The sequence below is a fragment of the Protomyctophum parallelum genome (genome assembly GCF_964188405.1).
Source record: "Protomyctophum parallelum genome assembly, chromosome: 21".
Lineage (NCBI taxonomy): Eukaryota > Metazoa > Chordata > Actinopteri > Myctophiformes > Myctophidae > Protomyctophum > Protomyctophum parallelum.
Window position 1 is genome coordinate 26,958,471 of NC_139713.1, and position 288,358 is coordinate 27,246,828.

The following is a 288,358-nucleotide window of genomic DNA, read 5'->3' on the forward strand; positions in this document are numbered from 1 at the left end:
TCCCAGTTTTTCATGCGTTTATGAGGTGACAGTTCTCTTTGTATTTTGGGTTTCTTCCTAGAGGATGAAACCTTGATAGTCAAATGTGCCAATGAAAAAACAGTGATATGGTGACATAACAATATCATCCCCTCCCCTAACCCCTCCCCCTTTATCATACAACAACAGCTGTGGGTGCAGCTTTAGTTCAGGTGGATCACCGCCCATCACCACCCACCAGGAAAACCAGGCATACTTAATGAACTGGTGGGCGTGTCCACATGAAAAAATACATTTTAACAAATACTGTACACTTGAAACAGTATGAAAAAAATCTTCCTCCTTATATTATAATAACCAGAGTGGTGCCTGTTGGAGCCTCTACAGCGGTGCCCTGGCCTACTTGGAACGATGCAAGTTGGAGTAGACTGGACTGGATGCTAGGGCGGTATGGGATTTGTGTTACTGCGGTAATCGTCCTCCCCCTTACCGTTGGTATGGCGGTAATTACCGCCAGCTCCAGGGGCAGGGGCCCTGTCCAGATGTCAGAACAGGCCAGCTCCATATATGGACCATGGGCAGAAGCCCTGTCCAGAGCCCAGGCAGGGGTCTTTTTGGGGCGGTTCTGGACAGCTGTTAGTCCGACCGACATGACACCGAGCACGTGCACCCCTGTGGTGGTGTGGAACACGTGAATCGAATTTGAAGTCGGTGGGGCGAACAGTTCCCTGATGGTCATGTTTTAGGGTGGAAAAAAATCACGGCACTCCATCTTTAAACAACTCTTGGATAAAGAGATATTTCTGACATGAAACACATTTTTCTTTACATAGGCTATGTTGGACTGGTTTTGAACATTTCTGTTCTGAGCTATATTATACTTTGTTGTGCAACCGTACATGTTGCTTGCAAGAAATACGTGATTTCCAGATGGAAAAACATGTTGAAAATCAATTATTTTGGGGGAGCAACACACTTTATTATAGATGAAGAATAACTTCATGCCATTTGACTTGTTCAGAGTTGGCAGAGAGCCCAGGTTATTCAGGATGTATAACATCCATGCATTAAGAGTTACAGTCTGTATAATAGTAGATCAGTCTATGCTTTTAGATGTTAATTGTTAATGATGTTAATTCTGTATCAGACACTTGTTTTTATCACCTTCGTAACATTGCCAAACTAAGACAGTTGTTTCACACCCAGAGTTAGAAACTATTATCCACGCACTTGTGTCATCACATCTTGATTATCATTATAATTCTCTTTTTACCTGTCTGTCTAAAACCATCGCCTGCAAATGGCCAGGCACCTCCTTATCTGTCTGACCTGCTCCAACCGCATGTGCCCAGAAGATCACTCCAGGCTTTGCTGGTTTTGTTCCTCAGACAAAATTGATAACTAAAGGTGATCGAGCCTTTGCAGGTTTTGCCCCTAGGCTAAGTATGGAATCCCCTTCCAGCTAAGAACTGTGGATTCTGTTAAAAACTCACCTTTCTAGACAGGCTTTTCCGTAGCCGGCTTGGTAAAATGTTGATTGCTTTATTTTTGAGTGGTGTGTCCGTGTCCGCCTATCTATGTGACGTTAACCCATGCGCCTATGTGACTGTGAGCACCAGTAGCTATGACTATTAGTACCAGTAGGGGCGCTGTTGTGCCAGAAACAGAGAGAGAGAGTGCTGCACTGTTGGGGGGGGATTGCACCACTCAGTTCACACGGGTGTGATTTTTTTGTCTTACTTTATTAGTGACTTGTGACTGTGATTGTCTGTGAAAGGTGCTCTATAAATAAACTTTACTTACTTATAATAACAGAGAGTGAGACGCTCGGCTGGACTGGGCTCAGTGGGCTGGGCTGGCGATTTGATAGATCTATGCTGGCGATATAATATCCCTGACTGACTCGCATGTGTAATTTAAGTTAAATGGTACAGACCAAGGCAGAGTCTTGCATTACACAGATTTAACCACATGAACCCTGGCGTCCCTATTTGGGTCAAAACATTTTTTTATTTTTAATCTCAGTCTTGTTAATCTGCTATTGTTGCTATTTGACATACAACAAAGTCCTTAGTGGACAAAGTCACCTAGAGCTGGGGTTAACAATAATCTATATCCAAGAAATCTATATCCATTTTTACAGCGTGGTTCTGCAAGAGGCTAGCCGTCTAAGTGTCTGGTCTGTCCGGAGCTAATATGGGAAACTGCTGGGCTAATGATCAGCACCAAAGTTTGTATTCACGCTGCCAGTATGTCACAGAAGTACCTAGACTAACATTGTTTTACAGTTTTTCCAATGTTGAATTACATTTTATAATGGAAGTCAATGGGGCTCTCATTGTGCTGAACCTTTCCCAAATTTTGGATGACTTATTATGCCACAGGCTGGTCACATGAAGTTCATGATCCACATTGGGCCCACACCATTTATTGGATCCCAATATCCACATGATTTCCTAGCTTAAGAACAAAGCCTAATGAGACAAACTCTTGGATGGATTACCTTTATTTTATGAATATTTCTTGTTGTTCTTTAATTTAGCAAGTACTTGGAGTGGACGTTACAATGTAGTGCTTTGTGCTACAGTAGGATCGATTCTCGCCCCTCGATCTCGGCAACCCAGACTCACAACCCACTGTGCCAATAGAGCTGAGCTGCTGTGGTCGTGTCTTGTTCATCCCGCTAGACTGCACTTGGCCACACTACACTACCTCCTCGGTTCGTTGGGGCGTGTCCTCGCGTTCACACTTCACGCTCCATGCACTCATGGCATATGAGAATGGCAACTGGGGTTATATAAAAGACTGATACATAAATACTTACATGATGTACACAAACATAACAAATTAAACTGATATTAATATAAACGGGAAACAACATACAACATGCATGAGAACAGCACAGAACACAAGTACCAGATGAGAAAGTTTAAAAAAAGAGCTGAGTTAGTTTATCTAACTGTTTTCTTTTGTTCCATCACTTTGAATCGAAGTTCTTTCTTGTTTTGTGGGGGGGGGGGGGGGGGGGGGGTTCTAATCTGCACAAAGCTTTGAGGCTATAATTTTCAAGGACTTCTTCTGAGCACCCAGACATCCTTATTCCTTTGTTATTTGCTGTTTAAAATCAGTATTGCAAACTCATACCCCATACACGGTACATTTTGCTGCAAGGCTAATTATAGCAATTCTATGCTATTTAGTCTCTGAACTCAACCAACAGCGCAGAAAAGAATAATCCTTCAAATCAGTACAGTAAACCTGGGATTCAGGCCTCCGGGCTAATAATGAGTCAGTTTCAGAGACAGTTGGGGTTTGGTCTCATTCACAGTTTAATGTCTGATCTCATCAAACCACACCGTGACATGACGCAACCTTGAGGTCTGCAGCACACTGATGTGTTCTGTTCAGCGGTTGGACTCCTGGCCCCGCAGAGGTCTGTGGGGCTTTCTCTGATCCAGAACCCTATGCCTGCAAAGTATCATTCTGTAACCTCAACTAATCGCAGCACAGGCATCGCTGTGAGGGTTTCTGGATGGGCTCCATATCAGAGCCTACAAAAAGACTGCAGCAGCGTTCACTCTGCCCACAAGCAGCACCTGTGGTAGAGATATGGAAACCATGACTCATGTGTGGTTGTTTGTTTCTATAGATACCAGTGTTTATTCTTTTAAGCAGCTACTTACAGCCACTTAGACTGAAGTTAATATTGAATCGGTGAACGTTTCTGACCCCAGCAGCCACTGTGGTCTATTACACAACGCTGCATTACTGAGCCGGATTGATTGATTGAAATATTTATTAACAGTTTGCAGAATTACAGTACATTTCAAGCACAACTCAATACAAAGACTTTTGTGGACGACTTGAGTGGACGACCCAATAAAGCATTGCACTTGTTTACAAGAGGGTCCACCTTGTTCAATTCATCAAAACATTTAGAGACGTACAAATACTGTAGATAGGTAAAAAGGGAAAAGAAACATATACAGTGAGGGGGAAAAGGGTTGGGGGGGGGTCCCTTGTTTGTGCCGAATCTGGGTTGTACATGCAGGTTTGTTGCACTCCCTCTGGTGTTGTGGGTGTGGACTTCGTTAACATTAAGGAAGTATTTGGACAGGTACATGGGTATCTTGGTGGTGTATCGAATCTTATGGACCAGACCCATTGCAAGATGCTGTACTCTGTCGTTGACCCTAAGCCATTCCAGCCTGTCAAAGTGGGCAGGGGTGAGGTGGGTTTGGGGGTGAGGCCAAGTAGGACCCTGACCAGTTTGTTTTGGGAGGTCTGGAGCCTTGTTTTAAGGGCCTTTGAGGTGCTGTGGTACCAAGAGGTGCATGCATAGTCTAAGAAACCTTGTACGAGGGCTCCTGTTAGGGTCTTCAAGGTGTTTTTGTTGACCATTGACGAGATCCTGTAAAGGAATCTTGTTCTTTGATTGACTTTTTTGATTACGTTGGTGGCCATTTTATCACCGGAAAGATTAGCCTCCAGGATGGAACCTAGGTAGGAAATTTCATCTTTACGTGTGATAATATTGTCACCCACTCTAACCAAGAAGCCATTTCTGAGCTTACTATTTGATCCAAAGAGAATGGATTCAGTTTTTCCCAGGTGTAAAGATAGTTTGTTACAACATAGGAACATAGGATAGGATAGGATAACACTTTCGAATGGGGGGATTCAGGATGCCACTGCAGCACAGAATATAAGAAGAGTACAAAAAAGTTAAAAGTGCATAGTAGACAATAAATGTAGTACTCATGAGTTGGCAATACATATAGTAAACCAATAAAACCATACCATAATACTGTACTAAACCATAATGCAGACACAAAAACCTGGCTACACACACACGCACACAAAATACAAACTGCACCCCAAGGAGTACTTTGCTGACTCCCAGACACATACATAAAGTGTAGTGGCAAGTAAACTTACCCTGGTTTGTTTTTCTGTTTGTTAAGCAGGCCACGATGGGGTGGGGGGGTGGGGGGGGGGGGGGGGGGGGGGGGGGTGATATATTTCAGAAGCCTGCCTTCTTGTTCAATGGGTGGACTCCAATGAAGGATCACTTGGTACATTGTCTGAATGTCCAAATGGAAAAAGGCCCTGCACAGCCATTAACCACTTAAGACTTATACTTTGCCTATGACGGTGTCGTGTGAAAGGGGTGAACGTTTCTGGACCATTCACTCCTATAATCCCATGCAGGGGCGTCAGGTTGAAAGTTGTTAACGCGGGTGGGAAAACAAACACTATTTAGACCCTTCATTATTATGACAAATGGGGCGAGCACTAGTAGCATGGTGCCAGACATGCTGACGACCTCCTCCTCAGGGCGTCTGAAGCTCTGCACGCTGGTAAACACGCGCTTGTTAAGGCTCTGGGTTCCAGTCATTTCCTGACTGTTGCCCGGGGATGAAGGGGAAGCAATGGATGCACGTGAGAGAGAGAGAGGTGTTACATCTGACTACTGGAAGCATGAAGTCAAAGAATCTCTGTGTGTTTCAGAGTCAGAAGGTGTGCGTGTGTGCGTGCGTGCGTTGCTAATAAAACCAGACTGCAGCGCCAGAGAGGTGGCTTTACGGCGTACCCGTTAACATGTCTCCAGAAGTTTCAGTCTCCTGAAGGGATCTAAAGCCGAGGCATGAACACATTTTAAGCGTCCTGTGCACAATAAAACGTTGTTTCTGTGGCTAAAAGAATGTTTCTAGAGATTACACTGGAAGCCACACACATGCAGTGCATTTAGTTTAGAAGCCCGAGGGAGCTACTGGGAGGATTTAGTGACTCCCACTCGCAGGTTTCTAGCAGGTCACTCCTTCTCTGCATGGGGCCGTCTGAGGAACGCTTAAAAGCATCTGAGGATCTACTGCTCCTCCCTCAGAGTCTCCTCATTCACACACACACATACAGTAGGCATGCATACAAATGCAGACACAAAAGACGGTCAGTAGTAGTAGCTAGCTGGCTGCTATTTAGGCTCACTGTGAAAGCCTGGAGACAAACACACACTATACATTAGATACAAGAAACTACAAGTGGTCCGGATACTCTTAGAAGCCCTGCTGATCTGCTGGGATCAGTTGGGAGATCAAAATGGGATTGTGGACGTTGCTAATCGTGGCCTCGCAGCTGATCTTAAATCTGTGGGTACATGTGGACGCCCAGGCTTCAGGTGAGTGTGACTTAACGAGAGTTACTAGAGTTAACCTATGTATTGCTGAACGTTAATAGCATGTTTAGCATTAGTAAGTAAGTAATTAGCAATAATAAGCACATTAAATGACAAAGCCTCGTAAATGTTGGGATGGCCAAACTTAAGCCAGAAATTACTTATGGGATGTGAGAACTGACAGTTTAAAAGGCCCCTTTAACTTTAGCCCACGTTAAGTTTGATTAAAGCATTTTATCTGGCATATAAAATGGGATTTTATCCTCCACTTCCGTTATCTGTCCAATAAAGACTTCATTGTTGTACCTTTGGGCATTCTAAAGGCGCCTCTGAGCTGCTGAATAATGGACCTAACAGACAGCTGTAATGGAATAAACCGCATCCCAACCCAAAATACACACAGAGGGAGACATTGTGATACTCAAAGCAAAAATAATGTTTTGATAGACATGATATCCTGAAGTGGTCATGAAATTTAGAAGACATGGCTACTGAAGAATGTTAGTGTGTGTGTGTGTGTGTGTGTGTGTGTGTGTGTGTGTGTGTGTGTGCGCGCGCGCGCGCGTGTGTGTGAGACTGTGTGTGTGTGCGTGTGCGCGTGTGCAAAATTGAGAGAGGGGGGGGATTGCAAAACAATGGGAAAGGGAGACAATTTCAGTAACTACATCACAGCACTCCTCAAACCAAAACCAGATCTACCACTCCCAACCAGGTGACATGAGCTCAGGGGGTTAAGCAGTCTGGCATGGATTTAAGCACACTCCAAACTATCTGCACACATGGGAGTAATCACTCTAATCAATGTCTCCAGCACTGAACTTGAGGGAAACGTACACATGTATAAACACGCATGATGTATGCATGGCACACATGTTAAATTGCTCTCTCTCTCGTGCATGCACACATGTGCCTTGAAAATACAATGCACATTATTGTCTGCATATGTGCTGAATTTCCTTTTCTGTCATCAAAAGAATCACATTAAGTTATAATCATATTTCCTGAAGTCTCAGGCTTCATGTCTTAAGTCTACTGTCTACATACTTGCAATGGTGGGCAGTAACAAATACATGTATCTATCTAGTATATTTTATCTTGTATTTTTGGATAAACACAAATGTACTTTTGACCCCATTTCTAGGAAGGGGAAAGTACATTCAATTAAACACTTAAGCCACTTCAAATGTAGTAGAAATATAAGATCTAAAAGCTCACTGCGATGTGACACACTGTGAGCTTTGTAGATCTGCTATGAAAATGTCTAAATTGAATGCAGCAATGCATTGATATTATTGAAAATATGCTTTGTACTTATTTGTTTAAGCAAGTACTACAATATTTGAAATGAGACCCAAGGGGTCCCAGGGGTAGGAAAACTTGACCCTCACAATGGCCTCTGTCCAAAAGACAGATGATGATGACGGGTGTGTGTGTGTGTGTGTGTGTGTGTGTGTGTGTGTGTGTGTGTGTGTGTGTGTGTGTGTGTGTGTGTGTGTGTGTGTGTGTGTGTGTGTGTGTGTGTGTGTGCGACTGTGCGTGCAGGTTGTTAAAAAATACTGATGGCAACCTTTAAACTCAAGCAGGACACAATTTATAGGCCAAGTCACGTTGAGTCAGGCAGAGATAATTGTTTGTATGCGTCACATCAACTAAGATGGGTAGTGTTGAACACTAGACTGGCATCACCAGACCAATGCAGAGTGAATGAAACATGAGCTTGCACATTTGTTCTGTTCCCAGGCTACTTGAAAAGCCTTTCACTAACCAGGACAGTCATGCTATTAAGGAAAGGTGAGGTTGAGCAAAGAAGATACAGCAAAAGAATGTCTCGTTTTGTGGTACAGTTGCATTTAACTTACAGTACATTGCCCTTTTAAACGAGTCATGTTGCTTCCTAATGTGCTGCATGTCACTGGCTGGAATGAAGAGGGGCAGATGGTAAAGAAAGAAAGAAAGAAAGAGAAAGAAAGAGGCTCATGTGGGGATCAAGCTTTTGCAGTCTTGGCTGAGAAAAGGCAATTTCTGGGAGCATTTGGGAACAATTTGGTGCCTCACGACAGCAGACCTTCGGACTGCTGCGAGGACACTTGTGTATTCACGTTGTGTTCAGATGGAGTAGAAATTCACTGCACATCCTCCTATGGCCAGCCCAGTTCCTGACTCACTTTATTAAAAGAAAATAATTCTAACCAAGTCAAGAAGGTCTCTCTTGCAGGTAATCCCTGACAATACAGTAAATTAATCTCTGTAAGTGACAACATTTCATCATAATGGCATTTCTAATAAAAGTGTAATTTTGAACAATGCATTTACTGAGAGAAACTCTGCTAAGCTTGAAGCTTTGAAAAACCTAAAATGACACAATACAACAGTGGTGCACAAAGTTCGCAACCCCAGTACTTGAGTCAAAGTTTAGATACTCCTGGTCGTGTTAAAGTAGCCTACTGGAGAACTTTTAGAAATACTTAAGTATTCAAAAGCACAAATTACAAAGTACATTCACTTTTTAATATAAAAAAGTTGCTTGTATTGAAAGTTTGACATTTCCCCCCAAAAATCTAATATTTTCCGGAAATCTTCAGAAAATATCAATAATCGTGAAAAAAGCTGAGCTACAAGCTCACAGCTTGTCACATCGCGACGCATTGAGAGCTTTTTTAGATTGTCTATTTTTGAGGGGCGCTAGCCCCTCCTATATACAGGTTTAATGTTTGTTTTTAGTTCAATGTTTGTTTTAAAAATGCTGTTGACAATGAATGGATCTCCAACTTCCATACTGACTCAGTGAACTACAGCCGGGCACCGGCTAGTAATATGAAATATGAATTGTAATTTGTAAGTAATAAAAGTAATATGAATTCGTAATGTACTTTTTACCTTCCTAGAAATGTAGTCAAGAGTGTAATATTTAATTTGTCTTTGAAATGTACTGTAGTGTAGTGAAAGTCATTCTTACTTAAGTACAGTATACTCAAGTAAATGCACTACTCTCCACCACTGCACTATAATAATCACAATTCTGTCTCGCCAAGGACAAGCTAATGTCTTTGAGGCAGACAAACAGAGTTTGGCTCAGACTCAGAAAGTAAGCTTGTGTTGACTGATTATAACTGTATTTCATGGAGCAACAAGCGTTCCCACTCAATTACCATCATCTGTCTACTCAGCCTGTGTTTACTCTCAATTCCGTGTGAATATACATTGGGGCTGTCGGTCAGAAACCTCACCTTTTTTTTAATAAATGAATGCCCAATTTTTCACTTCATCGTATGACAGTGTGTCATGCAAATATATATAAAGTAGCCTAAATCTAAATTAAGCTCACAATGAACATTTTAAAATATTTGGAAAGTGAAGATAGAGATGCCAGATTCAATGTATTTTTCTCTATATTTCCTGAAAATTAACCGTTTTGGACATACGAAGTGCAGCGTCAACATCCCATTACTTAACATTGCTGCCGCAGAAACCTCATATCTCCATATTTCAACGCTTTATGTTTTTTGGGGTGAATTAATGCCCTACTTCATCATTGTCACACAAAAGTAGTAAAAATAGCAGATCTCCAAGCTCACAACGTCACGTCATGATGTGACACGTGAACTTGTAGATCTGCTATTTTTAGGGGGGGAGGGGGCGTGTAGATTTTATTAACCAATGAAAAGTATTTTGCTTGTGACTAAAATAGTAACAACATTCATTCATTCCATTTCCTGAGAAGTAACAGTTTTTGGACATATAAGGTTTCCAACCGACATCACCATTCATCATCCATTTGTTATCCATTATGTGCTTCAAAGATATATATTATTTTTATACATTTGTTTGATAGGTTCTTGGTTTGCCTGTGATCCTATAGTTTACTGAGGCACCACACTGTCTCTCTCTGCATTTGATTGTTGTTGTTTACCATCACTCTGGATAAGAGCTGTGTGCTAAATTGTAATCCCCCTGCTGTCTCTGCAGTGTATGATCTGCTCACATCACCCGACTGCCTGCCAGACCTCCTACAAGGGGGCCTGATTGAGCAGGGTGTGAACGAGGCGTTCATCCTGGCCACCTTTAAGCTGCAGCCCAAGACAGGCACCACGGTGTTCGGTCTGTACAACCCCCGGGACAACAGCAAGTACTTTGAGTTCACCGTGCTGGGGAAGCTCAACAGAGGTAGGAGGAGGACAAGGGGAGAGAAGCATGTAATCTGGTTAGCGATGGCGCTGCTCGCAGTAAATATCCGCTACGCTTCTACCAAGGAGGAATTTGAGGATATATTAAACTGTAGTTCAGTGCATGGGTCTCAAATGTTTGAATTTCAAGGAGCCCCTCTGAGAGTGCACAAATGGAACCAAATGTACCAGGGACCATTTGGTTCCATTTGTGCATTCTCAGATGTAAAGACCCGTAAGGGTCCATTTGGAACCCCCCTCAAGGAACCCTGAGGGTCCCTGGACCCCACTTTGAGAATCACTTTTTCAGCGACCAGTTCAGAGTGCTTCCACTGAAAATGAATTGGTTCAGAACACTAAAAGTTGGTTCGGAACTGGAACCAAAAAATCTCTGCCAGCTCCGTGAAAGCGCCACGGTAAGAATCTAGAACAGAACCAGTTCTTGAACCAAAGTTATTTTGGTGGAAAAGCATAGATCTCTGTTATTTCCTTCTCAGCAACACCGCTGCAGACCAATATTTCCTCCACTCACCTCACCTGTGCATTATTAAATCCTCCTTCTCATTTAAATGCACTTCCCCTCCCCCCATCCCGTCTTCATCTTGTCACCTTTCCCTGAACTGTCACCCTCTCTGTATCACCTCCACAGCTTTCTCACCACTCCCCCTCATCTTTGCTACATTCCATGTTAATGCAATTTAAAGGAACTGGCATGAGAAAGCACATGTTTACAAGCAAGTGTCAAATAAAAAATATAGAATTAAAAGGGAATAAAGAATCACGAAAACAGAGCTGCATGTGTCACATTGCAATTTGGGGGAGGGGGTGGACCATAAAAATGTTAATTTGCTAATAGGAGTATTTATAAATGTAGGTGAGGGTAGCTTGACGACCATGCAGTCTTATGCAAAGGTTTAAATGTAAGTTAGATAGCATGTTATTTATACAGATGCCAGGTTAATTTGTTGACCTGGCATCCTAGTTTTTGACATACTGTTAGACTGATGCTAGGTTCCTGGTTGTGATCCAATAGCTTCCTGAGGGACTAGGCTATTTCTATGCATTTGATATATGATATATTATCTTGTGATTATCTTGCTTATCGTAGAGTCGCTCTGGATAAATGCCTATAAATTGTAATAGTAATTGCAGCTTGGTATTTGTCTCCCCATTTGTCTCTTTATATTAATCACTTCTTCCCATCCCTTCCCTCCGCCCCTGTCTTTCCACATAAGCGGTGTTGCGTTACTTGAGAACTGACAAGAGGATGAGCTCGGTGACATTCAACAACCTGGTGCTGGCAGACGGCCAGCGCCACCGGCTGCTGTTCCACCTGAAAGGCCTGCAGCAGCAGCCGGGATCCGTGGAGCTGCACCTGGACTGCAGGCTGGTGGAGGCTGTCCGGGACCTGCCTGCCGTCTTTCAGGGTCTGCCGGCAGGCTACGGGATGGTGGAGCTCAAAGCCATGCAGAAGAAGGAGCAGGTGACACATATATGTCCGGATACATCTCATACTGTCCGGTTTTCGTTGAGATTTGCCGGGATCCGAATTCCCAAGAAATAGTTGAAGAACCTAAATCCCAATCATTTAATGAGTTTACCAATGAGTTAATTGGTCACTTGCAAAGCAGCCCTGATAAAAGGGGTGGACCGATCTTGGAATCGGAGGATTCCTGGTTTAATGTCTGGTTCCTCCTGGCTACGTGTCGAAGTGTCCTCGAGAAGACACTGAACCCCTACCTGCTCCCGATGAGCAGGTGCAGGTGCCTTGCATGGTGCCTATAACCTTAACCCCCAGCGCTATATAAGTTTGCCATTTAAAGTTGTCTAGTTTGTGCCACATCATTACTGTATTTTGGGCTATCATCTCTTTCATAGTGCTGTGACTCAACCTCAGCATGTTTTTTTCTTATTCAAACAGGAAAGTTTAGAAGAGCTCAAACTGGTGGTTGGAGACTCATTTGAAAACATTGCAAGTTTGCAAGACTGTCACCAACAAAGAGACTCTGTGCAAACTTTGGGTAAGATTCTCTCTCTGTAAATGACTATCTGTATGTCCTAATTAACTGTCACTGTGGCATAAGGTCGGCTCAGGAAACAGCCTCAGTTAAATACAATGTCATAATAATTTCTCTAAGGTTATGTTCATGTTCATACTGCCAGCCCAAATCAGATTGGTAGTAAATCTGAACGGACATGCATGCACGCGCGCACACACACACACACACACACACACACACACACACACACACACACACACACACACACACACACACACACACACACACACACACACACACACACACACACACACACACACACACACACACACACATTCTAAACACATTCCAGCAGGGTGATTTGAAATGTGATTGAAATGTGATTTCAAAAGATGTGTCTCAGTCTTAATTGGACATTCAACACTGAAGACTGGTTTATATTTTGATGTACGACTGTGTTACTCATCAAAAATATAGACAGGATATGCGTTGGGCTACGCAGGATACGCGTTGTGAGATTGTATATTTGTTATTATGCCTATGTCGTTATCACACCAACCATTGCAGATAAGTCAAAAGCCAAAGAGGAAAGAAATTGCATGTACACACTAACATGCTCCAATATATTTTAATGACAATGTATCGACCCTAGGCTCGTCGTTAGGTCAAACGGATGAAGAGCTTATAGGCTCGAAATGTTGTCATTCAAATGTATTGGAGCATGTTGGTGTTTGTGTTCTGATCGTAACAGCAGCACCCTGACAAGTGATGTACATATTCTATCACCTTTCTCTAGGAGTCAACACGAAGCAGCTGTCTAACCAAATGCTGGAGTTAACCAAAGTGATAAATGAGTTGAAAGATGTCCTCATTCAACAGGTAACCGCTACTAATGGCCTTAGTGTGGGCACTTAACACTTGACTCTTAACCCTTTGAAGTCCCTGACACCCTGTCTGCATCCCCTCCAGGTTAAAGAGACTTCCTTTCTCAGAAACACCATTTCAGAGTGCCAAGCCTGTGGTAAGATATTAACTCTATTAATACTTGTTAGCCAGTGGTTAAGGCTGCACTATGTAACTTCAATGTCCTATCTGTGATTTCAATCTTCATCTTCATCTTCATACAATATCTTGATAATAATATATAAGTTATATACTTTATTTCTCAAAGGAAGTGCAAGTAGACCAACTATAAACACTTTTGTGATATTGTGTTTTAATCTACTTGGTCAAAATAAAAATGTATTCACACATTCATGATCTAATACAGTAACAATGACAGTCTGTTGTACTAGGCCTGTGGTCTGGGAACGTTTTGTGCCCAAGGCTCACCAATGGGCAAGTCAAAGTCCCAAGGTACACCTTCATGCTGTAGGTGTAGGTGTACCTTGAGATGAGACAATTGTTGAACATAAATTATACATACATGATACATTTTCACATGACATGCCCAGATGCCAGGTTGAAAGTGGTTAAAATATGTATTTTTGGGGTATAGAATTTGTCTCTGTGTTGAATGAGTTTGCACAATCGTAAATGAAAAGATAATTCACATTAAGTAGTGAATTTGAGTCGTGCAAGGTTCAAATGGATTGTTTTCCGTGTTTGCTTTGAAGGACTTGGTGGCACGGTGGTGGAGAAACCAAAGTGTGCCCCGGGTGTCTGTTTCCGTGAAGATATGTGCATCGAGACAGAGGATGGTGTGGAGTGTGGACCCTGTCCTGATGGCTACACAGGAGATGGCTTCAGCTGTGATGATGTGGATGAGGTATATCTGCGCATGTGTGCATACAGTATGCATGTGGGTATGCATGTGTGTGCGTGTGTGAATGCTTTTGTGGATTTGTGTATCAATACAACTTCAACCCTATCAACCCTATTTTATACAGTACTTAAGCTATTTTAAAATAAATAATTACAAGCTCTCAATGTGTCGCCATGCAACACATTGTGAGCTTGTAGCTGTATGAAAATGGTTACACGCCAGCAAATATGAATTCATGAGTGCAGTAGAGATGTTTTTAACTTTTGTTGTCCTCTCTGCAGTGTCAGTTTAACCCCTGCTTCCCTGGCGTGACGTGTGTGAACATGGCCCCAGGCTACCGCTGTGAAGCCTGCCCACTGGGCTACTCTGGTTTAGAAATTGAGGGGGTGGGAGTTTTGTTTGCTCAGACCAACAAACAGGTGAGTCTATACACTCTTAAGGGCCGTCAGGAATGATAACTATGAAGATAACTACTGTAAAATGATTATGCTGAGAACGTCCACACTTATGAACAATAACGTTCTGTAAACATGTTGAATTGTGATGTCATGTTGACCTTGAAGCTCTGTAAATTTGGTCGCATTTTGATAGGCTGTCAGTGTGTTTCTGACGTTCATCAAATCACTGATCCCCAAAACAAATGTATAGTTAATTTATAGTTATTGTTATATTGATCATGCTTGGGGTGGATGGCTCTTTATAATGTAGTTCCAAAGTGGGGGTGGTAACAAATAATACAGATGAAAACTATAATAAGTATGTTGTGCTGCCGTTCTGTCTTAATTTAGGCATGTGATGACATTGATGAATGCAAAGGACCCAACAATGGAGGCTGTACAGCTAACTCTCTTTGCCTCAACTCAATGGTGAGACAAATAAATCGCCCGACAGCTGTGGTGGATCAAAATGGCTCAATACTTACTATAACTATATATTATTTATATGCGTATCTATAACTCTCTATAATGGTGTGCATTTTCTCTCATCCCTGTAGGGTTCATACCAATGTGGTACATGTAAGACGGGCTTCACGGGAGACCAGGTGAAGGGTTGTAAGCCACAGATCAGCTGTGGCAACAGTTTGACCAACCCCTGTGACGTCAACGCACTGTGTACCATGGAGAGAGATGGATCCATATCATGTGAGGTAGGCACACAGGCGCACACACACACACACACACGCACACACACACACGCACACGCACACACACACACGCACACACACACACGCACACACACACACACACACACACACACACACACACACACACACACACACACACCCCTGAGTTTCTTGTATGTTTTGTTGACAGTGTGGGATCGGCTGGGCTGGTAACGGCTACATGTGCGGGAAGGACACTGACATCGATGGGTACCCTGATGACAGACTCAAATGCAAAGATGCCAGCTGTAAAAAGGTACCCTTCTTAAATCTTAAGTGTTCATTTAACTCTGTGAGTGTACAAAACACTCTCAGTAGTACAGGTGCATTTGGTTCCAATTGTACACTCGCAGATTACATATTACAAATGTATAAATTGTTACTGTGCCAGATGAATAATAATCGAACTCTTGTACTTTCAAGGGAGCAGAGTGAGTCTGTTTAGCTGTATTGATGAACTAATGTCGACACATTTCTGTTGACAGGATAACTGTATGTATGTCCCCAACTCTGGCCAAGAGGATGCGGACAAGGACGGCATGGGAGACACCTGTGACAATGACGCAGATGGTGACGGCATTCCAAATGAGCAGGTTGGTTAACAAGTGTACGCCGTACACATGGCATGACATGGATCGATTATTTTATTACATTTTATTACATGAATCGGTTAGTTGGATTAACCCCCATTCTGCTCACCTTGTGGGTCACAGGACAACTGTTGGCTGAGGCCCAACGTAGACCAGAGGAACAGTGACAAGGACGGCCACGGTGACGCCTGTGACAACTGCCGCACGGTGGTGAACCCTGACCAGAGGGACACCGACAGTGACGGCAAAGGGGACGCGTGCGACGATGACATGGATGGTGACGGTACGGAGACACGAGACAGGGACCTGAAAATAGCCGATGTACAAGCTCACACCTTGTCGCATCACGGCACGTTGTGAGCATATGGATCGGCTATCTTCCACGCACCACCGTGCGTGGAAGATAGCACAGCACCCTGAACCGCGCGTTCAGGGTATTAAGCGTGATTCTGCCCTTTCCAATTCTGTTCTAACATTATACTGCACAGATTATCACTGACCTTTGAAGTAAAGTGGGTTTCATTCAAGCTTTTGAGGCTTGCGTAAAAAAAAAGTTACACCATTACAATTATGGTTTTGATATTTGACCAAATTGCCTTAGAGAACTGAATTACAAACAGCAGTCACATGATAGACCAAAACAGATGTTTGTTTTTTTACAGCAGTTTCCCTATAATCAGGTATTTTATTGGTGGTGTTCTGTACAGACAGCTGCTGCTCGACCTTTATACAACTACAGTTCTGCTCTATCAATCTGCTGCTGTCTCCATGTGATTCATGAGGAATAACAGCTCAACTGACATCCACATAAGTGCAACATTGCCCCCTAGTGATGAAAACCATGACCTGTCAGTTTAACGATGTTGAAATAATAATATATCAGTTTAGTATTTGGGTGCATGAACCATGCATTAATTAGAATAGAAAATAAATTAGCTTACAGTAATTGTAATAGTCAAGGAAATTACTGAATTAACAATGTATACTATATTGACAACAAAAACAATTGAGATTTTGAGACTTATTCTCATTAAGAATTGTCTGCAAAATAAGTTGTGAATTCTGATGGATCTCAGTAATCTAAATTAATAAAATATTGTACAATATCTCAATGCTACTTTAATTGTTGTTATATTGTAGGCAGGCCACACACACACACACACACACAGGCACGCATGCATGCACGCGTGTGCACGCACACATCTTTTATCAGCATCTTTTAAAGCAAATTTGCTTAGAGCTTAGTATATGCATACATAAAACATGTACAGTACACAGAAACAATACCAATTTTATTTTGCTGACTGCTCACCAGGTCTGAAGAACTTTCTGGACAACTGTCAGCGTGTGAAGAACAGGGACCAGTTGGACCGGGATGGAGATGGAGTGGGTGATGCCTGCGACAGCTGCCCTGATATCCCCAACCCAAACCAGGTCAGAGCCTCAGAACAAATGACACCAAACGGGCATTAGGTGGCAGGATGAAAGTGGTTACACAGGCATCATGTTATTTAATAAGGCCAGTCAATACCAATGCAACTTCTTGCAACTGTTTGCACCCATTATGCCCAAATGGCATTTCAAAGGAGCTGCAAGGAGTTGGACTGGCTTAAACGGTTTTGTTGCAAGGCGTAGCATTGGTGTGGCCTGGCCTTTAGACTATAGACAGATGCTATAGCCTATAGGCTCATAGTTTACCTGGTATTGTTTAGTTACAATGTACTGTAGGCCTACAGATAATGTTTTGATAGTATATTTTTTGTTTAGACTGATGCTTATTGCTTATTGTAAGTCACTCTGGAAAAGAGAATCTGCTAAATACCTAAATTGTAAATTGTACTGTGTACCAGATCACATCCACACTTCATTACAGTAGATACAGTAAAAACTCATACGGTCATATGATGGAGACACTGAGCTGCTATTATGGTACTGGGATTCCAGTGAGAGAAGAGTTTAGTGAGTACTGGCTCCATCTGTAGCTCCTAGCGAAGACATCTGTAGTACATTTTGATACGCTTGGAAATATGTCAGAAATAGAACATTTTGCAGAGGAGGACACAGGTGGGGCTGCTTTGTTCAATGTCTGCTCTCTTTTCAGTCTGACATTGACAACGACCTGGTGGGAGATTCCTGTGACACCAACCAAGACAGGTAACATGCTGACCTCCGACCTCTACCTGTACAGTTTGACCTTATAGTGCCTGTGTTGTTGCTCAAACGTAAACATCATGGACACCATGATAACAATTTCCGAGCTCTCCGCCGGGGCCGTGACCGACCCCGGCGGGGCCCGTCCGCGGACCTCACTGGGCGGTGTGATGTACATGCAGTATCTTTACAGCATGGCTCCTTTACAGCATGGTTCAGCCACCTAGGGCAGGGGTGCCCAAAAGGTAGATCGAGATCTACATGGCATGGTCCTAAAAATATATTTAATAAAAAAAAAAAAAAAAAAAAAAACGTTTTTGCATCTGCTACTTGAATTAAGGTGACTTGATTGATTGACATCTAAAAGGGCCTGTCAGCTCAAACCCACAATGCAATACCTTGTTTTTAAGAGTGTTGTACACAAACGTCAGTAGCACTACAAAGTTATATTTCCCATTCCAAGTGTGCTTTCTCATGTCTTATTTACTGTATGTAACTATTCTACAACCCCCTCAGGTACATTTTTAAACAAATTTCAGCAAATTAGATCATAATTTTTTTGGTGGGTAGATCTCGTTGAGCTGGCACCCCTGGCCTAGGGTGTGTGTGTGTGTGTGTGTGTCAACAGTACACGTTGCAGCGTGACACGTTGTGAGCTTGTAGGTTGGCTATTCTTGGCATTTTTTCTAAGTTTAACTGTTAACTGTCAGCTCTTGTGATATTGTCATTGACTGACATGACCTGACATTGACATGTCATTCCTCTGCAGTGATGGTGACGGGCATCAGGACACCAAGGACAATTGTCCCCTGGTGATCAATAGCTCGCAACTAGACTCCGACAAGGATGGCATGGGTGATGAGTGTGATGATGACGATGACAACGACGGTATTCCTGACTTCCTACCACCGGGACCAGACAACTGCAGACTGGTACCTAACCCTGACCAGATTGATGACAACAGTGAGTAACGTAAAAGAGAGGGGGAATATGCAGGGATATTCAACTAGATTAGGCAGGGGGCCACAACAACTGAATTGTAAAAAAAACATAAAAGTTTAAATATGGAGATATACAAGGTTTCTGCCCGGCAGCAACAATATGTTATTTGTTTGTTTGTTTGTATTGTAGTTAAGACAATTTGGATACAGGCCTTTTACTTACAACAGTATTTCTACATTTTACTTAATACGTACAACAGTACTTCTGTAGCGCCAGCTGGGAGGTGAACCCGGAACCTCGTATCAGTAAGCTGCGCACGTTACCATTCGGCTAAAGAGCCATGGCCCGATAGGCAAGTAGTAACGCAGCCACCTATAGCCTACATAGTTTTTGTTCTAACGGTGCTGTGTCCCTGCAGATGACGGGGTTGGAGATATCTGCGAGTCAGATTTTGACCAGGACAAGGTGATCGACAGGATTGACAACTGTCCTGAGAACGCTGAGGTCACGTTGACAGACTTCAGAGCCTATCAGACGGTGGTGCTGGACCCTGAGGGCGACGCCCAGATTGACCCCAACTGGGTGGTTCTCAACCAGGTCAGATCCACAAGACTCACTTGATTCAATTCACTCAAATGGTGACATACCATTGACATGTAAACACACACGGTATTCACGTTATATTCGCTTCCCTTCATACCGGTGTTTTGAAAAATGTTTTATTTATTCCTAAAATAAATCAATATAATAATGTAATGTTTGATGCATTATCTCCTTTTTTTATAAATGAAACCTAGAACCTGAAGATAACTTGTGTTTAACAGTGAAAACATCTGTTTCCTCTCATAGGGAATGGAGATCGTTCAGACTATGAACAGTGACCCAGGACTTGCAGTTGGTAAGACCATCATCAACTTCAAGTTGAACTTAAATGTGTGGGTGTAAAAGAGTGTGTGAAATCAAATGATGTGTTGCGCTGTACATTTTGTTTATACAGCTTTTGAACATAAAGGATGCTGAAGAGATGTTTGTATTGCTATAGGTTACACTGCTTTCAGTGGTGTGGACTTTGAAGGAACCTTCCACGTGAACACGGTGACTGATGACGACTACGCTGGCTTCATCTTCGGCTACCAGGACTCCTCCTCCTTCTACGTGGTGATGTGGAAGCAGACAGAGCAGACCTACTGGCAGGCCACGCCCTTCAGAGCTGTGGCTGAGCCTGGCATCCAGCTCAAGGTGAGAGAGTCCTGATCTCATTTCCAGATTTGTTTAAGTTTAAGTCTGCTTGACAACATGTCACGTTATTAAACATTTATGCCCTGGATATTTTTGCCGTATGTATGGCAAATAGCTAAAGTTGCAGATCTACAAGCTCACAATGTGAGGTGACCTGACACAGATCTTTGGACAATCTTTGGCTATTTTTAAAAATCAAAGCACTAACTACAGTATGTAACTTTCCTCTTCTACCCCGGATTTGAATCTGCATAATTTGTGTCATATCCTGTGTCTATAGGTGAGACAAGACCTTTGACACAATCTAAATTCTGTGGAAGAGCAGGGACACAAAATATAACCACCCCAATTGTATAAGTTATATTGTAGTAACCTACTCTACCAATACAGATTGGACAACATTTAAATGTATTCTTGAAATTGTGCATGGTGACACCAGGTTGAAAGTGGTTAATACACACCTCCTACCAGTATCTCTTTTTTTCTCACTCCCCCTCACGTTGTGCAGGCTGTAAAGTCCAGGTCAGGTCCAGGTGAACACCTGAGGAACTCTCTGTGGCACACGGGAGACACCACCGACCAGGTGCGTCTTCTGTGGAAGGACCCCAGAAATGTGGGCTGGAAGGACAAGGTGTCCTACCGCTGGTACCTGCAGCACCGTCCACAGGTTGGATACATCAGGTGAGAGAGGATTAACATGTTAAACTTGCCACAACTCGTCTTGATTCTTAATAACCTACAGTAGTTGTAGTCTCATTTAGCCTCACAAGCTCACAACGCGACGGCTTGTGAGCTTGTAGTTTAGCTATTTTTGGGGAGCGCTATCCTATCTATGTTTTTAAAGTTTGTTTAGAGCACTAAAGTCTAGACCAGCCAAGTATATGGACTTTGAGGATATTACAATGTATATTTAGAGCACTTATTTATATAAATCGTTTGCCAGCCAAGTCTATGGACTGTAATGTTTGTTTAGGGCACTAAATGACAACGTAAGATGTCATATGGGCGATATCTTTTTACGAATGTTAGCCTGAGAATAGGGAAAATAAAATGTTGATGTGTTGTTTTGTTCAGGGCCCGGTTCTACGAGGGAACTGAGTTGGTAGCAGACTCAGGTGTGACCATCGACACCACCATGAGAGGAGGACGACTAGGCGTTTTCTGTTTCTCCCAGGAAAATATCATCTGGTCTAATTTAAAATACCGCTGCAACGGTAAGCTACGACATGTCTTTATGAAATGAGAGGGTGACACTTGGTTAACCCATTTTGGACTGAGGCTGATTCTAAAAACGCCTTCTATTTTCTGAAATACTTAAAATATTTATATAGCAGAATCATTTTTTGTTGTTGTGATTTTTGAATACTGTACATACTGTACAGAACCCCAAGAGGGGTTCCCGTCCAGAAGGGTTAGAACACCAAAAGGGGTTCCTGCCCAGAAGTTTGCATGACTTAAAGTTCCCAGTCACCACGACTGATTTCGTCATTTGGATTCCATGAAGTCCAACATGTCTCTCTTGGCTAATTAACTCTTGGCTTTCTTTAAAGTAAGATACTTAGTTGCGTGCCATTATCACTGTGACTGAAAATAGCCAGTCTTCTTACAACGTAGTAGCGTTGCATTGCCTTACCAGCTTTTGGATCGTCTCTTTTTGGCGTGCGATGTGTTCATAACTTTAGTGTTGCTGCTGGTAAAGGTCAGGCTCATTTTAATCAAGTTATATACTGCTAACTTGTAACAAATGTGTAATTTATTATTTGATTTATAATTTATATTAATAATCTAAATCTCAAGATGTGCAAAATAGCTGGTAACTAAAGCCGTCAAATAAATATGGTGGAATAAAATATACTACATTTGTCAGGCAAATGTAGTAATTTTGCCTATGAAATGTAGTAGGAGTAAAAGTATAAAGTATAAACAAATGGAGTAAAGTACCTCAAGATTATTCTTGTGTAGTACTACTTGAGCAAATGTTACTTTCCACTGCTGCTCCTGACCCCTGACCTCTGTGCTCCATAGATACCATCCCTGAGGACTTCCAGGAGTTCAGCACCCAACATGGAGTCGACTCCCTCTAATCTGAGAGAGTGTGTGTATGTGTGTGAGTGTGTGTGTGTGTGTGTGTGTGTGTGTGTGTGTGTGTGTGTGTGTGTGTGTGTGTGTGTGTGTGTGTGTGTGTGTGTGTGTGTGTGTGTGTGTGTGTGTGTGTGTGTGTGTAGCTTTGTTTTATAACCAACCTTTTCTCCATTGGAGATGTGATATAAATACAACTGTTTAGAAATAAGGTAACTTATATTAAATATTGCATAATAAAATGCATATATTTTTTAACATGGTTGACCTTGGAAATCACAAAATGTCTGTCTTACGGTTTTCATTATTCTTTGATCAAATTGTGCATAACTATCTACAGGTTCTGGTGAAAATAAAGGAGACACACCATTGTAAAGAGTCCGCTATGGGTGGAGTAGGCTACTGTAAGGTCTTAATACACTCAAAACCAACACATTTTCACACCCAGGTCGTACTGCTGCACCAAGTTTTATTTTAACTAGAACCTGTTTATTTAATGTCAGCAATTAAGCTTATTTTCTTCTATGAGTGATGGATAAAATGTATGTTGTTTACACGTCATGTCAAGTTGGACAGTTCTCCATAATTATCCTGTTTGTCAGGTCAGAGAGGTCCCTATCATCCTTTTTACCCTGGCCCTATCTGTTTGTGACTACAGTATGTTTTCATCCCATCCCTGTCATGTCACCTTGTCCCATCCTGTTGTTCGTATTTCGGGGCCTATCACTCTTAGTATATCTTTCTGTCGCCATACTGCTTACTGTCCTTTCCCCAGTTAAACATGATATTAAGGACAAAGTTTTAATTCTGTCTGCATGCAGCTGCTCCTTTATCAGCCATTCAAGATAGCGTGACCTTGTTCCTGAACGGAGACAGCAAAAGCCGTTAGTCAATAGGCAAAAGGTTTCAGATCCACAGGTTGTCAGGACAACGTATTCAGCAATGAGACGTCATCTTGTGACGGCTACATCACTACGCCATCATCATCACCACTGTGCTGAACCAACGAGAGCTCGCCAACCATCGCCAAGTCGGACCTTGTCATCTGACATTGCGCACATGAACTATTTCCAACCAATGAACGAACAACAACAATGTTGGAGAAGACTATTCGGAACCCCTCGGATAATTGGATTATTTCTGTAAATTAATGTAATTGTACTTCCGAATTGCAACACATTTCTTGTAAAATTGATCTATCTTCACTAAACCTTTAAAACCTTATATTAGGCCTCCTGTTCTTTGCTTCTAGCTGTCTTCCAGTTTCTATTTTAAGGGTTTTACTACTATGGTTCCAAAAGGATCTTTTACTAAAGTGCATTTCTCACATTTAAAGGTAAAATAGGCCTATATTACTTCTATTTGGTTTCCTCCTAAAGCTCTCTCAAAAGGTTTTATCATTGCAGTGTCTTAAAGTGACAGTACTGGGTTAACATTCTCCTCATAATGGGTTAAACACATCAATGCATGGCTTGTGTTGAGTACACAAGGTTTTGTGTAATTACTTAGAAGCGTCGCCACAGGCGCGGATGCTTCAGAAGCGTCTTGGCAAACAGGCTGTGTTGAAAGCGTTTCTTGGCTAACGCTAACACTGTAGGCTAGTAGTTGACTCGAGCCTTTTGCTGAAAAGATGAGAATATTGAAACTTTTATGCATGTCTAAAAACTGTTAGGAAGAAACAAGTTTTGTTGGCAACGTGTTTCTAGCACCACGTGCCTTTTCCCTCCAAACATAAGCTGCTCTATCATGAGCTTTATGTTCATTAACTTATGTTCAGTAATGTTGAGACTTAATATTGATCATATTCAGCTATCTTGCTATCATGTCATAGTCAGAAGGTGGTTAACGCCCCACTATTGGTATGATGAGACCAAAATGGTTTTAACTTTTAATGTCTTATTTTAAATGATGTCACATGAGATTCACAGAAATTGAGAAAATTGCAAATCTACAAGCTCATAACGTGACAAAAACTGTATCTTTTCTGATATTTTGTTGAGTTTTACGTTGGGTCCCTGCTCACTACTGTATTTTCGTATGGAAATTCCTATACGCGGAAGTGGAGATTCTCTCTAAAATAGGACCCGCGGCATGTGACGCCATTATTTTCCTTGAGTTATTCTGAATTCGGTAACTTTAAGTAGCTATACATCCAGCTGCGAATATCTCCTGTGGCGCGGAAGCCGTTAAGTATTTTTAATCTTTGTTTGACCGATTTGGTCGCTTTATTTCTTCTTGTTTGTTTACCGTTTATTGTACCGCCTCCCGGTGTGCGGTTGGCTTGTGCGGCTACGTCCCTGCCTCTGATCTGCTGTGTCATAGCTATAGCGCCACTAGCTAGCCAGATAGGCGGTACAATGAGGTGTCAATAAACAAGGAAGGAAAAGAAGAATCCAAGCTTCCAAATCGGGCAAACATATATTAAAAATACTTAACGGCTTCCGCGCCACAGGAGATATTCGCAGCGGCATGTATGTGTACTTATACTTTACATATTCAGAAAGCCTCACACTGAATTATATCGTCATAGAGCGCGGGGAGCAGCGAAACATGTTGTTTATGTTTTAAAATGGGTGCGTATCAGGTGGCATGGTACTGCTGGAACAGGACCCCATGGTCTGTGTCGTCAAAATGTCAGAAACTTCAGTACCATTAAGGGTTCTGCTTGGAGGGCTAGGAACAGAGCTACAGGAGCATATACTTACCCTTTTTGTTCCATCCCTAAGCCAATAATGCTGCTGCTCTGATAACACTGCTGCTGCTGCTCTAATCACTAATCAGCACAATTGATGATATTTCTAATGTGATTAATCCGTTCTCAAATCTTCTATTAAAGGCTAGGTGTGCTGTCATGCTCGTTTCAGCACGGCTGGATAGCCTATTTCAACCAATTGCTTGGTCAGAAGAACTATAGTAATACCAGTAAGACGCCTAAGGGCGAGAAGCGAGCATGCATCTGTCTCGTTGACGGCAGACTGCTGTGTGAGCGCTGGCACTTTGGCATGGGGGGGTCAGATCAACATGGAATGAATTATGTACTGGCCATATAAGGAGCATGTCTTGAGTGTACAGGGTTTGATGAGGTCAGATCAACATATGGCTGACACAGGTCAGCTCCATATAGGGAGATCTAAGGGTGGTACCTGTTGAGAACTCTAGTTTTCGTGGCTGCACTAATAATTTTGGGGCAGGCCCGTCTAGAGTTTGAATGGATTAGGTATCAGTCAAAAGGGAGACATTGAAGAGGAAGGATGGATGGGTAAAGATCAACATTATGGATATATATATCCATATATGGAGATCTAAGGGTTTGAAGTCAGATGTAGAGTTGCTGGCCAATATTGATGACATCAGGGATCTCCATATATGGGCTTAATTGCAACAGGGATTCCATCCCTGATGATGTCACGACCTGGGCTTATTTGGGGGCATTCCCATGTATGATACTATGATTGGAGATAATGAGTGACTGACGGGAAATGAACGATTTTGCGACCTGTGGTAAATATTTTATTCCACTTTTGTCTTTTTTGGGCGACTCCTCTCATCCTCTGTGTACTCACATCTAAAAAAAAAAGGACCTCCACACGAACGCTTAGGGGTCTGGAGATGAACTCATGCACTGCAATCATACGAATTGGAATTGATATTCACTTAATAACTTATTAAAGATGAGGCTTACATTAATTGTTTCAAATCAATCTCTATAGGCCTACGTTTTGTGTTTTAATGGCTGAAAGTGTAACCAGAATTTCCCAACGCTATAGTCAAGCAAGCCTGATAGCAGGGGTAGCAAATTCACCAAAACACAGGAAATTACATCACAACACAACAGAGAGCAGGCTGGGCTTTCCTCCGAGGTGGATAGTCTACCTAAAACTAAGTTACCTAACCTCAGTAAAACTATACCTAAACTCCCAGGCTCTGCAAAAAAGACTCCCGTGACGCGACGCGAGCCCTAAGCGCGAGCCGATGTTAGCGTCGCTGTGGCAATAGCCATTAACCATGTCTGTTTGCTGTGTTCCCGGCTGCAAATCCGCTAAACGTCGCGAATCTGGTAGAACTCTGTCATTTCATCGTTTTCCGGTGGAAAGCAAACTTAGGACACAATGGATCGTGAAAATCCGGAGGGACATCGGGCCGAATTTCAAGGTAAAATTGGTTTTGCTTAGCGTTAGCCCTGTTATTAGAGATCACATCACAACAGTACCACCTGTCGGCCCTTTGCAAACTAACATTACTGTAACTTGTTTTGCTGTTATCATGTTCCCAAAGGAAAATGAAGTACTTTGAAGTTGATGTAACGTGATGTGGTGTAGTCTATGCTCAAACAATGGAACACACATTTATTATGTCTAATGCTCACGGATTACATCAAACACGAAAGTGTGTTGCAATCACTTCAGCCCTGAGTGTTATGATGGGACATGCCTGCTTCCAGGCAGGAAGAAATGCCTGCTTCCAGGCAGTGTGCCCCAGCTCTTTCCATGGACCAAAGCCACCAAAGTCCAGAGTAGAAGATTGAGATTGTAGTAAGTGAATATTAACATCTTGGAAGTGGAACACATGAGTAAATATGCGTGTGTGTGTGTGTGTGTGTGTGTGTGTGTGTGTGTGTGTGTGTGTGTGTGTGTGTGTGTGTGTGTGTGTGTGTGTGTGTGTGTGTGTGTATAATCAATAATCATTGATTTGTTTTAAGTACTGTGAGCATTAATGAGAGGTTGTTTATATACACAGTAAGGATCTTGCTGGTGGAGAGATACAAGACAAGCAGAATGTGAATCCCACTCCACCAGCTGTTTCCATGGACCAAATCAAAGACTCCTGGTAGGGCCGAACAAGCTTAGTGCTAAGTTCTCCCTATCCCTTTTTGGACAATGCTGCAATAGCAGCATGTAAAGCATTGGCGATCAACAAAATGTATTTCACTTTTTATTGTGTGCAATATCAAAAAATTAAATGAACTGAACTGTGTATTATTGATCATTTTGTTTTAAGTACCGTGAGCATTAATGAGTGTTTGTTTACATACACACTTACACAGTGAGAAGCCTGCTGGGGGAGAGGCACAGGATGAGAGATAGGATGAGGATGTGGAAGCCAAGATGGCAATCATCTCCTCCCCTTCGTCCCGGGTGAACCGGGGTGGATAAATCCGCCTCCTCGACCTGCGGGTCGACCATGCCTCAGAGGACGACCCAGAGTCCTCGAGAGGGTACCCGAGCTCAGAGCACACCTGCGTGTAGCCGCTCTCTGATGAGAAGCCTACGGCTCCCTCGGGGCTGGGGGCAGGCCACCCTTGTTGCCGGTAACCGGCCAACCGGTGGGTGGGAGGATTGTCTCGGCGGGGAGGGAGAGGCCTCCCTCCGTTGGCGTGGGTCCTTGGGCCTCGTGAAGCGGAAATCCGTCTCCGGGAGGTGTGGTGCTCTGACGTCCTGTCTCCCGAAGGATATGTCCGCGGGTGGGTAGGGGGGGGGGGAACGCCCCTGAGGCGCTGCTCGTCCCTCCTCCTGACGTCCTGTGACCCTGGTGCCTCGTTGGGGGGGGGGCCCCTCCCCCTCAGGGTTGTGCCCCTCCCGGCGCCACCGGCAGTAGGGAGAAGCCAGTCGTCCCAGGAAAGCCTCCCTAGGTCTGGTCTGTGGCAGCGGTTTATCTGCGCGCTTCGCACGGCGACGTCTGAGTCCCCAGTAGAGCTGCCTGCAGTGTGGGCAAGGTGGGTCTCTCCCCGAGGACTCCTGTGAGTGCGCAGACCCAGGCAGTGGACGCATATCTCGTGTGTCCCAGCCTGACATCCTGTTCGAGCAACCCGGGGTCCCACAGGTTCGCTGTGGGGTCGGGTTGGTCTGGCTCAGACACGGTGGTCGTCTAGCGGCCATGTCTGATTGAACTGGAGAAGAGAAGACAGCAAGTGTAACAGTTGGGACGAGTTTTCAAGACCACCCGTAACGTAACACAGTTCGGCTTTAGACGAAAACGACAACCCGTTAAACATCCCGAGCTAATCCGTGTTGGGGAAGGCTCAGCCACATGCTGCTTCGTTGGGAATCAAGGCGTTAGTTCCTGTATTTCCACACCGACCTTAGGGGGGGCCTAAGATCCTGCCGTGTTTTTTGTTGTTGCTTGTACCAGAATAGTGCCCCAATGGTTCCAGAAAACCCTCTAGTTCTGTTGAGGGTGCTGGTTCCAAAAGGAAGGGTGTATACACCGGTTTAGGGGCTCTGGATCACTGTGATTATACCATGGTTCCATTATGCCACTTGTTAGAAAAATAGAACTCGACTTGTTCAGGTTTACGAGCTCGTTGGCAGTAGGTCTGGATTATAAGCCAGAGAAAAACCTTTTGTCAGTTTGTAGCCATTTCCTGGCGTGTTCTTTAGCTTAGTCGTGCTGGAGAAGTTCCTTCACGACCCCCTCTGTGCCTTGCGGGGATGTGGACTGTTTGTGTATATCTGTCGCTTACCAGACAGGTTTACCCTGTCTGTGATAGTACATTGTCTCGGCTAGCAGCCGAAGGGGGGAAGCTAATATGCTCGCGCCAAGGCTGGCTCTGAAGCCAGACTAGCGATAGTAAAAAGCTTTTCCCACACTTTCGTCGCTCTGTAAGAGTGACAAAGTCGGGGAAATCTGGAGGAAATTTTACAAACAAAGGAACCTTGCTGTGTTGTTCTCTCGTGTTAGCCGGGTTAACCCGGGGAGAACCTTGGTAACCTCTGAAGTTTTAGCCTTAGCGTGAACTTAGTTGAGGGGTTAAGGGTTCGTCTAGTCCCGCCCCCCTTTCAGAACGACGAGTGACCCAGGAAATTATTTCATTTTCTCCATAGGCTTTTCAAAAAGTATTTATTTAAAGACTGTTACGCCGCGGACAAAGCCAACTCGGATCGTGACAAATCATGACAATAATTACAATGTTTTGGGCCGATCAAATAATTAGTAAGAAGAAAAACAAAACAAATAGTGTTGTATCCTGCCTTTATTTTCTTCTTTCAAATTATTTGATCGGCACAAAATATTGTGTTTGTTGTCATGATTTGTCACGATCCGAGTTGGCTTTGTCCGCAGCGTAACCGTCTCTATATAAATACTTTTTGAAAAGCCTATGGAGAAAATGAATGGAGAATAATTTCCTGGGCCACTGATGTAAGACCCAGAAACACCCAACGATTCCAGGTTTACAACACTGATGATGTGTCCAAGTTTGTGCATTAGTACATGTTTAATTTACTGACTTTGTAGTATTGGTATATTTTGATGTCAATACTTTTGTACATTTCCTCGAGTAAATTAGTAGTTTTTACATTGCAGTAAAAATGTGAGTACTTTTGACACCACTGCTTTTCACCAGAGATGCTCAAACTGCATATATAGAGTTCATGTTGTCTGATTTGTCTCCTATAGCCTCAAGGCAGATGTTCAGCCGGAACCCCATCCTGACCACGACTACTCTCAGTTGCCTCTGCCACTACAAGAGCAGCTGGACGCAGCACAGCGCCTCACCCAGGAAAACAAATTGCTTAAGGCGTTGGTCTTCAAAGATTCCAGAACGATGCTAAGCTTTTGAGCTTCTACACTGGATTTCAGGTGAGCAATACAAAAACTAGAGGACAGTCTGGATATTGGTCATTGGATGTAGTCATACGGACTGGGGTGGAACGTGTAGGTAGGGCGTGTAGAGTAGGATGAAGGCTCTACGTCCTCCCAGTGGGAGCTCCTCACTGGCGCCATTGGCATAACGAGTAACGACCAAATTGTCTAATCTAACTTTAAGGAGAAAAGCTGTTTAGGGTACGGCTTCCTCTCTTATCTTCATAATCTATAACTAGGTTCTCTCCCTGCTTTCCCCCGAGAACTGCTGTAGCTCCACCCTGAATGTGTAATCTCTCCATGAGCTCATGCATAAACCTCTATTTTATGATTAGAAGTGTCCCTGACTTTGTTTGCCTCAACAATTACTACTTCATCCAGAATTCCTCGACATTGTCTGTGTTTAAAGGGAAGTAGTGAATTGTTTCTTTAAGGAACCCTGTGATAGGGGAGGGTGGATTGTAGCCTGTTCAAAAATATTGCCAAGGACTATTCATCGACTGAGGGAAACATTATTTCCTGGATCATATTTCAAGTATTTTTCAAGTATATATTTCAGGTACAGTACGGTTGATTAAACATAGACTATTATTACATATGGTTAATGAAATCTAATAACCAAATCAGAGAGAATTGGTGGAAAGTTATACTGTATATACTTTAGCAGCACCTTGTTTATTGTCATGCCTATGTGCTTATGTGTTATGTATAATATACATTTAACTCCCCTTGCTATGTATGAAACAATCTTGAGATAGTTTAGTTGGTATATTGTAAAAATGTCTAAAATGTAGACAGTTTACAATATTCCAAATTATAATGGGCTGTGGAGAATGTCTGAAGAGTGCAAACTGACTGTGAGAAGTGGACTGGTTAAGTAATGATTAACCCATTTTGGGCGGGAACCCCTTTTGGTGTATAATTTAGCTATTGAAAAATAGCATATCTACAAGCTCATAGCGCGCCACCGAGTGGCGCTGTGGCGGTTCTGGACAACTGTGTATAAGACACTAAAGACTACATGTCTATGTAATTTGATATCTCTATCTCTATTATGCAGACCAAAGCAGCCATCCATGAATAAAAAGCCTGCATTGACATAAGACATGGAACGTATCACACAGCCTTCAAATAAGGAACTTCAAGTTAGCTCCAGTCTCTTCAGAGCCATGTGCCTTTGTACTGGAGACATGCACGAGTATGGAAAATGGATTCAACGTAAGTGATGATCTATTTGTGTTTATTCCACTGTTTAACTACAGTGTGTTCAATTCACAAATCTGTCTCCTAAAATATACTGTAGGAGTGGTATTTACCAGTTAATCACTTTTTTATACTCTTTTATTTATTTATTTTATATACTTTTATACACTATCTTTGAAAATTCTGAATTTGAAAATTTTGAATTTGTAATGACAGGCTATTCACAAAATCTGCAATAATATTGAGCGGCATTTTATTTTTGAGGGGCACTAGCCCCTCCTATGCCCAGCTTTCCGGGTTTGTGTAAACACGAACATTGAAGACAAAAGTGAAGATGGAAAAGTGAGGATGCAAATTGTGATTGGCCACCGTGATTGGGTGGGAGATGTATATATGTGGCTGGTAGAGGGATGTCAGACATTGGGCAATACTCGAGAGATACAGTTTAGCTACGCCCGTGGCTGTTGTATGATAATAAGAGGATTGGCTGATGCCTAGCTCAGGTTTGTGTAAACACAAACATTGAAGACAAAAGTGAAGATGGAAAATTGAGGATGCAAATTGGGATTGGCCGGAATGTGATAGTGTATATCTGATTATCTGTATGTATTTTTTTTTAAAGAACTAATAAGAAAGAATAGGAACTAAACAATGCTTGTGTTATTTGAATAATAATATAGTGGCAATAAACCTTCATACATTAACAGTGGCTACGTTTACATGGACAGTTAAATCCCCTTTTCATTTAGAATAAAAGTTAAATCCTATTAAAAGTTCTCATGTAAACACCTACAAAAACTTAAATCGGAATGAAAATGGTCAATCTGATTTAAACTTAGATCTGATGTAACTGACCGGTTTATTCCATTTTTAAATCCTATTGAAACAATTGTGGACTCATGTAAACACTCATTCGGATTGAAGTTCATTCTGGTCTTTCTGTGCATGCTTGTTTCCATGTAATTGGTATGGCTATATTATGCTCTTGTTTTGCGATTAATTATATTAAGAAATTATATTAGAAACCTCTCATAGGCTACAGGATACATCAAATATAAAGTAATACGGCATAAAAGTGTTTTTCTATTATTATTATTTTGTTTTACTGTAGTGTAGTAAAAGTAAAACAATTGGAAAGTAAAGTAGAAATACCTCAAAATTGTGCTTTAGTACTAAAGTAAATGTACTTTCCACCACTGGACGTAAACATATCCGCCGCCCCCTATCCAATCAGAAGCCTTCCCAGCCCCAAACCTGATGTGGAATGAAATAATGGGATTTAAAAGTATTGTCCATGTAAACACTCATTTGGAATGACCTTTCCCATGTAAACACGCAGCAAAAAACATTACTTCTGAATTAATTCATTCTGAAGTTTTCATTCTGAATGAAAAAGCCCTCATGTAACCGCAGCCATTGACACAGATTTTGATTTATGGTATCGCATCATTCTTCTCCAGGACAGTCTGTGATGCTCCAGTTGGTGGACTGTGTTTTTCGGGGAGTTGCTCAGGTCATGTTCGTCAACAACCCACTCAGTGGATTCCTTATCACAGTTGGTCTGTTTCTGCAGAACCCCTGGTGGGGTCTGAACGGCCTGCTGGGGACCCTCGTCTCCACCATGTCTGCTGTAGTGCTGCTAGGACATGATAGGTAACATGTACCAAGTGCTGAGACGCAGAGCAAGTAGACGGAGTTGGTGCTATCTTACAATGAGCATAAGATTGAAAACAAGCAATGGCATTTTCTAACCTACGGTATTGAATATTTCTGTCGTATCAACTCAGGGCGGCCATATTGGCTGGTTTATATGGCTACAATGGAACCCTGGTTGGAATGCTGATGGCCGTTTTCTCTGCCAAGGGAGATTGGTACTGGTGGCTTTTACTGCCAAATATGTTCATGTCCATGTTATGGTAAGTGAGCTCTTCAGGTGTTCATCAGCTACAGTATAGGTTATTTTACATTGAAGTCCAGTCGACAGATCATGGTCAAGGTCTCGCTGAGAAATTTGTCTGCTATTTTGGAAATTATTCCGAAATAAAATGCGAAAATGACTGATTTAGAAGGCATTTTGTAGAATCTGCCTCAGGTCTTAATGGGTTAAGGCTGAGAGTAAACGATAACGTGTAGATTCACACCTACATCTTTGTTCTCAATACAGCTTGATCCCCATGACAAAGACAAACAAACACACGTCGGCTCTTAATTTCATTGCACAAAGGTTTGCACAATGGTTTGTTTTTCCACCCAATCACTAATCCATATCCTGCTTCCTGTTTTTGTGCTTTGCAGTCCAGTGGTATCCCGTGCCTTGTCCTCAATCACCAGCAAATGGGACGTCCCGGTGTTCACACTGCCCTTTAACATTCTGCTATGTCTTCATCTAGCAGCCACAGGACACAACCATCCCTACTTTCCTGGGGTATAGCTGTTACAGTCAGAAACGCATACATGCGTGCACATGTGCACACAAACACACAGCTTGCATGCATATATGCATTCATGGTACTGTATGACATTGTGTGAAAACACCAAATGAGATACTTCCGCTATGTTATGTCAAATATATATATATTCTTTCTTTTTTAAATAATTATTTCCCCAAAAATATTAGTAGTAAGACCACTCATAAATTCCTTCAGATACACAGACAAAACTTACAGTACACAGATATGAACACAAATCAATAATTGCACATGCACACATGCACGCAACTCGTACTGTATCTGATCTTTCAGCCATTCATCACAAAGTCGCCCCCTTGGCATCACAACGGCACCATGGAAGGACTTGATGTCTCTCAGGTATGTGACATAAATGCCATCAGCCCAGATAACATCTCTCACTTCAGATTACAAGAGGTAGGGGCAGCTTCGCATAGCTCACATAGCGGAGGGGGCCCTCTCAGCAACATTGCACCAGTGATTCAACTGAAAGATGAGAACAATACATGAGAAAGGGCAAAAACCTCTACCAAAAAGGTTAGATAAAGAGGGGCAAAAAGAGAAGACCAAGTACATGAGCCTGGAGAGGGCTTAACATAAGGATAACATTATGGATTGCAGCTTTAAACACTGGGGAATCTATGGAATTGAATTAAGAGAAACCGTGATCTTACTGATGCCTTGTTTGCAGCTGTTCCTGGCGGTGCCAGTAGGGGTCAGTCAGGTGTATGGATGTGACAACCCCTGGTCTGCAGGTGTGTTTCTGCTGGCTCTGCTGATCGCCTCACCAACCATCTTTCTTCATGCCATGCTGGGCTCTGCCGTTGGAGTATTATCTGGTAACAATCCTGTGGCAGCTTCATTTATACAAATACATAATGTTAATTAAATATGCCTGTAAAAGCTGCGGTTCAGATGTTAACATCCAGGGTAAGATGCACTATCATGGCTTAATATTTAACACTATACTTAACACGCTTAACACTCGTACTTTGTTGAATGACAGTATTGTGCTATTTGCTATTAGCTTTGTGTTTAGGTGTGTTTGAGCACGGAATGTGTTTGTAGCATGACATGTGATGATTTGATTGGCTTATTTAATAATAAAAAAACTTTTTGTATAGCACCTTTCATGACATGAAATGCAGCTCAAAGTGCTTTACAGAGCAATGGAGAAAAAAGGTAAAGCAAAGCATAACACATTAAAATAATAGCAGTAATGCAATACAGTGAGGAACTTCATGGGGTCTGTAATTGATCGAAAATAAGTCATTATTTGGGTGAACTACAGATTTGGGCATTCTGAATGCATTAGGTGTTTTGTCCTGTTTGACAGCTATTTCATATAGAACCTTGTGCTCGTATGCTTTGTGCAGGTCTGGCTTTAGCAGCTTCACACGGGGACATTTACTCAGGGCTGTGGGGATATAACAGCGCTTTGTCCTGTGCTGCCATCGGAGGGATGTTTTATGCTTTGACATGGCAGGCACACTTACTGGCTCTAACCTGTGGTAAGACTGAAGAAGAATAAATATATTGAAAAAAACATTTGACCATTGTTCAACATTATCTTCATATATGAACCTCTAATGCTCACTATAGGACAGAGTACTTCACTGGCCCCCTTTCCACCAGGATTTTCTGTGTTTCCACTGAAAATGGATTGGTCAGAATCGCAGAAGGCGATTTAACCCATTTTGGGCGGGAACCCATTTTGGTGCTTTAAACATTGTTATAATTTAGCTATTGAAAAATAGCAGATCTACAAGCTCATAGCGCTCACCGAGCTTGTAGGTCTGCTATTTTTGAAAAATCGTGAAAATATTTATTTCAGAAAACTTATTTTTATTTTTATGGATGGTTCAAAAATGTGCCTTTGACATTTCAAAGTTGTCATTTCAAACAAGATTTCATTCAAACGTGTTACTTTCGTTTCGGTTTATTTATGCAAGAATGGCAAGAAAGGCTTCTAATGTATTTTCTTGCGCTAACTTTCCAGGAAAAGAGAGGCTGTAGTTTCAGTTAGCTTGGTCTCCCTGCAGATGTCATTTGTGGGTATGAATTGTTCACAGCCGACATCTGAGATGCAGAGACTATTGTGCCATCTTATAATGAGCATTGGTTGAAAAATGGTTGAACTGTTCCTTTAGTAATTCTTATTTTATTAACAAAACAAATATGATTCTTTACAGCGTTTTTCTGTGCTTATATGACTGCAGCTATTTCAAATCTCATGTCCACTGTAAGTAAGGACTTTTCTTCCTAAATCAACGATTCCCAACCTTTTCGGGACCAGGGCCAACTTGAAAATCTTGAAAGTGTTTGCGGTGGGCCACTTGCATTTTCTAGCATGTTTATTTTAATGATCAAAGGTTTTAAAGAAAAAATACTTTTGCCTCATATAATCATTAAAACATGTTTTTCCAAGTAACTGGGGGCCCACTTGCAATATCCTCACGGCCCAACAGTGGGCCCCGGCCCACAGGTTGGGAATCGCTGTCCTAAATCAATTCAGATCAGCCTCATGTGACCGCTCACATATCCCCCGCAACGCTTCAGCACGTTCCTCTTGTTTCAGGTGGCGTTGCCAGCATGCACCTGGCCTTTCTGCCTGTCAACTCTCATCTTCCTCCTCCTCTCTCCTGAAACACCGGCCATCTGCAGACTGCCTCTGTCGGTGGTCTCCTACCCCGAGAAGAACCTGCAGTACTTCAGAGAACTGAGAGACTCTGAGAGGTCTAAAGGTCCTCAGCAGATCTACAGAAGTGGTTCTCAAAGTGGGGTCCTTGAAGGGACTCCAGAGGTCCCCAGCGAAATGTGTTAATGTAGCATCAAAAAACTAGAAATGCACTCTGTCGAGCTGCCAACTTGCGCAACATACCTCTGACTCTTGTCAACTTAATGTCCCTCCCCCCCTTCTGCCACCAGACACCCCTGGTCTATTCTAGACCACCCAACATGCGAGGATGTCTTGTACGTACATTCTCTTTCCCATTGTAAATTGCAAGCTTCTTTGGCAAATAGAAACGGACAGCATCAGCAACAGCATCCATGGACCTTTTAAGTTATGTCAAATCAAATTTATTTGGCATAAACGGACTCCAATCAAGTTATTGAAACATCTGAGTTATGTCCTATAAGTTTGAAACTAAAATTGGTTAATTGGTGTCGCTCGGCCAATCAAACACCATGTGCACGTAGCAGTTGAGTAGGGCAGTTGTGCCCGTTTGCAATATATCCCAGCAATTTAATTTATACTATTAATATCTATTGCTTTGAGTTCTCCTTTATACAGTATTATAGTGCATTTCCATGTCCCAGAATAATTGTTGTAAATGTTGACAGCAGAGGGCAGCACTGCTAAGGGAAATTAAAAGTGCTGCCTTTGGTACAGTAAGTTTGCTTGTAGCCTTAAATGTAACCATATGCACTACATAAATATTTAAGGGGTCCATACAAGGCCCCCTATTTTGGCACGTCCACACCAAGTCTCACATGTCACAATTTTCGCTGAATGTTCGCAAGGTTGCCAGTTCGAACCCGGGCTCCCCCAGAGTTAGTGTCCTTGAGCAAGACACTGAACCCCAAATTGCTCCTGATGTGCTGGTTGGTGCCTTGCATGGATTCCGCCACCATCAGTGTATGAATGTGTGTGAATGGGTGAATGTAATGCACAATCTATGTAAAGCGCCTTGGATAAAGGCGCTATATAAATGCTTATGCACCATCTAGAGATCCCCACACAGGATTTCCATCAAAGGAAAAGAGGGAACAGGTTTTAGTATAACATGTAACATTGTTATTTAAAAACATGTCAAAGACACAAGGCTCACAAAGTCGTGTGTATCCCAAATATAAAATGAGCAAGGAATGACAATGACACTTAGGGTAACTAGATCTATAAGGGACAGCTGGTTGTCCAGTCTAGGTCAGACACTGGACAATGGTATGTTAAACGCAATTGCTAGGGAAGAAATCACACTCGTGTGAAATGAGGGGCGCTCTTATCGTACATCATCATGATGTAACATGTCTATTTGCTCAGACACTTTGTAAGAAAAAAAATAAGCCAATTTGCTCAGACTGACATACATTTTTCATTCATTGTCGATGGGAATTTAATCTGTAGGATGAAAATAGACACTAAGCTGATTTGCTCAACCACATGACGTAAATTCTCCATGCATTGTCAATGGGAATTTAATGTTTGTGTAGGACGAAAATCTACACTAATAGCTGAATATAAGAGAGGCTAGCGCCCCTCAAAAACTGCACATGGCGTTACTGTATGTGTGTGTGCGTTTTATCATGGAACACTTGGCCCAGCCACTGGGACACAGTGACATTCACACTCAGTCATGTGTGGGGGCTGCAGGATGATTATGTAACAGAAGGCCAGAAGAGGAGGTTGATGATTAAGTGTGGATAAACGTTTATTTTGTTTGGTGAATGGCTTTTTATGTTCCTCATAGAGAACCGTTTTTTGTGAAGGAACCAGAAATGGTTCCTCAACAAAGAATGTTTTCATTGTTCTTGAGGCACCTTCAACCACTCAACCCTGGCATCATCATTTTGAGCATGTCTACTCTTAATAAGCGAACATTTGTCGAAAACAGATCTGCAGGCTTACATGTGAAGAGATTTGTTTTAGAGGAAAAAGGAGCAGGCCAAGTGTAGAACTCTGGTAGACACCGTCAAAGTATAAGTTTAAAGGGATTGTGACATTAAAAAAAAGGTTTTGGAATTGTTCTTGTTTTTTTTAGGTTTTCTAATCTCAATTGCACCCAAAAAACATTAACTTTTTAACATTCAGTAGATTTTCTGTGATCTGGGGTTTTCTGGCTCAAACAGGTGCTCTGATTTGCCGGCAGTAAGTGACATCACTTACTGCAAATCCCATATATGTCAATGGGATTTGCCAGCAGATGTCACTGTTTCACTGTGTTGCCTGTTTTCATTGTAGCTCAAAAGGCCCAAAAAACCCCAAAGAAAACTTCTGACCACAGAAAATCCACTGAATGTTCAAAATTCAGGTTTTTTGGGTGTAATTGAGGTCATAAAACCTAAAAGAAAAATAAATGAAAATGAATGTCATAAAACCTTTAAGTGGTGTTCTTTAAAGTGCCTTGGTCTGAATCCAAAAATGGTTCTATATGGCATCACTCTGGTTCCGGTTCCAGGCAGTTGGCACCTTTATTTTTCTTTAGTTTATGCCAAGAGTATACCTGAATAAACCTAATAGGTCACACTCACACCTGTGGGTTACGCTGACTGTTTTTACTGCAGCAGCAACCACCCACCATAGGTGTCAATAATAGACTGCAGTATAACTATTCCAGACGTTTCTAGAAAGAGGAACAAGTTCTGTGAGTCAGTACAGAGTTGTAGTGCGAGTTGTAGTGTTACTGTTACATCATGTTACTGTGTGTATAAATAAAAATCACACCCGTGAACTGTGAAGTGAGGGGCACTCTTATCAGAAATAGGATCCAGCAGGAAAGCACGGACATCTAAACAATTCTATGGGTGCTGAACACACATACGTACAGATGAGAAGATAGGAAGTCAAGTCTGCACACAGGTATTGAGCTCCAACTTTTTGACCCCTTCGGGTCTTCGTCAGGATGCATGCCATCATTCCTGACGAAGACCCGAAGGGCAAAAAACTGAAACGCTTTGCCGACACTACAAGTTGAAGCAGCGTGCAAGCGTCATTTCCATCTACCAGCTGAAAAACGGGAAGAGGTGCTTTCTTGTCGCCTCTTGACGCGACAGTGTGCCTGTACCCACACACAAAGCTGGGCATAGGAGGGGCTAGCGCCCCTCAAAAAGCCTTATTGACAATACTGATGATAGTGCTGTCAAACAAGTCTCTCTCAGCTAAGTGGTCCTACCGTCCTTGGCCTGCTGCAGTAGATAAAAGGTGAACTTTTCCCCCTTCCCACAGCCTGGTTGGTTAACAGGACAGTGTGACCTTTAGGGCCTGGAGAGGTGTTGGCAATGGGATGATGTCAGTGTCACTTCCACTGTGAGTCTGTGACTCACCTGACACCTCACCAGTGTTGCCATATTTCGTGGCAGATATTTGAAAATAGCTTGCTTGTGAGCTTGTAACTAAATTAATTAATTTGTATCTATTGTTTGCTAGAATTGTTTTTTTAAAGGAACCATTTTGAATATTTTTTTAAACATTTTAACAACACAAATCCAGTACTGGGGTCCCTAGCTGCTACAAACTATTTTCAGATGAGGGGGGCCCATGGGCAAATAAATAATTATTAATTAGGGGGTCCTAGATTTGAAAATGTTTGAGAACCATTGGTTTAAATACAACATTAGGGAACAAGCTCAAATAAGCAACTGCACTTTAGAAACAAGCTCTGAAAAACGCAACGCAACCCACAACTCAATATTTCCAAGCAACTTTACAGAAAAACAAACCCAAAGTCGCTTATGATAAGCAGACCTGGCAACACCTCACATATCCTACTGCCCCACCCCCACACCTAAACATAAACACATGGAGCTGTGAATGTGAACATGAAGGACATGTGTGGATAGCTCCATGGTCACACATTTCTGCAGTGGTGCACTACTGACTTAACTACCGGTAAATGTAGCAATACCCCAATTTAGAAAAGCTGCTTTTAAAATGTTATGTTAGTAAACATACATGCTGTAGTATTTGTGATTGTGTCAAGATATGCTTATAGTACCAACAATAGCAGATCTACAAGCTCACAACATGTCACGATCTGTTGTGATCTGGTAGAGGTGCTATTTTTGAATAGCTAAAATAAAAGTATAAATGTTTTGTATTTATAATCTAAACCTGCAAAGTAACTAAAGCTGTCACATAATTGTAGCTGAGTAAAAAATACAATATTTACTCAAGTAAAGTATAAATTAAGTTTAGTTAGTTACTCTCCACCGCTGATGAAGAGGCATGAATCCAGAAAAAAGACAGAGAAAAGGGACAAGCACATCACACTAAAACCTGCAGTTATTTACTTTACTTGGGCACACAAATGGTGTGTCACTGTCATTGTTAACTGAGAAATCCGTTGTATGAATGAGGCTTTAGTGTGGTTGTTCCAGTGGGCAGGAAGAATGAACACTGTGAAAGAGCTAATTCTATCTTGGCACAGTCTGTGAGCAGTAGGCCTGGAAGACCTCCTATCTGCCGTGTGACGCTTCTGGCTCTGCACATTCAAACCAAATTTGTCTCCCGTTTCCTGTAAGGAAGAATGGAGAATCCACTAGAAACTCCTTCTGCCATTGGTGGAGTGCAGCATCAGGAGGAGGAAGCATGACCTTGTATGTATGTATGCTCTCTCTGACACCATTTTCTATTTCCATAGCAACGCTGCACATATTGCCAAGAAAACGGTGTTTCATGACTTTGTAGGGCAGTAGAACCTATAAATACATTCACAAATGAAATAGAAATGTCTGTCACTGTGGGAGAATTAGTTATAGGAGCAACTTGAGGGATATCAAAGAGAGAAAATCCAGTACATCTCCATCAGGTTGAAGGCTGTGGCATGATGTTTTCACCCGTGTGTGTGTGTGTGTGTGTGTGTGTGTGTGTGTGTGTGTGTGTGTGTGTGTGTGTGTGTGTTTCATGGCTGACCTCAAACATACTGGAACAAATCAGCACCAAACTTGGTGGCCAAGGAAGACACTCTCCCAATGTTTTCCAATCTAACAACAACAACTATATTATTAATGAAGAAGTCACCTCCTAGCCATCGCACTTATGGGATTGTGTTTAAGAGGCTATGTAGTGCAATTATACACACAAATGACCGACACAGCAGATAGATAAAAACACACACACATGCTAGACTGTAACAATGATGCACGCACACTTCTACACACAGAGACATAACGACACAGACAGAGTCTGTCTCAGAGACAGACATTAATAGGGTCCTTAATTAAGTCCTACTGTATATACTTTGTCATAGGAAGGATAGCGAAAATAGCAGATCCACAAGCTCATATATGTTCCACTATTTCTTTTTAAATGTTGCATGACATGCATGCCCATGTAAAAGTGAACATTAGCAGACAGTATGACTTGTCAATATTTGATTTATTTCGAATAGTCAGTAAAACATAAATAGCATACCCTTTGAAAATCATCATAGACTATTCAGTTATTCATAGCATCTATTATGTCTACATGGATGGACGCGGCATCACGGACATTTTCCAGGATCCATAACGTGTCGTGACCAAATCAGCTGAGCCCAGCCGTCGGAACTCCGGAAGCAAGCCTCGAGATGGAGAAGGAGGCTGCTACATCCGCGTGATCATAACACGCCGACCAATGGGCTTCAGCGAGGCAACAGAAAACATGGCATTCCCTGTCATGCGTCAGGGACTGGGCGGGTTCGGGGAAAGCTCGGTCACGCTGTGTGGGTGGAGAGTGTAGTAAGAAGCTGCCGCAGCAGACAGTATTTATCAGACCGCAGAGAGGCACCGGACTGAGGAGAACATTTCAGCACCTTCCATCACTGGATAGCAACATAGTATAATAAGCCGGCATTTCAGCACCAGTGTTAGTGGACAGCGACAGTATAATAAACAGGCATTTCAGCACCAATGTCAGTACAGACAGTGACAGATTAAACAAAGAGGCATTTCAGCACCACTGTTACTGGACAGCGACATAGTTTAATAAGCAACCATGGTTCTTATCTGGACGCAATTTGGAATGAAGCACAAAAATGTCAACGTCAAGTGCAAAGTACGTTCTATGCACAGGGATGACAGCTCGAGCTCTTCGTCTGGGGTAAGTTTAATTTATTCAGTCTGTATCACAGATTAACAAGTAGGCTTAGAAAGTACTGCATCAATCTGTTAACCAGAGCTTAATACAAACATTCGGAATTAGTACTAGTCTGCTGTTGTTTAATTCTATTGTTTACGCTGATTGCCATAGTCTACTTTTGCACCCATGTACATGTGTGTAAATCCATGAAATGCATGAGTGTGTGTGCATGTTCCGTAAAATCGGAGCTGTGTGTGAAAGCTGAGGACACCGACTGTTGCTGTGGGTTCATTCAAATGCAGGCTGTTAATGTGCCAACTGCAGCCAATCGCTGCAGAGATCTCTGTTGTTAGGGAGGTCTTTACCTTCACTAGCCTGCACAGAGAGAGAGAGAGAGAGAATATATGAATATTGAATATATAGATCACTGGTTCTCATTTCTCAACATGAGGTCCAGGGACCCCCATGGGGTCCTTGAGGAGGTTCCAGTGGGCCTCTAGACAAATCATAGTTGGGAACCAAACTACTCTGAGACTGCATTAACTCTGAGAATGTATAAAATGGAAATAAATGGACCCTTATGGGTTCCATTTGTACACTCTCAAATCATGCAGTGGAGTTTACAGTGTGGAATGAGGGTCCATGGCATAATGAATATAAAAGTGGGGGTCTTTGAAATAAGAAAAGAGATAACACAGATGATGAACGCATATGAGATCATGTTGCTCAGTGTCATTGGCTCCTATACTGGCTTTGTGAGACTCTATGAGCAAAACACTGAACGAGCAGATTGGTGCCTTACATGGTTGCTTCTGTCTTCATTCAGTGTGTGTGAATGGGTGAATGTAATACACATTGTAAAGCACTTTGGATATGGTGCTATACACAATGCAGATTTTCGCATACAGGCTTTTCAAAGGTTCTGGTAGGCCCTATTATACAATATGATGGCCTCTAACTTCCCTGGACTATCAATCCACACAGTTAAATTCACACTTGACATAGTAGTGTTACTTTTCATCAATCTCATTCACTCATAGATTCATACTCGTTTCATACAAGTCGTTTTAACAGTAGATTATGCTCACAAGTATTTGAAAGAGAGAAGAAAAAAACTAATACAGCAGTCCATTCTCTTTGTGAAAGGTGGCAGGTGATACCAGAGCATCTGCTTTGCTAACCAACGTGTGATGTCTTGGTTTCCTCAGGAGAGCAGTAAGTCTGATCAAGACGTGCCTTGTCTACCGATCAAATCCACGGGGAAGGATTTCTACAAGGTCCTGGGCGTCTCCTCTGACTCCAATGAAGATGAGATCAAGAAGGCTTACAGGAAGATGGCTCTGAAGTTTCACCCAGACAAGAACAGCGAGGCTGACGCAGAGGACAGGTTCAAAGAGATCGCAGAAGCCTATGAGATCTTGACCGACCCCAAGAAGAGGAATATATATGACCAGTTTGGAGAGGAAGGTGAGCGGGAGGCCATTTATGCAATTCATGCTTTTGTGGTAGATTATTCATTTAACCAGAAGTGGGGAATAGATACAGTATGTTCACTGACTCAAGCAGTAATCCATTCTCTTGTATTTCTGGCAATATGTGCAATGTAGACATTAATGAGTCCCACAGCTGATAAATTATTTAAGACTGCAGTGGAAGTGCTTTCCTCACAACTTCATTTTACACTTGTACAATGGCGGAAAGTAGAAAATAATGAAAAAGAAATGATCTACAGTCTCACAAAGTGTTGTGATATAAAGCCATTGTGAGCATGCAGATCTATAACATTTTTGTTACCACCACACTCTTGACTCCTCTGGTGCGATATCCTCTTAGATCGACAACATTTATAACATCATTTTGTATTGTTTCTTACATTTTAGAGACATGTAAGAAACAATAAAAAGTGCAACCCATTGCTGTTATAAAAGAGCATGGCGATCTGCATCGGAATGAAATACCACGCCAATAAGGTTGCTCTGTATAAATGCCACCCTTGTGTTCTTTCTGTCTCACAGGACTTAAAAATGGCGGCGGGATGTCAATGGCCGGCCATGCAAACACAAACCGCAGCTATTTCCATGGTGACGCCCACGCTACCTTCTCCACCTTCTTTCACGGTTCTGATCATTTTGATATCTTTTTTGGGCCCGAGTTTGATGTTGAGGACAAACTTTTCAACCCCTTCAACCGCTTCATGTTCAGAAACGTGGGCGGGGTTCACGCCCGCGACCTTCATAAGGGCCGACGGCACTTGCAGGCTGTGGTGGTGCACGACCTTCTGGTGACACTGGAGGAGGTGTTGCACGGCTGCACGAGGCACATGAAGATCACACGCAGACGGCTCAATGCCGATGGCAGCAGCCTGAGATCCGAAGACAAGGTGCTCAACGTGGTCGTGAAGAAGGGCTGGAAGGCTGGGACCAGGATCACCTTCCCCAGAGAGGGAGATGAGACCCCCAACAATGGCCCTGCCGATGTCACATTCATCCTCAAGGACAAGAAGCACCCTCAGTACAAGAGAGATGGTTCCAACATCATCTACACAGCCAAGATCACCCTCAAAGAGGTGGGTTTGTGTTCATTTAGAACATTATATAAAATCACTGGTCTATTATAATCTAAGCAAAATGGGAGACATTTTATGCAATAGAGCCACTTAAACACACTCATTTTATGTAATTGTATGCTACACAATTACATAAAATGACGAATAGTCTAAAGAAATATGGGAGACATTATGCAATAGATCAAGCCACTCATTCTATGTACTTTTAAGCTGTAAAAAATGACTGGTCTATTAATACTCAAAGCAACATAGACATTATGCAATAGATGCAGCCACTTAAACCCACTCAGTGAAGGTTCAAATATGCTATTATCACAGTCATCGTTTATATAACACTACAATCCTTCATCATTCATGCTCTTTTGTATACCACTTATTTTTGAGTGGTGCAACCACTCCAAGGAACAGCAATGTCCGTGTTCCCGTGTTCACCTATGTGTTCATTAATGAGCATCATTTAATGAGTACCAGAGAGAGAGAGAGAGAGAGAGAGAGGGGGGGGGGAGGGGGGGGGGGGGGAGCGGAGTTGCACCACTCGGTTCACACAGGTGTGATTCTTTTAAGCGTGCAGACTGCAGCCTTCTGCAGTGATAATATCCCTGTCATATTTACTGAGGATCATGGCTTTAATTCTTCACTGAAGACATACAGCTGTTATTCTCTGAGACTCTTCCCCACTGCTTACGGGGCTGACAAACCCCTGCTAACACAGCAGCAGCAGCTTGCTCTAGTGTTGTACCTCATCAGCTCCTGCAGAGCAAGAGAGAGCGGAAACCTAAATTTAGCCTCAAAGCTGACTGCCCCCGCAAATATCTCTCTTCCTTTTCTCTCTCTCCTACGACACCACATTTCTAGAAGGCTTTCATATACAGGGAGCCTTCTTTCTTTGTTTATTGCTTTCTATTCTGCACTTACGCCCACATTCGGCTAGTATATAGAACAAGGACTAAACATAATATGCAACACTGGTTAATTGCATAACAGAGGAAATTATACACTTGGAGAAGCAGCTGCTCCACATTTTTCTCTGTTATGTAACATGCCACTTTAGAAAGCCATCAACTAAATTCAATTCAGTTCATTGAGTTCAATCATCTTATAGTACCAAAGCATCTCAAGATTAACAGTTACATACATGTATAGAACAGAGACCCCCCCCCCCCCCCCACAAGAAACCGTGAGCAGAACCAGGCATTACTTGATTGATGTTCTCAGTGTATAATTCATTGATTCAGTCATTACAGGGACCCCTGAGAATACATTACAAAACCTCAGTCTTGAGAACTGACATGTATCTCTCTTCTTTTCTTCAGGCTCTTTGTGGATGCACAGTTAACGTCCCCACACTGGGAAACCGGATGATGCCGCTACCATGTAGCGATGTCATCAAACCTGGTGCTATCCGGCGACTGCGGGGTGAGGGTTTGCCCCTTCCCAAGAGCCCCTCTAAGCGTGGCGACTTGATGGTGGAGTTCCAGGTGATCTTCCCCGACAGGATCCCACCCCAGTCTCGTGAGATCATCAAGCACAGTCTGGCCAAGTGCTAATTGCTTATGACCAGATCTCCACAGCTTCACCATGCATTCTGACGTATACTTAGTTGCCTTCACTGCCTCAATCAGCCAGAAAGAGAGGAAGGAAGGATGGAATTAATTAAGCGAGATGGGAGATTGGGGTTGATCGTCGAGAGAGAGGAATTGGGGGAGGTATGGAGAATGAGGGAGAGCTTATTCAGAGAGAGAGGGGGGAGGGAGGGGGAGAGAGAAAGAGGGCGAGGGATGTGGATAGAGGGAGAGCTTAATCATAGACTAGAGAGAGAATGCTAGAGAAAGGCAGAGAGAGGGAGGGAGGGAGAGAGAGCCTATACATCCACGCAATATCCCGGCAACTGCTGGGTACCTAAGTATACATCAGGCATGAGTGTACTGTACGATGTTGCACAGCCTTGCAAAAGGTGCTAAAAAAATCACAATCTCGTATTGTGTTTGTACAAGGGCAAGCCAAGCCTCACTGGAGACAGCAGATGACATAGAGACTTGAGCAAGAGATGATTTGCTACTGTTGTATGCACTTTAGGCATGATGCTCAATACCACACACAGTGGTGTGTTCAGAACTGACAAATGGTATCTGAAGGCTTTCTTTTGAATAAAAGATGTACTGTTTTTTTTTGCAAACCCATGTTATATCAAATTGCAATTCAAGTTTATATATAGACTTAATGCAAATGTTATAATAATGTGCCAAAATAATGACTCAAAGTTATATGGTGTTCATATGACTGATCTTTTACATTGATTTATTACAATAGAAAAAATGTACTTGTGTACTAAGATGTACTTGCGTACAGAAAATAGAAACATTGTCTCTAAGAGAGACTCATCTGTCAAATATTCTATTGAATCATTTGAAATGTTTGTATATATTCTGCAATAAACCATATATTATGAATTGATATGGATATAGCAGTAGCATGAACAACAGAAAGAATATACTGTATATGAACTTGCTTTATGTTTCCAAACATTTAATATGTTATAATTCAGTTTTAGGATATTGTATAGTTGGAGAGGTATCACAAAAAGCTTCAATAAAGTTTGCTTTTTTAAGATTACTTGTTGTCGTTTCCTACCTTGTATTTATATGGAAATTGAGGTAAGAGAGTGCCGACTTGTAACCATGGTAACAAGTCCCCAAGCTAGCTGTCCTGGGCCTTGGCTGCAGTCACCACGGGCGCCACCTCCAAGAAAACGTTCTAAAAGGGGCAACTAAGAGGAAAAAAATCCTATGCTTAAAATAACAAGAGAAAGTTAAACAAACAAAACAAATATGATCAACGAACTCAGATTTAAAGATATTCTGCTGGCCAACATTTCAGACATGCAGGGTAGACTGAGCAGCACAAAACAATCCACACACAAGACTAATGCATTACTGCCATCTCATGGTTAACACTGGGGATGCAGTGTCCTGATAGGCCAGTCAAGTCTTCTCGAGTCTTCATTTTAGTTGACTACTAACAGACAGAATTATATCGGTATAACTCAATACAGAATAGATACAGTAAATAATTAGGCCTAAATAAATAATCAGAATACAGTCATGGTCAGTACTTTTACTTAAAAAGAAAAGAAAAAGAAGGTGGGAAAAGAAAATCTAATCGTTTACAGTTACACTTTGTAACACAGTTGACAGTTCCAGGATTAACAATTCGCAGAGGGTGAGTGTCTGAATGAGCTATCAAGCCATCATGAGAAACACCTGCGCACCTGCCGTCTGCTCTGCATACTGGAGCGCACTGATCCATAGTATTGGTTGAACTGTTCAGCGGTTGAACTTCGCTGCGAAGATGATGGAAAACATTCACTTTTGTACGAAAAGCAAGTCGTTATGCCTAAATAATGTCGCAAACGGGCCAAACAACACTTTCAAACCTGAGTGAAAGTTACCCAGTGACTAATTTGACATTGCTTGTCCTTTTGCTCATACCTTGCGTGGTTCTCCTGCTTCTGTTGAACTGTGTTTTCCTGGGTTACAAGTTATTGATAATATCCAAGAAGAACACAAAGAAACGTGAGGACGAGGAAATGTTTTTGCAATCGACTCTGTCCACGCGTCACCGATTCATGAGGATAGGTGACGTCCCTTGTTTCGCAAATCAGGACGGACTCGACGGATCGAGGACTTATGTGTCAGAACCAGCTCCGCAACAACCGGTGACCTCGTCAAGAACCTCCACAACAGATCAGCGATTGGGCCTGCGGTTCCTTCGGCCAGATGGGGCCACAGGAACCGGCTCAGGGTCCCTGAGAGCGCCGAGCACCATTCTGGCAACACCAACAGATCGCACTTCTGTGGCTGTGTTGCCCAAGTCACATCATATAATGTGAGTCATTCTCAAAGTGTTCTATGTACTAGACTAGTGTGTGTATAGTAGAATCATGGGGTCCCAGAGATAAAACCATATTTGATCAAATAGGGGTTTGTGGCCTAATGCAGTAGTTCTCAACCTGGGAGTGACAATTTAAGGACTTTCAATACCTAAAATAAATAAATTTAAAAAGGACCATTACTGCATCAAAAGTAGCTAGGCTAATCAACAAACTATAGGCCTACTATAAAATCTGGTCAAACATTGGCAGATTGTCAAATAAGTAAGAGGCAACGTTAGAGGGTATGTGCATGACATCATCATCAAACCTAGCCCCTCTCGGAACCCCCTGGGGTCTCCAAAATGTCAGAAACTTCAGTACCATTGGGTTCTGACTTGTAGGGCTACATCAAACCAGGAAGTTGCAGGAATGATTCATGTTCATGATAACTACTTTTTATATATGTGATGTATGACATGCTTTTGTTTTTGCTTAAATGTAAGTCGCTCTGGATCAAGAGCATCTGCTAAATGCCTAAATTGTAAATGCCTACTGAGTGGCAAAAAACTACTTTCTGGCCTCGACAGCCCATACATCCACACAGAAAAGTCCTATTTGATTGCATTAAACAATGTTAAACTCACTTAGCATGTTGCTTTGCCACTCAATTTGCCATTCACCATACCCTCTATAGTGAAAATAGCTTTTAGATCAGCTATTTTCACAATAATTACACGTGGAACCGAGTCTCAACTCCTACAATTCCAAGTGCTTGTCAGGTCCCAACTACCGGTATAAGTTCAAAAATGATTATTTTTGGGGTGTCACGTGGCCTAAAGAGGTTGAGAACCACTGGCCTAATGCATATTTATCAATTAAACTGGGGGTCATTGAAATGAAAACAACTTTCAGAATCATTGCTCTACTACAGTTATGCATGCATCATTCTGTTCATTAGAAAAATATTTTCTCTATATTCTCAGGTCTAAGTACTGCCAGAGGAAGATGGACTGGCTTCACACCTGTGCACCTGTATTGCAGCAATACAGTGATTCAGAGGCTGATAAGATAAACGATGTGCCACCCAACTCACCTGAGGAGGTACACATTCACTACTATCAATGGTAACTATGTATGTAACAAACCAAAGCAACACAAGACACTAAGAAATGCATGTTTGATTATACTAAATATGGAGACTCATGTGTGATTCAGGTGACACAGCAGATGGGAAGTATGTTAGACTTACTGACAGATGTGCAACAGACTTGTCTGAATTCATCCTCGGTCAACCTGGGGCTTGACAGCGACTTTGGTGCAAGTGCAGGTATAGTCTCAATACTGCCTATTGACCTACACATGCACTGTTTCTCATCTTTATGTTTGGGAACCACCAGGGTTTCAAAAGTGTGGCATAGTTCTCACACTTTCATGTCAAGGACCTCCAAATGTATATGTATTTGGCCACAGACAATCTGCACATGTTTTGTGCCAGAGACCCGGGTAGACCCCAGCCGAGAAGAGATTTGTCTAAAAAGAATGTAAAGGAAATTAAGATTTTCCAAAATACAAGATGTACAAGCTGAAGTGAGGCTTGTGTGCTATGTAACTGCTATTTTTTAATGGCCAACATGTAGAATATGGATAAAGGCCGTGTTTAAAATGTATGAACACATTTAGTTTGAACCCTCTCAAGGACCACTGGGGGCTCCCGGACCCCACTTTGAGAACCACCACTTTAAGGGGTCTAACTGAGAGTATACAAAAAAGGAACCAAATGGACCTGTTCCATTTGTACAATCTCAGTGTTCAGTTACGAAACACCCGATTTTACAGTGTGGTCCCAGAGATAAAAGAAATATAATAAAAAAAATTATCAAAGGAGGGTCTGTGGCCTAATTATGCATATTAAACTGGAGAAGGTGTGGGTTATACCAATTTTTAATTTCTATTAATACTATTTTACTCTTTTTATTTTTTCACCAACAAAGACCATGCTTTACCCAGACCATTTCCTTTTTCTTAAACTGGGGGTCCTTGAAATAAACAAGGTTGAGAATCACTGCCCAGCAGTCATGCATGCATCATTGTGGGTTACAAATACAATTTCTCTTCTCAGGTGTCTCACTCCGGATATTGTCTGCAGATAGTGACGGCCTGCTGCCCAGTGGTGTGTTGGCATCTGTGCTGGAATGGGATTATTATGACCCCTGTTATGTCCGGCAAAACAGAATACCCAAGCAAAATTACTACATACCCTCAATACACCCTAAGCAGTACTGGGTGTAACGTATGCTGCTGCAGGAATTATTTAAGCTAAAATCTGTTTTAAAGTTTTTATTTATTCAGCTTAAAGAGCTTAAAGTATATTAAACACAAATGTTATATTAAGTACATTTATATATATATTTTTACAGCACTTTCTAAAAGCGCACTGGCACATTTAGCATTTTGTTGTTTGGTTCTCTCACTTAATAATTTATTATTTCATATGTTTTAATTATATTCAAAATCAAATCTAAATGCATCACTTAAATCATTTAATTAGTCAAACGTTCATTCCATTCACTTATTCCAATTGTAAATGTCACTACTTCACATTATATGGACAATATTGGTCTTTAGTTTCATGACCATATATCACTATTTCTTTGACACAATGTAAATTGTTGCACTCATTTCTCCAATAAAGATTGCAAATGTACATGCGTAAGCCTTTGATGCAGTAGACAAATTAACGTTCTTTAGTTAATGTAATTATACACACACCTTTGTTGGTGTGTGTGTGCATGTATTAGTTGGTGCATGCTGCATAGTAAGAAAGGATCACATTTAGCCTTCACAACTGCACCTTCCTTAAACAGTATTTTACAGTGCTTTAAGAATAACAAGATAAAACAATGTGAAATTTCATGGAAGACCGTCAGGGGAAAAAACATAATGAGATATCCGAGTAAGGGAGATATTAAAGAACAAATTAAAAGCAAAAGCAGGAGTCTACACAAAAGTCTTCGTAATAGAATTACCCTGATAAAATCATCCCCAATATTCGATACAAGGAGAAAATCAGTCATTTATTTATTCAGTTGTGAATGTATCTTTGCTGCCAAGCAAGAACTGAAGAATGGTAAAAATCACCCTGCAACATCTACAAGCAACCACAAGATAGCACAAGTGTGCATTATTTCATATTTTACATGAGGTGTGATTTAACATACAGTACATTATATCTGGCCAGCAATTGATTGTCATACGTTTTATATAATAGAATATAATCTGTATTATATTCCATTGAAGATTTATTAAGGTGTTATTTAATCATTAAGGGTTGAATATGAATATGTTTAGGCTATTATAGGAATGAATAAGAATGTCTGCAGTTTCTTTCAATTCTAGACTTTCCCAGACTATTTTCTTACTAAACATTATCGGACAAATAAAAGTAAAAATGTAAGTTAGACAGACAATACAATCACTTTATTTGTTACACTTTGTTAATTGCATTGATGTAAAGGTGCAGTGGATTAATAACAACCAAAGTATACACAAACAAGCCCACTCAACAATTAAATCAAAATAACAATAAATAAAGCAGGTATTCACAATAACAAAAAAGCAAAGAGCAACGCAACGCTTGAATAGCCAACATGTAGAATATGGATAAAGGGTTTAAAATGTATTCACAGTTTGCTATAAATGTGTTAATACATCACCACCATGTCACAACCATTAAGTCTAATACTGTTGGAGAAGATAGTTTACAATCTCATGATCAAGTCAGTAGGAGTGGACGGGGACAGGATAAGCCAATTGGCTTATCCTAACTGGGAAACAAAAGTAGAACCATAATTGTCTCAGTTTATTCTGGAGAGATACAAGTGGAAAGGGACAAAAACAACATTCACGTTTTGAGGCTGGATAGGTACTCTACCCACAAGAATAGTTTGTAGCTTGGTTCCATTTAACCTAAACCTATATTAGAAGGCAATTTGGTTATGCAATAATGTATAAATAATCCAAATATGAGACCTTTTTAACATTTGTTGAGAGAGGGAGGGGGAATTAAATTAAGCCATTAACAATTGTTTAATGTAGGCCCTATACATTTCATGGAGTATAGTTATTGTAGCAACCTGTTCAAAGTGGTGAATTTTGCCTGGGATATGGAGTATAGTAAATATCTATTGGAATACAAATTGATGATCAGTTCAATTAAGTAGGGAGAACATTGGCAGCTCTCACAAAATGAATCAACTACCGGTCTACCGCAAACCCATCCCAAGATTTTGTGCAACTTTAACAAAAAGGCAATCTAAACATGTAGCACTCCGCCTAGCACCTCCCCAACCCATCCTTATCCAATAGGCATGTTAGCAACGAAGAAAGCTTGACCTGCATAGCAACTGTTGCTAAACTATTTAGACTATTTAGCTTTTTGGGATGGGATTTAGTGAAGGGCTAATTATACAAAGAATATCTTTTCTGAGTTGAGCTAATGGCAGTAAATGTAAAATATAAAATATATTACTACAATCCTACAATTGTCCTCAATTCTTTGTGCAATAATCATAGCTTCTTCTGGACAGATAATGGTTTCAAAAGGACCCGGAGCTGCTTCTTCCTATCATTCACACACCCTAAGTGAGTGTTGGCAGTCAGAGAGGAACACCCCAACGTCTCCATGTTGATGTCCTCTCTGTAGACGGGCCCATCATGCCAGAAGAGGTCGAAGCCACCCACCCTCTTCTCTTCCCCAGTGAGTCTTGCCTCCATATCTATTATGTGTAGTGTGTCTTCCAGCATATTATACTTCATCTCATAGTCCTCCTGATTGCTGCCTGCCATTGACGGAGAGGCATTCACTTCAATCAACCACGGTTTGAGGTTCTGGTCCAGTAGGATGTCATAGCCATAGAGTTCAAAGCAGTGTTTGTCATTTATAACGAGCTTCTGCACACTCTGCAGGCTGAAGATAAATATGTTATCCACGTCCTTGAGCATAGCCTCAACGGTCTCGGAGCCATGCTTGGCAGTCAAGTACCTACGAAGCTGATCTATCTGCCACTTGCAGCCCTTTTCAGGATCATAGGCGGGTGCTGTTCTTTGAACTGCTACATTGGTGAGGTGAGAATACTCATCATAAATACTGTTGAGGTCATATCGTGTAGTGCAGATGCGGGCAAAGCCGTCCCGATACAACCAGGCCTTCAAAGGATGAAATGATGTTACGAGGACATAGACTCTCAAATCAAATTTCTTGCCATTAATAAGGTAGGGATTTTCTATGTAGCGCTGTACCACGTAGTTTTGCACTTGATTCTCTTCTGCTTGTACTTCCTCCGAGTACCGGAAGGTGCCAGCATCCCTTTTCCAGTCCATGATATCTTTCAGTTTTCTGAATAGGAAAATCCCCTTGCCTTCCCTTCCCGACACCGGTTTCATGATCCATGTGCTGCCAGGGGATTTTTTGAATTCCTCTACAAAGAGGTGGTACTCATTGGGAAGATCAAAGGTGCGGGGGAAAAAGTCACATTTGGCTGCTTCCCGCCACCCAACTTCCCTTTCAAGGGTTTTACGATACCTTTTCAGGTTTTTCACCATGCTGTTCTTTCGCGTAAGCTCATAGCACTTGCGAAAGTGGCATATCCTCTGATGTTCTTCCATAAAAGATTGATCAAAATTATCCCTCAGCCAGCTAATATCACACCAGTTAAAGTCCCACTGTTGTCCTTCATCCTTGACCTCATACCAACCTGGTCTTTGCCGAAGAACATCCTGTATAGTAGGTAGCATACCACATTTATAGCGCACACACGTTTTCCCTTTACGCTCCACTAATGGTTTCTTCTTATGTTCTTCTACCTTCTTCTTTTCCTTTGTCTTAGTTTTACATGTTTGTGACATTTGAAAATCAATGAACTCAAATACAAATCTTAAGACATTAAAGTTGTTACTTGATACTGGTTAGGAACACCTGGAGCTTGAGCAATACCTCTATCTCTATATGCCTCTATTACTCTTATCTCCACATCCCCCATTAGTCTGCCCTACAAATCCATATATAGGGCGATTGTGCTCTTACATCACACACACACAACGCAAACTGTTGCCGAACAATGCTGATTTGCACAGCTGAATGTGGCATTGTATGCCCCCAGATTTGCGTTTACTTCAGATTTCTTTATCCCAACAATATAGTGAGGATTAATCTGTAATGGTAAAAGTGGTACACACAAGGATACCAGTTGTCCGGCTTGTTTAGCCCACCGATTATGAATCGCAGTATTGTCATTATCTAATGGCTTGTTGGTCTTTCAAGAAAAACTGGATTCCATCATTTCCATCACTTTGCAGAGACTTGAAATCATGTCAATTCATGAGACAAATAAATAAATAAAATATGGAGCGATTTGTTTAACAAAATAAAGACCAAGGCAACCATGTGTCCTGGGGTTGAAACATTTTATTCTGTTAGGAGATATATTATGTACATTAAAGATCGTTTAGATCAAGTGCCACTTTTTAAGGTTCAGGAAAAGAAAAGCTGAGGATGCAATATGAATACATTGACAAAACTATACTTGAACAAAAGCCCAAAGGAAATCACTCAAAGCTGGAGAGGAAATTCAACACAATCTGCTTAAGTTTTGCATCTGCATCCTCTGAGATGTTGCCATCAGTCCTGCAATAATATTAAAGGGAATATTAAGAAAACAGAATATAAAATTGATATTAACAAATAAGTTCCAACATTTTAACAGTCTAGAATTACATTTATTTTTTAACTTACCTAATAGTCGCCAGCAACTCTTGGTGTTGACTTAGAATGTGTTGGAGAAAAGCTTTTTCAAATTTGGTTATCTTGCTAGGATCCATTTTGTCCAAGTGACCCCTCACACCAGCATAAATGACTGTTACTTGCTCCTCAATAGCCATAGGACCTGAAACATTAAATAAAAATCACACACGTGTGAACTGAGTGGTGCAATTCCCCCCCCCCCCCCCCCCCCTCTCTCTCTCACTCTCTCTCATTAGAGACACTACCCCTCTCACTGTTTCTGGCGCCCCCTACTGCTATTATTAAGTCAAATACTCGTGCTCACACAGACACACACACAAACAGGTACGAGGACATTGCAAGCTGGTTGTAGGAGTGGTTGCACCACTCAAAAAAATGTTTACTTATAGTATTAAATACAAGTCATAACAGGTGGGTTTCCATCTACCTTTTTTTGTTACTTAGCATAATAAGGAAACTTGAACGTAAAAAACAAACCCTAAAGAATCTCAAAACAAACAAAAAAAGTCATCCTCGGGGCCGTGTAGACGGAGACAATTTATTACTAATGATTCAAAAATATATTACTGAAACATGTTTTTATTTTCCATGTAACCTTTTGTGATTACTCACTTAAACCCTATCCTTAGTTGACCAGATTCCCAAGGGCTCTGTACTAGGCTCCCTCCTGTCACTACACTGCAGGTATACAGTACAGTCCCCGAAAATAACAGCAAAGATTAAAGTTTCATCTCAGACTCAAGACTAAAAGTCTGTTTGAGTCAATTTTTTCCCATGCGACTCATTTGATCATCACAAGACCCGGTGTTTTGACCAATGTGCTCTTTTGTCAAGGTGTTTTCTGAAGCATCTGTAGCGATGAATCTACTGTAGATTCTACAGTATATTGTAATCACCTCTGTATGTGCAAATACTTACAGTACTGTCCCTGCTTTAGCAGCTCCGTCAGGCGAACACCACGATTCAACAACTGCTGAGTAGCAGCATCCAAATCAGAACCAAACTGGGCGAAGGCCGCCACCTCACGGTACTGGGCCAGCTCCAGTTTCATGGTACCAGCCACCTAAGATAAGATGAGTCATTACAATCCATATTGGACCACCACTTCACCACTGGTAGATAAATGAGCAAAGGCCAGCAGCGGACTAGAAGTCTGAACTAACCTGCTTCATAGCCTTCGTCTGAGCAGCAGATCCCACACGTGATACAGAAAGGCCCACGTTGATGGCTGGGCGGATACCCTTGTAGAACAGTTCAGTCTCCAAGAAGATCTAAGCATAAAAACAAACCACTTAGAATTTCTACCAGTCAGGTATTTCACTTTGGATGAAACTATACTTTCTTAGTGATTATTTTGTCAATTACTTTTTTTATTAAATCGAATGATTGAAAGCACAATTTATTTTATAGTCTTTTTATTTTGTATACTAGGCCGGTGCCAATTTGTACATTGAAACACATACCTGTCCATCTGTGATAGAGATGACATTGGTTGGAATGTAGGCAGACACATCACCAGCCTGGGTCTCAATAACAGGCAGGGCAGTTAGGGAGCCACCACCAAAGTTGTCATTCATCTTGGCTGCTCGCTCCAACAAACGTGAGTGCAAGTAGAACACATCTCCAGGGTAGGCCTCACGGCCAGGGGGGCGACGCAGCAACAGGGACATCTGACGGTAGGCAACAGCCTGAAGAAAGTGAAGAGCAACGGTCAAACTGTTTGAAACTACAGATTATGCTATTGTCAATTAGTGCTCACCCAATTTGTTCAGTGTTTCCACTCGGCCAGTGAGGAGGCCCCACCGAGAAAACGTAGCACCTCTATCCTACTCTTCCCGTTTCAACACTCCCCACTGACAGGCACTGCCCCAGCCCATAGCGCTGGACACATAGCCCTAGAGCAGCAACAAAGATCACCCTTCATGTTCAAATGCTGCCAACTAATCATAAGAAAGGAAAACTGTGCTATGGCTACAGTTTTAACACTTACGGTATTAAAGTGGTTTAACAAACCTGCTTGGACAGATCGTCATAGATGATGAGGGCATGCTTGCCGTTGTCTCTGAAGTACTCTCCCATAGAGCAGCCAGCGTAGGGGGCCAAATACTGCAGGGGGGCCGCATCAGAGGCAGTGGCAGATACCACAATGGTGTACCTCATGGCATCAGCGTCTGTAAGCCTCTTCACCAGCTGAGCTACTGTGGACCTCTTCTGGCCAATAGCAACATAGATACAATACAGCTTCTTCTTCTCATCCGTTCCGTCATTGAAGCGCTTTTGATTGATGATGGTGTCGATGGCAATAGCGGTTTTGCTGCAGTAGAAATGTATAAGGCAAATATTCAGGATATTTCATTTCTGCTAAAAAGAAACCTCTTGAACGCCACAAATTAGGTACATTTTAGCAGACACATTGTTCCGTTTAATCCCATTCAAAAGGAAAAAACAACAAAAAACGTGAGATTTGTGACATTGACTGTAGCAGTCACATTTCGTGGCTGCTATGGTCAACATAGTAGGCATCTCTGATTATCAATCTTGATTATTATCATTTAAAATGCAGTCAAATGGGATAATCAAATCTGACATGTTGGTTTTAGGAGGAGTCTTTCAAGTGTTAATGACAATAAAGCCATGTCCCTTTCCCGCTGACAGCTTTTCAGCGAAGGCAAAAGGAGTGGTGGGACTGCTGCTATGACTGAAATCCAGTGGTCCTCATTCAAGGGTATAACTTACCCAGTCTGCCTATCGCCAATGATAAGCTCACGCTGTCCACGGCCAATGGGTACCAGGCTGTCGACAGCCTTTATGCCAGTCTGCATGGGCTCTCTCACAGAGATACGGGGGATGATACCAGGTGCTTTCAGACCCACACGCCTACGGATGCTTGAGCCAAGGGGACCCTGGTAAATACCAGCATGACAAATATCAGTTAAGTTAATGCTCATGGTTGGCTAGTGGCTACAGAACAAATGTACCGGTAATAACAGAATGGAATTGTAAACTAGGATCCATGAAATAGTTGTTTTATATAATCCTCTGAAATAGATCAATGCGATTTGAGATTACAGCATCATGTCCTGACCTTTCCATCAATAGCATTTCCCAAAGCATCGACAACACGACCCAGGAGCTCGTCACCAACAGGAACATCCACAATGGCGCCGGTTCTCTTGACAATGTCCCCCTCCTTGATCAGTTTGTCATTACCAAACACGACAACACCAACATTGTCTGGCTCCAAGTTCAGAGACATACCCTGGAGAAGAGAAGGCACGATAAGAACAGGAGCAATGACCTTTATTAATTTACTGTGATTGTTGCTTGGCAGTATTGTATGTTTCACCTTGAGACCAGAGGAGAATTCCACCATCTCCTCAGCTTGCACATTTCTAAGGCCATAGACTCTGGCAATACCATCACCAATGGACAGAACACGACCAGTCTCCTCCAAGTCAGCACTGATGGAAGCTGCCATGATCTTATCTTCCAGCATGGAAGACATTTCAGCTGTACCTGTTAACATACACCCATACACTGTTTAAATAACATACATTCATGCATGCACCTGGCTGTTGCACCACATCAAATCACTGAGAGGCTTTCTATTTACCCATAAGCAGTAGTGTAATGGTGATTACACGTTTACATTACCGTTCCCCCACGGGAACAGTATTTTAATGACGTGCACAGAATAGCCAAGGAGGCATTCTTGTTACATACAGACAGAAGTACTGTACCACAATGCTGTGGTGCTTTTATACCGTTCACTGGTAAACCTGCTCGTGAATCTAGGGGGACGTGTTCTAGACTCTCTAGAGTAACCTTGCACGTAGAAGAATTACTGCTGGAATGCTGTGGAGTCACGTGTAGTGACCAAAAACCACTGCCCATAAGAAGTGTAGACTGTTATTTCGGCTATAATGGACATTCTGTTTTCTTTCAGTATTCAAATAGCATTCGACTAGTAAAGGCTATTCTTTTTACTTAAAATCAACTGGTAAGATGTTTATTCTTATACCAACCAAACCAAGACAATACTGTGCATGCATACCTATTTGAAAACAGTGTATTCACACAAGAAGACAAGATAAGATAATTTTGGTCACAGGATATTAGAGACTGATGGGTATTTAAAGTCATTTCGTACACAATATTTAAAATTTTAAATGTAATTTAGTCAGCTTTATGAGAAGGCGGTGGAAATGGATTGGGCATGTAATCTGTAGTGGACAACATCACCCCCATAAAAGAGGCCGACCCAATAACACCTGGCATAGGACAGTGAGTGGAGGGAGAGCTTAAGACCCTGCATCACATCTGGCCGTTCTAAAAAGACACTGGCCCAGAATAGACAGGAGACGAAATCCTTTGTTGCTGCCCTACATGCCAGCCGGCATAAAGGGCAGTAAGTACTATCTGAACATTTCTATTGTCAATGCAACAATGTTAGCGCTACAGCTGTGTAGCGCCATAAACCTGAAGTTGGCACCTGCGGTTTACTACTTATTGGAAATAACTGACCCGTTTTCTGTAGCCATGGTCTGGTGGTGTGCAGGTTCTTGACTCCTACACATGCTGCAGCAGCATTCTTAGAAACCTTTTGAGAATTTAAAGAGAGGTAGCATAAAGTGGCATATAAAGTATTGTTTACAATACAAAGACTTGACATCACGTGATAATATGTAGAATTAGTTGTCCAATAGTTAAAGATAATCGTGTTAATTTCTTACGAATCTAGGCAGAAGCTAAGCCCTCTGCACTTGTCTTATATGGCATTTCAAAACAATTGGGATTGGTAGCTAGCTACAAAAGCTTATTCCTGCCCCAGTCAGCAACAACGTTACAACGGGTAGCAATGAGAAACAGTTTGTATCCAAACTTGCAACAAAACAGCCAATCATTTTAATTTAAATCTTGTGTTTTAAAATTACTAGGCTTACTAATACAAGGGATCTCGGGGCCCCAGGAGGTCCTTTGTTGGGGGATCCCAAGCTAAATGATTGATAGTTAGGTCATTTGTACACTAACTTTCAAAGTTAAATTAACTCCTAGTCTGTAACCTAGTCCTAATGCAACAGGGTCCAAAGTGCGGCCCACCACACGTAGGCCAAATGCGGCCTGGGGAAGAATTTTAAGCTTCATACGTAAATTGTATTATGAACTGTTCGCCCCACTGTATGGGACCGTATTTTTACATTGACGTTTTTTATTGACCTGGGCATTTCCCAGAGCATAATTTGTCAGGATTCATTGTTGTCTCATTCTGAAGGGGTCAAAGAAAGGCTATTTTGTCTTTACCTTGCATGTCTGGTTAAATTTGGTAATGTAGTTGGCCCTTGGGTGTTTTCATATTTTCTAATATGGCCTCCTTTGAAAAAGGTTTGGACACCCCTGTCCTAATCTAATAAATCTATGGTCCAACCTATTGCATATCAAACTGGTTGGCATGGATTAGCCTGGCTAATAAACCGATTTGAGTCTGGCTTATTATTAGCCAGGCAAGTCATGGATATGATCCTTTCGACCAAAACACACGGTAGGTGGCAGTACAAAGCAGCATGCCCTAAAAATATGCCGGCCCGGTGACCGAAAAACAAGAGCCGTTATCGGTACGAGATGTTATGTAAAACCCTTGAGATCTGCCGCTGAGGCCCTGATTAATGTCAGATAAACACAATGCTACAACCTGAATAATGATGACACGCGCACACACTCATATAACGTTATATATGTAGTAAACATGACCTTCAAAGCGAAATGACATTCATAACCATCAACGGGATTATGTTCACTGGCATACTCCCCTGACTGACCCCCCACTATGTTTATCACCTGTCATTTTAAGAGAATACTTCATATAATACGTATATTTTATGCAATTTTGTAGACATCTGCAAGAAAACTAAAAAGGGTAAATTAATGTTGAAATTATTAGATGCAATATGGCCGTTTCTATCCATTCCTCCTCGCCATTGACTTCTGGAAAAGACTCGAACTTCCTTCACAACGTCGTTAAAGTTCAGCAAAAATTACAACAATGAATGACAACGAACGAATGCTTACAAATCCAGCCCGACGGGGCAGATTGCGGACCAGAGCCGCTGCGACACGAACTGACAGCATGCTGATGTCGTTGCAGGCAGCTCCTCTCCTCCACTGACTGACAAGTCTGACAACCGGCCTGGAAAGATGGAGGACAGGCTTTTATGAATGAACCGGATATGCTTTGTCAGGCACCGAAAACCAGATCTCGTCGCGTCGTTCTAAGCTTGTACGTGGGCTATATTTTAAATTCCGGGTGTTTATAGATTCATTCAGTTCTTCAAACTGTATTTCAGATGATGGCAAATATAGCCGTGGTGCTGGTGCAAGACATGAAACAACACCGATAAGATACAAAGCAGTAATACTATGGCTGTGTGCTAGGGCTCTAGTGATGATTCCCCATAATTAATAACAAGTACACACGTGTCTAGACTAGAGTGCAATCAGTGCATTCTGCAAATTAAAACGTGTGCCTGTGTGTAGAGATGATTTAAAGAAAATCTCACACCATAGTGAAGTAATATTGACAATTTATTTCAACTGGACCAAAACCAGATTGCATGTGTAGCCTATCAAGCAATCTCATCAGTATACTGTATCTTTCTACAGTATTATACAATTGTTAAATTGTTTGGCAATACTCAAGCAAAAACATTTCTCAGTGAAATGCATTACAGGATCTAAAGAGTAAGTAAGAAGTTTAAGATAAACTTCATACATCATAATTCCAAGAGACAAGATTGAATAAATTGGAAATTACTGCAACTTTGTATCTGTCAAAACTGAAAAAAATAAACCATACATATACAATCTCTGGGATCTCAGGCATGTCATAGTTTAAGGACTCAATGACTTAAAAAAAATGTTCAAAATCGTAACCGTGAAATGAAATATGGAGACAAGGTTTCTGCCCGACAGACGAAATACAGTATGCATGGCAACTGGTCGATCCAGGAATGATGGCATCACATTCAAAGCTTTGGCAATTAATATAAAACAACCACATATTCAACTGTAAAATGGCTTTGGAGAGAGAAAGTAAAAACTATCATACAAAATGTTGATGACAAAAACACATGACATTTCATAACCCACAGTCACAGTCAACAGTCATAACCCACCCCCCAGGTAACCTCGCCTCACCAGGCTTTCCACCACCTCGGAGGAAAGCCTGGTCTCTGTTTCAAAAGCATAGAGTATAGCATATCTATATAAATATATATACTCTAAGTTCAAAAGTCTGTATCATCCGGGCTTGAGCGGATGATATGGTTACGTCATGTTGTATTGTTTTGTAGTCGCCAGACAGGAACAACAGGCTCCCTTATTGAGAGGGAAAAGGAAGTTGCCGCCGCCTGTTGTTCCTGTCTGGCGACTACAAAAGAATACTACAACATGACGTAACCATATCATCCGCCCCGTCCCGGATCATTATACCGAAATGAAATGGTGCACAGGCTACCCCCCAGGTTCAATCTCAACCCCACATACTGAAAATTAAGAAATAAGCAAAAAAAAAAGGCATGCTTGTTGTTTATTAAAACAATTAAACATCAGCATAAAAACAGCAATGACATAACCAATGAAAGCATCAAAAGCACAATAAAAAGGTAAACATACAAGTTAGTCAGGAAAACAGAGGCACTCACTGTTAAAAGTTCAAACTACTATTCTATGTTTTCAAAAACAACCAAATACATTGTGTCCATTGGTTAAACCCAGATTAACAGTCCCACTGTGTAGTACCACCGAGCCAAATTAACTACTTTTAACCATTTAAAAATCAATTGGTGATTAGTGATTATTCTATCAATTACTTTTCAATTAATCAACAAGTGTGTTTTTTAAATACATCAATGAATCGATGTGGGAAAAAAGTACTAATAAATAATCACTAATAATCGGACACACAAAAGGAATCCCACACCTTCCTTGCAATCCCACATTCCCAAATGAAAGACTACAGAAACCAATGTTAACTAAACAATGAGTGTGTTCATATGAGAAGCTTACATTGAATATCACCCAGCAATAGCATATGCACTCATGTAACTTTAACCAGCAAAAAATAACAAAAAAACATTGAAAACTTTTTTTCTTTTTCTATTTTATGTAAATCTATTTTTATTCTCAATTAAATCGATTTGTGTTCTTAACTGTTGCACCTCTACAAGTCACCTTCATCATGTTCAGTTACTGGAACACAATTTTTAGTTTATCCCCATCTACTTCTTCGTGTACCTCCTACTCTGATGCATCCATTTTATGCACTCTCAGGCTCTTCTGCAATTGCACTTTTTTTAGGACGTCCCCTCTTTCTTGGGGGCCCACCATCAGAGGTGTCTTTTTTCGGCTGAGCACCCCGTTTTGAACCTGCCTTGAGGGGACGGCCTCTGGCTCGTCGCGGGGTTTCGCTTGCGCCTTCTGCGTCGTCGGCCCGGGGGTTTTTGCGTGGCCTTCCGAGCGGCTTCCATACTTTTGGTTTCTTCAGCTCGTCGGCTGACGGCAGAGGGTGTTTCCTTGGCCTACCCACGGGCTTGGGCTTCCTGTTGCGAGAGCCCTTTGGCCGGCCCCTCTTGCCAGGTGTCGTAGAACTGCCGTTAACTTCTGGCTTGGGCTTACTCTTCGGCCTACCCCTTGCCCTTTTTGGGGTATCAGAAGCTGCAGCGGCTTTCGATATTCTTTTGTTGGGGGAGCCTTTGGGTCGACCTCTCTTCTTAGGAGAACCAGCCTCTGACACCTCTGCCATTTTTTTTTACCTGTCAAATCGTAAAAGATTATAAAGGTTAGTTACAACTTGGCTTTCGATCAAGCGAGGAATATATTTTATACTGATACAATACATTTTTATATTGATACAATTATGGGCTAGAACAGTGATTCTCAACCTTTTGAAGAACCCTGTTTAGTGTTTGATATTAATGAAGCCAGGGGCCCCCATTCTTTAACTCTGATAGTGTACAAATGGAACCAAATGTTTCTATACAGGGCCATTGGTTTCATTTGTACATTCTCAGAGTGCATGCTTATTTGGGCTTCCTTCCTCATGTTGTTTAAACCAGTGGTTCTCAAACATTTTCATGTCAAGGACCCCCAACATAACATGTAATTGTCTGCGTATCCCCATCTGAAAACATTTTGTGCCAGAGACCAGATTTGTGTTGATGTGTTAGTCACTTCTTTTGGGCATGGTTCTGGCAATACTGCTGTGTGCTGCTGTGGCAGTGGAGTTCTCAAGGTGGGGTCCCCACTCCCCAGCAAAATTGTTGATAGTAAAGGAACCTATGTTGGAGTGTGTATAAATTTACCCATATTCTGTACACTGAGTTATGGGGGTCTGTGGCTTAATTCATACCAAACTAGAGGTCCTTGATATAATACAAGTTGCAAAACCACTGCTGTAGAGGTAGTGTTGCATGTAATAACTTAGCCCCATATGTGCCCTCTCCCTACGCTCATTCTGTAGCTCAATGAGCGTAGGGAGAGGGAACATATGGGGCTAGTAATAACTGGCTTGAATTAGTACTTGCTCTGTTCAGAACTGTTAATAGAAAACCTGAAGCCCACAATTAGCCAATTACATAATGTTAGGTGTAAAGTAATGTTTTACTAGTACAAAATTACAAAGCAGAAAAAACAAACCACAAGTTATAACCACAAGTCTTAGTACAAAATTACAAAGCGCAAACCATACGTTATAATCACGAGCCTTTTTTTTACCAGTGCAAAATAGGCCTAATTGTTTTTTACCTTAATAACACAGATAGAGTGTAAACGTGCAGCAACGAACGGGCATGTTGCGCTCCGGGTAATCTACAATCGGGCGGGAATGGAACTAACAAAGGGAATTAAATGCAACATAGGGTATATCTCACCTTCAAAATCCCACCGGATTCCGTCACCTTGATTTTTTTAGATTATATCGTCTTGGCCGACCGGCGACCGTGAGATGTTACAAAGGAAAGTCGATGCTATTGTTGTAAAAACAAATCAAACATGTCTGTTTCAAATGAGCAACAGTCCGCTTCGTTCCCCCGGGCATCTACTGCTGCTGTTGTGTTTCCGCCGATGCTCGCAGGGAAAACTTCTTCTATGGTGTTCTATCGCTTGGCATCCATATTCGTTGCATTACCGCCACCTACTGGATTGTGACATCTTAAAGGACGACTTCACCACTTTTCAACCTATCTTCATATAATAGGTCCTCACTAATAATCGTTGTAAATTGGCACGATTTCTTTCTACTCAGTCTGTGTCTCATAGGAGGGCTGTGGGCAGTTTAGAAACCGTCTTCCAGTGACATCATCATTAGGCAGATTATTTTTTAAACAAGTATTTTTTACAAAAATGTTTAGATTTTCATTATCGTGAGAACGATGGCTTCCATTTTTGCATTGCAGCTTTTCAGGACTAGAAAGCCTGCAGTTTTTATTAGCTTGTATTCGATTATGTCACTGGAAGACGGTTTCTGAACTGCCCCACAGCCCTCCTATGAGACACAGACCAAGTTGAAAAAAATTGCGCCATTTTTTTCAAGATTATTAGTGAGGACCTATTATATGAAGATAGGTTGAAAAGTGGTGAAGTGGTCCTTTAACGGTGGACAGTAACAAAGTTAAAGGACCATTTCACCACTTTTCAATTTATCTTCTAGTAATGTTCATGATAAAATAGTTTTAGACACAAACCCAAAAGTAGACTTAAAATAGTCAGACAAACATCTTTACTGCACACTAGCGAAACTAAAAAAGCTTTCTTTGGACGATTGAATCTGTTCTGGAGGAGGCATTCTTCTTAATTGTGTACAAAACACCACACCGCAGCAGTAGCCTACTGGAGCCATAGCCTACTGCTGTAGGCCTAAGTGACAGTGTGCATGGGGCATGCTTACTGTCTGCTTACTGAGGTATAAACAGTTAAAGCTGTCCTGTTGTTATGCAAAGTAGTAGGCACGGTACTTCGCAAAGTGGGGGGGGGGGGGGGGGGGGGGGGGCACCAGTAAACCTAGACCACTGGGTACTTTGTGTGTCTTCGAAAGTCTGGTGACGCGAAGTCGATTATGCGCATCTTCTCTTGAATCTAGGCCGGGGGATGCGTTCTAGCGTGCATGCACATGCACCGTTCCGTTCTGTCCCTGCGCGTGCACGTCAAAAAATTACTGGTACCACGGCGTGGTACTGCGTTTTACGAGCACAACACCACTGCCAATGATACAAATGAAGGCTCTGTTCCACTTCCAGTGTAGCACAGTGGTTCTCAAACCTTTCTCAAACCAGTAGTTCTCAAACTCGACCAGACTTTGGTTGGTCTCGCTTTAGCGCCACACCACGTCATCCACTCGTCCAGGTGCCCATTTGTCCAGGTGCCCAGTTGTTCAGTCAGACTATTTGGGTGCGGTACTGTACTGTACCGTACCGTACTGTACTGTGCCATACACCGTACTGTACTCTACCAGACTGTACAGACTGTGGCGGCGTTGGCTCAGGGGTAGAGTGGCTGGATGGTAACCGCAAGGTTGCCAGTTGAAACCCGAGCTCCCCCAGAGTTAGTGTCGAAGTGTCCTTGAGCAAGACACTGAACCCCAAATTGCTCCTGATGTTCTGGTTGGTGCCTTGCATGGTTTCTGGCGCCATCGGTGTATGAATGTGTGTGTGAATGTAATGCACTTTCTATGTAAAGCACCTTGGATAAAGGCGCTATATAAATGCACCATTTACCAGACTGTACTGTACTGTACTGTACTGTACTGTACTGTACTGTACTGTACTGTACTGTACTGTACTGTACTGTACTGTACTGTACTGTACTGTAGTACCATACTGTACCCGTGTACCGTATTGTACCATACTGTATGGTACTGTACCAAACTAATGCTTGGAATGGATTCAGAATCATGACAACCCCTTAGTTTCATATGACACATGCTACTTAAAGAATGATCACATTTGGACTTTTTTTTGCCTTATATAGGATGTTAATGGTATGGTCACATATTATGCTAATAACTCAAATTTCCCACAGGAGTTGAATTTCAAACTTTTAGTAGATTAGAAAGAAAGAAAGATTAGAAACGCATTGGGGAAGAAATGTCTTGGTAACGATTTAGTTCCCCGATTTTCATAGGTTTCTCTTACTTATGAGCGCACTGTGCAATGCAAACTAATAGTCGAACGCGCCCAGTATTTCATTCAAATGCAAACTGTATGGTAATTGTGACAATTGCATGGATGCTCATTGAATATCACTCACCAGCACATGCGTACCACCTGTTTTGAATTTACCACCTCTCTCACCTAGAGAGAGGTGCGGTGTGCATAAGGTCAATATCATATAGGCCTTAAGCCTTAAGGCGTGCATCGAGGAAAGCATGAAACGCACCCACAATTAATGTGATTTCTTTCATCTGTGTTTACTAGTCAAAAAGCTCAGGGAGATGTTGCCACCACCCTGAACCTAGTCTATATCAGGGGTGCCCAAAAGGTAGATTGCGATCTACCAGTAGATCACAAAGGCTGTGCAGGTAGATCACATAACATGCCCCTAAAGAATATTTAATTTAAATATAATAAAAAAAATTGGCATCTGCCACTTGAATTATGTTGACTTGATTGACTCAGCTCAAACCCATAATGCAATATGTGAATATATATCTTTGTTTTCAAGAGTGCTGCTGCGCACAAATGCCGGTAGATTACAAATGAAATACAACTCTACCTATTCCATATCTCCCCTTTCCCATTCCAAGTGCATTTGTCTTAAATGTAATGCCAGCGCCACTATTCCAAAGCCATTTTCAGCAATGGTATTATAATGTTTTCGGTGGGTAGATCTTGTTGAGCTGGTCATTTGGAAAGTAGCTCTCAGGTTAAAAAAGTGTGGGCATCCCTGGTTTATATGGTATAGATGTCAAGACCAGGTAGGGTTTAGCCCCTTACACCTGATTCTAAAGGGCTCTAGTCAAGTGCCACTGGTTCTCATACTTTTTCATGTCAAGGACCCCCAAATCTAAATTATTCAACATTTGTGAAGGTTTTTCAAAAATGGCAGTCTGTGCACAGTTTTGCACACAAGCTTGTGAGTTGCGGCACAAACTGTCGTGTATATCATTATCTGCAGTGGTGGAAAATGGTTAAGTATATTTATTTACTAGTCTAGTTGATACCGTTTTTGCTCAACACTAAATGTTTGCTTATATTTGGGGACATTGGGCCGTATTCACTAAGCTATTTACACCCATATTTTGGGTGTAAAGGAATTTTCCAAACTTCCCACATTAGTAGTATGATTCAGTAATGTTTTTTGTCTGTGAATGGGCAGCTCTTTCTGCAAGTCTGTATGTCATTAGAATGCCTTATTCTGCCTTACTACTAACGTGGGAAGTTTGGTCAATTATTTTAGTGAATTGGGCCCATTGGGTTGAAGTTGGTGAAATATCTATAAAATATCTATGAAACTATAGATTTTAAGATCAATCCAATGCTTTGTTTTTCTTCTCCCTCTCTACCCAGATATGGCAACTGCCAGCCTTGTTCTCTCAGACGAGCAGTTTCGCGGTGCAATTTGTCTTGATGTGTTCACTGAGCCAGTCACAACATTGTGTGGACACAACTTCTGCAAGGCTTGTCTTGAACAGTACTGGGACAGCAATGCCATTTACAAGTGTCCCCTGTGTAATATGAGGTTTCCCACAAGACCTGGAATTTAAGTCAATACTTTCTTGTCCGAGTTAGCTGTTGACTTTAAGAAGTGGGCTCTTGTAACTCAAAATCCAGGCCAGTCTGATGGTGTGTTTTGTGACATCTGTGCTGACACGAAGGTCGATGCCGTTAGGTCTTGCCTGGTATGTCTAACATCTTTCTGTGAAACGCACCTGGAGCCCCACCAGCGCGTTGCAGGCCTCTGCTGGTCTTGAAGACAGGATGTGCAAGAACCATCACAGGCTCTATGACTTGTACTGTTTCACAGACCAGACTTGTATCTGTGTTGTGTGCAAACAGGCCACAAAACGCACAAAATTATTCCATTTGAGGAATATTGTGAACTCAAGCTTCCAGAACTGCCTGAGGCTATGGCAAAAATCCAGGGTAGGATAAACGCACGATCTGAGAATATCAGTAAGATCAAACACTCTGCCGATGCCAGCAAAAATAATGCTGAGAAGGAGATGGCTGAGAGTATGCGTGTCTTCGATGACCTGATCCACTCCCTTGAGAACCGCAGGAGAGAGTTGGTTGCGGTGATTCGGGACAGGTGGAAATCTGCAGAGCAACAAGCGGAGGGTTTAATTAAAGAACTGAACATGGAAATGACTGAGCTTGACAAGAAACGTGGTGAGTTGGAGCGACTCTCGCATGCTGATGATCGCCATGGCCTTGTCCTGTGCCTGTCCAGTCTTTCCACTCTGCTAAACAAGGACCAGAAGAACACCGACCTTGAAGTCAATCTGTCTGACACAACCTCTGTGGTGAAAGCTCTCTCTCATCTGCCAGTGATACTGGATCAGGAAATGGAACATCTGCCTGAAATCAAACTGAAGATGATGAAGGAATTCGCAGTGGATGTGAACCTTGACCCAGACACTGCACACTGTGGCCTCATCCTGTCCCCGGATGGGAAAGCAGTGATGCTTGGAACCCGTCAGAATGTTGCTTATAACAGTAAAAGGTTTAAATATTATCATGCAGTGTTGTCGAAGGAAGGGTTCATGTCAGGAAAGTTTTACTATGAGGTTCAGGTAAAGGGAAAGACTAGTTGGACTGTTGGAGTGGAAAGATCGTCTGTGAGTTGGGCCGGATCAAATGAAGTCTGGGTCCTCATGCTGGATGCTTCTGGGCAATATCTAGCATGGACCTCAGGAATTACTGTTCCCAATCTGAATGTGAAAGGTAAACCTGAGAGAGTTGGGATCTTTGTCGACTATGACAAGAGACAGGTCTCTTTCTATGATGTGGATGTTGTTGCATCTCATATCTACACATTCTCTGACCAGCCTTTTCATAATGCAAGCCTGCATGCTTTAATCGGCACCAACTCTGACCTCAACAAGCCTCTAGTGATCACTCCTGTACATCGCCCAAATTGACTGAAATTGTATACTGACCATGTGCCTCCCTTGCACAACAGACGCAAAGCTCTCATATATCAGAGTGTTGTCTTTTTTAAATGTTGTGTTCTGTATTGATTAGATTTGAAGTGATTTCAAGCCTCTAGTGATTACTCCTGTTCATTGGCCCAAATTCACTGAAATTGTGGTTATTGACCTAATGTGCCTCCCTTACACAACCGTTGTAGCAACGCTCATCTATCAGCGTGTTGTCTTTATAATGTGTTCTGTATTAATTCGATTTTAAATTATCTGACTGTTCTGTTAACTTATTTGTGTGGGTTTAAGGAGTTTACTGCAGTGATTTAAGACTTATTTAGTTTTGTTGAAGTGTTTAAAATTGTCAAGTGTTAATTTCTTAATAAATGGATACATTTCAGAAGAAACATGGATGTGATTTTATTTAAATTAATTCTACAAATGTATGCTACTACAGTAGGGTCTCCAAGAGTCTTGCAGTGATGGTTTTATGCCATTAAATTTGGAATATAATCCAATCAAGGTTTTTCAGTATTGGTATTGTATGGTGGAAAATATAGCCTATTGCCAGAATATATGCATACATCACATATTGGTGGTGATGAGGGTGTCTAGTACACATTTAAATGTTTAGTTCAGACCACTCCTATAGACGGCTATGTATGTCCCTGTGTCTGTCCGAGCACGAAAATAGCTTTTGGTTGGTTTTCACAAAGTGTCACTGTTGCGCAGCCCTCCCCCCTTCCACACACACGCGCACATGTTAACTGATGATGTTTTGGGGTGGTACAGTAGGAGTAGAGGGACCCTCACACGGTAACTCATTTCTGAACCATTCCGGACGCGGGGTGGCTCACCGGAACCGGGCTGGCCCCCTGGCTGTGGGTCTGGAACTTCCGGGGACCCCACACAGAGTTGCACCACTCACTTCACACGGGTGTGATTTTTTACTTAAAGCTGTAGGGAATGCTTGCCATTATAGTTGTAGCAATTTTGCAAAGGTATTAATTGATTGCCTGATTCCTGTGGTGGGAGGTCTGGTTTTACTGAATAATGAAGTAGTTCCGGTCATTTGGTGGGGGGCACTGGGGAAGTGGGGAGCCATGCATAAAAAATAAATAAATCCACAAAACTAACATCAAAAATTTATTAACTATTCAGCACAACTTTCATTCGACTTCGACCCCTGCCCTGTCACATTAACTGCTGCTAGCGTAGTACTAGTGACATATGGGTATGTACATCATGATCAACGGAAGTTGGTAGAAATGCGTTAACGATACAAATGATGCTAGTTTTGTGGTAGTGGATTAATTTAGTTTTAATGTGTGGCACTCAGTCACAGTGCCCCCACCAAATGACTGGAACTACTTAATATTCACCAAAACCAGACCGGAACTCCCACCATGGGACTCAGGCAATCAATTAATACCTTTGCAACCACTGTAATGGAAAGTATCTCCTACAGCTTTTAGTAAAAAAATACAATAAATCAGAACAAACCCTTTAAGGTAGTTACTAACTTATCTGACAAACTTTGTTAGGGGAAATGTCTCTGGCCTCAGGTGTAACTTTCATTTTTATACTTGCCATATCTGATCTAATTGACATTACATATTTTAATGGGATACTGTATACGCTTGAATAATGAAGACTATTATTATAATGCAGAATATCTAGTCATTTAGATTTTCTCTTGGGAGTTTTTAATCGTTTTAATTGCATTATTTATTGTGTACTGTCAGTGTGTCAGTGTTCTCTGTGAACAAGGCTGCTGTGCTATGCCGCGTTTTGCGGCATGGGGCGCTCGCGTTTTAAAACGGCCCTTTTCAGGAGTTTTCATAATGCAAGCCTGCATGCTTTAATCGGCACCAACTCTGACCTCAACAAGCCTCTAGTGATCACTCCTGTACATCGCCCAAATTGACTGAAATTGTATACTGACCATGTGCCTCCCTTGCACAACAGACGCAAAGCTCTCATATATCAGAGTGTTGTCTTTTTTAAATGTTGTGTTCTGTATTGATTAGATTTGAAGTGATTTCAAGCCTCTAGTGATTACTCCTGTTCATTGGCCCAAATTCACTGAAATTGTGGTTATTGACCTAATGTGCCTCCCTTACACAACCGTTGTAGCAACGCTCATCTATCAGCGTGTTGTCTTTATAATGTGTTCTGTATTAATTCGATTTTAAATTATCTGACTGTTCTGTTAACTTATTTGTGTGGGTTTAAGGAGTTTACTGCAGTGATTTAAGACTTATTTAGTTTTGTTGAAGTGTTTAAAATTGTCAAGTGTTAATTTCTTAATAAATGGATACATTTCAGAAGAAACATGGATGTGATTTTATTTAAATTAATTCTACAAATGTATGCTACTACAGTAGGGTCTCCAAGAGTCTTGCAGTGATGGTTTTATGCCATTAAATTTGGAATATAATCCAATCAAGGTTTTTCAGTATTGGTATTGTATGGTGGAAAATATAGCCTATTGCCAGAATATATGCATACATCACATATTGGTGGTGATGAGGGTGTCTAGTACACATTTAAATGTTTAGTTCAGACCACTCCTATAGACGGCTATGTATGTCCCTGTGTCTGTCCGAGCACGAAAATAGCTTTTGGTTGGTTTTCACAAAGTGTCACTGTTGCGCAGCCCTCCCCCCTTCCACACACACGCGCACATGTTAACTGATGATGTTTTGGGGTGGTACAGTAGGAGTAGAGGGACCCTCACACGGTAACTCATTTCTGAACCATTCCGGACGCGGGGTGGCTCACCGGAACCGGGCTGGCCCCCTGGCTGTGGGTCTGGAACTTCCGGGGACCCCACACAGAGTTGCACCACTCACTTCACACGGGTGTGATTTTTTACTTAAAGCTGTAGGGAATGCTTGCCATTATAGTTGTAGCAATTTTGCAAAGGTATTAATTGATTGCCTGATTCCTGTGGTGGGAGGTCTGGTTTTACTGAATAATGAAGTAGTTCCGGTCATTTGGTGGGGGGCACTGGGGAAGTGGGGAGCCATGCATAAAAAATAAATAAATCCACAAAACTAACATCAAAAATTTATTAACTATTCAGCACAACTTTCATTCGACTTCGACCCCTGCCCTGTCACATTAACTGCTGCTAGCGTAGTACTAGTGACATATGGGTATGTACATCATGATCAACGGAAGTTGGTAGAAATGCGTTAACGATACAAATGATGCTAGTTTTGTGGTAGTGGATTAATTTAGTTTTAATGTGTGGCACTCAGTCACAGTGCCCCCACCAAATGACTGGAACTACTTAATATTCACCAAAACCAGACCGGAACTCCCACCATGGGACTCAGGCAATCAATTAATACCTTTGCAACCACTGTAATGGAAAGTATCTCCTACAGCTTTTAGTAAAAAAATACAATAAATCAGAACAAACCCTTTAAGGTAGTTACTAACTTATCTGACAAACTTTGTTAGGGGAAATGTCTCTGGCCTCAGGTGTAACTTTCATTTTTATACTTGCCATATCTGATCTAATTGACATTACATATTTTAATGGGATACTGTATACGCTTGAATAATGAAGACTATTATTATAATGCAGAATATCTAGTCATTTAGATTTTCTCTTGGGAGTTTTTAATCGTTTTAATTGCATTATTTATTGTGTACTGTCAGTGTGTCAGTGTTCTCTGTGAACAAGGCTGCTGTGCTATGCCGCGTTTTGCGGCATGGGGCGCTCGCGTTTTAAAACGGCCCTTTTCAGGAGTTTTCATAATGCAAGCCTGCATGCTTTAATCGGCACCAACTCTGACCTCAACAAGCCTCTAGTGATCACTCCTGTACATCGCCCAAATTGACTGAAATTGTATACTGACCATGTGCCTCCCTTGCACAACAGACGCAAAGCTCTCATATATCAGAGTGTTGTCTTTTTTAAATGTTGTGTTCTGTATTGATTAGATTTGAAGTGATTTCAAGCCTCTAGTGATTACTCCTGTTCATTGGCCCAAATTCACTGAAATTGTGGTTATTGACCTAATGTGCCTCCCTTACACAACCGTTGTAGCAACGCTCATCTATCAGCGTGTTGTCTTTATAATGTGTTCTGTATTAATTCGATTTTAAATTATCTGACTGTTCTGTTAACTTATTTGTGTGGGTTTAAGGAGTTTACTGCAGTGATTTAAGACTTATTTAGTTTTGTTGAAGTGTTTAAAATTGTCAAGTGTTAATTTCTTAATAAATGGATACATTTCAGAAGAAACATGGATGTGATTTTATTTAAATTAATTCTACAAATGTATGCTACTACAGTAGGGTCTCCAAGAGTCTTGCAGTGATGGTTTTATGCCATTAAATTTGGAATATAATCCAATCAAGGTTTTTCAGTATTGGTATTGTATGGTGGAAAATATAGCCTATTGCCAGAATATATGCATACATCACATATTGGTGGTGATGAGGGTGTCTAGTACACATTTAAATGTTTAGTTCAGACCACTCCTATAGACGGCTATGTATGTCCCTGTGTCTGTCCGAGCACGAAAATAGCTTTTGGTTGGTTTTCACAAAGTGTCACTGTTGCGCAGCCCTCCCCCCTTCCACACACACGCGCACATGTTAACTGATGATGTTTTGGGGTGGTACAGTAGGAGTAGAGGGACCCTCACACGGTAACTCATTTCTGAACCATTCCGGACGCGGGGTGGCTCACCGGAACCGGGCTGGCCCCCTGGCTGTGGGTCTGGAACTTCCGGGGACCCCACACAGAGTTGCACCACTCACTTCACACGGGTGTGATTTTTTACTTAAAGCTGTAGGGAATGCTTGCCATTATAGTTGTAGCAATTTTGCAAAGGTATTAATTGATTGCCTGATTCCTGTGGTGGGAGGTCTGGTTTTACTGAATAATGAAGTAGTTCCGGTCATTTGGTGGGGGGCACTGGGGAAGTGGGGAGCCATGCATAAAAAATAAATAAATCCACAAAACTAACATCAAAAATTTATTAACTATTCAGCACAACTTTCATTCGACTTCGACCCCTGCCCTGTCACATTAACTGCTGCTAGCGTAGTACTAGTGACATATGGGTATGTACATCATGATCAACGGAAGTTGGTAGAAATGCGTTAACGATACAAATGATGCTAGTTTTGTGGTAGTGGATTAATTTAGTTTTAATGTGTGGCCCCCAGTCACAGTGCCCCCACCAAATGACTGGAACTACTTAATATTCACCAAAACCAGACCGGAACTCCCACCATGGGACTCAGGCAATCAATTAATACCTTTGCAACCACTGTAATGGAAAGTATCTCCTACAGCTTTTAGTAAAAAAATACAATAAATCAGAACAAACCCTTTAAGGTAGTTACTAACTTATCTGACAAACTTTGTTAGGGGAAATGTCTCTGGCCTCAGGTGTAACTTTCATTTTTATACTTGCCATATCTGATCTAATTGACATTACATATTTTAATGGGATACTGTATACGCTTGAATAATGAAGACTATTATTATAATGCAGAATATCTAGTCATTTAGATTTTCTCTTGGGAGTTTTTAATCGTTTTAATTGCATTATTTATTGTGTACTGTCAGTGTGTCAGTGTTCTCTGTGAACAAGGCTGCTGTGCTATGCCGCGTTTTGCGGCATGGGGCGCTCGCGTTTTAAAACGGCCCTTTTCAGGCCCGGAAGTGTTGCATGTGACGTACTTGGAGCTGAGTGATGAAGACATTTTACAATAAACAGTTAGTCTGCGAGCTAGGTGTGAGCTCAGGCTCACTCAGAGCGGTTCACTTTTTCCCAAGTTCAAAATTAAAGACGCTTTGGTTTAGTTAAACATTTTTTAATGTTACAAATTGAGGATGTTGTCAACAAAGTGGGCCGCACGGGAAACGAGTGTATAGTAACACCCTGGTAAGTTATCGTAACTAGCAACTAGCTTAGCCGATGTTCTGATGCTAACATGTAGTGTAGCGTCAGTTGGCTAATGTGCTCTCTCTCAGCATAGTTAGTAGGTGTTAGCATGTGTTAGCTTGTGGCTACTGCGCAGCATTATTATCACTGCTGCGTCCAGTGTTGGAGCTTTGGGGTCGCGAATGTATGAACTGCGTGTGAGCCGGTATATGTTATGTCACTTGTTGACCGACGCACCGACCCTCCATTCACTACGCAGTCGGAGCTAATATTACAACATTTTATGTGGTCCAACCTAACTGACCTCGGCTCTGCTACATAAAAGAATGAATTTGATGCAGTGATTCTCAACCAACGACCCTCAGTTTGATATACATTATGCCATGCACCCCCATTTCATTTAATGTATCTCTGGGACCCCAATCTAGTCTACATTTTACAATTCAACTATCAGTCGTTTAGCTGGGTAGGGAGAAGCCCTGGTCCAGTGCTAGGTAGGGAGAGATAGGGACCCCCTCAAGGTTGCCTACTCACTGCCCTAGGGCACTGGTTCTCAAAAAAAATTGGCCGTGACCCCACCCCAAATAATCATATTTGAACTGGGGATCCCCTGGTGACACAAGGTTAGCATGTAGGAGTTCCACAGATGAATATTGTGAAAATAGCAGATCTACAAGTTCACACCTCTGTCGTCTCGCAGCTAAAAAATATGCCCACCACAATTGAAATGACACAAATATGTTGCTGGTGTATATATAAAGTTTTGATATCGCTCCTCCAATCTTATGACATGAATTAGCCCCTCTCGGCACCCTCCGTAAAGTTTTCTGACATTTGGATGACTTTACATAGGGTCCCTGACTCCCTATGCATTTATCCCACGCGATATGGTATACAGATGTACATACCCTCAGGAAAGGCTGTGCTGTGGCCTTTTGGTGCTTGTGAGATGTTTCAAAAGAAGCACATATCGGCTATAGGAGACAAACTTTGTTTGACCGTTTTGGCTGATCTGAAATTCTCTCTTCCTTCCTTCCTTGACTTCCTTATTGACATCCTATTGTACCGCCTCCAGCACCGACACTGGCTAGCTGCGACAGAGCAGATCAGAGGCAGGAACGTAGGGACGTGCAGCTAGCCAGTGTCGGTGCTGGAGGCGGTATAATGGGAAGTCAATAAGGAATGAAGGAAGAGAGAATTTCAGAGCAGCCAAAATGGTCAAACAAAGATGAAAAATACGGCGCCAAATAAAAATTCTCTGACGTTTCCGTTATATGCTTCTTTTGAAACATCGCACCACCACCAAAAGGCCGCAGCACGGCCTTTCCCGAGGGTATGTACGTCTGTATACCATATTGCGTGGGATAAATGCATAGGGACATGTAAAGTCATCCAAATGTCAGAACTTTACGGAGGGTGCCGAGAGGGGCTAGACATGAATGTACATGTACGGCTGACATTCACTTTCATGTATATTAACCAGTTGTAAGAGATAGTATTGTGTGCTTTAATTTCTATGTAATGACACAATTTGTGTGATTTTAAAACATAAATCATCACCCACAGAAATTGATGACACAAGTGGTTACCTAAGACAACCATTTAGTTTGGTACAGTACGTAGTGTAGAGTGTTTAAGGGACTTACTTATTGGGTAACTTGTATTTAATTTATTTTATAATCTGTTGTATTGGAAATTTAGTTTCCAATCCATGACTCGATTCTGTCAGCTTAAAAGGCCTACATATGTTTGACTGTGAGCTGCAAAGTTAAGGGGTGGGTATTATAAGAATAAACTGCCCTACAGTACATGGTAACCATAGAAACTTGGATAGCAATCAGAAAATTCAGAATAGCAATCTGTGACTTAGGCCCAAGCCGCACCAATGAATCACCATGCAATTCCTTGCAACCAAACAGCTGCGAGTAATTGCATGTAGTTGCATGATGATGAAACCATTATCCCCAATGGCAGTTGCAACGAGTTGCATTGGTGTGACATAACCGTTTTGTTGCAAAACTTGCAAGGAGATGCATTGGTGCGCTTTGGACCTTTAGGGCTGCATGGTTTCCGCCACCATCGGTGTATGAATGTGTGTGTGTGAATGGGTGAATTGATGCTCAATCTATGTAAAGCGCCCTGGATAAAGGCGCTAGATAAATGCACCATTTACCATTTAGGGCTGGGCTGGGCGATTTGATATCAAATCAATATCACAATGATTTCAAATGTATTATCTATCTATTTAAATTAAAAGTTGTAAAAAGTGAAAATGGCAGATTTACATGTTCACTCGTAGATCACCTATTTGTACATCGTCATTGTACAACAGAGTATAACAAGAGTTAAGTGGTTAGTCAACCTCAATTAGAAAAGAAAACTGCTTCTGGATTATTATGTTAACCTACATACATTACCTTGAGTAAGTTAGCTATTGTTCTAAATATCGGTTCCGATTGTTCTGGTTATTGTCCAGCAGCCCTTGTGCGAGAGTAAAGTCGTGTTTTTCTTTTCTCCCACCAGGTGAGTTCCTGTCCAGGGACTTTGGTCCATGTCATTTGGACCTCAGGGCTCTGGGCTGAACTAGCATGAAGATGGCTGACTCAGAGAAGACAGAGGAGTTTTTGGATGCTGAAAGCCTGCCAGAGTGCCCTGTTGATGCAGACTCAGTCACTGCCTCTGTCAAGGGAGAGCAGGAGGACTCTCTAAAAACGGAGACCACACCCACTACCAGCTCACCACCGAGGGACAAGGAAGGAGACAGCCCAGAGCCTGGACTCCTCTCCATGCCTTGCCTCATGAAGGAGCTCCACAGAGATTCCCCCGAGTCTCAACCCGCCTCCACAGGGAGCGACAGGCCTGTCTCTCGCCATGTTTATGAGAGTGACTCCTCCAATGCCTGCATGGTGTCCCCATCCTCCAGTGGCCACCTGGCTGACTCGGACACTCTCTCCTCGGGGGAAGAAAGGTCTGTTCCTCAGGTAGGAGCAGGGGAACCAACCAACATGGAAGCTGGCACTGATTCTGGGCAGGCAACAGGAGGGCAAACATCTGCGGTGGTTACAGGGGGCAGAAAATCTAGGAGATCGCGATCAGAAAGTGAAATGCCCTCTAACACAATGGCGGCAAAGAAAAACCGCTGCCAGCCCTCCATGGCACCAGTGGGAGGGCAAGAAAAGCAAACCAACGGCAAATTGTCCAAAGTAAAAGGCCATCGAAGCCAGAAGCACAAAGAACGCATGCGTCTGTTGAGACAGAAACGCGAGGCGGCAGCGCGGAAGAAGTACAACCTGCTGCAGGACAGCAGTACGAGTGACAGCGAACTCACATGCGACTCCAGCACCAGCTCCTCTGACGATGAAGATGATGAGACCTCGGGAGGGAGCAAGACAATCAACACAGACATACCAGGTAACACATTACTGGCTGTAGGACTGTAATATTGATATTTGAGTAATGTTTAACCAGTTGAGATCTATATGTCGTGTGCCGAAAATAGCTGATGGAATTAGAAACGCGTTGTGAATAGAGCCAGACTGACCCAGATTTTTGGGTCCGATCCCAATTTTCCTATATTTTGACAGATATTGTATTTCCAAAAGAAAAATCTTAAAATAAAATTGAAAAGTGTTTATTTGATTTTTTATTTGAGAACATTTAACTTGTAAGCAAACAATTCAATACAAATATATATATTGAATTGTGTTGAAATAAAAAGATCTTATTGAGAAAATGTGTCTCAATGTGAGGTGTTGAGAGCTTGTAGAATGACTATTATTTAAAATGTTAAAAGGTTAACAAATGGAACAAATCAGCTGCATAATTGCTGATACTGATGTCAAAAGTCAAATGGCGGCTCATACTTTTCAGCTATTTCTCATGCAACACTGGCATATGATAGAATTTAAAAGCTATGTTTAGGATTTTTCACCTATAATGACGTGCCCAAAATAGGGACACCAGTTAAAGGAGAATTCCATACTAAAAGGCTTTCTTAGCTTTTTTTGTAGTTGTTACGTCCCCATCAAAGAGGTCCAGGTGTTATTTTGTGCAAAATCTCCTTATTGGCTATTTCCCCTACCATAAGCCCTAAATGAATTGCATTGAATTGAATGGGATGTATGGGGTGTTGTGCTAATTCGCTTATTTCCATCGCTCAAAATTAGATTTTTTTTGTATATATCCTCTCTTCATAATGTAAATAATAACCCAAGCGGCACACTTTACTACTTATTTCGATGGAAATAAACGAATTAGCACAACACCCCATACATCCCATTCAATTCAATGCAATTCATTTAGGGCTTATGGTAGGGGAAATAGCCAATAAGGAGCTTTTGCACAAAATGACACCTGGACCTCTTTGATGGGGACGTAACAACTACAAAGAAAGGTAAGAAAGCCTTTTAGTATGGAATTCTCCTTTAAAGTTGTTTAACAAGCATCAGATTGAAACCTAATGGTTTATTAGGCAATCCTAATTATATTGTTCAAATAGCTTGTTGTGTCTGCACATTGTAATCAATACAGGTGCTGTTTTGCTTGTTTGTTTGCTTATTGTCTCACCTGTGTTTATGTTCTCATTTCATCATTTGTCTTCATTCACCATTGCCTTAGGTATTTACACATTTACATGTTGAAGAGCATTTTGTAGTAGTGAGTGTTCTGTCTAAATGTTTGCATGCTGTGGAAGTCTAGGGGCTTTATTCAACTTAAATTAAATGTCCTAAATGGGTTCATTTATAGGCTAACCTCTGTTGCTATTTCTGTGCTTCCAGGAGTGAGCCATTTTTATTCTCAGTAGGCTGTTTGCTCTGAATAGGCCTATGTAATGATATGTATGTGATTAGTCTGACTTTGTGATCGCTGCTTTTCACTGGTGTTATTCTGAGTATTGTAGTAGCTAAATTGATATCTGAGAATCGAAGCTAATAGCATTGGTTAAGAATATGTCATGGTGAATTTGATCAATAATTTTGTATTTGACAGATTATATACCTACCTACTCTCCTACCTAACGGAAAGGAGAGTTGTGTCGAAGTAGTTGTCTTTTTTCAGTACGCCAAATAACCTGTCAATCCGGCTATACTGTATTGTATGAAATTCAACTGCTGTCATGTGTAACGGTGGGTTTCAAACAATCAAAACTGATTTGTCAGATGTGACTTCTTCCTGATCCAAAGCAGAGGCTCAGTCTTGGGCTTTGTTTTTAGTTTTTTAGTATTTGGTTCAGTGGAATGGTCTCCAATGTTCTCCATAGTACCAGAAATTGCTCTTCTTTGAAGTTGGTGGTTTGAAAGTGAAACGTCTCTCTCTCAACATTGTTTGACTTGAGTTCCGTTACATGTTTTAGCATGTTGATTCTTAGAATAGCAGCCATGAAGGCGAATCATCAAAAGTAGCAGACAAAATGTGTCTTATGTCTATTACATCATCAATGTCTCCTGTGTAACTTTATATTTCCAACTACAGTAACTGTGTACTCACTGTACTGTAACTGGTTGGGTTGGTTGAACATGACCTTCTGCCTACTGTTGGGAGAGTCCCCCTATTTATATTAGATTTATACTTTGACTATAATCCCTTGTCTCTCAATATTTGGTTTTGAGTTTGGTTGCCTATTTCGTCCTATCATTGTGGCAAAATAGGAACTAAGCTAAAACCACAGATTTAGTTCTATAGACACATTTTAGGCTGTATAATACTACGTTGTTGCATTAATCAGATGTTTTGTTTATATTATGCCCCATAGTAATTAGTATGTAGTTATGTACTAGTACTAGTAGCCTGTGTCAGTTCATATTTAACCAACTTATTTGCTTTTCTAACTGATGACATTTTGCTAACACTAGATTTTTTGTCTTGAGGTTTTATACTGTACTTCATCTGCGTTACTTCTTTAGGGTTTCATCACTTAACACACGTTCCAAACATGAGCAAATGAATCGGTCATCTATCTACTGTTGTGGGCTTGTGTAGAAAAGTTATCAACCATTACTTCATCCTGCACACAGACTGCATGATGTGTAGTCCATCATTAGCATGAAAGAGACGATCTGCACGTAACCAAAAACAGTCATTTTCTTTCTAAAACAAAAGTCCACCTCCGAAGCATGAAAAGTCCTACTGTATTTTCTTATGGCTTGGCCTCAATGTCTTTAAAGCTGGCTTCAGACGTGCAACGGAGAGATCCAGAGTGGGTGCACAGATTCATGGTCTGTTGGACAGCGGATCGTGGGACAGAAACAGCATCGGCAGTGTTTTGGAGGAGGCCATGACACGTTTTGCTGTGATGCAACGGCAGACTGAGGAGCGCTTCCGCGTTTGGATGGAGAAGCTCACACGCCTCGACTCGGATGACGACGATTCATCCAAACATTCAAGCGATGCAATAGGGGGTCTGCACCGTCGCGGCCGGAGGGCTCGTCCTTCCCCTCCCAGTTCCTTTTTGCCCTCATCGGAGTCGGCAGAGACGATGGCTGCATACATGTTGACCCGAGAAAATATAAACCTCACACCCGACCCTATAAACAACAACATCCTACCTGAAGTGGTCACTCCAAATGGGAACCTGGGAGTTCCTGACCCTGGTGTCTTGAATGTTTAGATTTTCCATGTATGTATGTCACAACTTCTGGACTCCTTTTTTAGATGACTAAAACAGGTCACCTGTGCAGCCATTATTATGGCTCTCAAGTTGCATACTGTTGCTAAGAGTCAGTTACATGAGGAGTTTGAGGACAATTAAACTGAACCAATAGATGCAAATAATAAGCCGTTGAAGGGAGATGCTTCTGCATGCTGTACAGGGCCTGAAAGCCTGGACATCTGCTGGCAATGAATCACTGTGAGATCTGACATGGATAACTCAACTGGCCCTCTGGGGTGCTGTTCAGCCTAAAGACTTCCTGGAGTTAATGTAGAATCCTGTTTACCTTTGATGAAATAGACAGGCAATAGGCAATGTTAGATTTGAGCCAGGGCTTCTTTGTTGTATGGCCTATTCTAAGAATTTTCTTGTTTACTAGCCTTCTCTATTTCTCTTCTCGCCTTCACCTTCACACGCACGCACAGTTGAAATTAATGTAATTTATACAGAATGTTCATTACAGACCAGGCAGCCAATATTAAAGTGCTATAGGTATGGGGCTGCTGTTTCATAGATAGCATGTGCCTTGTCATCTTGAATTCATGCTGGGAATGATAACATAGAGCGTTCTTTTTTTTAAATTCAAGTTCTAGGCAGTTCATTAGCATCTAGGCCCTTGGTCTGCAGTGTGCACTTTGCTCATAATCTGTTTATAACCTTTTTCAACGTGGCAACCAATGCTTTGGTTGCATAGCTTTACTAAATAAAAATAAAAAAAGTTCAAGAAAATGATACCTATAATATATTATTAATGCAATAGACTAACACACAAATTTTCACATTTGTTTTAAGAATGTATTTTGTAGGTAGTGAAGATTAGATTTGCATTTAAGTTTTTTACATTATTTTTGTTAATCTTTGCTGCCAAACTGCCCTTGTGCAGTAATAACTGAAACTAGTGAGGGACAAATCACTCCCAACGTTTGTTTTGACTAGCCTATGTATAGACAATGAGCATTAAATATGGTATGTGGTCTTTTGTTGTAGGTATTGGCTGCAATATGATTAGCCTCAAATCTCTATCCATATATCATTCTGGTTAGGTTTACATGCACTGGCATTTTCTTCTGCCAGCTTGGCCTATGTTTCAACAAAATGCTGCCCCCCTTTATTTCTTTTCAGTTTGTAATCAAGTAGTTAAAACTACTGTGTAAACCACTTCTAAGCCTGGCGTGTGTTTTTCAATACACCCCACCCCCTGAAATCTACTTGTGGATCGACTCGTTTTTATAAAAAAAAATAAAGTCAATGTAGGGATTAAGTGGTTAAAAAGATCTACCGCATTAATATAGATGCATGGCAACGTTTACAGATTTCCAATCCTTCTGATGTTGAAGTGTCCTTCTGGTTCACATCCTGTGGTCTTTTCGGGTGAACTATTAATGTTCTCTTCAATCCACCTTTGCAATGCAGACATGGATGACCATGGTGTCACAGACCTATTAACTTGACTCTCCAAACACTACCTAATCGTCATGGACATTAAAGGGATCCCGGTCCTAATCTTAATTTAGTTAGCATATTAATATTGCATTTTATGTATGTATTTGTAGGCTTGTAAGAATTAGTTCTACAATTATTTCAACTGAGTGCATTCAAATATTGTCCTTCCTGTTGCATGTGATTCCTCATGTGGTTATGTAAATTTGTATTGAGAATGTTTTATGAGCAACACATTGCAAGTGTTGATATAACGGTAAGGTCCTTTTCACATCTAGTTTCTCTCGGTCTTCTGGTTTTGTTTCAAATCTCTTCATATTGCTTTCATTTTCGAACAAAAGTGACTTTGCTATTTTGTTTTTAATGGACCCAATAAGTTGTCTGAACAGGTTAGTCCACAATACAAATGTCTCTGGGACTTGGACTTAGTTAATAAAATGATTGAGGACAGTCTAGTCCTATTTACCAAAGAGATTAGACAGGTTTATATTCGTACATCTCCAGTATGTTTGGTGTCTAAGCTTTGCTAGGTTTGTTCTGGTAATGCTGGTGAATGTTTGTGGTGCTCGCCAGATAATGTGTGTCCCAAGTAACACATTTTGACTCTCCATTAGGGAATAATTATTTTTGGCAAATTTTTGCTTTTATTCGGAATCATGGAATGAGAGGTTTTGCATCCTGGTGTGGTTTTTGTGAATGGCTTATTATTTAAGGGCAATAAACAAAGACTGAAAATAATTGCTTCAGTATGTTTTAGTTCATTACAAACCATACACACGTAACCAATTATTGACCATTTCTGCCTACATTGTCCCCAAAATAGGGATGCCAGGTTTAAAGTGATTAATATTAGCTTGCACACAATTTTAAATGTACATGGCATATCATTACCGGATTAAGTACAAAAAAAAGTGTTAACGTCAACTGAAAGCATCAACATACACATCACGGCATACTTTTAATTTGTCTTAATTTATGGTTGAAGTATTTGCCAATCCTTGATGGATTGGAACACAGCAAACCTGTACCATAATATAATTTCAATAAGTGCATACATTATTTTTGCATTAAGCCTTTTCATCAGTACTTTAATCCGTGCTTGGGCTATTGTAGACTAAAATAAACAAAGTCGTATTTCTTTACAAACTCTCGTACAGTGGTTGTGGCTGGCTGCCCCAAGCCCAATCCTAATCCTCGTGGGCCTTATTTGAATAATGAACAAATGAAGTGTTTTCTTTGTTTTCTGCAGACGGTCCTCCAGTAGTGGGTCACTATGATATTTCTGACACTGATTCTAACCAGGAGAGTATGAGTATGGAGACCGTCCGGGCCACGGTGATAAAGCGTGAGCTAAAAACACACAGACACCAGGATATGGCAGCTCACCCTGGGTGCATAAGAGCTCTGAGCGCTATCTCAGGTCAGTTACAAACCCGGTGTATCCAACTGAAAATATCCACTCCTCTCATTGGAGACCAGACAGTTGTAGACTCGTGGTGTCACCAATATGCAACATACCAAGTGGGGGAAATGGTTCTGACTTTCAGTCTTTATACAAATCTCAGCAAGACATCTTTTGAAGTACTGTCTTTTGTCTATCTTCAGTTTCCATTCTTGGCTGTCTTGCTTTTAGTATTAAGACATTTTCCAGCTCTGCTTCAGCACAGGAAATTGATGAAGATGAAGTTGTGAACAAATGTATTTAGTCATTTGTTGAAAATGGTCAGAAATCCATCTTTCGATTTGTCCCTGTCTGTGTCAAAGCACATGCTGTCTTTTGTGTCAGCGTAACCTGTGGCTCTCCATGGCACCTGGTCATATTGAAAGTGTCTGATTATTTTTCCTCTGTGTGTTTCAGGTCACATGGAGGCAGAGCTGTCCCACAGGGAGAGTTCACAGCACAAGGGTCCCATTAATGTTGCCTCCTCAGATAGTGAAGTGGAAATAGTAGGAGTGCAGGAAAACACACGGTAAAAAATAGTCTTCCACCTTTTCCATGACACTGTCTTCCAACTACTGGTAAATAAGTGCTAAACCAATTTTTAAATTGCAAAACATAAATATGTTAACCTTTTTTGAAAATGTTCACCTATATTTTCATGTGCAAAATAGAGACAAGGTTGAAATAATAAGTGTTAATGAATAGAATACATTGATTGACCAAAACGAAGTACGTTTTTACTGTATTGGTAGAAGCTACTTTCTATCTAGCACCAGATGAAAATAACTGACCATATAGACCTTCAAAACCTAACCTAAGGTTTCTGAAAACCTTCAAATTTTCGAAAGATATTTAAATGTTCCCCTACAATATCTTATGACATGCCCAAAATAGGAATACCGGGTTGAAAGTGGCTTTAACCACTTGAGCCCCACCACCATAGCTATTCTGGGGGGATCTTTTGCCAAAAATAGCAGATATACAAGCTCAGAACGCATCCCGTTGCTCACATTGTGAGCTTGTAGATCGGCTACTATGGTGCGGAGGGGAAAAGGTGGTACAGTACAGTTGCCGAGTCTCAGGTCCATTTAGGCTTAGCTGAGAATAGAGGTCTTAAGTGGTTAACTAAGCTTGTCAATATGTTTTTACAGTTGTGCCCATCCTTGTGGCGGGGTCATTAAGAGCTTGTCCTCCTGGAAGGCCAACTCTGCGGAGCCACTGAACAGCAGCACGAGGCAGCCGCCACAGCTCTGGACTAGCATTTCACCTCAGCCGAACTGGGTGTCCCCTCCCGAGGTGGTTGACCTCACCCTGGACGAGGACACTGGACACAAATACCTACTCTGAGTCACTTGTACACCCCCCCCCCCCAGATCTCCAAACCTGGTCCCTTCGTAATCTTAACGGTGGAAAACCTTCCTTGAGTAGCGGCCGCTGCACCCCGTAACTGCTTGTGGCGGAGAGTCCTGTTCAAAAGTGCTGTTTTGTTTGTTGTCAACCTGCTGTTGAACAATCTTGTATATCAAAGCCATTGTCGCTGTTGGTTGGAAACCTTTGTATGTCCAAAACTAGAAAATGGGGGGAAAGAACCTTGTTACAATGGATCCAATGTAGTAATTATTTAGTCACAAGCTCTTAATACTTTTCATTTGTTCAATATTTATAAAACCCACAGACACACTTTACCACTTTTCACTTTCTTATTTTCTTTTTCTTGCTTGAGCTTGCAGATTGGCAATTCTTTGCTACATTTGTGTGACACTGTAGTATGATGAAGTAGGGCATTAATTTACAAAAAGTAGAAATGGGGAGATACAAGGTTTCTGCCTGACAGCGACACCATTCTACTGAAGTGATTCCCTGATCATTGTTTTCCAACAAATAATTTGAGAACAGAGTTGCTGAAGGCGAGGCACATCGAGTTCAGGTAGAAATGTAACAGGAAATCGACTTTAATGGATAGCAATATATTCCCCAAGTTTTTCCTAGTACCTCATGTATCCTGATGACGGCTGTGGTTGCAGTAGGCATTGTGTGTAAATGCTTGCTGTGTGTACAGTATAGCCTGATGTAACCACTTGAACCCTAGTGTCCCTATTCTGGGGGTGAACATTCGGTGAAAATAACTGATTTAGAAACTCTGTGAGCTTGTTGATACTCTTATTTTTGGGAAAGATTCATATTTGTACTATAGATTCCCTGGGGGACTCCGGTCAACTAAGTATAGGGTTTAAGTGGTTATAGAACTTGCACACGGAGTCAATGCACTTTTTATTGGTCAGTACGTTTTCAGCTGAAAGAACTCAGGAATCAAAACTGGGTTTGATTGAAAATAATCAAATCATGTGGATCCAGGGTTCCACGTGGGAATGGCGTGGCTCCAATGTGGTCCTTGGACTTCCTGTGGCCAGCGTGTGACGTGAGTAGTCTGACATATCTATGACTCCAAATATGGCCAAGGTTTCAGCCTGATCAAATCCTTATTGAACTAGTTGAAATTAAATTAAAATAAACATTATTTAAAATGTTGAAAAGTAAAAAAAACATGAAAGAAATTCTCCAGCAGTTTGTGAGATTTAGCTCTAGACAGACCCTCTTCTAGAGATGGGTAGTCTCCTGCAGAGCATGTTTTAAACATGTCGTTTACTAAACTGTCGTTTGCAAACTAAACAGACTGTTTGCCAGGGGGCTTTATATTTCGTGGTACGATGGAGTCGTGCACTGAAAACGGTGATTTACAAGCCTGTATTTGGTGTGCAACTCCTGTCATACGATGGTGTATAAATAAGCATTCAACATAGCTGCTGCTTGAGGTGGAGCTGGTAAATTGACGTCAGACCTGTCCTGCTCCACTATACAGACTTTCATGTTATATTCAGACTGGATTGTTTTATTTTCTAACAGCCATCTGGAGTCGAGACAAAATACATCGGCTCTACAATTGATGTTTTACAATAGATAGATGTTTGACTGTCCGTCACACTAGGCTAGGTCAAATTTAGTTTTATTTTCTAAAGTCTCACCACTGTTTCAAAACTTAGTTCAGCCTGCATTGATGAATTTCTTCTCTTCGCTTTGTGCTTTTGGTGCAGTCGTGGAAGTATCTGTTTTATTTGAAGTTCGCTGTATTTGTTTTTGTTGGTGTCAACCACATTAATATGATTTATTTTTTCCTTTTTGTAAGAAAGAAAACAGGAAAAACACTGGTCAAAATCTGCCTCAGGGCCAACACACTCACACACAAAGGCTATTCAGTAGTACTACGGTGTCTCTAATGTATAATGGGATACCTTTGTTTTGACACCTTGTATGTTGAAGCCACCTTTGTGCTCTAGCCACTTAAGCCCTATCTTGTACTTTCAAAACTTTACCCCACACTATAACATCTGCAAGTTCACATACAGATCTGCAATTTGTGCTATTTTGGAAAATGTTCAAAACTAATGACATGCCCAATATATGGACACCAGGTTGAAAGTAGTCTCTCAAGCCAAACAAGTCTTCAACAATGTTCAAATGCTACAGAGTAATTTTTTTCACAAAAAAAGATATAGGCCTATATACAGTATTTTAATTGCCATTTCTGCTAAGCAGCTAGATCGCTAGACTTCTGACTAATTTGGTTCCCAGTAGGATATATTTACGTGACTGCAAAGACAAAACGGAAGCGGCCGCTATGTTTTCTGCTCCTTTTCAGCTCTTAACATGTATGGACTGTTCGGCAGAAATGTTTGAAAACTGCGAGCCAGCAGTCTGTCTCCAGGGATTCGGTTGAAAGTGGCTAGGGAAAGTCTGAAAGTGCCCCATGTAATTTAATAGTGGGTGAATGTATGACCCTGCTTTACTGACTTGTGCACTTATAGTTTGTTTGCTCATCTTGTGTTGTTTGAGAGGTTCGTTTTTTCCCCCCTCCCGTATCCCTTTACTATAACTGAAGCCTGATTTATACTTATTTGCATGCCGGAGTCACTCACCAAAGGTTATCTGATCTACAAGCTCACAACATGGTGCAGCGCATACCAAGTATAAATCGGGCATAATGAAATGTATCTTCCATTGAGTATTTCAAAGCAAGATGGCCTGAATGCCTTGAAATGTGCACTATTTTCTTTCAGAATCATATAGAGCCTATTCTTTTACCTTAAAAAAGCAGACGATTTTGCTATCTAAAAATATTTTAATAATAGGTGTGAATTTAGTACATAGTTATTTAGAGTTTAAGTGATGATGAGCTTGTGCCCATTTGTGGGGCTTATAGTAGACATTATGTAATGTATGAACTGTTTTTACCCCTTATGCAGTACTGCAGTCTTATGCAGTACTGCAACCCTAGTGTGACTGCAGACAAGCTATTTAACTTCAACAATCCAATGTCACATTCTGCGATCTTACCACTGAAGCACTATTTTAATGGTATAGCATAAGAAATTATCTCAAATCTGAGTAATTATAATTTATCTGCCAGTCCAGAAAGGGAACATGCTATACACACAGGAACTGTACCAAAGTTTAGATGGAAACTTGTAACAAATATTGATATTTAAATATCCCAATTATGTTCACCATTGCGTTTTATTTTCAGCTTTGTCATTTAAACCTGAATTTGCTTAAAGGACAACTTTAGTTTTTTTCAACCAAGGTTCATGTTTTAGGTTATTAGAGAAAGTAAAAGATGAGTTATTTTTTTTTCCATTTGCTGCTTTCTTTCGTTTTAGGGATTTTAGCTGTTTTGTACAGGAGGGCGGGGGCATTCGAGCATGGTGGTAAATATGTATTTTTTTACAAAATATTATGGAGATTTATTTTTTTATTATTCACTATAGCCCTAATAAACCCCAGGAAATTACATCTGGCCACAAATAAATCACAGGATCTACTGAATGTGAAGGTAGCCTACTGGGGGGAAGCCACACTGTGTGTCATAGGCCCAATGTCAGTTTGACACATTCAGTAGATCTCGTGATGTTTTGTGGCCAGATGAAATTTCCAGGGGTTTATTAGGACTATAGTAAATAATTAAAAAATAAATCGCTATAAAATGTTGTAAAAAAATACAGTACATATTTAGCCCCATGCTCGAATGCCCCCGCCCCCCTGTCAAAAACAGCTAAAATCCCTAAAACGAAAAAAAGCAGCAAATGAAAAAAAAAAGAACACTCATCTTTTAGTTTCTCTAATAACAACCTAAAACATGAACCTTGGTTGAAAAAAAACTAAAGTTGTTCTTTAAGTATTGATATTATGATATAATATGATATAATTATGATATTGTAATATGATTTCATCTTGTACCTTCAGTTATCTGAGCCAATGTGAAATTGTCTGATATGATGGTTATTTTTAAAGTCCATTTTTACTTTGATGTTTTTTCTTTCCATTTGGCCAGTTCTATCCACAGCTATCAGTATGCAGCTATCATTATGACAATAATGATTTTTACCAAACCATTTCATATATGGATCGATCCAATTTACTGTTCCTCGTGGCTCGTGGTTATTGTCACACTTGAGCTAACATTAGATATTTTGTCATATGACAAATATTTAAAATATTTTCAAATTGTTTGAAAATGTTTACGTATAAGGACCCAACCCAAAATTGGGGAGGTTGAAACTGAAAGTTATTAAGACATTGCTCATATAAGGGATAGTGATTTTCTAGATACTAAGACATTGATACTTTATGGTTGTTTTGCCACATTTTATCCTCAACTGAAATAGTGGCCCCATTACAAGTAATTTACCAATATTTGTTATTTTCACTTTTACTGTCAGTATTTTAAGTAAACAACACAAGTGTTAATATTTTTGTTGCTTCTGCAAATCCTTGACTTCCTTGAATTAGTCTGTAGAACAAAAGGAAACAATTTTCAAATTAAATAGATTATTATTTAATTACTGATTTGTAATTCATTTTCTTGTCCCAAATATACAAGATGGGTATCTTTTGGGGTATGATGGGCGTAGCTTACATAAATACGTTAAATTAAACGTTCCAAAAGTAACTCAAGTGATCAATCTTGTAACTTACACACTGAATTTCATTATCCAGTAGAAATGGCTACACATTGAAATCAGTAAAATACATTTACCAATGAATATAATTTTCATGGGTAGAGATACAATTCACAAAATACAGCATGTGTTCTAAAAGGCAAGTATTGGTACACACAAATATCTACAGTACACTGTCTATTTTAGACCATGTTGCCCAATTTGGAGCTCAGACTATTTTAATGGTATTGCTAAGAAATGATCCAAAATCTGGATTTTCACTGGTATAGCATTAGATCATCTTGTGTCCTAAGTGGGAAATGCTTTTTGGGCCAAACAACTGTTGTACCAGAGTTGTCCCATCATACCACCCTTACTGCAAACCCCTCTCCCAGTAGCCTACTGGGGTCTTGGTAGACTAGCATCATAGACAACTACCTCCTCACCTCACCCCTAAAGGATCGGGGTCAGAGCTCATGTTTTGGCATCTGCCACTAGGGAGGGGGAGGTGGAGTACAACATTAATAATAATGAGGAGCTATGCAGTCTGATTTGGCCTTTATCCCAAACTTAATTCTATATATTTTGACGTGTGAGGAATAGCATATCTACAAAATAGCACGCTCCTACAAGCTCACAACATGTGAGCTTGTAGTATTGATAATTTGACTATTTAAAAGAAAAGTCCCGAAAGCCCTTTGACATCTTTGCACACATGAGGTCAGCTGTATGCTAATAATTGTGCTGCTTTAAACCCCAATTTAAGTGTAAATGCTTCTGGCGAAATGTCCTTCTGCCTGATAACACAATATTCAGTGTTAAATCATATTTAACTAGAAAAAGTGCCCTTCTGGGCACAGGTCTCCACCAGGTTATCCACAGATCCGTGCAGTTAGAGGTAAAAACACTTTTCGGCCAGTTATAGCGCCACCTTGAGGCTGAGTTGAAATTGTTCATGTGGCATTTCGTCCTCGGCCTAGTGGAAATGTGCGTGCACAATTTCACGGAAATCACGCGATGTGTTCATGATTTGCAGCATTTTGTTTGAAACTGAGCACTCCTGTGAACTTTGGAAGCCAATCTTAACCAATCAGGATGGAGTCTGAGAAATCTGAAAGACCCGTTTTGTTGAATGGCTCTAGAGAGACTGTGTACCAATTTGCGTGATGTTTGGACAAAATCTGTAGGTGTACTGTGAAAAAACTTGTTTTGCACAAAGCGGCCTCCTGGTGGCGCTATAACAGGCCGTTCTGGAAAGTTTGGGGCAGAGGTTCATGGTTGGCATCCAGGGAGTGTGTGTGCAAAATTTGGCGTCGACCGGGTTAACGGTGGCTGAGATTAGCTGGTCACGGACGGACGGACGGACGGAGTGCAAAACATACTCTCCCCATGCCTTCGGCTGGTGGAGACAATTATTATGCAAGTAAGTCTTCACGTGATGTTCCATCATGATTGTGTGCGTTTCAGACCCCTCACTTTGTAGTTATTGCTACAACCACCACCAGAGGGCGTTGCTGTAACAAGTACTACAGGGACATTGTTAAAAGTAAGTTAACACAATGTTTGGCAAGTAGAACACACAACCATGTTGTTTGGAATTGTTAGTAAAATAAATGAATAAGTAAGAAAGAATTAATAGAATAAACACAATAGGCCTACTACTAAAGCAGCAACCACAGTGACATGGTAAGCTACTCAGTCTTTGCATTATTGTCTTGCTTCATTTCTATACAATCTCTGACTTTATGGATGATATTGAGAATGAAAAATATTTATTGTAATGCTATTCTTGTGACTGCAAAGCAAAGATCTTTGGTTGCCTAAATGAGAGTAAAGGGCCAACATCAGTTACACACAGACATCTGTCTTTACAATACTGAGAGATAGGTTTCAGTTTGTGTGCCCCTAGGCTTATGGTGGGGGGTGACTGACATCCCCATCCCATCTGTTCCATCCAGTCTCTCCGACTCCATCCGTCGCGTTGTGAGCTTGTATACATCGGCAGGTTTCTTTATTTGATAGGCCAACTAATGTTGGACAAAGTACTCAACCCCACTAGTAAAATAAAGTATTGTAGGTCAAATGTTAAGCTACTCAGCACAGCATAGCCTACTGCAAGAGAGTTACTTTGCTCAGTCCAATTTATACTTGAGTAGTTAAGTACTGGAGTGTAGTTATACTTGCCAAAAGTAACCTTCATGCATTTAAAAATAGTACTTATTAATTCAAGAGTACAATAATTAAAATACACACACACACACAGCGCATATATATATATATATATATATATATATATATATATATACACACTGGTAATTCACATAGGGGGAGGGAGGCACCGTTACCCCCCTCCCTCCTCCCCCCATGCTGATCTCATTGTTTTTAGCAGAGGTTTCATGGTCCCGGATTCATGGTCCCGCGACGACCCGTCTCTCTGTTGGTCTGTGTGCTTTGTGAAAATAGCCGATCTAAAAGCTCACCGGTTTACTCAAGACGACGCGTCGTGAGCTTGTAGATCGGGCGCGCGACACCGTCGTACGACGAGGTTCTATAGCAGGCTTTTGTTTTGTGTCGAGTCGAGCAGCAGAGAGGGGGAGCTCAGCCGAGGCGACTCAGGCGAGCAGCAGCAGACTAGCAGAGTAGTGTGTGTCTGGGAGCTCTGGATGGACCATCTGTCTAGCAGGCTACACACAGCACAGTAGGCTCCCCCACCATAGACACAACAAAGGATCCAGGATGGTCTTGGTACATGTCGGATATTTGGTTCTTCCCGTCTTCGGTTCAGTTAGAAACAGAGGTATGAGTTCTGAAATATTTATTTTATTGTATTAATTATGTCCCTATTAACATTTCACAGACCCGGCTATCATCATTTCAACGCCGATGATCGCACACAGTAATGTAAATGTGAACATAGTATTGACACCTGCTAGCCCCAATCCAAGCATCAGTAGTATCAGCAATCAGCATGATGCTAAACTTGCTAATATGATGATCGCCCCGAATTAATCGAAGCCGAAGCGATCGTGCTGTTTTTTGTTTTTAAGATTATGTGAAGCTCCGTTTTGAGATATCGTTTAGACGTTAGATGAATACTTGGGCCTGTTATTAACACGCAGCTGTCATTGATCACATAGCTAGCACTGTTGATGCTACTTGGCTACTAGCCGTCTGTCAGCTGTGTGTGCAGTGTGCACAACAATGGCTCATCGTGCAGCGTTTTGTTTTGGTGGATTTGAATTCATTTATACGGTGTTTATATTCATATTAAACCGTTATATTGATTACTGCTATTGATCTGCTCACAATCAAATGTGGGCTCATCTTGGTCAATGGCCATGTTCTGCAATTTGGACAAGCTCAACCTTGTTTTAATTTAATTAAGATCCCCAGTTTGATATGCACTAAGCCATGCCATGGACATCCATTTCATGTTTGTTTTTGTTTTTTAAATCTCTGAGACGGTCCCTATGTCTACTAAAATATGTTACTGTTACCCTGAGGATCTACAAATCGAAGCTAATTAACCTGTAAGGGTCCTTTTGGTTTAATTTGCACACTCAGAGTTACAGACCTGTAAGTGTCTATTTGGATCCCAACTGTCAATCATTTAGCTGGGGGACCCCCTCAAGGACCACTGTGGGTCCCGACCCACAGGTTGAGAACTACACTGGCCAAGACGAAATTGACAACCATACCGGTTTCTCCTGCAAATTGGCAGTTTAATCTGTGTTCCAATTTAGTCCTTTTGCCCTCTCACTTGTGATTACATCAGTTTATTTAGTACAGTCAAAAAGGTTTTCAAAACGCTTCTATGGTTGTAACTCCCTCTGCAGATGTCATGCATGCGTGAGCTGTTTTCTTATAAATGGGTTCATTAGGCTACTTTGGTGTTTCAAAAAAGACCCCGAAATAATATGGCTATGTGACAGAGGGAACATCTGATTTACATTTTCATACTGTAGGTTAGGTTAGGTACTGTGAACGTGCTCAAACTGTGAATGCATGATCACAACTGACCCCCACTCCCTAGACACACACACGTGTGCACAACTGCACACACACACACACACATTTTGTCGATGCAAGCAGAAATACACTTCACACTGGCCAAAGTATCACCCACTATCACAGAAGGCTATCTGTGCTGATTGTAATAATAATAACAACAATAATAATGACATGCACTTAAAAAAATACATGCAAGTAGCGCCAATGATTTCATTGTGCTTTTATTTGTGTTCTTTTTTCCTGTTCCATAGTATGGAGGCTGGCTCTACATTCCGCCTTTCTCAGACCTTTGTCCCCCTCCATTGTGTAGCTAACGATCATCTGCTGCTGTGCTCCGCCGTAGCCTCTGCCTGTTCTCTGCATCTAGCTGTTATTGTGACCCCCCCTTCTTCCATACTTCCTCTTTTCCATCTGAAGACGACATTGGCATTTTAAAACTGATTCATAATCGTATCCTTCTGTGTAACTAAACTAAAGAATAACACCTTTCTGTAGAAAACAGTTTGTCTTTTTTTTAAACTGTCATGTTGCTCTTTAGTAAAAAAAATAATAACCCATTGTAGCTTTTAGATTTTGACAACAAAATGTCATTGTTGTGATTCTTCCATTCCGTGTGGATAGACTACATTCTGCTGTAAATTTCTGTAAAGTGGATACATTTTGACCCCCTGATTCGATTACAGCCGGGCTTGATCGAACTCTTTGGATAGTTGTCTCTCCATTCCCTTAAAAGGTGCATTGTACGTGCAGCTTTCATCATCAATTGGCAGCCCCATTAAAAAAATAAAATAAGGTCACATTATCTGCAAATAACTGCTATAATTAACAGCAAAATGATGTGTGTGCTTTTAACCAAGCATCCCAATTTTGGGCATGTCATTCTTAGCGAAAACTTTACAAAACAGTGAAAATACAAGCTCAGAATGTGTTCCAAGTGCACCACGCTCTGAGCTTGTAGATCTGCTATTGTCGCTATATTTGAAACATGGTTTAAGGTTAATGTTTTCCGTTGGAAATGGTCACCTCTGTCTGATGGTCCAGTGCACCTGTCGGTACAGTCCTAATCCTCCCCATGTGTGACAGTCTTTGTTCCTACTAGTAGAATGTGGCCATTCAGCTTGTGGTCACAGTAAATTGGCGAAACATAGGCCTAACGTATCTCGCCGCTTTAAAAGTCCCTTCTGAGCCACTGTCATGCCCCATGCTCACCTTATAACCCTAACCCTCCCAAACAGTGGGTCGGGACCCATTTTGAGGTCCTGGACCCATTTTAATGGGTCAGGAGTAAATATCAATTTCCCCCCCTTTTCCTATATTTTCCTTTTACAGTATTATTTCAAAATAGAAAAAAATCTGAGGAATAAAATATATGTATATAAAAAAATCATTACGTTTCAGGGAAAAAAAGTAGTAATTATAGCAGATCTGCTATTTTCACTATAGTTGGGGTCCCAGGGGGAGACATCAAATTTCTCTTTTGGTTCTCGAGCTATGAAGTTCAGGAACCCCTGCCCTATAAAATCCACCTACAGAATGCTATCCATTTTACAGGGATGTGAATATATCCTGCACTGCTGTAGAACTCCTTCTAGAAAAAAATGTCTATATTCTTTCTTCTTTTTTGTTGTTATGGTTTCCTACCTTTTGTTGTTGTATTATTTAGGCCCTAATGCATGATCATTTTTTTTCTATTTTGTTTTTTCCCATATTGAACAGCAGATCCTAATGTAATCTTTGTGTAGAGATTGTCCCTGCTGTACCGAAATGTGTGCTGTTTAGCAATTCACATCTACTCATTGGATGCTGCTTCTGTTTCTGTTAACCCTACAGAAAGCATGACTGGGCCTTGCCTTTTGTCTTTATTTGCATGAAATTATTATGGTTATAGGGTATATTATTACTTTTTATCACACATTGCAACACAACTAATATTTTCCAATAAAGACTGTAGTATCTTTCCTAACCTCAGTGTGCTCTCTGCTGATTTCCATGTGTGACCCCCCCCCCCCTCCCCTCCCAACTATATGTTCTCACCAAGGCTCATTTATACTTTGTTGTTGAATGGCCACGTCATATGCCAAAAATGACATTATTTGCTATTATTAACTGAAAAGTTAAACAAAATATATAGTGTAGACGTGACCAGCGTCATCTACACTTTTTTCCCCCAGTTGAAATGATATTGTCTGTCATGAGGAAATAGCAGATCTACAAGCTCCAGTGAGCTTGTAGATTTTCGGCGTGAGACGCCCATTGTACACAACAACGTATAAATCAGGCTTAAATGAGCCCATAACCACTTAAACCCCAGCATCCATATTCTGGGAAAACCATTGCAGAAAATAGGCTATCGATAAGATCTCAACATGTCGCGTTGTGACCTTGTCAAATGGCTATTTTCAGCAAAGATATTTAATGTAGATTAAGATTAGTATGGGGTTTTTCAGCAAAGATATTTAATGTAGATTAAGATGAGTATGGGGTTTAAGTGGGTTAAAGTAGTCTCCTGTCCATACTGTCTGTGCTGTCATTTCTTAGGTGTGTGACAGAGCCACTTCAAGGGGCCACTCCTTTCTTGGGGTCAGTTGCAGCTGAATTAGTTGCTCTTGCCAGAAAACGGAGGATTTTTTATATTTACATCATGTCATTATTAACATTTCAATCTTTTCCTCTCTGTCTCATGCCTTTTTGAATCCATATTCTGTCGGGGAACATTGACCAAAATAGCAGATCTACAAGTTTACAAGATAGTGTACATGGAAAGTACAGTACAGTTGCAATTCAGGTAAATCTTTAACTAAGAATACAGGGGTTCGCTTTAAATTGTTTCATGTATTGACCACTACAAATTATACTTTTACAGTTTAGTCAAGTTTTTCATCGTATGGCAAAAGCAGCATTGGATTTATTCTAATAATTTTATTTTTTTGGTACGAATTGGAGATTTATTTTTAAAATGTTTTGGAAAATGTTTCCCAAAATATAGGGACGTGAGGGCATCAGACAATCGCATTACTAAGGCTCTGCCTTGGTGCTATTGTCTGATCTGATGCTCATTTGCAAGTAATTCATGCTCTGCTCTGAGGCCAGTCAGTCTGAATTATACCATATTGTCATTGTCGGGCAGATAACTTGTATCTATTGTGTTTTTTTCCCTTCCCTACTCTTTCTCGTACGACAATGTCACACACAAGTTGCAAAAATAGTCGATCTACACTATTACACGATCACAATAGATCTGATATTTTTTAAAGTGAAAGTGGTGTGTCTAGTCTGTACTATAGGGTTAATAAATATATATATGTCAATATCAGGTAACTGACTAAATAACACCGGTTCACCAGATCTTTTATCCCCAGTGGTGGTTTTGGACTTGCAAGGTTTCCACCCAACAGCAACAATATATATGACACAAACTGTGTCCTCAGATTATTGACATTTGTCTTGCAAAAAGATTAATAAAAATAACACAGCTAAACAATTCAATCCACCTGTCCCTACTATTAAAACAAGTCTATACTATTCTACTATGCTACTATTCTAATACCATTCTATTACAATTCGACTATTGTCACTACTATACTATTAAAATAAGGCGTTAAATGAGTTGCTGATGCAGATTGTCACGTCGTTGATGATATTAATAGATACATTTAATGTTATAATCACGAGAATTGGTGTAGCTTGTGGCTTATGCGAACATACATGAATACATATTAGCTCAAATAATCATTGATATTCTGAATTAAGGTACATCTGAAACTCAAATCTCTGGTTACAAATCTACACAAATCACCATATTGCAAATGGTTACATCAGATTGTTTGAAGAGAAACCCCCATTCAAGGCATGTAAGGTTCCATGGATGCTGAAAAACATCACCGACAAGGTCCTTGTCTTCCACACAGGACCATGCAACCGATTGGCTACAATGTGTGTGTGTAGTACAATGATTATAGGGTGCTACAGTTAATCAAACAAATTGATTTAAATAATAGAATAGTGTGTATCGTGATACTGCTTGAAAGAAATATTGTGATATTATATTTTTCCATATCGCCCACCCCTACACGATGCCATCGTAAAATGAAATGAAATTTAAATGAAATGGGTTAATCAGACCAATTGATTTAGTCAATTATAATACAAGAAAATATATTTATTATATATTGAATGCCACGCAAACACGTTCTTGATTATTGGATTAATAAAAATAAATTAAGCAATAGAATAATCACAAGAAAATAATTGACAGTTGCAGCTCTATATTATAAGCAGGATAATCTGTGAAAGAACACCGATTCTCCATTGGACTGGCGCAGTCACGGGTGGGATAGTATTGTGGGGGGCTGCCTGTCATTCATCTGCAGCCACATAGTGGGGGAGGGGCTGTGAAGAGGCACATGCATGTGCCATGTGGACAGATCTGCACCAGTCAGGAGATTTAAGCCTGATTAGTTGTCGCCCACACAGAAAATGGCAGGTCTAAAGCACTTACGTGTTACGTGTAGATATGGCATTTTCAGTTAACTCAACACTCAAGGCAGAGGTATCATTAGTAATCATGTCATGGCTGCTGTCAGGAGCACTGCAGTGTGTGTTATGGAATATTAATATTTTAAATCGAGAACAAGTTATGGGTTACGCTCAGCCGTACTGGGTTCACTCACTGCTTTAATACTACTGTGACATTTAATCTGCCCTCAGAAGTGGGTGAATGTGCTTTGAAATTATTTCCCTCTGGACCATTCAACCCATAAATCTGCCATTTCTGCTCTAATTGTTCAGACAAACATTGTGGGTTCACTCCACAGCTCACACCAAGTGTCACTGGGTTTATGTTCCCCAGGGCTATGTCCAGTGAAAAACAATGTTGGCAGCAATAGTAATATGAATTATGATTAGAGATAGTGAAAATAGAATACTTAACTTTTTTTTTTACCCATTCAATACCTTAAAAGTAATTCAGCATCCACTTACTCTTCAACGTTATTCATTTGTAGAAGTAGACCAAGTAGGCTATATTCACATTCACAATGTCAGCACATGTCAACTATTGATATTTGGTCCACAAATTGTAATAACATTTTAAGACGTACAGTGCGTATCGCCTGCTTGTATAGTGAATGGCATATTTTTAAAGTGAGAATTTAAGGATTGCATGAACAAATCCCAGTATATTCAAGTACTCAAAACTCCCTCAAATTGTAAGCGATTTCTGTTGTTGTAATGTTACACATTGTGATGTTTTAATCATCACATTTATTATTTACATATTATGTTTCCTTGTATTAACCTCAGCATACAATATGAAGGAGTCTTTGCTTCAGTCTTGTTTGTAGCTACAGTACATGGCACATGGCATCTTCATGCATGATGACACTGTGGATTTTGGAACCAGGATGTCACCTCCACAGTGAGGACAGATCACTCGCCTGATTGGTCCCGTCTGTGTTGAGGGGCTGCTGTAGACCCCCAGGTGGTAGCTGCGGTCTGCCCCCAAAAGTGTTTGCCTTGTATGATCGACCTGTGATCTGAAAAGTACTTAAGGGCCTATTTTCTTATCCCTAAACTTCTTTGCCTTTTTTTCCCCCCACAATTTAGATTTTTTTTCAAATAGCCAGTTGAACCATTTTCTTTGAACCAAGGAAGCAGTTACTTAGCCTACTCAGACTGCATATTCGACAATCAACAATCTGGAGAGAGTATGGCAGTTGGGCACTAAAAGGGCACTCAAAGGTAAATAAAAAAGAAACAATTTTCAGTTTGCTCTTGAAATATTGGCAGGGGCCGTTGTTCAATGACATTTGGAATACGCCTGCACATCCTGGAACACTCCCTAAAAATCTTTAAACATAATTGGCTAGGTAGATCCTTAAACTATCACAGAACACATCTTCTACAAGCTCATCAAGTGGCTCAGTATGGAGGAGAGAGTAGTAGTAGTACTAGAACATGTTAAAATGTGGTTCACAAGATTGTAAACAATGTGTAGTACACAAATATGATATCAATGCAATTACTTTATTTACTAAGGTTATTACAGAAGCTACACCAAGTTGTATCAGGTTCCATATATATCCCATGTTGTCTTTGTTATTTTAGTTGTGTTGTACATTGGAAATTCTATGAATGTATTCATTATTGATTTAAATCTGTCAATAATTCTCTACTATATTTTTGTCAAAGATGTCAAGTCAAACTAGAAAAAAGTGCTCCTCTTAGCTGATGGAGTTAGCTGGTCTCCACCAGGTCCGCCAGGTTATTGTGGGCCAGCAATGTTTGGAATACATCAATCAGGATGAATGAAAAATCTGACAGATCAGTCTTGATCACTTGACTATAGATTAGCGTAATGTTTGGACAAAATTTGTAAGAGTAATATTAAAAAAGTTGTTTTGCAAAACTGCACTGTGATCTGAATATTGCTCGGCAGAGATTTGTCCTTGGTCCCTAGGGAGTGTGTGCAAGTATAGGTAAAAACGCTTATTGGTGCAAGTATAGGTAAAAACGTGAATCGGCCATGTTATAGCACAATCATGAGCCTTTGGCCTGGCGGAGACGACAAAAACTTGGATTATGTACCCACTACCCAGGCTATTCTATTGGTAGGGCTCCTTTGCATTTGACATGGTCCATGGTCTACTTGTTTTCCCGTCCCATCCCCAACAGGCTGGAGTCTTCCCCCTGTCCTAGATGGCCAGAGGACTGGATGGCCATATAGGCTTACTGGCAAGCCTGGCTATATTCAATATTTCTGACAATTTGTGACTTATTTTTTTCCTTTTTTGCCTATGACATTCCCAAAATAGGCACACCAGACTGAAAGTGGTACCACTCCTCAATATTTTCTCATTTTCAAATATAGTAGCTGATTTATCATACAACAAAGTATACACTATAAGGCTTAAGGAAAGCAGCTGCTTTTCTCAGATCCAGCTCTTCTCATTTCTTCCAGTCTTCCGTGCTCACTCCCAGGCTTAGTAATGGATATTGATTATTTGGCTTTGAACCAGCAGTATGCTGATTCAGCGAGATTACTATAGTCTCCTGTTCTTTCGAGAGAGGACAACAAGACAGACCTGTCCTCACCCAGTCTGCAGCACTGGATAAACAATATCTGCCTGGTTAATACTGTTTGATAACGTGACATTATCACCAAGCCTACACGTATACCTTAATATCATGTTTAATAGGCTACTGTAATAACTGACACAAGGCCGATTTGCAAATGCCCTCTAAATCAGTAGTTCTTTCACTTTTTCGTAATTCGACGTTATTCCAAATGTTTCACTTTCCCAGTTTCAATGGATTAATATACCGTTAGTGCACTTTGACTACATTTTTATACCTAATAGGTCATGCAACACGCATCATCCGGGCAGTCCAAGTGCTGAGGGCTAAGCAAGATAGTTCAAGGTTGAGTTTTATTGTGACACCTTGTGTAGAGGTACACAAGAGTAAAACCTTTTTTTTTTTTTGTCGTTCAGGTAATGCAGTAGGTAATAATAATGAAGAACAAAGTAGAAAGGGTGAACAAAAAGAGTCGTTATACTGATAATAAAATGGAAACCAATAAAATAAAAATAAAACATAAATAAATAATAATACAGTAGCCTATGTAGTATGTACAACGTGCACATGAGCTTGGTATATTACACGTCACCAAAATAATATTCATGTTTTCAGTAGAAATGTTAAAAATACCAGAGTAAATAGATGTGTGTTCCGTTGCCTACTAAGTACAACAAAATCTATTTGATTGACCAGCCACAGACAAAACAAGCCGATCCTTTGTGCTCTGGAGATCTTGTTGGACTCGTGCTGCGTGTAACGGAGCTCTGTCTGTGTCTCGTCCACTGACCCATGAGGAAGACCATCTTGGCATTTAGTGTTGCTCCATAGGGGTCTTTGTGATTTTGTCCATCTGCCGCTTCATCTGTCTTGTGAACCCAATTCCTGTTTGAGGTCACTCCTCTCTTTTTGTTCTGTACTCTATTGTGCAATGTACAGTGTAGGCCTACAGTAGTATGTGAATACTGGTGAAAAATATCAGATCTACAAGCTAAAACACATCACATTGAGACCTGTTTCAAGCTCGGCTATATGGAAGATCTCCCTTATAATGACGTGCCCAAAATGGGGACGCCGGGATGAAAGTGGTTAATGGTTTGTATTTCATTTGTGTGTGTGTGTGTGTGTGTGTGTGTGTGTGTGTGTGTGTTCAAGGTACATCTATTGTGTAGTTTTGTCCGCATCGTTTAGGCTTCATGAATGTAATGACTCACTTACAAATATTGCATATTATATCATTGTCTGTGTGGTCTTAATTCTCACTGCTTGTGTTTATGTCCTGTGCATGTATAGGAGCTCACTTCACCAGGCATCAACACAGCCATGCTACCTCCTGCCGACACTTTCACCTGCAGGCCGCTCCACAGCAAGCGTCCATCTCGGCCGACTTCTCCTTGGGACATGCCGCCAACCAGCAGCCTCCCGCCCCCCAGACAGCCCTGCCCCCCCACCTGCCCCCGGCGCACCACCCGTCCCTCGCGGCCCTGCCAGCCGCCTCCCAGTTCCAGGACGTACCGGCGGGGCCTCCATTCCTACCTCAGGCCTTACACCAGCAATACCTCATCCAGCAGCAACTGCTTGAGGCGCAGCAGCGCAGGATCCTCCCGCAGTCCAGGTGTGTGTGTGTGTGTGTGCGCGCGCGTGCGTGGTTTTGGGCGAAGAGATTTGGGGCTCTATTTTCATCCATGCTAAACCTCTTATCCCTAAACTACTTTGCCTTTTTTACTAAAACATTTTTGAATAGTTAAAATAGCCAATTTATAAGCTCACAACGTGTCGATTTGTAGATCAGCTAGTTGAACTATTCGAAAATTATTTTCAAAATCGTAAAAAAGGCAAAGTAGTTTAGGGATAAGGGGTTTAGCATGGACGAAAATAGAGCCCTTGGTTTAGAGAGTACTGACCCAAAATCAGTAGCCCAAGTATAGAGGACCCTGGTGGTCAAAGTTTGGTATTAAGTGGTTAATGAATTTCTTTGCTCTCCACAGGAGAACCCAGGAGCGTGTTCCTCTGAATGCTCATCGGCTACGCTCAGGCTATGAGTTCTCTCCAGGGCTCCATGTTCCACAGCCGTTGACGCAGCAGCCCCGCTACCTGGCTGAAGGCACAGACTGGTCAGTCACTGTTACAGATCAAATGGTTGCCCCTCCCTCCGCATCTCTAACTGTCTGCTAGAACATGTGTTCACTGTTGCCATTGATTTGGTGTGATGTGTATCTCCAGGGATCTCAGTGTGGACACTAACCTCCCTCACCACCAGTACCAACTACAGCAGCTTCCACAGCATTACCAACATTACCTGGCCTCTCCTAGACTGCACCACTTCCCCAGGAACACATCGTCTGCACAAGTGGTATGTTTCAAGGCAATTCAAGGCTTCACGCGCACAGGGTCATTGATAGAAAACAAGTCATTTTGAGGGTGAACTAGCCCTTTAAGGGGCTTGGTTGACATAGTAGAATAATTGTGTCATTCTCTTGTCCTTGCCAGGTTGTACATGAGATCAGAAACTACCCGTACCCACAGCTCCACCTTCTGGCACTACAAGGCATAAACCCTTCACGGCACGCCACTGCCGTCCGGGAAACCTATGAGGTAGACCAACCTAGCTGTTGTAGTTTGATCCAATTTAGATCAGTGGTTCTAAAATCTAAATAGTAAATGGTGCATTTATATGGCACCTTTTTCCAAAGCGCTTTACATAGATTGTGTATTACATTCACCCACACGTTAATATACACCAATGACGGCTGGAACCATGCAACTGCAAGGCACCAACCTGCACATCGGGAGCAATTAGGGGTTCAACTCCTCAAGGACACTTCGACACTAACTCTGGGGGAGCCCGGGATCGAACTGGGAACCTCACGGTTTATCTAACAAACATTTGATAATTGTGAAGATGTTCAAACATAGCAGTATATGTTGGCTGTGAGCCATAAGGGGGTTGAAATGATTGTGATGCTGTATTAACACATTTACCCTGGGACCACCTGGAGCCCCCTCAAAGACTCCTGAAGTTGACTCTTGAAGTTGTACATTTGGCTCCAATAATACAAAGCAATGTCTGAAGACTTGTTAGAATGTTGTACTAGTGTCTATATAGTATCACATCATATTTATGCAATGTTCTATTTCTTGAACTGACCCAGGAGCTGCTGCAACTTGAAGATCGTCTGGGAAGTGTGAGCAGAGGAGCCGTCCAGACAACCATAGAAAGATTCACCTTTCCACACAAATACAAAAAGGTAGATAAAAATGTAATTAAGAGTGTACAAATGGAACCAATTTGTACACTCTGAGTTACAGACCTGTAACAGTCCGTTTTCTTTGGTTTCTATTTTTTTTTTTTTTTTTTATAATTTTTATCCCACGATTTTGTAACCCATTTTTCACCCCTGTGTCAATTATCTAATGTGATCCTGGGCTCTACACACCCTCCGCCAACCTGGGGAGAGCAACGGACTTGAACTCATGCTTCCTTCATGCCTGAGTGTCCAAGTTGCTCCTTTACACCTGACAGGGGGGAGTTTCCCTGGTTGGACGTAGCGCGTGGAAGGAACACGTTATTCCAACCAGTTCCATTCCCCTCCATCAGGCGCCCCGGCTGGCCAGGGGGAGGCAGTTTAGAGACCAGGATTACTGCATGTTTTTGTGAGGGTACCTACCCTAGGGGACACGGGGAGAACATGCAAACTCCACACAGAAAGGCCCTTTCGCCAACACCGCCTCGGGTATGGGCACTGATGACGCGGAGGAGGAAACACGCCGCCAGCACCCACAGCGCCCCGAGCGGGAATCGAACCCAGGACCTTCTAGCTGTGCCCCGCTTTGGTTTCTATTTGTGACTATTAATCATTTAGCCCTCCCCGAACCTGCACATTGATGATGGTCCCTTTTCCACCAAAACAACTCTGGTTCCGTTCTATATTCTTGGAACCTTGGTGCTTTCACGGAACCGGCGGCCATTTGGTTCCAGTTCCAAACCAACTTGTAAGGTTCTGAACCAATTCATTTTCAGGCGGGAAAAGAAGAACTGAACCGGTTCAACTGAGAACCAGTGTTCTGTGTGGAGTTTGCATGTTCTATCCGTGTCCCCTAGGGTAGGTACCCTCACAAAAAAGATGCAGTAATCCTGGTCTCTAAACTGCCTCTGGAGGGGAAAGGAACTGGTTGGAATGTTCCTTCCACGTGCTACGTCCAACCAGGGAAACTCCCCCCTGTCAGGTGTGAAGGAGCGACTTGGACACTGAAAAATGGGTTACAAAATCGTGGTATAAAAACTATAGAGGAAAAGAGAACCAGCGTTCCAGTAATACACTGTTTGACCCTAGCTTGGCTGGGCAATGTTGAAGTCGTCTCCCTACTGGTCAAAACCTGGTACTGCAGGCAGGCTGGGCCCATGTTCAATTTATGACTGAATCGTGACGTAGGACGTACACAAGAACAGCGTGAGGGGTACTATGATGGGAGCCAACCAATCATATCAACGCTCGAGGGGTACTACCCAGAAGACTTAGTTGTTCTTCCAGGTGCTTCAAAACGCCATTGAGCAACTTCCATTGAAGTGAATAGCAGGGGACGGGGCTGTCGCTCCCCAATCCGTTCTCTAGATATATTATAGTTCTATGGTTTGACCCCCATATTCTCTTTTTGTGCATTCCGTTTGGCCCTCAGAGAAAGCCCCTGGACTTGAAGATCAGAGAATACGAGGAGGAGACGGACGTGGATGAGAAATGTACCATCTGCCTGTCCATGCTGGAGGACGGAGAGGACGTCAGGTGAGACGACATTTTCACTGGGATGGTCTCTTAAGCCTAAACCGCACCAATGTTTTGTGTGTTTCGGTGTGGTTGACCTTAAAACTGTTTTGTCACAAGGTGTTGCGACAGGTTGCATTGGTGCGGTTTGGGCTTTACTCTTCCCCTGTATCCTATTCATGATAGCATGCCTGTAGTGTAGGCCTAGTCCAGAGCCTGGCCGATACATAAGCTTGGTATGATCAATATATCATCCCAAGCTGATGTATCGGCCAATTATAAATGTAAAACATGGATATAGACCCCTCCTCGGACAGCTGATGTAATGTCAGCATTCCCAGACCCCCTCAAGACAGCTGAGACTAGAGGTGTTACGATATGCTCTCTCTCTCTCTCTCTCTCTCTCTCTCTCTCTCTCTCTCTCTCTCAGGAGACTTCCCTGCATGCATCTCTTCCACCAGGGCTGTGTGGACCAATGGCTGGTCACCAGCAGGAAGTGTCCCATATGCCGTGTTGACATCGAGACACAGCTGAACCCTGACAGCTGATGACCCGCCCGAAATCCCACATGTCAATCACCCCGCCGTGGTTCCAATGTTCCGTTCCACATGGTCTGCTGGCCCCTCCCCCTCACTGGGTGCTTTGCCAAAATGTCTCCAGATGTCACATGACATGATCGCACGATCACATGACCACTCACTCTGACTCATGCTTACTGAGCCAAGCCAGGATTGTTAACTTTATGTAATAAGAGGCTGCTGGAAATTCTCCCGATATAGAAGCACATCCCCTCAAACACATTATGCAAACATACATACGGTACACACACACACACACACACACACACACACACACACACACACACACACACACACACACACACACACACACAGTACAATGAGGACTATACATGCATACATACAAACATATGTACACTGGACTTACTCGTAGCTTGCTTGTTATAAGTGGGGTGTTGTTAGTGTAGTGTTGTACTGTTGTAGGCAGCCTGGGCAGTGTAGCATGTTCTTAAAAAGCCATGATTTCAAACTCTGAGCGTGGAGAACGCGCAACCCCACCTCCAGCCAGATGCCTTCTCTCGCCCTCTCTATTCCTTCCTCAAACGCACTGGTGACATCATGTATTTTAAGCCTGACACCGGCATGCGGCGAAAATAACTACATAACTATATCTACAAGCTCCAAACGCGGTGCATTGTGGCACGTAGCAAATTGGTTGATCCGCTATTTTTGATGTTATACACATATAGGCACAGGCTGGTTTTTTGAGAATTGTTGCCAGTAACGACATGCCCAAAATAGGGACACCACCAGGGTTAATGTGGTTGATAGGAACTAAATGGCCTGCTGCCATATGTGTCTCCAGATCATTCATGGTGGTGGTAGTAGTAGTAATAGTTATAGTAACAGTAACAGTAGCAGTGTCCAGCAAGTGATATTCAGTGGTCCCATCACTTTATAGAGGAGAGCACTAGATGAGTGTCCAGTTCAATTGCACCCAGCTTGTAGTCTTTTTGCATCACAATTGTTCACATTTGAAATTGTGGTGTCACGTGAAGAAGGTCTCCTTCACTGCTGTGAGGGCTAGGGATCGAGTTTTCGTGTTCAAAGTTAAAATACGCAGGTAAAAAGTGTTTTACCAAAATACATTTCACCATAGCGTAGCTTGACCTGATTCACTGGTGCGTGTGTGCGTGTGTGCGTGTGTGTGTGTGTGTGTGTGTGTGTGTGTGTGTGTGTGTGTGTGTGTGTGTGTGCGTGTGTGCATGCACACGCGCACGCATATACCGCCTGTGCACACTGCCCCACTGTGTAGATGTATAGAGTATACTAAAGTGTGGGTGTGTGCAACAAATCCTTAAGTATGAATTGAAGTGTGTGTCAAGGCATCATTCTATAAGTTTCTGTGGCCAGATTAATTACATGAATTTATATAATCCAAAGCCAAAAAAGGACAAAAAAAAGGAAAATGTATTATACAGTATGAACTATTTTAAGGGCCCATCCCCATCATTCACTACAGTAACAGGGTACAGTAAGGCTAAAGGAGGCTATAGATGCTGTCCTGACTGACATAAGTGCTCTGGCTGAAAAATGTAGTAAATGCATGTTTCATTGTAGACATGGGCTGTTGGCTTCTGTACCATTCCTTTAAACTAAGGAAGGTGCACGGTTGTCTGTGCATGACTTAATTAAGCCTAATTTATAAGTAGCTTTTTTACTTACCTGTCGACGACAGTGTCGCTATCGAAAAACAACATATTTACAACAACAAAAAAACGCAATGCTCCGCGACACTGACGTACGACACAGTTTAAATTAGGCTTTAACCTGAGCCTGCGACTATCTCCTCGATGCTAACGAACAAACTTAAATTCGAGCACGATGTCTGTGTGGCTGTATTGCTGACTTGTAGCGTGTGTTCATCCTGTCCTCTTGGTGGCAACGACGATGAGTCCTGTTGTGATGTTTACCTTATTGCCTAAAGAACAATTAAGCACATGTGATGATAGATATAGCAACAAATGTTTTTCTTTGGTATTGCATTTGCGTTGGTTTCAGTATGTTTATGTATAGAAACACGCAGTGTTTGAATCAGAGTGAGGAGCTTGTGTATTTACCTAGTGTTTGTTGTGTGACGGATCTCCCCCCATGGTTGCTATGCTGGTTGCTATGCTGTATTGATAGATCAACAATGTAGAATGTTGTACGACGGAGGCAGTATCTCTCTCACAGTGTATATAGACTTGATGGAGCACAATCTTTATGCCAGGAAAGCATCTTTTAGACTGATAAAAAACTGATTTTCTCGACGTTCAATAACAATATTTGCGCTTTCTTGCAATTGTTTGACCTTTTATGCCCTATTTTCCATCTTTTCAATATCACAGATTTGTGTTGAACTTGAGAGATTCCTTTAGGACCCTAACTGTCCTATGCACTGAAATGGGGGAAAACAAAAAACAAAACAAAAACGATTGGGACTAACTCCAAAGGCACGTGGGCCAAGGGATCAATTAGCAAGGATGAATTAAGACAGGCCATCTTGCTGTCTTGTGCACTGCCAGTGTTGACACTGCCTCCTGCTGTAGTGGAGTTGTTTGTGGGACGTTTTGATAGTTTACACAGGGTGTTGTCAGTTGAGATGCCTTAAGTATTTAACAATCATAATTTATTACTAACTGTAGATATTGTGGGTGCATATTTAATTTTATATAGTTTTCCTTTTTGCAATTGAATCATATTTATTTATTTAGAAATAACACAAAAATGATTTTTGGGAGAAAAAAAGAAACTGTTACCTCATTTTTGCATTGTTTTAAATGGGAATGCTTTGCATGCAGTTGTATTTTTCTGAAGACTAATGTTGAAAATTGAAAAAGCAAAAAAAAACCTGCTGTTTGATCTGCCTGAGCCGGCTGTGTGATGTTTACTGTCCTGATTTGTTCTCAGTTTTATCCCAGTGTGGCGTGCCAACAACAGCATATCTAATATCTCACATTGCAACGAGGTGCCACACACTGAAAGCTTGAAGATCTGTTATTTTGGGCACGCCACACCAGGATACAACTATGTGTAAATCACGCTTTACTGTCCTGGGCTATGATACTGAGCCTGCTATCTCTGTCTCCGTCTTTGTCTGTCTCACCAGTATGTTCGTTAATTATTTTTCTCTCGCTCTCTCTCTCGGTCTTGCTCTCTCTCTCTCTGGTGCTGTTGTGGATATTGGTTACATTCCTTTGAATGCAATCCCCTCTATGCTGTGATCTCTTAGTGAACAAACTACAGCGGAGTTCGTTGCTTCTTTTCTTTTGTATCAATTCTTCCTGTCTGGTTTTGCACTCATAGATTTAATAAGGGAACCCTCTCACTGGCATAACGCAGTATCAGTCAATATTATTATCACCATCACAGTTCTCTGCCTTTCATAATGTGCTGACTTTAAAATGACAAATCTGAAGGATGTTCCTTCTGTCTCTGTCTCTCTCTGTCAAGTTGTTTTCTGCTTTCACCATCAACATTTCTTGTGTGATAACTCGTATAAGTGCCTCACGTCTAACGTCAAAGAGATATTTCCACATTATTTAAGCCATTAATATAGCGTTGCTGTCGGACAGAAAACTCTTATCTACAGACTCCATATTTTTTACTTTTTCTTTTTCCATAGACTAATGCCCTCCTTGATCATATTACAATGAAACACAAAAGCATCAAAAGTAGCAGGTTTGGAGCTTGGTAGATCTGCTTCCATCCGACAGAGATGATAGTTAAGTTATCACATGGTCACCTTATTGTTCATATAAATGTCCAATGAAGGACTTGATTGGTGAAAGAAATCCCGAGAATTGATGAATCAAAGGTAGCATCCTCATTCTATTGTTGTGCCTTTGCTTAAGCCATATGTATACTTTGTCGGTATTGCTCACCAAAACAAAAATTTCAACTAAAAAAGTGTGATGCATCATGTCACATTTTCTTTACATATTATATTTTATAATCATGGTTACAAATTCAAATCAGACTGACTTGGGAAAATGCATTTGTCATACCATTATCAAGGTTGTTTTGCTATACTTTGATAAAAAAATTAATATTGTGGAAATATTTCTGACTACAAAGAGGCATTTTTCACCGTGTAGTACATAATTACTTTCTTTCATTTCCTTTGTTCTCTACATCTACTACGTCTATATTTCCGTGCCCCATATTCTCCTGTTTCTGTTTTCGTCTCTGAATATATTATAACAAACTTATAGTCTGTCGTACAAGGTGCCATGCACCGGAAATAGCCAATGTACAAGATCACGTGCCACATGATCAGCTTGTAGGTTGGTTATTATCGACGCAAGACACCATCTTATGATGAGGTATACATCAGGCATTAACCCATTAAGACCTGAGGCCTATTGAAAAACGGGTAGAAAAATGGATGTCCAAAACCCTTCTTTTTCTATTATTGTTTTAAAAACGATTGAAATAGTGAATATAGCCGAGCGTGCTCATAGATCTGCTATTGTCACTAGTTTTGTGTGACACTTTTATGATGAAGAAAGGCTTTAATTTATGAAAAAATATGAAATAAATGGGTTAATTAGCGTTTGATTCTAACCGTCCATTCATTCTAGACTCCATCCATTGCTTCTTCACACAATCCTCTACTGAAAGCAAAGGGCAGACAAGAGGATCTTAAAGCACAAACTTTCTAAAAATGCATGTTTTTCTCAGGTTTCAACAATATAGTCTCAATGATATATAAGTAAAGTATATGGTGAAAATATATACAAAGAATATAACAAATCAGAAGATTATTCATTTTTGCTGCTGCTTGCTTGAATCTGAAGAAAAAAAACTGAACGGAAGAAAATATCCCAAAAAGTGCCAGTGACAGGGCTGCCACCATCTTCGTATGAAAATCTGCTGTTTAGTTGTGACTGCGCAAAGGTTTTCAATATAGGATAATTTATCTCAAAATAGAATTATTTATCGTTAATATTAAAGCAATAGCTCGTTAATGATTATGCGTGTGTTGAACTGGATGAGGATATTATGGGTAAATGTTAGATTCACATTTGGTGGAATTTTGTACTTTATTTATTACTACTAATAATAATGATTTTAAAATTTGCATTGCTAAACCCAAACTGTTATGTTTGATTTTTTTTTTTCATGGCTTGTAATATTATCCTTTTGTATGTGCTCTTTTTGTAATAAATTGGATAAAAATCACACCTGTGTGAACCGAGTGGTGCAACTCCCCTCTCCCCCCCCCCTTCCTCTCTCTCTCTCTCTCTCTCTCTCTCTCTCATTAGCAGGCAGAAGGCACAGCACTACCCCTCTCTCTGTTTTTGGCGCCCCCTACTGGTATTAATAAGTGACATACTCGTGCTCATGACCACTGATACATACATAGGTGTACACGGACATTGCTGGTTGTAGGAGTGGTTGCACCACTCAAAAATTGTCTGATCTGTTCACTAAAATGAGTGACTTGAGTTAATATAAAGCAGTGGTTCTCAAAGCGGGGTCTGGGGGCCCCCAGGGGTCCTTGAGGGTTTTCCAAGGGGTTCACAGGCATATGAATTAGTTAAAATAGCATCAAAATCATACAAATGGGACCCAATGCCCCCCTGCTTGACACTCAGCATCAATGGGTTGGATTGGGGGGGTCAAATCAACTAATCAAATGATTCCCGAGCGGGGCACGGCTGCAGCTCGACACTCCTTGGCGGCGGCTCACCGCTGCAAAAGATGGGTCAAATGCGGAGAACAAATATCACTGCCGTAACGTGTGTGACAAATCGTACGACCTTGACTTAACTCTACTAAAATGCCACTAACTGTAGGTTTACATTTTGTTATGATTAGAATTTATTAGAATTTTGAAACATATGACATATCCAAAATAGGATTTAAGTAGCTAAATGCATTCATTCAGGTCTACATGCTGACATATGACAACTTATTATTTATATTTTTACAAATACACATAACATAACGTGGGAGCTTGCAGATATTTTTTGGTATTTTGCTGTATTTATAAAGAATACATTTTTAAAACAAAACATTTATTTTATTAAAATATTTTGTTTTATAGTCAACTATTTCAATTAACTGTTTCAACACTAAAAATAATTACAACATTACAGGATGTTTGTATTAAACCACCAAAGCAACCTGACTCAAAAGTATCAAGTTGTCATTTTTCACATTACAAAAGAGTTCCGTCTATTATAAAAAATACCATTATTACAAAGCAGCTGCAGGGAACAAATATCCCTGGAGATGATATTACAATAGTGGCACATTCATGTTACCTGACTAAAGTATATATTGTTAAAGTATTTCAAGGCAGGCCACATTCTCAGATTGCAATGGAATGTAGCATGGTCTAAAAAAGAATGAACATAAAAACATCTAAGCTCAATTCCTGAGGTATCAACCTATATAGCTGGTGCAATTCAGGATTTCTTTGGTCATTAAAGTATGTAGTGTCACAAAAAATAATAACGTAATCGGAGGAACCTTTAGCTCTAAACACGTGAATGTTTCTTAGTATTTCGGGAACAGGACCCGGACGATCTCCCCATCGGCTCTCTTACTATCCAACCACTTTCCACAGAGGAAGATGGTGGTGACGCCATTGGCTGTGTTGGTGACCTCCACGCGATCCAGCAACCAGCCAGGACTCACACCAGAGTCGTCGTGCTCCATTCGCACCTTCAGCAGGTCTCCCATCTCCAGCATCTCCACAATGAAACGGTCGGTCTGCTCACGTTCAAACAAGTTACGGATCTTCTGTCGCAGAGGACGACATCCCGATTCTCCGTTGGTTCCATAAATTGTGATGAAAACATTGGCATCAGTGCCTGCACCCTTTTCATCCGCGGTGATGACGATGATCTCATATTTGACGGGCACTAAGCTGCGAGCCTTACTGGCAAAGCTCTCGATGGTCTTTGTGCACTCAAAAGTCTGGAATTCATCCTTCTTTGAACAGAGAGGGATGGGGGCATTGCAGCTCATTATATACCTGGCGTTGGAAAAAAGGAAAAAAAAGAAGGTATCATTAAACATGCCAAGGTGTCATGGTAATGATATTGAGGGAAATGTGTTTGACAACAAAACAAAAACGAATTTTTTTTAATATATATTTTTTAATATTTACATGGCTCTGGGCATAGCCAACGAGCATATAGTTTTAAATAACACCTTAACATTTTAAAATATCACCTGTTAATCAGTTTACATTTTCACCTGTTGATCAATTAAAAAAAGCTCACCTGTTGCCCAATTCCCTTTCTAGAACCGTGACTTCCTCCACATGCCAAAACATCTCCCCTTTGACTTTTTTCCCATCCTTGGGGATGTGGCCCAGACAGATTCCAGCGATATCACCAACATTTTTGGAGGAAAACTCAAACTTGTCAACACTTCCCCTAAAATGAACAATAAACAAATCCTACGGATTAATGCCAAGATTACATATTGCATCTCATACCAAGCGTTTATTTGTGGTGGGTGAGGAGGGACCGTAAGGACAGAGCAGATTGATATAAGCTTGGGCGGATATGGCAGATATTCATTCATCAGCCAACACTCCCCACTCACAGGTATTACGGTAGTAAGATTTTGAAAATATATTATGACAAATAGCGAAAATAGCAGATCTACAAATTCACAACGCGTCACGAGTACGACGTGAGCTGGTAGATCGTCTATTGTCGTCCCATGACCATGTCACCCATGCAATCTTTATAGCCCTTGGCAGCTAAATGTCCAAGTATATACTATTGAAATCTGGATTGAAGACCAAGTACATTGGAAGGTCATTATAACAAGTATTGAAATGCCAGAAGAACCTAATCGGAGCATGAAGCCTTACTTCATCCCGCGACATACAAGCTCACAATGTGTGTCAAGCTTATACTGTATCGTAAATTAGGCTTAGCAGAGTTCCTCCACTCCTTGTTCATAGAAATGTCAGTGAACTAAACTCAAGAGCCTCCTACCGTGAGAACCGCTTCTTCTTTGATGAATTCTCCATCAGCAATTCTTTTGATCTCCCCTTCCTTCCTTCAAGTACAATCCAAACGTTCTCTTTGGTGTCGGCGTCATCTGTGTCTGCCGTTTGGACTATAATCTCATATTCTTTTATAGAGAAAACATTGAAAATATATGTTAACGAAATGGGTGTTAGATCAGTTCTATCGTAAAAAGAACTGCACTGTTATGATACGGTGTGCTATACTATACATGTTCATGATTACAATATTGCAGCTTTCATTGCTGTTGGGGCAGAAACCTTTTATCTCCATATTTACATGTAGTAAATGTACATGTATGTAGTGTACGGGAAGAAGGTCAGTAGACCGAAAGCTTGCACATTGATTGTACGCAGATCTGACTGTGCGGAGCTTCCCTTTATTTATTTATTTTTCCCTTTGTGACTCCAGCACCTCACTTAAGAGCTCGGTGACCAGCTCATGAACAAACACTATTTCTGAATTACTTTTGTAAAGTAATCGCTTCTGGAAAACAACAGAAGATATAACACATTATTGTCTGCCATGTTGCTTTTCAATGTGTACACTGTGTAAAGTTTATAGAGGTGTGGTATCTAAAGAGCACAATTAAGTACCTTTCTGAACGTACTAAGTATTGCGAGACTTCCCACCGTTTCCTGTCTGGCAGCCAAATCTTGCGATACCTCAGAGCCAGAAACGATACCTACTGCTGTTTAGATCCTCAGATAAAATTATATACTGTGCACTCTGTGCACATCGAAAAGCAAGAGATTAGTAAACATCCTGTGATTTGTCTTCATTTATATTCCTGAACCGATTATATGACAAAGGTCTCAATTGTTCAGAAATAATATTTGTCATGAGCTGGTCCAGCCGGCTCCATTCACTGCCATGTATTCATTGAACTTCCGGTGTGAGTTTGGCTCCCATGAAAGTGTCATGGCACAGCCCAGTCACGTGACCATTTCCTAAGAGCACAGGAAGTGTGGGGATCAGGCGTTCCATTTTAGGTATCAAAAAGAATGTTTGGTGGTGGTTTGTGAAAGAAACTCTTTTAAGGCTAATACTAAACCATAATCAGAAATTGATGAACTACAGAGTAGTGGGGCCGGAAAACGTAGACATACTGTATGAAGAATAAAAGTTTGATCGGGGAACATTTCTGAGGGTTTAGCTCTGAATCCAGTAAGAGCTTTTGGACAGAGGGGAACCTGCTGTTGGCGTCTTGACTGGGTGAGTTATATACTTTTTTCTTTAATATAACTCAGACATAGGCTACAATTTTATGATTTTGATTGTTATATGGTGTGTCTGTGGGTTTTATAAATGAAAAGTATTAATACGTAATGAATAATAACTACATTGGAATGGATCCATTTGGAACACAGGTTCTTTATACATTAGCTGCATTTTGCAACACTATAATATACTATATCATAATGGGTTGAAACTGGAGTTGCAACACCAGCTGTTGTACTGAAAGCTTGAAAATCACATTGGTGAGTGGTTAACCCAGGCTACCCATAAACAATACAACAATAGGTCTACCTATACCAATACCTATGTAGAAGAATTTTTATATGCCACAGAATCTTTCATTTTTATATATGGTAGCAGTAGCATGTATATAAAAAGCACTGCAGAACCTCGTGTGTGCGAGAAAGGAGGCCTTTGAAGTCAGCTAAGCCTACTGTAGTTCTTATCACCTAGCTCCTATTCTATCCCCTGTCATCGAAGTCGTAAGACCATTTTTATAGGGGTCGCAAATACTACTACTACAAGAATTGACTCCTGTATAACGACAGTTACCCAAATGTCTGTTCTTTGATGCACACGAGTGGACTTACTGGTCTTCTCATTGAGGTCTAAGACATCATTGTTCGCACAGGGCAGGTCCCTCATGATCTGTCCATCATCGTCGTTCTTGGCCAGCCAGCGGTCGTTGGGGAATCTAAAGTTTTTGTCCAGGATCTCGTCCTTGACATCGATGTACTCAAGGTGCCACCCTGGAGCAGGACCTGCTCATCACACCATATATGATACAAATGTTACATTCAAACACATCACTCGTACTTTCTGATTTACCTCAAGTTCAAGTTGTTTTATTTAAGAAGGGACAACGCGCATTACTAAACACAATGTACATAATGTTTGTTAAGGTGTGTGATGGGGTGGCAGTGGCTCAGGGGTAGAGTAGCCGGTAGGGCGCCTCGATGGGAAGCGCAAGGTTCTCAATTAGATCTCCCAGAGTTAGTGTCGAAGTGTCTTTGAGCAAGACTCTGAACCCCTAATTGCTCCCGATGTGCATTGCATGGTTTCCTCTTCCATCGGTGTATGAATGTGTGTGTGAATGTACATGTAATGCACTATCTATGTAAAGCGATTTGGATACAAGTGCTATATTAATTCACCATTTACTATTTGATGGTAAGAGAGGTCACTCGGGTGGCGCTGTGTTAACGTGACTGCCCACCACTGTGGAGGTTGTGGGTTCAAATCCACTGTGGTGCTTCCGGCTTTGTCGAGTCGCCCTGTGCCCCAATGCAACGTAGATCTGCTTTTTTTGCACAACAACATTGTACAATTTGTGTTTGGTATTTAAAATAAGGCTTAAGCTATTCAGACAATTTGCTGCACTGACAATGTCACAGCACATCTGACCACTGATTGGCTAACCTTTGTTGTCATGCCAGACGCGTACTTTGCAGAGGTCTCCCAGGCTGAAGATATCTGAGAAGCGGAACGTGTCCGTTTGCTTGCGTTCAAATTTGTTTGAGTTCTGGCATGCTTTAAGAGCCAGAGTTCCTGTGTCACCATTCTCTCCAAAGACGATGATCCAGACATTTGCATCAGTGCCTGCCCCTGAGGACATATGGAAGAGACCATTGTGTTATTGTCTAGTCACAGCTTTGCTCATATACATTGCTTATTATTCTACCCTATTGGTCTGAATATAAGACTACATTTCTATTCAATGAAAATATCCTAAAAAACTGGGTCGTATTATAATCCGGGACTAGACTATTTGACATTCAATGTTCTTTTTCCACAAATGAGTCTTGAAAAATGTGGGTCGTCTTATAATCAGAGTTGTCTTATATTCGGGACTGTGTGTGTGTGTGTGTGTGTGTGTGTGTGTGTGTGTGTGTGTGTGTGTGTGTGTGTGTGTGTGTGTGTGTGTGTGTGTGTGTGTGTGTGTGTGTGTGTGTGTGTGTGTGTGTGTGTGTGTGTGTGTGTGTGTGTGTGTGTGTGTGTGTGTGTGTGTCAGTGTCTAACTTAAACCACATCCAATAGTTAGACTGATGTGTTGTGGGGAGCAGGCAAAACAGCAGAGGAAGACTACTGTACATTTCTCTCACTCCAGTCCTAAAACCCCTCAGTGCATAATGTTCAGCACTGCGGTAACTCTCTCTCTCTGTGTGTGTGTGTGCGTGCGTGCCTGCCTGCCTGCTTGCTTGCCTGCCTGCTTGCTTGCTTGCTTGTGGGTGCATGCGTGCGTGCGTGATGACAGCTCAGGCTTATTATTCCTCCCAGAGTCTCAGGGGTGCTACATGACTGTCTTAATTTACAGTATCTGCCATGGGCAGAGACAGGGGTCCTTTGAAGTTAGCTCAGACAACTACTGTAGTTCATATTACCTAGCTCCTATCACCTCTTACCACCTATAGTGCCCAGTTCCTATCACCTACAGTAGTAGGCCTACCTAGCTCATATCACCTGGCTCCTATCATCACCTAACATATAGCTCCTACCCCTAGCGCCTATCTGCTAGTTCCTATACTTCCTATCCTTAGTCTATAGCTACTATCCTCACTATCACCTAGCTCAACAAAGCTGTGTTATATCTGAAGAGATTTCTAAATAGTCATTGCATTGTTCCAGTCAAACAACCTATTGTTTCTGCATGACCTCAAACCATCTGCACCAGGGAAGAGAAGCTGGAATCTGCAACATTACAATACAGAGAGCTGCACTAATTAGTGTTGTGAAATTAATTGGCATTAAGAATGGACAATCTTTATTCCACAGAGGACAGAATCATCTTTCGGCTGTGTAATTCAGTGGAATGATTGCAGTAAGTTACAACAACATGTTACTAGTTATGCCTAATTATATGAAAGCGAGTTTATGACTCTTTATAATGAATAATCATCACAGTTAGTCAGAAGCCTTGCATCTCCATATTTCATTTTTGTTTTGTTTTTTTGTTTGTTTAAAAGAAATACACACTTTCCCCCCAATTTAGTTGACAACAACACATTCTGTGTTGTTGTCACTGGGAGGAACCCTAACCGGGAGGACATAGCGTAGACCGTAGAGACTCTACGTAGTAGGACGAAGGCTCTACGCCGTAGAGCCTTCGTCCTACTACTCCCACCCAACACTCCCTGCTGATGTGTCCCCCCAGCCCGTAGGAATACATGCAATGACCAATGAGTAGACCAATATTACCCTCCCCGCCCAGCTTCCCTCCCCTGAACACGGGCAATTGTGTTCCCATATCCATAGACGCTCAACCAAACCTGCTGGTGGGCAGGTACTTTTACCACTGGTTGCACATGCATAGAAGGAAGCATGAGGTCAGTCCGCTGGTTGGCAGAGGAAGTGTAGCGCTCAGGATTACATTAGATAATTGACACTGGGTGAACAAATTGGTTGAAAAATCGTGGGATCAAAAAATATAATAACTATCTTTGGGACCCCAATTCACACAATAAAATGAGTGTTTCTATTTGGAAACCAGTGTATTAATAGCTTGAATGTGCTGGAGACTGACCTGCCACATCGCTGGTCTTGACTGAGATGGTGTAGGTGGTGACTTCTACTTGGGGTTCATCGTCTACTACAGCAGCCATCTCACAGATCATGGTCCTCTTTGGCCCTTGTGTTGAGGACAGCCAGTTCTCATACGTGAAGACAGAGACCTCCTCTGTGGCCGGGTTACGCAGCGTCAACTACAATGATTTGATGATAACCACAAGAAATGTCAGTATCATGGTCAATATCATGTCAATTATAACAAGAGCACTGATCAGACAAGTAGTTCACAGTTCAATGTGTGTCTCGCACAAAGCAGTCTGGGTAAACATTCTTTCACAAGAGGGTCAAAATAAATATTATGGCAGCATCATGTCAGTACTAGAAAAAGTAAAGCACACCATTAGCTGTGGTGAAGTGCTGACAACTGGAAAAAAACATTAACTTGAAATTGACACTGACTATGATACTGACCATTATACTGACCATGATACGGACCATGATACTGACATGATTGTTAGATTGCAACATAGTGGCAGAAAACAGAACATCTTTACATCTTTGCAAAAGAGAAAGCATTAAACCACATTACATCCTCTTTAAATAGGACATTTTCCTTTTCATGTTATGCGCAAATAAATTAAGCAGTCACTTCTGGAAATGTAAAGGAATAATTAATAAGAGGGGGGGGGGGGGGGGGGGGGGTTGGTTGGTTATCACAGTAGTCCCTGCCCTCCCAAGGCAGGATGTGGGCGCATTGTACAGTACATTAAGTCATTACTATGAAAGTCAAACTTTGTCTCAAACATATCAATATTAGGTTACAGTATAGTTTCCCACCTTCCATATTAATTTGGTCAGATTCCTATACGGGTGTGCAGCCCAGAACACTGCAGTGTCCGTTTGAATACTCTAATCAACATCGATATCCATAGCTGTGGGAAGTAGTTTTGACCAGGGGTACATGGGTGCGGAGCATCCCCTACCCCTGTCCACTCACTCGCAGCGGAACATAGAAAAGTACCCTGTAGGTGCCTTTCAGTACCATGACAGCGACGCTCTCACAAACCAAACAACGTTTTAAACTGGGCTGTTGCTCTATTGAGTCTATTCGAAGAAACATGGGTCTTTTTTTATGAAGACAGGCAATAACCCTACATTATTCGCTCTCTCTCCCTCTCTCTGGTATATGCAATGAAAATCAAAGCACATTTAAGGCGAGAAGTGCGGGATGGGAGTCTTTCAGGAATGTCTTTATGCGTCGTCGTTTTCACATTATTGCAATATATTGTCACATAAACTTAACTCAATTGGTGCACGGCGGCCCAACCAGAACATAATACATGTATTAGTATTGTAACTAATTGTATTATATATTAACAATCTGGGAAACCATTCGATAAAAAAAGAAGAAATGTCTTTTTTGTGTTAAACAGGAACTCGGTTTTTATATTGTACAATAGGCCAATTTTTCATTCCCCTACACCATTCCCATTATTATTTATACGAATATTTATTTTGCATCAACATTTGTTCATTCTCGTCCATCCGCTTAGTTCCTGCGGCTATGTCCATATGTGTTTGTCATGCTGTACACACAAGATGCTTGGGCGGTGGCAATTTCTTTTATTGTCATTTGCCAAAACAGTCATTTGCCAAAACAGACCTTTTCAATAGAAGAAAACACCAGTGCACATCAACACTCATACTCTCATACTCACACTCTTTTCATAAAGGCATAAATTAGGTTTAAGTCCTAGGTGTGGACAGACTGGACTTGGTGTCATTCCTGACGACTTAGTCGTATAGACATATTCATCAGAGAGAAAGTACTGTTTTGTTGTGGTCAAAGTGGTATGCTAGATGTGGTTCTGACATGTCGCTGTCACGTCCAGGCCTTGGACTGCCTCTTAGTGTCTGAGACATTACCGACCTCACCGAGACTGGGGCGTCGGAGATCAATCCCCATACGAGACACACCGAAGTTGAAATGGTACCCAAAGACAAAGTTTTGATATTTTGCCTGTTCCCTTTGATGATGTCAGAATACAGAAATCTGATCTGCACATAACAGTTTGGAGAGTCAGTGCTAACGATCAGTTTTGAGAAACATTTGCCTGCAGTCTGAACAAAAACCTTAATAACCTATATTGTTACTGTTGTGAATGTTGTCTGAGCATACCTGATCAAGGAACCAGTCTGGTCGGCTGCCGGATCCATCGATACGCAGTCTCATCTTCTTCAGGGGGGCAATATCATCAATCAATAGGCTGAACGTGTCTACCTGACCTCGCTCAAACCTGCCAAATACCACATAGAGACAGATCATACAGTATGTTACAGTAACAGCGGAAAATGTACTTTATTTAAAAAATCTATTGAATTGACAAAATATAACATCACAATGTGGCACAATAGCTAAGATTTATGTGTCAAGGGGGCAAATTATTGAAGGTTTTCAGTCTGCATTCAGTCACCTATCTTCATTTTTGGCCAATGGCATCTCCTCAGTGCTCCCATTGGCTCCAAACACTGACATGTAAATCTGTGTGTCCGTTCCTGCATTCTGCACGTCACCTGTCGTCACGGTCAGCTCATAGATGACCTGACAACAGAGATGACATTATAATAATAATAATCTTTATTTATAGAGCACCTTTCAGACACAAGTGTAGTTCAAAGTGCTTTACATACAAGTAATAAAATGGGGGGTAAAAACAAAAGTAATAGGTTCAAATCTGGTCAGTAGAAATTCGTTGAAATTTACCGTGTATATGAGATCAGGTTATAACAAAATCAGTTAAAAGCAAGGTCATAGAATTGGGTTTTTAGCCGCCTCTTAAAGTCGTCGACTGAGGTTGCCAGTCTGATATGTAAGGGAAGAGAGTTCCACATCCTCGGTATGTAACTGGCAAAGGCAGCTTCACCGTGTCTCTTGCCATTTGTTGGGATTTTCGATCAGCCGTTCTGTACCGAGTGACCTGAGGGGGCGAGCTGGGACATACTCATGTAGGCAGTCTGACAGATAGGAGGGCGCCAGGCCCTTCTTGACGCAAGTAAAATAACTTTAAAATCTATCCTAAATTTTACAGGGATCCAGTGTAGGGATGCTATTACTGGGGTAATGTGGTCCCTTTTCCTGGTGTTTGTTACGATTCTGGCTGCTGTGTTTTGGATTAGTTGTAGACGGTTTCTTGGTCTGACTCTTGCAATGTTTCTTAGGTGGTAGTGACATTACTAATGTGTTTTTTAAATTTTAAATCCTGGTCTAGAATCACACCCAGGTTTTTCACAATTGGTTTGACCTGTAAGGACAAGTTTCTGAATTTGTTTGTTATTGCAAGCTTTTGATCGTCTGTACCAATGATGAGGATTTCAGTTTTTTCTTGGTTTAGTTTAAGGAAGTTGTTGTTCATCCACTGCTCAATGCTGGAAAGGCAGTTTAACAGGGGGAGGAGTGGGTCGCTGCTATCTGGATCTACCGACAGGTATAACTGGGTATCATCAGCGTAACTGTGGAAATGGATACCATGGCTGCGGATGATTTCTCCAAGCGGGAGCATATAAAGGGAGAACAAGAGTGGACCAAGGATCGAGCCCTGGGGGGCACCGAACAGGGAATTCCGCTTCTCTGAGACGCGATCCCCGGCCTAGACTCACAGAATAGTTTCTGTGCTGTGTCCGCCTCTAAAGCCGGACTGGAACTTTTCTTGAATGTCGTTTTCTCTCAGAAATGCCTCAAGCTTTTTCAGAACAATTTTTTTCCATGATCTTGCCTAAGAAAGGTAGATTAGAGATTGGCCTGTAGTTGTTCATGAGAGAGGAGTCTAAGGTTGGTTCCCACTGACGGTGGGGTGTGTGTTGTTGTCGTTATGACTTATAATACTGTTTCTAATGTTCAAAAAACGAAGCAAACTTTTCATGGAGATGCTCGTTAATGTGAGGGGGGTTTAGAATCCGGTCAATAGTGGAGAATAGTATTAGAATAGTTAGAATAGAATAGTATTAGTATAGTTAGTGTTATTACTTATGATTCTAGAAAAATAAGCCTGCCTTGCACAGCGCAGAGATTTGTTGTATGTGTGGATGCAGTTTGAGACAACAACACGCACGTCTGTACAGAATTCAAACTGTAGGAATTGTTATTATTACGGACAGAAGTGATTATTTTCTTTTCCAACTGCATCGGGAGTTCAGTACTCAGGATTCAAATACAAAAATATAAATGTGCCACGTTTCGAGACTCTCAATTTACAAGAAGTCTACTCTACACAACTAGAGAATGTAGAAGAATTGTTATTTTGATCGTTTGCCTGCTGTCTCTCCTATGACACCACATCAATACAGCATGGAATTGTGGACAAAATCTTATGTAATGAGAACAAAAATATTCTACATTTTGGGTCTGAGAGGCTAAATCTCATCGGATGGTGGTGCAAGGTTCAAATGCCACAGACCAAGCTTCGCACAAAGCTTTTGTGACGCATTGTGAGCTTGTAGATCGGCTATTTTCACTAGTCTGGGTCCCGGGCGAATATAACATTTCTGTTTTGGGTCACAGGCTAAAATGTTTGGGAACCACTGTTCTATACCTGCTGGGTGATGGCGATGATGTCGGCATCCAGCACGCTGAACATCCGAGCAGTCAGGCCGTCTCCTCTGTCTTTGGCCAGCCAGCACTTGCAGGGAAAAATGTATTTGACCCCTCTGGTTGGCACGGCAACGGCCAGCTCATCGACCAGCCAGCAGCTCTCAGGAGTGGCTCCGTCATGACCGAGCTGCATGGAGAGACAAACAATCACTGTGTGTGTGTGTGTGTGTGTGTGTGTGTGTGTGTGTGTGTGTGTGTGTGTTAAAATTACGGTTCAGATTAGACATTTAGAGGTTTGAATTGCGGGCTGGGGTTAGAGTTTTGCCCATTTAGTTGTGCACTGATGTGATGTGTGATGTCACACACCACCCCAAATTGTCTATCTATTCTACAGGTACAAGATCTGCTATTTTTTTTAAATATTTTGTCCTCCCATTGCCCAAGTATAGTAATACCAATGTGTGTGTGCTTGCATGCGTGCAGCCGTGCACAAGGCGCACGAGGTGACACGCACGTGCATGGCTGCATGCGCGTTCACTGCATGTCTCTTTTTCCTCACCTCCACATTCTTGATCTCTCCTACGTCTCCGCCGTCAATCTGGAAGCTCTCCAGATTTCCGACCTCAAAGCATCCGTCTTCGTGATCCAGCCACAGCCTCTGGGTCCGGCTATCATTGGCTCCAGTGACGATCACGAACGCCCTGCTGGTGGTGCTGGCGTCCTTATCCACACCCGTGGAGATACTCATGTGGTAGGGAATGACTACACAGGAGAGCAACATATTATAGTAATAATGATGTGGTAGGGAATGACTACACAGGAGAGCAACATATTAACCCATTTTGACCTGAGATCAGATTCTAAAAATGTCTTCCACATCCTGACAGTTTTCTGAAAAAGCTATGTTTTTTTAAATAGCAGACCTACAAGCTCGCTATGAGCTTGTACATCTGCTATTTTTCAATAGCTAAAGCATAACATAATGCTAACACCAAAAGGGGTTCCCGCCCAAAATGGTTAAGTAATCGCTAGTTATCTGGTTCTAGAACCGGTTCTGTTCTAGATTCTTGGAACCTGGGTGCATTTACGGAACTGGCAGACATTTATTTTTGGTTCAATTTCCGAAGCAACTTTTAAGGTTCTGAACCAATTCATTTTCAGTGGAAACATTCTGAACTGGTTCAATACTAGGCGGGAAAAAATAACTGAACTGGTTCAACCCAGGTGGAAAAGGGGTCTCGAGAGTGTATACAAATAGAACCCGTTTGGTTCCATTTGTGCACTCTCACAGTTACAGACATGTAAGGGTTCATTTAGGGTCCACATACTGTAGTGTCGTCCCCCCCCTACACTATGTGGCTTAGGTACATGTAAGGGTCCATTTAGGGTCCACATACTGTAGTGTCCCCCCCCCCTACACTATGTGGCTTAGGTACATGTAAGGGTCCATTTAGGGTCCACCGTCCACATAGTGAGCTCCTACACTATGTGGCTTAGGTACAGTATTACAGACATGTAAGGGTCCATTTATTGTTCACATAGTGTCCCCCTACACTGTGGCTTAGGTACAGTATTACAGACATGTAAGGGTCCATTTAGGGTCCACATAGTGTCCCCCTACACTATGTGGCTTAGGTACAGTATTACAGACATGTAAGGGTCCATTTAGGGTACACATAGTGTCCCCCTACACTATGTGGCTTAGGTACAGTATTACAGACATGTAAGGGTCCATTTAGGGTCCACATAGTGTCCCCCTACACTATGTGGCTTAGGTACAGTATTACAGACATGTAAGGGTCCATTTAGGGTCCACATAGTGTCCCCCTACACTATGTGGCTTAGGTACAGAGTTACAGACATGTAAGGGTCCATTTAGGGTCCACATAGTGTCCCCCTACACTATGTGGCTTAGGTACAGTATTACAGACATGTAAGGGTCCATTTAGGGTCCACATAGTGTCCCCCTACACTATGTGGCTTAGGTACAGTATTACAGACATGTAAGGGTCCATTTAGGGTCCACATAGTGTCCCCCTACACTATGTGGCTTAGGTACAGTATTACAGACATGTAAGGGTCCATTTAGGGTCCACATAGTGTCCCCCTACACTATGTGGCTTAGGTACAGAGTTACAGACATGTAAGGGTCCACATAGTGTCCCCCTACACTATGTGGCTTAGGTACAGTATTACAGACATGTAAGGGTCCATTTATTGTCCACATAGTGTCCCCCTACACTATGTGGCTTAGGTACAGAGTTACAGACATGTAAGGGTCCATAGGGTCCACATAGTGTCCCCCTACAGTACACTATGTGGCTTAGGTACAGTATAGGTCCATTTAGGGTCCACATAGTGTCCCCCTACAGTACACTATGTGGCTTAGGTACAGTATAGGTCCATTTAGGGTCCACATAGTGTCCCCCTACAGTACACTATGTGGCTTAGGTACAGTATATAATATGCTTCATTGTAAGACGAATAGAATTAAGTGTTTACAAAGTATGTTTTAGAAAAATGTTATCAATTTAGATGTTGAAACCGGTTGAAAATCAACCACCTCAAATTATGGCGAAGGTACAAGCAGCAAACTGTTGCCTGATGTATGGCTGTTACTACTCGTGTGTTATTCTATGGCTACCAATGGGCATGTTGACAATTTAGTAGTGTTATATTGTTTACTTACTAGGTAGTTCTTCCATGACCTCCTCCACCTCCTTGTTCTTCTTGCTCTTCTTGTTCATATTACTGTCCAGACTTTTGGCTGTCAGAGCTGAGCTGCTCTTTTTGCTGTTCAGACCCTCTCTCTCCCCCTCATAATCCTGTATCAATCAGCGAGAGAAACAAGCAAACAGGTCTACGAAAACAAGCGACTAGGCCACATTACTGTAACTATACTGTACCTACATACTGTATACAATTCATTTGAAAATAGACGATCTACAAGCTCACAACTTACATTGCGATGCATTTTTGCGGGCTTGTAAATCGGCTATTATAAAAAAAACATGTTGAAAGAAGGCGGCCATTACATCTATTTCTGGGGGCCCTTGACATGAAAGGTTTTTCAGAAAACTGTCAGGATTTAGAAGACATTTGTACGCACGCACGCGCGCGCGCACGCACGCACACGTGCACGCGCATGCTACCTTGACGTAGAAGACCCTCTCGATGCGTCGGTCCTCTCTCTTCCTGGAGAGCCAGCGTTCACACAGGAACAGGAACACCTCCTCGGTGTCGGTGTCGTACACCTCCACCTGGTCCAGGTACCAATCAGGTCTCATCATGCTGTTGTCATGGCGGATTTTCACCTTGAACGCCTGTCCAAGGTCCACCGCCTCCATGGTGAACTTATCCACCTGCAACCATCAGAGAACGTTGTGGCATGTACGCACATGTCATATAATAATTCATCATAATAGTAATAATAACAATAATTATGGATATAAGAGATATTTCAATACATGCTTCTACTTCCACTACATGTCAGAGGTAAATATTATACTTTTTACTCGACTACAATTATTTGAAATCATGAGTTACTATATAGTTACTTTGTAGACTGGGGTTATTAGGAAAACATGCATTAACCACTTTTACTTAAGTAAAACCTCTCACTAGATATTAGAGTGTAAAAATGTACACTCTCAGGGTTCAACGAACAGTGCACGTTATGTTCTCTTACAGATCCCCGCTCAAACTTGTTGCCGTTGGTCTCTGACTTGCTGAGCTTGCGTTCTCCGGTGTCTCCCTGGTCTCCATATATGGTGAGGAAGACGGCAGCGTCGGTGCCGCAACCGTAAGTGTCACCCGTCATGACTGACACGTTGTACGTGTGAACTGGAGGAGGGCACAGACATGACTGACACGTTGTACGTGTGAACTGGAGGAGGGCACAGACATGACTGACAGTGACACATTGTACGTGTGAACTGGAGGAGGGCACAGACAAGGTACACGTTGTACGTGTGAACTGGAGGAGGGCACAGACAAGGTACACGTTGTACGTGTGAACTGGAGGAGGGCACAGACAAGGTACACGTTGTACGTGTGAACTGGAGGAGGGCACAGACATGACTGACACGTTGTACGTGTGAACTGGAAGAGGGCACAGACACGGTACAACTTTACACCAGTGGGTCTCACACCTTTTCTTGTCAAGGACCCCCAAAATGATACTCATTAGCCTGCGGACCGGACCCCCCATTTGAAAATATATGCCAAGGACCACCATACAGTAAGTGATTTTCAACCATTTTCATTTCAAGGGCCTGTTTGACCTCAATTAGGCGGTCCCCTATTTTAATGGCATTTCTATCTCTGGGACCCCATGCAATGTATATTGTAAAATAAAAGTTAATTTAACTCTGAGAGTGTACACATGGAACCAAATGTTGGACCCGTTAGGGTCCATTTGGTTCCATTTGTACACTCTCTGAGTTACAGATAGATACATAAGGGTCCATTTGGTTCCATTTGTACACTCTCTGAGTTACAGTACAGACCCATAAGGGTCCATTTGGTTCCATTTGTACACTCTCTGAGTTACAGTACAGACCCTTAAGGGTCCATTTGGTTCCATTTGTACACTCTCTGAGTTACAGATAGATACATAAGGGTCCATTTGGTTCCATTTGTACACTCTCTGAGTTACAGACCCATAAGGGTCCATTTGGTTCCTAACTATCATTTAGCTGGGGACCCCCTGGAACTCCCTCAAGGACCCCTATACATGCCCAATATAGAATCACTAGGATGAAAGTGGATAAAATATATATATTGTTAGGGTTGATAATTACTTGCGCAAGCAGAGCGTGCAAGTAAAGTTGTTTGTCCGGTGCGCCGATGCGTATGCCGTGGCTGCATGAATTGAGGTAATGAAGATATGTACCAATGCCAGGGTATACCTGGCTTTAATGAAGATATGTACCAATGCCAGGGTATAACTGGCTTTAATGAAGATATGTACCAATGCCAGGGTATAACTGGCTTTAATGAAGATATGTACCAATGCCAGGGTATAACTGGCTTTAATGAAGATATGTACCAATGCCAGGGTATAACTGGCTTTAATGAAGATATGTACCAATGCCAGGGTATAACTGGCTTTAATGAAGATATGTACCAATGCCAGGGTATAACTGGCTTTAATGAAGATATGTACCAATGCCAGGGTATAACTGGCTTTAATGAAGATATGTACCAATGCCAGGGTATAACTGGCTTTAATGAAGATATGTACCAATGCCAGGGTATAACTGGCTTTCGATGGTGACGTAATAAAGGTAGGTTCCAGATTACATGCATGTATACATAGAGGCATTACCTTTAATCCACCGACACTGAAACATATCTTCATTACGTCACTCTCAGAATCATGCAGCCACGGCATACGCATAAAAAACCACAGTATCAACTTACAAATTACATATACATATACAACCTACATGTATATGTAAGTTGTACTGTTTATATGAAGATATGTACCTTTATGTTTCAGTGACACATAGCTAAACCTAATAACTCAATATTGAAACCAATATTTCACAGACTTGTGTACTTGTGTGCAACGCGCAAGTATAGGCACTCGACAGAGTACAGTTCTAGTTTGCCTTTGTATTGGGAAATGGGAAAAATCCAAAGTCACACCTGGACTTGTCTCATGTCACGGCACACACACATAAAGACTTGTGTGTACTGTACACACAGACAGTGACTGTAACTGCATGTAGCATGTGTGCATGCATGCGTGTGTGCGTTCGTGCATATGGACATACGCTCCAGTGCGTCGTCAACTTCGACCTCAGTGACCTTCAGGTTGCCGTCCCGAGACAGTTTCTGAGTGATGATGTCAGAGGGTACCAGCTCTCTCACTATTTCTCCATCGTCCTCTGATTTGGCCAGCCAGTCTTCACATGGGAAGATGGTGGTTTCTGAACCCTGGAGAGAGACACTTCAAGTACCACACTGTGCATGGATGCATGCATGTGTGCAATAAAGTCATTCAACCTTTTAGTAAAGAGAACACCTCCACCTGCTGACCAAAGAAAGGATTGTTTTCTCTTTGTCAACGGGTCTCTCAAGAATCAGCTTTATTGCCACATCTCATCACAGATTTACAAAGTATAAAAGAGTGAGTGAAATGTGTTTTTGTGCATATAGTTCCTGTTCCCATGTATCATTTTTCCTTAGAAAATGAAAGAAGTATCAGAGAGGGGGTGGGGGGAAGGATATCAAGATCAGCAAAGTCAGAAAACATACACATAACTGAAACATATTCATGGTAGTCAATGTTTGTATTCTATTCATAACTTCTTTTGATGAATCAAATAATCCAACATCTGGCTTTCACTTGTGACATCATGTGGCAGCCAAGTCAATGGACTTTTAATGTTTGCTTTAAGCAATGCTACATTCTGCATAATGAGTACTTTCTACTGTTGGTACTTTAAGTACATTTTGATGCCAATACTAATGGTTCAATTAAATTTAGAATTCAGGACTTTTACTGAAGGAGTATGTCACGGGGCAACCCGTGCCCTATATATATATACAGTTATACACACATAAAACGGCTTTCTATAACATGCAAGGACTAATGTTTTAAACTGGTGTATTGAAAACTGTTCACTGATTTTTTGCTTTGTCTCTCCTGCACTGCTGGTTAGGGCATTTCCCTTGATTTAGGAAGGGGCCAAGTGCTATGCAGGAGAGGGGTATTTCTTATGCTGTCTTATTATTGTCTGAGTTTACATGCTGATTTATACTTGTTTAATTGTAACGCATTATTGAGAATGTTTAGGTTACTTGTATTCAAGGTGTTATTTATGGAAGTATTTATATTGAAAGTATTTATTGAGAAGAAATGGTCCTAATTTATTCTGTGTCCTGTGGTAGGATCCACTCCTATTTAAGGGAGGCTACAGGGACAGACAAGTTAGTTGGATGTGGGCATTGACACAAATAACATCCCTGAGGGAGAGCTACAGGGCCTTGTGTGATCAGGGTACAGCCTGAAGAGAGCTCTCATCCTGGTTGGGTTTTGTTAAGGAGTGTTGCCCAAGTATTTCTTTATCTTTTGGTAATTTCTTTATTTTGTTGCCTGTAATCTAGTTTGTTATTGAGGATTATTGCACTGAACAAGTGTCTGGATTTTGGTGGAGGAGTGTTGGGGAAAAATAAAGACCCTTAAACTGCATTACTGACTGCCTTGGCCGTTTGGGCAACTTTACAGAGTAGTTCTACATTGCAGTATTGATACTTCTACTTATTAAGTAAAACATTTGAGTACTTTTTCCACCACTGGGTACCTTTCCCTTCCTGAGCAGCCGCCTGATCTCCACTCGGTCCAGGTGCCATCCGGGGTTGATTCCTCGGTTGTCGTGTTCTACTCGAATCTTCTCAAACACGTCGCCAATATCCTCCAGCTGCACACAAAATATGCAATATGTAACACTTCTTAGTACAGGCTAGGGCACATCCCAGATCCCAGTGGGCCAAGTGATTAATACATTGACCACATAACTGCGATGTACTCTTGAACTGTGGAATTAATGTCGCTGCAGAACTGCCTAAAAACAAACTTTAGAATCCTCCAATGGCTTCCAGCGAGGTAAGGATTAAGGAACATGCATTCAAGAACATAAAAACCTATGGTATGCTTTGAAAGCCTCAACAGTAATGTAAAGTATACATCATTAAGTCAATGCGCAAAAACTGTGGCATGGTCCTACCAACCAATTAAACTGTGGCATGGTCCTACCAACCAATTAAACTAAAAAGCCTGTAGTTGACTGGATATCCTGGGTCTTATTCTAGTAACTAGTTCCTAGTATTGTCCTACACAAAATCACTTCCTGAAAATAGCTGCATCTATCTATGACACGTTGTGAACTAGATCAGCTATTTTCACAAAATGTTTGTCTGCAGAATAGGGACACAGGATTTCAAGTGGTTAATGTTGGCAGTTGCTCAAATACAGTATTTGAGACCATAAGCTAGTCTTGTTTACCTCGACAATAAACATCTCGTCAGCTGCTCTCTCAAAATAAAGCCTCCTCTCTCTCTTGTTCACACACAGAGACTTCTGCTGGCTGCAGACTGCATTCCGTCCATACAGGACAATGGAGACGTCTGCGTCCGTCCCTGCTGCAAACTCATCACTGGTGCAGATTTTAATCTCGTAAGGTACAACTAAGGAAAACACAAGACGACATTATTAAGTATTAATATATTATGCACATTAGATACTTGTTGTACTTGAAAAGTAACAGATTTGAACATACAAGGTTTCTGATCAACAGCGATGATAATGTAAGTGCTGGATTAGTTGAATATATGCCATACATACATACATACATGGTGTATAATACACTGTCTGAAGAGTGTTAGGGAACAGGTCCCTGGCAATGGCTCCATCATCTTCCCCTGTGTCCAACCACCGACCACACGGGAAACATAACCTTTGGCCAAGAGATGGAGCATCGATCTCTACCGAGTCAAGGAACCAGCCTGCTGATCCTCCACCTGAGACATTGATGCGAATTTAGATCCATTTGCGTGTGCTGTATGTGTATATTGTGTACAATAAAAAAAAACCCTAGTCTTAATTTAAACCAGCAATTCGTAACGTTTATGTTCTACATCAGTGGTTCTCAAACATCCATGTCAAGGACCCCTAAATTGATACAAATTGATATGTGTTTGAAACGATTTAGTGCCAGGGACCGCCGTCCGCCATAAAAGAACATCTGTCAAGCCCAAAAATAAATGGGGCTTAACTGTTCCTCAGTTTAATGTGGACCCCTTGTAAACCCCTATGAGTGTCCTACTCAGGATTTGAACCGAGGTCTCCTACGTGATAACATTTCTACCATTCAGCCAAGAGACAAAAAAATTATAATACAACAATATTTGTCTTTACCACTGTTGTCATGTCCAACGCATATCTTCTTGAGTTGTCCCAGATCCACAGCTTCCACAATGAATTCATCGGTCACACCCTGCTCAAACTTATTCCTGTGGGTCTTTGAAGCCTTCATGCTTATTTTGCCTGTTGATATTGAGGTATTATCTAACCTGTGGCCTGGGCCGCCCCTCATGGGCGACAAAGTTCACAGGGAGGGAGGGGGACTTGTCTAGCCCGGTAAACCATCCTGGTCACGTGAATTCAAATAATGTGAATTCACGTGCCCAGGATGGTTTACCAGTTGTCTGCATGGGGGTAATTATTGTCAAGAATTGTTGCCAATTTAAGCATTTAGCAGATCCAGAGCGATTTACAGTAAGCAAGAACAACACATCAAATACATCAAGGATCATAAGCAAGCTAAGAGCCTAACATCCGTCTAACAGTCAAATATCTGTACAATGAAACTATACACTATGTCTGCATAAAATGCTATCTAATTTACATACGTTGCCTTTGCATATACACCATAAGGTCGTTAAGGCTAGTGCAAGTGGTAAGAATGCATCGGTGTCTGTTTTTGTTACCTGTATCATCCTTTGTACCATACAGGATCATGAACACGTTGGCGTCTGTACCACCATACTTCTTATCACCTGTTTTTATCCTTACTGTGTAGGTTGTGGACATGGCTGTCACAAGAGAACATTGAGGAAATTAAACTCACCCAACAGCAATCACAAAGTGAACTCGGGATTGCTCAATTATATTTCTTTGTCAAGGACCTGAACATTAGGCTATTTCATGCGTTGCCGTGACAAGAAACAGAAATTATATTACAAATAAAAGATTAATCTGATGCAGGAGGAAGGAAGCGCTCGTTTTGTGTTACGCCAAAAACAATTCCGTCTACCACAGCTTGTCAATTCATACGGCGCGCTCACTCGCCAGCCCGAGGGTTCACTAGGGCGTGGCTTGCGAGCCTCAAGGCTGTCGACGCGGCTGCCTTAAGTAATTTTACGAAAGTAAAAACAAGCGCTCCTCTTCCCCAACCCTATAATTTACAATACCAACATGACGCTTGTTTCTCACCTTTCTGCTCCAGACCCAGTGTAGCTTCAGAATCTTCATCATCCTCATCATCACCCTTCCTCATGAAGGCCTCATCCACAGGAACCAGCTCCCTGGCTATCTGTCCATCGTCCTCATCCACAGCCAACCAGCGTTTACAAGGGAAGTAGTATCTAGAATAGCATTGTCATATCTTTTTTAACTGTAATTTCTACTTGACCCTGGTTTGGTATGTGAAATGTAATGTCGCCTAATGTGTCTAATGAATAATGATAGTGTCATAATTTGTGGTATGGGGTCGAATATAATATGATATCTAAGGTGATTGATTGATTGATTTACTTACTGGATTGAGATGCAGTATATAATCCAAAACAAAATAGTGGGTACAACATTTAACGTACGTGGTGTCATCTTTGTTGTCTACTATCTCCACTCTGTCCAGGAACCAGCCAGCGTGGGCCCCGCTATTGTCATGACGGATCCTTAACTTCTGCAGAACCCCGAGTTCTACTGCCGTTACCTCAAATACGTCCTCCTGGACCAGGCACAGAGAGTGAAGACAAGTCGGGACTTGGGAGTCATATGGGTCCATGCTTCACTATGCAGTCCAAACTAACTGCAGCTCACCTTGCCTTTCTCAAACTTGTTGAGGTTGTTGGCCCTCCGGAGATGTCTCTCTCCTGTGTCACCCTTCTCCCCGTAGATGTTGATGTAAACATTGGCATCAGTCCCCGCCAGCCACATGGTCCCAGTGAACACATGAACCTCATACAAGATCACTGCAAGGCAACCAGTCATACAATTAAAATCACCAAAATATATAATAATGTGAATAACCGTAAAACTTAGAAAACTCTCTCCTCTGCAAGTTTCATAATGGGCACTGGGCATTGGCATACGCAGGCAGGGAGTGACATCCGGCAGGAACTCGTTAGGAAGGTTTTCAGCCAAATCTGTGAACTCCGTCTATACAGTGTCTTTAATGCAGTTTTCTCTTTAGTGGGTTGGTCAGGTCAATCAATTTGCACTAAGCATTGGCACGTGCATGCAGAGATTGGCCAAGTTCATATTTCACTTTGAAACAGGTTGAGAATCACCACTAGACCCGTAAAAATCTTCTCTTATGGGGGTCCCTGGCATATCTTTTCAAATGTGGGTCCGTGGGCTAATTATTGTCAATTTGGGGGTCCTTGACATGAGAAAGTTTGGGAACCAATGCGTTAACAAATAACATGTCACAATGCTCTCCTCACCTTCCAGGTCTTCAGAGTCCTCAGGCAGCAGCTCAACCCAGAGCTCCCCGTCCTCCTCATCCTTGGCCAGCCAGCGGCCACAGGGAAACGTCAACGAAATCACCACCTGCTGCAGCTGCTCAATGGTCTCGTACTCCTCCTCCTCCTTTTTCTTCTTCTTCTTGTCCTTTTTCTTGTCTTTCTTGGTGTCCTCCTTCTTCACCTGGACCTGCACCATGCCCATGGTCAGCCACTTCAAGTCCACCGTCTCCAGAAACCAGCCATCACCGATGCCACTTCCATCGTGGCCGATGCGCATCTTGTAAATTTTACCAACATCGAGGCCCTCAAGCTAGGAAGAGCACAGACGTTACATTAGTCATCCTATTTACTTCTCCAGACCACTAGACCAGTATTTCTCAACCTTTTTAATTTCAAGGACCCCCAGTTTGATGTGCATCAGGCCACAGATGTTTCAATGTTTCAATGTTTTTTTTTTTTTTTTTTTATGCAATAGACTAGAGAATCATTCTATTTGGGCTGTGGGGGCTGCTAATGTCTGATTTAACTTGGTTGGTTTCTCCCAATAAATCATGATATGTGTCATCAGTGACACTGATGACGAAGGCTGGATAGTCGAAACGTCTGTCCATTGATGATGTAAAGAATAAAACAGTGACGCAGTCTGACTGTCTTGGTCTGTGCGACCTTTTACCTTTATTACAATGATGATTTAAGCAGGAGCAGGAACGCACCTTAATTCAGAGCGAGGTGGGCACAAGAAAAGTTACCAAATGCATTGCTTAGACATAATGAGACAGACAGACCTTGAAAATCTCAGTGGTTCCACGCTCATAATTGTTGGAGCGGCTCTTGAGGTTGATGAGCTCCGTTTTACCATGTTCTCCATAGATCTGACAGTAGACGTTGGCATTGGTTCCAGCACAATGACGGTCCCCAGTGACCACTGTCGCTTCATAGTTTATCACTGGGAAAGAATCACAGAATGACAATGGTATCACGGTTTCGGTTCACGGGGTGTTGTGTTGCATAAACGCATTGAACACTGAGTTTAGGGATGCAACAGTTCATTAAAGTAATCAAAAATGTAATAAAACATAATAGATTTCAATAAAGTAATCAATGTTATGATGGAATAAAGAAGTTCAATTGACTGTATTTGGTCAATTTTTAAACCAGTTAGACGCCTGGGGGCGAGAAGCGTGCACTGGCCATATATGGAGCATATCTTGAGTGTACAGGGTGTGATGAGGTCAGATCAAGATATGGAATGTCGGAAACAGGTCAGCTACATATATGGAGATCTAAGGGTGGCAGCGGGGGCAGTGTATTGAATATATACAGGGCTTACCCCATGTACAGGGATTTTGAGTGATACACTGACTGACTGACGTTCGGAAATGCATGATTCCATAGTTAACTGTAATCTTTGCGGCAACCACAGTGGTTATCATGAGACTGTCCCAATATGATCATATATTGGCATTCCCATATATGGGCTTTAATATTGAACACAGTCAGGGATCTCCATATATGGGTATAACAGGGATTGTATTAGGGTATCAGCTGGGAATGCCCATGTATGGAACTTTTTCACATGATGTCACAATGACTTGGGGGCTTGCCTGGTGTGATCGACGGGGATTTGAGTTAGGTGACAAAAAGGTTTCATAGTTATCTGCGACCTCCGGTCACAAAAAATAGACATTTCTATTAAAAATGTCTAAATCATTAAAGAATACAAAACATTATCGATCTTACAAGCTCACAACACAATTTGAATTTCTTTCACTTCGAGAGATATAGGCCTACTGTATAAAAAATGAGAATGAATATGAAAAACATCCTTCTTGATTTTCAGTGAATCCATAAAAGTACTGTTATTTACATAATGGTATAATTATGGTCATTTACATTGCTCAACTTCCACGACTTCGCTGGGATAAATCTCGATCTCCACCTTCCCATCAGCCTCATCCTTACAGAGCCAGCGGTGGCTGGGGAACATGTACTTTTTCCCATGGACTGGCACTGTGATCTGCACGTTGTCCAGGAACCAACCTGCACTCAGACCCTCGTTGGTATGGCCAATAAGCATACGATGGATCTATGATCACAATTGAAGTGGATGTGGTACAATTAGCCATTAGGACGTGACATGTTTGTGTAAACAATCATCAAACAAATATCATATGGCTGCTCATAAACATCATATATCCATTATCTCCACCAGGCCAAAGGTATTGCATTCAACTCTGTCTGTCTGTCTGTCTGTCTGTCTGCCTGCCTGCCTGCCTGCCTGCCTGCCTGCCTGCCTGCCTGCCTGCCTGCCCGCCTGCCCAAAGACCTCAGTTCCCAAATACTTTTGCAGTTGGTCAATGACAACTATGTAATTTTCTTGAATTAATCATCATAGCTTATTTGTCTCTCCAGGCTATGTGATGCACATCCTACAGTATACCAGTAAGTCGCCCTGATCGAGCCTGATGGCGAGAAGTGACCTAAAGGGCAAGGTCGCGTGCACGCATCCGCCTGGGTGATGGCAGACTGCTGGCCGAGAAGTGACCTCAGCTCCATATATGGAGATCTAAGGGTGGAAGCGGGGGCAGTGTCTTGTTTGTACAGGCTTTGATGAGGGCCCAGGTAGGGCCGGGCCTTAATTTTCCGGCCTGTTGAGAACTCTAGCTTTCGCCGGCTGCCGGGCACGGCTGCACTAATAACTTTGGGGCGGGCCCGTCTAGAGTTTGAATGAACAGGCCAGCCTATCAGTCAAAAGGGAGATATCGAACAGGAAGGACAGGTGGGGAGGGATCAACATGTGGAATGTCAGAACAGGTCAGCTCCCTATGGAGATCTAAGGGTTTGAGGTTTTTAGGTCAGATGTAGAGTTGTTGGCCGGCTCCATATATGCAGATCTAGGTGATGATCCAGTCTTCTCCATGTATTGCTATCCAGGGTTTGATGAGGTCAATGTCGTGATCTTGCATATATGGAGACGGCCATATATGGTGGAGTAACGTGTCATGAGGCGTGACCATATGGAGGTGTGATGCCATGAGGCGTGACCATATATGGAGGCGTGACCGACCGACTGACGGGAAATGCAGGTTTTCGTAGTAAACTGCGACCTACAGTCGCAACAAGGCTATGGACCGAAATGGGACAATCATCGGCAATCTGTCCATTCAGCGTTTGAGATCTACACTATAACTAGCCAATTGATTGTATGGGAATCCCTCTGTTGTTTTGAGGTTGTATTTTCATTATTTGTCTTACGAAGAACAATATAGGGCTTACATGCAAGGAAATGTCCACCCCTGTGTTGTTTTCAAAAATTAACCTTGGCATATGAATTTGAGTTAAGGCTATATAACATTGTAGTGATGACAACATGCCACATTTCTTTGATTGCGTTCACTGTCCAAAGATGTGTCTCCATGGTTGCACCATAATAATGCAACGACAGTGCTTTATTGTATACCTTCCCCCCACTGCCTTTTCATGCAAGCACACAACCCCAAAAATATTGTCCCAGACGGAGAGAGAGATGAAGGGAAATAGGCCATATGCCTCCTGGCAGAAATGTGCACTCTAATTCAGCCCACCTTTCTAGCGTATTTATATTCTTAGATAGATAGATAGATAGATAGATACCTTGATACCTTTATTATCCCGCCCAGTTAAGTTCACAGCAGTTAAGCTTTACAGTATGAAAAGGTACTGTTGTGTACAGCAAAAACACAGCAAAAAAAATCAAGAAGCATCAATACAAAGCACATACTTGTCCAATGTCAACAGTCTCCGCTATAAAAGTGTCAGTCTGTCCGTCCTCATAGTAGTTTCCCAGGTCATTATGGGAGACCACTAGCATCATTCTGCTGGTGTCTCCCTTCTCTCCATACAGCTTGACGAACACCCTGGAGTCAGAGCTAGCCCCGGGGACATCGCCTGTCTTAATTGCAATCCAATAGTTGATATCTGAAGAGAAATGGAATTACATAATACATTTCATGAAATGAATATGGTAATTGAAAAGAAACCACACAATTTACAACTAATGTCATGATATGGATTTAATATTGATGGGATGTCCCGATCATGTTTTTTTTATCCCGATCCGATTCCGATCACTTGAAAATGACATGATCGGCCCCGATTTCCGATCACGTGATCGGATCGGGACAACCCTAATCATAAGTGTCAGGTAGAATCCTTGTAGGCCTACTGTATGGGTCCAAAATCATTACTTTTTAGGAAAGGGAAAAAATAACCTAACAACACTCCAATGGATATGTATTTAGTTTAAAAAATAAAATAAAAACTGTCATCCCTATTTTTGGCATGTCATTATAGGCAAATATCATAAACATCTTCCAAAATAGCAGAAATAATAGATCTACAAGCATGTAGAAAATGCGACACAATTGTGATCTTGTATCGCCAATTTCCGTTACTTTGTGCGACACTGTCATGCAACGTTGTAGAGCATTCGTTTATGAAAGCAAAAAGTTTAAAACATTTTTTTGAAAAAAGAAGACAGAAGCTTTCTGCCCGACAGAGATGATGAGACATCTATCTCTCTTTCCTTCCTTTTGAGCACTCTTTACTCACTAAAGAGGCGAAGCCCTGGACCAGCTGGAACTAACTCACGGACAATCTGACCATCATCTTCATTGCGGTCCAACCACCTGAGGAGACATGATAATAGGTCCATTCACTACATGAAACTACACTGTCAAATCCTGAGCGTTCATTTAGAGCACACCCTCAAGAGTCTTGAGGGTGTACGGATGTAACCAAATCGACCCTTATTGGACCATTTGGTTACATTTGTACACTCAGATTTATAAATTAACATTGTAGAACAGCCATTTTTAATGTTTACTGGATTAAAAAAAGAACGGTATGAAAATCTGATCCTTCTCTCCTTCTCTCCTCTTTTACCCCCGACATGGTCGAGGCAGGCGGTGTGCCTGACATTTCCACCAGTTTTTCATTGCCACTCTCGCAAAAGAATTGCTTGCTGCAGGTTGATACAATGTCGGGATCTACTCTGTATGAAAAGTGTCTGGAAACAACTTATTTTGCACAATAGGCTATAATAATAAGACTGCATTAAATTGAATTGTGAGATTGTATAGTCTACCCTATCCAGTGGTTCCCATACTTTTTAGCTTGTGACCCAAAAGACAAATGAGACGCGTTTGCCTGGGACCCAAACTAGTGAAAATAGCCAATTTACAAGCTCACAAAACATCACTTTCGCGCCACGTTGTGAGCTTGTCGGCTATTTTAAGCTATACTTCTTAAACATAGGCCTATCTGCTTTGAAATTCATGGAATTTCTTAGATGTTTCTTTGATTTCTTCATTAGCCTACTGAAAAGAAACCATTGCATTTGTTTTGAATTCATGAAATGTTTTGCTTTTTTGGGGAATGTTTTTGGAAATTGTTTTTAAAATAATTATTAAAAACAAAAATGTAGGAAACCAAAAATATAGGGACCCAAAAGAAATTGTCCGTGACCCAAAAATGGGTCCAGACCCAGTGTTTGGGAAAAAGTGGACTCTATATCTTATAGAAAATGTCAGAAAGGTACAACCTTCATTCAGTCCAACTTGAATGAAAAAAAAAAGGAATGTTATTGTCTGGTGACAAGCAGATGTAACCTGGCACCATGCAGCTCAGCGTGTGCTTTAGCATGCACCACTTATAGGACAGACAGACAGGCAGACAGACAGGCAGACAGACATGGAGCTGGCTGACCAGTGTATTTACTATTTAGTCCCTATTTGTAACCAGACTCTGCTCCATCAACTCCCAAACTAGTTAAGCACCGGCCACTGGAGAACAACCAAGGGTCAACACAACACTATGGAGCTGCTATAGTGAAATCCATCCTTATCCTTTAAGTGGATTTGCTATAGTCTATTCTTGTTTTTCAGCTTTAGCCAAAAAAGCCAAGCAAATCCAAGTTTATAAACACAGTAACACACAATACAGTTAACGTTTTTTATTTATTTATGTTAGTTCGTAAAAAATAGTATACAATAGGCCTACAGTATATGAGCAGGGGGGACTTTTACCTATTTTACACCCCAGCTAAATGACGGAGAGTTGGTAATCAAATGCCCTTACACTTGAGAGTGTAAAATGAAACCAAATGAACCCGGGTTTCATTTTACGCTCTCAAGAATTAAATGATACATATAGGTTGCAGAGTTAGTTCAGTCAGATATACTCGAGGGGTTTCATGCTGTGCTCAAGGGCGCATACATATACTCAAGGGGTTAATATGCTGCATTACTATGTGGGTGTATTCACTCAATTTCACTGTGTCCAAGACCCACATGTCATTCGCTGATGTGGCAGTCAGCTGACCAATTGGGCGGGGTACTTAAGCTCACTAGACTGCATGCTTCTTCCTGCCTTCCTTCTGCTCATGGTTCCTGGTTGTTGTTGTTATGTGATGTTGCTCCCAAGACCACCGGTGGGCTCTGTTATTTATGTTCCCCATGGCTGGGTGGTTGTTATTGTATATCTATCTCCCTGCTCTTAATGTTTAATGATGGGATTTAATTGTGGTGAGCATGGAGAAAAATGTAGCAGAGCTGAACGCCAAGATAAAATATTATATGCACACTTGTATTCTCATTCTATAATAAATATTGGTTAAATCTATTCGTGACTTATCTGACTGAAATTAATAATGGTTCTTCGTTAGCTCACTGTCTTATACCTTACTTATTTACTTATGTACAAAGCTTATGGTGTCTCTCTCAACCTGCGCCACAGGTACATGAGCCAAGTCCAGCTTCTTCTCAGCCCTGAGTCCATTCTCCTGTGACATGTGAATGCTGGACCCTAGATTCTGCCCTAAATCTCTGACCACTGCAATACATCAGAATGCTATGTGCAGTACTAAACATCCAAGGCTGAGTGAGAAGATGGCAGCCAGGAGAATGAGGCTGGTCGGTGCCATTGATACTGGGAGCAAAGTACTGGACAGCTAGTCAGATGTATGTGGAGGATGGAGATGACTGGAGGGCTCATCGTGAACTATAGTTTTGACGCTGGCAAGTTTACACAACTGATGAAGTCAAGTGAAGACGGCTCAAGGTAGGAACTTTGTTTTTTGCTTCTTTGCTAGTGCAGTGCTGCTTGCTTGTGTTGTATGCTGTGTGCATTTGTGATTCAAGCTGGTGTACTATCACTGTCATTTTGGGACCCAATTACTGGTTAGCAATGAAACATGTTCTGTAACTGTTTGTGGCTCTGGAATTGAATGCTGAGGCTGCGGATCTACAGTGTGTATGTTGTGTTGCATCTGCCGTTGAAGGTATGCGAGTTGTAACAGGCTGGCTGTGTGGCTCTTGATCACTTCAATAATCCGATGAGTGAATTTGCTATTTCTTTTTGATTCAAGCTAGTGGTTTTGGGCTTTGACATAACAGCCAACAATTCCAAATGTTAATTTTCAATTGAAGACTGATAAACAGTACGTTATGTGTGTTGTGTTGTGTTATGTTGTGTTTAGCCCCGTGAGTCAGAACCCAATGGTACGGTTTCTGACATTTGGATAACTTTACCCATAGGGTCCTGTCCCAGGACCCTATGGCTACATGGTACACAGACATAAATAACTTCAGAAACGTCTTTGCTGCGGTTACCTGATGCGGGTCCGATGGTCAAAAATAAGCATATAAGAGCTATAGGAGACAAAGGAAACGGCTGCGAATTTTCATTTGGCGCAGAAGCCGTTAAGTATTTTTAATCTGTGTTTGACCGTTTTGGAAGCTCTGAAATTCTCTCTTCCTTCCTTCCTTGACTTCCTTATTGACATCCCATTGTACCGCCTCGAGCACCGACAGTGGCTAGCTAGATCAGAGGCAGGAACGTAGGGACGGCAGCTAGCCACTAGCTAGCCGGTACAATGGGATGTCAATAAGGAAGTCAAGGAAGGATGGTGGTCCCTGGGTCAAAATAAGTTGAAAACCCCTGCACTAGAGTGTACATGATATTTGTGTAAAACAGTATTGGATTGTATGGCAGATTATGATAAGTGATGATCATTCATATTCTTCTTAAAACAACAAAACTAGTATACCAGTGATTGCCATTTTGCCTTCACACGTTATATGATCATTGATACGTAGCTTGCGGAGTTAGTTCAGTCAGATATACAGTACTCGAGGGGTTTCATGCTGTGCTCAAGAGTACATACTGTAGGCTATAGTGTATACTCAAGGGGTTAATATGCTGCATTACTCAGCTGACCAATTGTGCGGTGTATTTAAGCTCAATAAACTGCATGCTTCTTCCTGCCTACCTTCTGCTTATGGTTCCTGGTTGTTGTTATGTGCATGCTGTTTGCTCCCACCACCACCCCAGCACCACCGGTGGGCTCTGTTATTTATGTCCCCCATGGGGGGTTGTTATTGTATATCTATCTCCCTGCTCTTAATGTTTAACGATGGTGTTTAATTGTGCCGAGCAGGGAGAAAAATGTAGCAAAGCCGAACGCCAAGATAAAATATTAAACAGTATGCACACTTGTATTCTCATGGGTTATCTGACTGAAATGAAATATTGCCTTTCCTGTCGCAAGGGAACTCAGTGGCTGCAGATTCTGGTTGGCCCTCTTCCCTGACCAGTACCTTGTCCAGGTACCAGCCACAGCCTCCACCGCGGCCATCATGGCCCACGCGAACCCTGTGCACCTGGCCCAGAGTCACCGACTCAATCAGGAATTCATCGTGCTACAAAAAAACATGAAGTCATATTAAGTTCAGACACGGGTTCCAATTTCAACCTGGCATCCCTATACTTCGGTAAAGTCATCAAAGGTCAACCTTTTCAGGCATTAAAACGTAATAATAAAACGTAATAATAATCACAAATGTTCAGAAATTGTAAATAAATTAAATAAATTAAATATCACAATTCTTTCTAAATGTTTTAAATATGTAAAAACAAAATCAAAAGGTTAACAAAATATTAAACATTAAAACAAAAGTTCAATAATAAATATAGTAGATTTACAAGATTTTTGCTATTCGTCATGCGACAAAACGTATACGCTGAAAGTGGTTAACATATAGAACAATTCCAAAAACAAGTATTATTCCTAATATTCATCTTTAAAGTTATCAAAAATAATTGTACTGTGAATCAGGTACTCACGTTGCCCTTTTCAAACTTGTTGGCGTTGTTTTTGCTCATGAACATTAGGCGGTCCCCTGTGTCACCCAAGTCGCCAATGACATTGAGGAAGACACAGGCATCGGTGCCACTCCCACTGATGGTGCCGGTGCAGATGGTGACACGATACTTTATCACTGAGACGGACGGAAGCAGAGGCGAACTCTTAGAACATTCTATACGGACAAGACACGGACAAGACAGCCGTCTCAATAGTGTGACTGAGGCCTTAGGTGTGAGTGAGGCCTTGGCACACAAACAACGCTGACTGCCAATGTGCATGCGTGTGTGTGTGCGTGCGTGTACGTTTGTATGCGTGATCCATTACAATAGGTGACAGTGCCTGCATTATTTTGTCTCACAAGGCAGAGGCTCGGGGACGAGGGCACCGGTGGCTGGCAGCTCTCGGTTGATCTCGTTATCGTCCTCGTTGACGTCGAGCCAGCGTCCACACTGGAAGTTGTACTTCTCCCTCGTCAGGGTCTTCATCAGAGTGGCCTGAGGAAGAGGAAGATTTTATTGTGTTGTACACATAGGTCCACAGGCCTCGTATCAGCCCTGTGGCCATCTTGCCTCCTCCTGGCACCTTTCTTTTTATAGTTTGAGTATAGGCCCACTGTACTTTGGCAGAAATATAGGGCTGAAGTGGTTAATGTACAGTATGTTTTATATTAATCAAAATCTACAAAACTAAAGTTTTCAAATATTTGTAGTGGAGTAAAAGTAAAAGTATTGAAAATCGAAATACTCCTGAAAAGTAAAAACTAAAAAATACCTCAAATGTGTACTTTAGTACAGTAATTGAGTAAATGTATTTAGTTATTTTACAAGACTGATCATCACCACTATACCCACCAACGATAATAAAGCTATGTATTTGAACAAAATATATCACTTAACACATTTTAAAGCCTAATATTGACAGATGAAACAAAGCACTGAATGGATCTCACCCTTGCTAAATGCCAGCCAGCAAATGGACTCCTCTTCTCGTGCCAGATTCTTATTTTGGTCAGTTTTCCTATGTCTGGCATTTCAATCTATTGAGAATAACAGAACGAAAATAAATATATTGTGAAACGGATTTCTGATAATATAGGAGATAGATTGCACATAGATGCACTATATGGTTTTAAGTGTGGAACATGCAGTTCGTTCTCACCATGAATTGGTCCAACTGGCCCTGTTCAAAACTGTCCGATTTGCTGTCCAGTTTGATCTCGTCAGACTTCATGCCCAGCTCCCCGTAGATCTGAAGAAACACCACGGCATCGGTTCCTGCCCCCTTCTCGTCTGTTGTCCAGATCCACAGAGACCATGGGTACTCTGGGGCAAAGGAGGAGGTACCGTGCATTCAGAAATAATCAGTGGCGTGCACAGACATTTAGAGGGGCAGGTGCAAGTATTGGCATAAAATGTACTTAATATACCAAAAGTGAAAGTAGTCATTATGTAGAAAGTCTTCTCAAATATAAAATGCATGTAAATCTTTTGAAAATAGCAGACCTACAAGCTCACAATGGGAGCACATATACATATTTGTAGTAGCGTAAAAGTACAATACTGTATTTGCCTCTGGTGGTAAAAGTACTGAAAATTATGTCAATATGTCAAAATGTACTTAAGTACAGTACTTCAGTAAATGTACTTAGTTACTTAACACCACTGCCGTAAAGCCACTGCCTACAGTAGCCTACCTGGCTACCTACACCCGAGTATAGGTAGGCATGGCAGGATTTAGAAGACCCAAGATCGATAACATAGAAGACCTCTTGCTCACTGTCTTCTTTATTTATTTAGCATAGAGCAGGGATTCTCAACCATTTTAATTGATGACTTTCATCTCTGCGATCCCAAACTACACAGTAAAATCCTCAGCGTTAACTGCAGTGTTAACTTAACTCAGTTACAGTACAGACCCAAAGGGTCCAGTTGGACTCCTTGGCCTTCCCAGACCCACCCAATGTTGAGTATCACTGCCTTTAGGCTGTATGGTCAAATTGAGTTGTGAGTAAAAGTGCGTGATTGACTTGAACTGCTTGTGCAAAGGAGAATGAGTTGATCACTCACGCTTGATTTTCCTCTGTCTGAGAGAAACCATCTCATAGAGCTCCCTCTCAATGAGTCCATCACCCTCGTCCTCGTCCAGCCACTTTCCACACGGAAACGTCTGCTCAAGGCCCGTGAACGGACAGTAGACAGTCACCTGGCGTGATGGGAACATTGGGAACAATGACACGTTCAATCTTGGTATCTTCTACGGTATAGGTTCTGCTCGGAGTCGTGATATTCAATCATTATAAAATGATCACAGCTCAGCATTTTGTTTCCAGTCCATGGTTAATTATTGATTTGGCATTTCAGAAGCAGATTGGGTGAGCTACCTGCATGATCATGAGGTTAGGTTGGTCATATGTACAGTGGCATAACCATGTGTTTGTGTACAGTCAAATCCAAATGCTCAGAGGCCTAGAGTAGACGTTGATAGCTGAATTATTCTAAAATGAGGAAACTTCTGTGTCCATTTCCCTTAGTGAGTTGAACAATTGGTATGCAGAGGCTGGCTCAATGGTGCAAAGATCTAAAGCAGCAAGCAGGACCCAGCTTGACTGTGTATGGTCAATGAGAGCGACAAAACTGCCTCATCAATTGTGTCAGCAACAACCTGATAGCACTCAGGGTGCTACAATGATAACAACCAATTGCCAGAGTAGGACTTTACAGTTACGTGGCTGTTAGCATAGTTTGGATGCATGATACAATTTAGGCATTTAGCAGACGCTCTTAATCCAGAGCGACTTACATTTAAGCAAGAACAAAAGCATGGGAATACATCACATAAAAGCATTTATCATGAAACATGCGTAAGCTAAGAAAGTAACAGTGGAATATCTATATAATGAAACTATACATACACTATACATATAAACTATACATATTTACTACTATGCTATACATTATGTACTATGGCGTGCTATGACTATATACAATACAATTATAGTGCTGTCTACATAACATGCTATAAGTCTGTGTCAAATGCTATCTAAGCCAACAGAAATGCTATCTAAGGGGTTAGGGTAAGTGCTATGGGCCATGGGGAGGAAAGGAGCTGCTGATATCATCAACCTTCTTCTCGAAGTAGTTGACAAAAACATCAGCAGTGAGGGATGAAGGTTGAGTGGGGTGAGGGGGTTTAAGGAGGGAGGTGAAAGTGGAGAAGAGCTTCCTTGGGTTAGAAGTACAGGATTGGATTTTGGTGTGGTAGAAAGAGGTTTTAGCAGTGGTTAGTGAGTGGGCAAAGGCAGAGAGGAGTGAGTGAAAGTGTGAAAGGTCATCTGGTAGCTTCGTCTTGTGCCACTTTCTTTCGGCTGCCCTTAGAGGTGTTCGTTCAGATCTGAGAGTTTCAGATAGCCAGGGAGCCGGTGGACATGAGCGAGCTGGCCTGGATGAGAGCGGGCAGTGTTGGTCGAATGCAGATGAGATAGAGGAGAGGAAGGATGAGGTTGCAGTGTCAGGTGAGAGGGAGAGGAATGACTCCAGGGAGGGTAGAGAGGAGAGAATAGAGGATGAGAGGGAGGAGGGGTTTAGGGATTTGAGATTGCGTCGGGAGGTGACGTTCGGGGGGTTAGTAGGTTTAGGCGGGAGGGTGGAGAGAGAGAGGGAGAAGGTTATGAAGTGGTGGTCAGACCTAATTAAGGGGGTAACAGAGACGATGATGATGGCATGCATCCCAGAAATTAGACTAGTTATACTGTATACTGTAGTAATATCATATTATATTGGTTAACCTATAAAGCCTAATACATACTTTATTTTTTTGTTATCAAATGTTTTTTATTTTAGACAAAAAATCACAATAGAACATGTTAACATCATGAATGAAATAAAGAAAACAAAACACATAAAAATAACACATAACAGCAAAAGAAAGGAACACAGAAACAAACAACAAACAAACAATCCCACCCACCCCTCCCCCCGGGACCAAAGATGTCACAAATTGTCAGGACTCCTACCACTGTGCAATAGGGGAAAATAAATAAATAATGACTAAATCATGTTCTTAACCATATCTGCAATATCAGACCAAATATCAATGTTTTCTTCTTTCGCTCCGTGCAATCTTGCTGTAGACAATTCCATATAGATGATATCTTGAAAGGTCAAAGCCCATTGGCGAAACGTCAACGTATGAGGTGGTTTCCAGTGCGAAGCAACCATCTTCTTTGCGGCCGTTACGCCAGCAAAGAAGACACGAATACGGGTATTATTTAATGGCAATTGGGATACATCGTTTAATAAGAATAGAGATGGGGAGGGTGTCATGTTAATTTGTAGAATAATTGAAAGATTAGCAGCAACCAAATTCCAAAATGTGAGGACACTCGGACACTCCCACACCATATGAAAGAATGTACCTATGGTGTTCGGAGTGCAGAAAGTGCAGTTGTGATTATTTAAAATCCGCATAGCACACAATCTACGGGGGGTCAAGTACGTCCGATGAACAAAATTTAGATGAATTTGTTGATGATCAGGATTCCTAGAAGACAGCACAACATTAGACCACACTGTATCCCAGCTCCAATCTGGATCTAGATTTGGTATGTCATTCCTCCATACAGTATCGACAAGCAAGGTCCCATAACTAGATTCTAATAAATAATCATACAATATGGAAACAAAACCTCTTGATCTAACATCACAGATAAGTCTATGCAAAGGGTGCATTGCAAGGGGGGTCTGCCATGGAACTCCATAAGTCCTCATGGCAGTTATAAATAAAAAAAGAAAGAGTTACCAGGCAAGTTAAAAATATCGCATAAATTCTGGAAAGAACGTAAACCATTGACATCAAATAAATCATCATAAATAAAAGTATGAATCCCCTTGGAACTCCATCTGGGAAAACGAATAGGACGATTATCTAAAAGCAAACCCTAATACATACTTTATAACTCGTGTCGCTTGACAAAAAAACTGTAGATCTTCTATTTTCGGCAAGCACCATGCTTAAAGTGATATGTTTTGGTTTAAACAAAACTCTTAAAAGGTTAAATCACTAGTAATCATTGCTATAGAGTGTTTGTTCAATAACAGGGGTCTTCCCGTCTTTCCAACTCTTTATCAGCTTAATGTTTTATAGTGTTCCAGTTCCAAATTTGCCCGCTTATTTCTTTGTGTCACCACTTGTTTTTGAATTAAACGTGTTTAATCTGTATCCTGACTGAGTTCTCTATCCTGATTGGATAAAATTGGTATCCCGACCTGAAAATTTCAAAAGCTGGAGAGACATGGACTCTACTATCTACTGAACAAACACACTATACAGCAATGAGTACTATCAAAATATAGGGCTTTTTAACACTTACTTTAACCAAAGAAAATTACTTACCCTACCTTTAATTTATAATAACATTTAATAATGACAATTCAATAATTCATGTTTACGAGTAGAAAGTAAGCATGTGAGATACACAGTACCTTTTCACAGTACCACCCGGCGCCAATGGCGGCGTTATCGTGTCCAATGGTCACCCTGCTGAGAGGACTTATGAGCTCACAGATCTCCACGTTGAAGATGTCAATGAGGTCGCGCTCAAACAATCCGCCCTCCAGGAAGATCTTGCCGCTGTTCTTCTGGCCCTTTGCGCCATGCATTACCAAGTGGATTTTGGAGTTGGTGCCTGCACCTCTCACGTTGCCTGTCATCACCTGGACATTGTAAACGATCCCTAGTATGGAAATACAAATATACGGTCTGCCGTTCATCAATGTAACGGTGAATTACTGGTTTATTGAATTATTACTTATTGCGCGCGTTTCGTTGCTGTCAGAAGGGAACCTTGTACTGTATGTTCAAAACTAGCGATGCAGTATCAGCCACTAATCGGTATCGGCCGATATTGCTGTTATCTGTCAATATTGGTATCGGCAAATAAAAATGACATTAAACGATGGCAGTAGCCGATGTTTATCTGTTGTTGATAAGCATACATTTAGCATTGGCTATGTTGGTTATCTGTAGTCTACCAAGCTGAAGATTCTGAACATGTATTTCTTATTCATATTGAATATGTATTTGTTTCTCTAGCACAGTGGTTCCCAAACTGTGGTGCGTGCACCCCTTGTGGAAAAGTCAAATGGTGGTGCTATGGTTTTATTTTAAATATATTAACACATTATGCCAATATATGGCAAGTATATGCAGAATATAGCATAATTATGCTGCATATATATGCCATATTCAGGTTCATATATATATGTGGATAAATAGGAAATATATGTCTCTATATATATATATATATATATATATATATATATATATATATATATATATCTCTATAGCTTATGCAATTTATATTTGTGGGAAATATGTGCTCTAGAACAAAAGGGGAAAATAAAAGCATCACAAACTATATAAACATAAGTCGTTATTGGTTTCTGTTTGACTGTAGGCCTACTGATTACATTTCTGCCAATAAAGTAATCAATCAATCAGTATCAGCTATCGGCTAAATTGTTATTTTAAACATCGATATCGGTATCGGCCAAGAATTTCCATATCGGTTACTTTTCAGGTAATGAAAATAAAAACCTGTGTTCCGATATAGCTATACTTTTGTCACAAGATCTTGTTGACTGGCAGAATTGTTTCAGTCTGCGTCCCTTCCCTACCAAGGTCTCCAAGACCTTAACTCCTGGGCAGAGAACCGGAAGTTAGTAATGGTTAGCAATGGCTATATGTAGAGTTAACCACAATGTTTTTTAGCATTGGGAGGTAAAGGGGAGACACTTGATTGTGAAGGGACGACAGAATTGCTGCGTAATTGTCGAGCGTAATGGCTGCGTGCGATATTGAACAGTCAAAACTATATTTGTATCAATACACCTGTATCAACAGAATAATTATGTCATAGGTATATATGGGGGCCTCAAATTTGGTCTTGAAACGGGCCTCCAGATTCCTAATGCCGCCCCCCTGACTCATACACAACACTGTAGGTCACATATAGCGACAATATTTTATTACTCCACCAAATCTGTATATATCCTTCTAGTATAGTGAGTTATTCTTACCCATGGGTGTTCCTGACCCCACCAGTACATCTCTCTGTATTTTCCCATCACCTTCATCCATCGCAAACCAGCGGTTAACTGGGAACTCATAGATCTCCTTATTCCCCATGTCATCAATTAGCACCTGGAGACAGACACAGACCAGTGATCCTCAAACGTTTTCATTTCAAGGACCCCCAGTTTCAAATGCATTCCATTGAGTCACAATCCTTATATGTCTGGGACTCCATGGCTCCCTGCCTCTTGGCACAGCAACATTCAAAGCATTATCTCAGGGTGCTACAAATGTCTATCTACGTCGTGTAAGTATAGATAGAAATCAAACTAATGTTGACTAATCATTACAAGTGGCTCTTATTTCGAAGAGGAAGTCAGTTTCGGTTGTAGCCAAGCTGTCATTACAAATGCTGGCAAGCGCTATTGTCTAATCTAATGAAGTAGTAAACAAGAACGCACATGCATTAAACACAAGCTTTTAGCCAAAGTTCATGTATTTATTTTAAAATGAAAAACATGCATCTGTGACTAAAACAATGTACACACAAGTACGTTCAACATGGAACCTCCGTGGCAGTAGTTCATGTATCCAAATATCTACCTGTTTCCGGTGCATGGTGAGCCTTTGTGACCAGTGCCATATTTAGTAAGAGAAAGAAGTGGCTAGGTCTATGAAAACAAGCCCAAATGTTTTACCACTTTAGTAATAATAATAATACATTTTATTCATAAGGCGCCTCTCAGGGCACTCAAGGTCGCCGTACAGATTAAAAGCAGTACAAGAACACAGTTAAAAGCAGGAAAAAATAAAACTAGGGCACAGCTTGCAGCAGAAGACACAGAGTTGAGTTATTGGGTTGCGGTCCATGAATACAAACATGGTCCAATTTGGGCCAGTATGGAAACTCTAACTGATCCTGGGATCTCTCTAGTCAGTCTAGTGGCCAACTGGCCATGTTGTGCTCCTCACTGCCAAATGGTAATTCCATACGCTCTAGCAATCCAGTAATAAATAGCTCTCTCAGAATCTGGCGCCAATTCAGAAAACACTTTGATTTTAATAATACGTGTGGCCATATGCCCTTGACCAACAATCATCTTTTTCCTCCCTCGCGAGAGGACTCAGCTTTTAAAACATGGCACGTCAATGGCTTGATTTTCTTTAGCGACTTATTCATAGATGGCACATTTGCATCCTTTAAAAACCTCCAAGATGACCATGAGCTACCAAATTCTCACTTTTTCAGATACCTCCAAGTTCGAAGTTTTGCTAAGGAACACTTTCCATTTCCAGCTATGCCAGATAAGAGTATAGTAGACACCATACTAGACTGGGACCCATACACCAAAGGTAGCATATCTAATATATATAAGGCTTTACAGGAGATTGGCCCTCCTCTCTTGGATAAAACAAAATCAGCCTGGGAACAGGACCTGAATTTAGAGCTGGAGGAAGAGACGTGGGAACTCTCTTTGAGGCGTATTCATACTACCTCTTTATGTCTTAGACATTGCCTAATTCAATTCAAAATAGTACATCGTTTGCATTTCTCGAGAGAAAAACTATCTAAAATGTATCCTGACATTGACTCTACTTGTATAAGATGTCATCTGGAGCCAGCCTCTATTGGACATATGTTCTGGGGATGCACTTCCTTGAACCCATTCTGGAATAGTATTTTTGATGCTTTCTCAACCATCTGTCATATGCCAATTGCGCCCAACCCGATAACTGCTATATTTGGAGTTCCCAACGACGATGAACCAATTACCTCTCCCCAAGCCAATTTCATAGCTTTTGCTTCACTCATAGCGAGGAGACTTATTATCCGCAATTGGAAATCTGATAAACCTCCAACATTTACAAGTTGGGTCAAGGATGTTCTATCCTTTATACCATTGGAGAAGCTCAGATACAACAGGTTCAAATCTCGCCAGAAATTTGTAAAGGCTTGGTCCCCTTTCCTTGAATTCACCCTTTCACTGTCTTCCGACTCACTGTCTTTTGATGATGTGTCCTAAGTGTTTTTCCTACATGTAATTTGGTTCACTGTGTAGCCCCTTAATCTAGTAAAAGGCTAATTTTATTTTATTGTATTTATTTATTTCATTTATTAAATTTATATCCTTTACTACCTGTTTATTTTATTTTATTGTTTTTTGTTGTTGTTGTTCTTGTTGTCTTGTTTTGTGATGGAACCGGGGAGGGTGGGGTATATGTGGGGTTGTTTGTCTACAAAAATTGAAAATCTTATAAATAAAGTTATGAAAAAAAAAGAAGACACAGAGTTCACACAGAGTCATAGGCCTGCTTAAACAGGTGGGTTTTGAGGTGAGTTTGAAATATGGTGATAGAGTCCATGTTTCTGAAGTGATTCTTTTTACAATTTAAGGTGCACTGCCTGCAAAAATGTGCTGTTATTTAAATTGAAGTTCACTTAGCTTACTTATATTATTCCATTAGTGCTTGTACATGGAACTGTTAATTTGGCTACCAGGCCAATTCTTATAAACACAGTTGGATGGGGGGGGGTCTGTTTGGGGGGCCAGATTGTGCGCTCTGCGATCACTAGGGTTCTAAACTGGTGTTGACTAGCTGTGTGTGTTTGGAGACTGGAAAGAAGGCAGTCCATATTTCTTGTTGCACATGGTGACCCTAGGCCGGGTCATAACATGCAGTAAGTAGTACCTTATCCAGACACCAGCCAGCTGATGAGCCTTTATTGTCGTGGCCAACGGTTATTTTCCGGAGACTCCCAAGATTTGGTGCTTCTATCGTAAACTTGTCCTCCGTTGCGCGTTCAAAGTTGTCCTTGTCACTGTCCAGTCGTCTCTCTCCTTTAATGTGCAATGAACACTATTTTCATGTTATGAGTCAAAGGCATTGCTATAAAAGTGATGCTAGCTATTTGTACAATCCAAACACTAAAAACGCTTAGTAATTTATTTTTATGTTGCTTATGTACAAATAACTCACAACTGGTCATGAGCTTGTACTGTAGATATGCTATCGGGGAGTGATGTCATCGTACAACAAATCAGTCTTTAAACACTAAATATTAATATGAAGAATGATAGCCTAGACCTGCCTTCTATCCATTCAGGCACTGACATTTATTTATCAAAGCAGGCAACATGAACAAGACGGACGAGTTTAGGCTACAAAGTCTTTCTCTGCGCAGCTTTGTAGCCGAAACGTGTCCGTCTTGGTCATGTTGGGCCCGCTTTAATAAATAAATAAAGTCCCTGAATGGACAGAACGTGAGTGCTGGGCACTGCTGGCTCACGCTGGAACATTCTTACAGGTTTATTCTCTTTTGGAACCATCTGCACCTGGCAGCTGGTTTATTCACTTTTTGAACCATCTGCACCTGGCAGCTTGCTCTTGTGATTGGAGTTTATTGTGCTGGTGTTCATTAGTTTTAAACACCACTAATTCACCTGAGTCTCCATTCTCTCCAAAGATGTTCAGGTAAACATTAGCATCTGTACCGCTGCCCTTCTGGTCGGAAGTGAAGACACTCACTATATATTTATTATCTGCAAAAAGACAAAACACAGCAATCACAAACATGGCATGAGGTTAAGACAAGGCCAGCTGGCCACCGAAGTGTAATGCAAGACTGGCATGCAAATAAGCAGTGGTGTAAAATAACCAAGTGCATTTTACTGATGTACTGTTCTTCAGTAAATCTTTGAGGTATTATTTACTTTACTTGACTATTTCCATTGTCTGATTGCAACCGAAGGTCGCCGTTAACTATGGAATTGTGCATTTCCCATCAGTCAGTCAGTCAGTCAGTCAGTCAGTGTATCACTCAAAATCCCCATACATGGGGAAGCCCCCTCACGTGACATCACGTGACATCATCGGGGATGATAGTAAATCAGGGATCATAGGCGATTTGCTGTCGCAATTAAGCCCATATATGGAGATCCCTGATGCGTCTTACTGGTAGGCTACTTTATACTTCTAATCCACTACTATCTCAAGAACTATTGTACTTTTCACTCAACTACAATTTTGTGACAGCTTTAGTTAGCTACTACTAGCTACTATTTACTTAATAATTAACAATACAAAACCTAATTAACTGATGCGTGATGATATGTCATTATACCCAGCAGGACATAAAGTACTGAAATTAAACCTAGACCTAGCTCTGGTCCATAGGTTAGAAGGAATTCTCCTTCGAAAGTATGAGACTTTCGAACCTTTGCGCACCTTCCAAAGGGTGCGCAGTCTGCAGTCTCCTTCTAAGGAGAACTCCTTCTAATGCTATGGACCAGAGCTACCCCTAGACATGATGCTACAGTAGTACGTCATGATGTTCAAGTACACACGCTGGTCATGATGTGTAAAGTATGTTGCCTTAGCCCCAAACCAACCCTTGATCCTGAGTGCCAAGCAGGGAGGCATCATGTTCCATTTTTCTAGTCTTTGGTATGACTCGACCGGGGAGTGAACCCCATGCAACCTCCCTGTCTAGGGTGGACACACTAACCGCCTCATTAGCAGACGATGCTTTCTGAAGTCATTAGAGAGACCTCTGTATTTCAGTTTAAATATTCATCACTTGTGTTTGTGTGTGTGTGTGTGTGTGTGTGTGTGTGTGTGTGTGTGTGTGTGTGTGTGTGTGTGTGTGTGTGTGTGTGTGTGTGTGTGTGTGTGTGTGTGTGTGTGTGTGTGTGTGTGTGTGTGTGTGTGTGTGTGTGTGTGTGTGTGTGTGTGTGTGTGTGTGTGTGTGTGTGTGTGTGTGTGTGTGTGTGTGTGTGTGTGTGTGTGTGTGTGTGTGCGTGCGTGCGTGCGTGCGTGCGTGCGTGCGTGCGCGCGCGCGTGCGTGCGTGTGCGTGCATGCATGGGGGGCTTTTATGACTTGGCTCATGTAGCTTTGTTCAATCTATTTGCCTCTAGCTGTTACTATGATAACCACTTCACTGTCACGTCCTGGTTTGCACCCACAATCATCGATCGTGCCAAATATTGCAGTATATAACACATTACAAAACCTGACACTGCATTTATTTACTTTTTTATTTTATGTGTGCTAAAATAATTACTTTGAGAGCTCAGATCTGTATCACTGAGCAATGTAACTAAATGATGAGGAGACACATTTTGGAAGATCAGTTTTTAATCAATGAAGCAACTGTTGAAGCTATTTCACCAATATTTGGAGGTACATCATGGCTAGGCAACTACACAGCCCAAACCTCTACTTTAGTGTAATTTTGCTTTATAATGACACTTCTCCACGTATACTGCTCCTAAATAGTTAGGAATAGGATGAGTAAATGCAGAGGACAAATTCTAAAAGGTGTGTGCTGCAGGGTGACGTACTTCTGGGGAGATCCATTGGGTTTTGGCTGCCCAGCAGATATCTGACGATCAGGCCGTCGCCCTCCTCCCTGCTCAGCCAGTTGGTGCAGCAGAAGTAGAAGCGGAGATGCGGCCGCTGCATGTCCGTCACCACCACCCTGTCCAGGAACCAGCTGGTTCCGATTCCTGTGTTGTCATGCTCGATCCTGAGGAACCAGAGGTCAGCTATTCAGAGTAGTATGAACTCAATTGATTGACTGACTGAATTAACAGTTTGCAAAATAGTATAGGATTGTTGGGTCCATTGTGTGGTCCTATGTATTCAATTCATCAAGACATTTAAAGACATACAATAACCAAATCGTCAACACTAGTAGCAATAAAAGTACATGTATGTACAATAAACAATTGGGGTGGGGGGGGGGGGGGGTCATTTCCCTAGGACCAGTTGCAAATTGCAGACAGGTGCTCTTTTATGGCTTCAGTTTTTAAGGAGGGTATAGGGACTATGGAGTCACAGTTTTTAAGGAGGGTATAGGGACTATGGAGTCACAGTTTTGAAGGAGGGTATAGGGACTATGGAGTCACAGTTTTGAAGGAGGGTATAGGGACTATGGAGTCACAGTTTTGAAGGAGGGTATAGGGACTATGGAGTCACAGTTTTGATGGAGGATATAGGGACTATGGAGTCACAGTTTTTGATGGCTGTCTGTAGGGTATTCCACATTTTGGTGGCATAGCAACAAATGTATCCCCATGTTTGTGCCAAATCTGGGTTGAACGAGATCAGTGGAGCTCCCTCTGGTGTTGTACCTATGTTTGACTATTGAAATAGATCAGTGCATGGGCTCTGATCCCTTGAGTATCTTGAAGACCACGCCCATTGTAAAGTTGCTGTAGGCTAGTCTGTACCCTGAGCCAATGAGCCATCCCACCCACGCATAATAAGCAGGGGTTATTCTCCACAATATGTTGTGGAGAATATCACTACAAACCATGAGTCCATGATTATGCAACATTGCAGCCTCTGCACTGTTTTTCATCCCACATTGTCACAGCGATCCAGGTTCTGCCATGTCTCTGCAGTAATCTGGTTGCCCGCTTTCACTTTTGTCTGTGACGTGCATACAGCCCCAGCAGTAAGACATAAACCATCAACAACAGATGGGGCTTAACTCAATAACATCACTTAATGAAATCTCCAAAGCAGCCTTGCCGGAAAACTCAATTTGTAAGCTGATGTTATTACTATTCTCTGTGGCTGCAACATACAGAAAATGATATGGACTGTTAAGCAGTTGTAGGATTTACATCCATTTTGTTTATTTTATTTAGATAAGCTAGTAGACACAGGAAATACAATCGTCTCCACTCTCCAGTCAGAATTGAAGCGAGGACATTGTGATTATGTACAGTAGTATCCACTTAGTAGCTATTCATTCATTACAATCAGTAATCATTCCAGTAACCATTCATTTGAATGTTTATTCAATGCCTATGTTGAATGTAACATTAGCCACTGCATACCCTATAGTATTCCTATTTTGGGATGAACATCTGCAAGTTAAAGGCTCATACATAGTCTGGATTTTCATGACGTCACGAGCCGTGGTAAAGAGCAAACCACCGCCCCAGCCCTTCTCTCTGTTTTTACTCACCACCGCTCAACGTTATTTCAGCTCCGGTGGTCACCTCAGCACCGGAGCGGTGGTCACCTCACCACCGAAACTCCAGACTATGAATGAGCCTTAATTCTGCTGTTTTCAGCAAAGACATTTGTCGAGCGAAAACATGCTGAGGGTACCTGTTAGAGAGCCCTGGGTGACTCCGGTCAACTAAGTATATAGAGTTTAAGTGGTTAAGAATGATGTATTTTGGCCCGGGCCGACCAAGTGGTCCAGGCACCCAGGCTGCTAATCCAGCCTGACAGCTTGATGCGGGTTCACTTCCTGACACTCCCCATCTCTCTCTCCCCATTTCCTTTCAGCTTACTGTAAACTATCAAATAAAGCAAAAAAAAAAGCCCCAAAATATCTTACAAAAATAAATAATAATTATGTATTTTAAATGTATATTACATCATTCAGTTTTACTATAATAATTGAATCACTTAGCTCACTAAGCAGTACCTGAGCTTCTTGATTGGCCCCACGTTGTGTGTTTTGATGCGGAACACATCCGTCTTATTCTTCTCAAATGCCGTTCGACTTCTGTAATTTGGGAAAGGCACAATGTAAGATCAAAAAGTGTGCGTGTGTGTGGATGGAACCATTTTGTAGTTTATTGTTTTCGAGTTCAGTTAAAAAAAAGGGTAAAAACATGGCCTCATACTAGTACACCAAGCAACACAACTGTGGATAATTAAATGAATAATGGGTGTAGTAGATTTAATGTGCATTGACAATACTGTTATTATACTTGTAGTCTACGTGAATCCTGGCACACTTAAATCTAACCCACCCCTTGTTAATTTGAAAAGATGCAGAGTGTTGCTTAGTCTGCCATGTTTTTAACCTGCTGTAGTTTTTTTTACAAAAAAAACCTACAGCAGTTTTTAACCTGAACTGGAAAACAAACTACAAAATCAGCCTAGGGCACTGTTTCTCGAAGTTGGTGCCAGGGACCACCAAATGGACCCATATGGGACCGTAAGTAACTCTGAGAGTGCACAGATGGAGCCAGTTATAGAGTTAAATTAACGATGAGATTGGGGTCCCAAAGATACAATAATAATAATCATAATAATAATAGATAAATGTATGAAATGAGGGTCTGGTGGCCTGATACGATGCATATCACACTGTGGGCCGGGGTCCTTGAAATGAAAAGGTGTAATCACTGGCCTAGGGTTTCATGTTCCTTTCAGCCGTCAGAGTGATGATCCATGGGTCTACGTGGATGACTGAACTCCTCTGCCAGCTCTGCTGAATCAGACACCCTTGCTCTCAACAATAGAGGGTACCTGCTTTTGTCTCATTGTCTGTGACCCAGATCTCCTCCTACGCTCCCCTGCTTGCAATAATGGCCAATATTTAATCTGCTGACAAGGACATGGTAGCACTAATCATGGCTCAAAGAGCATAGACAGAAGAATCACAGACAGAAGCGGCTGTACACCACACATGAACACAGCCTGTCCTGCAAAGAAAGAAGTTTGAGAAGCCATTGCAGAGAAAAAAGCAAAACCCTCACACAAACTTTGGAATTCATGCAATTTGAACTTGTGTCAATTACATTGGAATTCCAAATATTTTGTGTGTTTTTCTGTTTCTGTCTTGATTGCTCAATCAGACAGATGTGCTGAGATCCATACAGTGGCATCCATCACTTACCAGTAACATGCTGAAAAGAGTTCTCTTACATTAAACATGATACAGGTGGACCTAATATCTATCGGAGTAAGGTGAAACTCCTCTTCATTGATGTTGTTGCTATGCAATGGAACAACTTTCAAACTGGAGGCACTATTTGTGGAAAGTCATTATAGGCAAACATATTCCTAAAATATTCTAGAAATTGGTTAAAAGAAACATGTGTACACATTTATAAAGATTTCTGAATGTCTATATCTTCAAAAGATCAACTATAGCTGATCTGCAAGCTCACAATGCATCGTGTTGCGAGCTTGTAGATCAGCTATTTTCTCTGTTTGCCGTATGGAAATGTACAGTATAGGGCTCAAGTTGTTAAATAGCGCTAAATTGTAATAGATAAACATTTGTTCTATTCCAATAAGTGGATTATTCATGACATAGCATTGTACACGGAATACATGACATGTTGCTATTTTGCAGTGGTGTAAAGTAACTAAGTACTCAAGTACTATACTTCTACTCCACTACAATTATTTGAAAACTTTAGTTACTAGTTACTTTGTAGATTTTGATTATTTATCACTATAAAAAAGGGTATCTTTGAAAAACAAAGAAAAGGTCCCGCACACTGTCAGACACTAATGTTGCTCTTTATTAGGTCGACGTTTCGGTCGATTAGACCTTCATCAGGACAGACATTAATATATGCTCTACGCACCTAGCCTTCTGAGGTGTGCATCTGCCTTTTGCTAAAAAAGATTATTATTACTAAACATACATTACCCAGTACAGCCCTACCAATATACATTTTTTGCGGCTTACGCTTTTTTATTGATTTTTGAAGGGACAGACAGTAGGCTGACAGGAAACGGGAGAGAGATGGGGGGATGACATGCAGTAAAGGCCGTGTCGGGCTCGGGAGTCGAACCCGCGGCACACTGCGACTGGATTACCAGTCCGGTGCCCAGACCGTTACGCCACGGCCTGGGCCCAATATACATTTTGACCATTTGAAAATAGCCGATCTACGAGCTCACAATGCATCGCAATGCAACTTGCACATCTTCTATTTTCAAAAAGATTTGTATACGTTTGAAAACTAGTGAAATGGGACATTCTGCATATGAGTACTTTCTACTTTTTGTACTTTAAGTACATTTTGAAACCAATACCTTTGTACTCAAGTACATTTTGAATTGCAGACTTTTACTTGGAACAGAGTAGTCCTATATAGGCCTACTGCAGCATTGATACTTTTACTTGGAACAGAGTAGTCCTATATAGGCCTATTGCAGCATTGATACTGCGTGTCTGTGGTGCAGAACAACGCTGCTCCACGGTGTGAGTGACGGGGATTACAGCAGTCAGGCCTAACACCTGTGTTGGTATATCCTATCGACTGTGCAACCTTATCTACCGTACCTGTATGCCGAGATAAGAGCACAGCCTGCTGCTCCTGATAACATGACATACTGTAAGGCAGCTCTCAAGCCTTTTTGCCTTTTATCCTTTTGGTCTAGAATTTTCACAGTCATGTATGCATTCTTGTCAAATACATCAATCAATAAACAGTAATGACATCGTGGTCTTCTTTCATTTACGTTGGAAATGGAACAGAAGACCTGCCATGTCACATAGTTCATCCTTACTCCAGATATTCTGAGTGTCCGATTCTACTGTATAGAGAAGAGATTCCTGCACCTCAATTGTACTTCTGTTATATAGTTGCTTCAGAGGTATCATTATGACACATCAGGGTCAGAGTAAATTGCCTACAAGGGCAGGTATACCAATTGTGTTAAATACACTGAAGCAATAACAGTTTAGCAGTTTGTTCTCTCATTGGTTTCATAGAGGTCACAGCATGTGAGACAACACTTTATAGGTTGTCCACATAACAGGAATACTCTCTTATACAGTGCCATAAGTACGCAAGTGTAAAACAACATCACCATCTTGACTCATAAGAAAATACCTCTTTTCTGTGCTGAGGGGTTAGAGGAATAGAAAAGGTTAACAGTTAAAAGTTGACATGAATATATTTTTTTTACCAGCTATACCTGCTGTCCACCTCGCCAAACAACACATACAATATAAAATATGATTGATGTATACAGTATTGCAGTAGCAGTATTTAAAAGCTATCCCAACTCCTTTGCAGACAGTATCACAGTAGTATTAAGGCCATAGCACTGTGTTGATTAAAGCAGTGGTTCTCAAAGTGGGGTCCAGGGATCATTGAGGGGGCTCCAGGGGGACCCACCAAATGGACCCTTGTGGGTCTTTAACACCGAAAGAGTACAAATGGAACCAAATAGACAGGCCCATTTGGTTCCATTGTACACTCTTGGATTTGTGTAGATTGGGGTCTCAAATGGGGGTCCATGGCATAATTCATAGACTGGGGGACCCTGAAATGAAAAAGGTTGAGAATCCACTGGTTTAAATAATTTGTTTAACTGAGTTGAAGTGTGTGTGTGTGTGTGTGTGTGTGTGTGTGTGTGTGTGTGTGTGTGTGTGTGTGTGTGTGTGTGTGTGTGTGTGTGTGTGTGTGTGTGTGTGTGTGTGTGTGTGTGTGTGTGTGTGTGGTGGGGGGGGGGGGGGGGCTCCCTTGAACTCACTTGCTGGCCAGGTGCACTTTTGGAGTCACTCCATACTCTCCGAATAGACTAACAAACACATTGGCATCAGTGCCTGCTCCTTTAACATCACCAGTGACAGTTACCACCTCATATACTGAAAGTGGGGAGAGAGAGAGAGAGAATTATGCAAAATCAGAATCACACAGTATCAATACAGTATCAGTTAACAGAAAGACATTCCCAGACATGGCATGATAATGGAGAAAATATACACAACATATATACAGTGAGGGGCGCCCACTGTATCTATATCGGCCACATTTAGTGCTCTAAACAAACATAATTTATCCCTGGAGACCGTAGACTTGGCTGGCAAACGATTTACTAAATCAAACGATTTAGTAGACTTGGCTATAGCAAATGTCTACCAGCCAAGTCTATGGACTTTGATGTAAAGTGCTCTAAACAATACCATAGACTTGGCTCCCATATGGCGTAATCTTCAAAAGCCATGCTTTGGAGGGGCTATTGCATCCCTCGAAAAATGACTTGGGTAATGTTTCATTCCATTCCATGCAGCATGGCTGCCAGGGCAATTCAATGCAAATAATCTGCAGTGTCTGCCTGGTAACCATGGCAACTAACACGCCAGCCACACCTCGCTCATGTTCCACAGCTTCATTTGACAGACAGACAGACAGACAGACAGACAGACAGACAGGGTTGTTTCCAAAATAGCAGATCTACAAGCTCACAGCTTATATATCATCTATTTTTGAAAATGTTTGACGTAAGTGGTTAAGCATGACATTGCACAATTTCCCTACAGAGCCTCCCAAAATAAACACCCTAGTCAGGATTGCTCTACTTTAGGCTATATAGCTTAGAGCTCTGTAATGGTTCTGCACTCTGCACTCATCTTCCATTCTTTTTCCTGCTACTTTTCAATGTTTTCCAATGTGTTGCTGCTGCTACTCTTAGTTCAATGTATTGGAAATCAAGCACACTCGCAACTTCTTTCTATAGGAACACGATAGCCGCTATCTGTACGCTAGAGTCTAGCGTACAGATACTTGACACCAACTCAAATTAATTAACATAAATGGGGTGGGGGGGGGGGGGGGGGGGGGCTAATAGGAGCGATTTTGCTGTCCAACCAGCCATTGAATTTAGTATTTCAACCCGGACCAGGTAGATGCCAATAGGCCCATCATTAACCTCATCTAGGTGCCGTGCTCCTGATGGGAAAGGGCAGCAGGGAGTGCTTTACATTGCCAGTGACTGTGAGACTGAGCGATAAGGCCCTTAACGAGATAAGCTAGATATAATCTTTCTAACAGAGACATGGCTTGGCTCGGATGGAGCTGTTCTCCTAGCGCCAGCCTGTCCCGCAAACTACAGTTTCATTCACTCTGTTCGCGAAGCTAAGAAAGGAGGTGGACTGGCAATAATTCTTTCAGACACGTTAAAATTCAAGGCTCTGACCCTTGGCAGCTTTACATCCTTTGAATACCAGGCCACTATACTACATGGTCAATCCTCTATGCCAATGATTAGCATTTATCGCCCGCCTAAATGCAGTAAAGCAATATTTCTAACAGAAATATCAGAACTTTTATCTATCTGCTCCACTAACTATGACATTGTCTATAAAGCTCTCAATGGTCTCGCACCTTCCTACCTACATGACTGCCTGCCTAAATATGTCCTAAGGTCTTCCACTGCTGGCCTGCTCGCTTTGCCTAAAAAAATGGCAACTAAAAAATACGGGGAAGCAGCTTTTTGCTTCTACGGGCCGTCGGCATGGAACAAGGTCCCACTGTACCTTCGTCAGGCAGCCTCTGTAGACATTTTTAAAGCTCAGCTTGGACTGTGGCTACCACAGAGCTTTGGAGTGGGCAGAATCATTCACGAGGCAAAGTCGTCACAGCCTGTTGGCTGATCTTGCGCTCACAGCCTCTTCCCCAAGATGCATGTCCAAGACGCTGGAGGGAAGCAGTGATTTCAAGTCTGGCCGAAGCATATACTGACTGACCACTTCTCACTATTATGTATACACTTAAAGAAATCCCAGTGATATTAATCACCCATTCCCCATATCCAATAATAATAATAATACAATTTTGTTTGTATAATTGTGGAAAATGTCAATACAAATATTTGACTAATAACAATAACAGAGCAATAACAACTAGGCATGTCCCTAAGCATGCTGAGAAGGCTCTCCTCGGCTGGGACGCTACAGTATTTTGAAAAGGTGCCACTTCGGTTACCATCTTCATTGAGATTGGTGAACACTTTGCTGTTATGAGATAAGTGCCATGATCCAAACCTTTAATGGGCTGTCCCATAAATGTTCATACCTTGCAAATATTGAAATATTGAAATATTTTATTCACTCTTCTACTTGACATATCCAACTGTATTACTATTTAATGTAGCAGGACGGACTACAACGTGAGTAAAGATGTCAATACTGTATATCCCCGTACTCTACTGTATATCACCACTCAATAGTGTAACTATAGTCCAGTCAGTCCCAGCTTAGTAAGATGTTAAAGTAAAAATATTAGGACGGCCGTTGAGCCTATTCTACTCTATGGTTCCGAGACATGGACACTTTCAAAGAAACTAGAGAAACGGTTGGATGGCACTTACACCCGCCTTCTAATGAGAGCGCAAATCTGTCTTGGAAGAGCCACCCATCGACTAATCTAATATACGCCAACCTTCCCCGTGTTTCTTCACTAGTCCGATCCAGAAGAACACAATTTGCCGGCCACTGCTACAGAGCTGACAATGAGGTTATATCTTCCCTTCTTCTCTGGAGTCCTGCCTCAAAGCAGACCAGAGGTAGAAAACTGTCGTTCCCTGATGTCATCGCTAGGGACACAGGCATCAGTAAGCAGGAACTGGGGATGGCAATGAAGGACCGGGAAGTCTGGCGTGTTATTGTGAAACCCACGATCTCGACCACGGTCGAAAGATTATGATGATGATAGTCCAGACTCCAGACGTCTGATGCTACAGCAGACCTTTAGCAGTATAGTAGCTTCCCTGCTATTATCTATTGTCTATAAGAAAGGACACATTGGTAACAGTATAGTGGTTTTGTGTTACTGAGCAACAATGTAAGCTATATGTTAAATCCCTACCCTGGGGTTATGTAACTGAAAAGTGTTCAATATTGCATGTACAGGAGGTGAAACAATGGTATATGGCTTGTGTCAACACACTAGGGCAGTCCTCGCCATGTAGCCTACGACCGACTGTGGGGCAGAGGGGGGCTCCCTGACAGGATGGGGTTTCCCACCCCTTCAGTAGGACAGTAGCAAAATGGTCACCATGTGAATAAGGTCAATTTAGGAAAGAGAGGTCTAATAGACAACTTCTAATGGCTGTGGTTTCACCATTATACATGACTCAGAGAGCATTCAGATAGGCCTAGTAGTTATTATGAGCATCGGTGTTATGGCTTAACATTGGGGAACGTTTAGTCAACAAAGTACACACATGCATACTGTATACAGTGTAAGACATGGCAGACCATAGCCCAGCTAATACTGAGGAGGTGTAGGAAAGTATACTGACACCTGATATCCAGCAATTTGAGAATACTTGAACAGAAACAGACTTAGAGATCCAATTAACATGGGAGACCTACTAAAACCTGATTAAGAGAAAGAAAGACATGCCTCCAATCAGATGGATGGTGGCCCAGGAAATGTGACCAGAGACATCTATCCTCTCGCTCTAAATGTTGTTTAACCACAATCACTTAACCGATCTGTACACCCATTACGCGCTAGGCCTGGGATACTGTACACTGGACTCAATGACCTCATTAAGTTAAATGGACAAATGTCAATAGGAAAGCTGAAATACAGGTAGGACATTAAAATGGCACACAGTGCCGTCGCTACGTATACGCGCAATACGCACTGCGAGTAGGGCAACACGCCGAGGGGGGGGGGGGGGGCAACAAAATTTGCCAAAAAGTGCCAAGCCGATCGTCATAATAACAAATTTCTCGAGCGAGCTCATTTTGCGATCTATGACCTACATCGCAACCTATAGCTTTAGTTTGCGATTTATAGGTCGCGACCTATATGCGTTATAGGTCACGACCTATAACAAATACGTCGCGACCTAAAGCTATAGGTCGCGACGTAGGTCATAGGTCGCAAAATGAGGACCAATAATTCCATTAAATGCCCTTAAACATATGGGCCCTTGCCTATTTTATACTTTGACTATTCAGAAATAGTTGATCTACACACATTTTGAAGGCCCCCCCCCCCCCCCCCCCATAATTGCCATGCCCAAAATAGGGAAGTCATGAAGTGTTCTGTTCTATTCTATTAAAGGGATGTGTTTCTGGCTCTCAGCCATGTCCCTGGCCTCAGCGTTGTTCCCAGCCCATGGGCCCTGCACCCAGCACCTGTCTATACCTCCCCTCTGTCTCTGTTGGGTTTCATTCATGTGGAACATACCTGAGCTTTCACCCAAGAACAATCACAGAGGATCTCCCAGCATAGTAGGGTCCCAATCCCCATGCCCATGCTGAGCATGCTCACAGATAACAATTTTAACATTTTAGGATTGCCTCTGGTTGTGTTGTGTGACATGTATTCCTACCTTTCTTCTTGTGGTACTCGTCGTCGTAATCATCCGATGAGTCCGTCACGTAGTTCAGAAGCTGGTTCTGGTAGATCTCAGCATAGTCCACCTGCTTGCTCTTGGATTTTTTCCCCTTTTTCTTTTTGTCCTGCTCGTCGTCATCACTGTCCCCAGATCCCTTTTTTCCTTTTTTCTTCTTCTTCTTCTTCTTTTTCTTGGAATCCTCCTCTGAGTCCTCTCCTTCTTCCTCCTCTTCTTCCATTATGGTTTCTTCGTCATCATGAGACTTCTTCTTCTTCTTCTTTTTCTTCTCTCCATCTTTGGACTTACTCTTGGAGCCCATCTCCGCCTTTGGTTCCTCTGTAGATGGTTTCTTCTTATTTTTCTTTTTTTTGTCCTCCTGACCTCCGTCTGTCACTTTCTCTGTAAGCTTCTCTGATGTCTTCCTCTTAGACTTGATGTCATTGTTATTCTGCTCGTTCCCTTCCTTCTCATCCTCAATCAAACCATCTCCTCCAGTGTCATTATCAGATTTGTTTTTCTTTTTTTTCTCTTTTGTTTTATCACTGCTTTTCCCTTTCGTCTCCTTCCCTGGGGACTCCTGGCCCTCGGAGGCCTCTGCAGTCTTGTGTTTCCTCCCACTCTTCTCTGGGTCTGCGGTCTCGCTCCTCTCTTTCGCTTTTGGCTTCGCTTCTCCCAGTCCGTCATCCTCTTCGGTTTCTTCTGAACGTGTGGATTTGTTCTTCTTCGAAGACATCTTTTATTCATCCACACTTCCCTGACCTTTCGTTTCGTAAGAGCTGCCTTGAGTTTCTAACACTGTAAGACAATTCATTTGACCTGTGTGGCTGCCGTGAGGCGCTGCGGGGCCCTGCCCTGGGGTTCAGATACGACTGTGTGGGGGTGTGTGGGGTGGAGGTGGAGGAGTCTGGGCCCTGCCTGAGCAGTGCGGCCCACACAGCTCACACACTCATGAAAAATTACTGCCACCTCAGCGCTCACGTGACCCACGGGAGAAAGCCCTGTGAAAAAGGAGCCTTGCAAAGAGAACTTATCCTCTCTGCTACGGCACTCTCCATTATTCATGGTGTCAGGATCGCTTTACGGGCCGGTGGCGTCTCGCTTTTACTCGCACGCACGCACACACGCACATGCATGCACGCTGGTATGCAGTATGCACGCTCACTCTGGTATGCATGCACACGTGTATGTGTTTACGTGCATGTGGTTTAGGTGCATACAAGTGCATATACATAGCCTACTGTACACTGAACTGAACTCAACTAAACTTCAAGAAGTGTTGAACTATTTCACTTTACTAGATCACAGTGTAGGCCTAGTGAGGGATGTAAATTATCGATTGATTCAATTATTGATAGTTGATAACCTTATGTATCGATTAATCGATTAATTGATAAGCAGCGTTAGGACCAAATGGAAAATTATTGTCTAAAACCGAGTGCAGAAACATAATTGCTTTGATAACATTAATGAGCATCAACGAGCATCAGTTGAACACACACACCACCCTCTGCAGTGCTTTATGGAGTCTGTCTAATTTCTCACCAAAAGCCCTTGAATATGATGATTAAGGATTACTATCGTTATGGTAAACTCACATCACATTTCATATCAACTTTAACCTTTTTCCTGCATACTTTTTCCTTTTTGATGGAAGATGTATTAGGTTTCTCGAGATGTCACTGGGCTGACATCTTGCAATTTTACACAAGAATAAAAAACATCCACATACTTGCTCACTTGCTCAATTAAGAAATGATGTTTAATCACAAGGTTTTGGTCAAAGACGTTGCAATTATATTTAATTATTTATTGAGCAAGTAAAGACAGTGTGTGTGTGCGTGCAGTTTTTTATTCTTTCATCTGTATACTCCAACGAACCTGTCAAAAAGATTTTGACACATTTGATTGCCAATTTTATCATATTAAACTGAAACACTAGAAAATAAAGGCTACGGTACATAACATTTACATCAGACAAGAACTGCTGCAGTTCCATAACCTTGAAATACAAATCTACACCTGTGTATGAGCCAAATCATTCCATTAGCTTTATTGGTGTCACCTGATACTGCATATGATCTAGCTTATAAGGCTGTCTAGGGGAAGGGGTGCATGAGAAGGGCATATTAATGGTAACATATCTATCAGCATTTGATAGCCCAATTCATGAATGACAGCTGCCTACAAAGACAAACCTCATTTGACCTGCTGAAATGACATGACTGTAGGTGTCATGCCTACAAAGACAAACCTCATTTGACCGGCTGAAATGACATGACTGTAGTATGTGTCATGCTGCAGTCATAAGCCATATCGATATTATAGCAGAAAAAACGTGGAAATATGGTTTTAACTACCACAAAAAGCTGTGTGTTGAAGTGTCTTTGAACAACACAGCACGCTGAACCTTTAAGAAGTGCTCCCTAACGACAGGCTGGTGCCTTGCATGGTTGCCTCTGCCATCAGTGTGTGGATGTAATGTGCTTTTAGTTATAGGCTCTGTAGATGGCACCAAAAGGATTCCCATATGATTACTAGCCAAAGAACCACTAGTGGCATTAATCTTTGTTTTGTGTCCTCAACTCTTTGTCCTCCGTATGCACACACACACACACACACACACACACACACACACACACACACACACACACACACACAAAAGATTAATGATTAAGTCTTAAAATCCAAACAGGTTTATTTACACAATACTGGTATAAAGAATGACACAGAATCCAGTTAAGAAACACTGTTGAAGTTGTTCTATGCTTCCGTCCATTCCATATACAGACATTCCATTCCATGTATTGTACATACAAAGTCCCTTTCCTATTCTATCAATACAGGTGGGCAGTCTATAAAATGATTCTAAAATTCAAGAATAAAAATACAGTAGAGGCATACACTCTGAAAACATATAGGAGTGAATAATATAGGTTGCATACTCAGGCAGAGGCCACTTTATTGAGTGTTTTAGGAGAGTCGGCACATCAAGCAGGTGTTATCTCCACTCCAAAGTTCAAACCAATAAATACTGTATTTTTGGTGTGCTCGTGCTTATGAAAGTCACGTCTTTCATGCACACACTGTATAAATCTGTCTGTATACTGTAGATTAAAAAGGAGACAATAATTTAAATTAGTTAGCGATTATTTATTTGAGTGGAAGGGGCCAAATGCATTGCAGATGTGATGACTCATGTCACTCATGACAGATTTAAAAAACAAGCAAAATAATATAGTTTTTGTAGGTCTTGCTTTCCCACAAACCTATACAAATTCATAATGTAAAAGAAACAATATGACATTGCAGAAGCAGTAAAACAAATCATTTCACGAGGCATAACAACCATTTTCAGTCTTTCATTTAACATCAATAAAAAATGCATCCAATATTACATCTTCATAAATCCATATAGATTTTGTTTGTGTATATCTCCAAATGCACTGTGAGTTTTAGCAGAGGTTTAAGTGTAAACATATTTCAGTGATCATCGAAGCAGGCACACACAAAGCCAAGTATAGAAAGTCATGCACGGCATTAACATGATCATGAATGGAGTTCTATCTTACAAGAGTGGAGGACATTTTCAGTTTCGATTGGAATTGAAGAAGAGAACTGTACACTTCCTTTTATCTGAGAGTTTTGAAAAACCTGTTGATTCAAAACAATATAAGAATGAGAGTTTGACATTTACATATACTCAAGATATAGTCTAGTAGCCAGCCCATAGAGCCCCATTGTGAACCCGGTCATGTTGAGTACACCAAGGTTTTATGTTATAAATGTTTAGTATGGGTCCCCAGCATGTAGAAACTGCCGGATGCTAACTTGCATATGTTGGGCAATTTTCAAAATTGGCATAATATGTGACCATACCAATTACAACCTATAGAAGGCAAAATATTCAAAATTTCATCATGCTTTATGTTGCATGTGATGTGTCAAACTAGGGGGTTTTCATGATGCTGAATCCATTCCAGGCATTAGTTTAGCAAAAAAGAAAACACTCATTGGGCTTAAAACGGCTAAAAAGTGGGCATGGCCCAGGTTTTTTTTTGCAAAACTAATGCATTTGGACTGCACTTGGAATGGATTCAGCATCATGAAAACCCCCTAGTTTGACACATCACATGAAGCATGATACAATTTTGTATCTTTTTCCTTCTATAGGTTGTTAATTATTAATGGTATGGTCACATATTATGCCAATTATGAAAATTGCCCAACATATGCAAGTTAGCATCCGGCAGTTTCTACATGCTGGGGACCCATACTAAACATTTCTAACATAAAGCCTTGGTGTACTCAACATGTCCGGGTTCACAATGGGGCTCTATGGGCTGGCTACTAGACTAATAAGCATTCCATGTGGGTGAAGTGCATATCAGTGAGGTGTTTGATATCTCATAAGGCAGCATGGTTTAAGACAACAATGACAAGAGGCTGGGTTGCTCGACAGTGCTCTGAGACGATTTATACTTTGTTGCGCATTGTGTCTCACATCGAAAATAGCCATTGTCCCATTTGTCCGTGTGAGACGCCACCGTGCAACATATAAATCAGGGGTGATAGGATGACCTATAAGTAGTTGTAAAGTTGCTATGGTGGTGTCATTATAAAATATCTCTAAAAACACTCAGTTTTCCAAAAGAAACACTTTCCAGTGTTTTAGTTTAATGGAATAAAATAGAACACAAAAAATGGCCAGTGTTTTAAAATGTTCATCTAGAGTTAATGTGGTGAATAGGAAATATATCAAGACAACTTAAAGTTACAGATTTGATGTCAGATTTTTTTTTTCATCAATATTTTGTTTTCTCTGTCTTTTTTTTACACAAACAATTAAAGCTGCCACTATAGTGTCTGAGAGAAATATAGAAGCAATGGGAAAAGGGGGGGGGGGGGGGGGGAGGGGTGGCACCGCAAAATCCTCAGTATTAATTTGGATGGATGATACACGTCCTAGCTCCTGGGTGTGTGCTCTCATAACAACTGGACTGGAAGTCTGCATGTCTATGCCGAGACAGGACAGAGCAGGCTGTCAGGTCCTTGGGTGTGTGCAGCAGACTACTGAAGAGGTTCTACCAGCGCTTTGTTCTTTGCTGTGGCGTTGCTGGCGAACATCAACGCTGCGGAGCTGCATGATCCCGACAAGCTGGTGAGGAAGGCCAGTGCTGTCGTTGGCAGCTGGACAGTCTTCAGGCAGGCAGTGACAGAGAGGAGGACGAGGGACAAAATGGAGACTATCCTGGACAGCCCTTCCTATCCTCTCCATGAGCTGTGGTAGAGGGACAACCCCTGACATCCCCTTGTATTTATCTGCTGTGTGTGCGACTGTGTGTGTGTGTGTGCGTGCGTGCGTGCCGTGAGCGTGCGCGCGTGTGTGGTTGTGTGTGTGTGCGCGCGGTTGGTCGGTGTCAGTGGGTGTGCTTGTGAACTTGTGAGTCTATTAATGGATCTGTATTGTATTAGTGTTTAGTTTAGTGCTGTATTTATTGCTGTATTTATTGTCTATTGTGCACGTTGTACTTTTACTCTTCTTACTCTGTGCTGCTGCATGTAACACCCTGAATCCCACTGGAGCATTAATTAACTGTTAACCTGTCCTATCCTTAACTATGTCATGATAGGCGATAATTTGTGTTCATTTCCAAAATAGCAGATCTACAAGTTGCATTGCAATATGTGAGCTTGTAGATCAGCTACACCAGTGGTTCCCAAAGTGGGGCCAGGGGACCCCCAGGGGTCCTTGAGGGAGTTCCAGTGGGTCCCCAACTAAATGATAGTTTGTAACCAAATGGATCCTTATGGGTCTGTAACTCTGAGAGTGTACAACTTCCATTTGTACACTCTCAGAGTTAAATTAACATTGATTTTACAATATAAATTGGGGTCCCAGAGATAGAAATTCCATAAAATGGGGTCTGTAGCCTAATGCATGTCAAACTGGCGGTCCTTGAAATTAAACGGGTGAGAATCACTGCTAGAGCCGTAAACATCTTCTCCCAAATGTGGGTCCGCGGGCTAATTTGTTTCAATTTGGGGGTCCTTGACATGAAAAAGTTTGGGAACCACTGAGCTACACCATCCTACGACAAAGTATTGTGTTAAGTGGTACACTGAGGACTTTGCTGTGCAAATCTAGAAGAGAAAGGGTGGGACATGATGGCCCTGTTTCAGCGTAACTACTTGTGCAATGTTGAGTACAAATCAACAACTCCACTAAAAAGACGTCACAGATACGACATCACGAGGAAGACCACTTTTCCACATAAAAAAAAAAACCAAACAGTTATTGATTTGCTAAGTAAATGAATGTACACCTCAAGTAGAAATCATACTGTATGTAGTCGACATTAAAGCAGGCAACCTTCCATAATGTAAAGGAGCTACAGAGAACACAAAAGCATGTTCTTTCTTTTTCAGCTGTAAAGAAATATTGAACCATCTTATTTATCAACAAAATCCATCAGGTAACGCCGTAACTGTAACCATAAAAATGTACCAAAAATGTATAAATAAAGGTCATCCACTTTAATCCTGTATACTTGACGGGGGTCTTATGTAGCCGATCTACAAGGTCACGTCGCGAGCTTGTAGATCATGCTATTTTCGCGAAATGTTCGTCCCCAGACAAGTGACGCTAGGGTCGAAGTGGTTAAAACGGTGAACTTCCACAAGACATTGTAGCAGGGGACACCGCGGGTGTCAAGTCACCTACACTGGCCAGTGTGCACGTTGACGATTCCGCGTGTGTGCATGTGCATGAAGTTAAAGATCTCGTGGGGCATGGCGTGGAAGCCAGGACGAGGCTTGACGTTGTCGTAGTAGTGGTGAGTGATGAAGATGCCCGATGGGTTCATGGGAAAGGCCCAGAACCCATAGAGGTGCACCTCCTCGCACATCTCCAGCGCGGCGGTCACCAGCATCAGGCCACTGCTGAGGCGCTTGGCCCGGACGCCCTGCACGGCCCAGAAGCGCTGCACGTTGAGCAGGTACTGGGGGTGGAAGAAGAACGCGCCCCGCTGCGAGTCAAAGTCGTCGAGCATGTACTTGACCCGGAAGGAGACGTCCGTGTTGCGGATGTTGTAGAACGCGGGAAGGACCACGGAGGAGTTATCGTAGTTCTGGAGGACCTCGTAAAACGGCCGCCGCCATTTCTCCAGCTTCTGGAACCTGCAGGGAAGGAAGTGGAAGTACATATGAAATGGCCTATAGAGATAGAGCCACAGACAGGCAGGCAGACGGATCTCAGACTGACACATTTCACACTGCGGGATGATTATGGTACCTTTCTGTAATAATACTTGGGTTTATTGTCACCAGATCTGTTTTGGTGCCGACGTCAGCAGAGTACTTCTCACTGATGGGTGGTATATTACATCTGCGAACAAAAGACAAATATTCAATATTAAATAAATTACCTCATTAACCATGGTGTCCCTGTTTTGGGAATGACATTGGCTACTCTTTTTATTTTCGAAACGTAATGTGGCAAATATAACTTAGACTTAAAGATTCCATGCTGTGCATACCTAAAAACAAAATCTGCTGAATCAATCTCCTTTCCACATTTGCTGTTCTTGATGATGCCCCCGTTTCCAATAACAGCACATTTCTTGTATTGTGATTTAGTGTACGGCATGTCCTGGATGAAACAGATAGTCAAACGACATTCATTGCAGGATTTAGTGACATTTCACAAGCAAGAACACCATCAATCAGCAGATTTATTGAACAAGAACACCATCAATCAGCAGATTTATTGAACAAGAACACCATCAATCAGCAGATTTATTGAACTAAACAATCAAAACAAAACAAAATGAATGATGTCTGAGACTTGATTGCTGAGGTCCTCGATTGCCATCTATGGCGTGGGGAAGCTATGTAGGGAGTCCCCTGTAGCTCCCAGGCATGATGAACTCCCTCGGGGCCTAAATACGGATCGTAGAGAGTAGAAGAAATTGGGAGAGTAGCAGGGGTGGGAAGGAGGGGCGCTGGCTGAATGCAAGAGCGAAATGGAGGGGAGATGGTTAGGAGAGCATTTGTATAGTAGAATGGAAGGGAATTGATCGAGGTGTGGTCCTGCTCCTGAAATTCTGATAATTAGCTCCAATAACGGAAGGTAACATGAGAGTAGTACAACACAGTCAACACAGATGAAAGCACACAGAATCCTACTGTATGTGTCAACAAATGTCTCGTCTTGCAATGTACACCCACATCAGGGAACATCTTGAAGACCTCAGTGGTGATGGGCAGGATACCGCTGGTGTCTACCTCATAGCGCAGCTTCGTACCTGCAGGTGTGTTCCTCTTGGTGGTGAACAGGAACGAAGGAGCGTTACAACACCGAGACAGAGACATCCTTTGGCGGGCACCGAAGAAAGACATGAAGGTTAGAATAGGACCTTTACAATGACAAAACAACAGTGGAAATAATAACTAATTGTATGGCACCAATGACTAAATTACTTAAAGGTCTGGTGAAAATTTTTATGGTTTTTTTATGGTTTTCTGACCTCGATTGCACCCAAACAAACTGAACCTTGACGATTCAGTAGATTTTCTGTGGTCTGGGGTTTAAGTAGCCTCAAACAGTTCTCTGCCTGTGGATGATGATGATGATGTCATTCGAATCTAGATCTGGAACTATGCATTTAAGAAAATGCATTTCAACCAATGAAAAGTATTAACATATTGATTGTCAGGTATTAATTAATTATTCTGCTACTTGCAGTGTTTTTACCTTATTTTGTCGACCCACGGATTCTGATGATTCTGATCACCGTCCACAGGCAAATCAGACCACTTTTTGAGGCTAATTATTCAGAAAACCCTGGCCCAGACCACAGAAAATCTACGGAATGTTCAAAGTTCAGGTTTTTTAGGTGGAATATTGAGGTGAAAAATATAAAAGAATAATAATAAACAAGAAGCCTTCTAAAGAGCGAGGTCGTGTGCACGCATCCGCCTGGGTGAGTGGGTGACGGAAGACTGCTGGACGAGCGCTTTGGCATGGGGGGGTCAGATCAACATATGGAATGAATTCTGTACTGGCCATATATGGTTTGATGAGGTCAGATCAACATGTGGATGGATGTCAGAACAGGTCAGCTCCATATATGGAGATCTTTAAGGGTGGCAGCGGGAGCAGTGTGTTGAGTGTACAGGGTTTGATGAGGGCCCAGGTAGGGCCGAGACTTAATTTTCGGACCTGTCGAGAACTCGAGTTTTCGCCAGATGCACTAATAACTTTTGGACAGGCCCGTCTAGAGTTTAAAATGGACAGATATCAGTCAAAAGAGAGACATCAAAGAGGAAGGATGGATGGAGAAGGATCGACATACGGAATATCAGAACAGGTCAGCTCCATATATGGAGATCTAAGGTTTTGAGGTTTGAGGTCAGATGCAGAGTTGCTGGCCAATATTGATGACATAAGGCTTCTCTATATATGGGCTTAATATTGATGACGTCAGGGATCTCCAACCCTGATGATGTCACGTGATGTCACGAGGCATCATGTCTGGAGTGACCAACCAAACAACTGATTGAATGGAAATGCACGATTTCATAGTTAATGTGACCTGCAGTCGCAATAATAAGAAGAAGAAGAATGAGAATGAGAATGTCACCAGACCTTTAAAGGAGCACTTCACCAACTTTCAACCTTATCTTCATATAAATTGCAAAAAAGGGAAGGGACAAATTAAATTGCGTTTAATAGGCTAATGCATGTCAAGAATAAGAAATACACTCATGCGTTGTGGCAACAATGCCTTCATCAGGGTAGCCTCGGAAACAGGGTAACTGATGTCGGCGTCTTTATGAAGACAAAACCCATGCACAACTCCAGAGGAAGAGACTGCAGGTCTGGATACCATAATGGTTCTCTTTATTATTGTGGCTAACGTGTGTGTTTACGACGTGTGCTTACCTGAAGTTTTCGGTCTCGACTTTGTTCTGCTCCCATTTGCACACTTGCATGTTCCTCCATCTCTCAAACAGATCTGAGGTTTTCACCCTATATAGCAGACGCATAAGAGGATACAAAATTATTCCTGAGAATGTATGCCAGTACAGTGGGTGTAACGCGATGTCCACAATAAGCATATAACTACAATGTTCACCACTATCATCATTATAGTTGTGGTGTGGCCATCCACTTGAATTTTATATCTCTGTAGTTATAGATCTAGGATGGCCCTTTGGAGAACGATACATCATGGAGGTCTTAATTAATAGCAATTAAAAGAGGACTTTGCTGATATTTTAACATGAATCTTTATTTCTTGTGAGGACATAACACGCATCACCACCAGCCGACGTTTAGAACAGTGCAGTGCCTAAAAGGTAGATTGTGATCTACCATCAAAAAGACTTGACATCAAAAAGCCTGTCAGCTCAAACCCACAATGCAATACTGTTTTCAAGAGTGTTGCACAAAGAATGTGTGTCTTATGTAACTATTATTTTGGTCAGTAGATCTTGTTGAACTGGTCATTTTGAAAGTAGCTTTCAAGGCAAAAAAGTGTGAGCACCCCTGATTTAGAATATGCATCCTTCCCAATGAGTACTAGACTACTGACAACTTTTCATTGCTTATAGCAAATGATTAGGAAGTGCTATTATTCATAATTATGCTCCTTACAATAGGATTTAATGTATATTAAATATAAGCAAAGCTGCCATTTAAGGGAATACGGTCAGAGAGCTAAAAAACTTCCTTCTAGCGTTATTATTGCATTATTGTTCTAATCCTTACTCATCTCATACAGTTAAATAACTGCAGAAAAACCACAGAGAAGAGAAAATGGGGGAAACGACTTTCAAAACCTGAAGTTATCTTTAAATAGATTCTTCTGTACTGAAATTTCGTTTAGATTAGCGAGAGGTGTGATTTGCTCTGGAATGAATGATTGCTTTGGCCGGCTCACACGCCACACTCCATAACCCTTTATTGCATAGCGGAGGTTGTTGTTTTGTAGTCCAAATCATGGTCCAATTGTGGCATTCATGTACTTGCCGACGTTATGGATGATAATGGTTTAAGATAATTCTCAGATCTGAAAGAGTTGTATAATTTACCAGGTACCTCCTTTTTTATATTTGCAGCTCTGTTTGGCTTTGCGAGCCTATGGACTGGAGTTCCATAGACCAAACCAGCCATTTATAAAGATCTATCACAAAGATGTACTTCGTTAATACCCGTTATCCAATCTTGGAACACAGATTTGGGATTACAACATCAGCATCAATTTATCAATTGGACCAGAGTTTGGGGAAATTATTATGGCATCCCGAAACCCAAATCATCAGCAGATTCATTTCAATGTTGTCCATAAAACATGTTTAACTACCCAGAAAGCATATAGAATGAGACTTGCTATATCACCAAACTGTACACTTTGTTCTTTAAATACAACTGGTACCTTTATACAAGCTTCTGGGAACAGATTACTAATTATCTATCTAAAGTATTACAAAAACATATTCCATGTTGTCCCAAATTATTGCTCCTTAATGATGATGTTTCTTTAACTTTAAGTACAGTTCTTCTGGCAGGAAGTACAGCTGAAAATAAATGTTGGCACTGTGATGGCAAGCTTCACATTCTCTGCCCTTTAATCACTGGAAACAGCTATTAATTGATGTTGTAACAATGAGCTCTTTCTACAGCTAGATGCTTCTGTACTGAAATTTCGTTAAAATTAGCGAGAGGTGTGATTTGCTCTGGAATGAATGATTGCTTTGGCCGGCTCACACTCAGCAGCTGTTCTCAATAACAGCCATCAAGCTTTGTGCCAGGACCTTCAATGAGACTGAGAAAAATGCCATCTCTCTGGAGGGTAATCAATTTAGCTAATTGTCCGACTACTACTACAAGAGGCGTTCAATGCTGGAAAGGAGGACAGGCTCACTGAAAGGCCATTGGATGCTTGTACACTGACTGCACCTCTACCTCACTAACCAGGTGAATCGTGCCTACATGTATTATTATTTTTGCGCACACACACAAACATCTCAGGCTGGGAGGCGGAGGTTATTTTTCTGCCTCTGTCTGTCCCTATGTCTTTGCATGGATAGTCTCACAAACCGCTGGACGGATTGGCATCAAACTTTGCATGCACATTCCCAGTAGGCAAAGGATGACACTTCATGCCAAACTTTTCAAATTGGCTTCTAATCAACACAGAACCAAAAGCAATTTATCTTAGAACCCGGCCATGGGTGCCACAACTGCTACAAATGTTTGTTGCAGAAACATGATTTTATTTTCATCAAATTTGGGTCAAATGTTCTTGTGAGCCATATGTGACATTGATCATCAAAACAGGGTTTTGATATTCCATGCTGTTTGCCTGTAATAGGCTCTGAGCATGTCAATTAAATGATTCAATCAAATCAGCCATTCAGATGAAGCTATGGGAAAATTAACTTGAAACGCATATGCCACCTTTTACTTCTGGAAACCTGGACCACAGTCATGCACAGAGCCATTTGGCTTCAGACATTTTTGGGAGGGACCTATTTCTTACAACTAAATTGGGCTTTTAATATACAATATTTAAGATGTGGCATGGCTGTTAATGGCTGTATTATATCATAATACAAATATATTTAAAAGCTCTATAAATTTGAAGGGTTTAAAATTGACCCATTCACACTGACAACAGGAGGAAACCGTACAATGCACCAACCACCTCAGGGGGAGCCAGGGATCCAACCAGTAACCTTCTGTCTCCCAAGTGGCCGCTCCACATCCTCGACTGAGCCACATTATTGTCTACACCAGGCCGAAGGCATGGGGAGGGGAGAGTATGTTTTGCGCTCCGTCCGTCCGTCCGCCAAACTGTGCACACACACTCCCTGGATGCCAATGACGAACCTCTGCCCCAATTTTCCCACAACAGCCTGTTATAGCGCCACCATGAGGCAGATATTTGCAAAACACATTATTTTTTTAGGGAAATTTTGCATGGAGATTCCCACTAGGCCGAGGAAGAAATGCCAATATTCACATCAGCCTCATGGTGGCGCTATAACTGTCCCATTCGTGTTTTTACCTATAACTCCACTGATATGTGTAAATCTTGTATGCACAGTTGCACACTCCCTAGAGGCCAAGGAAAATCCTTTGACCTGCATTTTTCACATCTGCTCTTATAGCGCCACCATGAGGCCGACTTATGTAAAACATTTCTTTTTATATATTACTCTTTCAGATTTTATCCAAATCGCATGCAAATCGGTACACATGATCTCTATAGTCATGTAATCAAGACGGGTCTGTTTGATTTCTTATATTCCATTCTGTTGTTTTCAGGAGTGGCCCGTTTTGTACAAAAGGACGCAAATCATGAACACAGTGCCCGATTGCGGTGAAACTGTGCACGCATATTCCCACTAGGCTGAGGAAGAAATGCCACTTTTTCCAAAAACGCTCTTATCCCGGTCGAGACCTGTTCCCAGAGGTGCGCTTTTTCTAGTTATTATTGAAACACCAATCTACATGTTTGTCTCCTGGAATATTCAGGATTCATACATTCTGTGTCAGTGTTGGTTTTCAGATGACTAAAGTTAAGTATGATGTCTGAATCAACACTGTTCTGTATTGCTCATTTCTGAGTTTTTTTTTTTTTTTTAATTGCGTTAAATCATCTCAGATTAGAGTATAAAATGACAAACATGCCCATTGGCAGGAGAGCACTCACATGGTCAGGACTTTGACATCGATCATTTCCTGCCTGAGCTCCTTGCAAGCAGTGGAGTTGAAGTCATAGCTGCCTTCATACGTGTCCAGATATCTAGAGGGATAGACACAGTTAGTCTGCAACCACACTAGACCTCACACTGACCGGATTACTATACTGTTGATGTATTATTATGGAGTGGTGTGTCATGGGAACAGACAATAAGAGACATCTTAAATGTACCTAAGTCGAATCCTTTTGGCCTCAGTTAATGACATAACGTCACCTTCTTGAAATTATGGCCAATAAAGTTATTTTTTCAGAAAACCGAACAAAGTCATTCAAAACAATTATAAACATCTATATGATATGTCTTAATCATTTCACCCAAAAAGTGTATAACAATATATAACTATTGACAGTAACACTGTCAGTTATGTAACATAAGAGGATTTCTATTTGGACTTGGCAATAAACCTGATTTAGGCCAAATTATTTGTGGATTAATTGATTTACTCCAGAATTTTAGGCAAAAGAATCACACTAATGTGCTTATACTAAAAGGGGTGGGAACAGCATGATTATTTTCAATTAGGACTTTATTAGGCCAGTGTCATGAAGAACTGACTGGCAAAAATATAAATTTCCCAAAATAATGACATTATTTTAAGAAGGTGACGATAATGAAATCACTCTGGCATTTGGGTTTAAAAACATGAGATGACAATTGTACAAGTGAGGAAACTTATTATAGCTCACAATGTCACAAAAGACAGTGACACAGTCTAGTTTAGGCTGGAGATGTTTGTCTGTTAGTATATTTACAGTTAGTATACAGACAGTTAGGCCTATAAAACAAATATATAACAATTATGTAATCCCCAAAACAGTCTAAAGTTTACAGTTGACATCATGTGGGGGGGTTGGTGTATTAGATGGTGTAACTTACTGTTTTGGTTAGTACAGTACATCTGTGTGGTTCTATATGGTAATGAAATTGATGTGTTTGGAAGATATTTTCAAATTATACTAAAAAATAAAATATGTGATTGTCAAAGATTACATGAAAATCTTTCAATTGAATTAATGAAAACACAAACACTTTGATTTGTTAGTATAGGCATCTACTGTAGCTGGTATGACATGCACACTCACACAGACACATGCTCATGCACATGTAATCATAAAGTACAAGCAACCGTCATTCTCCCTCTTGAAATCAACCCATTTACCCTGATTTCATTTAACTTATCTTGATATAGAGCTAAAGAGTCTGAATGATTTCATTCAGCATTTGCATGCAGAGAGGATTTGGAAATCTTAAAGACATTTGTGACACAGAAAATCACCTTATAAATCATCATGACGGAATGACGACATTAACAAAAAAGCACACAAATAATCAGATGTTTGGCATGGTGGTGGTGTGACTGTTCTGAATGGCGTCTGTGGAGAAAACTTTAAAGACATGGTCAAACATTTTTCACGACAGAAATGTTTTATTCTTTTAAGCTTGAACTTCAGATTAACTTGCCCATCAGTTGCCATTTGTCTTTAAAAAAAATGCAGCATTTGAGGACAATGATGTATTTCATGTAAATAGGTGTGAGGTTTTGGGAGGTTGCAGGCGAGTGGGGGTTGGAAAGGGATTTGTGTGGAGGTGATGAGCGCTTGCACCTCTAAATGTATTTATTTTGTTTCTATGTTTTCAAAATGAGTTGGAAAATGTAAGACACTGTGTACAGGACACATTTTACTTGGAAGATCAGAAGGCTTACAGTAAGTAAGTAAGGAATTGAAGTATCTAGTTAGTATAAAGCCTTCATCTGTGCTATTTCCTTAAATTACTTTCACTGCTTTGCTTGAACCCTAGCATCCCTATTCTGGGGGGAACGTTCACAGAAAATAGCAGATCCACAGCACAAGATCACATCGTGACACGCATTACGTTGTGAGATTGTAGATAATTTATTTCATTTTAAGAGATATAGAGGGAAAAAAGAGCGAACCAAGTACAGAGCTGACAGCGTAACGGTATTCATTTACAAGTTATATGTGATTAACTCTTGAGTGACTAAATTACATATGTGCTGTAAAATGTACAAAGAGAGATTCTATGTTTGGAAATCAAAGGATTATCAAAAGGTTCCACAGAAGAATAAACCACCACGTTACTACAAAGAGTACAAGTAGATCAAAGCAGTCACTGAAGTGAAAAACTAATTGCATGATATTTGGATCTCACAATTAATCCTTAATGTTAACCCCAAATTATTATCTGTATTAATACTCTTTCATCTCAAAACTATTGTTCATATGCTATAAATTAGGCATGCAAATATACAGCATTATTTTCAATATATTGTACTACATTTTCATTAAACAGACACAAGGCAACCGATAGGCAATGAAGCTATCAAAAGCATTTACATAATTACAATATTGTGATTTTTTTTTTGCCTTACTATAAAAGGCCTTAGGCCTACCAATGCTACTCTAATTCCCATATCTATGGTCACCGTATGCATGGTGTTCTCAGAGAAAATCTCCCTTTAGCCACATTTAACCACTTTCAATATGGCATACCTATTTTGGGCATGTCGTTTTCAAAGATTTTCAAAAATCTTCCAAAATAGCGACAATAGCCCTTCCACAAGCTCGCAACGTGTCACGATGCAATTCATAGATTGGCTATTTTCCCTATTTTTTAAAAGGAATTGAAAGTATAAAAGAGGTGTGGTTAAATAGACTTGTGCATAAAGATATCGAGCCATACAGTCACTTTACTGGGAGTTGACCTTGATACTGTATGTTGAGCGAGTCAACAGGAGCTTGGAATGGAGCCAAATATCTATTTTCTATTTCAACATTGGGGGTTGTCAAAAGAATATAAAAAAATAACTCTGAAAATGCATGTATGGAATGGAATTTCTAACGCATAGAAATTATATAATGCCACTTTCAAAAAGTAATTTTCAAAACTCAACTAATATTGGTTTTCATTACAACACAGTTGTTGCCAGCTACTAATATTTTTGTAATAATGTTATAATTTTGCACACGACATTATGTGGCTTTGTAGTTAAATATGAGGAAAGAAAGAAAGAGAAAATAAACATAAGAAAACTGAAAAATGCTAAATGGGATGAAATTAAACTTGAAAGGAACAATGACATTGACTGTCTACATCCACCAGATGATCCATGTATTTCTGTGAGGTTAGACAATTGATTATAAATATTGAAGTGGCATGTGTCCTATATTAAATAATTACAACCCAGGATTTATTTTAATCAATCTGTGTGGTAGAGTATGTAAACACAGTGGTTGGAGGTGGTCTCCCTACTCTTCCATTGAGACATTTAGACCCTGATGTCGGTAGGACACCTACTGGTTGACAATGTCAATAAAGTTATTTGAAGCAGACGGCACCCCAGAATCATGGACAATAGATGTGCCGCCATCAGACATAAAATAGAGGGATTGCAGCTTTAATTTGAAGAACATTTTATATTCTGACCAAGATTCATCCAGTTTTATAAAGATTAAATATTTGTATTGGGGTTAATTACTATACTAAAGAAACCCAGTAATTCACTGAAATGAATACTATTTCTGAATGTCCGTAACCTGCTAAGATCTCATTTTCACGGCACTGAAGCTTGACCTCTCGGATACCTATAAACTAGAATGTTAGTGTTGTCTTTTAAAAGATAAAGTCATGATGCAACTTAATTTTAATCATGAATTAATAATGAATTCTCTGTCGTATATGACAGAGTAATAGGGTGAAAATAGTAGAGCATGAAATGTCAGCTTGTAGATCTGCTATTTTCATCGCTAAAAACAACAACATTGTACGACGTATGATGCCGGATTTATTCAGTACTTAGATGTTTGGTAGTGTCTTACATGGAAAACAGCCGATGTACAAGCTGACGTGTCGATTTGCGATGCGTTGTCAGCTTGTACTTTGCCTGTTTTCTACAGTATATGTGTGTCACCGGCATGGAACTACTATACGTATAAATGTGGCTTCAGTCTGGCTTAAATCATCATCAGGCTTAACGTGGAAATAAGGAGATCCAGGTGACGGAAGGAGACATATGCAGATGTGAGCAGGGGACGTATAGGGACAGCAGACAAGTGTCTACACTATGTGTATATGACATAGACACAGAGCTGTGCAGGACACATGACACACGGGTTGAGGAGGACGAGGTGCTGGATGGGGACACAGAGATACGAGGACAATACGTAGTTCAACCAGCTTCTCATGGGTTAGAGAGGGTCAGGGTTTCAGGGTTCACGGTGAGAGGGATCAGACAACATGCAAGAGCAGATTGGAAGTGCAACCACCACTGAAAATATAGATATATATATATGAGTTTATTCCTTTCAAACTAATGGAAAATACAGAGGCATTCTTGAGTTTCTGTGAATGTATAAATGCCTTCAAACCGGCCTACCTTTGAGAGCGTTTTTTTTTCTTCTTAATATCGGATATGCAGGGTGTGACTATTACGGAGATCTGTGAATCTGGCTGAAAATTCTGACGGAAACATCTGTCAACATGCAGACACGTTGAGTTAGAGATGACGTTGTCTAAGGTCACAGGTGGACGCATCAGTCAACCAGTCCACACATGCAGGCCTGGGTCAGCATCACTGTGATGAATTTTAATTCTCTCTCTCTCTCTCTTTCACACACACACACACACACACACACACACACACACACACACACACACACACACACACACACACACACACACACACACACACACCCTCACACACACTCACTCTCACTCTCACTCTCACACTAACACTCACACTCACTCTCTCACACACTCTCTCACACTCTCTCACTCTCTCTTTCTCAGAGGTGTTAGCCGTAAATCACCATAGAAAGGTACCTTTTCCTCCCGGCGGTTCTGGCCGGCTTCAGAGATCCATCATCCGAGAAATTAACAGGACCCGTCCAATTTCCTGTCTCGTCCCCTTTGAGTCGGCTAAACTGTTGCGCACTAATAAGAAAATGAGTCAGTTTATTGGGGATTTATTGTCCTTTTTCTTTCTTTTTTTTGTCTTCTCCAAACGTCAAATACATTAAACCAAACCCTCACAAAACGAATGTGTTTGTGCACACATAAAACATACATTAAGGAATGTAAAATGCATTTCCCAGCATTCTGATTCCAGACGCCTGACAGATTTACTGCAATGACCTGGATCAGCATTGCATGATATCTATTCTGAGATTACATTTCTACCTGAAATAGCCGATCAAAAGCCAGGCTTAATTACATCTATCGTACATCTAGATCTACATCTATTATGAGGCTGATGAGCCTGATGCTATTTAGATCAAAATACCATCTTTGATGCTAAGTTTAAAGCTGCAATCTGGAACTGTTTTAGTGCATGAATCTTTATTTCAATCTACATAAAGAACGTCAATACAATTAATATAACTAGCACACTGGTTATCGGTCTCCCTATATTCCATTGAGATCTACATTTCATTTTCCCATGTGGAAGACTTGGGTTCGGTCCCAGGAAAGACTGTATGATGGATTGCAGCTTTAAAAGCCATTCATTGTTCCATTAAGCTATACAACTATCACTCAGACGTGATGTATCAGATTGGACAAACAGCAGACATTAAAGCTGCTCTACACTATGTATATTTAATGAACAACATTTGTTTTTTTGTTACTATTTGAAAGTAGTCTTAAGGTTTTGAGGGCAGAACTGGCATGTAACTACAGTATAAGGTTCATCTTTTGAATGCATGGGTAAGTACTTCCTTGAATGGGGATCACTCGTACAAAGATGGTACACTCTCATCAGGGTTGAATTAACACTGAGGATTTGGTGTGTGACACTGAGTTGGAAGGATTTCTTTATACTTTCTGCTCTTCCCAGAAGACATTGGTGCTGCAGAGGATATTTTTAGCTGTAACCCTGTTCAAGTCAAGCAGGGATGAAGGAAGTTAATATGCCTTGGTGTACAAAGTGGGTCACCCACTGTGTATTATTTAATAACCACTTTCAACCTGGTTATTTTTAGCATGTCATTATTGGAAAAAAGTGTTTAAAACCTTTCCTATTATTAAGCAGAGAAAACAGCAGATCTACAAGCTTCATAACGATAACAATAATAATCAGGTGAGCTTATTATCTCCTATATTTTCTGTCTTATGACAAATTGCAGAAGCCCCAGAACAAGCTCACAATGTGTGGCATCATAATCTTGTAGATCTGCTATTTGTGCTATGAAGAAAAGAAAAAAGAAAGTTGAACATTTGAGTCATTAATGACAATCCCAAAATTATAGTGCTGTCAGGTTGAAAGTGAACTCCTTTCTGCCTTGTCATGTCACAGTCCGACGACCGCCACCACCACCAAAACTGTTGATTATTTGTTAATATCAGCGAAGGCAGGCCATGAGCAGACGCTATATGTCACTATACATATAGGAAAATCAGGGACATATGGACAGATTGATGTATGACATTGCTACAATTGACTATACAAGCATGTATCTGGTATATTTATGCTGGATTTAAGAAACTTCTAATCTGTTTATCCAACTCTGAAGATAAATGCTTGCATGATCACATTGTGTCCTATAGCTCACTGTTTCTCAACGTCTGATCCGGGCCAGGGGTCCAAATTGACCCTCATGGGTGTGTAACTCTGAGGGTGAACAAATGGAACCATTTTTCTTAAATCTTTGGGGTGCCAATATACACTGTCAAATTCTCAGCATTGGTTTTACCCTGAGTGTCCCTTTGGACACCCTGTTGGTCCCCGAAACCCAGCATTGAGAACCAGTGTCCATATAGCTGTATCTCCTACTGTCTTTTCCAGTCACAGACCGAGATGGTTTCCTCTGGGTGTGTATACAGGAAGTGATAGATCTCATGTTGATAGTGTGATTGTGAAAGAGTGTGTTGTTGACTGGGTGGGGCTGTAGGCTTATGTGATGGTTTTAGCATGCAGACAGACACCTCATAATATAAAATGACAGCATTTACATTAGATCTGGGGACTCTCACAGAGTCGCACGCACGCACGCACGCATGCGCACACACACACACACACACACACACACACACACACACACACACACACACACACACACGTATGTGCGCACATACGTGCATTTGAGTAGGCTACCTACTCTTCATCGCTGACTCGCATGATCACATCCATTTATCCCCTTTTCATCATTTCATTCTTTCTGACCACTCACTCAGAAAATAAAATAAAAGACAAAAACAAAGGGAAAACATTGCCATACACGGCTTGGGTATACAGTGTATGGCATGAATGTGATGCTTCACTTTCAGAAAATAGCCCAAAATAAATCTAATGAAAATAGTATATGCCACTGGAAAATGGATGGCTAATTGCTATTATTCATTTTAAAGCTCCTCCTCTCATCACCCAACCAAAAGCTCATCCAGGCTGCCCCCATATTTAACCCATATATTAAGGTGAACACATGTAATTCATAAACCTACTAGGCCTATATCATAATTCTTCTTCTAATATGGCTTTTAGAAGCTACTTTCTGAATCATCTATTTGCATAAGCCTAATAGGCTATACTGCAAAACAAAGGTGATTGAGAAAAGCCTGCAATTGATTAGGCTCTTATAGCCTAACGCGCAAAAATAAAGGAATGCGTTAATTGATGAGGCATGTTTTTTCTTCTTTTTTTCATCTTTAAATAGACCTATAAACAAAAACGACACTTACCTTTTGACGTAGTTTTTGCCATAGAGAATCTGTTGCAATAAGGTGACGAGTCCAAATGCGCAAATAAATATGAAGCAAAGAGACCTATTGCCGAGTATATCTTTACCCGACGTTGGGTCGGAGTATCCCATTCTTCGGCGCAACATCCACGGGTCCCTGCAGAAACCCCGAGTCAGGACTCTCTCGTCGCTGCATCCAGGATCAATCACAACGGTGTATTGGAATCATCCGAGAGGACATTTTCCATCGCGTTTTAGGCTATAGGAGCTCTGGTGCCACAACATGGAGCTATGGTCTGGGGAGCATTGCGTTTATCATCAACTGTGATCTCACCGCGCTCGGCCTTTGTTTAGCTACTATTAGCAATCGTTCTATATGTTTTGCAGCTTGATGGCCTATGAAATATAAAAAGTCCTGTAGCCTATGCCTATGAAGGTCTTGACATCAATCGGAAATTCTGCGCTATTCGTCTTGACGTCGTAGCCTATAGGTGCAGTGGCTCGATCGAAAACAGGCAATGCAGATGTTATCCACAATATCCAGTTGGCTATGATTTTTTGTAAAAGCCTAACGCACATAACCTTGGTGCCTAAATCAGGGTTCAAGAAATGGCGTAAATCTAGCATATAGGCTCGGTTTCCTTTTGATTGATAAGGGCTAATTGCCACAGGAAAGAAAATAGCCTATCCTTCGTTTCAAGTCGAGGCAGTGTGGCGCGTGACCGAAATTCGCAACGAAGTGACAGGAGTGGTGCTGATGCTGATGATGCAGCCAGGGGCGCGCGCGTCGCCTCGGCAAGTTAAAGATGCTCGATAGATACTATAGTCAGCCAAAAAGCAAGGTCACAGCAACCTTTCCAATAGTAGGCTTAATAGGCTACACCTTCAACACGTGTCATTAAATAGTTTTGTCCAAATGCTCAACTAGTCTATCAAAGCAGAACTGTGGCATTGCGGAGGACAGCGATTTCCCCACACAGCATTGTCTCTGTGTTTTCCAAGTTTACAAAATCATAAGCTAGACTTATTTTTTTGTTATGTCATTATGGAAATTTGACAGACGCCAGATCATAGCTTACCCACAATTTCCACCAGATGGACTACAATTTAATGTAAAATAATAATAATAACAATATTTCAGCTTCATTATTGGTGGAAAATTGCTGCTATATGCGTTGTGTGCTTGTAGACTATAGATATTTTTGCACGAGATGAAGCATAAATGCTTAAGTGGTTAATGGAGTGCAATCCCTTATAAGGTTCAGTAGTATAGGTTATTGGTTATGTCAAAGGATCTCAGAGAATCAGTAGGCCTATTAACCAATTAGCTTTGTTCTCCACTACCTGGCTGGTAATAATATGTAGACTATACTGTACATTTAAAGTGTTCCACAAGGTGATGTAGACCATGCAATTGACCATAGGACTGAGATATTGTGGCGACATGGGTGTGTGTCGGAATTAATCTCCCTCTCACCTGACACTGCAACCTCATCCTTCCTCTCCTCTATCTCATCTGCATTCGACCAACACTGCCCGCTCTCATCCAGGCCAGCTCGCTCATGTCCACCGGCTCCCTGGCTATCTGAAACTCTCAGATCTGAACGAACACCTCTAAGGGCAGCCGAAAGAAAGTGGCACAAGACAAAGCTACCAGATGACCTTTCCCACTTTCACTCACTCCTCTCAGCCTTCGCCCACTCACTAACCACTGCTAAAACCTCTTTCTAGTTTCTACCACACCAAAATCCAATCCTGTACTTCTAACCCAAGGAAGCTCTTCTCCACTTTCTCCTCCCTCCTTAAACCCCCTCCCCCCACTCAACCTTCATCCCTCACTGCTGATGTTTTTGTCGTTGCTCATGTGTGTATATAGGCTGGCTGACACTCATCCTCATATATGCTCTGTCAATGTGGGTATATGTTTCTTTTCCCTTTTTGCCTCCTTCATGATGAATTCCCGTTCTGTTCTTTGGCTTTATAGAAGTGTATATTTGTACGTCTCTAAATGTTTTGATGAATTGAACAAGATGGACCCTCTTGTAAACAAGTGTAGGCTAATGCTTTATTGGGTCGTCCACTCGCAGTTAACAGTCTTTGTATTGAGTTGTGCTTGAATTGTACTGTAATTCTGCAAACTGTTAATAAATATTTCAATCAATCAATCAATCAATCAATCAAAAAGTTAGTTCTGCTGTTCCAGTGGTAATGCATGTGTGTGTGTGTTCGTGTTTGTGTCCTCACTCCTCAGTCCTTTACACAAGGCGTAGTCCATAAGCCTATACACGCGCGTGCGTTCGTTCGTGCGTACCCTACTCTATGGTGCGTAGTGCGTACACATTATTAATATAAATAATACATTATTTATGTGCTATAGGTTATCTGGTCAGCATAATTTATGTTTTTGAAGACAGATCAGTAGTTTCGCGTTGCCAAACTGTTGCCTCTCGCAAATCGCAATGAGACTATTAACAGATCAGTAACTGACCCAAAAGGGATAACATTTAGGTAACACTCTTTATGTATATTAATAATAGAACATGCACTGCATATTCAATATGAACTTTCTTTCAAATGTATGAATGTAAACTAGGAACAGCATAGGAGATTTTTTAATTGTAGAACAAAGCAGGCACAACATTCTACATAAACGGTGCGGTGACAATTTTATGTTACACAGGAAACATTCCAGTTCTAATTTAATGCTGCACAACTTCCTCTTCCGGCCTCTTTTCCCATCGCTTCAGGAAGAAAATGGTACGGTTGAACACCGCCAGAAAGAAATCTCTAAACATCTATTTAATATGAGGTTTATCTGAACTGCATTGTGTCCCGATACGTAGATTTGATACACTATTAGTATTTAGCGTTGATATTGTTTGCGATTAAAATCCATTTGCGTTCAATTTAAGTGGACGGTGTTCCATCCAATGCTGCTATTTCGCTAATGGGATAGAATACAGCCATGTTGTTTACATGTTTATTTTTCGAGAGAAAACAATAGCGTATTGAGAACATTTACTTACGGTAACGATGCTTTAACCGTGTATCAGTTAAACTGAAGATATCGAACAATATTTGATTAGCGTTGGGCAAGTAGCTTAGCAATAAGTAGCATTTTTGCTGTGGCTGGCTATAAGTGCTACTAGCTGGACTAATTTCCTAGTTGCTTATGGTAGGTTCTCTACTAGTACTTGCAGAATGATATAGCTGTAACCGTTACGTGTGCATCACTTTATTTTCAGTGACATAATGAAATAACGACAGTAGTTTGAGTGCAGTTTGCCATCACGTTAGGTTTTGCAGTTGTACAATTACTCTGCTCATAATCAACGTTGGGTAATGGGTACATAAAGTAGACTCAATATAGCTCGATACTTTAACTAGTAACTAGGGTTTTTAGTGTAGCTAAGTTTTATGAACAGTAGTACAACTGTTTGTTTAGGTAGCTTAACTAACTTGGTTGCCTGACAATGTAATATGGGACTTGATTGCTGTCTTGTCAATGATGTTATCAAATACAAATGTCTGAACTTATGAATTTTCAGTGATTCTATCTTAGTTATACTGAGACAAGACATCGCAGCCCAGTTGTATCCTAATCCATCATGTGTGGTGTCAATGTTGACCTGAAGGAGTTAAGATGACTAACTTCGTAATTATTGAACTTGTGTATTTCAGACGAAGGGAACATCCTCCTTTGGAAAGCGGCGCAACAAGACGCACACTTTGTGCCGTCGCTGTGGATCCAAGGCCTACCACCTGCAGAAGTCCAGCTGCGGAAAGTGTGGCTATCCTGAGAAACGCAAGAGAAAGTGTAAGTAGGCTACTGTAGACTTGCACAATTTCACCTTTTGCTTTACACCTGTAAACCAGTCATGTGACCAAGTTGATTCTCGGATACTGTGTTATACATTTTATACCCGTCAGGAGTGTGCTCGCACAACCCTTAACAACGGGTTAAGTACTGGTTGTAATCTAGGTTCTAGAGAAAGAACCTAACTAAATACACTTAACATCCTAGATTCTAGGATGTTAAGTATATTTAGTGAGGTTCTTTGTCAGCTCTTGCCTGTGATACAAGGTGTTAAGCACACTACATCCTGCTAATTCTAAGTTATGTAAAGATCTGTAGCTTGTATTCTTTGAATTGTGATCGATGGACTGTAAATGCCTGGTCCTTATTTTGCCTGCAATTGTCTTGTCAATGATGCTATCAAATATAAATGTCTGAATCTGTCTGATTTTTCAGTGATAATATATCTATTTACTGAGACAAGACATTGCAATCCAGTCATACATTGTCTTATTTAGGGTGGTTATTTTTTAGCTCATGCCTGTAATAGCCTACATAATCTTTAAGCACACTAACAGCCTGCTAATATTTACATATTCTTTGAAATGTGAGGATCAGAGATTTAATTTAAATGTATTTTGGACTTGCAGACAACTGGAGTGCTAAGGCCAAGAGGAGGAACACCACCGGCACTGGCCGTCTTAGACACCTGAAGGTCGTCTATCGCAGATTCAGGTTTGTACTGTACTTAGTTGATGCCATTGCAGTGGAAGAGCTTGTATTGTTTGACATGTCGGTAACAACTAGATTAGGTGGCATTAGTTTAGTTGCCCAACACTATGTGACTTGTATTTGCTGCCAATTGTCTTGTCAATGATGCTACCAAATATAAATGTCTGAATCTGTCTGATTCTTCAGTGATAATAAATCTATTTACTGAGACACGACTTTGCAGCAATGATTCTCTAAGTGGATATTGGCTTATCCAATTTATCTTGCGTATACCATGACCGCCTCTCAACAACACAGGGTTGTAAACAGATGCATTGTATCTAACCGTAATGGGGTGCATACTTAGTAGTCATTGGTTAGACATGAGTTAACCCATTCTGACCTGAGATCAGATTCTAAAAATGTCTGTTTGAAAATGACAGTTTTCTGAAAAAGCTGTTTCTATGTCTGTCGTTCTTCGATAAAAAAAAAATAGCAGACCTACAAGCTCGTAGCGCGCCACTCGGTGGCGCGCTATGAGCTTGTAGATCTGCTATTTTTCAATAGCTAAAGCATAACATGATGCCAACACCAAAAGGGGTTTCCGCCCAAAATGGGTAAAGGTTAGGTTTAGGTGTGCTTCCCTGTGGGAGGGTAGGTTTTCTCAGTGGCATCCTACTTTTCCTGTAGTCAATCTTAAGATGTGACCCAAAAGAAATTGCAAAAGTAATCAGTTTTTTTTATGATTAACTGCCCAAATGTGATGAGGTCAGCCACATTTGGGCAAGTGGCTATGGCCTAATTTAGCCCAATGAGTGTTTTACTTTTGCTATTTATTTTGTTCAGGCTCTTTTAGCTTAGATTGACTGGCTGACTGCTGTGACAATTGTTCTTTGACAATGGCTACGTTTACATGGACAGTTAAATCCCCTTCATTCAGAATAAAAGTTAAATCCTATTAAAAGTTCTCATGTAAACACCTACAAAAACTTAAATCTGAATGAAAATGGTCAATCTGATTTAAACTTAGATCTGATGTAACTGACCGGTTTATTCAATTTTTAAATCCTATTGAAACAATTGTGGACTCATGTAACACTCATTCGGATTGAAGTTCATTCTGGTCTTTCTGTGCATGCTTGTTTCCATGTAATTGGTATATATTAGAAACCTCTCATAGGCTACAGGATACATCAAATATATACGGCATAAAAGTGTTTTTCTATTTTGTTTTACTGAAATGTAGTGTAGTAAAAGTAAAACAATTGGAAAGTAAAGTAGAAATACCTCAAAATTGTACTTTAGTACTAAAGTAAATGTACTTTCCACCACTGGACGTAAACATATCCGCCCGCCCCCTATCCAATCAGAAGCCTTCCCAGCCCCAAACCTGATGTGGAATGAAATAATGGGATTTAAAAGTATTGTCCATGTAAAGACTCATTCGGAATGACCTTTCCCATGTAAACACGCAGCAAAAAACATTACTTCTGAATTAATTCATTCTGAAGTTTTCATTCTGAATGAAAAAGCCCTCATGTAACCGCAGCCACTGACATGCCTTTGGAAACGAATGTAGGATGAGCCTCTAGTTATGAACCATACTTTAAAATGCTACAGGTTACAGTTACAGGTTTTTATTTTATTTATTTTTCTCCTATAATTCAAATTGGGGATTAGATGGACTTCAGGATAGAGAACCATATTTAGGAGCCACTACTTTATATATTAAAAGTAAAAAATGTGCTGTTCCAATGTATTAAGTAATTAAGCAAAATGTATTTTCGTTCCTGTTTTCCTAGGAATGGCTTCCGTGAGGGGACTACCCCTAAACCAAGGCGGGCAGCAGTTGGCCCGTCCGGCGCCCCTTAAGTGATCTGCGTTATTCGTTGCCACTTGGGCAAAGCTAACCTGTTCTCCTGGTGACTTTTTCACAGTTGGCTTTCATTGTTGCTGCACTGTTGGTGCAAAAATAAATGTGTCAGTTAATTTGAGTCTTCTCGTCTTTTGATATTTTTGCATCATTGCTTCAGAAACTACTTTGTCACATCATTGTTCAAGTATAAGTAACCTGGTGGTGGTTTCTAGCTATACTAGTACTTGTAATAATACGCAATCTTCAATGTCTTGGTTGACATTTTTATCTTGTGTCAAACACCGGAACCACTATTGTCTTGACATTAATTTGAGAGAGCGAGAGAGATGGTGTAAACTAAAGTACTGCTATCCACTTGGCTTGGAATGATTTTTAAAACCATAGTGTATGTGGCCCTTTGCACAGGTTTCTCAATTCATTGGTAATTGAAGTAAAATTGTCATCCGTTTCGAGGGTGTTCAGAAACTATTTCTCAAGGTCATTCACTGACTTCAAGCCACTCATAGAAGTACAAGCTGTAAAATATTGGTGTTTCATGTTCCTCAAGACTGCCAACAAATACAACTTACACAAGATAAGAGTTAATACTAAATTATAAAATAAAGATACTATCATCGTAAATGCAGTCAAGAGTTTGATTTCCAGTTGGTGATCATGATGTAATAGCTCTGGACGTTTTATTGAACCATGCTGTTTCAATAAAAGATAAATCTTACTACTAGTAAATACTCTCACAGACATCCACATTTCAGTCACCGCTCAAACTTGTTTGATACCCTTACCTGAGCCATAGACTGAACCACCAACTTTAGATGTAATTGTGCTCAGCTGTAAGAAAATGTATTTGATCAATGCTAGCATTATGCTGAGGCTTTTACTAATGAACTGATATTGGTGCTTTATTCATTTTTGTAACTGATTCAAAGCTGTATGATTTCTTAATGGATTTGAAGGGTACAGTATGTATCTCATGGCATTTGAACATCGATAATAAATTGACATCAAATTGTCATCAAACCATTTGAATACACACCACGCATACGCATGGCGAAACAAAAAGATCAGATATTCTGTATGAAGTGAGAACCAGCTGAGGAACGAGACCCATCTCCATGTTCCCCCTCCTCCCTGGACCAGAGCTATGGAGCCTGTTTTTGTTTGTCACCTAAATCTATTCTGTTGAAATTAGATAATATCCTTTCAATCATTAAAATTTAGTTTTGAGTTATAGTGGAATATTGGAGTTGAGTCATTCTTAGTATGGATGCACTGCAATGGAAACCAAAGGGAATGAAATACTAATATTAGCTACACAGCCCATATGATATTGTCCCCAAGTACTGAAAAGTACCATAGAAAGGTACATTCTCTTTGAATTTAATAATTCCACCAGGTTTCAACTGACTGAAGTAGACCATTAGTGCCATCTCTTAGATGGCAATAATGTAATGCAATTACATTAATTACAATGCAATTAATTATAAGCAGCCTAGATCCTCCTATTGCTACAGAATCTATAGACAAATTCACAGAGGCTTGCCTGGGTGCGGCCATTACTGAGGTCAGTGAGGTGTACCATTAAGTGCACTAAGTGCATTAGCTACACCTGGCCTACGGAGCACCTGCTCCATGGATTACACCTCAGTAATGGGCGCCCAGGGCACCCCTCTGTGAATTCGTCTATATTAGTGTCTGACTGTGAGTCAGGTGGTGGACATAGATCTGACTCACATAGTCAGGTGATGGACTGTGTCAGATGGGGGAAAGGGAACTTCCATTCAATCTGGGGGGCCTACAGTAATCTCAGCATTTACAGGAGGAGATACATGGATAAAGAGCACAATCAGCACATACACCGAAAGTGAACCTGTTTTACTTGCTTAGGGCTTGCTTGACAGGTTTCAATAGTTCCAGGATGACTCAATTTAATGTTTCACGCGACGGTGGAGTTCGGCCAACAGGGGGCGACAAAGACGTCGTAGAATGTTACCTTGTCCCATTGAGTCTCTTGAATGTGTTTTGTGTTATGTCTATCCTGAGCTCTCTGGTCCATGCTGTACGCGGGTCCATGCTCCATGGATCGCGTAGTTGGAGAAAGAAGAGATAAGAAGTACTTGTCGCTTCATGAAGCAGCCAGTTTACATTCCCGTACATAAAGTAGTCTTTCCCTCCAATTCAGTACAGGATGTGCAGATTCATTATGGCTGCACCTTTAAAGTAGTCTATTTTTGGGACCAGGAATGGTTGTTAGGCTACTGATTACTGAACCTTGACTGCTATAATGGGATGTAAGTATTCATTATTGAATTGTGAACATTTCCTTGTCTTTTTCGTTTTTTATGTGTTTTATTGTTGTTATAGAAATGTAAATCTGTTTCTCTATGTGAAGCCTCTTTCCTAGGATCACTATGTGTTATTTTGCTTTTGCGAGCACCTCTATGCTGCAGTGATGAAGACACCTCCAATACAGGTACATACTCATTGAGAAAGTTAAACCATGTATGTGTGTGAATGGGTGAATGTAATGCACAATCTTTGTAAAGCGCCTTGGATAAAGGCGCTATTTAAATGCACCATTTATCTGATTAATTCCATTCAGGCCTCACAGAAGCTATACATAAGCTACTAGCTACATTTTGAGGAATCCTATAAAAGAATGCACAAGACTAGACTAGCTCAGTGAAACAGACATGGAGAAATACTGTTTCATGGATGCACACATTAAACGAGCATGCTTGCTCAAGCACACACGCACTGGGATGAAGCACTGGTCCTCAAAGTGGGGTCCAGGGGGGCCCCCAGGGATCCTATAGATTGTTAGGAACCAAGTGGACATGTCTATAACTCTGAGTTATTGTTGGAAATCTTGAAATTAAAAACTTTGAGAAACAATGGGATAAATAACTGGATGGAAAAGCAATGTTTCAGTGCAAGATGCACGCTCTATGGATCTATAGAATAATTAGAGTAGCTTTAGCCGCAATTTGCAACTCTAGATTTTTTTACAATGGGTTGAATCTAGAGTTGCAACAAGCTCCATCCACTTCCTATTCATCATTTTTGGTTTGTGATCTGCTTGTCTTAAATGACGTTAAACTCACCAACATTGCAGCTGCAGTCCAAGCTTGAATTATCCTCTTTCAATCTGCCGAGCTTGTTTTTCATAAAAATCCACCGTAGAGATGTTATGAGCTACTTTCTGTCAAGACATCCTCTGCAAGTGATTATTTTTCTAAGTGCTGGAGTTTGGAAGCACTCATCGTATGTCACTGAACGGCCCTGTGTTCAACCTGTTTCGAATTCGCACATAATGCAGGAGGCAGCATGGCGACCCGTTAACAGAAACGAGTGCTTCCAAACTGCAACACTTAAAAGAATAATCATTTGCAGAGGATGTCTTGACAGAAAGTAGCTCATAATATCTCTACGGTGGATTTTTATGAAAAACAAGCTCGGCAGATTGAAAGAGGATAATTCAAGCTTGGACTGCAGCTGCAATGTTGGTGAGTTTAACGTCATTTAAGACAAGCAGATCACAAACCAAAAATGATGAATAGGAAGTGGATGGAGCTTGTTGCAACTCTAGATTCAACCCATTGTAAAAAAAATCTAGAGTTGCAAATTGCGGCTAAAGCTACTCTAATTATTCTATAGATCCATAGAGCGTGCATCTTGCACTGAAACATTGCTTTTCCATCCAGTTATTTATCCCATTGTTTCTCAAAGTTTTTAATTTCAAGATTTCCAACAATAACTCAGAGTTATAGACATGTCCACTTGGTTCCTAACAATTTATAGGATCCCTGGGGGCCCCCTGGACCCCACTTTGAGGACCAGTGCTTCATCCCAGTGCGTGTGTGCTTGAGCAAGCATGCTCGTTTAATGTGTGCATCCATGAAACAGTATTTCTCCATGTCTGTTTCACTGAGCTAGTCTAGTCTTGTGCATTCTTTTATAGGATTCCTCAAAATGTCCAATCAAGACTAAGCCTGGGGTCGTCATTATTAATGTTAACGGAACATACCATTCCGTCTTAACCTGCTTGTAGGCAGTAGAATTCCTTCTTGCAATAATTAACTTGCAGGAACTTCAGGTTTTCATTTGTGAGCACTAAGCCCCAGAAGTCTATACCAAAATTATTTTCCGCAAATAGCTGATCTACAAGCTCATGAATCACCTCAGAATAGGGGCGCTAGGGTTCAACATAAGTGCATAATGATCTGCTGAGATAACTGATCTGTTGCTGATATGTTGTTTACAAAACATTTCCGTAACCATGGAAAGCTTTATGATCTGTGGACCGGAAAAGACATGTCCTTACCTGCGTGAGGGTGATGCTTCGGGGAAAAAGACCTCCTAACCCATTGCATGTCTGTTTTATAATCTGCACAGTTGGTTCCTAATTGCAGTATTTACAGTAATTAGACTAGATTACCCCATTCACCACACCATAACATACATCCCCATCTGTAATGACACGCCCTCATTAATTGTGTAATGTTACAAATTGTGTGCCCAAACAGACATACATATTTTGACTTGAGCAATGACACAGACCTAACCACAAACCTAATTTACATAAGTGATGGTTTCATTCCCCCGTCCAATTGATATGGACATTTATTTATTTATTAATGTTTTTGCATTTATTCACTACATCTAATTTGAGTACTTTACTAGGCCTACTTTGATTTACCGTTTTGCTTAGTGTAGGTATGAGAGAGAGAACGAGAGAAGGGGGAGAGTCTGGGGGGTGGGGGCAGTGAACAAAGATCCCTTTGTTTGATTATTATTTGTTAACCTTGTGTTGCTAGGATGCTTGTTCGTACAAGTTTACTGACATACAAACCTCACATACATGACACTCTTCATGTTCCCACCAAAAGGTTAAGTCTTGATATATATTAGTTACGATACACATTTATGATCATTTAAATTCTTGTTCTATACATTCTGTCCGACAATGATCTCACGGGGACTTTAATATTATTATTATTAACATCACCTCACATTACTTTCAAACCCGGTGTCCCTATTTACGGTATGTCATGACTCATTATAGGCAAAAACGTCATACACAAATTTCATTAAAAAAAAGAAAGGTGTCACATCATGACAAGTACAAGTATTTGCAGAAATACGGGTTAATTTGGTTCCATTTGTACACTCATTTTGTATGTCTGTGGGAAAAATGCCACCACAAGCCAGTAGTGAGTGACGATGACCACTGGTATGGTAAGTGGTTAAGAAGTCAAGTAGGATCAAAGTATACATGTCATGTATAGTTTATAGAATTTCAGCCTTGGAATATTTCAACTCTCGTTGACTGGGCTTGTTTTTCTTGTTTTCCTTGCAGCAAATCCTTGCTGTCATTTCCCATGTCAGCACCAGGGAGTCTGCGTAAGGTACGCTCTAGACAGATATGAGTGCGACTGCACTCGTACCGGTTACTATGGTGAAAACTGCACTGTCCGTGAGTCCAATTTCCTTTTGGGATCAATTCACATATCCTTTAATAAACGTTTGCATTGAGAGGAATGCTAAGTAAATATTGTTGCTATTTCCTTTCACATTGGACAAAAATGTCTAGTCAAAGAAACACATCTGATGTCAGGGAACATTGCATGATCAACAAGTAGGAACAAGTATAGATGTGAGGATCTGTTTCATATACTGTAGGATCAGTAACGCAATTCATAATCAAATGTGAAATAGTTGTCCGCTAGGCTAATTTATGCGATTACATCACCCTCGCTAAGTGGAATGGTATTCAACCAGCGCTGTAACTGAAAACAATAGAAAATAATGTGGAACAGAGTTCATATGACAAAGTCAATGAATGAATGAATGAATGAACGTGTATGAATGAATCGATTGAAAACTGGGTGAAACATTTATAATTTTAAATTGTCTGCATAAGAGTGGCTTTGTGGAACTAAAATTACTTGAAGCTAAACGTGTTTCATGAAACAGAATTCACCCTAAAACAAAGCACTAAGTATGATTGGTATGATTTGTCAAAGATGTAATAATAAGTAAAACAGAAACATTACAGTATTCAAAAAATCCCAATAAAACATGATTATGTCATTATGTGTTGTGCATCCTCAGCGGAGTTCAGGTCCAGGTTGCGGGACCTCTTGAAGCCCGGTCCAGATGCCATCCATTACTTCCTGACCCATTTCCAGTGGTTGTGGGACGTCATCAACAGCACCTTCCTTCGGGACGTTCTAATGCGACTAGTGCTGACAGGTCCACAATATATCATGATGATCACATCGTTATTGCCTCCTTTTATCTCCAATGCCCAAGTCGTTATGCTTAATTTAGGGTATGGTTAATTGACTACTATATTAGACAGAAATGTAAAAGGCACGAGGTACAGTCTACAAAAAAAGTCATAGGAACCACATTGTGGTCCTATTTATGAATGTAAAATCACACCCGTGTGAACCGAGTGGTGCAACTCCCCTCTCCCCCCCCTCCTCTCTCTCTCTCTCTCTCTCTCTCTCTCTCTCTCTCTCTCTCTCATTAGCAGGCAACAGTGCAGCACTGTCTCTCTCTCTCTCTGTTTCTGGCACAACAGCGCCCCTACTGGTGCTCATTAACCAACACATAAGTGAACAACACATAGGTGAACACGGACAAAAATAAACTAAATGTATGTATAGTCACACATGGATGACTAAAACAGCCGTGTCCTGTTCACTTCCATTATATGCGAGCAAAGGGATGGAGCTACTGGTTGACGTGCCATCATGTGGAGTTCACCTTTGATGCATTTTATAGCTCGGCATGCACGCTCTCCCGTCATTGTGTGACAATACCCATATACTTTCTTGTATGCCGCTGTCGCCTGCAACAAAGTATGACTCAGGCTTCATTCAAGGGCTTAGTCATAAATACGTAACTTATATACAAACCTGTTATACATGTTTGATGTGTGTGTATTTTACAGCTAGGTCCACCTTGATCCCCAGCCCTCCTACGTTTAATTCTAAGTATGGGTACCTGAGCTGGGAATCTTACTACAATGTGAGCTACTACACTCGTATCCTACCCCCTGTACCCAAGGACTGCCCTACCCCTATGGGGGTCAAAGGTTAGGCATCTTTATGTCATTTCATCAATGTATAGAACCATGTTTTTATTAACCACTTTCAACCTGGTGTATCTTTGTTAGACATGTCATTATAGGCAATTTGAAAACATAAAAAATAGCAGATCTGTTACAAGCTCTATGTCTGCTATGTTCACTATGCGTTGTGCAATGATGAAAGAAAACACTGTTTTGTAGGAATCATAGTGTTAGGACAATAACAACAACATAATGAATAATATTTTTTCTGGAACAGCTACTGTGTTGTATCAATTGAGACTGAATTGTTCACAATTGTGACATCAACAGACAGTTGACCTTGAAGAGTACACTGGTATGCTGTACTGTGTAAACTGTATAAGCCATGTTTTGACAAAGATACAGACTTAAACAGTCTTTCCCAAACAATGGGCCTGGACCCATTTTGGGGGTTTTATGGCTTTTTCCTACAAAGAAAATCCACACATAAAATATTTGTTTAAATAATAATAATCCAAACATTTTCAGATTAAGAAAAATCTTAGTAAAACTAAAAGAAATAGTGAAAAAAGCTGATCAAACAGAAGAGCATTATTATTTTTTTAAACAGGGCATGAGCTAATAATTTATAATGTATTTTTGTATGTCTGGGTCCTGGGGAGGCACCAAATTTAACTCAAATCTTTGCTTCTGGGGGTCCCTGGAACAATATATTCTCAGAAAGGCCTGGGGGTTCGAGGCCAAATGCATATCATTTTGGGGGGCGTTGACATGAAAAGGTTTTAGAACCGCTGATATCTATATATATATATATATATATATATACACATCTCAATAGGTTAAAGTGAGTTATGCTGTGAATGTGTGTTTTAGGCAAGGTCGTGCTGCCCAGCCCAGAGCTGCTGGTGAAGAAGCTGCTGTTGAGGAGGACCTTCAGACCAGACCCCCAGGGCAGCAACCTCATGTTCGCCTTCTTTGCACAGCACTTCACTCACCAGTTCTTTAAGACGCACAACAGCATGGGTCTGGGCTACACCAAGGCTTTAGCACATGGGGTTTGTTTTATTATTATTAATATTATAAAAAAAATTAGGGATTGGTGATAACTTACCAACATTGTACAATGTTCATGTCCATATATGTATTATTACCGGTATGCCAAATTGGTTGTGCTCACTTTTTGGTAGGCTATGTTCAAAAGCTTAGTATGTGTAATGCATACTACATTTGAGAAATATTACAATATTACAGTATGCATTCTTCACACCCTTGTATAAATGTCCCACAATGCAGTGTGGTAGCTGTGAGGACAAGGACAACAGTGGTTGACACAAAGCTCTTTATTATTTATCTGTAGTACCTCTGCTTTGTCACAAGATGTGGCAATTTCCTAACATTCTGTGATGCTGTCTGATGCTGTCTGAAAGGTGCTTATGCTGTTGTGTAAGCACTGGAAATTATGTTAAAAATGTATTTCTGATTAGTACGGAGCATGTAGTATGGGATTTCAGACATGATTTAATATCTGCTGTAGCCACAACATATATCCACGCCCTGTTCATGTGACTTAACATCTGTGTTTCTCTGTAAACGTATCGTTGGAGTGCAGGTGGATGCAGGCCACGTCTATGGAGATAATCTGGCTCGTCAGCTCAACCTGAGACTTCTCAGAGATGGGAAACTGAAGTACCAGGTGACAAAGATGTTCCACTCTGAACTGAGATAATTTCCATTGTGACACTTGGAAACATGGAACAAAGCAACACTTTATTATTTAAATAGGTATTTACTATTAACTAACGCATGGCAAAGCTTCGGGTCCTTGACATGTTTGACAGCCACTGACTTCAATATTTATCATGGTGTTCATTGATATGTAGTATGACAGTGGAGAGCTTGGTGCAATACCAAGAAATTATAATTATGAGCAACATACAGTAGGAGTTAATTTAGTGTTTTTTTTTCTCTCTTCCATCAGTTAATTGACGGAGAGATGTACCCTCCTCTAGTGGCTGATGCACCAGTTAAGATGAACTACCCCCCGGGGACCCCTCCAGAGATGCAGATGGCTATTGGTCAGGAAGTGTTCGGTCTCCTGCCCGGCCTGGGGATGTACGCTACACTGTGGCTGAGAGAACATAACCGGGTGTGTGACATCCTGAAGGCAGAACATCCCACATGGGATGACGACCAGCTCTTCCAAACCGCACGCCTCATCATCATTGGTGAGCTGGCCAGTGATATGAATGTATGCTGTACTGCGTAAGCCATATCAGCCATGTTTTGACCCCAAATGTACAGACTAGACTAGTATTTAGGGTTTAAGTGGTTAATATTGTGACATACATTACTTTTGTATTAATCTGGGGCTTGGGAGTAGTTTTCCACCAAAACAGAAGGCCCCATATAGACCCAAGGACCCTTGGGGCCAACAACACTGCTTACTACTTTTAAGGCGATAACTAAAGAGAATAAAAAAATGTCCCTCTCCCTTTCTCGTTTCTGTTTGTTTTCCCCAGGTGAGACGATACGCATTGTGATCGAGGAGTATGTTCAGCATCTGAGTGGCTACCTGCTGAAGTTAAAGTTTGATCCATCTCTGCTCTTCAACGCACAGTTCCAGTACAGCAATCGCATTGCTCTGGAGTTCGTCCAGCTCTACCACTGGCATCCCTTGATGCCTGACAGCTTTTTAATTGATGGGGATGAACTCTCCTATGAACAATTTCTCTTTAATACTTCTGTTGTCACACGATATGGCGTGGAGAAATTAGTGGATGCCTTTTCACGACAAGTTGCCGGCCAGGTAAGGAAATGTTACACATATTAGAAGCTCAGTTACCCAATAATCTGATTTGCCTTTTTCTCATGTATAAAGCATATTGCACTGGTATTTAATTCTAGCTGACATTCTAGGTGCTGGACGCGCGCGCCTATAGTTCATTTCCAATGAGACCTGCGTTTTTGTTCGGAGAAGTCGCGGCGCGACAACGCAAGCGTATTTACGTGAGCGCGGTCCCGTGGATTTGTTGCGTGCATGCTTGTTACGTGCACACGCCCGCGACTCACCAGACCTGGATTCTGTTTAGCTTTTTGAGTGGTGCAACCACTCCTACAACCAGCAATGTCTGTGTACCTGTTTGTTTGTGTACCTGTGTGAGCACGAGTGGTGTGCGCATGCGTGAAATTGGAACGAGAGAAGTATGTGACATGGCTGCCACCTGCTGGACGCAAATCCAACTTATGACTGTCTAGGTTTGCTAAAGAAGGAAAGGCCAAGCCGCTGGACGCAAATCCAACTTCTGACTGTCTAGGTTTGCTAAAGAAGGAAAGGCCGAGCCAAAATAATAATGAAAAAATAGTTCTCAGCGACGCAGATTGATATCCATAATAAAGCTAATCTGACGGAGCAGAGAGAGAGAGAGAGAGAGAGGAGGGGGGAGAGAGGGGAGTTGCACCACTCGGTTCACACAGGTGTGATTTATTTTTTACGCTTGCGTTGTTGCGCCCCTCTTCAACAGACATGGAGGAGACCTGTGTTGATCCAGGCAACAACGCCTGCGTTCCTCGCCTCACGTTTGCAAGGCCCTTTACATTGCGATGTGTTGTAAACTTTCTTTTTAAAGGTATATTCAGTGATTTAACTTAATTCAAACATCACTTATTTTTTAGTTTTGTTGTGATAATCCTCCCTACTATAGAGTGTGCTGGCCATATAAGGAGTTCCTCCCTGTCCCCAGTTAACCCCTGGGGGTCAAAAAACCTTAGGTTTCGTTTTTGACTCTCTATCCTGATTGGACGAAAGGCTGGGTCCCACAGCCAAAAACGAAACCTAAGGTTTTTTGAGTGAAATCACTGAATATACCTTTAAGCTTAAGTAGTTAAATAAAATAAAGTTGAATATGTAATATATACTTAATTCTGTTTGCTTTTAATTTAAATGTTCTCAAACAGAAACTTTTTTTGCATCCGATCCAGTTTCCAGTGTGCATAATGTGCATGTTTCAAATTGTTTTACTCACTGTACGTTCCACAGGTAGGTGGAGCCAACAATATGCACGCTGTGGTGACCGGAGTTGCTGTTAAGACCATCATAGAATCCAGAGTGCTTCGTATCCAGTCCTTCAATCAGTACAGAAAACGCTTTAATCTTCAGCCTTACACATCTTTCACACATTTCACAGGTAAGACAGCGTGATGAATACATTCTGTGTTGTGTTTAGCCCCAGTATGTTCCCTCAGCACTACGCTCATTCTGTAGCTCCGAGATGAGGTCACACCCTGGGCCCCTCCCACCGCGGTTCAGAAACGGCGCATGTTTCCACACGCTTCTTACCCTTTTCTGCACAATGAATCCAAAAAGTGAAGGGCCAAAATTGTTTTACACTAATTCAAATTTAGGATCGGCCAAGAAAATCCAAGTTTAAACGAGGTTACACGAGCGTTTACAGCGGTTGTTTAGTCAGCCGCTTCCATGTTTATCAAGGAAGTCGTGCATGTGCGCGTACATGTCGAGTGAAGTTGGAAATATAATTCCACATTCGACCAGGGAGGCACCGGGGAGGCGCTAAAGCTTTTCAACTTCCTTGAAAAACATGCTAAACAACCGCTGTAACCAAGATTTTCTTGGCCGATCCTAAGTTTGAATTAGTGTAAGACGTTTGTGGCCCTTCACTTTTTGGATTCATTGTGCAGAAAAAGGTAAGAAGCGTTCCTTGTGGAAACATGCACCGTTTCTGAACCGCGGTGGGAGGGGCCCAGGGTGTGACCTCATCTCGGAGCTACAGAATGAGCGTAGGGAGAGGGCACATATATGGGGCTATGTTGTGTTGTGTTGTGTTGTGTTGGTGGCTGTGAGTTGGGCTCAGGCTGATCGGAACAGCGCATATCGCAAATATCATCTTCCACTGTCACTGGGAGAGAGCCTCAATTTACTAATTAAATGCTTTTTCAAAGTCGCTCCCTCCTTGTCACAGCTGATTTCCATTTTCCATGAGACAGCTGATGTCTCATGGGGTCCGTCTTCATTCTCGCAGTCTCCTCAACTCTCAGCATGCCCCCCCCCCACCTCCCCATTCACCTCTCTTCTACACTATATGAATTACACTGTAAAGTCCCAATGGACACTTACGGATCCACCGTATTTTATACTTTGTCATATGACAGTGGCCCTCAAAAGTAGCGAGCTGATATACAAGCTCACGTGTCTAATCACGTCGAGTTGTGAGCTTTAGATATTAAAATGCATTACTGTTGCACCCCTAACCTGAGGACTTAGGAAGACTAATGTGGGTGTGTAGTGAATTCGACTGGTTTTAAATCACTCCTCTCTGTCTCCGGTGGTAAATGTTTTGCAGGTGAGGAGGAGGTCGCAGGTGAACTGGAGGACATGTACGGAGACATTGATGCTCTAGAATTCTATCCCGGCTTACTCCTGGAACGGACGCGGCCGGACGCCATATTTGGAGAGAGCATGGTGGAGATGGGGGCCCCCTTCTCTCTGAAAGGTCTATTAGGAAATCCTATATGTTCTCCAGAGTACTGGAAGCCAAGCACTTTTGGAGGCCAAGTAGGATTTGATCTGGTCCTGTCGGCCTCATTGAAGAAGCTGGTCTGCCTCAACACCAGGACGTGTCCCCCTCACGTGGCTTTCCATGTGCCCGAAGAGACCAGTGCTCCAAATGGACATATGGATGATGAGTTATGACATACAGGCTATGTTCACACTGGCAGACCAAATCCAATGTTTCTGGCCTATGTCCACACTTGAATCAATCCCATTTTTACATGAAGTCAAAGCAGAAGCGAATCAGCTTTGAACCACATTCCTAGGGGCTTTGAAATGTGATTCAAATCTGATTTCTAAGAGACTATGGACAATCGGACACTGAAGATTGATGATTTTATAATTGGTTTTATGTTGGCGTTGCATGAGGAAAATCTCCCATGTACAATCTCAGAGACATCATGTTGGCCTATTGGACCAAGTGGGGTCTGGTGTAACTTAGAGTTGGAGGTCTGTAACTGATAGTGTACAAATGGAACACCCTCTCTGGGTTAAATGAACACTGAGGACTTCACAGTGTAGATTAGGGTTGTCAGAAATAAACTGGGCGTTCTTGAAATGAAAAAGGATGAGAATCACTGTGTTAGAAGATCCAATCTGCTGCTAACAGATTCATGTTCAGTTGTTTACCCAGACCTTTAGAATGATGACCACATAGTGTTGTGCTGCATGCTTATTGGACAAACTTGACCTCAATGTGAAATCATGCGTGTGCAAGCATGCACGCACGCACACACACACACACACACACACACACACACTGACATACAAACAGTAGGTTCTTTATTAAAAATGTAGACATTTAACATGTTTTTGAAACGCTAATAAATTAAAGTGAGCATCATCTATTCTACGCAAACTGGTTAGTATTATTATTTGGAATATGTGAGTTATCCTGTGGCTCTACTTCCTGTATGTCTGAATGAAGGGACAACCAAGCCCCCAGGGAGGCTCTCCAGCGTTGAAGCGCTGAGCCCTACTGGTCAGAGCTGAGAATGCAGGCGGGCACGTACATTTAACATGAGGAAACCCCATGCAGCTCGGATTTAAAGGTATATTCAGTGATTTCACTCAAAAAACCTTAGGTTTCGTTTTTGGCTGTGGGACCCAGCCTTTCGTCCAATCAGGATAGAGAGTCAAAAACGAAACCTAAGGTTTTTTGACCCCCAGGGGTTAACTGGGGACAGGGAGGAACTCCTTATATGGCCAGCACACTCTATAGTAGGGAGGATTATCACAACAAAACAAAAAAATAAGTGATATTTGAATTAAGTGAAATCACTGAATATACCTTTAAGGAAGGTATATTCAGTGATGTCACTTAATTCAAATATCACTTCTTTTTTTCTTTTGTCGTGATAATCCTCCTTACGAGTGTGCTGACCATATAAGGAGTTCCTCCCTGTCCCCAGTTAACCCCTGGGGTCAAAAAAGGTTTCCTTTTTGGCTAGGTGGCCCAGCCTTCATCTAATCAGGATAGAGAGTGGCCTAGCACCAATCATGATCGAGAGGGGGCAGGCCTTGGTGTGCATGCTGTTGGCCTGTTGCGTGTCCCCCCCCACTGTAGTGCATGCATGTGCACATCTTGTTACCGGGGCAGACCGGGGGGTTTTCCAAATCACCCAAATCACTGAATGATCCTTTAACATTGAGTACTTCCGCATTGAAAAAAATGCGGAAGTAGACCGTTCTTCCGGGTGCTTCAAAACACCACTGAGCAACTTCCATCGAAATGAATAGTAGGAGGTGATAGAACAGTGGGATGAACAGCCTGGTGTCTTGTCCTGCTTCACCTCTACAAAACCACCCAATCAACAATCTCAGCCATGTGAACAGCTGAGGTTTTGCAAACAGACACTGATGCATGACACTGTTTGTTGCTTAGGCTGGTAGGACAGGGTACTTTCATTGCACAATGCAAATATCACAACAAAGGACTTAAAGCTATACCTTCTGTGACTTTCCTGTCCTACCCTACCCCGGATTTGAACCCCGGTCTCCTGCACAAGTGATGAGGGTTTTACCACTGATCTAATACAGCTTAGAGGTTAAGCTTAGCTTAACCTTAAACCTAAATATGAATGAGGTAAGGCCCCTTCACCATGCTCCTTTTTTGACACCTTTTTGACTGTCATGAGTTGAATGGGTACATTAAACTTGCTTTTCAAACGTGGACTTTTCATACTTCTTAAATAAGCAACACTCAGTCAGCTCAAGAATTCCACTGGCCATCACCTGCATGGCAGGACAGGATCACCTGCACGCCACAGGGATTGTTTATTGTCTCCATCATGCAAAGGCATAGGGAGATGTATGTTTTGCGCTCCGTCCGTCCATCCGTATGTCCTGTGAACAGCTAATCTCCGGCACCATTGGCTTGATCGCAGCCAAACTGCACTGCACACTCCCTGGTTGTTTATTAAATGGCTCGGTGTCATGTCATTATAGACGAAGATTGTCAAAATTAAATCACAAATACCAAAAATTGATCTAGAAGCTCACAATGTTCACATCACGATGCATTGTGAGCTATTAGATTCTTTATTTTCATAAAATGTTTTTTATTTTATTTGTGAAAGTATAAAATAGTGATCAAGTGGTTAAATTAGGCTACTTACTTGCAGAAGAAGGTAAAACATCTGCACATTGGTTTAAAGCTCCCAAAACTTAATTTATTTAATGGCGCAACGTTTTTAAAAAAAAACCCTTTTCAGAGGTCTTCATCGGGCAAATATATGGCATTTGCTTGATGAAGACCTATACGGTCGAAACGTTGCGCCATTAAATAAAATAAGTTTGTTTTATCTTCAACTTGATTCTTGCCTTAATGTCCAGCCAAGACTCTGTTACAAGTACATTTACATTACATTTTAATCTTCTTTCAAAATCTACAAAGTAGTAAATAAAGTTTTAAATGTAGTGGAGTAAAAGTACAATAAATTTGGACATTGGAAATACAAATACCGGTACCTCAAAATTGTACCTAAGTACAGTACTTACAGTAAATGTACTTAGTTACTTTACACCACTGGGACTATTTATATTGAGCAAAGATTGAGAATTTGAGATAAAACAAAGTTAATTGTGAATTCTGAACATGGCTATCAGTATCAGTATAAGAGTCTAACAGTGCCATCTAGTGGGGGACAACGTGTACATTTCAGCACCTCCTAAACGAGGCGCGTCCCTCTTCACGTCACATGATTAGTGCGTTGAGGTGTCTGTCATGCAATGCCAGGATGATGATTGGTGCATTGGTGCTGTCCGTCACGTACCGCTTGGGCGGTGATTGGGTGAGAGGTGGGACCTCTTTGTTGTCAGGAAGAGATGATACGCTAACGCTAGTCTCAAATCCACAGTTCTGCGCTGCTTGAACGTCAACTCTGGTGAAATAAATTACAAGGTAAGATCAACTTTAGTAAATATGATGATTACAATCCATTACGTAAGTGATGGATGGATATTCAACATTAATACGGGTTAGAAATGCCACCATGGGCCATTCGTCTGATGGGGAAATGTCACGGAATCCGAATTAGCGATAGCTTAGCATAGCTTGCTAACGATAGCATCTCTACAGATTGGTCCTCAGGACCTCTTGACCTACTTTTAACCACATTAAAACGTTCGTCATTGTATGCGTATGTCTTTTACAGATAGATATTTAAGAACAAAACGTTAGCAGATCTACAAGTTTATAACCCGTCGCGATCGGTGAGTTGTGCGCTAGTAGTTCTGCCATGTTCGCTAATATTAAGTCGTTAACAAACTAATTGGATTGCAGGTTTTCCTCTCTGGAGGTTCTGGGACCTTCTTTGTTAACAACCAACATAGGCAGATGATTAATTATTACCCTTAAAACAGCATAAAACACACTGTGCAGATTTGGATAATACTTTGATAATATTTGGTGAATGGTGTAATAACAATAATTGTGTATGATCACTTGTCACTATGGTGTAATAATACTTGTTTGGTCTAATAATAATTGTCCGGATTGGAGATTTAGTTATTTCACGTGCCAGCCCTACCCTACTTTAAATCTTTTTTTCCAAATATAATTATCCAGCTCTGATCCATCTGTGAGCACCAAGTGGTGTTTGGTGTAATAACACCAAACACAATTGGCTTTTTGAGCTTGTAGACTGGCTATTTGTGTTAAAGAGATTGGGTGGAGAGTAGACATCAAAAAGTGGTCCAACTAAGTGCAGAGCCAACTCGGGTACAGTAAGTGTTTAAAATTGATCCTGTACTAGTTTTAGTCTGTTCTTGTTCTATACAATGACTGGTGTAGCAGTAGTGGCTCAAAGCCTTTGCCTGGTGATGACCCAAAGTCTACTATCTCCTTAGCCGCAATTTGCAACTAGATTTTTTTATAATGTGATGAATCTAGAGTGGCAATACCCTCCATTGACTCCCCACTCATCCAATTTGCGTTTGCGATCTGCTTGTCTTAGACAATGTTAAACTCACCAACAGCTGTAGTCCAAGCTTGAATTATCCTCTTTCAATCTGCCGAGCTTGTTTTTCATAAAAATCCCCGTAGACATGTTATGAGCTACTTTCTGTCAAAACATTCTGTGCAAGTGATTCTTTTTCTAAGTGTTGGAGTTTGGAAGCGCTCGTCGTAAATCACTGAACGGCCCTGCATGCCATCTGTTTTGCATTTGCACATAATGCAGGAGGCAGCAGCGCAACCCCTTAAGAAAAACGAGCACTTCCAAACTCCAACACTTGACAGAAAGTAGCTCATAACATGTCTACGAGGGGAAAAAACAAGCTCGGCAGATTGAAAGAGAATAATTCAAGCTTGGACTACAGGTGAGTTTAACAGTTTCACGTCGTTTAAGACAAGCAGATTGCAAACGCAAATTGGATGAGTGGGGAGTAAATGGAGGGTATTGCAACTCTAGATTCATCCCATTTTAAAAAATCGAGAGTTGCGAATTGCAACTACTATCTCCTGAGCTTTATGCTAGAAATTAAGATGTTGACTTTCCACAAGGGAGACTCGGGTTAGAATCCCGGGCTGTACACCCTGTGTACACCCTGTGTACAGCCCAGATACTGGGCGTTGCTCCGACAGATGAACTTTTATCTCGGAAAATCTATCAATGAATCAATCAAAGTCTACTGACAAAAGCTGCATTATTGTTGTTACTTTATTGTTCATCCTAGTTTATGAATCCTGCCTTGACAGCTGCCAGCCTGGTTAGCCATGCTTGACTGACCATGTTGAGCAGTCATTTAATCTGTCTAAATGACATTAATCTGTGAGGTTTGAGTGGTTGATAAAACAATAGAGCTGGTGGCCTCAATGTCCACAAGATTATCTATCTTTGGGTTTATGCAAATCATGATGCGCTGCTGCTATTGTTGTTTCTGAGTTTGCTCATGGCAAGTGGTGGTTTGTCTGTGCACAAGCATTTGAAAAATATTAGGTTACTATTTTGTAATTTGTATCTTGTATCTTTTCATTCTTTTTTTGTGTAAATTAATGCCCTACATTTCATCATACAACTAAACCAAAGGTGTAACACAAAAGTAGTAGTACAAGCTCACAACACGTGGCAATGGGTTGTGAGCTGCATTGTAGAGCTGCTATTTTCACCATTTTAAAATGTTTTTAAAGTGGTAAATTTAAATAATAAATTGGACATTTGGACATATAAGGTTTCCACCCAACAGCAACAACATGCTATACTAGTAGTAATGCATTATTTACATACAAATATTCACTCGCTACGATTATTCTATAAATTCCAGGAGTCTGTCTGTATGTCCTTTGTTTGCATGTCTTGGCATGGGGAGAGTAGCTGTTCATCTGATTGACTTCACCTCGTCATTGTATAGAAGTGAAGTCTGATCTCCCGAACAGGCACGCATTGTGCACTGCAATAGTCTAAGAATAAACTGTCACTTATCTGTTTAACACTTAATACTAAGTCCCGAAGCAATAATGTACTACTACTACAGTAGGTCTACACTCTAGTCTACACAGACAGACCTATATTTTTCATCAGTAGCATCAGTGTGCTGAGACACCCCCCCCCCCCCCCCCTCTCTCTCTCTCTCTCTCTCTCTCTCTCTCTCTAGTGAGCAGTAGTCATGACGACCCTGGATGACAAAATCCTGGGGGAGAAGTTGCAGTACTATTACAGCAGCAGTGAAGACGAAGGCAGTGACGGTGAAGATGAGGAGGGGCAAACCAAAACCATCCGTAACCCGGATGTCCTGGAGCCTGAAATAGATTACAGCGCAGATGGAAGTGCTGTCAACACAGGTATCTTAACACTTACAGCTCTAGCATTTATTGACAAATTATGATATAATTCACGCCAGCATTTTTCCCAGTTTAGCTCTTATTTTGAAAAGCCACCTTTCCAGACTTCCGTTACTGATCATAAAATAGGAAGTAGGACGATGCATGGTCAGGTCCTAGCAAACGGAGCTAAGCCGGTGCAGTGGAGGGCTTCACATCGTCGGCTCCCTGCCGTGGAATAAACCTTGTTTTGACCAAAAATGCCATCTACAAGCTTTTAGAGCTGATAGATTGGCTATTTTCACACACGCATACATGCCTGAAAGAGACTCATGGTTTTCTGGGCCATCTCCAGGCTTTGACTCCAGCCGGGGACTTCCTATTGGTTTGGAGTGACGCCCCTTTGCACTCCGTGACTTATTGGTTATTTGGTTAGCGAAAATACAAGGTTCACTCAATCACTCTCTCATATGCCAGTTCTCATGCATGTCTCGCCCAGGCGTTTTTTTCTCCTTTTGAAACAAATGGCTAGGGTGACATTGGCTCAGGGAGTAGAGGGGTGGTCTGGTTCGATCATGGCTGCTCCTTGAGCAAGACGGAGGCGGTGTCCCTGAATATCATACGATTTAAAAGCAATTGATATAAATCAATAACCAAAACTTGTTAACAGTTTTTTTTGGGCGGGAACCCCTTTTGGTGTTTCAAGCATTCTGTTATACTTTAGCTATTGAAAAATAGCAGATCTGCTATTTTTGAAAAATCGTAAAAATGCGGCACATCTTTGAATAGGTATATATTCTTTCATAGCGAACTTTTTTTTTTTCTTCGACGTCAGGCCTAAATGGGTTCATCAATAAAAAAAGGCACCATTTACAATGGATGAATGTCTGCTGTGATACATAAAAATATACCAATAGAACAAATTGACAGCATAAAACATGAGCGTGAACTGTATACAATAGCAAATAGTAGTCTGACTTTCTAGAACTAAAATAATAAATGAATCGATTACAACTCGTATCGGTTAAACGCTTAATCATCTGCATCCCTACACTCTGTCTCACACATCAATGTACATAGCATTATCAAGCAGACTCATCCTAATTTCTTTTTTTTATTGTTTTCTTGTGGATAAGACATTTTGTGTTATACATACAGCCTTCTTGTGGTGACGTTTGTCATTTGGGTTCAGGACCACCAACCAATCAATGATTGGTTGTTATTTGTGTTCAGGACCAAAGGGTGTGATCAATGATTGGAGGAAATATAAACAGCTGGAAGTGGAGCAGCGACAGGAGCAGAAGAAGGAGATGGAGACACTGATCAAGAAGCTGTCCATGACCTGTCGCTCTGACCTGGACGAAGAAGCAGACAAACTGAAACAGAAAGAGCTACAGGACAAGATCAAAGGCAAAGTAAGCTAAACCGCTTGTACACGGTACAATGAATACTGGGTATTCGTTTAACTCTGAGAGTTCAGTGAATGCTTTTAAATCTATAATGTAGATTTTAGTTTTTCAAACGCACCAGTAGAGGAACACATTTACAATTTAGGCATTTAGCAGACACTTAATGCAGATTTACAGTAATAACAGTTTACAGTCAAGGAAACTGAAAGTTTGAAAGTTTGTGAGATTAGCCCCGGGCACGCACGCACGAGTGGGGGAGCAAAGGTTCGAACGGGCAACCTTGCGGTTGCCAACCAGCCACTCCACCCCTGAGCCACCGATGCCCCAGAAGTTTGTATAGGCACTGCCTTGGGTGAGGGTAGTAGACTTTGTGTGCTAAAACACAATTTCACATTGATCTGTAAATTAGCATGCTTCAGCCCTCTAACATCTGCAAGCCTTAATTTTTGAATGCCACTGGATTTAAACGTGTCCTCGGTTAGTACGGTTACTAAGAAATTGTTATACTACATTAACTATTATTATAGTGAGTATGCAGAACAGTTTTGAGCCCTGAAAAAAATGCTTTGGTGAAGGAGAGGTAGGTGTGATCAGCTGTGATCTATAGCACATGTAATACAAACAATCAAAACCCATCCTCACAGATGACGATGCAGGAGTACAACATGCTTCAGGAGGGCCAGGATGACGAGGACTTCCTGCAGCACTACCGCATGCAGCGCATCGAGCAGATGCGACGCCAGCTGTGCCGCGGCAAGCGCTTCGAGCAGGTCTTTGAGTTGGCCAGTGGAGAGGAGTTCCTGGAGGCGCTAGACAGCGAGGACAAAAGCACCCTGGTCATGATCCACATCTACGAGCCAAACATCCCAGGCTGTGAGGCCATGAGCGGCAGCCTCCTCTGCTTGGCCCAGGAGTACCCGCTGGTCAAGTTCTGCAGTGTGCGCAGCTCGGCCATCAGCACCAGTGACCTGTTCAGAGGCAGTGCTCTTCCTGCCCTGCTGGTCTACAAAGGTGGGGATCTGATAGGCAACTTTGTGCGCGTGACTGACCAACTAGGAGAGGACTTCTTTGCTGTCGACCTGGAGGCCCTGCTGCAGGAGTACGGCCTGCTGCCGGACAAGTCTGCATTCGCCGCAAAGACTATTCGCAACGGAGCCATCGTTCAAAACAACGAGAGCGACGAGGACTCTGATCTTGATATAGACTAGAACTGCGTTATAACACTCGTACACAGGAAGCACACCTATACATAGTCACACATAGTCTGCATGGACTATTAGACAACTTTTTATGTAGGAAAAACCCAAAAGTGAAGACTCAGCCAGGGTTGAAGCTTTGCATGTGTTTACTAGAATATCATCATACAAACGGTTACAAAATAAAATTAGATACTATGCACACACAGCGATGTACACACCACCAACCTTGAGGGCTTTCTCCAAGACCTCATCATTCCATGTGACTATTATCTATCCCTAACGTGATGTGCTTTACCTTTTCTTTTACATATCTGTAACATAAAGCCTGTCTTATATTTGGTTGTATGCAGGTGTCGCACAACAGAAATAGCCCAACAGATATAATTATTTGTAAACAAACCCCAAATCTTGGGCAAATCAAACTCGGCATATTGGAAATGTGCCCAAGTTTGTCTTTCTGACAGGAAGGAAGTGGTGGTCTTCATTCCTGGGTTTTCGTGCAGTGTAACGCATTTCATGGGTTTCGGGTTTCTTGTTTGTTTCCATACGCTACAGCTCGGTCTCGGATAAGGTTCTCAACCTAATCTGGGCCATCTGAACTCAGAACTTATACTTTTAAAATGTTCCTTAAACAGTGGAAACAGCCCATCTACAAGCTCAATGCGTCGCAATGCGATTAGTAGTGAGCTTGTAGATCAGCTCGCTTTTTTAATGAGTTTGTTTTTTATGACGTACGTCCCCTTCCTCAGTGTTGGTTGTTATGAGAGCGTGAACAAACAAAAAATCCATTTGCAAAACAAAGGGAAAACGGCGTCCTCTTTCCTTGAATTTGAGGGTGAATCAACAGTCTGACTCGAGAGACGCAAAAAAATTACTATTATTGCTACTATTCTTCATTGGTTTTCCTCAGCCAGAGGAGCCAAAGATCTAGCCTTTTCCAATATTACAGGAGGGTGCTCTGACAAGAACTCTGGTTTCTTGTTGGCCACGGAACAAACACTGAAATGCAACTAAATATAACTTGGACTTAATATAACTTACGAGGACCTATTATTGCCATGCAGACTGAGGACTATATTTGTTTGTTTTTGTTGGAGCCATGTCAGATTTCAACTATTTATTCTTTAATTGTGGAAAAGCTTGTTGCGTGTTCATGATCATAATTGTTGTGTTTAAGTCTTTAGAGCATGACACATGCTCATCATTTTTGTTAGTTTTATATTTGTCAAAACCTGCAAACCTGTTAAGATTATAGAGAAAATAAACCGGATGATTTGAATCATTCTTCTCTCGGCCTTCTTTCTTGGGGGGAAAGGCAAAGATCTTCTAGAAAACATTAAAACAAACTTTGAGATATTTTCAGACAATTGACTACGTTTTAACCCTCAGACGATTTTCATTTTTCTTTCGGTTTTTGATGATGAAAAGAAATAGTGGGGGGGGGGGGGGAGTTGCACCACTCAGTTCACATGGGTGTGATTTTATAATTCAGCTTACTGTGGAGACATACTGGAACTTTTTACTTTGTTTTGTAGTTTCTGAGTTATTTAACTTAAACGCCCAATGCATTCTCAATGGCAATAGCACAAACTTTTGTGTGCTATAGCCCACAATAAAGCCCACAATAAACTAAGTGTTACTAGAGTCTGGTTGCCCTTTGGGCAACCACACTAATAATAAAAAGTGATTATAATGCAACTAAAAAAATACATGAACCTGTCTACTGGCGCCCTCTACTGAAAGTGACGTCAGACTTCGGTGCTCTATAGATATTCCACTGTTTATAGCTTATATGAAGATTTTTTACATACATTCAAAAAACGATGGGCTATAACCCATCGTTTTTTTCATTTTTTCATTTTTTTCAAATCCTCAAAAATGATGAAAAACGGCGTGCTATAGTATGCCGTACGATATGGGCTATAGCCCATTGTCCAAAATGATAAAAAACGAGGATACATTTTTTTTATCAAAAATTAAAAAAACGATGGGCTATAACCCATCGTTTTTTTCATTTTTTCACTTTTTTTCAAATCCTCAAAAATGATGAAAAACGCCGTGCTATAGTATGCCGTACGATGTGGGCTATAGCCCATGGTCCAAAATGATGAAAAACGAGGATAAAAAAATTAATTCAAAAATTCAAAAAACGATGGGCTATAACCCATCGTTTTTTTAATTTTTTCATTTTTTTCAAATCCTCAAATGATGAAAAACGGCGTGCTATCGTATGCTGTACGATATGGGCTATAGCCCATGGTCCAAAATGATGACGTTCTCTCTACCGCAACATACTTAAAAGTATAGCGGTGTATGAGAATGGGTGTTGCGGAGGATGAGAAACATTAACATTGTGCTATAGGAGCAATGGGACTTGAACATAGAATGTCCGTACAGAGAGACTGATCATTAGACCATTGCACCATCAGTCAGACACACAGTGAACATCTCCTGGTAATTGTGTTAGCCCTCAGTTGGTAAAGTTGAAACACTCCAGCATTATAAAGCTATAGGAGAACAGGGATTTGAACATTTAGAGATGTATTAACTCAGGCTCACAGCCTCAGCCTGATAACCTCAAAAGTCTCATATCTCCCCTGAGCCATAGGCAGTTGCTTTGGCTTAGTGGTTAAGATGTTGGCCTTCAGTGCAGGGGACCTGTGTTCGATTCCTGGGTGTTACACTCTGATGAACGTGAGTCTATGTTCAACTCTTGATTCTTTCAACTTTACTATCTGAAGGCTAACATACAAAAGATCGCTTCAACAGTACAAAGAGGCAGATGTTACTGAGTGATGTTGTAGTAGGGGCTATTCAGCACAGAGAGTTCATGTTCAAATCCCACTCTTCCTAAAGTTTAATGCTAGTTATTGAGCTTCATTTACTGCTATTCTAGCAGTGGCTCACAGCCTCAGCCTGACTACCTCAAAACTCTAATTGTCGTAGTGGTTAAGATGTTGGCTTTCCACGTGGGAGACCAGGGTTCGATTCCCGGCTATTACACTATCATACAAAAGAAGACCTCAACAACAGCGCTAAGAAACATCTGATTAATATGAGTCTGTGTTATTTAAACTTTACTGAAGGCTAACGCACAAAAGATCACTTCAAAATTACCAGGAGACTTTGCCTGAGAGTGTCTGACTGATGGTGCAGTGGTCTAATCATCAGGCTTTCAGTACAGACATTCCATGTTCAAGTCCTGTTCCTCCTACAGCTCAATGCTGCAGTAATTTCAACTTTTCAAGGCTTGAATAAAAAATAAAAACTCAAAAGCACCAGGAGACATCTGCTGAATGCCCCAAGGTGCCTTGTGGGGCGGCAGTGGCTCAGGGGTAGAGTGCCTGGATGGTAACCGTAAGGTTGCCAGTTCAAACCCGGGCTCCCCCAGAGTTACTGTCAAAGTGTCCTTGAGCAAGACACTGAACCCCTAATTGCTCCCGATGTGCTAGTTGGTGCCTTGCATGGTTTCCGCTGCCATCAGTGTATGAATGGGTGAATGTAATGCACAATCTCTGTAAAGCACCTTGGATAAAGGCGCGTAGCGCCTTTATCCAAGGTGCTTTACAGAGATTGTGCATGCACCATTTACCATTTATGTGAAATTGGACATTTTCATGGTAAAAGGTTAGCTGGACAGGGTTCTTTCAGACATAAGCCCCAACCATTACATCTCAGGAAACAGGGGGAGAGAGCACCGTCTCCCGATGGTCCTCCAGCACCTTGATGTCATGACATGGGACTTGAACCTGCCAACTGTCTGTAGCAGAGGCAACGGGTCAAGCGCTCCACACCATTGAGCCAAGGCACCTTTGGGCAATCAGTAGATGTCTCCTGGTGCTTTTGAGTTTTTATTTTTTATTCAAGCCTTGAAAAGTTCAAATTACTGCAGCATTGAGCTGTAGGAGGAACAGGACTTGAACATGGAATGTCTGTACTGAAAGCCTGATGATTAGACCACTGCACCATCAGTCAGACACTCTCAGGCAAAGTCTCCTGGTAATTTTGAAGTGATCTTTTGTGCGTTAGCCTTCAGTAAAGTTTAAATAACACAGACTCATATTAATCAGATGTTTCTTAGCGCTGTTGTTGAGGTCTTCTTTTGTATGATAGTGTAACAGCCGGGAATCGAACCCTGGTCTCCCACGTGGAAAGCCAACATCTTAACCACTACGACAATTAGAGTTTTGAGGTAGGCAGGCTGAGGCTGTGAGCCACTGCTAGAATAGCAGTAAATGAAGCTCAATAACTAGCATTACACTTTAGGAAGTGTGGGATTTGAACAACTCTCTGTGCTGAATAGCCCCTACTACACCATCACTCAGTAACATCTGCCTCTTTGTACTGTTGAAGCGATCATTTGTATGTTAGCCTTCAGATAGTAAAGTTGAAAGAATCAAGAGTTGAACATAGACTCACGTTCATCAGAGTGTAACACCCAGTAATCGAAGACAGGTCCCCTGCACTGAAGGCCAACATCTTAACCACTAAGCCAAAGCAACTGCCTATGGCTGAGCCATAGGCAGTTGCTTTTTTCATTTTTTCATTTTTTTCAAATCCTCAAAAATGATGAAAAACGGCGTGCTATAGTATGCCGTACGATATGGGCTATAGCCCATTGTCCAAAATGATAAAAAACGAGGATACATTTTTTTAATCAAAAATAAAAAAAACGATGGGCTATAACCCATCGTTTTTTTCATTTTTTCACTTTTTTTCAAATCCTCAAAAATGATGAAAAACGCCGTGCTATAGTATGCCGTACGATGTGGGCTATAGCCCATGGTCCAAAATGATGAAAAACCAGGATAAAAAAATTAATTCAAAAATTCAAAAAACGATGGGCTATAACCCATCGTTTTTTTCATTTTTTCATTTTTTTCAAATCCTCAAAAATGATGAAAAACGGCGTGCTATCGTATGATCGTATGGGCTATAGCCCATGGTCCAAAATGATGACGTTCTCTCTACCGCAACATACTTAAAAGTATAGCGGTGTATGAGAATGGGTGTTGCGGAGGATGAGAAACATTAACATTGTGCTATAGGAGCAATGGGACTTGAACATAGAATGTCCGTACAGAGAGACTGATCATTAGACCATTGCACCATCAGTCAGACACACAGTGAACATCTCCTGGTAATTGTGTGTGTTAGCCCTCAGTTGGTAAAGTTGAAACACTCCAGCATTATAAAGCTATAGGAGAACAGGGATTTGAACATTTAGAGATGTATTAACTGAAGGCTCACAGCCTCAGCCTGATAACCTCAAAAGTCTCATATCTCCCCTGAGCCATAGGCAGTTGCTTTGGCTTAGTGGTTAAGATGTTGGCCTTCAGTGCAGGGGACCTGTGTTCGATTCCTGGGTGTTACACTCTGATGAACGTGAGTCTATGTTCAACTCTTGATTCTTTCAACTTTACTATCTGAAGGCTAACATACAAAAGATCGCTTCAACAGTACAAAGAGGCAGATGTTACTGAGTGATGTTGTAGTAGGGGCTATTCAGCACAGAGAGTTCATGTTCAAATCCCACTCTTCCTAAAGTTTAATGCTAGTTATTGAGCTTCATTTACTGCTATTCTAGCAGTGGCTCACAGCCTCAGCCTGACTACCTCAAAACTCTAATTGTCGTAGTGGTTAAGATGTTGGCTTTCCACGTGGGAGACCAGGGTTCGATTCCCGGCTATTACACTATCATACAAAAGAAGACCTCAACAACAGCGCTAAGAAACATCTGATTAATATGAGTCTGTGTTATTTAAACTTTACTGAAGGCTAACGCACAAAAGATCACTTCAAAATTACCAGGAGACTTTGCCTGAGAGTGTCTGACTGATGGTGCAGTGGTCTAATCATCAGGCTTTCAGTACAGACATTCCATGTTCAAGTCCTGTTCCTCCTACAGCTCAATGCTGCAGTAATTTCAACTTTTCAAGGCTTGAATAAAAAATAAAAACTCAAAAGCACCAGGAGACATCTGCTGAATGCCCCAAGGTGCCTTGTGGGGCGGCAGTGGCTCAGGGGTAGAGTGCCTGGATGGAAACCGTAAGGTTGCCAGTTCAAACCCGGGCTCCCCCAGAGTTACTGTCAAAGTGTCCTTGAGCAAGACACTGAACCCCTAATTGCTCCCGATGTGCTAGTTGGTGCCTTGCATGGTTTCCGCTGCCATCAGTGTATGAATGGGTGAATGTAATGCACAATCTCTGTAAAGCACCTTGGATAAAGGCGCGTAGCGCCTTTATCCAAGGTGCTTTACAGAGATTGTGCATGCACCATTTACCATTTATGTTAAATTGGACATTTTCATGGTAAAAGGTTAGCTGGACAGGGTTCTTTCAGACATAAGCCCCAACCATTACATCTCAGGAAACAGGGGGAGAGAGCACCGTCTCCCGATGGTCCTCCAGCACCTTGATGTCATGACATGGGACTTGAACCTGCCAACTGTCTGTAGCAGAGGCAACGGGTCAAGCGCTCCACACCATTGAGCCAAGGCACCTTTGGGCAATCAGTAGATGTCTCCTGGTGCTTTTGAGTTTTTATTTTTTATTCAAGCCTTGAAAAGTTCAAATTACTGCAGCATTGAGCTGTAGGAGGAACAGGACTTGAACATGGAATGTCTGTACTGAAAGCCTGATGATTAGACCACTGCACCATCAGTCAGACACTCTCAGGCAAAGTCTCCTGGTAATTTTGAAGTGATCTTTTGTGCGTTAGCCTTCAGTAAAGTTTAAATAACACAGACTCATATTAATCAGATGTTTCTTAGCGCTGTTGTTGAGGTCTTCTTTTGTATGATAGTGTAACAGCCGGGAATCGAACCCTGGTCTCCCACGTGGAAAGCCAACATCTTAACCACTACGACAATTAGAGTTTTGAGGTAGGCAGGCTGAGGCTGTGAGCCACTGCTAGAATAGCAGTAAATGAAGCTCAATAACTAGCATTACACTTTAGGAAGTGTGGGATTTGAACAACTCTCTGTGCTGAATAGCCCCTACTACACCATCACTCAGTAACATCTGCCTCTTTGTACTGTTGAAGCGATCATTTGTATGTTAGCCTTCAGATAGTAAAGTTGAAAGAATCAAGAGTTGAACATAGACTCACGTTCATCAGAGTGTAACACCCAGTAATCGAAGACAGGTCCCCTGCACTGAAGGCCAACATCTTAACCACTAAGCCAAAGCAACTGCCTATGGCTGAGCCATAGGCAGTTGCTTTTTTCATTTTTTCATTTTTTTCAAATCCTCAAAAATGATGAAAAACGGCGTGCTATAGTATGCCGTACGATATGGGCTATAGCCCATTGTCCAAAATGATAAAAAACGAGGATACATTTTTTTAATCAAAAATAAAAAAAACGATGGGCTATAACCCATCGTTTTTTTCATTTTTTCACTTTTTTTCAAATCCTCAAAAATGATGAAAAACGCCGTGCTATAGTATGCCGTACGATGTGGGCTATAGCCCATGGTCCAAAATGATGAAAAACCAGGATAAAAAAATTAATTCAAAAATTCAAAAAACGATGGGCTATAACCCATCGTTTTTTTCATTTTTTCATTTTTTTCAAATCCTCAAAAATGATGAAAAACGGCGTGCTATCGTATGATCGTATGGGCTATAGCCCATGGTCCAAAATGATGACGTTCTCTCTACCGCAACATACTTAAAAGTATAGCGGTGTATGAGAATGGGTGTTGCGGAGGATGAGAAACATTAACATTGTGCTATAGGAGCAATGGGACTTGAACATAGAATGTCCGTACAGAGAGACTGATCATTAGACCATTGCACCATCAGTCAGACACACAGTGAACATCTCCTGGTAATTGTGTGTGTTAGCCCTCAGTTGGTAAAGTTGAAACACTCCAGCATTATAAAGCTATAGGAGAACAGGGATTTGAACATTTAGAGATGTATTAACTGAAGGCTCACAGCCTCAGCCTGATAACCTCAAAAGTCTCATATCTCCCCTGAGCCATAGGCAGTTGCTTTGGCTTAGTGGTTAAGATGTTGGCCTTCAGTGCAGGGGACCTGTGTTCGATTCCTGGGTGTTACACTCTGATGAACGTGAGTCTATGTTCAACTCTTGATTCTTTCAACTTTACTATCTGAAGGCTAACATACAAAAGATCGCTTCAACAGTACAAAGAGGCAGATGTTACTGAGTGATGTTGTAGTAGGGGCTATTCAGCACAGAGAGTTCATGTTCAAATCCCACTCTTCCTAAAGTTTAATGCTAGTTATTGAGCTTCATTTACTGCTATTCTAGCAGTGGCTCACAGCCTCAGCCTGACTACCTCAAAACTCTAATTGTCGTAGTGGTTAAGATGTTGGCTTTCCACGTGGGAGACCAGGGTTCGATTCCCGGCTATTACACTATCATACAAAAGAAGACCTCAACAACAGCGCTAAGAAACATCTGATTAATATGAGTCTGTGTTATTTAAACTTTACTGAAGGCTAACGCACAAAAGATCACTTCAAAATTACCAGGAGACTTTGCCTGAGAGTGTCTGACTGATGGTGCAGTGGTCTAATCATCAGGCTTTCAGTACAGACATTCCATGTTCAAGTCCTGTTCCTCCTACAGCTCAATGCTGCAGTAATTTCAACTTTTCAAGGCTTGAATAAAAAATAAAAACTCAAAAGCACCAGGAGACATCTGCTGAATGCCCCAAGGTGCCTTGTGGGGCGGCAGTGGCTCAGGGGTAGAGTGCCTGGATGGTAACCGTAAGGTTGCCAGTTCAAACCCGGGCTCCCCCAGAGTTACTGTCAAAGTGTCCTTGAGCAAGACACTGAACCCCTAATTGCTCCCGATGTGCTAGTTGGTGCCTTGCATGGTTTCCGCTGCCATCAGTGTATGAATGGGTGAATGTAATGCACAATCTCTGTAAAGCACCTTGGATAAAGGCGCGTAGCGCCTTTATCCAAGGTGCTTTACAGAGATTGTGCATGCACCATTCACCATTTATGTTAAATTGGACATTTTCATGGTAAAAGGTTAGCTGGACAGGGTTCTTTCAGACATAAGCCCCAACCATTACATCTCAGGAAACAGGGGGAGAGAGCACCGTCTCCCGATGGTCCTCCAGCACCTTGATGTCATGACATGGGACTTGAACCTGCCAACTGTCTGTAGCAGAGGCAACGGGTCAAGCGCTCCACACCATTGAGCCAAGGCACCTTTGGGCAATCAGTAGATGTCTCCTGGTGCTTTTGAGTTTTTATTTTTTATTCAAGCCTTGAAAAGTTGAAATTACTGCAGCATTGAGCTGTAGGAGGAACAGGACTTGAACATGGAATGTCTGTACTGAAAGCCTGATGATTAGACCACTGCACCATCAGTCAGACACTCTCAGGCAAAGTCTCCTGGTAATTTTGAAGTGATCTTTTGTGCGTTAGCCTTCAGTAAAGTTTAAATAACACAGACTCATATTAATCAGATGTTTCTTAGCGCTGTTGTTGAGGTCTTCTTTTGTATGATAGTGTAACAGCCGGGAATCGAACCCTGGTCTCCCACGTGGAAAGCCAACATCTTAACCACTACGACAATTAGAGTTTTGAGGTAGGCAGGCTGAGGCTGTGAGCCACTGCTAGAATAGCAGTAAATGAAGCTCAATAACTAGCATTACACTTTAGGAAGTGTGGGATTTGAACAACTCTCTGTGCTGAATAGCCCCTACTACACCATCACTCAGTAACATCTGCCTCTTTGTACTGTTGAAGCGATCATTTGTATGTTAGCCTTCAGATAGTAAAGTTGAAAGAATCAAGAGTTGAACATAGACTCACGTTCATCAGAGTGTAACACCCAGTAATCGAAGACAGGTCCCCTGCACTGAAGGCCAACATCTTAACCACTAAGCCAAAGCAACTGCCTATGGCTGAGCCATAGGCAGTTGCTTTGTTCATTTTTTCATTTTTTTCAAATCCTCAAAAATGATGAAAAACGGCGTGCTATAGTATGCCGTACGATATGGGCTATAGCCCATTGTCCAAAATGATAAAAAACGAGGATACATTTTTGTAATCAAAAATAAAAAAAACGATGGGCTATAACCCATCGTTTTTTTCATTTTTTCACTTTTTTTCAAATCCTCAAAAATGATGAAAAACGCCGTGCTATAGTATGCCGTACGATGTGGGCTATAGCCCATGGTCCAAAATGATGAAAAACCAGGATAAAAAAATTAATTCAAAAATTCAAAAAACGATGGGCTATAACCCATCGTTTTTTTCATTTTTTCATTTTTTTCAAATCCTCAAAAATGATGAAAAACGGCGTGCTATCGTATGATCGTATGTCCGTACAGAGAGACTGATCATTAGACCATTGCACCATCAGTCAGACACACAGTGAACATCTCCTGGTAATTGTGTGTGTTAGCCCTCAGTTGGTAAAGTTGAAACACTCCAGCATTATAAAGCTATAGGAGAACAGGGATTTGAACATTTAGAGATGTATTAACTGAAGGCTCACAGCCTCAGCCTGATAACCTCAAAAGTCTCATATCTCCCCTGAGCCATAGGCAGTTGCTTTGGCTTAGTGGTTAAGATGTTGGCCTTCAGTGCAGGGGACCTGTGTTCGATTCCTGGGTGTTACACTCTGATGAACGTGAGTCTATGTTCAACTCTTGATTCTTTCAACTTTACTATCTGAAGGCTAACATACAAAAGATCGCTTCAACAGTACAAAGAGGCAGATGTTACTGAGTGATGTTGTAGTAGGGGCTATTCAGCACAGAGAGTTCATGTTCAAATCCCACTCTTCCTAAAGTTTAATGCTAGTTATTGAGCTTCATTTACTGCTATTCTAGCAGTGGCTCACAGCCTCAGCCTGACTACCTCAAAACTCTAATTGTCGTAGTGGTTAAGATGTTGGCTTTCCACGTGGGAGACCAGGGTTCGATTCCCGGCTATTACACTATCATACAAAAGAAGACCTCAACAACAGCGCTAAGAAACGTCTGATTAATATGAGTCTGTGTTATTTAAACTTTACTGAAGGCTAACGCACAAAAGATCACTTCAAAATTACCAGGAGACTTTGCCTGAGAGTGTCTGACTGATGGTGCAGTGGTCTAATCATCAGGCTTTCAGTACAGACATTCCATGTTCAAGTCCTGTTCCTCCTACAGCTCAATGCTGCAGTAATTTCAACTTTTCAAGGCTTGAATAAAAAATAAAAACTCAAAAGCACCAGGAGACATCTGCTGAATGCCCCAAGGTGCCTTGTGGGGCGGCAGTGGCTCAGGGGTAGAGTGCCTGGATGGTAACCGTAAGGTTGCCAGTTCAAACCCGGGCTCCCCCAGAGTTACTGTCAAAGTGTCCTTGAGCAAGACACTGAACCCCTAATTGCTCCCGATGTGCTAGTTGGTGCCTTGCATGGTTTCCGCTGCCATCAGTGTATGAATGGGTGAATGTAATGCACAATCTCTGTAAAGCACCTTGGATAAAGGCGCGTAGCGCCTTTATCCAAGGTGCTTTACAGAGATTGTGCATGCACCATTTACCATTTATGTTAAATTGGACATTTTCATGGTAAAAGGTTAGCTGGACAGGGTTCTTTCAGAAATAAGCCCCAACCATTACATCTCAGGAAACAGGGGGAGAGAGCACCGTCTCCCGATGGTCCTCCAGCACCTTGATGTCATGACATGGGACTTGAACCTGCCAACTGTCTGTAGCAGAGGCAACGGGTCAAGCGCTCCACACCATTGAGCCAAGGCACCTTTGGGCAATCAGTAGATGTCTCCTGGTGCTTTTGAGTTTTTATTTTTTATTCAAGCCTTGAAAAGTTCAAATTACTGCAGCATTGAGCTGTAGGAGGAACAGGACTTGAACATGGAATGTCTGTACTGAAAGCCTGATGATTAGACCACTGCACCATCAGTCAGACACTCTCAGGCAAAGTCTCCTGGTAATTTTGAAGTGATCTTTTGTGCGTTAGCCTTCAGTAAAGTTTAAATAACACAGACTCATATTAATCAGATGTTTCTTAGCGCTGTTGTTGAGGTCTTCTTTTGTATGATAGTGTAACAGCCGGGAATCGAACCCTGGTCTCCCACGTGGAAAGCCAACATCTTAACCACTACGACAATTAGAGTTTTGAGGTAGGCAGGCTGAGGCTGTGAGCCACTGCTAGAATAGCAGTAAATTAAGCTCAATAACTAGCATTACACTTTAGGAAGTGTGGGATTTGAACAACTCTCTGTGCTGAATAGCCCTACTACACCATCACTCAGTAACATCTGCCTCTTTGTACTGTTGAAGCGATCATTTGTATGTTAGCCTTAAGATAGTAAAGTTGAAAGAATCAAGAGTTGAACATAGACTCACGTTCATCAGAGTGTAACACCCAGTAATCGAAGACAGGTCCCCTGCACTGAAGGCCAACATCTTAACCACTAAGCCAAAGCAACTGCCTATGGCTGAGCCATAGGCAGTTGCTTTTTTCATTTTTTCATTTTTTTCAAATCCTCAAAAATGATGAAAAACGGCGTGCTATAGTATGCCGTACGATATGGGCTATAGCCCATTGTCCAAAATGATAAAAAACGAGGATACATTTTTTTAATCAAAAATAAAAAAAAACGATGGGCTATAACCCATCGTTTTTTTCATTTTTTCACTTTTTTTCAAATCCTCAAAAATGATGAAAAACGCCGTGCTATAGTATGCCGTACGATGTGGGCTATAGCCCATGGTCCAAAATGATGAAAAACCAGGATAAAAAAATTAATTCAAAAATTCAAAAAACGATGGGCTATAACCCATCGTTTTTTTCATTTTTTCATTTTTTTCAAATCCTCAAAAATGATGAAAAACGGCGTGCTATCGTATGATCGTATGGGCTATAGCCCATGGTCCAAAATGATGACGTTCTCTCTACCGCAACATACTTAAAAGTATAGCGGTGTATGAGAATGGGTGTTGCGGAGGATGAGAAACATTAACATTGTGCTATAGGAGCAATGGGACTTGAACATAGAATGTCCGTACAGAGAGACTGATCATTAGACCATTGCACCATCAGTCAGACACACAGTGAACATCTCCTGGTAATTGTGTGTGTTAGCCCTCAGTTGGTAAAGTTGAAACACTCCAGCATTATAAAGCTATAGGAGAACAGGGATTTGAACATTTAGAGATGTATTAACTGAAGGCTCACAGCCTCAGCCTGATAACCTCAAAAGTCTCATATCTCCCCTGAGCCATAGGCAGTTGCTTTGGCTTAGTGGTTAAGATGTTGGCCTTCAGTGCAGGGGACCTGTGTTCGATTCCTGGGTGTTACACTCTGATGAACGTGAGTCTATGTTCAACTCTTGATTCTTTCAACTTTACTATCTGAAGGCTAACATACAAAAGATCGCTTCAACAGTACAAAGAGGCAGATGTTACTGAGTGATGTTGTAGTAGGGGCTATTCAGCACAGAGAGTTCATGTTCAAATCCCACTCTTCCTAAAGTTTAATGCTAGTTATTGAGCTTCATTTACTGCTATTCTAGCAGTGGCTCACAGCCTCAGCCTGACTACCTCAAAACTCTAATTGTCGTAGTGGTTAAGATGTTGGCTTTCCACGTGGGAGACCAGGGTTCGATTCCCGGCTATTACACTATCATACAAAAGAAGACCTCAACAACAGCGCTAAGAAACATCTGATTAATATGAGTCTGTGTTATTTAAACTTTACTGAAGGCTAACGCACAAAAGATCACTTCAAAATTACCAGGAGACTTTGCCTGAGAGTGTCTGACTGATGGTGCAGTGGTCTAATCATCAGGCTTTCAGTACAGACATTCCATGTTCAAGTCCTGTTCCTCCTACAGCTCAATGCTGCAGTAATTTCAACTTTTCAAGGCTTGAATAAAAAATAAAAACTCAAAAGCACCAGGAGACATCTGCTGAATGCCCCAAGGTGCCTTGTGGGGCGGCAGTGGCTCAGGGGTAGAGTGCCTGGATGGTAACCGTAAGGTTGCCAGTTCAAACCCGGGCTCCCCCAGAGTTACTGTCAAAGTGTCCTTGAGCAAGACACTGAACCCCTAATTGCTCCCGATGTGCTAGTTGGTGCCTTGCATGGTTTCCGCTGCCATCAGTGTATGAATGGGTGAATGTAATGCACAATCTCTGTAAAGCACCTTGGATAAAGGCGCGTAGCGCCTTTATCCAAGGTGCTTTACAGAGATTGTGCATGCACCATTTACCATTTATGTTAAATTGGACATTTTCATGGTAAAAGGTTAGCTGGACAGGGTTCTTTCAGACATAAGCCCCAACCATTACATCTCAGGAAACAGGGGGAGAGAGCACCGTCTCCCGATGGTCCTCCAGCACCTTGATGTCATGACATGGGACTTGAACCTGCCAACTGTCTGTAGCAGAGGCAACGGGTCAAGCGCTCCACACCATTGAGCCAAGGCACCTTTGGGCAATCAGTAGATGTCTCCTGGTGCTTTTGAGTTTTTATTTTTTATTCAAGCCTTGAAAAGTTGAAATTACTGCAGCATTGAGCTGTAGGAGGAACAGGACTTGAACATGGAATGTCTGTACTGAAAGCCTGATGATTAGACCACTGCACCATCAGTCAGACACTCTCAGGCAAAGTCTCCTGGTAATTTTGAAGTGATCTTTTGTGCGTTAGCCTTCAGTAAAGTTTAAATAACACAGACTCATATTAATCAGATGTTTCTTAGCGCTGTTGTTGAGGTCTTCTTTTGTATGATAGTGTAACAGCCGGGAATCGAACCCTGGTCTCCCACGTGGAAAGCCAACATCTTAACCACTACGACAATTAGAGTTTTGAGGTAGGCAGGCTGAGGCTGTGAGCCACTGCTAGAATAGCAGTAAATGAAGCTCAATAACTAGCATTACACTTTAGGAAGTGTGGGATTTGAACAACTCTCTGTGCTGAATAGCCCCTACTACACCATCACTCAGTAACATCTGCCTCTTTGTACTGTTGAAGCGATCATTTGTATGTTAGCCTTCAGATAGTAAAGTTGAAAGAATCAAGAGTTGAACATAGACTCACGTTCATCAGAGTGTAACACCCAGTAATCGAAGACAGGTCCCCTGCACTGAAGGCCAACATCTTAACCACTAAGCCAAAGCAACTGCCTATGGCTGAGCCATAGGCAGTTGCTTTTTTCATTTTTTCATTTTTTTCAAATCCTCAAAAATGATGAAAAACGGCGTGCTATAGTATGCCGTACGATATGGGCTATAGCCCATTGTCCAAAATGATAAAAAACGAGGATACATTTTTGTAATCAAAAATAAAAAAAACGATGGGCTATAACCCATCGTTTTTTTCATTTTTTCACTTTTTTTCAAATCCTCAAAAATGATGAAAAACGCCGTGCTATAGTATGCCGTACGATGTGGGCTATAGCCCATGGTCCAAAATGATGAAAAACCAGGATAAAAAAATTAATTCAAAAATTCAAAAAACGATGGGCTATAACCCATCGTTTTTTTCATTTTTTCATTTTTTTCAAATCCTCAAAAATGATGAAAAACGGCGTGCTATCGTATGATCGTATGTCCGTACAGAGAGACTGATCATTAGACCATTGCACCATCAGTCAGACACACAGTGAACATCTCCTGGTAATTGTGTGTGTTAGCCCTCAGTTGGTAAAGTTGAAACACTCCAGCATTATAAAGCTATAGGAGAACAGGGATTTGAACATTTAGAGATGTATTAACTGAAGGCTCACAGCCTCAGCCTGATAACCTCAAAAGTCTCATATCTCCCCTGAGCCATAGGCAGTTGCTTTGGCTTAGTGGTTAAGATGTTGGCCTTCAGTGCAGGGGACCTGTGTTCGATTCCTGGGTGTTACACTCTGATGAACGTGAGTCTATGTTCAACTCTTGATTCTTTCAACTTTACTATCTGAAGGCTAACATACAAAAGATCGCTTCAACAGTACAAAGAGGCAGATGTTACTGAGTGATGTTGTAGTAGGGGCTATTCAGCACAGAGAGTTCATGTTCAAATCCCACTCTTCCTAAAGTTTAATGCTAGTTATTGAGCTTCATTTACTGCTATTCTAGCAGTGGCTCACAGCCTCAGCCTGACTACCTCAAAACTCTAATTGTCGTAGTGGTTAAGATGTTGGCTTTCCACGTGGGAGACCAGGGTTCGATTCCCGGCTATTACACTATCATACAAAAGAAGACCTCAACAACAGCGCTAAGAAACGTCTGATTAATATGAGTCTGTGTTATTTAAACTTTACTGAAGGCTAACGCACAAAAGATCACTTCAAAATTACCAGGAGACTTTGCCTGAGAGTGTCTGACTGATGGTGCAGTGGTCTAATCATCAGGCTTTCAGTACAGACATTCCATGTTCAAGTCCTGTTCCTCCTACAGCTCAATGCTGCAGTAATTTCAACTTTTCAAGGCTTGAATAAAAAATAAAAACTCAAAAGCACCAGGAGACATCTGCTGAATGCCCCAAGGTGCCTTGTGGGGCGGCAGTGGCTCAGGGGTAGAGTGCCTGGATGGTAACCGTAAGGTTGCCAGTTCAAACCCGGGCTCCCCCAGAGTTACTGTCAAAGTGTCCTTGAGCAAGACACTGAACCCCTAATTGCTCCCGATGTGCTAGTTGGTGCCTTGCATGGTTTCCGCTGCCATCAGTGTATGAATGGGTGAATGTAATGCACAATCTCTGTAAAGCACCTTGGATAAAGGCGCTACGCGCCTTTATCCAAGGTGCTTTACAGAGATTGTGCATGCACCATTTACCATTTATGTTAAATTGGACATTTTCATGGTAAAAGGTTAGCTGGACAGGGTTCTTTCAGACATAAGCCCCAACCATTACATCTCAGGAAACAGGGGGAGAGAGCACCGTCTCCCGATGGTCCTCCAGCACCTTGATGTCATGACATGGGACTTGAACCTGCCAACTGTCTGTAGCAGAGGCAACGGGTCAAGCGCTCCACACCATTGAGCCAAGGCACCTTTGGGCAATCAGTAGATGTCTCCTGGTGCTTTTGAGTTTTTATTTTTTATTCAAGCCTTGAAAAGTTCAAATTACTGCAGCATTGAGCTGTAGGAGGAACAGGACTTGAACATGGAATGTCTGTACTGAAAGCCTGATGATTAGACCACTGCACCATCAGTCAGACACTCTCAGGCAAAGTCTCCTGGTAATTTTGAAGTGATCTTTTGTGCGTTAGCCTTCAGTAAAGTTTAAATAACACAGACTCATATTAATCAGATGTTTCTTAGCGCTGTTGTTGAGGTCTTCTTTTGTATGATAGTGTAACAGCCGGGAATCGAACCCTGGTCTCCCACGTGGAAAGCCAACATCTTAACCACTACGACAATTAGAGTTTTGAGGTAGGCAGGCTGAGGCTGTGAGCCACTGCTAGAATAGCAGTAAATGAAGCTCAATAACTAGCATTACACTTTAGGAAGTGTGGGATTTGAACAACTCTCTGTGCTGAATAGCCCCTACTACACCATCACTCAGTAACATCTGCCTCTTTGTACTGTTGAAGCGATCATTTGTATGTTAGCCTTCAGATAGTAAAGTTGAAAGAATCAAGAGTTGAACATAGACTCACGTTCATCAGAGTGTAACACCCAGTAATCGAAGACAGGTCCCCTGCACTGAAGGCCAACATCTTAACCACTAAGCCAAAGCAACTGCCTATGGCTGAGCCATAGGCAGTTGCTTTTTTCATTTTTTCATTTTTTTCAAATCCTCAAAAATGATGAAAAACGGCGTGCTATAGTATGCCGTACGATATGGGCTATAGCCCATTGTCCAAAATGATAAAAAACGAGGATACATTTTTTTAATCAAAAATAAAAAAAACGATGGGCTATAACCCATCGTTTTTTTCATTTTTTCACTTTTTTTCAAATCCTCAAAAATGATGAAAAACGCCGTGCTATAGTATGCCGTACGATGTGGGCTATAGCCCATGGTCCAAAATGATGAAAAACCAGGATAAAAAAATTAATTCAAAAATTCAAAAAACGATGGGCTATAACCCATCGTTTTTTTCATTTTTTCATTTTTTTCAAATCCTCAAAAATGATGAAAAACGGCGTGCTATCGTATGATCGTATGGGCTATAGCCCATGGTCCAAAATGATGACGTTCTCTCTACCGCAACATACTTAAAAGTATAGCGGTGTATGAGAATGGGTGTTGCGGAGGATGAGAAACATTAACATTGTGCTATAGGAGCAATGGGACTTGAACATAGAATGTCCGTACAGAGAGACTGATCATTAGACCATTGCACCATCAGTCAGACACACAGTGAACATCTCCTGGTAATTGTGTGTGTTAGCCCTCAGTTGGTAAAGTTGAAACACTCCAGCATTATAAAGCTATAGGAGAACAGGGATTTGAACATTTAGAGATGTATTAACTGAAGGCTCACAGCCTCAGCCTGATAACCTCAAAAGTCTCATATCTCCCCTGAGCCATAGGCAGTTGCTTTGGCTTAGTGGTTAAGATGTTGGCCTTCAGTGCAGGGGACCTGTGTTCGATTCCTGGGTGTTACACTCTGATGAACGTGAGTCTATGTTCAACTCTTGATTCTTTCAACTTTACTATCTGAAGGCTAACATACAAAAGATCGCTTCAACAGTACAAAGAGGCAGATGTTACTGAGTGATGTTGTAGTAGGGGCTATTCAGCACAGAGAGTTCATGTTCAAATCCCACTCTTCCTAAAGTTTAATGCTAGTTATTGAGCTTCATTTACTGCTATTCTAGCAGTGGCTCACAGCCTCAGCCTGACTACCTCAAAACTCTAATTGTCGTAGTGGTTAAGATGTTGGCTTTCCACGTGGGAGACCAGGGTTCGATTCCCGGCTATTACACTATCATACAAAAGAAGACCTCAACAACAGCGCTAAGAAACATCTGATTAATATGAGTCTGTGTTATTTAAACTTTACTGAAGGCTAACGCACAAAAGATCACTTCAAAATTACCAGGAGACTTTGCCTGAGAGTGTCTGACTGATGGTGCAGTGGTCTAATCATCAGGCTTTCAGTACAGACATTCCATGTTCAAGTCCTGTTCCTCCTACAGCTCAATGCTGCAGTAATTTCAACTTTTCAAGGCTTGAATAAAAAATAAAAACTCAAAAGCACCAGGAGACATCTGCTGAATGCCCCAAGGTGCCTTGTGGGGCGGCAGTGGCTCAGGGGTAGAGTGCCTGGATGGTAACCGTAAGGTTGCCAGTTCAAACCCGGGCTCCCCCAGAGTTACTGTCAAAGTGTCCTTGAGCAAGACACTGAACCCCTAATTGCTCCCGATGTGCTAGTTGGTGCCTTGCATGGTTTCCGCTGCCATCAGTGTATGAATGGGTGAATGTAATGCACAATCTCTGTAAAGCACCTTGGATAAAGGCGCTACGCGCCTTTATCCAAGGTGCTTTACAGAGATTGTGCATGCACCATTTACCATTTATGTTAAATTGGACATTTTCATGGTAAAAGGTTAGCTGGACAGGGTTCTTTCAGACATAAGCCCCAACCATTACATCTCAGGAAACAGGGGGAGAGAGCACCGTCTCCCGATGGTCCTCCAGCACCTTGATGTCATGACATGGGACTTGAACCTGCCAACTGTCTGTAGCAGAGGCAACGGGTCAAGCGCTCCACACCATTGAGCCAAGGCACCTTTGGGCAATCAGTAGATGTCTCCTGGTGCTTTTGAGTTTTTATTTTTTATTCAAGCCTTGAAAAGTTCAAATTACTGCAGCATTGAGCTGTAGGAGGAACAGGACTTGAACATGGAATGTCTGTACTGAAAGCCTGATGATTAGACCACTGCACCATCAGTCAGACACTCTCAGGCAAAGTCTCCTGGTAATTTTGAAGTGATCTTTTGTGCGTTAGCCTTCAGTAAAGTTTAAATAACACAGACTCATATTAATCAGATGTTTCTTAGCGCTGTTGTTGAGGTCTTCTTTTGTATGATAGTGTAACAGCCGGGAATCGAACCCTGGTCTCCCACGTGGAAAGCCAACATCTTAACCACTACGACAATTAGAGTTTTGAGGTAGGCAGGCTGAGGCTGTGAGCCACTGCTAGAATAGCAGTAAATGAAGCTCAATAACTAGCATTACACTTTAGGAAGTGTGGGATTTGAACAACTCTCTGTGCTGAATAGCCCCTACTACACCATCACTCAGTAACATCTGCCTCTTTGTACTGTTGAAGCGATCATTTGTATGTTAGCCTTCAGATAGTAAAGTTGAAAGAATCAAGAGTTGAACATAGACTCACGTTCATCAGAGTGTAACACCCAGTAATCGAAGACAGGTCCCCTGCACTGAAGGCCAACATCTTAACCACTAAGCCAAAGCAACTGCCTATGGCTGAGCCATAGGCAGTTGCTTTTTTCATTTTTTCATTTTTTTCAAATCCTCAAAAATGATGAAAAACGGCGTGCTATAGTATGCCGTACGATATGGGCTATAGCCCATTGTCCAAAATGATAAAAAACGAGGATACATTTTTTTAATCAAAAATAAAAAAAACGATGGGCTATAACCCATCGTTTTTTTCATTTTTTCACTTTTTTTCAAATCCTCAAAAATGATGAAAAACGCCGTGCTATAGTATGCCGTACGATGTGGGCTATAGCCCATGGTCCAAAATGATGAAAAACCAGGATAAAAAAATTAATTCAAAAATTCAAAAAACGATGGGCTATAACCCATCGTTTTTTTCATTTTTTCATTTTTTTCAAATCCTCAAAAATGATGAAAAATGGCGTGCTATCGTATGATCGTATGGGCTATAGCCCATGGTCCAAAATGATGACGTTCTCTCTACCGCAACATACTTAAAAGTATAGCGGTGTATGAGAATGGGTGTTGCGGAGGATGAGAAACATTAACATTGTGCTATAGGAGCAATGGGACTTGAACATAGAATGTCCGTACAGAGAGACTGATCATTAGACCATTGCACCATCAGTCAGACACACAGTGAACATCTCCTGGTAATTGTGTGTGTTAGCCCTCAGTTGGTAAAGTTGAAACACTCCAGCATTATAAAGCTATAGGAGAACAGGGATTTGAACATTTAGAGATGTATTAACTGAAGGCTCACAGCCTCAGCCTGATAACCTCAAAAGTCTCATATCTCCCCTGAGCCATAGGCAGTTGCTTTGGCTTAGTGGTTAAGATGTTGGCCTTCAGTGCAGGGGACCTGTGTTCGATTCCTGGGTGTTACACTCTGATGAACGTGAGTCTATGTTCAACTCTTGATTCTTTCAACTTTACTATCTGAAGGCTAACATACAAAAGATCGCTTCAACAGTACAAAGAGGCAGATGTTACTGAGTGATGTTGTAGTAGGGGCTATTCAGCACAGAGAGTTCATGTTCAAATCCCACTCTTCCTAAAGTTTAATGCTAGTTATTGAGCTTCATTTACTGCTATTCTAGCAGTGGCTCACAGCCTCAGCCTGACTACCTCAAAACTCTAATTGTCGTAGTGGTTAAGATGTTGGCTTTCCACGTGGGAGACCAGGGTTCGATTCCCGGCTATTACACTATCATACAAAAGAAGACCTCAACAACAGCGCTAAGAAACATCTGATTAATATGAGTCTGTGTTATTTAAACTTTACTGAAGGCTAACGCACAAAAGATCACTTCAAAATTACCAGGAGACTTTGCCTGAGAGTGTCTGACTGATGGTGCAGTGGTCTAATCATCAGGCTTTCAGTACAGACATTCCATGTTCAAGTCCTGTTCCTCCTACAGCTCAATGCTGCAGTAATTTCAACTTTTCAAGGCTTGAATAAAAAATAAAAACTCAAAAGCACCAGGAGACATCTGCTGAATGCCCCAAGGTGCCTTGTGGGGCGGCAGTGGCTCAGGGGTAGAGTGCCTGGATGGTAACCGTAAGGTTGCCAGTTCAAACCCGGGCTCCCCCAGAGTTACTGTCAAAGTGTCCTTGAGCAAGACACTGAACCCCTAATTGCTCCCGATGTGCTAGTTGGTGCCTTGCATGGTTTCCGCTGCCATCAGTGTATGAATGGGTGAATGTAATGCACAATCTCTGTAAAGCACCTTGGATAAAGGCGCTACGCGCCTTTATCCAAGGTGCTTTACAGAGATTGTGCATGCACCATTTACCATTTATGTTAAATTGGACATTTTCATGGTAAAAGGTTAGCTGGACAGGGTTCTTTCAGACATAAGCCCCAACCATTACATCTCAGGAAACAGGGGGAGAGAGCACCGTCTCCCGATGGTCCTCCAGCACCTTGATGTCATGACATGGGACTTGAACCTGCCAACTGTCTGTAGCAGAGGCAACGGGTCAAGCGCTCCACACCATTGAGCCAAGGCACCTTTGGGCAATCAGTAGATGTCTCCTGGTGCTTTTGAGTTTTTATTTTTTATTCAAGCCTTGAAAAGTTCAAATTACTGCAGCATTGAGCTGTAGGAGGAACAGGACTTGAACATGGAATGTCTGTACTGAAAGCCTGATGATTAGACCACTGCACCATCAGTCAGACACTCTCAGGCAAAGTCTCCTGGTAATTTTGAAGTGATCTTTTGTGCGTTAGCCTTCAGTAAAGTTTAAATAACACAGACTCATATTAATCAGATGTTTCTTAGCGCTGTTGTTGAGGTCTTCTTTTGTATGATAGTGTAACAGCCGGGAATCGAACCCTGGTCTCCCACGTGGAAAGCAAACATCTTAACCACTACGACAATTAGAGTTTTGAGGTAGGCAGGCTGAGGCTGTGAGCCACTGCTAGAATAGCAGTAAATGAAGCTCAATAACTAGCATTACACTTTAGGAAGTGTGGGATTTGAACAACTCTCTGTGCTGAATAGCCCCTACTACACCATCACTCAGTAACATCTGCCTCTTTGTACTGTTGAAGCGATCATTTGTATGTTAGCCTTCAGATAGTAAAGTTGAAAGAATCAAGAGTTGAACATAGACTCACGTTCATCAGAGTGTAACACCCAGTAATCGAAGACAGGTCCCCTGCACTGAAGGCCAACATCTTAACCACTAAGCCAAAGCAACTGCCTATGGCTGAGCCATAGGCAGTTGCTTTTTTCATTTTTTCATTTTTTTCAAATCCTCAAAAATGATGAAAAACGGCGTGCTATAGTATGCCGTACGATATGGGCTATAGCCCATTGTCCAAAATGATAAAAAACGAGGATACATTTTTTTAATCAAAAATAAAAAAAACGATGGGCTATAACCCATCGTTTTTTTCATTTTTTCACTTTTTTTCAAATCCTCAAAAATGATGAAAAACGCCGTGCTATAGTATGCCGTACGATGTGGGCTATAGCCCATGGTCCAAAATGATGAAAAACCAGGATAAAAAAATTAATTCAAAAATTCAAAAAACGATGGGCTATAACCCATCGTTTTTTTCATTTTTTCATTTTTTTCAAATCCTCAAAAATGATGAAAAACGGCGTGCTATCGTATGATCGTATGGGCTATAGCCCATGGTCCAAAATGATGACGTTCTCTCTACCGCAACATACTTAAAAGTATAGCGGTGTATGAGAATGGGTGTTGCGGAGGATGAGAAACATTAACATTGTGCTATAGGAGCAATGGGACTTGAACATAGAATGTCCGTACAGAGAGACTGATCATTAGACCATTGCACCATCAGTCAGACACACAGTGAACATCTCCTGGTAATTGTGTGTGTTAGCCCTCAGTTGGTAAAGTTGAAACACTCCAGCATTATAAAGCTATAGGAGAACAGGGATTTGAACATTTAGAGATGTATTAACTGAAGGCTCACAGCCTCAGCCTGATAACCTCAAAAGTCTCATATCTCCCCTGAGCCATAGGCAGTTGCTTTGGCTTAGTGGTTAAGATGTTGGCCTTCAGTGCAGGGGACCTGTGTTCGATTCCTGGGTGTTACACTCTGATGAACGTGAGTCTATGTTCAACTCTTGATTCTTTCAACTTTACTATCTGAAGGCTAACATACAAAAGATCGCTTCAACAGTACAAAGAGGCAGATGTTACTGAGTGATGTTGTAGTAGGGGCTATTCAGCACAGAGAGTTCATGTTCAAATCCCACTCTTCCTAAAGTTTAATGCTAGTTATTGAGCTTCATTTACTGCTATTCTAGCAGTGGCTCACAGCCTCAGCCTGACTACCTCAAAACTCTAATTGTCGTAGTGGTTAAGATGTTGGCTTTCCACGTGGGAGACCAGGGTTCGATTCCCGGCTATTACACTATCATACAAAAGAAGACCTCAACAACAGCGCTAAGAAACATCTGATTAATATGAGTCTGTGTTATTTAAACTTTACTGAAGGCTAACGCACAAAAGATCACTTCAAAATTACCAGGAGACTTTGCCTGAGAGTGTCTGACTGATGGTGCAGTGGTCTAATCATCAGGCTTTCAGTACAGACATTCCATGTTCAAGTCCTGTTCCTCCTACAGCTCAATGCTGCAGTAATTTCAACTTTTCAAGGCTTGAATAAAAAATAAAAACTCAAAAGCACCAGGAGACATCTGCTGAATGCCCCAAGGTGCCTTGTGGGGCGGCAGTGGCTCAGGGGTAGAGTGCCTGGATGGTAACCGTAAGGTTGCCAGTTCAAACCCGGGCTCCCCCAGAGTTACTGTCAAAGTGTCCTTGAGCAAGACACTGAACCCCTAATTGCTCCCGATGTGCTAGTTGGTGCCTTGCATGGTTTCCGCTGCCATCAGTGTATGAATGGGTGAATGTAATGCACAATCTCTGTAAAGCACCTTGGATAAAGGCGCTACGCGCCTTTATCCAAGGTGCTTTACAGAGATTGTGCATGCACCATTTACCATTTATGTTAAATTGGACATTTTCATGGTAAAAGGTTAGCTGGACAGGGTTCTTTCAGACATAAGCCCCAACCATTACATCTCAGGAAACAGGGGGAGAGAGCACCGTCTCCCGATGGTCCTCCAGCACCTTGATGTCATGACATGGGACTTGAACCTGCCAACTGTCTGTAGCAGAGGCAACGGGTCAAGCGCTCCACACCATTGAGCCAAGGCACCTTTGGGCAATCAGTAGATGTCTCCTGGTGCTTTTGAGTTTTTATTTTTTATTCAAGCCTTGAAAAGTTCAAATTACTGCAGCATTGAGCTGTAGGAGGAACAGGACTTGAACATGGAATGTCTGTACTGAAAGCCTGATGATTAGACCACTGCACCATCAGTCAGACACTCTCAGGCAAAGTCTCCTGGTAATTTTGAAGTGATCTTTTGTGCGTTAGCCTTCAGTAAAGTTTAAATAACACAGACTCATATTAATCAGATGTTTCTTAGCGCTGTTGTTGAGGTCTTCTTTTGTATGATAGTGTAACAGCCGGGAATCGAACCCTGGTCTCCCACGTGGAAAGCCAACATCTTAACCACTACGACAATTAGAGTTTTGAGGTAGGCAGGCTGAGGCTGTGAGCCACTGCTAGAATAGCAGTAAATGAAGCTCAATAACTAGCATTACACTTTAGGAAGTGTGGGATTTGAACAACTCTCTGTGCTGAATAGCCCCTACTACACCATCACTCAGTAACATCTGCCTCTTTGTACTGTTGAAGCGATCATTTGTATGTTAGCCTTCAGATAGTAAAGTTGAAAGAATCAAGAGTTGAACATAGACTCACGTTCATCAGAGTGTAACACCCAGTAATCGAAGACAGGTCCCCTGCACTGAAGGCCAACATCTTAACCACTAAGCCAAAGCAACTGCCTATGGCTGAGCCATAGGCAGTTGCTTTTTTCATTTTTTCATTTTTTTCAAATCCTCAAAAATGATGAAAAACGGCGTGCTATAGTATGCCGTACGATATGGGCTATAGCCCATTGTCCAAAATGATAAAAAACGAGGATACATTTTTTTAATCAAAAATAAAAAAAACGATGGGCTATAACCCATCGTTTTTTTCATTTTTTCACTTTTTTTCAAATCCTCAAAAATGATGAAAAACGCCGTGCTATAGTATGCCGTACGATGTGGGCTATAGCCCATGGTCCAAAATGATGAAAAACCAGGATAAAAAAATTAATTCAAAAATTCAAAAAACGATGGGCTATAACCCATCATTTTTTTCATTTTTTCATTTTTTTCAAATCCTCAAAAATGATGAAAAACGGCGTGCTATCGTATGATCGTATGGGCTATAGCCCATGGTCCAAAATGATGACGTTCTCTCTACCGCAACATACTTAAAAGTATAGCGGTGTATGAGAATGGGTGTTGCGGAGGATGAGAAACATTAACATTGTGCTATAGGAGCAATGGGACTTGAACATAGAATGTCCGTACAGAGAGACTGATCATTAGACCATTGCACCATCAGTCAGACACACAGTGAACATCTCCTGGTAATTGTGTGTGTTAGCCCTCAGTTGGTAAAGTTGAAACACTCCAGCATTATAAAGCTATAGGAGAACAGGGATTTGAACATTTAGAGATGTATTAACTGAAGGCTCACAGCCTCAGCCTGATAACCTCAAAAGTCTCATATCTCCCCTGAGCCATAGGCAGTTGCTTTGGCTTAGTGGTTAAGATGTTGGCCTTCAGTGCAGGGGACCTGTGTTCGATTCCTGGGTGTTACACTCTGATGAACGTGAGTCTATGTTCAACTCTTGATTCTTTCAACTTTACTACCTGAAGGCTAACATACAAAAGATCGCTTCAACAGTACAAAGAGGCAGATGTTACTGAGTGATGTTGTAGTAGGGGCTATTCAGCACAGAGAGTTCATGTTCAAATCCCACTCTTCCTAAAGTTTAATGCTAGTTATTGAGCTTCATTTACTGCTATTCTAGCAGTGGCTCACAGCCTCAGCCTGACTACCTCAAAACTCTAATTGTCGTAGTGGTTAAGATGTTGGCTTTCCACGTGGGAGACCAGGGTTCGATTCCCGGCTATTACACTATCATACAAAAGAAGACCTCAAGAACAGTGCTAAGAAACGTCTGATTAATATGAGTCTGTGTTATTTAAACTTTACTGAAGGCTAACGCACAAAAGATCACTTCAAAATTACCAGGAGACTTTGCCTGAGAGTGTCTGACTGATGGTGCAGTGGTCTAATCATCAGGCTTTCAGTACAGACATTCCATGTTCAAGTCCTGTTCCTCCTACAGCTCAATGCTGCAGTAATTTCAACTTTTCAAGGCTTGAATAAAAAATAAAAACTCAAAAGCACCAGGAGACATCTGCTGAATGCCCCAAGGTGCCTTGTGGGGCGGCAGTGGCTCAGGGGTAGAGTGCCTGGATGGAAACCGTAAGGTTGCCAGTTCAAACCCGGGCTCCCCCAGAGTTACTGTCAAAGTGTCCTTGAGCAAGACACTGAACCCCTAATTGCTCCCGATGTGCTAGTTGGTGCCTTGCATGGTTTCCGCTGCCATCAGTGTATGAATGGGTGAATGTAATGCACAATCTCTGTAAAGCACCTTGGATAAAGGCGCGTAGCGCCTTTATCCAAGGTGCTTTACAGAGATTGTGCATGCACCATTTACCATTTATGTTAAATTGGACATTTTCATGGTAAAAGGTTAGCTGGACAGGGTTCTTTCAGACATAAGCCCCAACCATTACATCTCAGGAAACAGGGGGAGAGAGCACCGTCTCCCGATGGTCCTCCAGCACCTTGATGTCATGACATGGGACTTGAACCTGCCAACTGTCTGTAGCAGAGGCAACGGGTCAAGCGCTCCACACCATTGAGCCAAGGCACCTTTGGGCAATCAGTAGATGTCTCCTGGTGCTTTTGAGTTTTTATTTTTTATTCAAGCCTTGAAAAGTTCAAATTACTGCAGCATTGAGCTGTAGGAGGAACAGGACTTGAACATGGAATGTCTGTACTGAAAGCCTGATGATTAGACCACTGCACCATCAGTCAGACACTCTCAGGCAAAGTCTCCTGGTAATTTTGAAGTGATCTTTTGTGCGTTAGCCTTCAGTAAAGTTTAAATAACACAGACTCATATTAATCAGATGTTTCTTAGCGCTGTTGTTGAGGTCTTCTTTTGTATGATAGTGTAACAGCCGGGAATCGAACCCTGGTCTCCCACGTGGAAAGCCAACATCTTAACCACTACGACAATTAGAGTTTTGAGGTAGGCAGGCTGAGGCTGTGAGCCACTGCTAGAATAGCAGTAAATGAAGCTCAATAACTAGCATTACACTTTAGGAAGTGTGGGATTTGAACAACTCTCTGTGCTGAATAGCCCCTACTACACCATCACTCAGTAACATCTGCCTCTTTGTACTGTTGAAGCGATCATTTGTATGTTAGCCTTCAGATAGTAAAGTTGAAAGAATCAAGAGTTGAACATAGACTCACGTTCATCAGAGTGTAACACCCAGTAATCGAAGACAGGTCCCCTGCACTGAAGGCCAACATCTTAACCACTAAGCCAAAGCAACTGCCTATGGCTGAGCCATAGGCAGTTGCTTTTTTCATTTTTTCATTTTTTTCAAATCCTCAAAAATGATGAAAAACGGCGTGCTATAGTATGCCGTACGATATGGGCTATAGCCCATTGTCCAAAATGATAAAAAACGAGGATACATTTTTTTAATCAAAAATAAAAAAAACGATGGGCTATAACCCATCGTTTTTTTCATTTTTTCACTTTTTTTCAAATCCTCAAAAATGATGAAAAACGCCGTGCTATAGTATGCCGTACGATGTGGGCTATAGCCCATGGTCCAAAATGATGAAAAACCAGGATAAAAAAATTAATTCAAAAATTCAAAAAACGATGGGCTATAACCCATCGTTTTTTTCATTTTTTCATTTTTTTCAAATCCTCAAAAATGATGAAAAACGGCGTGCTATCGTATGATCGTATGGGCTATAGCCCATGGTCCAAAATGATGACGTTCTCTCTACCGCAACATACTTAAAAGTATAGCGGTGTATGAGAATGGGTGTTGCGGAGGATGAGAAACATTAACATTGTGCTATAGGAGCAATGGGACTTGAACATAGAATGTCCGTACAGAGAGACTGATCATTAGACCATTGCACCATCAGTCAGACACACAGTGAACATCTCCTGGTAATTGTGTGTGTTAGCCCTCAGTTGGTAAAGTTGAAACACTCCAGCATTATAAAGCTATAGGAGAACAGGGATTTGAACATTTAGAGATGTATTAACTGAAGGCTCACAGCCTCAGCCTGATAACCTCAAAAGTCTCATATCTCCCCTGAGCCATAGGCAGTTGCTTTGGCTTAGTGGTTAAGATGTTGGCCTTCAGTGCAGGGGACCTGTGTTCGATTCCTGGGTGTTACACTCTGATGAACGTGAGTCTATGTTCAACTCTTGATTCTTTCAACTTTACTATCTGAAGGCTAACATACAAAAGATCGCTTCAACAGTACAAAGAGGCAGATGTTACTGAGTGATGTTGTAGTAGGGGCTATTCAGCACAGAGAGTTCATGTTCAAATCCCACTCTTCCTAAAGTTTAATGCTAGTTATTGAGCTTCATTTACTGCTATTCTAGCAGTGGCTCACAGCCTCAGCCTGACTACCTCAAAACTCTAATTGTCGTAGTGGTTAAGATGTTGGCTTTCCACGTGGGAGACCAGGGTTCGATTCCCGGCTATTACACTATCATACAAAAGAAGACCTCAACAACAGCGCTAAGAAACATCTGATTAATATGAGTCTGTGTTATTTAAACTTTACTGAAGGCTAACGCACAAAAGATCACTTCAAAATTACCAGGAGACTTTGCCTGAGAGTGTCTGACTGATGGTGCAGTGGTCTAATCATCAGGCTTTCAGTACAGACATTCCATGTTCAAGTCCTGTTCCTCCTACAGCTCAATGCTGCAGTAATTTCAACTTTTCAAGGCTTGAATAAAAAATAAAAACTCAAAAGCACCAGGAGACATCTGCTGAATGCCCCAAGGTGCCTTGTGGGGCGGCAGTGGCTCAGGGGTAGAGTGCGTGGATGGTAACCGTAAGGTTGCCAGTTCAAACCCGGGCTCCCCCAGAGTTACTGTCAAAGTGTCCTTGAGCAAGACACTGAACCCCTAATTGCTCCCGATGTGCTAGTTGGTGCCTTGCATGGTTTCCGCTGCCATCAGTGTATGAATGGGTGAATGTAATGCACAATCTCTGTAAAGCACCTTGGATAAAGGCGCTACGCGCCTTTATCCAAGGTGCTTTACAGAGATTGTGCATGCACCATTTACCATTTATGTTAAATTGGACATTTTCATGGTAAAAGGTTAGCTGGACAGGGTTCTTTCAGACATAAGCCCCAACCATTACATCTCAGGAAACAGGGGGAGAGAGCACCGTCTCCCGATGGTCCTCCAGCACCTTGATGTCATGACATGGGACTTGAACCTGCCAACTGTCTGTAGCAGAGGCAACGGGTCAAGCGCTCCACACCATTGAGCCAAGGCACCTTTGGGCAATCAGTAGATGTCTCCTGGTGCTTTTGAGTTTTTATTTTTTATTCAAGCCTTGAAAAGTTGAAATTACTGCAGCATTGAGCTGTAGGAGGAACAGGACTTGAACATGGAATGTCTGTACTGAAAGCCTGATGATTAGACCACTGCACCATCAGTCAGACACTCTCAGGCAAAGTCTCCTGGTAATTTTGAAGTGATCTTTTGTGCGTTAGCCTTCAGTAAAGTTTAAATAACACAGACTCATATTAATCAGATGTTTCTTAGCGCTGTTGTTGAGGTCTTCTTTTGTATGATAGTGTAACAGCCGGGAATCGAACCCTGGTCTCCCACGTGGAAAGCCAACATCTTAACCACTACGACAATTAGAGTTTTGAGGTAGGCAGGCTGAGGCTGTGAGCCACTGCTAGAATAGCAGTAAATGAAGCTCAATAACTAGCATTACACTTTAGGAAGTGTGGGATTTGAACAACTCTCTGTGCTGAATAGCCCCTACTACACCATCACTCAGTAACATCTGCCTCTTTGTACTGTTGAAGCGATCATTTGTATGTTAGCCTTCAGATAGTAAAGTTGAAAGAATCAAGAGTTGAACATAGACTCACGTTCATCAGAGTGTAACACCCAGTAATCGAAGACAGGTCCCCTGCACTGAAGGCCAACATCTTAACCACTAAGCCAAAGCAACTGCCTATGGCTGAGCCATAGGCAGTTGCTTTTTTCATTTTTTCATTTTTTTCAAATCCTCAAAAATGATGAAAAACGGCGTGCTATAGTATGCCGTACGATATGGGCTATAGCCCATTGTCCAAAATGATAAAAAACGAGGATACATTTTTTTAATCAAAAATAAAAAAAACGATGGGCTATAACCCATCGTTTTTTTCATTTTTTCACTTTTTTTCAAATCCTCAAAAATGATGAAAAACGCCGTGCTATAGTATGCCGTACGATGTGGGCTATAGCCCATGGTCCAAAATGATGAAAAACCAGGATAAAAAAATTAATTCAAAAATTCAAAAAACGATGGGCTATAACCCATCGTTTTTTTCATTTTTTCATTTTTTTCAAATCCTCAAAAATGATGAAAAACGGCGTGCTATCGTATGATCGTATGTCCGTACAGAGAGACTGATCATTAGACCATTGCACCATCAGTCAGACACACAGTGAACATCTCCTGGTAATTGTGTGTGTTAGCCCTCAGTTGGTAAAGTTGAAACACTCCAGCATTATAAAGCTATAGGAGAACAGGGATTTGAACATTTAGAGATGTATTAACTGAAGGCTCACAGCCTCAGCCTGATAACCTCAAAAGTCTCATATCTCCCCTGAGCCATAGGCAGTTGCTTTGGCTTAGTGGTTAAGATGTTGGCCTTCAGTGCAGGGGACCTGTGTTCGATTCCTGGGTGTTACACTCTGATGAACGTGAGTCTATGTTCAACTCTTGATTCTTTCAACTTTACTATCTGAAGGCTAACATACAAAAGATCGCTTCAACAGTACAAAGAGGCAGATGTTACTGAGTGATGTTGTAGTAGGGGCTATTCAGCACAGAGAGTTCATGTTCAAATCCCACTCTTCCTAAAGTTTAATGCTAGTTATTGAGCTTCATTTACTGCTATTCTAGCAGTGGCTCACAGCCTCAGCCTGACTACCTCAAAACTCTAATTGTCGTAGTGGTTAAGATGTTGGCTTTCCACGTGGGAGACCAGGGTTCGATTCCCGGCTATTACACTATCATACAAAAGAAGACCTCAACAACAGCGCTAAGAAACGTCTGATTAATATGAGTCTGTGTTATTTAAACTTTACTGAAGGCTAACGCACAAAAGATCACTTCAAAATTACCAGGAGACTTTGCCTGAGAGTGTCTGACTGATGGTGCAGTGGTCTAATCATCAGGCTTTCAGTACAGACATTCCATGTTCAAGTCCTGTTCCTCCTACAGCTCAATGCTGCAGTAATTTCAACTTTTCAAGGCTTGAATAAAAAATAAAAACTCAAAAGCACCAGGAGACATCTGCTGAATGCCCCAAGGTGCCTTGTGGGGCGGCAGTGGCTCAGGGGTAGAGTGCCTGGATGGTAACCGTAAGGTTGCCAGTTCAAACCCGGGCTCCCCCAGAGTCACTGTCAAAGTGTCCTTGAGCAAGACACTGAACCCCTAATTGCTCCCGATGTGCTAGTTGGTGCCTTGCATGGTTTCCGCTGCCATCAGTGTATGAATGGGTGAATGTAATGCACAATCTACGCGCCTTTATCCAAGGTGCTTTACAGAGATTGTGCATGCACCATTTACCATTTATGTTAAATTGGACATTTTCATGGTAAAAGGTTAGCTGGACAGGGTTCTTTCAGACATAAGCCCCAACCATTACATCTCAGGAAACAGGGGGAGAGAGCACCGTCTCCCGATGGTCCTCCAGCACCTTGATGTCATGACATGGGACTTGAACCTGCCAACTGTCTGTAGCAGAGGCAACGGGTCAAGCGCTCCACACCATTGAGCCAAGGCACCTTTGGGCAATCAGTAGATGTCTCCTGGTGCTTTTGAGTTTTTATTTTTTATTCAAGCCTTGAAAAGTTCAAATTACTGCAGCATTGAGCTGTAGGAGGAACAGGACTTGAACATGGAATGTCTGTACTGAAAGCCTGATGATTAGACCACTGCACCATCAGTCAGACACTCTCAGGCAAAGTCTCCTGGTAATTTTGAAGTGATCTTTTGTGCGTTAGCCTTCAGTAAAGTTTAAATAACACAGACTCATATTAATCAGATGTTTCTTAGCGCTGTTGTTGAGGTCTTCTTTTGTATGATAGTGTAACAGCCGGGAATCGAACCCTGGTCTCCCACGTGGAAAGCCAACATCTTAACCACTACGACAATTAGAGTTTTGAGGTAGGCAGGCTGAGGCTGTGAGCCACTGCTAGAATAGCAGTAAATGAAGCTCAATAACTAGCATTACACTTTAGGAAGTGTGGGATTTGAACAACTCTCTGTGCTGAATAGCCCCTACTACACCATCACTCAGTAACATCTGCCTCTTTGTACTGTTGAAGCGATCATTTGTATGTTAGCCTTCAGATAGTAAAGTTGAAAGAATCAAGAGTTGAACATAGACTCACGTTCATCAGAGTGTAACACCCAGTAATCGAAGACAGGTCCCCTGCACTGAAGGCCAACATCTTAACCACTAAGCCAAAGCAACTGCCTATGGCTGAGCCATAGGCAGTTGCTTTTTTCATTCTTTCATTTTTTTCAAATCCTCAAAAATGATGAAAAACGGCGTGCTATAGTATGCCGTACGATATGGGCTATAGCCCATTGTCCAAAATGATAAAAAACGAGGATACATTTTTTTAATCAAAAATAAAAAAAACGATGGGCTATAACCCATCGTTTTTTTCATTTTTTCACTTTTTTTCAAATCCTCAAAAATGATGAAAAACGCTGTGCTATAGTATGCCGTACGATGTGGGCTATAGCCCATGGTCCAAAATGATGAAAAACCAGGATAAAAAAATTAATTCAAAAATTCAAAAAACGATGGGCTATAACCCATCGTTTTTTTCATTTTTTCATTTTTTTCAAATCCTCAAAAATGATGAAAAACGGCGTGCTATCGTATGATCGTATGGGCTATAGCCCATGGTCCAAAATGATGACGTTCTCTCTACCGCAACATACTTAAAAGTATAGCGGTGTATGAGAATGGGTGTTGCGGAGGATGAGAAACATTAACATTGTGCTATAGGAGCAATGGGACTTGAACATAGAATGTCCATACAGAGAGACTGATCATTAGACCATTGCACCATCAGTCAGACACACAGTGAACATCTCCTGGTAATTGTGTGTGTTAGCCCTCAGTTGGTAAAGTTGAAACACTCCAGCATTATAAAGCTATAGGAGAACAGGGATTTGAACATTTAGAGATGTATTAACTGAAGGCTCACAGCCTCAGCCTGATAACCTCAAAAGTCTCATATCTCCCCTGAGCCATAGGCAGTTGCTTTGGCTTAGTGGTTAAGATGTTGGCCTTCAGTGCAGGGGACCTGTGTTCGATTCCTGGGTGTTACACTCTGATGAACGTGAGTCTATGTTCAACTCTTGATTCTTTCAACTTTACTATCTGAAGGCTAACATACAAAAGATCGCTTCAACAGTACAAAGAGGCAGATGTTACTGAGTGATGTTGTAGTAGGGGCTATTCAGCACAGAGAGTTCATGTTCAAATCCCACTCTTCCTAAAGTTTAATGCTAGTTATTGAGCTTCATTTACTGCTATTCTAGCAGTGGCTCACAGCCTCAGCCTGACTACCTCAAAACTCTAATTGTCGTAGTGGTTAAGATGTTGGCTTTCCACGTGGGAGACCAGGGTTCGATTCCCGGCTATTACACTATCATACAAAAGAAGACCTCAAGAACAGCGCTAAGAAACGTCTGATTAATATGAGTCTGTGTTATTTAAACTTTACTGAAGGCTAACGCACAAAAGATCACTTCAAAATTACCAGGAGACTTTGCCTGAGAGTGTCTGACTGATGGTGCAGTGGTCTAATCATCAGGCTTTCAGTACAGACATTCCATGTTCAAGTCCTGTTCCTCCTACAGCTCAATGCTGCAGTAATTTCAACTTTTCAAGGCTTGAATAAAAAATAAAAACTCAAAAGCACCAGGAGACATCTGCTGAATGCCCCAAGGTGCCTTGTGGGGCGGCAGTGGCTCAGGGGTAGAGTGCCTGGATGGAAACCGTAAGGTTGCCAGTTCAAACCCGGGCTCCCCCAGAGTTACTGTCAAAGTGTCCTTGAGCAAGACACTGAACCCCTAATTGCTCCCGATGTGCTAGTTGGTGCCTTGCATGGTTTCCGCTGCCATCAGTGTATGAATGGGTGAATGTAATGCACAATCTCTGTAAAGCACCTTGGATAAAGGCGCGTAGCGCCTTTATCCAAGGTGCTTTACAGAGATTGTGCATGCACCATTTACCATTTATGTTAAATTGGACATTTTCATGGTAAAAGGTTAGCTGGACAGGGTTCTTTCAGACATAAGCCCCAACCATTACATCTCAGGAAACAGGGGGAGAGAGCACCGTCTCCCGATGGTCCTCCAGCACCTTGATGTCATGACATGGGACTTGAACCTGCCAACTGTCTGTAGCAGAGGCAACGGGTCAAGCGCTCCACACCATTGAGCCAAGGCACCTTTGGGCAATCAGTAGATGTCTCCTGGTGCTTTTGAGTTTTTATTTTTTATTCAAGCCTTGAAAAGTTCAAATTACTGCAGCATTGAGCTGTAGGAGGAACAGGACTTGAACATGGAATGTCTGTACTGAAAGCCTGATGATTAGACCACTGCACCATCAGTCAGACACTCTCAGGCAAAGTCTCCTGGTAATTTTGAAGTGATCTTTTGTGCGTTAGCCTTCAGTAAAGTTTAAATAACACAGACTCATATTAATCAGATGTTTCTTAGCGCTGTTGTTGAGGTCTTCTTTTGTATGATAGTGTAACAGCCGGGAATCGAACCCTGGTCTCCCACGTGGAAAGCCAACATCTTAACCACTACGACAATTAGAGTTTTGAGGTAGGCAGGCTGAGGCTGTGAGCCACTGCTAGAATAGCAGTAAATGAAGCTCAATAACTAGCATTACACTTTAGGAAGTGTGGGATTTGAACAACTCTCTGTGCTGAATAGCCCCTACTACACCATCACTCAGTAACATCTGCCTCTTTGTACTGTTGAAGCGATCATTTGTATGTTAGCCTTCAGATAGTAAAGTTGAAAGAATCAAGAGTTGAACATAGACTCACGTTCATCAGAGTGTAACACCCAGTAATCGAAGACAGGTCCCCTGCACTGAAGGCCAACATCTTAACCACTAAGCCAAAGCAACTGCCTATGGCTGAGCCATAGGCAGTTGCTTTTTTCATTTTTTCATTTTTTTCAAATCCTCAAAAATGATGAAAAACGGCGTGCTATAGTATGCCGTACGATATGGGCTATAGCCCATTGTCCAAAATGATAAAAAACGAGGATACATTTTTTTAATCAAAAATAAAAAAAACGATGGGCTATAACCCATCGTTTTTTTCATTTTTTCACTTTTTTTCAAATCCTCAAAAATGATGAAAAACGCCGTGCTATAGTATGCCGTACGATGTGGGCTATAGCCCATGGTCCAAAATGATGAAAAACCAGGATAAAAAAATTAATTCAAAAATTCAAAAAACGATGGGCTATAACCCATCGTTTTTTTCATTTTTTCATTTTTTTCAAATCCTCAAAAATGATGAAAAACGGCGTGCTATCGTATGATCGTATGTCCGTACAGAGAGACTGATCATTAGACCATTGCACCATCAGTCAGACACACAGTGAACATCTCCTGGTAATTGTGTGTGTTAGCCCTCAGTTGGTAAAGTTGAAACACTCCAGCATTATAAAGCTATAGGAGAACAGGGATTTGAACATTTAGAGATGTATTAACTGAAGGCTCACAGCCTCAGCCTGATAACCTCAAAAGTCTCATATCTCCCCTGAGCCATAGGCAGTTGCTTTGGCTTAGTGGTTAAGATGTTGGCCTTCAGTGCAGGGGACCTGTGTTCGATTCCTGGGTGTTACACTCTGATGAACGTGAGTCTATGTTCAACTCTTGATTCTTTCAACTTTACTATCTGAAGGCTAACATACAAAAGATCGCTTCAACAGTACAAAGAGGCAGATGTTACTGAGTGATGTTGTAGTAGGGGCTATTCAGCACAGAGAGTTCATGTTCAAATCCCACTCTTCCTAAAGTTTAATGCTAGTTATTGAGCTTCATTTACTGCTATTCTAGCAGTGGCTCACAGCCTCAGCCTGACTACCTCAAAACTCTAATTGTCGTAGTGGTTAAGATGTTGGCTTTCCACGTGGGAGACCAGGGTTCGATTCCCGGCTATTACACTATCATACAAAAGAAGACCTCAACAACAGCGCTAAGAAACGTCTGATTAATATGAGTCTGTGTTATTTAAACTTTACTGAAGGCTAACGCACAAAAGATCACTTCAAAATTACCAGGAGACTTTGCCTGAGAGTGTCTGACTGATGGTGCAGTGGTCTAATCATCAGGCTTTCAGTACAGACATTCCATGTTCAAGTCCTGTTCCTCCTACAGCTCAATGCTGCAGTAATTTCAACTTTTCAAGGCTTGAATAAAAAATAAAAACTCAAAAGCACCAGGAGACATCTGCTGAATGCCCCAAGGTGCCTTGTGGGGCGGCAGTGGCTCAGGGGTAGAGTGCCTGGATGGTAACCGTAAGGTTGCCAGTTCAAACCCGGGCTCCCCCAGAGTTACTGTCAAAGTGTCCTTGAGCAAGACACTGAACCCCTAATTGCTCCCGATGTGCTAGTTGGTGCCTTGCATGGTTTCCGCTGCCATCAGTGTATGAATGGGTGAATGTAATGCACAATCTCTGTAAAGCACCTTGGATAAAGGCGCGTAGCGCCTTTATCCAAGGTGCTTTACAGAGATTGTGCATGCACCATTTACCATTTATGTTAAATTGGACATTTTCATGGTAAAAGGTTAGCTGGACAGGGTTCTTTCAGACATAAGCCCCAACCATTACATCTCAGGAAACAGGGGGAGAGAGCACCGTCTCCCGATGGTCCTCCAGCACCTTGATGTCATGACATGGGACTTGAACCTGCCAACTGTCTGTAGCAGAGGCAACGGGTCAAGCGCTCCACACCATTGAGCCAAGGCACCTTTGGGCAATCAGTAGATGTCTCCTGGTGCTTTTGAGTTTTTATTTTTTATTCAAGCCTTGAAAAGTTCAAATTACTGCAGCATTGAGCTGTAGGAGGAACAGGACTTGAACATGGAATGTCTGTACTGAAAGCCTGATGATTAGACCACTGCACCATCAGTCAGACACTCTCAGGCAAAGTCTCCTGGTAATTTTGAAGTGATCTTTTGTGCGTTAGCCTTCAGTAAAGTTTAAATAACACAGACTCATATTAATCAGATGTTTCTTAGCGCTGTTGTTGAGGTCTTCTTTTGTATGATAGTGTAACAGCCGGGAATCGAACCCTGGTCTCCCACGTGGAAAGCCAACATCTTAACCACTACGACAATTAGAGTTTTGAGGTAGGCAGGCTGAGGCTGTGAGCCACTGCTAGAATAGCAGTAAATGAAGCTCAATAACTAGCATTACACTTTAGGAAGTGTGGGATTTGAACAACTCTCTGTGCTGAATAGCCCCTACTACACCATCACTCAGTAACATCTGCCTCTTTGTACTGTTGAAGCGATCATTTGTATGTTAGCCTTCAGATAGTAAAGTTGAAAGAATCAAGAGTTGAACATAGACTCACGTTCATCAGAGTGTAACACCCAGTAATCGAAGACAGGTCCCCTGCACTGAAGGCCAACATCTTAACCACTAAGCCAAAGCAACTGCCTATGGCTGAGCCATAGGCAGTTGCTTTTTTCATTTTTTCATTTTTTTCAAATCCTCAAAAATGATGAAAAACGGCGTGCTATAGTATGCCGTACGATATGGGCTATAGCCCATTGTCCAAAATGATAAAAAACGAGGATACATTTTTTTAATCAAAAATAAAAAAAACGATGGGCTATAACCCATCGTTTTTTTCATTTTTTCACTTTTTTTCAAATCCTCAAAAATGATGAAAAACGCCGTGCTATAGTATGCCGTACGATGTGGGCTATAGCCCATGGTCCAAAATGATGAAAAACCAGGATAAAAAAATTAATTCAAAAATTCAAAAAACGATGGGCTATAACCCATCGTTTTTTTCATTTTTTTCAAATCCTCAAAAATGATGAAAAACGGCGTGCTATCGTATGATCGTATGGGCTATAGCCCATGGTCCAAAATGATGACGTTCTCTCTACCGCAACATACTTAAAAGTATAGCGGTGTATGAGAATGGGTGTTGCGGAGGATGAGAAACATTAACATTGTGCTATAGGAGCAATGGGACTTGAACATAGAATGTCCGTACAGAGAGACTGATCATTAGACCATTGCACCATCAGTCAGACACACAGTGAACATCTCCTGGTAATTGTGTGTGTTAGCCCTCAGTTGGTAAAGTTGAAACACTCCAGCATTATAAAGCTATAGGAGAACAGGGATTTGAACATTTAGAGATGTATTAACTGAAGGCTCACAGCCTCAGCCTGATAACCTCAAAAGTCTCATATCTCCCCTGAGCCATAGGCAGTTGCTTTGGCTTAGTGGTTAAGATGTTGGCCTTCAGTGCAGGGGACCTGTGTTCGATTCCTGGGTGTTACACTCTGATGAACGTGAGTCTATGTTCAACTCTTGATTCTTTCAACTTTACTATCTGAAGGCTAACATACAAAAGATCGCTTCAACAGTACAAAGAGGCAGATGTTACTGAGTGATGTTGTAGTAGGGGCTATTCAGCACAGAGAGTTCATGTTCAAATCCCACTCTTCCTAAAGTTTAATGCTAGTTATTGAGCTTCATTTACTGCTATTCTAGCAGTGGCTCACAGCCTCAGCCTGACTACCTCAAAACTCTAATTGTCGTAGTGGTTAAGATGTTGGCTTTCCACGTGGGAGACCAGGGTTCGATTCCCGGCTATTACACTATCATACAAAAGAAGACCTCAACAACAGCGCTAAGAAACATCTGATTAATATGAGTCTGTGTTATTTAAACTTTACTGAAGGCTAACGCACAAAAGATCACTTCAAAATTACCAGGAGACTTTGCCTGAGAGTGTCTGACTGATGGTGCAGTGGTCTAATCATCAGGCTTTCAGTACAGACATTCCATGTTCAAGTCCTGTTCCTCCTACAGCTCAATGCTGCAGTAATTTCAACTTTTCAAGGCTTGAATAAAAAATAAAAACTCAAAAGCACCAGGAGACATCTGCTGAATGCCCCAAGGTGCCTTGTGGGGCGGCAGTGGCTCAGGGGTAGAGTGCCTGGATGGTAACCGTAAGGTTGCCAGTTCAAACCCGGGCTCCCCCAGAGTTACTGTCAAAGTGTCCTTGAGCAAGACACTGAACCCCTAATTGCTCCTGATGTGCTAGTTGGTGCCTTGCATGGTTTCCGCTGCCATCAGTGTATGAATGGGTGAATGTAATGCACAATCTCTGTAAAGCACCTTGGATAAAGGCGCGTAGCGCCTTTATCCAAGGTGCTTTACAGAGATTGTGCATGCACCATTTACCATTTATGTTAAATTGGACATTTTCATGGTAAAAGGTTAGCTGGACAGGGTTCTTTCAGACATAAGCCCCAACCATTACATCTCAGGAAACAGGGGGAGAGAGCACCGTCTCCCGATGGTCCTCCAGCACCTTGATGTCATGACATGGGACTTGAACCTGCCAACTGTCTGTAGCAGAGGCAACGGGTCAAGCGCTCCACACCATTGAGCCAAGGCACCTTTGGGCAATCAGTAGATGTCTCCTGGTGCTTTTGAGTTTTTATTTTTTATTCAAGCCTTGAAAAGTTGAAATTACTGCAGCATTGAGCTGTAGGAGGAACAGGACTTGAACATGGAATGTCTGTACTGAAAGCCTGATGATTAGACCACTGCACCATCAGTCAGACACTCTCAGGCAAAGTCTCCTGGTAATTTTGAAGTGATCTTTTGTGCGTTAGCCTTCAGTAAAGTTTAAATAACACAGACTCATATTAATCAGATGTTTCTTAGCGCTGTTGTTGAGGTCTTCTTTTGTATGATAGTGTAACAGCCGGGAATCGAACCCTGGTCTCCCACGTGGAAAGCCAACATCTTAACCACTACGACAATTAGAGTTTTGAGGTAGGCAGGCTGAGGCTGTGAGCCACTGCTAGAATAGCAGTAAATGAAGCTCAATAACTAGCATTACACTTTAGGAAGTGTGGGATTTGAACAACTCTCTGTGCTGAATAGCCCCTACTACACCATCACTCAGTAACATCTGCCTCTTTGTACTGTTGAAGCGATCATTTGTATGTTAGCCTTCAGATAGTAAAGTTGAAAGAATCAAGAGTTGAACATAGACTCACGTTCATCAGAGTGTAACACCCAGTAATCGAACACAGGTCCCCTGCACTGAAGGCCAACATCTTAACCACTAAGCCAAAGCCAAATTTGAAAAAAATGAAAAAATGAAAAAAGCAACTGCCTATGGCTCAGCCATAGGCAGTTGCTTTTTTCATTTTTTCATTTTTTTCAAATCCTCAAAAATGATGAAAAACGGCGTGCTATAGTATGCCGTACGATATGGGCTATAGCCCATTGTCCAAAATGATAAAAAACGAGGATAATCTTTTTTTATCAAAAATTAAAAAAACGATGGGCTATAACCCATCGTTTTTTTCATTTTTTCACTTTTTTTCAAATCCTCAAAAATGATGAAAAACGCCGTGCTATAGTATGCCGTACGATGTGGGCTATAGCCCATGGTCCAAAATGATGAAAAACCAGGATAAAAAAATTAATTCAAAAATTCAAAAAACGATGGGCTATAACCCATCGTTTTTTTCATTTTTTTCAAATCCTCAAAAATGATGAAAAACGGCGTGCTATCGTATGATCGTATGGGCTATAGCCCATGGTCCAAAATGATGACGTTCTCTCTACCGCAACATACTTAAAAGTATAGCGGTGTATGAGAATGGGTGTTGCGGAGGATGAGAAACATTAACATTGTGCTATAGGAGCAATGGGACTTGAACATAGAATGTCCGTACAGAGAGACTGATCATTAGACCATTGCACCATCAGTCAGACACACAGTGAACATCTCCTGGTAATTGTGTGTGTTAGCCCTCAGTTGGTAAAGTTGAAACACTCCAGCATTATAAAGCTATAGGAGAACAGGGATTTGAACATTTAGAGATGTATTAACTGAAGGCTCACAGCCTCAGCCTGATAACCTCAAAAGTCTCATATCTCCCCTGAGCCATAGGCAGTTGCTTTGGCTTAGTGGTTAAGATGTTGGCCTTCAGTGCAGGGGACCTGTGTTCGATTCCTGGGTGTTACACTCTGATGAACGTGAGTCTATGTTCAACTCTTGATTCTTTCAACTTTACTATCTGAAGGCTAACATACAAAAGATCGCTTCAACAGTACAAAGAGGCAGATGTTACTGAGTGATGTTGTAGTAGGGGCTATTCAGCACAGAGAGTTCATGTTCAAATCCCACTCTTCCTAAAGTTTAATGCTAGTTATTGAGCTTCATTTACTGCTATTCTAGCAGTGGCTCACAGCCTCAGCCTGACTACCTCAAAACTCTAATTGTCGTAGTGGTTAAGATGTTGGCTTTCCACGTGGGAGACCAGGGTTCGATTCCCGGCTATTACACTATCATACAAAAGAAGACCTCAACAACAGCGCTAAGAAACATCTGATTAATATGAGTCTGTGTTATTTAAACTTTACTGAAGGCTAACGCACAAAAGATCACTTCAAAATTACCAGGAGACTTTGCTTGAGAGTGTCTGACTGATGGTGCAGTGGTCTAATCATCAGGCTTTCAGTACAGACATTCCATGTTCAAGTCCTGTTCCTCCTACAGCTCAATGCTGCAGTAATTTCAACTTTTCAAGGCTTGAATAAAAAATAAAAACTCAAAAGCACCAGGAGACATCTGCTGAATGCCCAAGGTGCCTTGTGGGGCGGCAGTGGCTCAGGGGTAGAGTGCCTGGATGGTAACCGTAAGGTTGCCAGTTCAAACACGGGCTCCCCCAGAGTTACTGTCAAAGTGTCCTTGAGCAAGACACTGAACCCCTAATTGCTCCCGATGTGCTAGTTGGTGCCTTGCATGGTTTCCGCTGCCATCAGTGTATGAATGGGTGAATGTAATGCACAATCTCTGTAAAGCACCTTGGATAAAGGCGCGTAGCGCCTTTATCCAAGGTGCGCCTTTATCCAAGGTGCTTTACAGAGATTGTGCATGCACCATTTACCATTTATGTTAAATTGGACATTTTCATGGTAAAAGGTTAGCTGGACAGGGTTCTTTCAGACATAAGCCCCAACCATTACATCTCAGGAAACAGGGGGAGAGAGCACCGTCTCCCGATGGTCCTCCAGCACCTTGATGTCATGACATGGGACTTGAACCTGCCAACTGTCTGTAGCAGAGGCAACGGGTCAAGCGCTCCACACCATTGAGCCAAGGCACCTTTGGGCAATCAGTAGATGTCTCCTGGTGCTTTTGAGTTTTTATTTTTTATTCAAGCCTTGAAAAGTTCAAATTACTGCAGCATTGAGCTGTAGGAGGAACAGGACTTGAACATGGAATGTCTGTACTGAAAGCCTGATGATTAGACCACTGCACCATCAGTCAGACACTCTCAGGCAAAGTCTCCTGGTAATTTTGAAGTGATCTTTTGTGCGTTAGCCTTCAGTAAAGTTTAAATAACACAGACTCATATTAATCAGATGTTTCTTAGCGCTGTTGTTGAGGTCTTCTTTTGTATGATAGTGTAACAGCCGGGAATCGAACCCTGGTCTCCCACGTGGAAAGCCAACATCTTAACCACTACGACAATTAGAGTTTTGAGGTAGGCAGGCTGAGGCTGTGAGCCACTGCTAGAATAGCAGTAAATGAAGCTCAATAACTAGCATTACACTTTAGGAAGTGTGGGATTTGAACAACTCTCTGTGCTGAATAGCCCCTACTACACCATCACTCAGTAACATCTGCCTCTTTGTACTGTTGAAGCGATCATTTGTATGTTAGCCTTCAGATAGTAAAGTTGAAAGAATCAAGAGTTGAACATAGACTCACGTTCATCAGAGTGTAACACCCAGTAATCGAAGACAGGTCCCCTGCACTGAAGGCCAACATCTTAACCACTAAGCCAAAGCAACTGCCTATGGCTGAGCCATAGGCAGTTGCTTTTTTCATTTTTTCATTTTTTTCAAATCCTCAAAAATGATGAAAAACGGCGTGCTATAGTATGCCGTACGATATGGGCTATAGCCCATTGTCCAAAATGATAAAAAACGAGGATACATTTTTTTAATCAAAAATAAAAAAAACGATGGGCTATAACCCATCGTTTTTTTCATTTTTTCACTTTTTTTCAAATCCTCAAAAATGATGAAAAACGCCGTGCTATAGTATGCCGTACGATGTGGGCTATAGCCCATGGTCCAAAATGATGAAAAACCAGGATAAAAAAATTAATTCAAAAATTCAAAAAACGATGGGCTATAACCCATCGTTTTTTTCATTTTTTTCAAATCCTCAAAAATGATGAAAAACGGCGTGCTATCGTATGATCGTATGGGCTATAGCCCATGGTCCAAAATGATGACGTTCTCTCTACCGCAACATACTTAAAAGTATAGCGGTGTATGAGAATGGGTGTTGCGGAGGATGAGAAACATTAACATTGTGCTATAGGAGCAATGGGACTTGAACATAGAATGTCCGTACAGAGAGACTGATCATTAGACCATTGCACCATCAGTCAGACACACAGTGAACATCTCCTGGTAATTGTGTGTGTTAGCCCTCAGTTGGTAAAGTTGAAACACTCCAGCATTATAAAGCTATAGGAGAACAGGGATTTGAACATTTAGAGATGTATTAACTGAAGGCTCACAGCCTCAGCCTGATAACCTCAAAAGTCTCATATCTCCCCTGAGCCATAGGCAGTTGCTTTGGCTTAGTGGTTAAGATGTTGGCCTTCAGTGCAGGGGACCTGTGTTCGATTCCTGGGTGTTACACTCTGATGAACGTGAGTCTATGTTCAACTCTTGATTCTTTCAACTTTACTATCTGAAGGCTAACATACAAAAGATCGCTTCAACAGTACAAAGAGGCAGATGTTACTGAGTGATGTTGTAGTAGGGGCTATTCAGCACAGAGAGTTCATGTTCAAATCCCACTCTGTAAAGCACCTGTAAAGCACCTTGGATAAAGGCGCGTAGCGCCTTTATCCAAGGTGCTTTACAGAGATTGTGCATGCACCATTTACCATTTATGTTAAATTGGACATTTTCATGGTAAAAGGTTAGCTGGACAGGGTTCTTTCAGACATAAGCCCCAACCATTACATCTCAGGAAACAGGGGGAGAGAGCACCGTCTCCCGATGGTCCTCCAGCACCTTGATGTCATGACATGGGACTTGAACCTGCCAACTGTCTGTAGCAGAGGCAACGGGTCAAGCGCTCCACACCATTGAGCCAAGGCACCTTTGGGCAATCAGTAGATGTCTCCTGGTGCTTTTGAGTTTTTATTTTTTATTCAAGCCTTGAAAAGTTGAAATTACTGCAGCATTGAGCTGTAGGAGGAACAGGACTTGAACATGGAATGTCTGTACTGAAAGCCTGATGATTAGACCACTGCACCATCAGTCAGACACTCTCAGGCAAAGTCTCCTGGTAATTTTGAAGTGATCTTTTGTGCGTTAGCCTTCAGTAAAGTTTAAATAACACAGACTCATATTAATCAGATGTTTCTTAGCGCTGTTGTTGAGGTCTTCTTTTGTATGATAGTGTAACAGCCGGGAATCGAACCCTGGTCTCCCACGTGGAAAGCCAACATCTTAACCACTACGACAATTAGAGTTTTGAGGTAGGCAGGCTGAGGCTGTGAGCCACTGCTAGAATAGCAGTAAATGAAGCTCAATAACTAGCATTACACTTTAGGAAGTGTGGGATTTGAACAACTCTCTGTGCTGAATAGCCCCTACTACACCATCACTCAGTAACATCTGCCTCTTTGTACTGTTGAAGCGATCATTTGTATGTTAGCCTTCAGATAGTAAAGTTGAAAGAATCAAGAGTTGAACATAGACTCACGTTCATCAGAGTGTAACACCCAGTAATCGAACACAGGTCCCCTGCACTGAAGGCCAACATCTTAACCACTAAGCCAAAGCCAAATTTGAAAAAAATGAAAAAATGAAAAAAGCAACTGCCTATGGCTCAGCCATAGGCAGTTGCTTTTTTCATTTTTTCATTTTTTTCAAATCCTCAAAAATGATGAAAAACGGCGTGCTATAGTATGCCGTACGATATGGGCTATAGCCCATTGTCCAAAATGATAAAAAACGAGGATAATCTTTTTTTATCAAAAATTAAAAAAACGATGGGCTATAACCCATCGTTTTTTTCATTTTTTCACTTTTTTTCAAATCCTCAAAAATGATGAAAAACGCCGTGCTATAGTATGCCGTACGATGTGGGCTATAGCCCATGGTCCAAAATGATGAAAAACCAGGATAAAAAAATTAATTCAAAAATTCAAAAAACGATGGGCTATAACCCATCGTTTTTTTCATTTTTTTCAAATCCTCAAAAATGATGAAAAACGGCGTGCTATCGTATGATCGTATGGGCTATAGCCCATGGTCCAAAATGATGACGTTCTCTCTACCGCAACATACTTAAAAGTATAGCGGTGTATGAGAATGGGTGTTGCGGAGGATGAGAAACATTAACATTGTGCTATAGGAGCAATGGGACTTGAACATAGAATGTCCGTACAGAGAGACTGATCATTAGACCATTGCACCATCAGTCAGACACACAGTGAACATCTCCTGGTAATTGTGTGTGTTAGCCCTCAGTTGGTAAAGTTGAAACACTCCAGCATTATAAAGCTATAGGAGAACAGGGATTTGAACATTTAGAGATGTATTAACTGAAGGCTCACAGCCTCAGCCTGATAACCTCAAAAGTCTCATATCTCCCCTGAGCCATAGGCAGTTGCTTTGGCTTAGTGGTTAAGATGTTGGCCTTCAGTGCAGGGGACCTGTGTTCGATTCCTGGGTGTTACACTCTGATGAACGTGAGTCTATGTTCAACTCTTGATTCTTTCAACTTTACTATCTGAAGGCTAACATACAAAAGATCGCTTCAACAGTACAAAGAGGCAGATGTTACTGAGTGATGTTGTAGTAGGGGCTATTCAGCACAGAGAGTTCATGTTCAAATCCCACTCTTCCTAAAGTTTAATGCTAGTTATTGAGCTTCATTTACTGCTATTCTAGCAGTGGCTCACAGCCTCAGCCTGACTACCTCAAAACTCTAATTGTCGTAGTGGTTAAGATGTTGGCTTTCCACGTGGGAGACCAGGGTTCGATTCCCGGCTATTACACTATCATACAAAAGAAGACCTCAACAACAGCGCTAAGAAACATCTGATTAATATGAGTCTGTGTTATTTAAACTTTACTGAAGGCTAACGCACAAAAGATCACTTCAAAATTACCAGGAGACTTTGCTTGAGAGTGTCTGACTGATGGTGCAGTGGTCTAATCATCAGGCTTTCAGTACAGACATTCCATGTTCAAGTCCTGTTCCTCCTACAGCTCAATGCTGCAGTAATTTCAACTTTTCAAGGCTTGAATAAAAAATAAAAACTCAAAAGCACCAGGAGACATCTGCTGAATGCCCAAGGTGCCTTGTGGGGCGGCAGTGGCTCAGGGGTAGAGTGCCTGGATGGTAACCGTAAGGTTGCCAGTTCAAACACGGGCTCCCCCAGAGTTACTGTCAAAGTGTCCTTGAGCAAGACACTGAACCCCTAATTGCTCCCGATGTGCTAGTTGGTGCCTTGCATGGTTTCCGCTGCCATCAGTGTATGAATGGGTGAATGTAATGCACAATCTCTGTAAAGCACCTTGGATAAAGGCGCGTAGCGCCTTTATCCAAGGTGCGCCTTTATCCAAGGTGCTTTACAGAGATTGTGCATGCACCATTTACCATTTATGTTAAATTGGACATTTTCATGGTAAAAGGTTAGCTGGACAGGGTTCTTTCAGACATAAGCCCCAACCATTACATCTCAGGAAACAGGGGGAGAGAGCACCGTCTCCCGATGGTCCTCCAGCACCTTGATGTCATGACATGGGACTTGAACCTGCCAACTGTCTGTAGCAGAGGCAACGGGTCAAGCGCTCCACACCATTGAGCCAAGGCACCTTTGGGCAATCAGTAGATGTCTCCTGGTGCTTTTGAGTTTTTATTTTTTATTCAAGCCTTGAAAAGTTCAAATTACTGCAGCATTGAGCTGTAGGAGGAACAGGACTTGAACATGGAATGTCTGTACTGAAAGCCTGATGATTAGACCACTGCACCATCAGTCAGACACTCTCAGGCAAAGTCTCCTGGTAATTTTGAAGTGATCTTTTGTGCGTTAGCCTTCAGTAAAGTTTAAATAACACAGACTCATATTAATCAGATGTTTCTTAGCGCTGTTGTTGAGGTCTTCTTTTGTATGATAGTGTAACAGCCGGGAATCGAACCCTGGTCTCCCACGTGGAAAGCCAACATCTTAACCACTACGACAATTAGAGTTTTGAGGTAGGCAGGCTGAGGCTGTGAGCCACTGCTAGAATAGCAGTAAATGAAGCTCAATAACTAGCATTACACTTTAGGAAGTGTGGGATTTGAACAACTCTCTGTGCTGAATAGCCCCTACTACACCATCACTCAGTAACATCTGCCTCTTTGTACTGTTGAAGCGATCATTTGTATGTTAGCCTTCAGATAGTAAAGTTGAAAGAATCAAGAGTTGAACATAGACTCACGTTCATCAGAGTGTAACACCCAGTAATCGAACACAGGTCCCCTGCACTGAAGGCCAACATCTTAACCACTAAGCCAAAGCAACTGCCTATGGCTGAGCCATAGGCAGTTGCTTTTTTCATTTTTTCATTTTTTTCAAATCCTCAAAAATGATGAAAAACGGCGTGCTATAGTATGCCGTACGATATGGGCTATAGCCCATTGTCCAAAATGATAAAAAACGAGGATAATCTTTTTTTATCAAAAATTAAAAAAACGATGGGCTATAACCCATCGTTTTTTTCATTTTTTCACTTTTTTTCAAATCCTCAAAAATGATGAAAAACGCCGTGCTATAGTATGCCGTACGATGTGGGCTATAGCCCATGGTCCAAAATGATGAAAAACCAGGATAAAAAAATTAATTCAAAAATTCAAAAAACGATGGGCTATAACCCATCGTTTTTTTCATTTTTTTCAAATCCTCAAAAATGATGAAAAACGGCGTGCTATCGTATGATCGTATGGGCTATAGCCCATGGTCCAAAATGATGACGTTCTCTCTACCGCAACATACTTAAAAGTATAGCGGTGTATGAGAATGGGTGTTGCGGAGGATGAGAAACATTAACATTGTGCTATAGGAGCAATGGGACTTGAACATAGAATGTCCGTACAGAGAGACTGATCATTAGACCATTGCACCATCAGTCAGACACACAGTGAACATCTCCTGGTAATTGTGTGTGTTAGCCCTCAGTTGGTAAAGTTGAAACACTCCAGCATTATAAAGCTATAGGAGAACAGGGATTTGAACATTTAGAGATGTATTAACTGAAGGCTCACAGCCTCAGCCTGATAACCTCAAAAGTCTCATATCTCCCCTGAGCCATAGGCAGTTGCTTTGGCTTAGTGGTTAAGATGTTGGCCTTCAGTGCAGGGGACCTGTGTTCGATTCCTGGGTGTTACACTCTGATGAACGTGAGTCTATGTTCAACTCTTGATTCTTTCAACTTTACTATCTGAAGGCTAACATACAAAAGATCGCTTCAACAGTACAAAGAGGCAGATGTTACTGAGTGATGTTGTAGTAGGGGCTATTCAGCACAGAGAGTTCATGTTCAAATCCCACTCTTCCTAAAGTTTAATGCTAGTTATTGAGCTTCATTTACTGCTATTCTAGCAGTGGCTCACAGCCTCAGCCTGACTACCTCAAAACTCTAATTGTCGTAGTGGTTAAGATGTTGGCTTTCCACGTGGGAGACCAGGGTTCGATTCCCGGCTATTACACTATCATACAAAAGAAGACCTCAACAACAGCGCTAAGAAACATCTGATTAATATGAGTCTGTGTTATTTAAACTTTACTGAAGGCTAACGCACAAAAGATCACTTCAAAATTACCAGGAGACTTTGCCTGAGAGTGTCTGACTGATGGTGCAGTGGTCTAATCATCAGGCTTTCAGTACAGACATTCCATGTTCAAGTCCTGTTCCTCCTACAGCTCAATGCTGCAGTAATTTCAACTTTTCAAGGCTTGAATAAAAAATAAAAACTCAAAAGCACCAGGAGACATCTGCTGAATGCCCAAGGTGCCTTGTGGGGCGGCAGTGGCTCAGGGGTAGAGTGCCTGGATGGTAACCGTAAGGTTGCCAGTTCAAACACGGGCTCCCCCAGAGTTACTGTCAAAGTGTCCTTGAGCAAGACACTGAACCCCTAATTGCTCCCGATGTGCTAGTTGGTGCCTTGCATGGTTTCCGCTGCCATCAGTGTATGAATGGGTGAATGTAATGCACAATCTCTGTAAAGCACCTTGGATAAAGGCGCGTAGCGCCTTTATCCAAGGTGCGCCTTTATCCAAGGTGCTTTACAGAGATTGTGCATGCACCATTTACCATTTATGTTAAATTGGACATTTTCATGGTAAAAGGTTAGCTGGACAGGGTTCTTTCAGACATAAGCCCCAACCATTACATCTCAGGAAACAGGGGGAGAGAGCACCGTCTCCCGATGGTCCTCCAGCACCTTGATGTCATGACATGGGACTTGAACCTGCCAACTGTCTGTAGCAGAGGCAACGGGTCAAGCGCTCCACACCATTGAGCCAAGGCACCTTTGGGCAATCAGTAGATGTCTCCTGGTGCTTTTGAGTTTTTATTTTTTATTCAAGCCTTGAAAAGTTCAAATTACTGCAGCATTGAGCTGTAGGAGGAACAGGACTTGAACATGGAATGTCTGTACTGAAAGCCTGATGATTAGACCACTGCACCATCAGTCAGACACTCTCAGGCAAAGTCTCCTGGTAATTTTGAAGTGATCTTTTGTGCGTTAGCCTTCAGTAAAGTTTAAATAACACAGACTCATATTAATCAGATGTTTCTTAGCGCTGTTGTTGAGGTCTTCTTTTGTATGATAGTGTAACAGCCGGGAATCGAACCCTGGTCTCCCACGTGGAAAGCCAACATCTTAACCACTACGACAATTAGAGTTTTGAGGTAGGCAGGCTGAGGCTGTGAGCCACTGCTAGAATAGCAGTAAATGAAGCTCAATAACTAGCATTACACTTTAGGAAGTGTGGGATTTGAACAACTCTCTGTGCTGAATAGCCCCTACTACACCATCACTCAGTAACATCTGCCTCTTTGTACTGTTGAAGCGATCATTTGTATGTTAGCCTTCAGATAGTAAAGTTGAAAGAATCAAGAGTTGAACATAGACTCACGTTCATCAGAGTGTAACACCCAGTAATCGAAGACAGGTCCCCTGCACTGAAGGCCAACATCTTAACCACTAAGCCAAAGCAACTGCCTATGGCTGAGCCATAGGCAGTTGCTTTTTTCATTTTTTCATTTTTTTCAAATCCTCAAAAATGATGAAAAACGGCGTGCTATAGTATGCCGTACGATATGGGCTATAGCCCATTGTCCAAAATGATAAAAAACGAGGATACATTTTTTTAATCAAAAATAAAAAAAACGATGGGCTATAACCCATCGTTTTTTTCATTTTTTCACTTTTTTTCAAATCCTCAAAAATGATGAAAAACGCCGTGCTATAGTATGCCGTACGATGTGGGCTATAGCCCATGGTCCAAAATGATGAAAAACCAGGATAAAAAAATTAATTCAAAAATTCAAAAAACGATGGGCTATAACCCATCGTTTTTTTCATTTTTTTCAAATCCTCAAAAATGATGAAAAACGGCGTGCTATCGTATGATCGTATGGGCTATAGCCCATGGTCCAAAATGATGACGTTCTCTCTACCGCAACATACTTAAAAGTATAGCGGTGTATGAGAATGGGTGTTGCGGAGGATGAGAAACATTAACATTGTGCTATAGGAGCAATGGGACTTGAACATAGAATGTCCGTACAGAGAGACTGATCATTAGACCATTGCACCATCAGTCAGACACACAGTGAACATCTCCTGGTAATTGTGTGTGTTAGCCCTCAGTTGGTAAAGTTGAAACACTCCAGCATTATAAAGCTATAGGAGAACAGGGATTTGAACATTTAGAGATGTATTAACTGAAGGCTCACAGCCTCAGCCTGATAACCTCAAAAGTCTCATATCTCCCCTGAGCCATAGGCAGTTGCTTTGGCTTAGTGGTTAAGATGTTGGCCTTCAGTGCAGGGGACCTGTGTTCGATTCCTGGGTGTTACACTCTGATGAACGTGAGTCTATGTTCAACTCTTGATTCTTTCAACTTTACTATCTGAAGGCTAACATACAAAAGATCGCTTCAACAGTACAAAGAGGCAGATGTTACTGAGTGATGTTGTAGTAGGGGCTATTCAGCACAGAGAGTTCATGTTCAAATCCCACTCTTCCTAAAGTTTAATGCTAGTTATTGAGCTTCATTTACTGCTATTCTAGCAGTGGCTCACAGCCTCAGCCTGACTACCTCAAAACTCTAATTGTCGTAGTGGTTAAGATGTTGGCTTTCCACGTGGGAGACCAGGGTTCGATTCCCGGCTATTACACTATCATACAAAAGAAGACCTCAACAACAGCGCTAAGAAACATCTGATTAATATGAGTCTGTGTTATTTAAACTTTACTGAAGGCTAACGCACAAAAGATCACTTCAAAATTACCAGGAGACTTTGCCTGAGAGTGTCTGACTGATGGTGCAGTGGTCTAATCATCAGGCTTTCAGTACAGACATTCCATGTTCAAGTCCTGTTCCTCCTACAGCTCAATGCTGCAGTAATTTCAACTTTTCAAGGCTTGAATAAAAAATAAAAACTCAAAAGCACCAGGAGACATCTGCTGAATGCCCCAAGGTGCCTTGTGGGGCGGCAGTGGCTCAGGGGTAGAGTGCCTGGATGGTAACCGTAAGGTTGCCAGTTCAAACCCGGGCTCCCCCAGAGTTACTGTCAAAGTGTCCTTGAGCAAGACACTGAACCCCTAATTGCTCCTGATGTGCTAGTTGGTGCCTTGCATGGTTTCCGCTGCCATCAGTGTATGAATGGGTGAATGTAATGCACAATCTCTGTAAAGCACCTTGGATAAAGGCGCGTAGCGCCTTTATCCAAGGTGCTTTACAGAGATTGTGCATGCACCATTTACCATTTATGTTAAATTGGACATTTTCATGGTAAAAGGTTAGCTGGACAGGGTTCTTTCAGACATAAGCCCCAACCATTACATCTCAGGAAACAGGGGGAGAGAGCACCGTCTCCCGATGGTCCTCCAGCACCTTGATGTCATGACATGGGACTTGAACCTGCCAACTGTCTGTAGCAGAGGCAACGGGTCAAGCGCTCCACACCATTGAGCCAAGGCACCTTTGGGCAATCAGTAGATGTCTCCTGGTGCTTTTGAGTTTTTATTTTTTATTCAAGCCTTGAAAAGTTGAAATTACTGCAGCATTGAGCTGTAGGAGGAACAGGACTTGAACATGGAATGTCTGTACTGAAAGCCTGATGATTAGACCACTGCACCATCAGTCAGACACTCTCAGGCAAAGTCTCCTGGTAATTTTGAAGTGATCTTTTGTGCGTTAGCCTTCAGTAAAGTTTAAATAACACAGACTCATATTAATCAGATGTTTCTTAGCGCTGTTGTTGAGGTCTTCTTTTGTATGATAGTGTAACAGCCGGGAATCGAACCCTGGTCTCCCACGTGGAAAGCCAACATCTTAACCACTACGACAATTAGAGTTTTGAGGTAGGCAGGCTGAGGCTGTGAGCCACTGCTAGAATAGCAGTAAATGAAGCTCAATAACTAGCATTACACTTTAGGAAGTGTGGGATTTGAACAACTCTCTGTGCTGAATAGCCCCTACTACACCATCACTCAGTAACATCTGCCTCTTTGTACTGTTGAAGCGATCATTTGTATGTTAGCCTTCAGATAGTAAAGTTGAAAGAATCAAGAGTTGAACATAGACTCACGTTCATCAGAGTGTAACACCCAGTAATCGAACACAGGTCCCCTGCACTGAAGGCCAACATCTTAACCACTAAGCCAAAGCCAAATTTGAAAAAAATGAAAAAATGAAAAAAGCAACTGCCTATGGCTCAGCCATAGGCAGTTGCTTTTTTCATTTTTTCATTTTTTTCAAATCCTCAAAAATGATGAAAAACGGCGTGCTATAGTATGCCGTACGATATGGGCTATAGCCCATTGTCCAAAATGATAAAAAACGAGGATAATCTTTTTTTATCAAAAATTAAAAAAACGATGGGCTATAACCCATCGTTTTTTTCATTTTTTCACTTTTTTTCAAATCCTCAAAAATGATGAAAAACGCCGTGCTATAGTATGCCGTACGATGTGGGCTATAGCCCATGGTCCAAAATGATGAAAAACCAGGATAAAAAAATTAATTCAAAAATTCAAAAAACGATGGGCTATAACCCATCGTTTTTTTCATTTTTTTCAAATCCTCAAAAATGATGAAAAACGGCGTGCTATCGTATGATCGTATGGGCTATAGCCCATGGTCCAAAATGATGACGTTCTCTCTACCGCAACATACTTAAAAGTATAGCGGTGTATGAGAATGGGTGTTGCGGAGGATGAGAAACATTAACATTGTGCTATAGGAGCAATGGGACTTGAACATAGAATGTCCGTACAGAGAGACTGATCATTAGACCATTGCACCATCAGTCAGACACACAGTGAACATCTCCTGGTAATTGTGTGTGTTAGCCCTCAGTTGGTAAAGTTGAAACACTCCAGCATTATAAAGCTATAGGAGAACAGGGATTTGAACATTTAGAGATGTATTAACTGAAGGCTCACAGCCTCAGCCTGATAACCTCAAAAGTCTCATATCTCCCCTGAGCCATAGGCAGTTGCTTTGGCTTAGTGGTTAAGATGTTGGCCTTCAGTGCAGGGGACCTGTGTTCGATTCCTGGGTGTTACACTCTGATGAACGTGAGTCTATGTTCAACTCTTGATTCTTTCAACTTTACTATCTGAAGGCTAACATACAAAAGATCGCTTCAACAGTACAAAGAGGCAGATGTTACTGAGTGATGTTGTAGTAGGGGCTATTCAGCACAGAGAGTTCATGTTCAAATCCCACTCTTCCTAAAGTTTAATGCTAGTTATTGAGCTTCATTTACTGCTATTCTAGCAGTGGCTCACAGCCTCAGCCTGACTACCTCAAAACTCTAATTGTCGTAGTGGTTAAGATGTTGGCTTTCCACGTGGGAGACCAGGGTTCGATTCCCGGCTATTACACTATCATACAAAAGAAGACCTCAACAACAGCGCTAAGAAACATCTGATTAATATGAGTCTGTGTTATTTAAACTTTACTGAAGGCTAACGCACAAAAGATCACTTCAAAATTACCAGGAGACTTTGCTTGAGAGTGTCTGACTGATGGTGCAGTGGTCTAATCATCAGGCTTTCAGTACAGACATTCCATGTTCAAGTCCTGTTCCTCCTACAGCTCAATGCTGCAGTAATTTCAACTTTTCAAGGCTTGAATAAAAAATAAAAACTCAAAAGCACCAGGAGACATCTGCTGAATGCCCAAGGTGCCTTGTGGGGCGGCAGTGGCTCAGGGGTAGAGTGCCTGGATGGTAACCGTAAGGTTGCCAGTTCAAACACGGGCTCCCCCAGAGTTACTGTCAAAGTGTCCTTGAGCAAGACACTGAACCCCTAATTGCTCCCGATGTGCTAGTTGGTGCCTTGCATGGTTTCCGCTGCCATCAGTGTATGAATGGGTGAATGTAATGCACAATCTCTGTAAAGCACCTTGGATAAAGGCGCGTAGCGCCTTTATCCAAGGTGCGCCTTTATCCAAGGTGCTTTACAGAGATTGTGCATGCACCATTTACCATTTATGTTAAATTGGACATTTTCATGGTAAAAGGTTAGCTGGACAGGGTTCTTTCAGACATAAGCCCCAACCATTACATCTCAGGAAACAGGGGGAGAGAGCACCGTCTCCCGATGGTCCTCCAGCACCTTGATGTCATGACATGGGACTTGAACCTGCCAACTGTCTGTAGCAGAGGCAACGGGTCAAGCGCTCCACACCATTGAGCCAAGGCACCTTTGGGCAATCAGTAGATGTCTCCTGGTGCTTTTGAGTTTTTATTTTTTATTCAAGCCTTGAAAAGTTCAAATTACTGCAGCATTGAGCTGTAGGAGGAACAGGACTTGAACATGGAATGTCTGTACTGAAAGCCTGATGATTAGACCACTGCACCATCAGTCAGACACTCTCAGGCAAAGTCTCCTGGTAATTTTGAAGTGATCTTTTGTGCGTTAGCCTTCAGTAAAGTTTAAATAACACAGACTCATATTAATCAGATGTTTCTTAGCGCTGTTGTTGAGGTCTTCTTTTGTATGATAGTGTAACAGCCGGGAATCGAACCCTGGTCTCCCACGTGGAAAGCCAACATCTTAACCACTACGACAATTAGAGTTTTGAGGTAGGCAGGCTGAGGCTGTGAGCCACTGCTAGAATAGCAGTAAATGAAGCTCAATAACTAGCATTACACTTTAGGAAGTGTGGGATTTGAACAACTCTCTGTGCTGAATAGCCCCTACTACACCATCACTCAGTAACATCTGCCTCTTTGTACTGTTGAAGCGATCATTTGTATGTTAGCCTTCAGATAGTAAAGTTGAAAGAATCAAGAGTTGAACATAGACTCACGTTCATCAGAGTGTAACACCCAGTAATCGAACACAGGTCCCCTGCACTGAAGGCCAACATCTTAACCACTAAGCCAAAGCAACTGCCTATGGCTGAGCCATAGGCAGTTGCTTTTTTCATTTTTTCATTTTTTTCAAATCCTCAAAAATGATGAAAAACGGCGTGCTATAGTATGCCGTACGATATGGGCTATAGCCCATTGTCCAAAATGATAAAAAACGAGGATAATCTTTTTTTATCAAAAATTAAAAAAACGATGGGCTATAACCCATCGTTTTTTTCATTTTTTCACTTTTTTTCAAATCCTCAAAAATGATGAAAAACGCCGTGCTATAGTATGCCGTACGATGTGGGCTATAGCCCATGGTCCAAAATGATGAAAAACCAGGATAAAAAAATTAATTCAAAAATTCAAAAAACGATGGGCTATAACCCATCGTTTTTTTCATTTTTTTCAAATCCTCAAAAATGATGAAAAACGGCGTGCTATCGTATGATCGTATGGGCTATAGCCCATGGTCCAAAATGATGACGTTCTCTCTACCGCAACATACTTAAAAGTATAGCGGTGTATGAGAATGGGTGTTGCGGAGGATGAGAAACATTAACATTGTGCTATAGGAGCAATGGGACTTGAACATAGAATGTCCGTACAGAGAGACTGATCATTAGACCATTGCACCATCAGTCAGACACACAGTGAACATCTCCTGGTAATTGTGTGTGTTAGCCCTCAGTTGGTAAAGTTGAAACACTCCAGCATTATAAAGCTATAGGAGAACAGGGATTTGAACATTTAGAGATGTATTAACTGAAGGCTCACAGCCTCAGCCTGATAACCTCAAAAGTCTCATATCTCCCCTGAGCCATAGGCAGTTGCTTTGGCTTAGTGGTTAAGATGTTGGCCTTCAGTGCAGGGGACCTGTGTTCGATTCCTGGGTGTTACACTCTGATGAACGTGAGTCTATGTTCAACTCTTGATTCTTTCAACTTTACTATCTGAAGGCTAACATACAAAAGATCGCTTCAACAGTACAAAGAGGCAGATGTTACTGAGTGATGTTGTAGTAGGGGCTATTCAGCACAGAGAGTTCATGTTCAAATCCCACTCTTCCTAAAGTTTAATGCTAGTTATTGAGCTTCATTTACTGCTATTCTAGCAGTGGCTCACAGCCTCAGCCTGACTACCTCAAAACTCTAATTGTCGTAGTGGTTAAGATGTTGGCTTTCCACGTGGGAGACCAGGGTTCGATTCCCGGCTATTACACTATCATACAAAAGAAGACCTCAACAACAGCGCTAAGAAACATCTGATTAATATGAGTCTGTGTTATTTAAACTTTACTGAAGGCTAACGCACAAAAGATCACTTCAAAATTACCAGGAGACTTTGCCTGAGAGTGTCTGACTGATGGTGCAGTGGTCTAATCATCAGGCTTTCAGTACAGACATTCCATGTTCAAGTCCTGTTCCTCCTACAGCTCAATGCTGCAGTAATTTCAACTTTTCAAGGCTTGAATAAAAAATAAAAACTCAAAAGCACCAGGAGACATCTGCTGAATGCCCCAAGGTGCCTTGTGGGGCGGCAGTGGCTCAGGGGTAGAGTGCCTGGATGGTAACCGTAAGGTTGCCAGTTCAAACCCGGGCTCCCCCAGAGTCACTGTCAAAGTGTCCTTGAGCAAGACACTGAACCCCTAATTGCTCCTGATGTGCTAGTTGGTGCCTTGCATGGTTTCCGCTGCCATCAGTGTATGAATGGGTGAATGTAATGCACAATCTCTGTAAAGCACCTTGGATAAAGGCGCTACGCGCCTTTATCCAAGGTGCTTTACAGAGATTGTGCATGCACCATTCACCATTTATGTTAAATTGGACATTTTCATGGTAAAAGGTTAGCTGGACAGGGTTCTTTCAGACATAAGCCCCAACCATTACATCTCAGGAAACAGGGGGAGAGAGCACCGTCTCCCGATGGTTCTCCAGCACCTTGATGTCATGACATGGGACTTGAACCTGCCAACTGTCTGTAGCAGAGGCAACGGGTCAAGCGCTCCACACCATTGAGCCAAGGCACCTTTGGGCAATCAGTAGATGTCTCCTGGTGCTTTTGAGTTTTTATTTTTTATTCAAGCCTTGAAAAGTTGAAATTACTGCAGCATTGAGCGTAGGAGGAACAGGACTTGAACATGGAATGTCTGTACTGAAAGCCTGATGATTAGACCACTGCACCATCAGTCAGACACTCTCAGGCAAAGTCTCCTGGTAATTTTGAAGTGATCTTTTGTGCGTTAGCCTTCAGTAAAGTTTAAATAACACAGACTCATATTAATCAGATGTTTCTTAGCGCTGTTGTTGAGGTCTTCTTTTGTATGATAGTGTAACAGCCGGGAATCGAACCCTGGTCTCCCACGTGGAAAGCCAACATCTTAACCACTACGACAATTAGAGTTTTGAGGTAGGCAGGCTGAGGCTGTGAGCCACTGCTAGAATAGCAGTAAATGAAGCTCAATAACTAGCATTACACTTTAGGAAGTGTGGGATTTGAACAACTCTCTGTGCTGAATAGCCCCTACTACACCATCACTCAGTAACATCTGCCTCTTTGTACTGTTGAAGCGATCATTTGTATGTTAGCCTTCAGATAGTAAAGTTGAAAGAATCAAGAGTTGAACATAGACTCACGTTCATCAGAGTGTAACACCCAGTAATCGAACACAGGTCCCCTGCACTGAAGGCCAACATCTTAACCACTAAGCCAAAGCAACTGCCTATGGCTGAGCCATAGGCAGTTGCTTTTTTCATTTTTTCATTTTTTTCAAATCCTCAAAAATGATGAAAAACGGCGTGCTATAGTATGCCGTACGATATGGGCTATAGCCCATTGTCCAAAATGATAAAAAACGAGGATAATCTTTTTTTATCAAAAATTAAAAAAACGATGGGCTATAACCCATCGTTTTTTTCATTTTTTCACTTTTTTTCAAATCCTCAAAAATGATGAAAAACGCCGTGCTATAGTATGCCGTACGATGTGGGCTATAGCCCATGGTCCAAAATGATGAAAAACCAGGATAAAAAAATTAATTCAAAAATTCAAAAAACGATGGGCTATAACCCATCGTTTTTTTCATTTTTTTCAAATCCTCAAAAATGATGAAAAACGGCGTGCTATCGTATGATCGTATGGGCTATAGCCCATGGTCCAAAATGATGACGTTCTCTCTACCGCAACATACTTAAAAGTATAGCGGTGTATGAGAATGGGTGTTGCGGAGGATGAGAAACATTAACATTGTGCTATAGGAGCAATGGGACTTGAACATAGAATGTCCGTACAGAGAGACTGATCATTAGACCATTGCACCATCAGTCAGACACACAGTGAACATCTCCTGGTAATTGTGTGTGTTAGCCCTCAGTTGGTAAAGTTGAAACACTCCAGCATTATAAAGCTATAGGAGAACAGGGATTTGAACATTTAGAGATGTATTAACTGAAGGCTCACAGCCTCAGCCTGATAACCTCAAAAGTCTCATATCTCCCCTGAGCCATAGGCAGTTGCTTTGGCTTAGTGGTTAAGATGTTGGCCTTCAGTGCAGGGGACCTGTGTTCGATTCCTGGGTGTTACACTCTGATGAACGTGAGTCTATGTTCAACTCTTGATTCTTTCAACTTTACTATCTGAAGGCTAACATACAAAAGATCGCTTCAACAGTACAAAGAGGCAGATGTTACTGAGTGATGTTGTAGTAGGGGCTATTCAGCACAGAGAGTTCATGTTCAAATCCCACTCTTCCTAAAGTTTAATGCTAGTTATTGAGCTTCATTTACTGCTATTCTAGCAGTGGCTCACAGCCTCAGCCTGACTACCTCAAAACTCTAATTGTCGTAGTGGTTAAGATGTTGGCTTTCCACGTGGGAGACCAGGGTTCGATTCCCGGCTATTACACTATCATACAAAAGAAGACCTCAACAACAGCGCTAAGAAACATCTGATTAATATGAGTCTGTGTTATTTAAACTTTACTGAAGGCTAACGCACAAAAGATCACTTCAAAATTACCAGGAGACTTTGCCTGAGAGTGTCTGACTGATGGTGCAGTGGTCTAATCATCAGGCTTTCAGTACAGACATTCCATGTTCAAGTCCTGTTCCTCCTACAGCTCAATGCTGCAGTAATTTCAACTTTTCAAGGCTTGAATAAAAAATAAAAACTCAAAAGCACCAGGAGACATCTGCTGAATGCCCCAAGGTGCCTTGTGGGGCGGCAGTGGCTCAGGGGTAGAGTGCCTGGATGGTAACCGTAAGGTTGCCAGTTCAAACCCGGGCTCCCCCAGAGTCACTGTCAAAGTGTCCTTGAGCAAGACACTGAACCCCTAATTGCTCCTGATGTGCTAGTTGGTGCCTTGCATGGTTTCCGCTGCCATCAGTGTATGAATGGGTGAATGTAATGCACAATCTCTGTAAAGCACCTTGGATAAAGGCGCGTAGCGCCTTTATCCAAGGTGCTTTACAGAGATTGTGCATGCACCATTTACCATTTATGTTAAATTGGACATTTTCATGGTAAAAGGTTAGCTGGACAGGGTTCTTTCAGACATAAGCCCCAACCATTACATCTCAGGAAACAGGGGGAGAGAGCACCGTCTCCCGATGGTCCTCCAGCACCTTGATGTCATGACATGGGACTTGAACCTGCCAACTGTCTGTAGCAGAGGCAACGGGTCAAGCGCTCCACACCATTGAGCCAAGGCACCTTTGGGCAATCAGTAGATGTCTCCTGGTGCTTTTGAGTTTTTATTTTTTATTCAAGCCTTGAAAAGTTGAAATTACTGCAGCATTGAGCTGTAGGAGGAACAGGACTTGAACATGGAATGTCTGTACTGAAAGCCTGATGATTAGACCACTGCACCATCAGTCAGACACTCTCAGGCAAAGTCTCCTGGTAATTTTGAAGTGATCTTTTGTGCGTTAGCCTTCAGTAAAGTTTAAATAACACAGACTCATATTAATCAGATGTTTCTTAGCGCTGTTGTTGAGGTCTTCTTTTGTATGATAGTGTAACAGCCGGGAATCGAACCCTGGTCTCCCACGTGGAAAGCCAACATCTTAACCACTACGACAATTAGAGTTTTGAGGTAGGCAGGCTGAGGCTGTGAGCCACTGCTAGAATAGCAGTAAATGAAGCTCAATAACTAGCATTACACTTTAGGAAGTGTGGGATTTGAACAACTCTCTGTGCTGAATAGCCCCTACTACACCATCACTCAGTAACATCTGCCTCTTTGTACTGTTGAAGCGATCATTTGTATGTTAGCCTTCAGATAGTAAAGTTGAAAGAATCAAGAGTTGAACATAGACTCACGTTCATCAGAGTGTAACACCCAGTAATCGAACACAGGTCCCCTGCACTGAAGGCCAACATCTTAACCACTAAGCCAAAGCAACTGCCTATGGCTGAGCCATAGGCAGTTGCTTTTTTCATTTTTTCATTTTTTTCAAATCCTCAAAAATGATGAAAAACGGCGTGCTATAGTATGCCGTACGATATGGGCTATAGCCCATTGTCCAAAATGATAAAAAACGAGGATAATCTTTTTTTATCAAAAATTAAAAAAACGATGGGCTATAACCCATCGTTTTTTTCATTTTTTCACTTTTTTTCAAATCCTCAAAAATGATGAAAAACGCCGTGCTATAGTATGCCGTACGATGTGGGCTATAGCCCATGGTCCAAAATGATGAAAAACCAGGATAAAAAAATTAATTCAAAAATTCAAAAAACGATGGGCTATAACCCATCGTTTTTTTCATTTTTTTCAAATCCTCAAAAATGATGAAAAACGGCGTGCTATCGTATGATCGTATGGGCTATAGCCCATGGTCCAAAATGATGACGTTCTCTCTACCGCAACATACTTAAAAGTATAGCGGTGTATGAGAATGGGTGTTGCGGAGGATGAGAAACATTAACATTGTGCTATAGGAGCAATGGGACTTGAACATAGAATGTCCGTACAGAGAGACTGATCATTAGACCATTGCACCATCAGTCAGACACACAGTGAACATCTCCTGGTAATTGTGTGTGTTAGCCCTCAGTTGGTAAAGTTGAAACACTCCAGCATTATAAAGCTATAGGAGAACAGGGATTTGAACATTTAGAGATGTATTAACTGAAGGCTCACAGCCTCAGCCTGATAACCTCAAAAGTCTCATATCTCCCCTGAGCCATAGGCAGTTGCTTTGGCTTAGTGGTTAAGATGTTGGCCTTCAGTGCAGGGGACCTGTGTTCGATTCCTGGGTGTTACACTCTGATGAACGTGAGTCTATGTTCAACTCTTGATTCTTTCAACTTTACTATCTGAAGGCTAACATACAAAAGATCGCTTCAACAGTACAAAGAGGCAGATGTTACTGAGTGATGTTGTAGTAGGGGCTATTCAGCACAGAGAGTTCATGTTCAAATCCCACTCTTCCTAAAGTTTAATGCTAGTTATTGAGCTTCATTTACTGCTATTCTAGCAGTGGCTCACAGCCTCAGCCTGACTACCTCAAAACTCTAATTGTCGTAGTGGTTAAGATGTTGGCTTTCCACGTGGGAGACCAGGGTTCGATTCCCGGCTATTACACTATCATACAAAAGAAGACCTCAACAACAGCGCTAAGAAACATCTGATTAATATGAGTCTGTGTTATTTAAACTTTACTGAAGGCTAACGCACAAAAGATCACTTCAAAATTACCAGGAGACTTTGCCTGAGAGTGTCTGACTGATGGTGCAGTGGTCTAATCATCAGGCTTTCAGTACAGACATTCCATGTTCAAGTCCTGTTCCTCCTACAGCTCAATGCTGCAGTAATTTCAACTTTTCAAGGCTTGAATAAAAAATAAAAACTCAAAAGCACCAGGAGACATCTGCTGAATGCCCCAAGGTGCCTTGTGGGGCGGCAGTGGCTCAGGGGTAGAGTGCCTGGATGGTAACCGTAAGGTTGCCAGTTCAAACCCGGGCTCCCCCAGAGTTACTGTCAAAGTGTCCTTGAGCAAGACACTGAACCCCTAATTGCTCCTGATGTGCTAGTTGGTGCCTTGCATGGTTTCCGCTGCCATCAGTGTATGAATGGGTGAATGTAATGCACAATCTCTGTAAAGCACCTTGGATAAAGGCGCGTAGCGCCTTTATCCAAGGTGCTTTACAGAGATTGTGCATGCACCATTTACCATTTATGTTAAATTGGACATTTTCATGGTAAAAGGTTAGCTGGACAGGGTTCTTTCAGACATAAGCCCCAACCATTACATCTCAGGAAACAGGGGGAGAGAGCACCGTCTCCCGATGGTCCTCCAGCACCTTGATGTCATGACATGGGACTTGAACCTGCCAACTGTCTGTAGCAGAGGCAACGGGTCAAGCGCTCCACACCATTGAGCCAAGGCACCTTTGGGCAATCAGTAGATGTCTCCTGGTGCTTTTGAGTTTTTATTTTTTATTCAAGCCTTGAAAAGTTGAAATTACTGCAGCATTGAGCTGTAGGAGGAACAGGACTTGAACATGGAATGTCTGTACTGAAAGCCTGATGATTAGACCACTGCACCATCAGTCAGACACTCTCAGGCAAAGTCTCCTGGTAATTTTGAAGTGATCTTTTGTGCGTTAGCCTTCAGTAAAGTTTAAATAACACAGACTCATATTAATCAGATGTTTCTTAGCGCTGTTGTTGAGGTCTTCTTTTGTATGATAGTGTAACAGCCGGGAATCGAACCCTGGTCTCCCACGTGGAAAGCCAACATCTTAACCACTACGACAATTAGAGTTTTGAGGTAGGCAGGCTGAGGCTGTGAGCCACTGCTAGAATAGCAGTAAATGAAGCTCAATAACTAGCATTACACTTTAGGAAGTGTGGGATTTGAACAACTCTCTGTGCTGAATAGCCCCTACTACACCATCACTCAGTAACATCTGCCTCTTTGTACTGTTGAAGCGATCATTTGTATGTTAGCCTTCAGATAGTAAAGTTGAAAGAATCAAGAGTTGAACATAGACTCACGTTCATCAGAGTGTAACACCCAGTAATCGAACACAGGTCCCCTGCACTGAAGGCCAACATCTTAACCACTAAGCCAAAGCCAAATTTGAAAAAAATGAAAAAATGAAAAAAGCAACTGCCTATGGCTCAGCCATAGGCAGTTGCTTTTTTCATTTTTTCATTTTTTTCAAATCCTCAAAAATGATGAAAAACGGCGTGCTATAGTATGCCGTACGATATGGGCTATAGCCCATTGTCCAAAATGATAAAAAACGAGGATAATCTTTTTTTATCAAAAATTAAAAAAACGATGGGCTATAACCCATCGTTTTTTTCATTTTTTCACTTTTTTTCAAATCCTCAAAAATGATGAAAAACGCCGTGCTATAGTATGCCGTACGATGTGGGCTATAGCCCATGGTCCAAAATGATGAAAAACCAGGATAAAAAAATTAATTCAAAAATTCAAAAAACGATGGGCTATAACCCATCGTTTTTTTCATTTTTTTCAAATCCTCAAAAATGATGAAAAACGGCGTGCTATCGTATGATCGTATGGGCTATAGCCCATGGTCCAAAATGATGACGTTCTCTCTACCGCAACATACTTAAAAGTATAGCGGTGTATGAGAATGGGTGTTGCGGAGGATGAGAAACATTAACATTGTGCTATAGGAGCAATGGGACTTGAACATAGAATGTCCGTACAGAGAGACTGATCATTAGACCATTGCACCATCAGTCAGACACACAGTGAACATCTCCTGGTAATTGTGTGTGTTAGCCCTCAGTTGGTAAAGTTGAAACACTCCAGCATTATAAAGCTATAGGAGAACAGGGATTTGAACATTTAGAGATGTATTAACTGAAGGCTCACAGCCTCAGCCTGATAACCTCAAAAGTCTCATATCTCCCCTGAGCCATAGGCAGTTGCTTTGGCTTAGTGGTTAAGATGTTGGCCTTCAGTGCAGGGGACCTGTGTTCGATTCCTGGGTGTTACACTCTGATGAACGTGAGTCTATGTTCAACTCTTGATTCTTTCAACTTTACTATCTGAAGGCTAACATACAAAAGATCGCTTCAACAGTACAAAGAGGCAGATGTTACTGAGTGATGTTGTAGTAGGGGCTATTCAGCACAGAGAGTTCATGTTCAAATCCCACTCTTCCTAAAGTTTAATGCTAGTTATTGAGCTTCATTTACTGCTATTCTAGCAGTGGCTCACAGCCTCAGCCTGACTACCTCAAAACTCTAATTGTCGTAGTGGTTAAGATGTTGGCTTTCCACGTGGGAGACCAGGGTTCGATTCCCGGCTATTACACTATCATACAAAAGAAGACCTCAACAACAGCGCTAAGAAACATCTGATTAATATGAGTCTGTGTTATTTAAACTTTACTGAAGGCTAACGCACAAAAGATCACTTCAAAATTACCAGGAGACTTTGCCTGAGAGTGTCTGACTGATGGTGCAGTGGTCTAATCATCAGGCTTTCAGTACAGACATTCCATGTTCAAGTCCTGTTCCTCCTACAGCTCAATGCTGCAGTAATTTCAACTTTTCAAGGCTTGAATAAAAAATAAAAACTCAAAAGCACCAGGAGACATCTGCTGAATGCCCCAAGGTGCCTTGTGGGGCGGCAGTGGCTCAGGGGTAGAGTGCCTGGATGGTAACCGTAAGGTTGCCAGTTCAAACCCGGGCTCCCCCAGAGTTACTGTCAAAGTGTCCTTGAGCAAGACACTGAACCCCTAATTGCTCCTGATGTGCTAGTTGGTGCCTTGCATGGTTTCCGCTGCCATCAGTGTATGAATGGGTGAATGTAATGCACAATCTCTGTAAAGCACCTTGGATAAAGGCGCGTAGCGCCTTTATCCAAGGTGCTTTACAGAGATTGTGCATGCACCATTTACCATTTATGTTAAATTGGACATTTTCATGGTAAAAGGTTAGCTGGACAGGGTTCTTTCAGACATAAGCCCCAACCATTACATCTCAGGAAACAGGGGGAGAGAGCACCGTCTCCCGATGGTCCTCCAGCACCTTGATGTCATGACATGGGACTTGAACCTGCCAACTGTCTGTAGCAGAGGCAACGGGTCAAGCGCTCCACACCATTGAGCCAAGGCACCTTTGGGCAATCAGTAGATGTCTCCTGGTGCTTTTGAGTTTTTATTTTTTATTCAAGCCTTGAAAAGTTGAAATTACTGCAGCATTGAGCTGTAGGAGGAACAGGACTTGAACATGGAATGTCTGTACTGAAAGCCTGATGATTAGACCACTGCACCATCAGTCAGACACTCTCAGGCAAAGTCTCCTGGTAATTTTGAAGTGATCTTTTGTGCGTTAGCCTTCAGTAAAGTTTAAATAACACAGACTCATATTAATCAGATGTTTCTTAGCGCTGTTGTTGAGGTCTTCTTTTGTATGATAGTGTAACAGCCGGGAATCGAACCCTGGTCTCCCACGTGGAAAGCCAACATCTTAACCACTACGACAATTAGAGTTTTGAGGTAGGCAGGCTGAGGCTGTGAGCCACTGCTAGAATAGCAGTAAATGAAGCTCAATAACTAGCATTACACTTTAGGAAGTGTGGGATTTGAACAACTCTCTGTGCTGAATAGCCCCTACTACACCATCACTCAGTAACATCTGCCTCTTTGTACTGTTGAAGCGATCATTTGTATGTTAGCCTTCAGATAGTAAAGTTGAAAGAATCAAGAGTTGAACATAGACTCACGTTCATCAGAGTGTAACACCCAGTAATCGAACACAGGTCCCCTGCACTGAAGGCCAACATCTTAACCACTAAGCCAAAGCCAAATTTGAAAAAAATGAAAAAATGAAAAAAGCAACTGCCTATGGCTCAGCCATAGGCAGTTGCTTTTTTTATTTTTTCATTTTTTTCAAATCCTCAAAAATGATGAAAAACGGCGTGCTATAGTATGCCGTACGATATGGGCTATAGCCCATTGTCCAAAATGATAAAAAACGAGGATAATCTTTTTTTATCAAAAATTAAAAAAACGATGGGCTATAACCCATCGTTTTTTTCATTTTTTCACTTTTTTTCAAATCCTCAAAAATGATGAAAAACGCCGTGCTATAGTATGCCGTACGATGTGGGCTATAGCCCATGGTCCAAAATGATGAAAAACCAGGATAAAAAAATTAATTCAAAAATTCAAAAAACGATGGGCTATAACCCATCGTTTTTTTCATTTTTTTCAAATCCTCAAAAATGATGAAAAACGGCGTGCTATCGTATGATCGTATGGGCTATAGCCCATGGTCCAAAATGATGACGTTCTCTCTACCGCAACATACTTAAAAGTATAGCGGTGTATGAGAATGGGTGTTGCGGAGGATGAGAAACATTAACATTGTGCTATAGGAGCAATGGGACTTGAACATAGAATGTCCGTACAGAGAGACTGATCATTAGACCATTGCACCATCAGTCAGACACACAGTGAACATCTCCTGGTAATTGTGTGTGTTAGCCCTCAGTTGGTAAAGTTGAAACACTCCAGCATTATAAAGCTATAGGAGAACAGGGATTTGAACATTTAGAGATGTATTAACTGAAGGCTCACAGCCTCAGCCTGATAACCTCAAAAGTCTCATATCTCCCCTGAGCCATAGGCAGTTGCTTTGGCTTAGTGGTTAAGATGTTGGCCTTCAGTGCAGGGGACCTGTGTTCGATTCCTGGGTGTTACACTCTGATGAACGTGAGTCTATGTTCAACTCTTGATTCTTTCAACTTTACTATCTGAAGGCTAACATACAAAAGATCGCTTCAACAGTACAAAGAGGCAGATGTTACTGAGTGATGTTGTAGTAGGGGCTATTCAGCACAGAGAGTTCATGTTCAAATCCCACTCTTCCTAAAGTTTAATGCTAGTTATTGAGCTTCATTTACTGCTATTCTAGCAGTGGCTCACAGCCTCAGCCTGACTACCTCAAAACTCTAATTGTCGTAGTGGTTAAGATGTTGGCTTTCCACGTGGGAGACCAGGGTTCGATTCCCGGCTATTACACTATCATACAAAAGAAGACCTCAACAACAGCGCTAAGAAACATCTGATTAATATGAGTCTGTGTTATTTAAACTTTACTGAAGGCTAACGCACAAAAGATCACTTCAAAATTACCAGGAGACTTTGCCTGAGAGTGTCTGACTGATGGTGCAGTGGTCTAATCATCAGGCTTTCAGTACAGACATTCCATGTTCAAGTCCTGTTCCTCCTACAGCTCAATGCTGCAGTAATTTCAACTTTTCAAGGCTTGAATAAAAAATAAAAACTCAAAAGCACCAGGAGACATCTGCTGAATGCCCCAAGGTGCCTTGTGGGGCGGCAGTGGCTCAGGGGTAGAGTGCCTGGATGGTAACCGTAAGGTTGCCAGTTCAAACCCGGGCTCCCCCAGAGTTACTGTCAAAGTGTCCTTGAGCAAGACACTGAACCCCTAATTGCTCCTGATGTGCTAGTTGGTGCCTTGCATGGTTTCCGCTGCCATCAGTGTATGAATGGGTGAATGTAATGCACAATCTCTGTAAAGCACCTTGGATAAAGGCGCGTAGCGCCTTTATCCAAGGTGCTTTACAGAGATTGTGCATGCACCATTTACCATTTATGTTAAATTGGACATTTTCATGGTAAAAGGTTAGCTGGACAGGGTTCTTTCAGACATAAGCCCCAACCATTA

General features: G+C 41.6%; 14 protein-coding genes across 26 annotated transcripts; 10 read left to right on the plus strand and 4 right to left on the minus strand.

The window, feature by feature from the left end:
- Nucleotides 1–5,791: 5,791 nt before the first annotated feature.
- thbs4b (thrombospondin 4b) lies at nucleotides 5,792–23,469 on the plus strand. Of its 2 annotated transcripts, XR_014570973.1 has the most exons (23): nucleotides 5,792–6,157; nucleotides 10,121–10,318; nucleotides 11,553–11,800; nucleotides 12,239–12,338; nucleotides 13,114–13,196; nucleotides 13,287–13,338; nucleotides 13,934–14,085; nucleotides 14,364–14,501; nucleotides 14,871–14,948; nucleotides 15,077–15,229; nucleotides 15,396–15,500; nucleotides 15,730–15,837; nucleotides 15,958–16,117; nucleotides 17,150–17,268; nucleotides 17,936–17,988; nucleotides 18,755–18,948; nucleotides 19,346–19,524; nucleotides 19,777–19,825; nucleotides 19,970–20,166; nucleotides 20,675–20,847; nucleotides 21,241–21,380; nucleotides 22,192–22,329; nucleotides 22,392–23,469. XR_014570973.1 is itself a non-coding variant. In XM_083793724.1 (22 exons), the coding sequence occupies exons 1-22, from the start codon at nucleotides 6,079–6,081 to the stop codon at nucleotides 22,248–22,250; spliced, it is 2,817 nt and encodes a 938-aa protein (XP_083649850.1). In that variant the 5' UTR covers nucleotides 5,793–6,078; the 3' UTR covers nucleotides 22,251–23,469. The 2 variants fall into 2 exon arrangements, 1 of the variants encoding a protein (XP_083649850.1); XM_083793724.1 differs by having other exon boundaries at nucleotides 5,793–6,157; nucleotides 22,192–23,469.
- Nucleotides 23,470–29,737: 6,268 nt separating this feature from the next.
- Nucleotides 29,738–37,042, plus strand: LOC310878787 (urea transporter 1-like). 6 transcript variants are annotated; one of them, XM_083793177.1, is made up of 10 exons: nucleotides 29,738–29,823; nucleotides 30,887–31,044; nucleotides 32,490–32,682; nucleotides 32,817–32,945; nucleotides 33,325–33,454; nucleotides 33,771–33,836; nucleotides 34,168–34,315; nucleotides 34,853–34,987; nucleotides 35,669–35,718; nucleotides 36,055–37,038. In XM_083793177.1, the coding sequence occupies exons 2-10, from the start codon at nucleotides 30,933–30,935 to the stop codon at nucleotides 36,298–36,300; spliced, it is 1,209 nt and encodes a 402-aa protein (XP_083649303.1). In that variant the 5' UTR covers nucleotides 29,738–29,823; nucleotides 30,887–30,932; the 3' UTR covers nucleotides 36,301–37,038. The 6 variants fall into 6 exon arrangements, with proteins under 6 accessions (XP_083649303.1, XP_083649302.1, XP_083649301.1 ...); XM_083793176.1 differs by lacking the exon at nucleotides 29,738–29,823 and adding an exon at nucleotides 30,175–30,385; XM_083793175.1 differs by lacking the exon at nucleotides 29,738–29,823 and adding an exon at nucleotides 30,175–30,361 and having other exon boundaries at nucleotides 30,885–31,044.
- A 5,113-nt stretch (nucleotides 37,043–42,155) lies between these two features.
- Nucleotides 42,156–46,440, plus strand: LOC310878754 (dnaJ homolog subfamily B member 5). Its single transcript, XM_083793136.1, has 4 exons — nucleotides 42,156–42,276; nucleotides 43,464–43,722; nucleotides 44,271–44,821; nucleotides 46,135–46,440. Exons 1-4 carry the CDS (start codon nucleotides 42,172–42,174, stop codon nucleotides 46,366–46,368), a joined length of 1,149 nt encoding a protein of 382 aa, XP_083649262.1. The 5' UTR covers nucleotides 42,156–42,171; the 3' UTR covers nucleotides 46,369–46,440.
- A 1,781-nt stretch (nucleotides 46,441–48,221) lies between these two features.
- On the plus strand, nucleotides 48,222–50,981 carry hwa (huluwa; the record flags this gene model as incomplete). The annotated part of the gene is made up of 4 exons (XM_083793335.1): nucleotides 48,222–48,706; nucleotides 49,676–49,793; nucleotides 49,908–50,019; nucleotides 50,812–50,981. 4 exons carry the CDS (start codon nucleotides 48,222–48,224, stop codon nucleotides 50,979–50,981), a joined length of 885 nt encoding a protein of 294 aa, XP_083649461.1.
- Nucleotides 50,982–53,258: 2,277 nt separating this feature from the next.
- LOC310878920 (putative tubulin polyglutamylase TTLL9) lies at nucleotides 53,259–54,356 on the minus strand (the record flags this gene model as incomplete). The annotated part of the gene is made up of 1 exon (XM_083793336.1): nucleotides 53,259–54,356. One exon carries the CDS (start codon nucleotides 54,354–54,356, stop codon nucleotides 53,259–53,261), a length of 1,098 nt encoding a protein of 365 aa, XP_083649462.1.
- Nucleotides 54,357–55,137: 781 nt separating this feature from the next.
- On the minus strand, nucleotides 55,138–61,683 carry atp5fa1 (ATP synthase F1 subunit alpha). The gene is made up of 11 exons (XM_083794309.1): nucleotides 61,558–61,683; nucleotides 60,016–60,091; nucleotides 58,838–59,007; nucleotides 58,577–58,750; nucleotides 58,228–58,394; nucleotides 57,505–57,805; nucleotides 56,955–57,179; nucleotides 56,655–56,762; nucleotides 56,410–56,554; nucleotides 55,483–55,633; nucleotides 55,138–55,374 (listed from the first exon to the last, which is right to left on the minus strand). The coding sequence occupies exons 1-11, from the start codon at nucleotides 61,615–61,617 to the stop codon at nucleotides 55,296–55,298; spliced, it is 1,656 nt and encodes a 551-aa protein (XP_083650435.1). The 5' UTR covers nucleotides 61,618–61,683; the 3' UTR covers nucleotides 55,138–55,295.
- Nucleotides 61,684–69,049: 7,366 nt separating this feature from the next.
- On the plus strand, nucleotides 69,050–70,621 carry LOC310878921 (E3 ubiquitin-protein ligase TRIM39-like; the record flags this gene model as incomplete). Its single annotated transcript, XM_083793337.1, has 2 exons — nucleotides 69,050–69,209; nucleotides 69,537–70,621. The coding sequence occupies 2 exons, from the start codon at nucleotides 69,050–69,052 to the stop codon at nucleotides 70,619–70,621; spliced, it is 1,245 nt and encodes a 414-aa protein (XP_083649463.1).
- Nucleotides 70,622–76,373: 5,752 nt separating this feature from the next.
- ark2n (arkadia (rnf111) N-terminal like PKA signaling regulator 2n) lies at nucleotides 76,374–91,921 on the plus strand. Of its 3 annotated transcripts, XM_083794194.1 has the most exons (5): nucleotides 76,374–76,539; nucleotides 79,063–79,950; nucleotides 85,878–86,048; nucleotides 86,487–86,598; nucleotides 87,221–91,921. In XM_083794194.1, the coding sequence occupies exons 2-5, from the start codon at nucleotides 79,128–79,130 to the stop codon at nucleotides 87,414–87,416; spliced, it is 1,302 nt and encodes a 433-aa protein (XP_083650320.1). In that variant the 5' UTR covers nucleotides 76,374–76,539; nucleotides 79,063–79,127; the 3' UTR covers nucleotides 87,417–91,921. The 3 variants fall into 3 exon arrangements, with proteins under 3 accessions (XP_083650320.1, XP_083650319.1, XP_083650318.1); XM_083794193.1 differs by lacking the exon at nucleotides 85,878–86,048; XM_083794192.1 differs by lacking the exons at nucleotides 85,878–86,048; nucleotides 86,487–86,598; nucleotides 87,221–91,921 and adding an exon at nucleotides 82,704–85,450.
- A 2,614-nt stretch (nucleotides 91,922–94,535) lies between these two features.
- Nucleotides 94,536–113,651, plus strand: ark2ca (arkadia (RNF111) C-terminal like ring finger ubiquitin ligase 2Ca). Its single transcript, XM_083794043.1, has 8 exons — nucleotides 94,536–94,859; nucleotides 104,441–104,762; nucleotides 105,136–105,261; nucleotides 105,371–105,500; nucleotides 105,638–105,742; nucleotides 106,300–106,395; nucleotides 107,825–107,928; nucleotides 108,338–113,651. The coding sequence occupies exons 1-8, from the start codon at nucleotides 94,799–94,801 to the stop codon at nucleotides 108,453–108,455; spliced, it is 1,062 nt and encodes a 353-aa protein (XP_083650169.1). The 5' UTR covers nucleotides 94,536–94,798; the 3' UTR covers nucleotides 108,456–113,651.
- A 1,323-nt stretch (nucleotides 113,652–114,974) lies between these two features.
- Nucleotides 114,975–169,493, minus strand: loxhd1a (lipoxygenase homology PLAT domains 1a; the record flags this gene model as incomplete). Its single annotated transcript, XM_083793435.1, has 41 exons — nucleotides 114,975–115,455; nucleotides 115,706–115,861; nucleotides 116,435–116,573; nucleotides 118,297–118,467; nucleotides 119,126–119,311; nucleotides 121,227–121,404; nucleotides 123,390–123,507; nucleotides 123,685–123,812; nucleotides 125,800–125,985; nucleotides 126,358–126,560; nucleotides 128,488–128,623; nucleotides 128,951–129,160; nucleotides 129,487–129,641; nucleotides 131,579–131,741; nucleotides 133,112–133,228; nucleotides 133,813–133,994; nucleotides 134,160–134,327; nucleotides 134,725–134,853; nucleotides 135,297–135,401; nucleotides 135,802–135,953; nucleotides 136,185–136,318; nucleotides 136,411–136,562; nucleotides 137,037–137,367; nucleotides 137,843–138,003; nucleotides 138,951–139,143; nucleotides 140,818–141,014; nucleotides 141,648–141,724; nucleotides 145,614–145,795; nucleotides 146,220–146,374; nucleotides 146,600–146,735; nucleotides 147,191–147,277; nucleotides 147,400–147,563; nucleotides 148,308–148,443; nucleotides 151,722–151,972; nucleotides 153,318–153,441; nucleotides 156,004–156,152; nucleotides 156,756–156,854; nucleotides 158,656–158,840; nucleotides 160,764–160,844; nucleotides 164,570–164,684; nucleotides 169,169–169,493. 41 exons carry the CDS (start codon nucleotides 169,491–169,493, stop codon nucleotides 114,975–114,977), a joined length of 6,897 nt encoding a protein of 2,298 aa, XP_083649561.1.
- A 5,531-nt stretch (nucleotides 169,494–175,024) lies between these two features.
- On the minus strand, nucleotides 175,025–191,260 carry st8sia5 (ST8 alpha-N-acetyl-neuraminide alpha-2,8-sialyltransferase 5). 2 transcript variants are annotated; one of them, XM_083793125.1, is made up of 9 exons: nucleotides 190,643–191,260; nucleotides 187,790–187,900; nucleotides 187,344–187,439; nucleotides 182,896–182,988; nucleotides 179,118–179,204; nucleotides 177,401–177,545; nucleotides 176,710–176,822; nucleotides 176,466–176,558; nucleotides 175,025–176,350 (listed from the first exon to the last, which is right to left on the minus strand). In XM_083793125.1, the coding sequence occupies exons 1-9, from the start codon at nucleotides 190,786–190,788 to the stop codon at nucleotides 175,888–175,890; spliced, it is 1,347 nt and encodes a 448-aa protein (XP_083649251.1). In that variant the 5' UTR covers nucleotides 190,789–191,260; the 3' UTR covers nucleotides 175,025–175,887. The 2 variants fall into 2 exon arrangements, with proteins under 2 accessions (XP_083649251.1, XP_083649250.1); XM_083793124.1 differs by lacking the exon at nucleotides 187,344–187,439.
- A 2,068-nt stretch (nucleotides 191,261–193,328) lies between these two features.
- On the plus strand, nucleotides 193,329–197,142 carry rpl37 (ribosomal protein L37). Its single transcript, XM_083794174.1, has 4 exons — nucleotides 193,329–193,398; nucleotides 194,323–194,458; nucleotides 195,088–195,172; nucleotides 196,951–197,142. Exons 1-4 carry the CDS (start codon nucleotides 193,396–193,398, stop codon nucleotides 197,018–197,020), a joined length of 294 nt encoding a protein of 97 aa, XP_083650300.1. The 5' UTR covers nucleotides 193,329–193,395; the 3' UTR covers nucleotides 197,021–197,142.
- A 1,951-nt stretch (nucleotides 197,143–199,093) lies between these two features.
- LOC310879447 (prostaglandin G/H synthase 1-like) lies at nucleotides 199,094–210,506 on the plus strand. 4 transcript variants are annotated; one of them, XM_083794143.1, is made up of 11 exons: nucleotides 199,094–199,312; nucleotides 199,414–199,494; nucleotides 202,381–202,497; nucleotides 203,136–203,276; nucleotides 203,983–204,126; nucleotides 204,976–205,157; nucleotides 205,712–205,795; nucleotides 206,081–206,327; nucleotides 206,622–206,908; nucleotides 208,139–208,286; nucleotides 209,460–210,506. In XM_083794143.1, exons 1-11 carry the CDS (start codon nucleotides 199,306–199,308, stop codon nucleotides 209,807–209,809), a joined length of 1,788 nt encoding a protein of 595 aa, XP_083650269.1. In that variant the 5' UTR covers nucleotides 199,094–199,305; the 3' UTR covers nucleotides 209,810–210,506. The 4 variants fall into 4 exon arrangements, with proteins under 4 accessions (XP_083650269.1, XP_083650271.1, XP_083650270.1 ...); XM_083794145.1 differs by having other exon boundaries at nucleotides 202,381–202,429; nucleotides 203,987–204,126; XM_083794144.1 differs by having other exon boundaries at nucleotides 199,456–199,494.
- Nucleotides 210,507–212,971: 2,465 nt separating this feature from the next.
- pdcl (phosducin-like) lies at nucleotides 212,972–219,817 on the plus strand. The gene is made up of 4 exons (XM_083793113.1): nucleotides 212,972–213,071; nucleotides 215,765–215,951; nucleotides 217,164–217,345; nucleotides 217,984–219,817. Exons 2-4 carry the CDS (start codon nucleotides 215,777–215,779, stop codon nucleotides 218,545–218,547), a joined length of 921 nt encoding a protein of 306 aa, XP_083649239.1. The 5' UTR covers nucleotides 212,972–213,071; nucleotides 215,765–215,776; the 3' UTR covers nucleotides 218,548–219,817.
- The last annotated feature ends 68,541 nt before the right edge of the window (nucleotides 219,818–288,358 follow it).

What these genes read in the sequence shown, in the direction of transcription:
- thbs4b (XM_083793724.1), top strand. Translation starts at nt 6,079, where the DNA reads ATGGGATTGTGGACGTTGCTAATCGTGGCCTCGCAGCTGATCTTAAAT. An exon ending in TGTGGACGCCCAGGCTTCAG is followed by an intron (nt 6,158 to 10,120) that starts GTGAGTGTGACT and finishes CTGTCTCTGCAG; the next exon opens with TGTATGATCTGCTCACATCA. An exon ending in ATGGATCCATATCATGTGAG is followed by an intron (nt 15,230 to 15,395) that starts GTAGGCACACAG and finishes TTTTGTTGACAG; the next exon opens with TGTGGGATCGGCTGGGCTGG.
- LOC310878787 (XM_083793177.1), top strand. Translation starts at nt 30,933, where the DNA reads ATGGAACGTATCACACAGCCTTCAAATAAGGAACTTCAAGTTAGCTCC. An exon ending in ACCATCCCTACTTTCCTGGG is followed by an intron (nt 33,455 to 33,770) that starts GTATAGCTGTTA and finishes CTGATCTTTCAG; the next exon opens with CCATTCATCACAAAGTCGCC. An exon ending in TGCCGTTGGAGTATTATCTG is followed by an intron (nt 34,316 to 34,852) that starts GTAACAATCCTG and finishes TGCTTTGTGCAG; the next exon opens with GTCTGGCTTTAGCAGCTTCA.
- LOC310878754 (XM_083793136.1), top strand. Translation starts at nt 42,172, where the DNA reads ATGGTTCTTATCTGGACGCAATTTGGAATGAAGCACAAAAATGTCAAC. An exon ending in TGACCAGTTTGGAGAGGAAG is followed by an intron (nt 43,723 to 44,270) that starts GTGAGCGGGAGG and finishes TCTGTCTCACAG; the next exon opens with GACTTAAAAATGGCGGCGGG. An exon ending in CCAAGATCACCCTCAAAGAG is followed by an intron (nt 44,822 to 46,134) that starts GTGGGTTTGTGT and finishes TCTTTTCTTCAG; the next exon opens with GCTCTTTGTGGATGCACAGT.
- atp5fa1 (XM_083794309.1), bottom strand. Translation starts at nt 61,617, where the DNA reads ATGCTGTCAGTTCGTGTCGCAGCGGCTCTGGTCCGCAATCTGCCCCGT. An exon ending in ATTGGCGATAGGCAGACTGG is followed by an intron (nt 57,806 to 58,227) that starts GTAAGTTATACC and finishes TTTCTACTGCAG; the next exon opens with CAAAACCGCTATTGCCATCG. An exon ending in GCTAAAGCAGGGACAGTACT is followed by an intron (nt 55,634 to 56,409) that starts GTAAGTATTTGC and finishes TTAATGTTTCAG; the next exon opens with GTCCTATGGCTATTGAGGAG.
- ark2n (XM_083794194.1), top strand. Translation starts at nt 79,128, where the DNA reads ATGAAGATGGCTGACTCAGAGAAGACAGAGGAGTTTTTGGATGCTGAA. An exon ending in AGCTCTGAGCGCTATCTCAG is followed by an intron (nt 86,049 to 86,486) that starts GTCAGTTACAAA and finishes TGTGTGTTTCAG; the next exon opens with GTCACATGGAGGCAGAGCTG. An exon ending in GGAGTGCAGGAAAACACACG is followed by an intron (nt 86,599 to 87,220) that starts GTAAAAAATAGT and finishes ATGTTTTTACAG; the next exon opens with TTGTGCCCATCCTTGTGGCG.
- ark2ca (XM_083794043.1), top strand. Translation starts at nt 94,799, where the DNA reads ATGGTCTTGGTACATGTCGGATATTTGGTTCTTCCCGTCTTCGGTTCA. An exon ending in ACACATCGTCTGCACAAGTG is followed by an intron (nt 105,501 to 105,637) that starts GTATGTTTCAAG and finishes TGTCCTTGCCAG; the next exon opens with GTTGTACATGAGATCAGAAA. An exon ending in GAGGACGGAGAGGACGTCAG is followed by an intron (nt 107,929 to 108,337) that starts GTGAGACGACAT and finishes TCTCTCTCTCAG; the next exon opens with GAGACTTCCCTGCATGCATC.
- st8sia5 (XM_083793125.1), bottom strand. Translation starts at nt 190,788, where the DNA reads ATGTTGCGCCGAAGAATGGGATACTCCGACCCAACGTCGGGTAAAGAT. An exon ending in AGAACCGCCGGGAGGAAAAG is followed by an intron (nt 187,440 to 187,789) that starts GTACCTTTCTAT and finishes GCATGTTGACAG; the next exon opens with ATGTTTCCGTCAGAATTTTC. An exon ending in TCAGCAGATTTTGTTTTTAG is followed by an intron (nt 176,559 to 176,709) that starts GTATGCACAGCA and finishes TTTTGTTCGCAG; the next exon opens with ATGTAATATACCACCCATCA.
- rpl37 (XM_083794174.1), top strand. An exon ending in TGAGAAACGCAAGAGAAAGT is followed by an intron (nt 194,459 to 195,087) that starts GTAAGTAGGCTA and finishes TTGGACTTGCAG; the next exon opens with ACAACTGGAGTGCTAAGGCC. An exon ending in GTCGTCTATCGCAGATTCAG is followed by an intron (nt 195,173 to 196,950) that starts GTTTGTACTGTA and finishes CTGTTTTCCTAG; the next exon opens with GAATGGCTTCCGTGAGGGGA.
- LOC310879447 (XM_083794143.1), top strand. An exon ending in TACCCCTATGGGGGTCAAAG is followed by an intron (nt 204,127 to 204,975) that starts GTTAGGCATCTT and finishes TGTGTGTTTTAG; the next exon opens with GCAAGGTCGTGCTGCCCAGC. An exon ending in CCAAGGCTTTAGCACATGGG is followed by an intron (nt 205,158 to 205,711) that starts GTTTGTTTTATT and finishes GTTGGAGTGCAG; the next exon opens with GTGGATGCAGGCCACGTCTA.
- pdcl (XM_083793113.1), top strand. Translation starts at nt 215,777, where the DNA reads ATGACGACCCTGGATGACAAAATCCTGGGGGAGAAGTTGCAGTACTAT. An exon ending in TGGAAGTGCTGTCAACACAG is followed by an intron (nt 215,952 to 217,163) that starts GTATCTTAACAC and finishes ATTTGTGTTCAG; the next exon opens with GACCAAAGGGTGTGATCAAT. An exon ending in AGGACAAGATCAAAGGCAAA is followed by an intron (nt 217,346 to 217,983) that starts GTAAGCTAAACC and finishes CCATCCTCACAG; the next exon opens with ATGACGATGCAGGAGTACAA.